General features: G+C 38.5%; 4 protein-coding genes and 1 non-coding gene across 13 annotated transcripts in view; 3 read left to right on the top strand and 2 right to left on the bottom strand.

Moving 5' to 3' along the window:
- Window positions 1–36185: 36185 nt before the first annotated feature.
- Window positions 36186–164469, bottom strand: PARG (poly(ADP-ribose) glycohydrolase). 2 transcript variants are annotated; one of them, XM_039233738.1, is made up of 18 exons: window positions 164428–164469; window positions 157591–157657; window positions 155985–156971; window positions 154430–154613; window positions 148549–148671; window positions 148340–148423; window positions 142045–142119; window positions 111595–111687; window positions 108478–108635; window positions 98864–98943; window positions 94601–94661; window positions 90375–90450; window positions 83525–83672; window positions 69994–70072; window positions 67277–67385; window positions 55912–56017; window positions 40377–40505; window positions 36186–39723 (listed from the first exon to the last, which is right to left on the bottom strand). In XM_039233738.1, the coding sequence occupies exons 2-18, from the start codon at window positions 157626–157628 to the stop codon at window positions 39569–39571; spliced, it is 2685 nt and encodes an 894-aa protein (XP_039089669.1). In that variant the 5' UTR covers window positions 157629–157657; window positions 164428–164469; the 3' UTR covers window positions 36186–39568. The 2 variants fall into 2 exon arrangements, with proteins under 2 accessions (XP_039089669.1, XP_039089668.1); XM_039233737.1 differs by having other exon boundaries at window positions 163997–164467.
- Window positions 164470–164552: 83 nt separating this feature from the next.
- LOC120232820 (mitochondrial import inner membrane translocase subunit Tim23) lies at window positions 164553–190944 on the top strand. The gene is made up of 7 exons (XM_039233770.1): window positions 164553–164799; window positions 167620–167678; window positions 175269–175362; window positions 175891–175975; window positions 178441–178499; window positions 180224–180334; window positions 190468–190944. The coding sequence occupies exons 1-7, from the start codon at window positions 164694–164696 to the stop codon at window positions 190581–190583; spliced, it is 630 nt and encodes a 209-aa protein (XP_039089701.1). The 5' UTR covers window positions 164553–164693; the 3' UTR covers window positions 190584–190944.
- On the top strand, window positions 177650–177853 carry LOC120232829. Its single transcript, XR_005528655.1, has one exon. It is a non-coding gene; the product is annotated as a small nucleolar RNA SNORA74 (small nucleolar RNA).
- A 942-nt stretch (window positions 190945–191886) lies between the features above and the next one.
- Window positions 191887–215136, bottom strand: NCOA4 (nuclear receptor coactivator 4). 5 transcript variants are annotated; one of them, XM_039233731.1, is made up of 11 exons: window positions 207204–207335; window positions 206610–206647; window positions 201159–201313; window positions 199803–199943; window positions 199555–199643; window positions 198996–199104; window positions 197064–197156; window positions 196415–196561; window positions 194357–195343; window positions 193778–193918; window positions 191887–193423 (listed from the first exon to the last, which is right to left on the bottom strand). In XM_039233731.1, the coding sequence occupies exons 2-11, from the start codon at window positions 206617–206619 to the stop codon at window positions 193418–193420; spliced, it is 1878 nt and encodes a 625-aa protein (XP_039089662.1). In that variant the 5' UTR covers window positions 206620–206647; window positions 207204–207335; the 3' UTR covers window positions 191887–193417. The 5 variants fall into 5 exon arrangements, with proteins under 5 accessions (XP_039089662.1, XP_039089664.1, XP_039089663.1 ...); XM_039233733.1 differs by having other exon boundaries at window positions 196415–196558; XM_039233732.1 differs by having other exon boundaries at window positions 206610–206644.
- A 36571-nt stretch (window positions 215137–251707) lies between these two features.
- WASHC2A (WASH complex subunit 2A) overlaps window positions 251708–276494 on the top strand; it is a 57829-nt gene continuing 33042 nt past the window's right edge. For 3 of the 4 annotated variants that reach the window (XM_039233705.1, XM_039233704.1, XM_039233702.1), the window contains exons 1-17: window positions 251708–251813; window positions 251910–252032; window positions 252866–253030; window positions 258804–258866; window positions 261267–261440; window positions 263542–263635; window positions 265169–265227; window positions 266420–266467; window positions 267226–267336; window positions 267879–267957; window positions 268505–268561; window positions 269533–269651; window positions 270104–270161; window positions 271417–271476; window positions 271860–272033; window positions 274594–274721; window positions 276293–276379. In XM_039233705.1, the coding sequence (XP_039089636.1) occupies window positions 251811–251813; window positions 251910–252032; window positions 252866–253030; window positions 258804–258866; window positions 261267–261440; window positions 263542–263635; window positions 265169–265227; window positions 266420–266467; window positions 267226–267336; window positions 267879–267957; window positions 268505–268561; window positions 269533–269651; window positions 270104–270161; window positions 271417–271476; window positions 271860–272033; window positions 274594–274721; window positions 276293–276379 (1602 nt within the window). In that variant the 5' untranslated portion in view covers window positions 251708–251810. The remainder of the gene's footprint in view (window positions 251814–251909; window positions 252033–252865; window positions 253031–258803; window positions 258867–261266; window positions 261441–263541; window positions 263636–265168; window positions 265228–266419; window positions 266468–267225; window positions 267337–267878; window positions 267958–268504; window positions 268562–269532; window positions 269652–270103; window positions 270162–271416; window positions 271477–271859; window positions 272034–274593; window positions 274722–276292; window positions 276380–276494) is intronic. The other variant, XM_039233703.1, reaches the window with a different exon arrangement.

The following is a 276494-nucleotide window of genomic DNA, read 5'->3' as shown; positions in this document are numbered from 1 at the left end:
GCAGCAACCTCTTACTTGACACATCCCCCAAAGCAAAGGAATCAAGAGCAAAAATAAACGATTGGGACCTCATCAAGATTAAAATCTTCTGCACGGCAAAGGAAACAACCCACAAAACTAATAGGCAACCAACGGAATGGGAAAAGATAGTTGCAAATGACATATCAGATAAAGGGTTGATATCCAAAATCTATAAGGAACTCACCAAACTCCACACCCGAAAAACAAAGAACCCAATGAAGAAATGGGCAGAAGATATGAACAGACACTTCTCCAAAGAGGACACCCAGACGGCCAACAAACACAGGAAACGATGCTCAGCATCCCTACTCATCAGGGAAATACAAATCAAAACCACACTGAGATACCATCTCACGCCAGTCAGAGTGGCTAAAATGAGCAAATCAGAGAACTCTAGATGCTGGCGAGGATGTGGAAAAACGGGCACCCTTCTACACTGTTGGTGGGAATGTAAACTGGTACAGCCCCTCTGGAAAACAGTGTGGAGGTTCCTCAAAAAATTAACAGTAGAACTCCCCTAGGACCCAGCAATAGCACTGCTAGGAATTTATCCAAGGAATATAGAAATGCTGAGGCATAGGAGCACATGTACCCCAATGTTCATAGCAGCACTCTCAACAATAGCCAAAATATGGAAAGAGCCTAAGTGTCCATCAATGGACGCATGGATCAAGAAGATGTGGTTTATCTATACTATGGAATACTACATGGCAATGAGAAAAAATGAAATCCGACCATGTGTAGCAACATGGGTGGACTTTGAGGGTGTTATGCTGAGTGAAATAAGTCATGCAGAGAAGGACAAATGTCATATGTTTGCACGTATAGGAGGATTAGGAGTAACTTAACTGAGGAACAAGGGGGAGAAGAAGGGGGGAGATGGTGGGGGAAAGGGAGAGAGGCAAACCATGAGAGACTCTAGAATGCTGACAAAAACTGAAAACTGATGGATGTAGGGGGGAGGGGGGATGGGCATGGAGGAGGGAACTCGTGGAGATGAGCACTGGATGTTATGCGGAAACTAATTTGACAATAAACTATTTGTTAAAAAAAAAATAAAAAGAATAAAGTCCCCTGCTATTAGCACATTCTTATCTATAAGCTTGTTTCTGTTTGTGATTAATTGCTTTAAATATTTAGGTGCTCCCATATTCGGTGCATAGACATTTATGATTGTTGGTTCTTCCTGATGGATAGACCCTGTAATTATTATGTAATGTCCTTCTTCATCTCTTGTTATTGTCTTTAATTTAAAGTCCAGTTTGTCTGATATAAGTATAGCTACTCTGGCTTTTCTTTTCATTTCCAGCAGCATGATATATATTTCTCCATCTGAATAGGGGACATTTTTAAACATTTTTTTTTAGATACTTGTAGATACACTGGTAGTTGTAAGGAATAATAATACAGATTCTGTGTGCTCTTCACTTAGTTTCCCCCAGTGGTAACATCTTGTAAACTTATAATACAATATCACAACCAGGATACTGACTTTGATACAGCCAAGATACAATACATTTCCATAACAGGAGATTCCCTTATGTTGCCCTTAACTACATTTCATGAGGTCACTATTTTTTTTTTTTAATTTTAGCCTTTCCAGTGGGTATATAATGGGTTTTACTCTGCATTTCCCTGAAGGTTAATGAACTTGTTTTCAGTGCTTTGTTTGCCATCTGTATATCTTCTTCAGTGAAATGTCTCTTGGTGTCTTTCTATCCTCTTTTCTAACTGGATGCTTTTTTTTTTTTTTCCTAATTGAATCCTTTATAGTTTTGTGCTCTTTATATAGTCTAGATACTAGTCATTGTCCGCTCTGTGATTTGCAAATATTTTCACCCAGTCTACAGCTTGTCTTTCCATGCTCTTACCAGGGTCTTACCCTGAACAAAAGTTTTTCAATTCTGATGGGATCCAAATTTTTTTAATTTTTAATTTTATGGTTCATATTTTTGGTTTCCAGTCTAAAAAAAATTTTTTTTTGCTTAACCCTAGATCCTGAAGATTCTATCTTCTTTTTTTTCCTAATTTTTTTTATTTTTACATTTATATTTAAGCTCATCATCTATTTTGACTTAATTTTTGTATAAGGTATGAGATTTAGGTTGAGATTCTTCTTTGTTTATTTGTTTTTGTTTATGGATGGGCAATTGCTTCAGCATGATTTGCTGAGAAGGCTATCCTTCTGATATAGGCTGGCCAGGTTTGACGACCCAGAGGAGTTCCCACAGGACCAGCCAAGAGGGTCCTTGGCTTTGCACAAGGTAGAAATCAAGCACAAAGCCAAAAGGAAGGGAGAGCAGAATTTATTGAATAGCAGAAGTGATAGAGTATAGCAGACCAAGTGTCTGGGAGACTCAGAAAGGAAAGGAGAGAGAGTCTCATATTTGCCTAGGGTCTAGGGGTGGTGTTCTGGTATAAGCACCCTCTCAGGCATCCAGGAACTGGTCACGACAAGGACAGTGCTCAGGTGTCCTCCACAAGTCACTTATGCACTTATGGGGGTCTTGGCATCATGGTGTCTAGAGTCAGTGTTTCGGACATAACAACCTTGCCTGGCCACTCCTTCGATGTTATCTACTGTGCTAAAGGACTCTAAAGAAATCGTTAAATCCTTGACCTTTACAAGGAGGTCATACATTATCTGTACAATAAGGCAGGTGTAAGGCGAGGGTACAGGTCCTAGCAAAAAGAGAGGCAGGAAAAGGAGCATTCCTTCACAGGCTCCCTTCAGTTTCCCTGTCTCATTTCCTCCCTTGAATTACTTTTAGACCTTTCTTTAAAACTCAACTGGCCATTTTTGTGTGGCTTTATCTCTGGGCCAAGCTTGCTTGAGATATAATCCACATACCATACAACTCACCAATTTAAAATGGTGCTTAGTAGGGGCGCCTGGGTGGCTTAGTCAGTTAAGCATCCGACTTTTGCTTAGGTCATGATCTCGCAGTTCGTGGGTTCAAGCCCCGCGTGGGGCTCTGTGCTGACTGTCAGCTCAGAGCCTGGAGCCTTTTCAGCTTGTGACTCCCTCTCTCTCTGACCCTCCCCTGCTCAAGCTGTCTCTCTCTCTCTCTCTCCTAGAAATAAATAAAACATTTAAAAAAAAATAAAATGGTGTTTAGTATATTCCCAGAGTTGTTTCATCCCTCCAAAAGGAAACTAAAAGGGAGAACTTTTACTACCTTAAGAAGAGCAGGTTGTTACAAAACATAAAGCCTATTAAAAAGTATCTGTGTATGTCCCAAAGTGGAGAGCAGGCCTTCTCTGATAGAGCTGTGATGTAAGATTAGTCTGGGCACAAGCCTGGAGCGCCACAGAAAGGCCCCAGAAGCACTTTGACTAGTTCTCCAGCCGTAGCTGCCTCCCATAAGTTTCAACTGCCCTTAGCCTGGGGCCTTGGCCCCTAACCTCCAGAGGACAGGCAGAGTCTTCACCCCTGGGAGATGGAGCTCCTGCTGCCAAGCTCAGCATCAAGTCTCTATCTCCAGGCCGTTGGGGCTGGGATGGGGGTGGGGCCGGCATGGAATTGCAGTGACTCCGGGCTCTCCCGAGCACCAGGGTACAGAGGCAAGTTCAGCCTCCAACCCTCGACAGCCTCCCGCCTTCCAGAGCAAGACCCCAGGAGAGGGTCGCATCCAGGCGCTGGAAGGAAGGAAACAACACTCCAGGCAATGCTCTCGCTCCAGGCTCGTGCACCTGCCACAGTCTCCTCACAGGCGGCTGCACCTCTGGCCCGTCTGCCCCGGCCCTCGGGGTCCGGTGAGCTTCTGTTCCTCCATGATGTCTTCAGCAAGTGAGGGGTCCCTCAAGGGAGGCCTTTTGGCAGTGCCCTCCTGGGGAGTCCAGAGGTGCGCGGAGAGCAGGTGGCTGGCAGCTGGGCTCCCAGCCAAATAGCTCATCACCGCCAGCACCACCGGCGTCTTCCTTTCGTGCCACTCCGGGTGTGGACGCCGAATGGTAGGCATCCCCGCTGGTGGGCCACTGTCGTCCTGGACGCCGCCTGTGTGCTGGCCCCAGTGGGCTAGGCGGTACCCGGCGCTGGAACCGAGCTCCGGCACGCTCTCACTGGTAGGGTGAGCAGGGGTAGTAAGAGGGGGCCTTTGGGCTGGAGCCCTGAACCAAGAGTAAGACTTTCACGGACTGTGCACTGGGCGAACGCGGGCAGAAGCCACAGGGAGGAAAGCCCCAGAGCGGCTGCCTTGTCTGACTGTTTAAGGGATGAGGGCTCGTTTCCTAGAGCGCAGGTTTTGGAGGAGGTAGAGAAAGGAAGAGAGGCTACAAGGCGGGTTGGGGCCAGACATCCTTCCCCATTCGTGAGTGTAGGGACCCGATCCAGGGACAAAGCCGCACGCGAGTCTCGGGACCCCCCTGGCGATGACGCCCCGCAGTGCGCTCGGGCCTTGCACCCCCGCGGTGACCCAACTTTCTGGCCTGAAAACACCTTTTCCCGAAGACGCGCGTCCACGTCTTCCTGCCCCGTCCGCTCTGCATCCTAGCCAAGCGCGCCAGGCCAAGAGCGCTGCCCCGATGAGCCTCTGAGCCCGCGAACCGCAGTCACCGCGGGCGCTCAGCTCACAGCCTGTCGTCGCGCCTGCCAGAGCCAGGCCGCCCGCCCCCCATTCGCCCTGAGCTGGAACAGGCAGCGCTGTTGAGAGGTGGGGGCAGGAAGGCGACGAATATTTGCTGAAATGGGCACCTGGAAGGCAGCCCCGGCCCACCTGCGATGGACTTTCCTCAGGGAGTCTCTGGGAAGATCCAGATCAGGCCCCTGATGCGAAAGACGGGCCTACACTATAAGAAAGCCACATCTCTCTCTCTCTTTTTTTTTTTTTTAAATACTTTTATTTATTTCTAGGAGAGAGAGAGAGACAGTGTGAGCAGGGGAGGGTCAGAGAGAGAGGGAGACACAGACTCTGAAACAGGCTCCAGGCTCTGAGCTGGCAGTCAGCACAGAGCCCGACGCGGGGCTCGAACCCACGAACCGCGAGATCATGACCCAAGCGAAAGTCGGGCGCTTAACCGACTAAGCCACCCAGGCGCCCCTTAAAGCCACATCTCTCTTAAGCGGGGCTCGAATTTTCTGCAAAATGGAGACAGGCAGCTTGAAATCCCACACACCATAGGAGCCCTTGGGTATGAGGTCCCTCCTAGGCAGGGCCAGACAGCCTGAACCCTCGGCTTGCCTTCTTGGGGACTGGGGAAGAGGACAGGTCTATCGGAGAAGGCTTCCGGGATTGGAAGGAAAGAATGTTGGAGGGAGTGGGAGGGGGAGTGTTGTAGGGAAAGGTCTGGAGGGCAAGCAAGGGTCAGGCAAGTTTGGGGAGGGTGAGGGCAGGGGGCAGCCAGGGTTCTCTGTGGCAGAGCATTCAGTGCTCTGTGGACACCAGCCAAGTTCAACGAGGGGCCTCCAATGTTCTACCTGACATTTGAGTCAAAAGCATATAGCACAGGGAATATCGTCAATAATACTGTCACAACGTGTAGTGACAGATGGTAGCTACACTTGCCATGGTGAGCCCTGCTAATGTGTAGAATTGTCCATTCACTGGGTTGTACTCCTGCAACTAACATAATGTTGTACGTTAATCATACATCAACAAAACAGAAACAAAACACTAAACTCTGTGGAACCGCTTCCGAGTTTAGGTAGGGGACATGGTCAGATTTTATCTTAGAAAAATCATTCTGAGGGGTGGTGGAGGACTGGTAGGAGACCACGCAGAGGCAAAGAGGGAGGCCCCCCAGTGGAGGCCTGTGTGAACCGCAGGTGTACCGGCGGGGCCTGAGGGGAGGTCCCCTAGCACAGGAACACTGAGGTGGTTCTGCTTGGTAGTGGGTCCTGATGGAGAAAGAGCCACCAGTGCAGTCCAGGCCCCTGGAGTTATACCCAAGGCCCCACATGCTTCTCAGGGAGAGGATCACCATGGTTTAGGAAGCCTTGCCTCTTGCAGGGCTGGGCCTTATTATTATTTGAGAACAGGAGAATTGTGTTTCCTCACTATCTTGGAGAACTAATAGCAGCTCAAGAGGAGATACCCAAGCAGTCCCTGCTTTCACGGTGGTTCTTGGGGTGGTTTCAGGATATAAGTCATTCTCAGCAGATTCAGTAAGAGTCCTCAGCCCTGAATATTCAAAGAAGGCAGGACAGAGATGTAAAGAAGAAAACAAAAGAAAAAACATTAAGGTGATTAACAAATCAGATAGAAGGCAGACACTCTTAACTGACTTGGTTTTTAGAGTCAAGATTTTTTTTTTAATGTTTTGTTTATTTCTGAGAGAGAGAAACAGCGTGAGCAGGGGAGGGTCAGAGAGAGAAGGAGATACAGAATCTGAAGCAGGCTCCAGGCTGTGAGCTAGCCATCAGCACAGAGCCCAAAGCTGGGCTCGAACCCATGAACCATGTGATCATGACCTCAGCCAAAGTTGGATGCTTAACCAACTGAGCCACCCAGGTGCCCCAAGTCAAGATTTTTTTTAAATTGTGATGCTCATTATAGAAATGTTTAAAAGCACCAAAAAATTATAAGAGAAAAAATATTTATATCCTGTCACTCAAACTCAACCACTTAGTTGAGTTTCTCACTTAGTGTTTTCCTTCCTTTCTTACTTAGTTTTCAAACATTTAACACAGTTGTTGTTATATTGCCTTCTCAACTCACAGAGTCTCATTTCACTTAAGAGTATCTCAAAAGCATTTCTCATTATGTGACAAACTTTTCTGGATCATCTTAAACATTGCCACATTGAACAAATCACCCTAATCCTGGCCTGACAGGTTCAGCCTAATCCCTGACCCCCAAACTCCAATGAATCTACAAATTATGAATGCAAATACCATTTGGCTTACTTGCCTTTTACATTGTAACAGAAGTCTTTCATACTCCCTTTTTAAAGATTTTATTTTATTTTTTAATAATTTTTTATGTTTATTTATTTTTGAAAGACACAGAGCCAGTGTGAGAGCGGCAGAGAGAGGAAAACACAGAATCCCAAGCAGACTCCAGGCTCTGAGCTGTCAGCAGAGAACCTGACACGGGTCTCAAACTCATGGACTGGACTGTAAGATCATGACCCGAACCAAAGTCGGAGGCTTAACTGACTGAGCCACCCAGGCTCCCCATAAGATTTTATTTTTTAAAGTAATCTCTACACTCAAAGTGGGGCTCAAACCACAACCCAGTGACCAAGAGTCACATGCTCCACCTGCTGAGCCAGTGAGGAGCCCCTGGCTTCCTTACTTTTATTAACCCTTTTCTCCCCCCTGAAAAATATTTAGGTAACTCTAAGCACAGTGACTTAGAAACTGTAGCAACATAATTAACTTTCAGTGGAAGCAAGGAGGAAGTATGGGCTGAGGTTATTAATCAGATTGGGACAGTCTCCTGTATTTTATGAAGCATGTGAGCTAGAGTGACAGCCTTAGGGAATAATCAATGCCATTTTCGGTTGGGTTCAGATTGAGGAAGAACTGGGCTATTGAAACATAGCGACCTTGCCTCATTATTTAAACTTCACCACCCAAAAAAGAGTTTGCAGCATATTCTCAGTGGTTGACCTAGGAGAGGGAAGAAGGTGTTTGTCATTATTCCCACTGTGAATTACAGCTAGAAAGAGGGTCTCTGCTGACCTTGAAGGAAACCGTAGGCTTTATGTTTCAAGCTCAGAAACCAAGGAACATGAGTGCTCAACATCTTCTAGGAATTGGGCTCCATCATTGTCAGACCCTCGCTCTTCAGGCCAGAGGCATAGGCAGCACTGGGAGCTTGTTAGGAGGCCCTGCCCCAGACCTACTAAATCATGATCTGTAGTTAAATGGCATTGCCAAGTGATATGCCCATTAAATTTGGGAAGCACTACCCTCTGTAACATCAAGAATTCATCAGCCCTTTTCCTTCAGAAAAAGTATGGCTATATATTCAGGAATTCCAACCTTTGGGAATATCTTTTCTTTTTCCTCTTTCCAGAAAGCAATTATTATTCTCCCAAGCATCCCTGGGGAGTGTTTTCCACTTGACTTTTATGGAAGATCCTGCAGGAATATGAAATATGAGGGCCCAGTCCATGTGTGATTCACAGACAGGCCATGTTTTCTCAGGAAGACATTACATTGTATCTTTAATGTATACATTTTTAAAGTTTTTATTATTGTTAAGTAATTATAATCAGCTCTATTTCTTCTTTTAATCATTTTTCCCTGGCCATATCATGAACCAAGCTCCAACTCAGAGAAAGGGGCCAGGCTGTGGCTAAAAGAGCACAATCCCCTGGTTGAGGGCATGGCTGAAGGAACAAATCTGTGGAGACTGATGAACTGTGGTCTTAATTCCTTGGTAGTTAGGGAGATGCTGAGCTCATCACCTCTAAACTGTTAGAAGCCCACTCCTTCGCTACAATTAATTGCTTTATCATAGGAGAAAAACCCTGATACAAGGGATGACTGAGGACTTACAAGTAAACCGCAGATCTGCCACTAAATCATCTGGTTAAGTCACAATGTCTAGTGTGTAAATTGTATGATGAAATAACCCAGTGTGACATATTTGGTGGGCCTAGGAGTGGAAGAATGGTGTGCCACAGTCTGTTAAGATACTACTTTTAGTCATTACAATCTGAACACTCGCTATGTAAATGGGCAGCAGATGTACAATGGCTTTTGCTTCAGTGTATTACAGTTTTCTTTGCTGTTCCTAAGAATGTTGTAGCTTAGTTGTTTCTGATCGCTAACACCAATTTAAAGGATAACATGAGTCATGATGAAAGAGACCTGAAAAGGGAAAACAGAGTTGAATAAACTAGTCTCTGGGTCAGAGCATAATAACATCCTTCTCCAAAGAGTTGAGCTAAGCCTGCAGCCAGGCATTAGTCAGTGACTATCAAACAGGTCTGCATGCAAAATGTGAATGCCAACTGAATTCAGGAAGGCTGTTCTTTTCCTGACAAGTAAGTTCTCACTTTCCTGAGACTGTACTGTGTGCCAGGTGCTGTGCTGGGGACAGTGAACATGATATGCTCAAGAGGCTTACAGTCAGTGCAATAGAAGCAGATAAATAAACAGAAAATTATGACCCAGCATAAGCCATGTCTGATGGCAAGTGCAGGGCCCAGGGCTGGAGATGAGAAAAGTTAATGCTGGAGTTAAAGCTGGCATAATATGAGTCAATAAGAAGAACAACAGAAATCTTGAGTAAATAGAGATGCACCTGGAACCTGAAAAAGAAAAAAAGAAAAATTAGCTTGTAGAGGCCAAAAGGGACCCCAGAGTCCCCCAGACACAGGTAGTATATTGCAGGGAGCTGGTGCTTCCTATCAGGTTCAGGAGCAAGGGCTTCCACATGCAAGAGATGAGTTATTGTGGTTCCTCATTTCTAGTCCTGGCTTGCATGCTCTTTCTGCCTGGTTTTTCTGGGCTCAAGTTCCCTACCTGAAGATGGGGTTAGACCAGATGATGTCTGCAAGTTTCTTTCCAGGTGAGACATCCTATAGCTGCTTAATATTTTTTTTAGCTACTTAATATTTTATTTATTTATTTTTTATTTTTATTTATTTCTAGGAGAGAGAGAGACAGCGTGAGCAGGGGAGGGTCAGAGAGAGAGGGAGTCACAGACTGAAACAGGCTCCAGGCTCTGAGCTGGCAGTCAGCACAGAGCCCGACGCGGGGCTCGAACCCACGAACCGCGAGATCATGACCTGAGCAAAAGTCGGACGCTTAACCGACTAAGCCACCCAGGCGCCCCATTAATATTTTAAAGTTGTACAGAACTGCATCATCTCAAATGCTCACTGCAAGTCATCTCAATGTATATATTGTATCGCTTTATTATATAATTTAGTTTGTTTGTTACAACTCATTTACCTATCAGACTACAAAACGTACATGTAAATAAAAAAGGCAAGTCAGAGACAAAAGGAAAAAGAGAATGCCTTGGGGACGTGATCTGGATGAAAAAAAATGTGACTCTTTTCATTCCTGAGTGTTCAGCCTGCAAAGCCAGGCTGTCGTGAGATGGGATGGATGAGGGCCACTCGTGCTTCACAAACTTTATCCTTCTTCCACCATCCTCAGAGTACATGGAAAACAAGGATACTCATTAGTTAGCTGGAATCTAACGAGAATGAAATCCAAGCCCACCTTCATAGAATCTGAGCCACACTCACAAAAGACATGAAGCAGACAGAGTGAGATTGAGCGCTGGAATCCTGAAGACACTCAGCAAGAGAAGCTGCCAGGCCCTTTATCTTAATCAAAGCTGCAGGACTAGGTGGTTTGTGTCTTTTTTTTTTTTTTTAGGTGGTTTGTATCTTTTCTTTAATTATCTGTTTCCTGAGTTAAAACGCAATCAATAGCCTCTGTCTGCCTTAAAAATAAAAACACCAAAATTAAAACACCTGAAATAAAGAAGAAAAAAGACAGTAGCATAAAAGTCCGTGAAATGGTTATAAAGATGGAGGGGGGTAAGCAGATGTTAGCAAGTATGACAGGGGAGGAGTCATCATCATTCAACAAACATTCAAGGTTTTGCTGTTGGCTCTGTATTCAGTCAGTGCTGGGCACTCAGATGAAAACAGCCAGTCACTCCTCAGAAAGAGGAGACAGAACAAAACCCGGTGCTGAGCCTTCTATATGCTTACCACTCAAAGTGTTTCCATGGATTAGCTACATCCGTGTCACCTGGGAGAGTGTTAGAAATGCACAGTCTTTGGCTCCAGAATCAGAACCTGCATTTTATTAGGGACACCAAAGTTTTAGAAGCACTACTCTACATAGTGAGGGGCTGTGGGTAACACGCAGTCAGGAGGAGAAGGGCTGACTCTGCCTGAGAGAGTTTAGAGAAGGCTTCCCTAGAAAGTCACTTTGGGGCTGGATCTGCAAAGATGAACTGGAACTTACCGGTTTGAAAAGAGAGGAAGGAAATTCCATTGAAAAGAAGGGGTAGGATGAAAAGGTAGCCTACTAAGAAAGATGAAGCTGAATTGGGAACGTAGGCTGGAATTGGATTTTGAAGACATTTATCCACCATTTAAAGGAATTTATGTTTCTTTGTTTCCTAAGAATGGAAATCAAGTACAGAGGGAAAACATTCTCCGGGGACCGTACTGATGTTTAATCACTGGCAGGGTGTTCAATGCACATTAGAGGTACTGATGACCTTGTTCACAGCGGAAATATATTTTCAGGGAGAAAAATAAGGACAGACTAGTGCCTTAAGGAGAATGAGTGTCTATGAATTTGAAGAGAAACAGAAAAGAAAATTTCCATCTATGAGGTTTTCTTTCTGAAGGCAATAAAGGCAAGGAAAGTATCAATTCCTCTAAATGATATTAAACTGAAACACGGCGTCAGGGGACTGGAAATTAATTATTCTTAGAGGCAAAGTAGCAGCTGTTTAATCTTTTAAACAACCTCATGAAAAGCCAAAGGAGATAGAGAATGCTTGCCTCACTTTAGCTGAAACTTAGTGCTAGGTCAAGACTCAAAGTGTTCTGATAAGGATGGTCAGTCAATGTGTCAGATCAATTGGATGTTGAATTGTTGCCCAGGATCCTGGCTCTAGATGTGATTACCATCCCTATGCAGGCCCAGGCTTTCTTCATCTTCCAACTGCCTGGATCCTCTCAGTGATGAGCCAGAGAAAGCCATGGGGCTTTTAAAAGTGGCAGAAAACATTTGTCCACTCTCTACTATAATGATTATTGATTTCTTAACTGTTTTATGTGTATGGAATAAGATAGTATATCAAATCTAGCACAGGTAATTCAGACAGCTCCCACTTTTTATGTAGGTATGTATATACGTATGTATGTATGTATGTATGTATGTATGTATGTATTTAGAAAGACAACAGAAGCAGGGGAGGGAGAGAGAGAGAGACAGAGAGAGAGAGAGAGGCAGAGAGAGAGACACACAGAGAGAGACAGAGAGAGAGACAGAGAGAGAGAGAGAGAGGCAGAGAGAGAGAGACACAGAGAGAGAGAGAGAGAGAGAGAGAGAGAGAGAGAAAATCCCAAGCAGTGCAGAGCCAGATGTGGGGCACAAACCCATGAACTATGAGATCAGTGACCTGAGCTGAAACCAATCCTCAGATGCTCAACTGACTGAGCCACCCAGGTGTCCCCGACAGCTCACACTTTTAGAGATAAAATTGTCCTGGCATTTTAAAGTGATTTATTATAGCAAAGCCCTTGGGCCATTGGGACTGTTAATTGGAGGGTAAAGTGTGTGAGAAGTAAAAAGCAGAGCATTATCAGGTAGAATTAAATCATGCTGCAATGTGTACAGCTGGCAAAAAAAAAAAAAAAGGAGAGGCTTCTAGTATTAGCACCCACTAACTGCTGGCACTAGAGGAGTGTTTTACAGTGTTCACCTCTAATTCATTTCATAGCCTGCAAGATAGCTGTCATTAGCCCCCATTTTCAAATGAGGAAACTGCAGCTCAGTGGAAACAGTTATTAGGGCCTCACAGCCAGGATGTGCAGAGCAGGGATTCATATATAGGTCAGACTTGTTGTTGACCACAGCTCACTACATTGCGTTCCTGGAGTGCACTGCTCTATCACTCAGAAGTCTCTAAGTGCCTGCAAGTTTGCTGCAAGTTTGTCTTGCCTTCAGAAAACTCACCCAGACAGCCGAACAGTAGACAAGAACCACATGGGTAAAAGAGGTTATTGAACAGTGATTGTTACATTATATAAAATTTCTAAAGTCTAACAATAATTGTTTTACTTTAAAAACTTCACTTTACAAAAGGCTTCAGCATAGATTTTACATATCTAGCTTCTAAATGCACTTAAGATGATCTGTTTATGGATATTGAATTTGTAGTCTTTTCAGAACACAGTTTTCATGTCTCTATTTTACAGATGAATGATATTTCATATAAATGCAAATTTACTGATCCACTTGGTTCCTTGAGATACTAGTAATAGTAAATCAATAAGCGCTTATCTATCACTTATTCTGCCAAAGATGCTGTGCTAAATCCTGGAAGAGAAACAATCAGGCACCTAGTCCTGATTTAAAGATGTCTCTGCCCAGCAGGAGCGATGAATCAAACAAATGCAGAATTAAGTCTAGGAGGTGTTTGTTTGTTTGTCAGTGTTAGTGACAATAGGGGGAAAATTAAAGAGAAAGAGGGAAAGGTTTTGCCAGACTGAAAAGTATTCATGTGATACTCATTAGAGAGACTCAGAAATGAGTGTTGGGATCAGGTTCAGGAGGGTTAGGGAAAGCTGTGAGAGCCAATTCTTGTCCCTGGATTTAGAAGGGAGATAAATGTTGAAAGGCAAAAAGAGAATGTACTTATCAGTACATAAAAGTATAGAGGAGGATATTATTTAGGGAAGAGTAAGTGGACCAATTTGAATTTGAAGAAACATGTTCAAACGGACTAAGGACTGTTAAATCAGAAAAGGCAAGTTGGAACCAAATTATGGAGAAAGCCCTGAAAGACCCATGCAGTCATTTGGGTGGCTCTTTTCAGGTGTGGTAGCCACCAAAGATTTTCAATCTGATTAAAATTCTTCCTTTCTTTTCAATAATTGGTGTTGGGACAACTGGATATCAACATGCAAAAAAAAAAAAAATGAAGTCAACTCCCCTACTTCACACCATATGCAAAAATTAACTCAAAGTGGATCACAGATCTAAATATAAATAAAAAATTAATAAATAAAAATAATAAAATGCTTAGAAAAATACATAGGAGTAAATCTTTGTGGTCTTCGGTTAAGCAATTATTTCTTAGGCACAATTATTTCTTAGGTACACCAAAAGTATAAATGATAAAACAAAAAAACTGATGAACTGATTTTAATAAAAACAAAGAACACCATCAAGAAATGGAAAAGATAGGGGTGCCTGGATGACTCAGTTGGTTGGGTGCCCAACTTTGGTTCAGGTCATGATCTCACAGTTCATGGGTTCAGGCCCCGCACTGGGCTCTGTGCTGACAGCTCAGAGCCTGGAGCCTGCTTTGGATTCTCTGTCTCCCTCTCTCTGCCCCTCCCCTGCTCATGCCCTATCTCTATTTTTCTTAAAATAATAAATAAAACATTTGAAAAAAAAAGAAATGGAAAAGATAACCTACAGATTGGGAGAAAATATTTATATCTATGTCATATATTCAATGAGGGACTTATACCTGAAATATAACAAATAAAGAACAACAACCAAAAAACCCTCTTACAACTCAATAATAAAAAGACAAAAAAAAACTTTTTTAATGGGCAAGGGGCACCTGGGTGGCTCAGTCATTTAAGCATCTGTTTCTTGATTTTGGCTCAGGTCATGATCTCACAGTTTGTGAGGTCAAGTTCCACATCAGGCTCTGCACTGAAAGCATGGAGTCTGCTTGGGATTCCCTCTCTCCTCTTCTCTGCCCCTCTCCTGCTTGCGTGCTCTCTCTCTCAAAATAAATAAACTAAAAAAATTTTTTTAAGTGGGCAAAAGATTTGAACAGTTATTTTTTCGAAGAAGATATATGAAAGGACAGTAAACACCAAAAAAGATGTTCACATCACTGGTCATCAGAGAACTGCACATCAGAATTACAGTGATATGCCATGTACACTAAGCTGGCTATAATAAATAGAAAGTAAGGGGTGCCTGGGTGGCTCAGTTGGTTAAGAGTCTGACTCTTGATTTCGGTTCACGTCATGATCTCACAGTTTGTAGTTTCAAGCCCCACATCGGGCTCCTTGCTGACAGTGTGGAGCTTGCTTGGGATTATCTCTCTCCCTCTTGCTCTGCTCATTCTCTCTCTTTCTCTCTCTATCCCTTAAAATAAATAAACTTTTAAAAAGTCATTAACAAGTGTTTGTGAGCAAATGGAAAAATTGGAATAGTCTTACACTGATTATGGGAATGTAAAATGGTGTAGCCATGATGGAAAACAGTTTGGCTGCTTCTCAAAATGTTAAACAGAGAGTTACTGTATGACCATGAAATTGCTTTGTCAGAAAAATTTTCCAACATAAGAAAAATGTTCCTACAAAGACTTAAATGTGAATGTTCATAGCAGCATTATTCACAATAGCCAAAATAGTGGAAACAATCCAAATATCCACTAGAAGGCAGATAAACAAAATGTGGTATATCCATACAATGGAATATTATTCAGCCATGAAGGGGAAATAAATATGCATGCTACAACATAGATGAGCCTCAAAAATATAATGCACAAAGAAGCCAGACATAATAGACCATATACAGTATGATTCCATTTATATGAAATGTCCATAAAAAGCTCATATCCAGAGACAGAGGGCTAGAGGTGAGTGTAAGGAGTCATCAAATCATAAAATATCTTTTGGGGTGATGGAAATATTTAAAAAATTATACTGTGATGAAGGGTGCACACCTCTTTATATATACTAAAAATAATTGAAGTATACACTTAAAACAGGTGGATTTTATGATATGAAATTATACCTCAATAAAGATGTTTTATTAAAAAAACTATCCTTCATTCCTTCTTTTTTCTTCCTATCCTGCCTTTCTTTTCTTTCCTTCCCCTCCTTTTTTCTTTATTCCTTACTCTATCGCCAAACTCTTAAACACATGTAAGCATTAAGACATAATGTTCAGCAGGCATCCATGCTACCACTACTCTGGTCAATAAATGGAATATCTCTAGCCTCCCTGAGGGCTCTCCCATACATACAGGATATGTATCACCACTCCCTCCTTCACCTGTAAATACCAACTATCCTAGCTTTTATGGTAATCACTTTCTCACTTTTTTTATAGTTTTAACAGTAAGTATGTATCCTTAAAATGCTTGATAATAGTTTTCAAAATTGATATAGACATAGATATTTGTACTGTATGTATGCTTTTGCACCTGGTTTCTTTCGTTCAGCGTAATGTTTGTTAGAATAGCATACAAAAATCCAGTCACAAACCTTCACCAATTGTTGTGAAGTGACCAACGTAATTCAAAGAGGAAAGAAAAGTCTTTTCAACAAGTGATCAAAAAAAATAAATATCTATATCCAAAAGAGAAGAAATTTAACCCCTACTTTACCTCATATATAAAAATTAGCCTGAAGTGGATTATAGACCTTTGTATAAAACCTAAAATTCCAAAACTTTTAAAGGAAAACAGGAGAAAAATGTTTGTGAATATTCGTCAGGCAAAATTTTCCTACATAGGATACAAATAGCACAAACCATCGAAAAAAATTGTATGAATTGGACTTCATTATACCTTAAAACTGTTTTTTAAAAGCACTATTAAGGGGACACCTGGGTGGCTCAATTGGTTGAGTGTCTGACTCTTGATTTCAGCTCAGGTCATGATCCCAGCCTCATAGGTCTGAGTCCCGAGTAGAGATCCATGCTGAGTGTGGAGTCTGCTTAAGATTCTCTCTCTCTGTCTCTGTCTCTCTCTCTCTCCCTCTGTCCCTCTCTCACACTCACAATCTCTCTCTCTTTCTCTCTCTCTTAAAAAAAGGCACTATTAAGAAGATGAAAAAAAAACAAGCCACAGACTAGAAGGAAATGTTTTCAAAAATAAATATCTGTGTTAAAAGAAAAATACCCTTACATCCAGGATACACAAAGAATTCTCAAAATTTAATAATAATACCAAGTAGTATGGCCAAAATTAAGAATACTGACAATACTAAGTGTTGGTGAGTGTGCAGAGAAAATGCCAGTTTCGTATATTGTGAGGGGACAAACTAGCATAGACACTTTAGAAAACAGTTTGGCAGTTTTTTATAAAATTGAACATTCATTTATTTTTTTTAATATATTTTTTTATTTATTTCTAGGAGAGAGAGAGACAGCGTGAGCAGGGGAGGGTCAGAGAGAGAGGGAGACACAGACTCTGAAATAGGCCCCAGGCTCTGAGCTGGCAGTCAGCACAGAGCCCGATGCGGGGCTCGAACCCACGAACCGTGAGATCATGACCTAAGTGAAAGTCGGACGCTTAACCGACTAAGCCACCCAGGCACCCCGAACATTCATTTACATATTACCCAGTTATCACATTCCTAGAGATATGACCAAGAGAAGTGAAAACACATATCCACACAAAATCCAAATGTTTATAGGAACCTTATTCATAATCACCAAACACTGGAAACAACCCAATGTTCATCAACTAGTGAATGAATACACAAATATGGTACTTCAATACAAGGGACTACTACTCACCATGCAAAGGAATGAGCTACTGGTACACCTGTTACAACATGGAGGAACCTGAAAAACAGAGGACTACATCTCCTTCTGAAAAGAAAAACTAAAGGAGCAGAAATCAGATTAGGGTTTGCTAAGGGTTGGAGTGAAGTTAGGGGACTGGCTTTAAGGGGTAAGGGAGAACTTTTGGGGTCACAAAATATTCCATACCTTGATTTTGGTGGAAGTTACATGATTGTTTACTTTGTCAAAACATTCAATTATACACCTAATTTTTATGATGAATTTTATGCCTCAAGAAACTTAACTTTAAAAAAATTCATCCATATTGTTTTGTATAGTTATCATTCCTAAGTTATTGCTCTGGATGATGGATGATGATGATAATGATGCCATCGTATGAATATACCACAATTTACTTATTTATTTTATTATTGGTGGGCATTGAAGCATTTGACACTTTGGGGTGTTACAGATAACCCTGATATGGACATTCTTCTCCTATATCTATCTCCTAGGTGCATGTGCATGCAATTCTGTTGAGTAAACATTTAGGAATACAATGCTGGGTCATGAAGTATGCTAGCTTCAATTTTGCTAGATAATGCCAAACGCACTATATGAAGTGATTGTAACAATTTACACTCTCACCAGCAGTGAATTAGAGGATCTCATGTTGCACATCCTTGCCAACAATTGGTATTCTTGTCTTTTTCTTTTTAACAGCCAATGCAATAGATGTATAATGATATCTAAATGTGGTCTTATTTTGCATTTCCTTGATAACTAATGGTATTTAGTACATTTCCTGAAATTTATTGGCCATTTTTATTTCCCCTTTTATGAACTGTCTATAGGGAATTTCTTGCTCATTTTTCTACTGGAGTCCGTCTTTTTCTTAGTGGTTTGTAGTAGTCCTCTGTAGCCTGTCTTTTTGTTGACTATATGTGCTGCAAACATGTATTCAGGGGCTTTCTCTTTCACATGTAACAGCTGTCTTTGGATGAAGATAATTTTAATGTAATTCAATTTCTCAGTCTCTTTTTTTTATGTTTGGTGCTTTTAGGTCTTTTTAAAGAAGTTTTTCTTCTAATCTGAGGTAAAAAATATATTTTTCCTGAATTCTAAATGCCTCATAATCTTAATTTAACATTTACTTAAAATCCACCTTAAATAGATTTTTACGTATAATGTAAGATAAGGGTTAAGATTAGTTTTTATCCATATGATTAGTCCAAGCAACACTTATTCAAAAAACAACCTTTTCTTCTTTGCTTAAAAACCAAGTGCCCATGTGTATTATGACTGAGTTGTTGCATACTTAAAACTGTTTTTCTATAGAATTAATTCTTTTTTGTTGTTTATTTTTGAGAGGGGGAAGGATAGAAAGAGGGAGATAGAGGATCTGAAGTGAGCTTTGTGCTGATAGCAGAGAATCTGATGCAGGGCTTGATCCCATAACCCCATGATCGTGATCTAAGCCAAAATAAAGAGTCAGGCATTCAACCAACTAAGCCAACAAGGTGCCCACTCTGAGTTTATTTGTAAACACTACTGCACTCATACCTTGCTTTGTATGTTTCTTTTGGGATGTCTGGTGTCAGACTAATTTTCTTGCTCTTGTAAGTTCTTTGTTCTTTCCAGACCTGGAGGCTCTAAAAACATTTCATTTTAAAGTTTAATAGGTTTATTAAAATTTATCTTAGAATGGATCATTGTAAGTCTATTTTATATGATACTCAGTGGGTCTTTTCAATATGTTTTTTTTTTATTTATTTACCTCTGAGAGAGAGATAGCATGAGCAGGGGAAGGTCAGAGAGAGAGGGAAACACAGAATCTGAAACAGTCTCCAGGCTCTGAGCCAGCTGTCAGTACAGAGCCCGACGCGAGGCTCGAACCCACAAACCGTGAGATTATGACCTGAGCCGAAGTCGGACGCCCAACCAACTGAGCCACCCAGGCGCCCCCTTTTCAATATGTTAATTGAAGCTTTAATTTATCTCTGGAAGGTTTTCTTGGATTATAATTTCAAATATTTGTTCTGTTTTCTTCCTTTTTTTTTTTTTTTAATTTATAGGAGAGAGAGAGAGAGACAGCGTGAACAGGGGAGGGTCAGAGAGAGAGGGAGTCACAGACTGAAACAGGCTCCAGGCTCTGAGCTGGCAGTCAGCACAGAGCCTGACGCGGGGCTCGAACCCATGAACCACGAGATCATGACCTAAGCGAAAGTCGGACGCTTAACCGACTAAGCCACTCAAGTGCCCCAGTTTTCTTCCTTTTTAATGGTTGTTTTTTTTCCTTCATGGATTCCTAATAACGTATTTTGGCTTTTTTTTTTTTTAACCTATCTTCTATTTAAACCATCTTCTCTCTGACTCTTTTTTGCTTTCTTAATCTCATTTTAAATGTTCTTGGTTATAGTATATCACTAAAGAAAGCCAGCAAGGAGGGGCAAGATGGCAGAAGAGCATGGAAGTTCTTGGCTTCTCTCATCCCTGAAATACAGCTAGGTCAGCACCAAACAATTTTGGATACTTAGAAAATTGATCTGAGGAATAACATAACAATCTGCATAACTTGAGCCATAGAAATCAGCAGGTACATGGCAAGGAGAAGTGAACTGGGGAGAGAGAAGCCATGGAGGATAGGGAGCTATTCTTGTGGAGAGAGGACAGAGAAAGTGGGTAGAGTGAAAGAAAAGCACTCCCCCCAAAAGTAGCTGGAGAGGAAGAGAAAAAGTGGAAACACCCACAAGAAACTGAATAAGAAAGGGAGAAAGGAGAAAGGAAAGGGTTTCAATACCATTAGGACTCTAGGAACAGGGGACAGCAGACTCGGAAATTCTGCAGCTCAATACCTGGCAGTGCTCTGGTGGAGAGGAAGGAGCAGCAACTTCTTTCTCAACATGTCTCTGGAGGCAAAGAAAACAAAAGCAAAAATGAACTATTGGGAGCTAATCAAGATAAAAAGCTTCTGCATGGTGAAGGAAACAATCAGCAAATCTAAAAGGCAACCAATGACATAGGAGAAGATATTTACAAATGACTTACTATATAAAGAGTTAGTATCCAAAATCTATAAAGAACTTATCAAACTCAACACCTAAAAATCAAATAATCCAATGAAGAAATGGGCAAAAGATACGAATAGATACTTTTCCAAAGAAGACATCCAGATGGCTAACAGATAGATGAAAAAATACTCAACGTCACTCATCATCAGGAAAATACAAATGAAAACCACAATGAGATACCACCTCATGCCTGTCAGAATGGCTAAAATTAACAACTCAGGCAATGACAGATACTGCCAAGGATGTGGAGAAAGAGGATCTCTTTTGCACTGCTGGTGGGAATGCAAACGGGTGCAACCATTCTGGAAACAGTTTGGTGGTTCTTCAAAAATTATAAATATAAGTACCCTATGACCCAGAAATTGCACTACTAGGTATTTATCAAAAGGATACAGTTGTGCTGTTTTGAAGGGACACATGGACCCCAATGTTTGTAGCAGTGCTATCGACAATAGCCAAAGTATGGAAAGATCCCAAATGTCCATCGATAGATGAATGGATAAAGGAGATGCTGTATACATGTACAATGGAGTTTACTCGGCAATCAAAAAAATGAAATCCTACCATTTGCAACAACATAGATGGAACTATAGTGTATTATGCTAAGCGAAATTAGTCAGAGAAAGGCAAATATCTTATGATTTCACTCATATGTGGAATTTAAGATACAAAACAGATGGGGGTTGCCTGGGTGGCTCAGTTGGTTTAGAGTCCAACTTTGTCTCAGGTCAAGATTTCACAGTTTGTGAGTTTGAGCCCCACATCAGGCTCTGTGCTGACAGCTCAGAGCCTGGAGCCTGCTTCAGATTGTGTGTCTCCCTCCCTCTCTGTCCCTCTCCCACTCTTTCTCTCTCTATATTTCTCTCTCAAAAATAAATAAACATTACATTTTTTTTAAAAAAAGATATAAAACAGGGGTGCCTGGGTGGCTCAGTTGGTTAAGCGTCTGACTTCAGCTCAGGTCATGATCTCATTGTTTGTGGGTTGGAGCCCTGCGTCGTCGGGCTCTGTGCTGACAGCCTGCTTCAGATTCTTATCTCCCTCTCTCTCTGACCCTTCCCTGCTCAAACTCTCTCTCCCTCTCTCTCTCTCCCTCAGAAATAAATAAAACATTAAATTTTTTTTTAAAAATCTAAAAGCAAGCAAGCAAGCCACCAAACCATGAGAAAAGAGAGCAAGAGAAGAAAGGAACTGAGAAGAACTATAAAAATAACCATAAAACAAGTAACAAAATGGCAATAAGTACGTACCTATAATAATTTACTTTGAATGTAAATAGACTAAATGCTCCAATCAAAAGACATAGGGTGATGGAATGGATAAAAACGCAAGACTCATCCAAATGCTGCCTACAAGAGACTCATTCATATCTAAAGACACATGGAATTTGAAAGTGAAAAAATGGAAAGGCATTTATCATGTAAATAGCAATGAAAACAAAGCCAGGGTAGCAACACTTATATTAGACAAAACAGACTTTAAAACAATGACTGTAACAAGAGACAAGGACATTACATAATCATAAAGGAAACAATCCAACAAAAATCCATAACAATTATAAATATTTATGCGTCCAACATGAGAGCACCCAAATACATAAAACAGCTAATAATAAACATGGAGGAAGTAATCAGTAGTAATACAATAATAGTAAGGGACTTTAACATCCCACTTACATGTATGAATAGATCATCCAAACAGAAAATCAGGAAAGAAATGTGAGGGCGCCTGAGTGGCTTAGTTGGTTAAGCGTTGGACTGTTGATTTCAGTTCAAGTCATGATCCCAGGTTTGTGGGATCGAGCCTTGTATCAGGCTCTGCACTGAGTGTGGAGTCTGCTTGGGATTCATTCTCTCTCTCTCTCTCTTTCTCTCTCCCTCTCTTCCAGTTGTGCATGCTCTCTCTTTCTCTAAAATAAATGAATAAACAAACATTAAACAAAGAATCCCCTTCCTCTTCTGTCAATATAGCTAAGTGCATTTTTCTTTTTTTTTAATTTTTAAGAAATATTTTAATGTTTTTTATTTATTTCTGAGAGAGAGAGAGACAGTGTGAGCAGGGGAGGGTCAGAGAGAGGGAGACACAGAATCTGAAGCAAGCTTCAGGCTCTGAGCTAGCTGTCAGCACAGAGCCCAATGCAGGGCTCGAACCCAGGAACGGTGAGATCATGACCTGAGCCAAAGTCGGACGCTTAACCAACTGAGCCACCCAGGCGCCCCTCTTTTTTTTTAATTTTTAAAAAAAATGTTTTATTTATTTTTGAGAGCGCACAAGTCGGGGAAAGGCAGAGAGAAGAGGGATAGAGGGGATCCAAAGTGGGCTCTGTGCTGACAGCAGTGAGCCTGATGTGGGACTCAAACTCATGAAGCACGAGATCATGACCTGAGCTGAAGTTGGACACTCAACCAACTGAGCCTCCCAGGCCCCCCAGTACATTTTTCTTAATAGATGGCTTGGGGGAAGGACATATGTGTGAGAGGGAATTTTATACAAACTTTGACTTTTTGGCTCTTTTGTCTTCCAAGAGCCTATATTTCCCTCTCTTGTTTATTTTCTTTTTACCACCCAGGCTTCAAAAGTCATTCTTCCTCCTTTTTCTAGCATTTTTGTAAAGATGTTAAGACATACAGAAAAGTTTAAATAATTTTCCAAACAATTCTCATATATTTATCACTTAGATTCTACAATTAATATATTATAATTTTTGCTTATTACATATTGGTGAAATTGTCCATCCATCAATCCATTTTATTTTTGATGAATTTAATAGTAAATTGTCCTCATCACTACATTTCCCCTTAAATACTTTATCATGAGTATTATTAAATAGAGGTCAATATTTCTTTATAATTTTTAAACTATTTTGTTTTTGAGAAAGAGAGCCTGAGCAAGTGAGGGGCAGAGGAAGGAGAGAGAGAATCCCAAGCAGACTCCATGGCCAGCATGGAACCCAATCCAGGGCTTGAGTCCATGACCTTGACATCATGACTTGAGGGGAAATCAAGAGTCAGGTGCTTAACCTACTAAACCACTCAGGTGCTCCCTCTTTACAATTTTTAATATAAAATACATATTAAATGAAAAGCACAAGTATTTACTATACATTTGCTAAATTTTAATAATTGCACACATCTATGTAACCCAAATTGCCATGTTCTTTTTATCAGTAATTCATTCCTTTTTATTTCTGAGTAGTGTTCTATTGTATGAATATGGCAGAGATTATTTATTTCTTCTGCTCATGAACTTTTGGATTGTTTCCAGTTTGAGGCTATTAGGTAAAAGCTGCTATGAATACTCTTGTGCAGGTATTTTTACATACATGTGCTTATTTCTATTGGGTAAATGTGAGAAGTGGAATTGATGAACCATAGGATGAGTTAGTTATCTTGAGCTTTATAAGAAACTGGAACATCTTTATCCAAAGTAGTTGTATAATTTTACACTCTCACCAATGTTGGAGGATTCTATTGATCTGCAGCCTTGCCAATATTTAATGTTGTCAGTCTTTTAAATTTTAGCCATTTGTACATCTTCTTTGGTAAAATTCAAAACTTTGCCCAATTTTATTGAGTTATTCCTTTCTACTGAGTTGGCAGAATTCATATATTTTGATACCATTCCTTTGTCAGATATAAGTTTGCAAATATTCATTCTTAGTTTGTGGCTCACCATTCATTTTTTATATGTGTCTTTTGAAGAGCATAAACTAATGATGTTGAAGATTGTTTCATGTGCTTGTTTGCCATTTTTGTATCTTTGGAGAAATGTCTACTCAGATCCTTTATCCATTTTTTAACTGGGTCATTTTTCTTGTTATTATTGTGTCATAAGTGTTATTTGTATAGTCTAGATAAAATTCCCATATCAGGGGCGCCTGGGTGGCTCAGTCGGTTGGGACTCCGACTTAGGCTCAGGTCTTGATCTCACAGCTCATGGGTTCAAGCCTCGTGTCAGGCTCTGTGCTGACAGCTCAGAGCCTGGAGCCTGCTTCAGATTCTGTGCCTCCCTCTCTCTCGGACCCTCCCCTGCTCACGCTGTTTCTCTCTCTCAGAAATCAATAAAAAAAATTAAAAAATTTTCCCATATCAGGTATGATTTGCAAACATTTTCTTCCATTCTCTGAGTTGTCTTTTCACTTTCTTGACAGTGTATTTTGAAACACAAAAGTTTTAAATTTTGATGAAGTCCAACTTACCTATTTTTTTCTTTTACTGTTTGTCGTTTTGGTGTCATATTTAAGAATGCGTTATCAAATCCAAGGTCATGAAGAACTTTTTAATTTTATTTTTCTATTGTAAAATATACATAAATTTAGCATTTCAACCTTTCTTTTAAAGTGTACATTTCAGTGGCATTAAGTATATCACATTGTTGTGCAATCATCACCACTATTCATCCACAAAACTTCTTCCCTATCATCTCAAAATGAAATTCTGTCTGCATCTAAGTCCCCGGTAAACACTGCTTTCTGTCTCTATGCATTTGACTATTCTGGGTACCTCATATAAGTAGAATTATACAGTTCTTGTCTTTTTTTATCTGGCTTATTTACCTTAACATAACATCTTCAAGGATTATTCATGCTATAGCATACATCACAATTTCCTTATTTCTTAAAGTTAGATAATATTCCATTGTATGTTTATCAACATGTTTTGTTGTTTTTCATCTATTGAACATTTGGGTTATTTCCATCTTTTGGCTATTTAGAATAATGCTACTATGAACACTCTTATACTAGAATCTGTCAAGTACTTGCTTTCAATTCTTTTGTGTGTAAACACAGAAGAAGAATTGCTGGATCAAATGGCAAATCAATGCTTACTTTTTTGAGCAACTGCACAATCATTAGGATTTACTCCTATATTTTTCTTCTCAGAGTTTTACAGTTTTTATTCTATGTTTAAGTTTTTGATCCACTTTGGGTGAATTTATATTTATGGTGTGAGGTAAGGTTCCAAATTCATTCTTTTGTATGTGGCTATCCAGTTGTCCCATCCCCAATGTTGAAAAAGCTATCTTTCCCCCACTGAATGGTGTTGGCACCATGGCAGAGAATCAGTTGACCATAGATGTATAAGATTATTTCTGGACTCCCAAATGCTGAGGCATAGGAGCACATGTACCCCAATGTTCATAGCAGCACTCTCCACAATAGCTAAAACATGGAAAGAGCCTAAGTGTCCATCAACAGATGAATGGATCAAGAAGATGTGGTTTATCTATACCATGGAATACTACATGGCAATGAGAAACAATGAAATCTGGCCATGTGTAGCAACATGGATGGACCTTGAGGGTGTTATGCTGAGCGAAATAAGTCAGGCAGAGAAGGACAAATACCATATGTTTGCACGTATAGGAGGATTAGGAGGAACTTGACGGAGGAACAAGGGGGAGAAGAAGGGCGGAAATGGTGGGGGAAAGGGAGAGAGGCAAACCATGAGAGACTCTTGAATGCTGACAAAAACTGAGGACTGATGGATGTGGAGGGGAGGGGGGGATGGGCATGAAGGAGGGCACTTTGGGGATGAGCACTGAGTGTTATGTAGAAACTAATTTGACAATAAACTATTTGTAAAAAAAAAAATAAAATAAAATAAAATAAAATAAAATGTAAAAAAAAAAAAAAAAGATTATTTCTGGACTCCCACTTCATTTCCCTTATGTATGTCTCTGTCCTGGTGCTAGTAAATTTTAAAACTGGGAAGTGTCAGTCTTCCTACTTTGTTCAGGATTTTTCAGGATTGTTTTGGCTCCTATGATTCCCTTGAAATTCCATGTGAATTAGAATCAGCTCATCAATTTGTATAAAGAAGTTAGCTGGGATTCCGTTAGTGATTACACTGAATCTATAGATCAATTTGGGGAGTACTGCTATCTTAACAATATTAAGTCTTTTGATCCATGAATGTGGGAAGTTTCTCCATTTATTTAGATCTTCTTTAATTTCTTTCAACAATGCATTGTATTTTTTTAAGTATAAGCTTTGCACTTCTTTTGTGAAATTTATTCCTAATACTCTACTTTTTGATACTATTGTAAAGGGAAGTGCTTTCTTAATTTCATTTTCAATTGATCCTTGCAAGTATATTAAAATATAATCCATTCTTGTATATTGACCTTTATCCTGCAACCTTGCTGAACTAATTAGTTCTAAAAGGCCTTCAGTGGCTTCTTTAGGATTTTCAAAATACTACATCAAATTATCTATGAATAGAAATAGTTTTACTTTTTCCTTTCCAATCTGAATGCCTACTATTTCTTTTTCTTGCTTAATGGGCTTGGACAAAACTGCCTATACAATGTTGAATAGAAGTGGTGAGAGCATACATCCTTGTTTCATTCCTGATCTTAGGGGAAACCACACAGTGTTTTACCATTAATTATGCTGCTACTTGTGGGGTTTTGGAGATGTTCTTTAAGTTGAAAAAATTTCCTTCTATTTCTGTTTGAGTATTTTTAATCATAAAGGAGTTTGGATTTTGTCAAATGTTTTTTTCTGCATCTATTAAGATTATCATGTGATTTTGTTTTCATTCTATTGAATGATATATTACATTAGTTGATTTTCAATGTTAAACTAACCCTGCATTTCTGGGATAAATCCTATTAGTCAGAGTGTATACTTCATTTTATATGTTTGTTGGATTTGGTTTGCTAGTATGTTCTTGAGAATTTTTGACTCCATATTTGTAAGAGACAATGGTCTGAAGTATTCTTGTCCAGCCTTTGTCTGATTTTAGCATTGGAGTAATACTTGCCTCAGAAGGATTTGGAAAGTGCCAGTGCCTCTTCTAGTTTTGGAAGAGTTTGTGAAGAACTGGTATTAATTCTTTGAATGTTTGGTAGAATTCAGCAATGAAGCTATCTTAGCCTGGGCTTATCTTTGTGGTTAGTTTTATAAAATTATTTAATCTTTTTACTTGTTATAGATCTATTCAGAAGGTCTAATTCTAGCTTGAGTCAGTTTCAATAATTTGTGTTCCAGCTCACTCCAAAATACATTCCCCTTTCCATTATTTGTTGGCAAACATTTGCACATAGGATTCCTTTAAAGTCCTTTTATATTCATAAGATTGGTAGTAATGTCCCACTTTCATTTCTGACTCTAGTAATTTGAGTCTTCTTTTTTTCCTTTGTCAAACTAGTTAAAAGTTTACCAGTTATATTTATCATTAGGAAGAGCCAGATTTTTGTTTCAGATCTTTATTTTCTATTCTCTATTTCATTTTTTCTGCTCTGATTTTTATCATTCCCTTCCTTCTATTTATAGATTTAGTTTGTTCTTCTTTTTCCAGTGTTTTAAGGTTGAAGTTTATTGATTTGAGATCTTCTCCTCTCCCCTCCCTGTAATGTATGCATGTACAGATACAAATTTGTCTCTAAGCACTGTTTTAGTTGTATCTCATAAATTTTGGTATATTGTGCCTTGATTTTTACTCATTGCTAAGTATTTCTGATTTTCCATTTGATTTCTTCTTTGACCTATTGGTTATTTAGGACCACTAAATCAATTAGAATATATAGATTTATATGTTTCCATCGCTATTTCCATTCTTGGAATGATTACTTATGAAATTTTCAACATGCATGTTAAATATTCATGTGTAACGATGTCTCATACCATCACTTCAAAAATATGAAAGTGTCAGAACATTATTTCTGATCATTTTCCTCCAAAGTTCTATACTGTTGCTATCCAATATTTTACTATAATCCTTCTTCTAAATGTGTATGTATGTATGTATGTATGTATGTATGTATGTATTATGTATTTATTGACAGAGAGAGAGAGAGAGAGAGAGAGAGGGAATCCCAAGCAGGTTCCACACTGTCAGCACAGAGCCCAACTTGGGGCTTGATCTTACCAGCCCCTCATGACCTGAGCCAGAATCAAGAGTTGGTCACTTAACCAACTGAGCCACCCAGGCGTCCCACTTCAGTCCTTATTTTTAATATCACAAACTAGGCATTAATGTTGTTCTTGTTATACCAACAAATTTTTAAGCTATATTTACATATACATTACTATTTTGTTCATTACTCTTCCTAAGTATATCCTTTCAGAATTTGGTTTAGTAAGAGAATGATAAAGGTAAACTCTTAATTTTTGTTTTATATCTAAATGTCTTTAATTTCATTCTTGAAAGATGGTCAGCTGGGTTAACAGTTACTCTTTTAGCATTTATAGATATTATTTCATGAATGTTTATTCACTTAATATATTTCACTCATTATTATGTAATTATAATTTGGAATGAATAAAAATCAATATACAAAAATTTTTATAATTATATAATTATATTATAATATTCTTATTTCATTAATCTTATTTCTTTGCAGAGTATCACTTTTTCTGTCTTCCTGCTTTTAAGATCTGCTTTTAGTCTCTTTTATTCTACAATTGCACTCTGATGTGTTTAGGTATTTTATCAGTCCTAGAAAATTCTTGTCAAATATTGCCTTTGCTCCATTTTCCCTAATCTTTTCTGGGACTCTAATTACACTTGAGATCTCATTTTGTCCTCTACTTCTAATTATTTTAAATTTAAAATTTTTTTCCACATAAAAAAATTTTCATTGTTCCTACCTGGTCCACAGCTTCAAACAATGTCTGGAAAGTGTATAAGCAACTATTCAGGTGACAGGTGGAATCCCCAATGCCAGGGACTGAAGCAGTGCCCCTTGAAGGTCACTGAATTCAGGAGGTCCCTAATTATGCTTGAGAGTGAGTCTTTCAAAGAAGTACTACCCAAGCCTGTCCTGTGGAAATTTATCAGATAGAAGCCCATCTTCTTGACGAGTTTCATGTCCTGCCTTAGAAAGTGGTTCTTCAGGAAGTCACAGATAAAAGGGGCTGTACTGGCAGAGCACAGCAGATGCAGATCTAGAAGGGCCAGCTTCAATTTTTTCTCTAGAACCATGCAGGCCTGCAAGGTATACAAAATGTATCTGGACTCATATCAAGATGACACCTGCTTATTCTCAAAGAAGGCGCTGTCACCACACTGGTTTTGCAAGGAGGCAATTGGTGCTCTTGTGTTTATGCTTTGCAACTCACAGATGACACACATCCTTTAAAGCCACACTGTTTTGATTAAAATAATAGCCCAGAGAGAGTTAGGTGTTAGAGGTTCACAAATGCAAGTCAGCCAGGTAGTGGATAGTGGTTCTGGCCTCATTTCAATAATTCTGAAGGATCTGGTGCCTTTTTTGGATACCAGGCACTCACCACATAATACAGTGTTATCAGTGTTGTTAGCCTATTCTTTTGCCAGTACCACACTGTTTTGATTACTGTTTTATAGAAAGACTTGAAATCAGATAATATCAGTCTTCTGATATTGCTCTTCTTGTTCAATATTGGTAGCTATTTTTGGTCTTTTGCCTTTCCATATAAACTTTAGAATCAGTTTGTCTATATCCAAAAATAACTTGGCTGGGATTTTGATTGAGATTGTGTTTAATCTACAGATCAAGTTGTATAGAGTCTTTCTGTGAACATGGAATATCTCTTCATTCATTTAGATTGTCTTTGATTTAACAGAGTTTCATAGTTTTCCTCAGATAGACTGTGTATATATTTGGTGAGACTTGTACCTAAGTATTTTATTTTGGGGGTGGCAATGTAAATGGTATTGTTTTAATTTCACATTCCAATTGTTTATTCATGGTATATAGCAAAGCAATTGATATTTGTATACTAACTTTCTATCCTGCAACCTTATAAAAGTTTGTTAGTTCCAGAAGGTTTTCTGTTTCTTTTTGTGGATTGTGTATTTTGTCATTTCTTTGGGATTTTCTACATAATCATGCCATTGGGCAATAATGTTTTATTTCTTCCTATGTCAAGGAAAAAAAATAAGAGATTTATATATAGAGATAAATAGATACATAGATATACACACATATGCCTTTTACTGTCACATTGCATTAGGTAGAACTTCCAGTCTGATGTGGAATACACGTGGTGAGAGGAGAGATCCTTGCCATGTTCCTGATCTTAGCAAGAAAGTTCCTCACCATTAAGTATGATATTAACTGTAGATCTTTGTTGTTGTCGTATTTGAGTAAATTCTCTGTGTTCTTGGTTTGCCGAGAATGTTCATCTGGAATGTGTCTTGGGTTTTCTCAAATGCATTGCTATGACCATATGACTTTTCTTCTTTAGCCTGTTGATGTGATAGATTACATTAACTCAACCAGCATTGCTAACCTGGGATAAATCCCACTTGGCCATAGTCTATACTTGTACATGGTCTTTATTGCTGCATTCTATTTGCTAATACTGTGAGAAGTTTTGCATCTCTATGCATGAAATATTGGTCTGTAATTCTGTTTGTGTTTTTACTCTTTGTCTGGTTTTGGTATCATGGTAATAAAATAATTGGGGAGTTTCCCTCCTCTTCTATTTTCAGGAAGATATTGTACAGGCATGGTGTTAATTCTTAAACAGTTGGTAGAATTCTCCAATGAAACCATTTGGATCTTAAGATTACTTTGTTAGAGTTTTAAAATTATAAATTCAATTCTCTTAATGGTTATATGGTTATATAAATAATATATTTTATATTGGATGAGTTCTAGTAGTTTCTATTTTTTGAGGAACTGCTCCATTTAAGCTAAGTTGACAAATATATGTGTTGATTATTTGCAGTATTCTATTATCCTTTTAAATGTCTGCTGAGTCTGCAGTGATATCCCTTATTCCATTTTTCATACTAGTAATTTGAGTATTTCTCTATTTTTTTCTTTCAGTTTTGTGAGAGGTTTGTTAATTTTATGGATCATTACAAAGAGCCAGCTTTTTGGTTCATTTCTCTATTGATTTTTGATCTCATACTTCATTCAATTCTGCTCTTTATTAATTTTTCCATTCTGCTTAAGTTTATATTGTCTTCCCTTAATTTTTTGGAGCTTAGATTGACTTGAGATCTTTCCCTTTTTCTAATGTATACATCTACTGACTTGAATTTTCCTTTCGGTACTGCTCTCTATACATTTTTATTTTCATTCAGTTCAACACTTTTTTTTTTTCAATTTCCCTTGAGAACTGAAACCATGGATTACTTAGAAGTGTGTTTAGTTTCTAAGTGTTTGGAAATTTTCTTTCTTGTGATTGACTTCCAGTTGATTCCATTGCATCAGGGGACTCATTTTATATGATTTTAATTATTTTAAATCTCTTGAGGTTTGATTTTGGTCTAGGAATGTTCTTACTATATATTCTACAGGGACTTGAAAAGATTGTGTACTGTGTCATTTAGATTTTGTTGACTGATGGGATAATGTAGTTGAGTTCTAGATCTTTGCTGATTTTCTATCAAATTCCTTTATAATTGTTGAGAGAGGGGTATTTAAGTCACTAACGTACTTGTAGATTTGTCTATTTCCCTTCATTTCCATCAGGGTTTTTTTTCACATATTTTGTGCATAAATGTTTAGGATTGCTGTCTTACTGGTGGACTGACACTTTTATCTTTATGTAATAACCCTTTATGTCTCTAATATTCTTTCCTCTAAAATCAACTTTGATAGTAATATAGCTATGTCTGTTTTCTTTTGCTTGCAAGGTGTGTCTTGTATTCTATCCTTTAACCTTCAACCTACTTATATCATTATATGTGAAGTTAGTTTTTTATAGAAATGTCATTCATTTTTTGGGTCATATGGCTCATTATCCACTCTGCCAATCTTAATTTACATTTGATGCCTTTATAGTTAATGTAACTATGATGTATTGGGGTGTAAGTTTGCCATTACTCTTTATTTTCTGGCAGTTCTCTATGTTTAACATTTTTGTTTTCTTTTCCTGCCTTTTTGTAGGTTAATTGAACATTCTTTAGAAAAATCCCATTTTGATATATTTATAGTGTTTTTGAGTGTACTTCTTTCTATAGTCTTTACAGTAGTTGCTCTGTTATTACATTATAAATATAGGGGGTTCTGGGTGGCTCAGTCGGTTAAGCATCCAATTTCGGCTCAGGTCATGATCTCACAGTTTGTGGGTTCGAGCCCCGCATTGGGCTCTGTGCTGACAGGTAGCTCAGAGCCTGGAGCCTGTTTCGCATTCTGTGTCTCCCTCTCTCTCTGACCCTCCCCAGCTCACGCTGTCTCTCTCTCAGAAAAAAATAAAAAACATTAAAAAATTTTTAAAAATTGGGATGTGCCTGGGTGGCTCAGTTGGTTAAGCAGCCAGCTTCGGCTCAGGCCATGATCTCTTGGTTTGTGACTTTGAGCCCAGCATTGGACTCTGTGCTGACCACTCAGAGCCTAGAGCCTGCTTCAGATTCTGTCTCCCTCTCTCTATTCCCCTCCCCTGCTGCTCACACTCTTTCTGTCTCTCAAAATTGAATAAACGTTAAAAATAAATAAAAAATAAAATTTCCACTTGGTTTTTCTTACATCTTCTCTTTATTGTGACTTCTTCATTTATATCAAGAGTGTTTATAATTGTTAGAGCATTTTTATGACAAGGTGAGATCTTTCTGGACCTTGGCATACATAGTAAGTGATATTTCACTGAAAGTTGAGCACTTTGGATAATTTGAGATTCTGGATCTCATTAAATCCTGTGTTTTAGCCCTCCTCCTCTGATACCACTCCATTTAGGGAGCAAGGCACTGCCTCATTACAGCCAGGGGAAGATGGAAGTTCAGGTTCTTTTTGAGTGACATACACAAAGGAAGGTTCCTCGGCACTCCTGGGTAGAAGTTGCAGTTCAGGCTCCACCATAGGCTATGGTGACATAATTGTGGCTTAGAAGGGGAGCACCTTATTATTCTTCCCCATGTATCCTCCACTGATAATGCAGGATGGTGGATGGAAGTCTGAGTGACCTCACAGTTCTGCCGAGCAGTAATGAAAAGTCCTGACTCTGTTAGGCTTATTTGATCATTTAATGTGAAGAGGGAGGGCACCTAACAGCAAAAGGGCATTGGAGCCTCATTCCTAGGTGGGGGTAAAAGTCCAGTATTCTCATGTTCTCCACTCACACTGCATTGTGGAAAGAATCTCTTTACAACCCAGATGATTGAGGCACATTGTTATAACCTGGAAAGAGTGGAAGTCTAGACTCTACACATCATCATTGCTGGTACTGGCTCAGTTTTTTCTGTGGTGTTTAGAGTAGAGGTTATTACATAAATGTTTTCTGTCTTGTTGGGCTGCCCTTTTCCTGGTCCTTTGGCTACAGAAAGCAGGCTTTTCTTTACCTGTATTAAGAATTTCCAGGTTGCTGCCCTCTCCAGCAATCAGTATGGGACATATGAGGCAATAAGAAATTCCAAGGAAGTCACTACTGTATTGTTCCTAGGTTCCCAGGACACTCTTAGCCAGTCTTGCCTTCTCTTCCACCTTTCAGAGACCTCGTGTCTGTTTCATGTATCACATTCAGTATTTTTTTGCTGTACTTAGCAGAAGAATAGGGAAAAGTCTGTCTACTTCATATTTTGGAATAAGAAGTCCTTTATTATTTGTGTGTGTGAGGATACTGTGGTAATTAATGTCTTTTAGAAACACTGATTTATAGGGGTGCCTGGGTGGCTCAGTCGGTTAAGCGGCCGACTTCGGCTCAGGTCATGATCTCATGGTTTGTGGGTTCAAGCCCCGCATCGGGCTCTGTGCTGACAGCTAGCTCAGAGCCTGGAGCCTGTTTCAGATTCTGTGTCTCCTTCTCTCTCTGACCCTCCCCTGCTCATGCTGTCTCTCTCTCTCTCAGAAATAAATAAAACATTAAAAAAAAAAAGAAAAGAAACGCTGATTTATAGATGACACATAATGTCTGAGATGAACTTAAAAATAATTTGGTGTGGGTAATGGGTAGAAAGACAAAGCAAATGAGAATAGCTATGAATTGGTAATTGATGAAGATGGATGATGTATGGATGGATATTCATTACTCTATTTTATTTTTGTATATGTCTGAAATTCTCCTTAGAAATAAAACCATTTCCTGACCAGCCAGTCTAAGTCATATTATAGGCTCTTATCTGTGCTCTCCAATACAGTATAAACTTGGTAAGAAGGACCCAGTCTATCTTGGTCATAATTATAGCTCCAAAGCTTAAAAGTGACTGACACAGAGTTGGCATCCAAATTGTTTCCTCAAATATAAGATGCCACAAATGACAAAATACCTTTATTTTATGTATTATTTTAAAAATACCACAAATTAAATTATAGCATAGCATCAATTTTTAGAAGTGTTTGAATTTCAGATACTACAGTGTACGAAAAATGTTCATTTTCTAATGAAATATGGCATCTGTAGAATAAATATTCAATGAAGTCAAGATAATGATGAAAATGCTTCAGATGTATTCAAGATGAGGGTATATTTCTGAAGGTATAATCAATTTTGCAGTGAATATATTTCTTCCTAAATATTGAACATTTACGTCCTAGTTTATAGCTTAAGGTTACAAACCTTAACAGAAAATGCAACATTCTGACATGATAGTCTCCACCCTTCCGCCACCAACGATCCCTTTTATTATTTTATCTCCAAGGTCACCATATTTTGAAATATTTTGATAGCAAGTAAAATTCATTTAAGATAATTTTCTTCATTTTTCATAGATTAAATGTGCAGTATTCAAACGCAGGTGATATCATTCCAGCTAAAATAAAAGAAACTTGACCTTTTACCTGCCCTACATGGACTCACTACGAGGAAAAGTACATTAGGAAATCTTTTTAGTTTCCAGTGCTACTTTCTCAGTGGAATTGAGATGGCAGGAATCAAGATGGCATCTAGCACCTATATTAAGTCAAGAAAGAATACTAAGGGAGCCAGCCCATCTTAATGTTACACTATTAAGTTAGCCCATTTATTTACACAACTCTCCAACAGAGGAAAGTATGTAAAGTAGTTCAACACTATGGTGAACCGACATGGTGCAGGGTCTATTCAAATTTCTAAATGGACAACACAAAAATTCAATTGTTTTTTTCTAGGTTGAATTGGAACAGAGTAGTGAGAAGAAAATACTATTTGTGGAGTTTTAGATCACTTACCCTCTCTCTGTGTGTCAGTTTAAATCTGAGTGCAGAGGGCAAGTCATCCATCTTTGCATCCCTGAGCAGAAACTTTTAGTGGATACTCACAGAAGACACTTTTGTCTATGAATATGTGAATGGATGGAAGGACAGTGGTCCTCAGAATCTTCAAGACATCTTCCTGAACCCTGATTTGCGCTCTCTTAGAAGATGGGAATTATGAAAAGGGAATGTACACCAGGAAACATTACCTTAGAAACCTGGAAGGGATGAAAAACTAATGTAGCCTGAATTCTCTTTACCTTTGGAAAGTTCCTCATGCCAGTGACCAACTCTACATTCCTAACACTTAATGTGGAATAACAAATATGTATGTAAAAATTTTCACCAAATACCTGACACACTCTACAATTTTAAGAGACTCTTCTTTTTTAAATGTTTATTTTTGGTAGAGAGAGCCAGAGAGAGAGTGAGCACAAGAGTAGGACAGAGGGGGGTGGACAGAGGATCCAAAGCAGGTTCTGTGCTAACAGTAGACAGCCCGATGTGGGACTCGAACTCACAAACTATGAGATCATGACCTGAGCCAAAGTCGGATACTCAACCAATTTAGCCACCCAGGTGTCCCCAATTTTAAGAGACTCTTAATGATAGAGAACAAACTGAGGGTTGATGGAGGGGGGTGGGAAAAGGATGGACTAGATGGGTGATGGGTATTAAAGAGGTCACTTCTGATGAGCACTGGGTGTTGTATGTAAGTGACGAATCACTGAATTCTACTCCAGAAACCAATATTGCACTGTATGTTAACTAAAATTAAAAAAAAAAAAAAAAAAAAAAAAAAAAAAAGAAAAAAAAAAAAAAAAAAAAAAAAAAAAAAAAAAAAAGAGCATGGACATGAACATCTTAAAAGTAGCATAATTATGTGAGAAAAAAAGAGGTAGTAACAAGGAGTCAGAATTTCTTTATTCTTGTCCTACAAAAATCATGTAAACAATAGCACAGACCTCTCCTTATTCCCAAGTTCAAAATCATCATTACATGGTAACCCTATATTTAAGATAAACAGTCAGGAAAAATAAAACCAGTTATCAGATAAACATCGCAGCTTTGGATGTCTTGTATGGGAAACTTTTTCCTTTGGAGGTTCAATAGATCTGTGTAGGAATCTGATGATGGAGGACAAAGGACACTCTGTCACAGGCAGAGAGGACAGCAGTGGCTCAGTGGATTTTAGCAATTTGTTCCAGTAAGTATCACATTGGGACCTCCTTCCAGCCCCCAAACAAGAACAGGATTATATATTTGAACTCAAGTGCCAGCAATGGCTGGTCTTTACCTTACCTCCAAAAGCAAAGGATTGGTGCAGATCCACAAGCCTGAAAGAAGAGAGTACAGGCCTTCTAAACTTTATTTATCATTAAAGCAGACATACCCTTACATCAGAAAAAAGCCATGAACATGCAGCCACACAAACTGGAAAAGACCAAACCAAACAAAACAAAACAAAACAAAACAGAAAAAAATAGGTGAGAATCCATACAACTGCTTCTCTTCCTGTTGAAGTTTTTAAGAATGCAACCCAGCCTTTCAATCTCCCCTTTAAGTACCAATTTGGGTCTACCTGCCCTTAATGTCACTTCAACCAGTAAGAAAAGAAGTAATTCTCTCAGAGACATTTTAATGCACCCCACTGATAACTAGTCATTTATTAGGAAGAATAACTTATAGTAGGAACTTGGTAGAGAACAGCTGTCAGAGCCTTTGCTTGGTCATGTCTTTGCCAGAGATGACAGAGTAAGTCAAGTCTCCTTTCATAATGAACTTCTGGAGGTTGAGATGGTATTCCCTAACCTCTGGACATCTGTTAGCCCATTGGAAAAATGGGCTAAAATATGCAAAGCAACTAGCACAGTACGTACTATACAGTAGGTGCTCCATAAATGTTTCCTGGTTCAACTATAATGGCTGACAATTATTGAGTACCAACTATGTGCCAGACCCCATGAACACTTCTTTATAAACAGTATTCCCTAATAAGTGCTAATAGCCAATTTTTAGGATGAGTTAAAGGCTCAAATATTAAGTTTATTTAGAGAATTAGCAAGGGATATGGCTAACATTTGAACCCAGTTTGTCTGATTTAAAATCTTACATCCTTTCCATTACTTTGCATAGCTTCCTTAAACTGTTACTGGATTTGAGTGAGCTAGACAGAAAGTGTAAAGCAAGTGAACTTTATTAACAACATAAGAATTCTAAACTAAAAGTATTGTTTCATGCCTCAGTAGATGAAAGAAGGGAGGGTAAATAACATGAAGTGAAACAATAAACCCCTAATGAAAGAGAATAAAAAGGTGCTGTTAAATGTCTTAGAACAGACACATATTAATTAGGGATCTGATTTTTTCTCCTGCCTCAAAAAGTGGACATTAGTTCTCTTTACGTTCTCTTTGATTAAATATTCCAATCCCAGAACGTACTGGGACATAGTAGTCAGGGCTTATTCTTGGAAAAAGCCCTGAAAAAAGAGAGGCACTCAGGTAGATGGCCAAGTTACTAAGCCTGTTCATCAATAAGAGTTGAGTCTCAGATTCTATGTTCTGGAATATTAGGCTGGGTGGCCATCTTACCTGGATTTAATGATTTTTCTACCACAAGAACCATCCTATACTGTTCCTGTATCATTTTAAAGAACCGTTCACTTAATCTTGGAGCTGGGTGAAAGGAAAATGATATGGAGGCAGAAAAAAGAAATGACATATAACTATGAATGCTTAACCAAAGCTCAGAATGGGTTGGGAAAGAAAGAGAAGACTTTAGTATCAGTAGAAATAAAGCCAGATACCTTGGATTTAGGGAAATATTTATAGATGTTTAAAAATCTTAGTTACTATGGTAAAGAACTTCATTAATGACAAGTGGCTGCTGTCAGATGGCAAATTCCAAGTAAAGAGTTGCAGACATTGGCCACAGCCCCGTATTTCCCTGCCAACACTGACACCAGGAGTTTGGACCATCTACCAAAATTCCTTATTACTAGGATTGGACTTCCATAGCATTTTCTGACAGCTGACTATGAACTAGAGCTTCAACAATATAGTTTAGAATTATTTTAGAAATATGAATAAGTGCTTTGTCATAACACTCTACTCAACACAGAATCAATTTTTACTGAAACCTCCGAAAGACATTATTATTTGTTTGCCACCAGTTTTAAATGAATAACACTGTAAATAAATGATTTTAAACACAGCCCCCTGATAAGCCTAATAAACCAAATCACTTCCCATAACTCCATTTTTATTTGGGTGTTATGTGCTTGCAAACAGACACACTTAAAGAACATATATTTATATACATATAAAATATAGATGATATGGCAGTTTCTGACAAATGATTTGTTAATGAAAACTTATTAACTATGTAACCATTGAATACCAGAGAAACTTTAATATGTACAAATCTGCATGAATTCTCAGTTCCTAAACTTTGGTTATATGAATATGCCTCAAGCACCAGAGAACAAACAATAATTCTAATTTGAAAGGAAAAAAAAAATCACAAGAAACAAAAATATCCTTCAACTCTCTTGAATCTTTTCTTTTTAAAACACCATTTGGGGAAACTCTTTTATTCTACATTTCCTTCCGTCTTGGTCAGTTTCCAAAAAACTGTATTCATAAAAATTGAACAGGGAAAAAAGGATAGACAAACCATTTTAGATAAAGGTGATGTCCCAAAAGAACTATATTTGGAAATGATTCTGTCTTAAATACAAAATTGTTTTGACCTAGGAGATTTGCATATGTAGCATGTATTAAAAAAAATCCTCAACTCTTAATTTTCAAAATTCAAAAACTCAAGCAACACAATCATAACAAGAGTTGGGGGTGGAAGGTTTACAGGGAGATCTTTAGCAAATCCAGTTAAAAAAGTTCTTGGTTTTCAATTTCTTCCCTGGCATCTGCTAGCTTCAGAGGAAATGTGCATAATATATAGGTATCAAAAAAGAGACCTGATGGACTGAGCACAACCTTTCATGGGATTTCACAGGAAATCTGATGGGCAAAAGAAAGAAAAGCTGAAGAATGAAGACTGAAATAGAAAAAAAAAGAAAACAAAATATATCTAAGCATATGTAAGTTAGGATAGAGGGGCTTACACGTACAAACTGACAACTGCATATGTGTGGAAGGGATTGCATCCTTGCCCTCAAATTGGATTATATACACATTTATATTAAGTCAGTTCGTATATTACACCTGACAATTCAAACAGGATGTTTCTGGTGAGAGGTGGAAGGAGGTTCTATTTACTCAGCTCCTCAGGCCCCAGTCCTCTGTCCTGGCTGGCTGGTGGTCTCTGCACAGGACTCTACAGCATGATATATGAATGGATAAAGTTTGATGTCTGGTCCGGGGGTGGAACAGTTTCTGCATTCTTCATTGTAATACCGTAGCAACAGCTTATACACTTCTCCTGGAAAGTAAAGGCCAGACCAATACCCCCATTAAGGTATACAGATGGATAAAACTACTAAATAGCATTCTAGTTTTATCTTGATCTAAATAACATATGCTCATTTTTGGCTTTTGAAAATAGAATATAAATTTTATATACCTGGAAGACTTTCCTGACATAAAAAAAAAAAAAGTAAGTACCTTAAAGAAACTACTTATTAGTTCATGATTACAACAGGCTATACATGGTATAGGTATACATGGTATACTGGCCATGTATCATTTTGGGAGTCTGTGGCAACTTTACTTCTACATTCAGCTCCCAGGGTAGCAAGGCCCTTCAAGTCCAGCTGAAATACAAAAATGAGCATGCTGTTATGTCTGATAAATATGACTCAGAGTGCAGCCTCTTAGACCTGAACCTACCTTCCAACACTATCCCTCTTTTAGTTTTCTATATGCATGAAAGTAAAAATGGATATTAAGCATCAGTTTCTTGGCCTTACTTTAATAAGCTGACATACTCATTCAAGTAAGACTTTGTCCACCCTTCTCAAAGTCACACTTTTATTTTTTCTTATCCACTGTGATCCATCCAGATTCAGCAAGTGTTCATCCTGGATGGTGGACAATCTAGTTAGACACCAAGTGTCAAGACTATCTCTTACTTACCAACAGTCAGTTTCCTTTCGGTAAGGAAAGTGTGCATGTTGTAAATGTCTCTCATCAATTCGGAATCCCCAAAGGTGAAATAAACCACATCTCGCTCAGCTACAGCAGCTGCCATTATCTGTATTAAGGCTGTAGCAAAGAGAAAAAAACACAGCTATGTTATGACACTTTTCATCAAGACACATTCAATTCTTTCAAACAGCTAAATTACAGTTAGTGTCCCACAGCTTTATCCTAAATTAAAGATTTAGAAACCTAATAAACACATTGTTAGAAATGGAAAATACAGACGGGTATAAATCCTCTGTCATGTGACTTTTCAGACAGGCTGCTGAGAATACCATTAAGCCACAGAATTCCCACACAAGCACCTTTGTGGGGAAATAAATAAATAAGGGAAGGTGCATCTAGTCAAGCAGTCAAGGTGCTAAAGTGTTTTGTTTTGTTTTGTTTTAGTTACATTAATCTGGAACTAAACTTTTTGCTTGCTTGCTTGATTTAATTATTTTGTCTTATTACATAGTCACCAGTCTTTTCTATCAGAGGAGTCTCAGTGAATTTTCCTGACCAATGCTCTTGGGAGGTTCTCATTAACTTTACAGCCATCTCAAAGTGGGTTAGAAAGGACACCCTTAACTCTCCTGCACTCCCAATTACTACAGCACAGAGTGAACGTTACTGAAAACATTGAACAGTAATTCTTGTGTGCTGGAATGGAACAATCATTGAGAACCACTATCTCCAGGAATCAAAGTTATAAATCACTGAGCCTGAAATATATTCCCCAAAATTAATTTCCTTTATTATTAATCTCAATAGGCAAAATTTATTTTATTTTTCATTTAAAATTTTTTGAAGACTTTATTAATTTTAATTCCAGTGTATTTAGCAGACAGTATACAATATAGGTATTCATTAGTTCCATATATTACTCAGTGCTCATCAAGATAAGTGTACTCTTGGGGCACCTAGGTGACTCAGTTAAGCATCCAACTCTCTTTTTAAAAAAAAATTTTAATGTTTATTTTTGAAAGAGAGAAAGTCCTAGTGAGGGAGGGGCAGAGAAGAGAGGGAGACACAGAATCTGAAACAGGCTCCAGGCTCTGAGGTGTTAGCACAGCTGAGCCACTCAGGCACCCCTAATCATCCAACTCTTGATACTGACTCAGGTTGTGACCTCCTGGTCATGAGATCAAGCCCTGCGTTGGGCTCCACACTGAACTTGGACCTTGAGTGGGATTCTCTCTCCCCCGCTCTCTCTACCATTCCCCTACTTGCATATTCTCTTAAAATAAATAAACTTTAGAAAAAAAGAGGGGTACCAGGGTGGCTCAGTCAGTTAAGCATCTAACTCTTGATTTTGGCTCAGGTCACGACCTCATGGTTTAGAGACTGAGTCCCACATCAGGCTCTACACTGATGGCGGTCTAGCCTGCTTGGGATTCTCCCCCCTCTCCACCTATCTTTCCCCCACTGGCGCACACACACACACACACTCTCTCTCTTTCCCTCTTAAAATAAATAAACTTAAAAAAAATGTAACTGTACTCTTAATCCCCTTCACCTATTTCACTCATCCCTCCTCCCACTACCCCTCTAATAACAATCAGCTTATCTTTTATTATTAAGTCTTTTTTTTTTAATTTCTCTTTTTTTTCCTCTTGGTTTTATTTCTTTAATTCCACATAAGACTGAAATCATATGGTATCTGTCTTTCTTGACTGGCTTATTTTGCTTAGCATTATACTCTATGGATCCAACCATGTTGCTGCAAATGGCAAGATTTCATTCCTTTTTTTAAATGGCTAAATAATATAAATATATACATACATAACACATCTTCTTTACCTATTCATCTATTGATGGATACTTGGGTTTCTTCCATAGTTTGGCTATTATAAATAATGCCGCAATAAACATAGGAATGCACATATCCCTTTGAATCAGTGCTTTCATATTTTTTAGGTAAATAACCAGTACTGTAATTACTGGACTGTAGGGAAGTTCTATTTAAAAATTTTTGAGGAACCTCCATGCTATCTTCCACAGCGCCCGTACTGGTTTGCATTCCCACTAACAGTGCACAAGGTTTCATTTTCCTCCACGTTCTTGTCAACACTTGCTGTTTATTGAGTTTTTAATTTTAGCCATTCTGCTAGATGTAAGGTTTTATCTCATTGTGATTTCGATTTGCATTTCCCTGATGACAAGTAATGTTGAGGATCTTTTTGTGTGTCTGTTGGCCATCTGTAGGTCATCTTTGGAAAAAGGTCAATAGATGAAATTTATTTTAAGTAACAACAAAATTGAATATAGGTATAATAAATGCTCTTCACTAATTACATATATTTTACTTCATAAAAGGGGAAACTGGAATCAAACTAAAACATTTTGTAAAATAACTTTTGTACAGTTTCAATTTTTGAGAGCATCTTAACATTCTCATATTCAAAAAATAAAATGAAAACAAAAAGAATGGAATGGAGAGGAGCCAATAACTGAAAGCAAACAAAAACAACTTTAGCCTAATTTTATTTCAAAAGAATAACATAACTTCACTAAAGGGAAAAGAAAGGAAAGGATGAAAAAAATAACTAATCCAAGTAACTTATGAACATAATATATGACTGATATACTGTCAGTCCTGGGCAAGGAGAAAAAAATTACAAACAAATCTCAATTCCTTTTACTAGGTTTGCTTACCATAGTAGTTCAAACAAAATAATTTTGAAACTAGTTTTGAATATATTTTGGAATTGAGCAAATGACTAAATGTGTTAATATTGTTGGGAGCTGGGGTCCTTGTGATGAAAGAGGGGACACACAGACACGGAATGTGGGAAGGCAAAAATAACAGTGGAGATGGATTGAAACAGAGGCACTAGTGTATACTCAAAGACTTGTAAAATACATACATTTGCGCATGTGTGAGTGTGTGCACGCGCACACATTCTTAGCTTTGTCTGCTAAAATGCTTTAAAAGAAGACACTCCAGCAGCAATGAGTACAACTACTGCCCAGAACTTGGTTTCTAATACCATTCCCCTTTAATTTTTTTAATGTTTATTTTTGAGGGGGAGAGAAGGAGAGAGAGAAATAGAGACAGACAGAGAGAGCATGACTGGAGGAGGGGCAGAGAGAGAGGGAGACACAGAATCTGAAGCAGACTCCAGGCTCTGAGCTGTCAGCACAGAGCCCGATGCAGGGCTCGAACCCACGAACCATGAGATCATGACCTGAGCCGAAGCCAGATACCTAACCGACTGAGCCACCTTTCAAAAGGTCCCTTTAAAGTCCCTTTAAAAAAAACACTCTAGCAGCATTGAGCACTTCTAATGTCCAGATCTTGGTCTCTAATACCATGCCCCCTTTAAAGGAGCTGGATTCCTCAGGGAAACACCTGATTCCATGGTTAGGACAGGACAGGTACAAGATAAGCCCAGGATATTTTGTTGTATCAGAAAGTAAAGAAAGTGATCAGGATATGGGAGTCAGTTTGAAGAAGTTCCCACTAGCCAAATCTAGACAAGCTGGACATCAAAATATTAAGTATAGTTATAAATTACAAATTACTGAAAAAGTGTGACTTGATTCCACATATAATAAATAAGTAGATAATATATAATAAATAGAGAAAAGGAATGAGGGGCTCTTGCTCACTGGAGAATGTCAAAGATTAAATGGTAAGCATGGAGGGAGTGATAGCACGAGATAATCCTCTTTTGCAACAATCTATGGTAAATATTGGATAAGGCAAAAAATCAGTAAAGGATACCACTCTAACAGAAATTTTGTCTTAAAGCATCTTCCCACAAACTGCTTATTAGCTACAAGGGAGAGAAAAAAACTAAGTATCTATACAGTGGAGAAATCAGACAACACCTTGACTGAGTAATCAAAATTAGCATCACCAATGGGGTCAGATGGTCATCAAGTGCTTCTAGACACTATCACCTATGCAGTGCTCTGACTGAGAATGTATAACCTCAACGTAATTAAGAGGAAACAGCAGATAAACTCAAGGAGCATTGTATTCTTTAAGCTTGTCAATGTCATAAAAGACAAAGAAAGCCTGTAGAAATACTCTGAATTTAAAAGGAGGCTAAAAGACATGAAAACTAAAGGCAATACCTGACCCTGGACCCTGTATTGGAGGGCAAGAAGGATATAAAGGGTTTTATGAGGGCATGTGATAGAATTAGAATATAGACAATAGAGTAGGTAAAAATATTCTATCAATGTACATTTATGAGTTTAATAACTGTCATGTGTTTATATAAGAGAATATTTTATTCTTAGGAAACACACACTGAAGAATTTAGGAAAAGGGGTATAATATAGATAACTTAAGCGTAAATGGTTCAGAAAAATTATGCATATGTGTTCATATATAAAAATGTCCATATATGTGTGTATACACACACACACACAAACACACACAGAGGGGTATTTATTTTTCCTTTTGTAACTCTGATGAAACTATGTTCAAATAAAAAGTTTTAAGAATTATATAAGAAGGAAAAATGTATTTACGCTGAGGTGGTAAATTTGATATAGTTGAGTATTCTCAAATGTGGAAAAGAATCTAAGACTTTATAATACATATGATAATTCTTTTTGTTTTTAAAGTTTATTGTCAAGTTGGTTTCCATATAACACCCAGTGCTCATCCCCACAAGTGCCCTCCTCCATGCCCATCACCCCCCTTCAGCCCTCAGTCTGTTCTCAGCATTCAAGACTCTCTCATGGTTTGCCTCCCTCCCTCTCCCCTACTATTTTTCCCCTTCTTCTCCCCAATGGTCCTCCATTAAGTTCCTCCTAATCCTCCTATACGTGCAAAAAATGGTATCTGTCCTTCTCTGCCTGACTTATTTTGTTCAGCATAACACCCTCAAGTTGCATCCATGTTGCTACACATGGCCAGATTTCATTCTTTCTCATTGCCATGTAGTATTGCATTGTATAGATAAACCACATCTTCCTGATCCATTCGTCAGTTGATGGACACTTAGGCTCGTTCCATGTTTTGGGTATTGTTGAGAGTGCTGAATACATGTGATATTCTAAAATACCAAAGTATCTCCTAATTTCCAAACTAATATTTATTGAGTATCCACAAAATGTGAGGTACCATGACTAGGCCTCATTAATCTCGGAGTATTGAAAGTAATTAATCTCAAACAGAGATAAGTTTTAATTAAAACTACTCAACCAATTTATGCATACATTAAAGCTTCAGTACACTCGATTTTAAAAGGTTCCTAATTAACCTAAACTACATGTAAAAATGGAAAAATGAATAGTCATTTTCCTCTATCATGAAGTACCATTTCTTACCTTTTAGTTTGAATGAAAATTTGGCTTTAAGTATTTCCTATTAAAAAAAAAAAGATCCAAAAAAAAAAAAAATCGTTTCAGTCCGATTTCTTCCTTATATACAGAAATACTAGGTCACTGGTCATTTGTCACTTATGAAAATGAAATATGAATAAAAACCATTCAAAATTTATCTTTCTATAGGGGCGCCTGGGTGGCTTAGTCGGTTAAGCGTCCGACTTTCGCTTGGGTCATGATCTCGCGGTTCGTGGGTTCGGGCCCCGCGTCGGGCTCTGTGCTGACTGCCAGCTCAGAGCCTGGAGCCTGTTTCGGAGTCTGTGTCTCCCTCTCTCTCTCTGACCTTCCCCTGCTCATGCTGTCTCTCTCTCTCTCCTAGAAATAAAAAAAAAAAATTTTTTTTGAAGGAAAATTACAATACATCAAACGTGAAAACATTTTCTGTGCTGAAGTTATTTTTCTCAGGATGTTTATGTATTGTCATTCAANTAAAAAAAAATTTATCTTTCTATAGAATTTATTTTAAAAATGCTGGAGCTAAGCTTGACAGAGCTACCAAAAAAGGCCGGATCTTAATAAGAGAAACCAATTCACACTACAGTTTTGATTTCATATCCATTTCTATTTGGGTACACACTGCAACATAAGCATAAAGTGTGCCAGACAGGTTGGGACTGGAGACTGGAGACCTGAGTTTAGTCCTCACCCATCTGCTAGCTATCGAGGATCTATGACTTTGGCTGAGTCACTTAACTCTCTTGCCTCCATTTTTCCCAGCTATGCTATGAAGAAGTTGGATCAGATGATCCCTAAAGACTCTTTCAGAGTGTAGAATTCCATAATCCCTGCTATAATTTTTCTCCTTACACTGGATATTAGACTATAAACACACAAGTGAAATTTTCAGAAGTATAAATTAATCTTGACTCTATATATCAGTAATCACTAACAAAAGATAATTTTAAACAGAACCTCATTATCTACAACATCCCCAGGAACATTGCAAATCTAAAGAATTAAGTCTCATGATTTAGGTGAATTCTCTTGCATCACAAGTTAGATGAGAATAAATCACAAATCTAATAGGGTATGTGGACTTATTCCAAGTATGATATAAAAGCATCATATTCTATCTTCAAGCACAACTAGGTGCCAAAATAATCACTTAAATTAACCTGCTGGGAGCTGGGTTTTAATTTTCTTCTTGGCATCAATGTTAAGCTATAAAGAAAATTCAAATAAATATAAATAACATCAAAAAGTAATTCATAAGGTCCTCTTGCAACAAATGAACCAAACCAAAAATGAGTAAAATGATGGATATTCATACCACGGGTGTGGTTTGAGGCCATCAGCATGTAATATTAGTAACAGCTGCTAACACCAGGTTTTTATAGTATACTGCATGGTTCTAGCAGCTTTAAAAGCACAAAGTCAAGATTTATAAGAATTAACTCAGTTAATCCTTACAAAAACTGAATAAGGTATTATATTTAGAAAATAAGGCAATCTAGGTATCAAAAGGTTAAGCAATTTGTCTACGGTCACAGGGCAGAAAGCAGTGGAGCTGAAGTTTGAACCTGGCAGTCTGACTTGGATGCACGCCCTCACCCACTACTCTGCAAAGCTGTCATGCCAAGTCATTCTGCTCTTCTCCAAGCACCATACCATGTGCCAGTCAGAAGAATTTCTGCATGTTGGACCATGAGGGAGAAGAAGGGGAAAAATAGTTGGGGAGAGGGAGGGAGGCAAACCATGAGAGAGTCTTGAATGCTGAGAACAAAATGAGGGCTGATGGGGGGTGCGGGAGAGGGGAAGGGGGGTGATGGGCATGGGGGAGGGCACTTGTGGGGATGAGCACTGGGTGTTATATGGAAACCAACGTGACAATAAACCATTTAAGAAAAAAAATAGTCTTTGTCAAACAAACAAAAAAACCCCAAACAAAGAAAAAAAGAAGTTCCTCATGTTGTTCACATTATTTAAACGCATGCTGGCAAAAAAACCCAAATAGTACAGATTTGAAAGTACTACTACTGATGCTTTTCTAATGAAGCCCAAGGTGTTTTGTGTGCTCTCACACCGCAGTTACACTGAAAGCTCAAGGCTTTTTGCTCACTCTTCTCAGCCAACTCTTACTTTGTAGTTGGGGTCTTGTTCTCTGGCTACTGTTTTTAATCAACACCACCTGCAACTTCTACCCCCACCTCAATAATACTAAAGGCTCCATCTTTGATCCTTCCATCTGCTTTAAATGCACTCACTCTCCAAGAATTAAACCATCTCTAGAATGGCAAATCCCAAATCCAGATCCAGATTCAGAATTTGTGGCCAATGAAGATTAAACAACAAGAGCACAGACACTGGGCTCTAGGGCATCAATCCTGGTTTCCTAACATTGCTGCAGGCTATCCTTGTGACTTTGGGCTAGTTACTTACCACTCTATGCCTTGATTATTTCACCTATAAAGATAAAAATAAAGCTTACCTAATACATTGTTATGAGCTAATACATGTAAGGAAACATTTAGTATAACAAATTCTGGAACACAGAATGCACTCAACATGTTGTTTTCAACTAAAAACAATACAACAACAGAGCTACCAAACAATAAAACATAAAACAATAAAACAACAAACAATAAAAACATTGGTTTTTGAGAAAGGCCAAATGTGAATTTTGGTTCTGACCCTTACTAGCTATCTCTTTGGGTTTTTTTATTAACCTCTCTCTGAACCTTGGTTTCCTCATCTTACAAATTTGGCTACATGTTGAAGGGTAACTATGCAAACTAAAGGAGAGAATGCAGTCTTTCTTAAACATGGCTGATCATCAGTAACTCCCAGATAGTTAAAATTTCCCAAACCCATTTCCCAGACCCACTAACTAAGCGGCGTCTCTGAGGTGCTGACAACTCACTTACTCTAGACACCTTACTCTAGACATCTTACTCTAGACACCTTGAATGCATTATTATGTACAAGACCCCATTCTAGGCACTGGGTCCATAGAAGAGGACAATGTAGAAGTGTTAAGAAAGGAATATTCTTACTCAAGTGTGTAAGAGCAAAAGGCTGAGGAAGAAATGGAGTGTGGTGTGTTCTGACAGAAGGAAGCAAAGTGATAAGAAGCTGTGGTAAGACAAACTGAACTGGCTCATATTTCTATTCTAACCTTCCATTTTTTATTGACTGTCACCCTTTCCCTGTCTACAGTCCTCCCACAAACCCCAGCCAGAGGAAAGGCTGGGCCAATGATAGCATGGTAGAAAATGATTTATCAGAACTGTTCAGGTTTCTATCTTTTCTAGATCAATGATTTTTCTGGAGTTTAGCTATCTTGATTCCAAAATAGTAAAACAACCAGTAAAGACATTATTTAAGTTTGGTGTCAATGGGATACAGGGTATGAAGGAAAATAAATTTATAAAATGTTTCTATAATCTCAGAAAATTTTTCACTTAATATAAATATGCAATAAAAATCAACTGAAAATTTTCTTAATCTCATTGGGGGATATGTCCAGTGTTTACTGACTTGCTGGCCACAATGATTTGGCTCAAGAGATGGGAAAGAGGTCTAAGCTGGCCCAATTAGAGTATTTCCATACAATTTTTAAATGAAGGAGTTCTCCTCTCCACTAGGGTCACTCAATTGCAGTAATGGTCCCCAGTTCCTGCCATGGAGAGATAACCAATGGAAACAGAAGAGAATGGAGCTATCATCTTCAGAGAAGCAGGCAGAGGAGGAACCAACACACAAGAGGGAGTTTTTGATCCTAGGATCCAGTAGTCCCTGAGGCAAAATCTACTCAGCCTTTCTCAGCCACATCGGTAGTCTCCATTCAGGCTTAAGTGATTAGGTAGATTAGTATCTCTTAAAACTAAAGAATCCTAATACAGAACTTTGTTGCAGCATTGGCAGTTGGGTATGAGTGGGACAGAAAGGGGATCCGTGGATCTTTGTGCAATAGTTTAACACTAGAGTGCATTTTTTTTAATGTTTATTCATTTTTGAGAGACAGAGCATGAGCAGGGGAGGGGCAGAGAGAGGGAGACAGAATCCGAAGCAGACTCCAGGCTCTGAGCTGTCAGCACAGAGCCCAACATGGGGCTCAAACCCATGTTTGAACCTCAAGATCATGACCTGAGCTGAAGTCAGAAGCTTAACCAACTGAGACACTCAGGCGCCCCTAGAGTGCAGTCTTAAAGGAATATAGAGAATTAGGAAGATGCTAACAGACAATTTCAGAAGAATGTACAAAACCCTAGATTAATGAAAGGCATAGAGGGTTGTTGAATAAATCTGTTAAAGAGAAATTCATTGAGCATATTTTATTTGCAAATTATTTTTGGGTAGTGAAGGTAGGGAATGGGGATAGAAAAGAAAATACATAGCAATACCTTCACAAAGCAAGCAAACAAAATTAGAGGGATACAGGGTCTGAGCTAATAAGTATAGAATATAATAGAGTAAGTTCTACATCCTTCAGAGACATCTTTTCATGTACCAATATAGTATCTACAACAACTGTTATGCCACCAAGAAAAGCTAAAAAAAAATTTAAAATAATTAATAAAAGGTAAAAGAGGGGAGCGTGGATGGCTGAGTTCGTTAAGTGTCCTACTTCAGCTCAGGTCATGATCTGCAGTTTGTGGGTTTGAGCCCCACATCAGGCTCTGTGCTGATAGCTGGGGGCCTGGAGCCTGCTTTGGATTCTGTGTCTCCCTCTTTCTGTCCCTCCCCCGACTCGTGCTCTGTCTCTCTGTCAAAAATAAACATTAAAAAAAATTTTTTTCAGAGGTAAAGAAACCATTTTATTTTTAAACCAACCATTTCAAAATGGTTTTAAATTATCTCCTAAAAATCTCATGGATATCTGGTTGTACACTTAGGGCAGAAGCCGACTTCAGTCTCTACTGAGATAGGATTAATAAAGCTGCACAAAGAAGTTACTTCTATCCTAACAATGAAAAAAATGCCAAGTAATCCACAGAATCTTATATTCTTTCCGAGTCTACCAGAGAGCTGTGTTGTTGCAAGGCAACCAAAGTATGACAACTTCCTCTAAGAAGATATGAAACACTTAAACTATTATCTTTGAAAGACCACAGGAGACAGAGGTGACCACCATACAAATGGGTAAGAATAAATCAGCTAAAACTTTAACATAGAATTTAAAAGCCAAGTGTAGACTAGGGGGTTACTTTGGAATAATCAGGAGCCCCAGAAATGGAGTTCACACTCACTGAAAAGCTCTTTTCCATAGGCTTCTACAGGGTGCTCAGAAAGATGAAGGGCCAGGCAGGAGGACAGAGACAGCCCACGTGGTAGCACAGGCATGCAGGAGATGACTGGCTGCTGGTAGGGAACAGGCACCAAGTCCCTCCCTCTTCCCTATGTCCCTTCTTTTCTACCCTCTGGCTCCTAGGGCCACTGGCTGCTTTGGGGCAAAAAGTTGTTAGTAAATGTCTGTTGAATGAATGAATATATGAAAATATTATCTTAACAGTTATCAGCACAATATATACTGAAAACAGTTCAAAATTGTTGCAAATTACAATCCTCATGTATAGTTAGGCAGTAAGCATATTAACAAATATTCAGTCTTATTGTTAATAAAATAAACAGAAGTTTAAGGATTTACATATGCCCATGTTTGCTCTCCATGATTTTTTTTTTTAAACTATCCTTCCTTCCTTCTTTCTCTATTAAGGTAGGGATAAGCATCTGATGATTTGAAGAGTCTTCCTGAAAGGTTTGGTAAGGCCTAGGGACAGATAAAGATAGCCAATCGAGAAAAAGTTAATATTGGCCATGTCTTTATTTGCTCTCAAAAGGTTTTAGTTTTCCAACTTTTCCAACTTTTCCAACCTTGTATCATCTATTGATACTCTGAATTAGACCATAGCCTCTTGATTTTTTTCTATGCACCTGCTCTAACTCCCTAATACCTGGTCATTAGCAAACATCTCTTTTGTTGGTACTCTCTTCTTTTGGAGATTCATCTAGGATTTAAACGCCCCCTGTGCCCATGTCTACTATGTGACCGATGAGAAAGTTAGCTTGTAAAAGAGGAACTTATAATGTCCTGGCTGTTTTCTTAATTGAGATATAACTGAGATATAAAATTATATACGTTTTCAAGTATACAATATAAAGATTTGATATTTATATATATTGAGATATGATTACCATAATAAATATAGTTAACACCCATCATCACACAGTTTCAAACATTTTTTTTCTTGCAATGAGAACTTTCAAGATCTATTCTTTAAGCAATTTTCCAATATGCAATACAGTTATTATCAACTATAGTCACCATGTTACACATTATATCCCCGTGATTTGTTCATTTTATAACTGGAAGTTCATACATTCTGATCCCCTTTACCCATTTCACCACCCCCATATCCCACCTCTGGAAACCACCAATCTCTTCTCTCTATCTATGAGCTAGGTGTTTTGTTTTTGTTTTTAATATTCAATACAGTATTTGCCTTTTTCTGTCTCACTTATTTCACTTAGCATAAAAATACTCTCAAGGTCAATCTATGTTGTCAGAAAATTTTTTGATAAGACTTTTTGTTACAGAAACAATATACGCTTACAACAGACAAGTACAAATTTTAAAAAATCATCTATATCACTTACCTAGAGACAACATAGTTAATCTTTGCACATAAACAGATAAACATAGAGAATCTCAAATTTGTGATACTTTATATTTATAATTTAATTTTTAGAATTGTTTATAATGCATATATTATATATTTCCCCCCATTTGGCAGTATTCCAAAAATATACTTCCATGTCAGCAGTTGTATTTCTGCAATATTTCTAATGTTTACATAATATCTCATTACAGAGATGTACCACAATGTCTTTCTTTTCAAAGTCAGTTTTAGTAAACAATTCCCTACTAAAGGATCAATAACTACTTCTAATATTTTTAATGATTATTCAAGTGAATGAAGGAGAAGGAATTGTCAAAAAGTCACTGTTAAGTTTAAATCTCAATAATTGGGAAAATAAACTACATAATGAAACTCTTTGAATACTATGTTTGATACTAGGGGAAGTAAAACTGTAATCTGAGAAAAATATTTTTATGCCATGAAGAAAAGAAAGGAAAGGAACACATTTATAAAGCTTCTCAAATTGTCCATCACAAATGACCAAGGCTTATGGCAGACCTGCTTTTTTGGATTGATGATACAATCTACTCATTCATTTCACTTCACAGAAAAACAGAAAAATCGTCTGCCATAAGATCAATAAGCCCAGAGTGAAAAACAGGTTTCCTCAAACAAATCAAGGATGATAAAGAATTTCATAAAACCTAAGGAGTCTTTCTTCTATAGATTTTCAAAACACTGAAAATAATAACATGTAGGTTTTGTTTCTGATTATGAAAAAAATGTGGGTGAAAGCCTTTAGAATGAAGATATAGAAAAGATTTTTCTACCCATGCCACAAATACATAAACACATAAAAATTAAGTCCATGTGACAACAACCCAACAGGCTGAAATAAATGGAAAAAAAAAAAAAAACACTGAGAAAAATAACTGCAACATATAACAATTAATGATACTTCTTTTTTAAAATTTTATTTTTAAGTAATCTCTACACCCAACACGGGGCTCGAACTCATAACCCTGAGGATCAAGACTCCCATGTTCTTCTGACTGAGTCAGCCAGATGCCCCAATATTTCCTAATATATAAAGAGTTATTACCAGCCAATGAAAAGTAAAAACTACTCCCAAAGAGCTAAATGGGCAGAAGAGTGAAAAAAACAATTCATGAAGCAAATAAAAATGGCCAATAAACATATGAAAACTGTTGAACCTCAGAGAAATTTTAAAAATTGACAAAATTCCTTGTTCGTAATGTTTCTTGTGCAAGGAAGACAATATAAATTGATATAATCTTCTAGGAGGATAACTTGCAACAAGTATCAAAATATAAAGTATATATGTTTTTGGGTTATTAAATCTCACTTCTAGGAATTAATTCTAAGAAAACAATTATATATAGCATATGTAATTATATACTGCAGTAGTGCTTATAAGTTAAAGAAAAACCAACTGTCTATAAATGGAGAACCAGTGAAATAAATTGAAATATATACAACGAAATACTACGTAGCTATTAAAAACATTCACAGTACATTTACATTTGTATGGTTTTCAAAAAGAGGTCAGAGCATAGACTGGTGTTGTTATTAATATCAAATGGTTACACAGATTGTTACATAGGACTATCTGAAAAGATGATCACCAAAACCTTAACAATGAACTCTGATGATTTTACACACTTCATAATATTTTTCTGTATTAAAAAAATAATCAATGTGGCATTTTTACAAAAATAACACACTCATAAATAATGACAGACTCAACTATTTTATTCCCAGAGAGGTACATTTTTATCTATATCTAGTTTGGCTATCAAGGCCAGCTGGCTATTTTATGTTTGTTTTATTTTCTTATTACTTTATTAACTGTAGTATAACAAAGAATTTCAAAAACCCTTGGAATTTCCTGAATAATACTGTCTTTGTTATGCTAAGGAGGACTCTGGGTGAGCCCCTAGATAGCTACAGGATTGGGATTTTTAGCCACTGACCTCCAGGAAATGGAAGGAGAGTTGAAACTGAGATCAATGATGCAGCCAATGATTTAATCAACAATGCCTATATAATGAAGCCCCAATAAAAACTTTGGATGTAGGGATGCCAGAGTCATTAGTTCAAGCCCTATGTTGGCTGCCTACTTAAAAAACAAACAAACAACTTTGGCCATCAAAGGTCAGTGGAGCTTCTCGGTTGGCAAATACATTGATGTGTAAGGAGAGAGATGTTCCCTGACCCCACAGTGAGAAGGCATGGAAGCTCTGTATTCCCTCACAGATCTCACCCTATGTGTATCATAAACTGTAGCAGCACCTTCCTGAGTTCTGTGAGTCATTCTAGTGAATTATCAAACCTGAAGGGGCCTGTATGAACCTCCTAGATTGGTAGCCATTTGGTCAGGGATGCAGGTGGCCTGGGGACACCCTGCCCCCAGACTTGCAGCTAGAGTCTGTCTGAAGTAGGGGTGGTCTTATGGAGGCCTTTTGCCCTTAACCTGTGGGACCTGCACTAACTCCAGGTAGTTAATGCCGGATTATATTGTAGCACACCTAGTTGCTGTCAGACCAGCTGGGTTGACAGAGAACAGTAACCTTCTTGAGTAATGATATAATACTGTTTCTATATCTTATACTTTTTAAAAAAATATTATTTTTCTTAATGTTTATTTTTGAGAGAGAGAGAGAGACAGAGCATGAGCAGGGGAGGGGCACAGAGAGAGGGAGATACAGAATCTGAAGCCGGCTCCAAGCTCCATGCTGTCAGCACAGGGCCCAATGCGGGGCTCGAACTCACAAGCCACGAGATCATGACCTGAGCCAAAGTCGGACACTTAACTGACTGAGCCACCCAGGCACCCCTATGACTGCTACTTTTGAGAGTAAAGTAAATGCCATAATTTGGTAAATAGCCAGTAGCTTTAATCAGATTTTGTGATTTTTCTACCGTAAATAAAATGCAAGAAATGTTTATCCTCCTTGGACACCAAATGGCTCCATATCTACATTATTCATGCAGCTGTCCCAAGCTATACTCCCACATCTGTGCACCTCTACTAAAGCATTCATTACTATATTGCATTTTCTATGCTTCTCTTTCATATGCCAAATTGTGAATTCCAAAGTAGGGACCACATCTTATTTACCTTTGTATTCCCAGAGTCTAACACAGTGCCTACAACATGGCATATGCCTCACAAGTTTGGTGAATAAATGAGTCAACGAAATAGCTCTATCAAAATCTCTGTGAAGAGAGGTGCTTTAGTTTGAAACTTTATAGTCATTTTGCACTCTTCCATTTCTCTATTCAACTAAATACTATGTCTGGTAGATTGAAGAGATCTTTATAGGGAAACAGCAAATAAGAATAAGAATTCCTTTAAACACACACACACACACACACACACACACACACACACACACGAGGATGGTGTCAAATACTGTTTTTCTCTTCAATCTTTGTGGTCTCTTATTATAACAGAACATTAGAAATCCAAGTTTGAAGGACTAACTTTTCTCCATAGCCAGAATGCTGATCATTCTTAAAACAACTTATTTACTCACCTTTTAATCTAGCATCACCCCCAAAGGCACCACAGCCCCAGTTTCCTGTGGCTACTGCAGAAAGATTCTCTGAAGAAACTCCAGGACGGAGAAATCCACAGTAAGCCTGTAGGATGAAAGACACATCACAGTGTGTGAATGACTAGACACTAACAGTATTTCTGACTGATGTTCTAAGATCAGTAGCTATTACCAAGCTTATGTTTTTTTCTTTTTTTAGGGGCCAAAGTAGAGGGAAAACCAGAAAATCCTGGGATTCTATAAGAAGAGAGTAAGAAATGATCAATTCTAGTATTTATTTGTTTTGATGCTAGGCCAAAGCCCTTAAACAGGTCTCAGTTTCTTTATCTGATTCAATCAAATATAAATGAAAATATCAAAGGTATTTCTAGAACTGATGGGATCCCAATTACAAACTACCAGGAACTAAAGGAAGGAAAGAAACTTAACACATAGTTTTATTTGAAGGCTTCTGAACACCAGTTTTTTCCCGTTAAGGTAAAGAGTTATTACCATTGTGCCTCATTAACACTTGCTTTCTGAATTACTGGGACTAGATTAATAATTGTCATTAGCTTTTAAACGTGGTTCCTGCCACTGAAATGCTTAACAGTGAGTAAGCAACTATATATACATACATATACGTATGCATGTATCTGTGTGTGTGTGTGTGTGTGTGTGTGTGTGAGTGTGTATACCTGGTTATAAAATCATCCTACACCTGGTTATAAAATCATCTTTAAGATCCCCTCTAGCTCCAAGATTCTCTGGTTTCACAGCTCTGCTTTAAGCTAGAATATTTTAACATTTGCTAGTCACTTGAGAAAAGTATGATCTATCCTGAGGACACTGGCAAAGTCTTACTTAGAGCAACAGCTAACTATATATGAGAAGACTGCAGTTAAGGCCCCGGAGTTGTAGATTTCCATTTCTTTGCTGCCAATCTAGTTGGTCTTTCTTAGTTTCTGAAACTATCAGACTATATTAAGAGGTTTAATGTAATAGCAAAGCCAAGCTCTCCTGGGTTCTCTCAAGTAGCAAACTAAGCCTAAAATATAGCTTATGTATAATAGTAAATAAAATAAAAAGAATGATCTGTGACAAAGGTTCCTAGAGAAAAACCAAGGATAAAGAAAGATGCTTCCATGAAACCCACACATATAAATATAGTAAATTGCTCTCTGAAGTTTCCACAAAGGTATAAAAATTTATTTTACACACTGTCTGAATAGATTAACAAGGCTATTCCTTCCACCCCCTCCTAGGCTGTAAATCTTGACAGATATTAATTATAAGTTGGTACCAGACCATTATTCAATGTTGTGGTACAGAGCTTACAGTAGAACTCACAAATTACCTGTATAATTAGATGCATGGAGCTTCTGAAAATCTCTTTCAGGTCAAAAATATCAAAGAGCTCAATTTTTTTGAGCAGGTTCTTAAAAGATATAGAGTCTCAGCCTTTATGCCAACAAGAGGGAGAAAAAACTCTGTCAGAATACACCTAACTTTGCCACTTGTTTTCCTGTCAAATTCTCCTTAACAGGCCTACATGAAGATGAGGATTTCTTAGCCTCCTGTTGGTGCTGCCTCTCTTTTATACTGTCAGAATGGCTTTAGTGTCTTCCTACTGCCATTTCTACATGTCTGGGCTGACTCTTCTTCAATGAGCAAACACACCTTGGTGAAACTAGAGCCTAACAACAGAGAACTTGAAATATTTAATATATTCTATATCTAATAATATTTATATAATTAGAAGAAAAATCTAATGTAAAGTGCTAACCAATTGTATTAAAAAACAAAACAAAAAACTCCACACTATCTTGAAAAATGACCATAGCAAAAACAAACTATAAAATTGAAATTAACTGGCATTTCGTGTTTGATCAACACAAATCAAATAATACTTTAGAAAGTTAATCAGAAATTAAAAGATATAAAACAATTACAGAAGAATTACGTATAAAGAATAGCTAACTATTTGGGGTGCCTGAGTGGCTTAGCTGGTTGAGTGTACAACTTTAGCTCAGGTCATGATCTCGTGGTTAATGGGTTTGAGCCCTGCATGGGGCTCTGTGCTGACAGCTCAGAGCCTGGAGTCTGCTTCAGATTCTGTCTCTCTCTCTCTCTCTCTCTGCCCCTCTCCCATTCATGCTCTGTCTCTGTCTCTGTCTCTGTCTCTGTCTCTCTCAAAAATAAACGGTGGCTGGGTGACTCAGTCGGTTCAGTGTCCGACTTCGGCTCAGGTCCTCATCTCACCATTTTTGAGTTCAACCCCAGCAAGAGGCTCTGCACTGACAGGTCAGAGCCTGGAGTCTGCTTCAGATTCTGTGTCTCTCTCTCCCTCTCTCGCTTTCTGCCCCTCCCCCGCTCACACTCTGTCTCTCTCTCTCTCTCAAAAATAAACATTAAAAACTTTAAAAAATAAACATTAAAACATTTTTAAAAACTTTTTATAGTGATTAAATACAAAATTCTTTTGTTCTGTTTAAACATTTCCAAGGTCAGACATAAGAGAGAAGCAGCAAGCTCTTCTGAGTCTCCTTTAGAGGGAAACCCATGATTCTTCCTTTGGCAGTAAGGAGAGGGATCCCTCAAATGCTAGAGACCAGAGCAGGGTCACTAATCAGGGAATCATTTCCTTTTACAGTAGTAATGAGTCCCTTTAGTAACAAATAAAGATCAGATAAGGATAGAGACTTCAAAAGAATTGAGTTGCCAAGTTCTAACTTCATAGGTGAAGGTACTAGGAGTTCTCAAGAGCTCCATGCTGGCAATATATTTGTTGTTCACCCACACCCACACCCACTGCCAGAGAAGTTGAGGCAATTTATCAAAGCAGTAAGAATAAAAAGAAAGCCAACTCAAACTCTATTGTCACATCCTGACCTGATAATCACCAATATCAGAGCTATTTGGTTTTACTAATAAACAACTTTAAAGAGAAAAAGAGGAAGCATTCATACCTGAGGACAGTATGGAGAGAATACCAAAGAACACTCATCTCAGAATGAATTTTGACAGGAAGGGAAAAAGAGAAGGAAGATAAAGGTAATTCTGGAATCCTGAAGGTTACATGGGGAGCTTTGAGAAAAGAGGCAGGAAGATAATACTGGTACCTAGAGTTAAAAGCTAAAGCCCAGCCAGGAAGTGATGAGATAAAGACAGAGATATAGGATGGAAGCAAAGAAAGTGAAAAATAAAACAAAGAAAACAGTTATAAAAACCTACAGGCCCAGAACTGGACCTGGGAAATAGATGGTACTCAAGGGAATAGTTGGTCACAAAAATCCATGCACACACATGTATGAGCAAACACACACTGAAGTAAGAACTCGGGATCTCTTTTGCACTACTGGTAGGAATGCAAATTGGTGCAGCCACTTGGGAATTTTATGGAGGTTCCTCAAAAAATTAAAAATAGAACTATCCTATAACCCAGCAATTGCACTGTACTACTAGGTATTTATCCAAGGGATACAGGTATGCTGTTTCAAAGGGGCACATGCACTCCAATGTTTATAGCAGCACTATCAACAATAGCCAAAGTATGGAAAGAGCCCAAATGCACACTGATGGATGAATGGATAAAAAAGATGTGGTATATACATACAATGGAATATCACTCAGCAATCTAAAAGAATGAAATCTTGCCATTTGCAACTACATGGATGGAACTACAGGGCATTATATTAAACAAAATTAGTCAGAAAAGACAAGTATCATGTACTTCACTCATAAGAGTAATTTAAGATACAAAACAGATGAACATAAGGGAAGGGAAGCAAAAATAATATAAAAACAGGGAGGGGGACAAAACATAAGAGACTCTTAAATACAGAGAACAAACAGAGGGTTGCTGGAGGGGTAGTAGGAGGGGGGATGGGCTAAATGGGTAAGAGGCATTAAGAAATCTATCTACTCCTGAAATCACTGTTGTACTATATGCTAACTAACTTGGGTGTAAATTTAAAAAAATAAATTAAAAAAAAAAGAACTCAGGCTTCAACATCAAGTTTAGCAAGCTCAGGTAGATAAAATTAAACTATGTCTTTCATTATAATGTAAATACATTACAATGTTAGCTATATTAATTTTTTTACAATTATTGTTCCCAAAGAGTCACTTATTTGGAGACAATCTACCACTAGTCTACCTTAAATTAATACACGGTTGGTACCACTACTGATGTTCTGAGGTCTTAAGATATTGTGATTTCTTAAAAACAAACATAAGAGATTCTTAAGAATCTTTTGGAATAAAATATTATTAATCAAGAGTATTAAAATTGGCCTTAGAGAGGTGCCTGGCTGGCTCAGTCAATACAGCATGTGACTCTTGATCTCAGGGTTGTGAGTTCAAACCCCACACTGGGCATGGGGCCCACTTAAAAAAATTATCCTTAGATTAAGTAATAACAATTTTGCAAATATCACCTTTTATAAATTTCTTTGTTACTTGATTAAATAACAAAGAGGTTTATTACTACATTATGTATAATGAGAAAAACTTGGGACTACTTAGTTGTTCAAAAATAGTTTAATTGTAGTATACCAATCCAACCAGTTTTATGGCCATTAAACATATTATTATGAAGATATTAGAAAGTGTGAAAAATATTTACAATATATGGTTGAATAGGTAAAATACAAAGTTATAGGCAATTTTTGAACACATTTTTATGAAACTAAATATTCATATCAAAGGATCTACAAAAATGAAAACAACTATTTGAAAGGTAGGATGACAAATGACTTTTTTCTCTTCAAAATAATTGGGGCCGCCTGGGTGGCCCGGTAGCTTGGGCACATAACTCTTGATCTTGGCTCAGGTCAAGAGATTGAGCCCTGCATTGGGCTCTGTAGTGATAGCACTGAGCCTGCCTGGTATTCTCTCTCTCTCTCTGCCCCTCCCCCACTTGTGTATGAGCATGTACTCTCTCTCTCTCAAAATAAACATAAAAAAGTCCTTTAAAAATAAAACAATAAAATAATTGTAACATTACAAAAATAGATTTTGCTTGTTTAAATGCTATATAAAATGAAAGAATTATGCAGACCTTAGTTTCCTTATGTGTGAAATCAAAGATTAGATTAGGTATCTGTGGTTATTCCGATTCTTTATATTAAGAGATTTAAGGAAAAACTCACTAAAAAAGTGACGTGACACATACAACTGACCCTTGAACAAGGTAGGTTTGAATTGCATGATCCAGTTACATGCAGATTTTTTTCATAAATACAATACAGTACTATAAATGTATTTCTCTTTTCCTTATGATTTTCTAAATAACATTTTCTTTTCTCCAGCTTATTTTAAGAATACAGTATATAATACATACAACATACAATCTATGTGTTAATTAACTCGTTATGCTGTCAGTAAGGCTTCCAGTCCATAGTAGGCTATTAATAGTTAACGTTTGGGGGAGTCAAAAGTTATACATAGATTTTTGGCTGTGCAGAGGATTGGCCCCAATCTCTGAATTGGTCAAAAGCTAACTGTAGTTAAGAAAATATTATAAATGATAAGATGTTGAACTCTTCCTCCAATATAACATTCTCCCAATGGAGCTATCTTGGCTACTCCAGATGTTGAACTCCTTAGGAACAACAGCAGCGATGGGCACCTGGGTGGCTCATTGGGTTGAGCAACCAACTTCGGCTCAGGTCATGATCTCAGGGCTCATGGATTCGAGCCTCATTGAGCTGACATCATAGAGCCTTTTTCAGATTCTCTGTCTCCCTCTCTCTCTCTGCCCATCTCCCACTTGCTTCTCTCTTTCTCTTTCAAAAGTAAATATTTAAAAAAAAAAAAAAAGAAAGAAAGAAATACCAGTAGCTAGTATTGAATGCTTTTGTTAATTAAGCTCTGGTTTAATAACCACCTCTTTCCAGATCCATTGATGGGTAATAACAAAAAAATCAATAAAAACAATTTTAAAAAGGCAAATGGTGGTGTCCTGTTGGGGTGGTCTGTTTGCTTCGTTCAATTTCTGATCCAAAAGCCTCTACAAAATATATCCGTTGCTTAATATTACTTGACTGAATCTAACATGGCTAAATACAACTTTTCACAGATGATTTCTTTCTTCCCTTGCTGAGCTATCTGCCACTTTTGCAAGCTAGAGTCATAAATCTTTCCAACTACAAAGATAATTCTCCTCTAGAATGTCACCCAGACGATCTCTCACAGAATTAAACATAGCTTCACAGTATCAGTTAAATAAAAGACAACAGATTCTTCCTTTTAAAAACCAACTCTGCTTGCAGGTCACGCTGTGGGTCCAACAGGACAGGTGGAGCCTGGATGGAACGGACTGTTTCCAAAGAGAACACAGCACTTTGTGGGCTTACCCTTTCGGTTTTACATGGTGACTAATGCCTAAAAGTAGCAAAAAAGCCCATAGAGTTCAGAGATACACATCGAATTCTAATGGTGAAAACTGGTCTTATGCTCTGTTGCTTCAAGATGAGTTTTTCTATTCCTGCCCACTTTGTCTCTGACATGAAAAAAAGTAGAATTATGCAAGTCATCTTTAAAGTAATTTAATATAGGCTTCTGCTTTAAACCTAAGTTTATAAAATACAGTAAGATGTAAAACACTTAATTTAACATTCTCTCCAAGTTGTGCTGTCAGTTTATGTAAAACTCCATTGCTGTACTAATATTCATAACTCTATTTTAATAGGTAAATGTAAACAATAAATGATGGAATGCTTTTATTTAGAAGGCCCAAAGTTATTTGAATTAGTTCTCTAACTTGTCTATGACATTTAACAAAATCATTTACTGTTTTCTTCTTTTCCAGTGAAAGAATTAGAAAACCAATTCTCAGGGCACCTAGGTGGCTGGCTCAGTTAGTTAAGCGTCTGCTTTTGGATTAGGTCATGAGCTCACAGTTTTGTGAGTTCGAGCCTTGCTTTGGGCTCTGCACGGACAGTGTGGAGCCTGCTTAGGATTCTCCCTTTCTTTCTGCCTCTCCCCCACTTGTGTGCACACAGGTCTCTCTCAAAATAATTTCTAAACTTAAAAAAAAAAAAAAGAAAACTAAATCTTGGCTAAAAGAGAAAATGTTTTGGAATATATCAATGAATTAAAGAACATATATTTATCAAGTTCATTACCATGTGCCAGGCCCTGAACTAGATGCTTTCTCAATGTTAGCGCATGTACTAATGAGGTACTCTACACTTGTGCTATTTTACTATCTTATGGGAATTTAATAAATAGGCTGGAGGAAAAGCCCTCAAATTTCCTTTAAAAAGTATATCAAACAAAAAAGGATACTGAGAAAGGAATCAACTGGAGGCTTGCTCACAGTATAGGATTGTGATTTTATTTTTTATTACTTATATATATATATTTAATGTTTTATTTATTTCTGAGAGAGAGAGAGAGAGCGAGCGAGCATGAGCAGGGGAGGGTCAGAGAGAGAGGGAGATACAGAAACCAAAGCAGGCTCCAGGCTCTGAGCTAGCTGTCAGCACAGAGCCTGATGCGGGGCTCAAACCCATGAATGTGAGATCATGAACTGAGCCAAAGTCAGACGCTCAACTGACTGAGCCATCCAGGTGCCCCAGGATTGTGATTTTAAAAGAGAAGAAAGAGGTAACCAAGACATATATGCTTTTAGGAGATTGTTAATGAAATGCAGGGACTGTTCTCAATGATTTAAGATGGAAACAGGTAAAAAGTCTGGAAAGAGACCTAGTTATAGTAATCTCTATGTGGAAGGAATTATATTTTTAAGAAAACTTATTTTAAATGTTTTTTTTTTTTAAATTTATTTCTAGGGAGAAAGAGAGACACAGTATCAGCAGGGGAGGATCAAAGAGAGAGAGAGATACAGAATCTGAAGCAGGCTCCAGGCTCTGAGCTAGCTGTCAGCACAGAGCCCAACGTGGGGCTCGAAACCACAAACCATGAGATCATGACCTGAGCCGAAGTCAGACGCTTAACTGACTAAGCCACCCAGGCACCCCTAAAAAAATTTTTTTAATGTTTGTTTATTTTTGAGAGAGGGAGAAAGAGACAGAGCATGAGCGGGGGAGGCGTAGAGAAAGAGAGGGAGATGCAAAATCCGAAGCACACTCCAGGCTCTGAGCTGTCAGCATAGAGCCTGACGTGTGGCTCAAACTCACAAAACTGTAAGATCATGACTTGAGTCGAAGTTGGATGCTTAACTGACTGAGCCACCTAGGGGTCCCTCGAAGGAGTTACATTTTTAAAAAGTGATTTGAAGTCAGGGGAACCTGGATTCAAGTCCTGACTTCATCACTGCCCATCTGTGTGATGTGAGGCGAGTTATTCAACCTCTTGAGGCTTGGTTTATGATCTCTAAATTGGAGACAAAAAGAGTATCTACTCTTCCCTGGGTGGTTAGGATTAAATCAAATATCAAATTTAAAGTGCTAAGTAGAGTGCCTAGCATATCATATGTAATCATTTAATGTTAGCTATTACTTTTACTATTGTTACTTGTATAATTAAAAATTTTTTATACCTCCACTTTACTGTAAAGGACCTTTTATGAACTATAAATTAGACTTATTTGCATAATGACATAAATAATGGCAGATTGAAACAGAGAACTAAATACTATCAATCCAATCAATCCATCTGCTTTATATTGTTTTTCATCTATTCCATACTTGAATTGACAGTGGATTTAGGGCATTTTGCTAGCACTTGAAGAATATTTAGGAAATAGCCTTAAATTTGTAGCATTTTAAGCAATTTAAGATAATATATCTAAAAAGTTTATCTTAAAAAATGGTGTTAGTAATTTCTTTAAAAAAAATTTTTTTTAACGTTTTATTTATTTCTAGGAGAGAGAGAGACAGCGTGAGCAGGGGAGAGTCAGAGAGAGAGGGAGTCACAGACTCCGAAACAGGCTCCTGGCTCTGAGCTGGCAGTCAGCACAGAGCCCGACGCGGGGCTCGAACCCACGAACTGCGAGATCATGACCTAAGCGAAAGTCGGACGCTTAACCGACTAAGCCACCCAGACGCCCCTGGTGTTAGTAATTTCTAAGAAGTTTAATCACCAATTAATGAATTTAACGAATATTTTTGAGAAGTTCTCATAAGCAAGGCAGTGTGCTTGGGACTGACTGACTTGAGTGAAATAAAACTGCTGCTGCTGCCAGGTTAAAGACTCATTCTTTTCATATAAAGTGTATTTCCTAGGGACTCTACATTCTATAGATACTTACATCTAACTTAACCTATTCACATACACCAAGGTTTCACATCTTTAACATTTCTGCTGTCTTTGAGGATAAGTAAAAAAGTTAGTGCTATATAAATAAGTAAGTGTAGAGAACAACAATTGGCCGTGGGCAATTAAAAAAGAAAAGATTTATTTACGTCCAGGGTTAGTTTTTAAAATGATATTTGCAGATAATTTCTAAAAGTGAACAATCTAGCTCCTACAGAAAAGTATTTGTGAGAATATACATTTTTATCCATAAGAATATAAATCTTTATCCTTTAAATTTGTGTTAATGTATGATTGTAGTTAAACACATTCCCTTTTCACATATTTCTTTTCCAACTTACTGCTTACATAAATGTCTTCTGCTATCAATGACCATGACCATGTGACAAATTCATATACGTTTAATAAGGAAAATGAAATAGATGAAAATCTAAAGATAAATCTTATTCTACTTGATATGCTATATAATAAAAACATGGTGTACTTGGAAAAAAGAGTTTGGCATAGTGAAAGGCTTACATTTAAAATGTACCTAACGTAGTAAAAAATATTTTGTTCTAGAATCTCTAACTTTCAGAGTCAGGTAAAGGAAAGAAATTATACCAGCTGATATACCAAATAACAGTCTTTCCACACAGCTTTTCTGAGAAATTACTGTAAAAAACTAAAAAAAATACATATGTGATATCAGTTACTTAAGTTCAACTTTGGAAAATAGTGCATTTACTTACTCTTCAAAAAATCTTTTTAAACATTTTTTAAAGTTTATTTATTTTGAGAGAGAGAAAGCAAATGTGAGCAAGAAGGGGAGGACAGAGAGAGGGAGAAAGAGAATCCCAAGTAGGCCCTGCACTGGCAGCATGGAGCCAGACTTGGGGGCTCAATCCCACAACCATGAGATCATGACCTGGGCTAAAACCAAGAGTTTGTCACTTAACCAACTGAGCCACGCAGGCGCCCCTCTTCTTCAAAAATTTTAAGAGATCCCTTTGAGAACTCTAAACATGAAAATAACCTAATAGATTATGTATTAAAAAACACTCAACAATTAGATTCTCAAGTAGATCAGAATATAAGATAATAAAAGTATTTATACTCAAAATATATACCAAGTTGTGAGAGCAGTAAAAGCCATTGTGGATTATTTGGTTGTTTATTTGACTAACTATAAGAAAGGCAAGGTGTTTGAACTAGGATAAGCAGAGCACCAGAGACACCATTTCTGTGGTAAGACCAGGCAGAAGCTGTGAAGAGGATATACTTAATGCCAAAAGTGCCAATCCCAGGGCACTCCCGATCTCCCTGCGATGGCATAAGCAAAAGTCTATGTAGGGACTGGCACATGTGTAGCCATGCAGAACCACAGACCTCATTATCTTAACAAACAATCTCATGACAAAATGTGAATTATTAAATTAAACAATGGTTTTCAGAATTGGGTCAGTTTCCTTGGGTGTTAGTTTGAGGATCTAAAATTATCAACTGTTTTTGGTAAAGCCCTAAATCTAAAGAATAGAATGAGCACTCTACTGTATGAGAAGAGTTTATTTATATGGTTAGCAGAAGTGAAAATCTGAATAATAGGTATGGTTCACTTTCATATTTCTGTAATAAAATTGGAAAAATGATTATAGTAGACAGCACTAAACATTACAGAGAACACTAAACATTACAGAAAATTACAGATTCCATCATAAATATGCCAAATTACCTAATCAATAAACAATTTACATGTCAATCTTAACTATAATACAACTTAACTTTTATGGTTTATCTGTATTAACCCTAATAGCATACTTTGCAGAGACATCATTGAAAGGTGCGAAAAAAAATTTTAGTACTCATGCACCTTCTACATGGTTTTAAAATAATAATGTTCCAAAGCAAGTAAAAGTATTTGATGAGCTAAATGCATGTGTGGGGCTCAATATCAAGCAACAGTCTATCTGGCATCAGTAATCAAGCAATTACGAAATGGAAAGTACATCTTGTACAAGCTGACAGACCCATTAAATCAGGAGAGCTGTGGGCAGACATACTGACACTGCAAGAATTACCAGAAAGCATTAATTTCAGCATTAATAAAATGGCAGTAAATAGATGACAGTTGCCAGATGAACTAAGAAATGAGGTTACTGGCCTTGTTAAGCTCGCGTCTGATTTTCTCAGGCACAAACTGGTCGAGGTAGCGTCTGAAGTGAAGGGCATCAATGGCGACGATTTCAGTGCCACGCCGCTGCCAGGCGTCCCTGGGGCAGGATGGAAGGGGTAAGATGTCTAAGGAAAGATACTCACGAGATATAACCCTTGTGAGTTTGGCAGGGTTAATATGTTAAAAACAACCAACAAACCAGTAGCTATAGACAGGTCTCAGCAAAACAGGAAGGGAGAAAACACCATTTTATTTTATTTTTATTTTATTTTTTATAGTTTATTTATTTTTGAGACAGAGCATGAGTGGGGGAGGGGCAGAGAGAGAGGAAGACACAGAATCAGAAACAGGCTCTAGGCTCTGAGCTGTCAGCACAGAGTCTGATGCAGGGCTCGAACCCATGAACCATGAGATCTGACCTGAGCCGACGTCGGACGCTTAACCAACTGAGCCACCCAGGCACCCCGAGAAAACACCATTTTAATTTCAGATTTCAAGGCATTCACCCTATAAACCATTACGTAAACAGTAAAATGAAAAATTATCAAGAGATGACAAACATGACATATTGTAAACAGGTATATCATTTACAGTGAGTTTCAGAACTTCAAGGATTCGGGGGGCAAACAAAAAGGAACCTCAAATACTAACAACATGGCATTTGTACCTTGACAAAAGCCAAAAAAGAAAAAAAAAAAGGTCAAAAAGCTCATTCCTCCTTTGCTTTCAAAGACGTGCTCTTTGGGTCTTGGGTTTATAACATCACCATGTATCATTATCATCCAAAACAATCCCAAGAAGTCAAGTGTTACAAAAAAACTGTGTCATGATTTAGTATAACATTCTACCTACTGTGCTCAATTCTAGACAGTGCAAAACGATTTTTAAAAAGATAAAGACAATAAAGCAGACAGTAACACATTGCCTGTGGAAATAAGAAGGACGCGGTGAGATGATTTTGGAAACATGAAATTCCAAATATTCCAATATTCTCTTTACAGACTTGCATAAATTAACATGCCAAGTAACTTTTCACGCCAAAATATGGCAACAGAAACCTTCGCTTTGTCTGTAAATAATTATCAGGAATTAAACACCATGTAATTGTTGCAACCAAATATTTTAATCAAAACAAAGGGAAAGAGACCAGGGACTGGATTTGAGATATTACAAAGAATAAGTTTGCAAGGGTAGGTGGGCAATAACTGATTCTAACACATGACTCTTTTTCATTAACACACACACACACACACACACACAGTTTCAGGCACCATTTCTTTTTTTTTCCTTTCTCCAAATTTTTATTTAAATTACAGTTAGTTAATATACAATATAATATTAGTTTCAGGTGATTCATTGTCACAAACCTCACCCAGTGCTCATCACAACAACCTTCGCTAATCCCTATCACCTATTTAACCTATCCCCCCACCCATTTCCCCTCCAGTAACCCTCAGTTTGTACTCTATAGTTAAGAGTCTGTTTCTGTCTGTTTCTTGGTTTGCCTCTCCCACCCTCCTCCCATGTTCATTTGGTTTGTTTCTTAAATTCCACCTATGAATAAAATCATATGGTATTTGTCTTATTCTGACTGACTTGCTTCACTTACGATTATACAATCTAGTTCCATCCACGTTGTTGCAAATGGCAAGATTTCATTCTTTTTGATGGCTGAATAATATTCCATCGTGTGTGTGTACTTGTGTGTGTGTGTGTGTGTGTGTATCAAATCTTCTTTATCTTATGATCTAGCAATTGCACTACTGGGTATTTACCCAAAGGATATAAAAATACTGATTCAAAGAGATACATGTACCCCAATGTTTACAGCAGCATTATCAACAATAACCAAATTATGGAAAAAGCCCCAAAAGTTCATCAACTGATAAATGGATAAAGAAGATGTGTTATATATAAATAATGGAATATTACCTAGGTATCATTTCTATAAAAGTTTAGCCATGGTAAATCAATTTTGTGAGGAAGCAAAAATAGTAAAGTATAAAAATATTTTTCAGTAAGAAATAGGGAGACAGGAACAGCCAAGTTTACTGCTGTTAACTGTTCTGTGGCATTAGGCATACTTTCTCAGCATGTTTCCCCACCTACTTAATCTCACAGAAGAATCCAGGATAACTAAATAAGCCAGTTAAAGGTTTTAAGCTCTAATAAGAACTTATCCTAAATAAGTTTGGCTTTGGAAGTGAACCTCCACTGACTGCTTACATCTGGTAGCTGAGAGGTACAGAACAAGAGTTCTGGGGCACCTGGGTGTCTCAGTCAGTTAAGCATATGACTTCAGCTCAGGCAGGTCATGATCTCGCAGTTTGTGGGCTCGAGCCCCGCATCAGGCTCTCTGCTGACAGCTCAGAACCTGAAGCCTGCTTTGGATTCTGTGTCTCCTCTCTCTTTGTCCCTCATTTGCTTGTGCTCTATCTCTCTCAAAAATAAAATAAACATTAAGAAAAAGAACAAGAGTTCTGCCCTTCTTGTTCTTGGCTTAGACTTCTGACTTTTATTTCTCTGTCCTTCCCTTTTACATATTGAAATGGTAATACTATTTTAACTATTAATAAACCTGTAATACTGAACATAAAAAGGCAGTTACACTTCTGAAATAAGAGTAGATGGGAGACAGAATGTACTAGGCTAAGCCCACATTCCTTAGCTTTTAGTCAAATGATACTAGTCAGAAACAAACTCACCTTTCACTCCCATCTTCATGACTTCGGGCCCAACGATATGTTTCAGCATAGCCTGTGTATTCACTGTACTGTTCAGTACCTGAAACAAATAACCTGCCATTATTTTTTGGAAAGATTTTTCTTTTCTTCTTTTGTTTTTAAATTTATTTCTGAGAGAGAGACAGTGTGAGCAGGGGAGGGTCAGAGAGAGACAGAGACATAGAATCCGAAACAATCTCCAGGTTCTGAGCTAGCTGTCAGCACAGAGCCTGACGTGGGGCTCAAACCCACAAACAGTGAGATCATGACCTGAGCCGAAGTCGGATGCTTAACCGACTGAGTCACCCAAGCACTCCATGGAAAGATTTTTCTTAAAAGCTTCATGTTCTAAAGGGTCTTGTTAATAAACTTATTTCTCCTTTCTAGAAATACCTTATTGGCAAATGTCAACTGAAACAAAAACCAAAAAACCTCACTGGTCTTAATGACTTGCTATTATTTTCTATAAGAAAGAAAATGACACCTATAAAAGCCACTGCAATGTCTACTCTACAGAGATAAATGTCTCGATCAAAAGAGAAAAGAAAATATGCTTTGTCATTTTCATTTCTTTCATAAGGGGTGCCTGGGTGACTCACTCAGTAAAGCATCTGACTCTTGACTTCAACTCAGGTTATGATTTCATAGTTCGTGAGTTCGAGCCCCACATCAGGCTCTGCGCCGACAGAGCCTCTCTCTCTGCGTCCCTCCCCCACTTGTGTGCTGTTTCTCTCTCATACAAAATAAATAAATAAACTTTAAAAAAGTTTACATAAAAAAATTTCTTTCATGAGGAGTACCTCGACTGTTTTTATAAAGGTCCAATGTCTTCAGTATCAGTAATCTGATGGTAATAATTAGTTTGTACTATTGTGAAGGCAATTTTACATAAAAACATTCCTTGCTAAGAAAAGTGTCATTAAAATTAAATCTAAGACTTGCCTATCAACATGCAAGTTACTTCAAAGGGCTTTGTAAAATCAGTAGGGGAGGGGAAAAAGTATGATTAAAATTCACCTAATGAGAACATGCACCAAGGCTGCCACATAACAGAGATTTCTACTTTTATTTATTTATTTTTTAATTTTTAAAAAATGTTTTATTTATTTCTGATAGAGAGAGAGAATGAGAGAGAGAGAGAGACAGCGTGAGCAGGGGAGGGTCAGAGAGAGAGGGAGATATAGAATCTGAAGCAGGCTCTAGGCTCTGAGCTAGCTGTCAGCACAGAGCCCGACGCAGGGCTCGAACCCACAAACCGCGAGATCATGACCTGAGCCAAAGTCGGCCGCCCAACTGACTGAGCCACCCAGATGCCCCTCTACTTTTATTTTAAAAAGTTTTGGGGCGCCTGGATGGCTCAGTCGGTTAAGCATCTGATTTCAGCTCAGGTCATGATCTCTTGGTCTGCGAGTTCCATCCCCGCATCGGGCTCTCTGCTGACAGTTCAGAGCTGGGAACCTGCTTCAGATTCTCTGTCTCCTCTTCTTTCTCCGCCCCTCCTCCACTCATGCTCTCTTTCTTGCTCTCAAAAATAAATAAAACATTTTTAAAAGTTTTTATTTATTTAAGTATAATCTCTATACCCAATGTGGAACTTGAACTCATGACCCTGAGATCAAGAGTTACATGTTCCTCCGAATGAGCTAGCCAAGCACCCACAGAGATTTCTACTTCATCAGACCTGGAAATATCAGGAGGTATGGTGCCAAAAGTGTCCTATTTTTTAACTAAATAAAATCATTCCAATTCCCACGATCAGCTCAATAATCACTTAACTTTTTAGAAAGCAATAAAACAGTAGAATGAAAAGCTGAAAACCCTGAGCAAGACAATACTTTTTACATGTAAAAAAGAAATTTAAAAAAGAATAAGCAAGACACATCGACAACTAATGTTAGCAGCTTTTTTTTTTGTCCAAGTGCACTAATTTTGACAGTAAATAAAATGAAAGCAGACTTACTTTTTCAATTTTTAAAAAATGTTTTTTATTTATTTTTGTGAGAGCGAGAAAGAGAGATCACAGAGAGGCACAGGGACCAAGGGGACACACAGTCTGAAGCCAACTCCAGTCTCTGAGCTGTCAGCACAGAGCCTGATGCAGGGCTTGAATCTGTGAACTGTGAGATCATGACCTTAGGTGAAGTCGGACACTCAACTGAGTCACCCAGGTGTCCCCTGACTTTTTCAGACAGCTAGACACTATTTATTAACAAAACTACTCAGACGATAAAGTTCTAATACTGAAGAGATGTGTGACAGACTTAATATTCAGGGAAAAACTGTTATTAGAATATACAGTATTTCAGAAAAAATATACTTTATAAAAACAGAAAACAAGGAGGGGTGTCTGGGTGGCTCAGTCGGTTAAGTATCCGACTCTTGATTTTAGCTGGTGTTATGGTCTCAGGGTTCATGGGATTGAGCCCTGCGTCAGACTCTGTGCTGACAGTGTGGAGCCTGCTTGAGATTCTCTCCCTCTCTCTGCCCCTATCCTGCTCTTTCTCTCTCAAAATAAACAAACTTAAAAAAATAAAATAACCAAACTTAAAAAAATAGAAAACATACTTAATAAAAATAAAAAGAACACAAAATCAAGTCATGACATGCTAACTATGACTGTCAATTCTTCATCCAAAAGCAAATTAATTTCATTTTGGGGGTCAGGTTAACTTCTTACAGGTTACTTAAACAACCTGAAGATTTTATATACACAGAGTACTAAATGTCATGATTAAGACTGCAAATGGCCTCTACATTTAACTATTAATTTAGAGACAGAGAACAGAGAAACATGTTAAATACCACCATGAAAATGTAATCAGCAACATTTAGACCACAGGAAACTCTACAGGACCAATAGTCTAGGCTGCTTACAAAAAATTTATAAGTAAAGTAAAAGAGAGATGAACCTATGAAGTAAAAGAAACAAACATGACAACACTAATCATAAGAAAGTGAGAGTAGTTATATTAATATTGGATAAATCAAACTTTATGTGGAAGAGTATTATGAAGATTAAGAGAAATACTTCATAATGATAAAAGGGTCAATTCATCAGAAAGACATAACAATTATGCTTTTATTTTGAATTCACATTTGAAAAATTAATGAAATTCATCACATTTACAGATTAAAGAACTCCCACACAATCATATCAAAAGTTGGAGAAAAGATAAAATTCAACACCCATCATAATTAATACTCTCAGCAAAACTAAGAATAAAAAAAAAAAAATCCTCAACTGGGTTAAGGACCATTACATAAAAACTTACAACTGCCTTCATACTCAGTGATAAAAACATTCCACCTAATTCAACACTGTAGTGAACTCCTAACACTGCAATAAGGGGGAAAAAAAGAAATAAATACAAGTCATGAAGAGCATAAAAAAGTAAGACTATCCCTATTTGCAGATGTTATGACTGTTCATGTAGCAAATCCTAAGGAATCATTAGGAAAAGAAAAGTTATAGAAAAAGAAAGAAAAGTTATAGAAAAAGAAAGAAAAGTTCATAAATAAATGTAGTAAGATCAAAGGTATATCTATATACTAGCAACAAAGAATGGGAAAATAAAACTTAAAAATCCATTAATCATAGCATCAAAAACAATAAAATATTTAGGAGCAAATGTAACAAAAGATGTAGAAGACACCACTGAGAAAAGTAGAGAAGATTTAAATAAATGGCGACCATGATCAGGGGCTCAAAGACCTAATACTGTATTTTTCAATATTGTAACTGCAAACTTTCCTCAATCTTGTTAATATTCCTAGCAGACTTTTTTTTTTAAATAGTAATTGAGATGGTGATTCTAAAATTTGAATGGAAATGCAAAGAACCTAAAATAATGAAAATATTTGTGAAAAAAGTACAGAATTGGAGGATTCAACTACCTGAGTTTAAGATTTACTTAGTTGTAACCTAAGGAAAAACCAATAGATCAATGAAACTAAATAGAATACACAGATAAATCCACACCTGTATGGTCAACTGATTTACAACAAAGGTGCTAAAACAATCCATTGGGGGATGGGCATGAAGGAGGGCACTTTGGGGATGAGCACTGAGTGTTATGTAGAAACTAATTTGACAATAAACTATTTGTAAAAAAAAAAAAAAAAAAAAAAAAAATAAAAAGAAACAGCTTCTCTGGAAAAACTTCTGCCTACTTCCACTCCTAAAATATCTGGAGTTCTAAAGACTCTTTTCATTTGACATTCTCTCTCATTCAGTTCAAGCTGTTATGATTTCTTTCCAATTATTTTTTGTGTCAGGTATAATTTATTTCATTAGGCAAAAGTAGCAGTTACAAACGTCTTTGAGAGAACCTTTACCCTCGGGTCCTAATAAAGTTGTTGTGGGATAATTTCCTTAAATATATTAGAATACTTANTAAAAATAAAACAATCATCCTTCCAACACGTTATTGCAACAATTAGATATTCGTACAGAAAAAAATCATAAACTTTAACTGCTACCTCACACTATGAACAAAAATTAGTTTGAGATAAAATAACAGGCATTAACATAAAATCTAAAGCTATAAGACTTCTGGAAGAAAACACAAGAATGGCTTTAAGACATTGGAGGTATATAAAGATTTCTTAAACAGGACAAAGAAAGCAGTAACCTTAATAAAATTTTTAAAAAACTAGATTAGATCAGTATTAAAACACTTTTAGGAAAATGCTTAGGCAAGACTGGAGGAAAAATATTTGGAAAACAAATATCTGACAAAAGACTTGTGTTCAGAATACTGAAGAACTCCTATAAGTCAATAAAAATATACAAACAGTCCAATCTAAAAAATAAGCAAAAGACTTAACCATAAACATCATGGAGGAAGACACAAAATTGGCTAATGACTACATGAAATACTGGTGAACATCAATAGTCTTAAAGGGAATGCAAATCAAAACCCCAGTGAGATACTACTATGTAACCTGACAGAACAGCTAAAACCAGAAAGAATGACAAAACTAAATGTGGACAAGGATGTCAGCTTAACTCCGCTTAACAGATTTGCTTTTTGCAGTGGCAAGGCTTAGAAGTTATGAAATCACATTTTGTGTATTCTAGGTTTGCGCAAATGAGAAAAAAGGAAGACTAGAATTTATGCTGTGATGTTGAATGGCAATGAGAGGTAGCCATAGGAATTTATGGTCGTTTGTTGGTATGTATATGCACGTGTGTGGTTATACCATGTATTTCCTGGCTCTGATGATGAAGGCATGGAAGCAATGACACTCTTTGTAGCAATAAGCAATAACCAATTCAAATCCTGATTCCTAAAAATTACTCTATATCCAGGACTCCTTGGAGAAATGGCTGAATCTAGGGGCAGGGAATATACAAGATTGAGTTTAGAACATCATTTTATGCCAAAAAAGAAGGAAATGCATTAAAGAATGATGGGTACATGTCAAAGGGACACAGTAGCCAACTCAAGGGACTCACACTGACCAAATCTGGAACAATGTAGCATCAAAACGGATGACAGTAATGGATTATAACACACTGAATAAAATAAGAATCCATGTGTCTATACAAATATTAATATACATAAATAAGAGAGAATGGAAAATCCTTGCTTACAGTAGAGTGCCAACTACTAAATGCAGAAGGAATGATGGAAGTAAGAAAATGGGTGCTAAAATTAGTGGCCAAATGTTTAATGAGGATAGGATATTTACAGATTCAAAGTATGTAAAATATATAATTACAAATTAATTAGAAAGGGAAAATACTAACTCGACAGCAGAGAACCTGGCACATCCTACTTCAAACAAGTTTGGACACTTAATATCACAGATATTGGGACAAAGTGGTATTATTACTCTCCTCAAAAGATACATTAGAGCAGGACACATCATTTCAATGGGATTCCTACCAAAATGAATAAACTAAATCTAGTTACAAAGAGACATTGGGCAAACCCAAAATAAGAGACAATCTACCAAGTAAATTGGCTTATATACTTTAAAAACATCAAGGTGAAGAAATATAAGGAAAGGCTGAAAAACTATCCTGGTTTAAAGAAGTCAAGATGTGATCCTGGATTGGAGTAGACTGGGGGAAAAAGCTACAAAGAATATAATTATGTTAACTCGCAAAATGAAAATGAAAATATTGACTAGGAATTAGCTAACAGTAATTTATTAATGTTAAATTTCCTGATTTTTATAACTTTGTGTGCTGATTTAACAGAATTTCCTAGTTATTAAGAAATCTACAACAAAGTATTTGGGATAAAAGGGCACAAAGTTGGGATGCCTGGGTGGTTCAGTCAGTTAAGTGTCTGACTTTAGTTCAGGTCATGATCTCACAGTTTGTGAGCTCCAGTCCTGCACTGGGCTCTGTGTTGACAGCTCAGAGCCTGTAGTCTGCTTTGGAGTCTGTGTCTCCTCCTCCCTCTCTGCCCCTCCTCCACTTGCACTCTGTCTCTCAAAAATAAACATTAAAAAGAATTTAAAAAATAATTAAAAAGTAAAAAAAGAGAAGGACTTGTATCTAAAATACATAAAGCATTTTCAAAACTCAATAGTAAAAAAACAAACAACCCAATTAAAACATGGTGCAAAATGATGATTTCATGCATGCAGCCATATGTCAAAACTTACCTAACTGTACACTTTAGATATACAGTTTAAATATATATGTAATTATTTGTCAATTATACCTCAATAAAGTTGTTTAAAAATGTAATCTAACTCCCTCACCAGATTGCCAGTTTCTCAAGGGCAGGAATTATTGTCATTAACATTCGTGTCTACATTAGCATTTTGTAAGACAAGTATATAGATATAGGGGTGCCTGGCTGGCATGTTGGTGGAACATGCGTCTCTTGATCTCAGGGTCGTGAGTTCAAGCCTCACATTGGGGTGGAGCCTACTTAAAAAAAAAATAAGAAAGAAGAAGAATATAGAAGCAATTACTTAAATGTAATAATTAACAAGCAAAACAGGAAGAACACTGTATTAACTGAGGTTAAAATAATAAGTCCAGAAAGATTTAATCAGAAAGTACTATGCAACTGACACATATAAAAAATTCACATTTACAAAGAAAGTGTGGCATGGTAAAAGGAGCACCACACTGAGATTAGGAGGTATGAGGGACCGAAAGTGAATCCTCAAGTAACCAAATCTCTCAGAGGACTTCATTTCAGCATCCGAAAATCTGGCTTGTTAATAATTCTTATTTTGTTTACATCATAGAATTGCTTGGAAAGTCCTATGAGTTTAAAAGTCTTCAAAACCATAAAGCAGTCAGAATTGGTGTTATCAAACTTAACTTTATAAGGAGGCAGAGAAACCAAAGACACATAATTTCATTTATGTGAGGTTTAAAAGCTATCTGGTCTACAGTTGGTCAAACTGTAAATAAAGACAACTAGGAATAGTCCTGTTCCATTCTATTTTTTGTCTAGCAGTGGGCAAGCTTTGTTTTCCTCATAAGAAACAAAACAAAACTGCCTGCTTTGATCTCTTAAATCTGAAAACAGACACCTGTTGTCTTTTCAAAAGAAAAGATTATTATTATATTTCTATTTTAGGTTAAGATGATTTTAGTCTTCTTTCCTAAAAGAAACAAGATTAGATATTTACTTCAGGTATGGGAAATCAAAGATGCATATACCGATGCTTTTGCTCTAAGAAAATTAAATCTTGGGTTTTCTGAGTAGACATCCTTCAAAATTATGTCAACCATTTATTCTGAAAAACAGATACCCTTGCTTTAAATTCAAATTTACTGATAAACTATGATGAAATACAAAGGTAAATAGTGATAATAGCAAACAAGAGAAGACTGAATGACCTTTGTGGTAGCTCTCTGTGGGTATACATAGCCTATTAAACTTCAGCCTTACAGACAAATCTTCACTTAAGGAAAAATGAAAGAATCCATTAAAATCTTTGCAAGAGTTCATGACAGACTAGTGAGTTTTTAAATTTGGTAATAAGAAATGTTCTTATTTTCTCTTTTAAGTAATGAAAATTTATGATGAACTTAGGAAAAAATATTTGGAGATTGAGAAAATTCTACGTATCTATGGGTTGTGCCCTTGGAAGGAAGGTTTATATGAAAGCAAAGCTATCTACCCTGCTTTTCTTAGGAGCACTCATACAGTGGTGATTATGCGGGAGACAGAACACTCTTCACTCATAGGACACTTTCAGTCTCATGGTTAATAAAAATGAAGAGAAGCTAAACTCCCACTGAGTTTGGATCTCTCCCTGTGAGCTGGTATCATTTTTAGTTAGCATTGGGCTGTTTTTGTAGTGATGGGCCTTCAGTGTTGTTGCTCTGTAAGAAGCATCAATACCATAAGCAGTGGTATACACTTTTCTGCTTTCTAGCAGATCTGCTCACATTCACAAAAGATGTAAGGATCTGTGATATCTGGGGCAGTTCTATTCACAAGAGGGCAGGTTTTATTTTAAAGGTACTAACATTCTACTCAGTAAGTTTCATGTCTAGGCATCTACTTTAAGTGGTCACCATACAGAAACAACAAAACTCCCAGAACCATGGTAATACCCTTTGGTATCAATGCTATTTTACTGGATGATGTAGAAGAACATGAAAAAGGGTAAAAAGGGGGAAGACTGGAGTTTCTTTCCTTCTATCTATATTTACTGAAAGGTTTTACTCATGGCTGCCTCCAGGGAGGATCACAGCAAATAGAGGCATAACACTATCTGGATAAACACTATTTGCCTGTTTGCATGACCTGTTTCATATTCATTTCAAAGTCTGATATCAACCAGATACCCTACAACGATAATAAATTTAATTTATTTCTAATTTCTCAAACTCTTCTACAGATTCAGGCAGCATAGTCACAGCCATTAGCTCACTGAGCCTGGATGAATCATTGAAGCAATGGAATTGATCAGGCAGATAGATTGCAGTGCACGGTTAAGAGTATCCGAAGAAGGAAGATGGCAGAAATCCAAGATCAAACAGATGATGAAATGGCCATTTCCATTAAGGGAACATCACATCACAGGTATTAATTAGAACACACTATAATAGAATTAAGTGGATGTGGGGGAAAATGCTGAGTTAAAAGTCACCCCGAATGTCCCTGGCCTGAAGTAATTATAGACGTGAAGGTGAGTCATGGATCTGCAATTTTCCATTCATTTTACAATAGCTCTGGGTAAGGTAGAGAACAGACATAATTCCATAGCGATGATCCTTTTTTAGACAAAGGACAAACTACCTTAAAAAAAAAAGCCACAATTCTAATATTTTCCTTTTACTATTCCCAGGAAAATTACATCTCTTATTTACAGCAATATTAACGATAGATGATAAGAGACTTACTACTTCCTGAGTAAAAAAAGAAAAATGAAGCAAATGAAACAAATTAGTTTTGAGTTTAAATGCCCAGCATTCTACCAACTTTTTTATTTCAAGGATGGAAATTCATCTTTAAAACTAGTGAGATATTCTGTTCTGAGTCTTTGGTTCAAATCTAGCTTAGCTGCTAAAAATTAAAAATCTTTTAAAGTATATTTGACACACCCAAATGCTGGAGGCAGTCACATTCCAGACCTTCAGGGCTTTCTAAAACATCAAGAGACTAATATTTAAAGTATCTACTGGCTTGCGGTACCTGGCTGGCTCAGTCAGTTAAGCGTCTGTTTGACTCTAGATTTTGGCGCAGGTCATGATCTCAGGGTTCATGAGGCGGAGCCTTGCCGTCAGGCTCTGTGCTGACCATGCAGAGCCTCCTTGGGATCCTCTCTCCCTCTCTCTCTGCCTCTCCTCCACTTGCTCTCCTTCTCTCTCAAAATAAATAAGTAAATATTAAAAAAACACAACAACAACAAAGTATCTATTGGCCCAACAATGGATTTAGACAGTCTGATTTTTTTGTTCTGCAATTCCTTGCACTTTCTTTTTCCCTAATATATTCCAACTGCATCTTTCCTATTTGCACACATGATAAACAATAAATGCAGATAAACTTAAAAAAAAAAATTAAAAAAAAAAATGGCGCGCCTGGGTGGCTTAGTCGGTTAAGCGTCCGACTTTCGCTTGGGTCATGATCTCGCGGTTCGTGGGTTCGAGCCCCGCGTCGGGCTCTGTGCTGGCTGCCAGCTCGGAGCCTGGAGCCTGTTTCAGTCTGTGACTCCCTCTCTCTCTGACCCTCCCCTGCTCACGCTCGCTCTCTCTCTAGAAATAAATAAAAAAAACTTAAAAAAAAAACAATAAATGCAGATAGAGGACCAATAAGTGAGTTGAGACAACAGTGAAAATAAAAGGTTTTTATCTTTACATTTCAGTATAATCTGGATCACAACCTCAGAATTATGGATGAAATACTTTAGGCTATTAACTTCCAATAGTTAAGTTTTTATCCAAGAGGAAATTTCTTTGCTGAGGTTCCATTCTTAATTTCCTATATAAGCTTAAAAAATTAACAAATTGTCTTACCTCACCAAAATGCAGAATCACAGGGGTATTATAACAATAATAATAAGATATCCAAATAATACGGAATAACCTGTTGAAAGCTTTTTTTAACCAACAAACTTATACAAAATAAGGACACATCAGCAAAAATGATTAAGTAAAAATCTCTAAGAATTTTCTCCTCCATAAAAGCAATGATAACATTAGCAAAAATTGTGAGAACCAATCTTTACTGAACTGTGGGAATAATCAAAGGCTTGTAGCAGTCTGAGGAGGGTTTATTAAAGAAAAATTGGCTGAATCTTAGTAAAAAAAATGAGTTTTATGATATTTTATTCTTATTCCACTCTTGAAAGCTCAAGAGTAGCCTTAAAAGCCAACAATCTGTAATCACAGTGAACATCACCAAGGAGGTCAGAAAAGCACTGAAGCTCCTTCAATGCCCCATTCTCAGAGAACTGTCATCATTTAACCTATCTGGTGGTTCCCTGGAAGACCTCACTTACAAAGCTGCTTTATTTGACCTGACTTGGAATTTACCCAGTATAAAAAGCATAATCCCCATGGTTGTTTGCTGAAAACAATTACATGCAATTGTTTAGCAGTATAGTTACCTGAGGCAGTAGATACCAGTTGGGGTAAGTAATAGCCTAATCAAAAAGTTTCAAAGGAAAAGCTGAGGAATGAGGTATCTAAAAGGGCTTTAAAAAGTTCTTAGTATCCTCAAGAATCTTGAAGTCTATATGTATGACCATGTCTGTGCACATGCCCAAGAAAGACCTGAGAAGGTCCTAAGCCCATTCCTCTGACCTTGAGGCTCCGTGCAAGCAGGAAGTGAAGTGCCAAGTGCAAGCGGGAAGGAAGTGTCATTGGCCTGGTCGAGTGCTGAAGGTGAGCTCCAGTATCTACATAGAGCCCTTCAGTAAAGACTGAGAGACTTATTGGCTCTAAACATTTAAGCAATCTTAGTCCAATCATTAGCTAACCACTAACCTAACCAGGCAGAGATTTTAATGGTTACCTATAAAAAAGAATACAGACTTTACAAAATTAGTTTAGAAAAGTCATGAAACAACAAGAGCAAAGAGCAACAAAAACAAATTCTAGGCGAAGGGGAAAATCTGATTTTGAGAGTGCTACATAATTAAAATGTCTAGTTTTCAACAAAAAATTGAGATATGCAAAGAAAAAAGAAAGCAGGCCCATACTCAGGGGGAAAAAAGGAGTAAACTGTAACTGTACCGGAGGAGCCCAGATGTCAGACTTACTAAACAAAGACATCAGCTATTTTACATATATTTAAAAAAAAACTAAGGGAAATTATGTCTAAGGAACTAAACTAAAGTTTGCAAATAATGCCTCACAAATAGAGAATCTCAAAAAAGAAAAAATAGAGAGAAATTATAAAAATAAAAAAAAAAAGAACCAAATAGAAATTTTAGACTTGAAAAATACAGTAGTTGAAATAAAAATTTCAGAGGATCCTGGGTGGCTCAGTTGGTTGAGCGTCCTTGACTTGTGACTTTGGCTCAGGTTATGATCCTCTGGTTCATGGGATCAAGCCCCACATCAGGCTCTGTGCTGGGATTCTCTCTCTCCCTCTCCCTCTGTCCCTCCCCCCTCAAAATAAATAAATAACCATATAAGAAAAAAAATTTTTTTTAATTTTTCACTGGAGGGACTCAAAAGCAGTGAAAGCAAGCAGAAAAAAGAATCCATAAACTTGAATATAGGTCAATTGAGATTATCCTGTCTGAGAAACAGAAAGAAAAGAGAATGAAGAAAAATGAATAGAGCTTCAGAGACCAGTAAGATATCATCATATATACCAACATATGCATAATGGGATTCTCAGAAGAAGAAAAGAGGCAGAAGGAATACTTAAAGAAGTACTGGCCAAAAATTTAGCAAATTTAAACATTCAAGCAGCTCAATGAACTCTAAATAGGATAAAATCAAAGAGATCCTAAACATGTCATAACCAAACTGTTCAAAGGCAAAGGGAAAATCCTGAAAGTAAATCATAAGGAACAAAATTTAGATACTTTCTTGAAGGTTGTCTACAAATATATTTGAGACAAAGAGAGTGGCATCAGGAGTAGATCTCGGAGTCTTAGTTCAGACATATACCTCTTTGAAGGTAAATTAGTTGAATATGCTATGGGATGATTTTTCTCTCACTGTAATTTTTCAGAATAACAATCAACCAAATTCTCCAACCTGGTTGAATGTTTAGTCTCCCACACTAATCTCAAAGCAGCAAGAGATTCAAAAAGGATAAATCTTTTGCAGAAAGAAAAATGCATCAGCAGCTGATGACTGACTATGGCTTTTATGTGGGAATGTTCTTTTAGGTACCTGAATAAAAGGCTTAACTTACATTTAGTGGCTGATTAAGAATTTCTTACAAGCTATGAGTTAATCACTAACTTTTTGGTAGCTCAATCACAAGAAATACAGTGACACAGTTGTATCTCAAGCTAAAAAAAATAAAAAATTTTAATCTCAGTAAATTTGACTATATTTCCCCCTCTCCTCCTCCCATATTAACTTAAATTAAGGAAAGGCACTCAGATCATCACACTTTTTCTCTCAGGATTAGAAATTAGGGTAAACATATGGTTACTGATTTATTACTATTCAATAAAAGCCTCTCTGTTGTACCGACTATCTCTGAATATTGTAACGATGCTTTTTAAATGTATACATATCTGCATATTGAAGATTAACAAAGCACTTTGGAAACATAATGGAAGAATAATAACAGAATACATGCTCAAAGACACACCACTATCCTCTTTTTAAGGACATTATATCGTAAAATTTCAAACTGGAGAGTAAATAGTTTTTATTCTTGTGCCTCAGGTAAAGATGCCAAGAATGAAAAATTGGGGATAAAATGTCTTACTCAAGATTAGGAAAATGAAACCATAACAATTTCCAAAACTCAAGAATAAATTAATAAAAACACTGGGACTAATGCCAAGGATAGTGAAAAGCTACATCTGGATGGCCTCTAGTCTTCAAGATAGATATTCATAGGTGGGAAAAGGTACTTGATTGTACAGACTTCTCAAAACTAACCTGTGATGATAAGACATTCATTGTGATCCAGCACCTCAGTGAAGAGTCGTGAAACAATTAATTCAGGGTTGATTAAAAAGCGGATTTCTTCTTGCACAAGTCCTGCACCGGTTACACCACCTCCAACAAAACGGTTTGCAAAATCCACCTATTTGGGAAAATGCGACATGTTAAATGATTATCTAAAATACTTACACATATGGTAAGTAAGTTATCTCCCTCTTCCTTTCACTTCCCATATAAATCAATCCCCAAATTAGTAACCTTCCAATGGAGAACAGACTGTGGTTGACTGCACTCTTCCCATCTCACTCCAGTTAAGATCTCTGTGTATTTCTTTGGAGTCCAAAACCTTACAAGGAACCTGGAAAATGAAGCTTTTCTGCAAAAGCCTCAGTGTAATCATATAGACTCTTGTCTACAAACTTTGTATGTACTACAAGGGCCACAAATCAAGGGCAACTTTATCTGGAAAGATTTCAAGATCCTTTCCCCACCGTTCACCATCCAATTTCCATTTACGGATTTCATATGACTCTAATATAATTTTATCTTTCTTATATAATATGGCAATCAAACATTTGTCCTTAAAGAACTGAAAAACTTAGTAGTTGCCCTTTTTTGGATAACCTTTTTCTTTTGTTAAAGAATAAAGAGATAAAATTTCACACTAAATTCAGTTGCAGAACTCAAACTGCATGAACATTATAAACAATTTTTTTTACTATACCTAAGGGGGAAAAAAGACAACAGGAAACATGGTTTAGCAACAAAGATTCACAAAATTGGCTATTGTTGATAATGTTGCTATAAACATTGGGGTGCACATTTATGGAAAGAGTCCAAATGTCCATTGACGAATGGATAAAGATGTGGCATATATATACAATGGAATATTACTCAGCCATAAAATAGTATGAAATCTTGCCTTTTGCAATGATGAGGATGGAGCCAGAGGGTATTATGCTAAGTGAAATAAGTCAGTCAGAGAAAAAACACATACCATATGATTTCAGTCATATTTGGAGTTTAACAAAGAAAACAACTAATCATGGGGGGTGGAGGGGGAAGAGAGAGGCAAACCAAGAAACAGACTCCTAACTATAGAGAGCAAACAGAGGATTACTGAAGGGTAGGTGGGAGGGGATGGGGGGCAGGAGTGGGTTAAATAGATGATGGGAATTAAGAAGTGCATTTGTGGTGATAAGCACCAGGTGTTGTGTCTAAGTGTTGAATCACTAAATTGTATAGCTGAAACTAATATCACATTGCAGGCTAACTAACTGGAATTTAAATAAAAAGATAAAAAGAAAAACCCAGAGCGGGTGCTGGGTGGCTCAGTCAGTTGAGCATCGGACTTTGGCTCAGGTCATGATCTCATGGTTCATGGGTTTGAGCCCCACGTCAGGCTCTGTGCTGACAGTTCGGAGCTTGGAGCCTGCTTTGGATTCTGTCTCCCTCTCTCTCTGCCACTTCCCTGCTCACACTCTGCCCTCCTCTCTCAAAAATAAATAAACGTTAAAAAAATTTTTTTAAAACCTAAAGATTCAACTAAATTAGTATCTCCAATTTAGTTTAAAATTACTCATAAGCTCTCTGTGGAGTACTATAATGGGATCCCCAAGTTCCATTAATAAAGATGAGTGACACAATCCTCTAGAGAAAACAAATTCAACCTATCAGCATTATTTGTCTTAAACTTACTAAGCACTCCAGTGTGTCCAACATTATGCTAAGCTCTGTGGGGCAACATGTAAGACATGGTTTCCAACTTTATCTTAGATTACTCTATTTGAGGAGCTAGATTATACACATACATAACACCTTGTATACCTACATAGCCACACACACACACAGATTATTAGTAATGTAAGAGAGGCTTATATACTGTATATAGAAAACATACTCCTATGTCTCTCTTTCCTTTTCTCCTACACTACTACCACACTCGTAACACTTCTGACATGAGATGTGTGGGTTTCCACACTTTAAGCAATTCTGAAACACCAGCCAGGTGTCCTGTAATTCAATTCAGTTCTGACACCATCTACCAGGAGTTAGCCTCAGATCCCACAGGCTAACAATTCAGTTACACAAGACTGCCCTACCTCAGACACCAATTGCAGGTCCCAAGTTATCAACTATACTTCTGGTTTATTGGCTATAAATTGGGGTTCCCATGACCTGCTCCTGTGGTTTGATAAAACAACTCATAGAACTCAGGGTAACATTGATTTAGAGTCCAGAGGTGGTGGAAGGTCAGAAATTCTTTTGAATCTCTTTTTTAAAGCGCACACTTCCTGGCAAGCTCATGGTTTCACTATAATCTGGATTCTACTTGCTTTTCCTCTTTTCAGAGTTTTTGTCCCATGGCACCACATGTAAACAACTGGTGATTCTCCCAGAATGCTTATAAATGATTTTTCTTAAACCCAAGCACCACTTTCTGTATTTAGCATAAATAAATCTATTAAAAAAAAAAAAAAAGAACTCAGGGTAACATTTACTTATGTTTACTCATTTATTAAAAAGGATATAATAATGGATAGAGATGAATAGAAAAACTGAAGTGATACATAAGGCACGGTATGTGGTGAGAGGCACAGAGCTACCTCCTCCTCTCCCTCTCCCCATGTTCACCAATTTCCACATGTTCACCAACTTGGAAGCTCTTTGAATCCTGTACTTTTGGGTAGTTTGGTGGAAGCTTCTTCACTTAGGCATGATCAATCATTAACTCAGTCTCCAGTCCTTCTCCCGTTCGCAGAAGATGGGGAGTAGAGTAGAAAGTTTCAAGCTTCTAATCTTGGCTTGGTCTTTTTGGTAACCAGCCCCCACCTAAAGCTCTCCAGGAGCTCACCAAGAGTCACCTCATCAGAACAAAAGACACTCCTATCATCTAGGAAATTACAAGGGATTTAGGAGTTCTGTGTCAGGAATCAGGGTTAAAGACCAAATATTCAGATGAAAGATGCTCCTAGTGCTTTTATCATTTAGGATATTACAAGGGTTTTAGGAGCTCTGTGCGAAGAACCAGGGGCAGGCACCAATAATATATTTTTTCAATGATTTTATGTATATTTTCAGGCTACTGTCAAACTTAAGATTTCTTAAAATTTGTTTGTGTTCTTGGGGTGCCTGGATGGCTCAGTTGGTTAAGCGTCCGACTTTGGCTCAGGTCATGATCTCACAGTGTGTGAGTCTGGGCCCCGCATCTGGCTCTGTGCTGACAGCTCAGAGCCTGGAGCCTCCTTGGTTTCTGTGCCTCCCTTTCTTTCTGTCCCTCCACCCATCCTCTCTAAAATGAATAAACATTAAAAAAACTTTTTTAAACATGTTTGTGTTCTCTAAAGCAATTGTAATATTAAATGATAATCTGAAGCCTATTCTACAAACAAGAATATGATTTTTTTATAGACAAAAATATATGTGAAAAGACAGAAATTAATAGAAGGTAAAGCAGTCTTCTTTCATTAGAGAAGACCTTAGAAAAATACTGAAAAATATGACTGGACAAGATCTTGAAATGAGTTATCACAAAATCATATATGTTTATACTCAGGCATACTAAAGCAACACTAAAAAAAAAGAGTAACTCTGTAGCTTATATAGAAAAATAATTTTGATTGAACTAGTTCATTGATTAGAATTACTTATAACATATAAAGTCATTATGCATTTGGTGATTTATGGCTTAAAATATTCAACAAATATTAACTGAATATTGTGCTGGGAACCATGAGATACAAAAATAAGTAAGACGTGGGCCCTGGCTTTACAGCATTTGTAATCTAGATGAGATCCCAGCACATAAGCAGGATGATAAAATGTTTATTCAAGAACTTACTAGAATATATTTGATTCTTTCCAAATAATATAATTAACTAAAATTGGAGCATAGGGAGAAGAGGGCAGTTTACAAAAAGAGATGGTATTCAATTTAGATTTTGCTGATGTTTAAGCAGAGGGAATAGATGCACAAAAGCATAGGAAAAACATAGAGCTGTAAACAGCTCTATGAAGAGAGTGATAAGGAAATTCCTCATGCCTGTCTGCAATGTACAGAATGTGAAGGATTATGGTTAGTGATAAGGTATTCTGGGTTCCAGGAAAATTTTACTTAATTCTGAAGGTTCTTGGAATGATTCTAAAAAAACAAACTCAGGCTAGAGTTTAAGGAATGAACTGGAAAGGTGTAAAATTAAAAGCAGAGAGGCTGGTTAGGTGACTACTAAAGAGGTTAGACAAACACTACTCAGGCCTCAAGTTAAGGCAATGGTAAAAAAAAACTGAAGAAAAGAGAGACCCAGCAAAAAATTAAAATAGCACTTCAAAATCAAGAGACTAAGTAAGTATAATGGTATTGTGAATACAAATGAGAAACAAATAAGGTTTGAGACCAGCTAAACTTAATTTTTACTGGCACAAGGTACTTAACTAAAATACAAAAGGAAGTTCTATCCAATTTATGTATAACTTGGTAATGATAAGTGAAATACATTCAATGTGCATACTATTATTCATTCTTTGAATACAAGGCCAACATGTATTACTTGAAAGGTATGCACAGAAATAAATACATTATACTAAACTCAATATGCCTCTGAAGGCAGGGGTCTTTTAAAAATCAAACTTTTTACTACTTAAAAAAGTTCTTAATAGAAGGCTTTCTATTACAGATAAGAAAACTGTTCCAGAACATGAACACAAGGATATGAGTGTTTATTTTTAGCCATTTTCCAACTCACTTCACTTTAAAGCTACTTGTTCAGATTGCTCAGTTTCTGAATTATAACTTGATGAAAAGGGAGAAATGATAACAATCCTTAGAGAGGTCTTGTTGTTGTTCCCATTCAGCATAATGTAATTTATATGCTACACAAGGAACTTTGTAACATTGCAATACAATATTCCCTGATCCCCTGCGGATACACAGCACGGGTAGGGAGAATAATTAATAGAAGCCTTTATGGCATTCTTTTAATCTACTGAGGTTTCACATTTCACCTATAATATATTCCAGAAAAGTGGGAAGAATCTCAGCCTTGAATGTTGTTAAATAATTCCTTGCTGAATTGTATTGTGATGAAAGGTCAGCATTCCCGTAGTGCTAACTAGCAGTAGCTTTGTTTATTTCATGTGTATTAAGGTTCCCAATCAATCCATTACTTTAATATAGAAAAGAACATCATCAAGATGGAAATGTGGGGGAAAAGTAACATTCACTTGAAATAAATTTTTTTTTTTTTTACAAATAGTTTATTGTCAAGTTGGTTTCCATATAACACCCAGTGCTCATCCCTATAAGTGCCCTCCTCCATGCCCATCGCCCCCTTCCCCCCACATCCATGAGTCCTCAGTTTGTTCTCAGCATCACTTGAAATACATTTTAAGCATATTTCAGAATTATTATTTAAAAAAGTAATGATTAAGTACAAATTAAAAAAAATTTTAATTGCCAGACAAATATTAATCCAGTTATCTTAAGTATTTCTATTTATAATCTCAAAAAAATCACTGAGAGCTGGTGATTAAAAATTTTTTTTAAACGTTTTTTTATTATTGAGAGACAGAGAGAAACAGAGTGTTAGCATGGGAGGGGCAGAGAGAGGGGGAGACACAGAATGTGAATCCAGCTCCAGGCTCTGAGCTGTCAGCACAGAGCCCGACGCGGGGCTTGAATAGACAAACCGTAAGATCATAACCTGAGCTGAAGTTGGACGTTCAACCAACTGAGCCACCCAGGTGCCCCAAGAGATGGTGATTTAAAACAAAATATGGTTTGACCCTTTGAAGATTTTAATTACAAATATATCTTTTAAAAGTCCATTCTAGAAAGAATCTCAGTTTCATTAAACACTTAGAGTATAAATATGCAATAACTAGGCAAATACAAATCAGTCTAGTCATTTTACAGTATACATTAAGTTATTCAAACAAGTTAGTCCACTCTCTGATTCAGATTCTGACCCAATATAAGCACCAAATAAGGATCTAAGAAGAAAAATCAGCAACTCCCACCATAAGTGAAATGATGTATAAGCATCTTTCAAAGAAAACTGAGATTGTGATGCTCTTATAAATAGGATAAGAACACAAATCACTAATATTTTGCCTCTGATTAGTGATTTTTTAAAAAAGATCACTATCACTATAAAGCCAAAGGAAAACATGTGTTAAGTGTTACAACAATTCAAAGCTAGATACACAGGGTGTTTGATTTGTTAACTCCTTTTTCCAAAAATACATATTTTTACAGTGAAGTCAGTAACATAGATGAATAACAAAGACGGAGATGAACAAAATAACCTGCTCTGAAACGGGCAAGAGACAGCAAACATAGCTGGCTCACGTACCTAAAACTGTTACATATGGAAGAGATGACTTTCTTATCAATCAGTTTTAGATGTCTGTGTCCTAAGACCTAAACAAGGTTGGTGGCAGAAAAACATGTCAAGCTGGTCATCATTTGGGGCAGAGCAACTGCCTTTGAAGAAAAAGAATAAAACTGCATAGTGATGGCTTGTCAAGACCATACCCTGGGAACTTCCTCCACTGTCAATCTACAATCAATGTCTGAACTAAGAGGCCTGATGTTGTCCAGATCTTAAGATTTTCTGTCAAAGGCTTTTTAAAGAGGCAAACGTAAGAAACAGTACACTGGCAAATTAACAGCATTACCAAGGCTGTCAAGATGATCTGTTTGGTGTTTTTCTACATTCTGCTATCATGCTTCTTTGTATTAAATCAGTTTGAGAGATAAATAAACAGATTTTCAAATTTCCTTTGCTCTCAGAAGCTTGATAAAAGAAAAGTCCTAAACATGCACACTGTGTTGTGATTCACCTACCTGTAGCATGCCTTGACCATTTCCTTCTATGGTACCTTCATAAGTGACATGCAATCGAGTCAGGAGTTTGTCACATCTACAATTTGAAAAGATAATCCTTTACTTTCAATGACAAGTACTTCACTACAGAAAAATGTGGAAACATACATAAATATAAAAGAAAAGCTGAAACCATTCCGAATCTTAAAAGCCAGAAACAGATGCCTGGTTAACATTTTTTATACAGATTCTCCCAAACTTGTTCTTATTCAAATATTAAATACACATATTTAAATTAAAACAGGATAATACGCTGTTCTGAAACCCATTTTTCTCCTGTAAAATATCAGTTTCTCTTCTTTAAGGGTTGAAAAACTTCTCAAAATATAAAAAACAAATTTTTAAGAACTATGAAATGCTATTTCGTTTCATAGAGTTGGCAACCTAAAGAAAAATAGAGAAAAATTTGGCAATAAATCACAGATGATGCTAAGATAGGGTCTATTTTCACTAGTTTGATAAACACGAGTGTGTGTGGCAGGGGTATCTTGATAAAAATATAGGCCGCAGAAATTCTGATCTAAGGTATTTTTATATTAATAAAACTGATGGATGAACCTAGTACCTCTAAGTCACAATTATTTTCTTTCCCTTTCATAAACCATGGTCACTGAGGTCATGCTACCCAAAAATGTGGCACCATGGCCTATTCAATATTTCAAATTTGAGAAAATGGCAGAAACAGGAGGGTTACTCTGAGCTCCCCTCCTCACGGTTCTTCCCTGTAATAAAACTCTCATGTGCAAGGTGTCCACCCTATATCTGGAGGAAAGGAGTATCTTTATCTCCAAAGAAGAAGGGATGCCAAGAATCTAGCAAACAGGCCTTGCTAAGTTTCCCCCAATTTACAATTACCTCATACTTCTTAATCTGCCATATTCCTCTGAGTAGCTCACTCTTCATGAAACCTAGTATAAAGTATGTAGGTCTGTTTCTTTGGGCTTTAATTTGCTTAAGAAAGCTTCCATGACACATACAACTTATATTAAATAAATCTGTGTGCTTTTCTCCTGTTAATCTGTCTTTATCCGTTTAATTTTGAGACCCAGTCTGGGATCCTAACTGGGTTAAGAAAAAACTTTTTCCTCCCTTATAGTGTTTACCTGGCTTACATTATATTAAACAGTCAATTCTACTTTATTAATAGTATTTGGTGATGACATTTTAAATAGATTTCCCCCATTACTTACTTAATAAAGAATATAAATTATAGTAGAATATAAGAGATAAAATCCAAAAGTCTAACTTACATAAGGGTGGCATTCATGAGGGGTGATTATATATTTTTAAAAATAATTATATATTTTTAAAAGCAATTTAACTGGGGAAGTGCTATTTACTTATTGGGATTTACATTCTTCCTGATTTCAAGGAGTCCAAATACATTTCTGGGGAAGCTCCAGTCCAGAAGACTGACAGCCTTAAACTCAGCAGACAATTCAGTACAGATTCTTAGAGCTTTATTTGCATTAACTCATTTAATCCTCACAACAATCCCATTACTATCTCCTTTTACAGATGGGAAAACAAGACATAGAAACCATTTAAGTACCCTGCCCAAGGCTCACAATTGAAGCAAAACAAAGATTTGAACCCAGCTAACCTAACAGTGGTCCCAACTCTTAACCAGTACACTACATCTTTAGAAAAATTACTTTCTAAATCTCTTGTAGAAAGTAGTGACACAAGTTTGGTTTTAACTTCCTTTTTTTGTTTGTTTTTTGGTGCTACTTTCCTAGCCATTTTATGCTAAGGGAGACTATCTATGAGGATACCACTGAAAAGACAAAGCATGATCCAGAAATCTCTAGTTTGTCAGTCAGGACTTCAAAACAAATCTCATCTGTCATTAACTGTTCTCCATGATGGAAGTTGTCAATGTACAGTACAACTCTCAATAAAATTATGGATTTGCTAGCCACTTTTTTAAAAAGCATCCTCCAACTTCCTGATAGGTCTCCCCTTTTGGCCCAAGCAAATCTTTCATACCACTGCACTAGGAATCAAAGACATAGACGACTATGACTCTGTGATTACGTAAGCCCAGCTAAAGTAGTCACTGATAATTGCTGTGTTAACTATAACATGGCAGAAGCTTGGAAATCAGAAAAACCTCCAACTTCCTGGCTCCCATTTAGCCTCCTGCAGTTGGGAACACCAACAATCCTCGTCTCTTCTTTGTCCTCCCTCTTAAAGTGAATGCATGTTTCTGGTTCTGTGGAATCTGCGAGACTGATTAATTATATTCTCTAACTCACTTAAAAAGCAGCTAAAACAAAAAAAGAGATCAATGAAACCAAAAAAGTTAGAAAAGTTATAAAGTCAAACCATGCCTATCAAAGTTAAGGGTAGTATCTTGATCTTATTTAGGGAAATTTATCTCACTGACAGCAATTTTGCCAATCCTGGTTGGCATTTTGACCTATCCCTTCTCTCCCAAATGGTAATGTCCAAATGGGTGTCCTTTCACATTAGTGCCAAATGAATGTTGTCAGATGAAGAGTTGAGATCTACAGCTGAATTAAAAACGAGTCCTCTGCCTTATCTATAATATCCATACCAAAGTGAGATGAACAAAACATCTGTATTCTAACAGAAAAGCTAAGAAAAGCAATCTACTCTGGCCTGGGCAGATAGCAGCAGATTGTTACTTTTAGTTGTAGACACCATATTTTAAGAGGGACCAATGGCCTGAAGTAGATCAAGAACCAATATAAAGGGTTTAGAATCCATATCATATGTGAAACAGAAGAAATGAGTAAGTTTACTGTGTACCTGTGTGCACTGTTAGAGATGGGGGTGGTCAAGAGAGCATTATGATACATGAAGAAGGTTGAATGTTAAAGAAAGTTAGATTTATTTACTGTACCTCCAGAAGGAAGAACCAGGAATGGAAGGGTCAGGGGGATTATTTAGAAGACAGAATTTCTTAGTGAATGAAAGAATTAGATAGTAACATGAGCAGCCAACAATGGGACACACTGAGGTGAAAGAGTGAATTTCCCATCACTGAAACTGTCTGTCATCTGTCACAGGCATTATAGAGTTGATTGATATTTTTAGTAGACAGCTAGACCAGATGATTTCTTGGGGGTCCCTTTCATCTCTAATATGCCACGACTCCAAAAAGCTGTACATGTTCTCTTCCTTTCTGGCTCAATTTTGTTTTTGTTTTTTGTCTTCAGGTTGTTTAATCTTTTACCCACTTCTCTCTATTAATAATCATCTCAGCCATGCAGTCAGCTACTAATGTAAGTTTGTTTTTCTTTCACCTCACAAATACACATCTTTGATGGATAAAAAAACACCACAGGAAAGCCACTTAAGCAGATGTGCTTTATCAAGTTAACCTCCTTAAAAGTGAGTCCATTTCATCACTAACTCCAAAGGAAATAATTTAATACTATGATAAAAATTATGAGAAAATGAAAATGAGAGGCACTGTTTAACACGAAAGCACATGCAAAATACGCATTTAGTATGTTTGATCGTGTTCTCATGTACAATGGAAAAGGTGATCTACTCCTCTTTAGGTGGTAAGGGGACTTTCTCTATACTAGAAAAGTATTAACTAGTTCAGGGCCTTAAGGAACTTACAAATCTGAATGAACTCTGATTATTATTATTCTCAGTTATCTGTAGGTAAATAATAAGGAAAATAATCCCAGTAAATTAGCAGTTTCCACAAAATCTGCATGTGAACAGCCAAACTTCAAAATTCTTGCCACTGAGACAAATTCTACATAATTACTATTTACATTTTAGTTTATTGAAAAACTTTTCCAACATCTTGTCCTCCAGAATGAAAAGCCATAAAATACATATATACTAACCAAAAGAGGAGGTAAGAATAAACATTAAATATTGCTGGTTCTAGTTACTATTAGTGTCTTCACACACAAACTCCTTAATTCTAAATAAAATTTTGTTTCAGAAAAAAACAAACAAACAAACCCAAAACACTAAGGCAAAGAGTAGAAGTCAAAGGCCTGCAGGCCTTGATTCAGAAAGCATGGCCTTTCTAGCAATGACAGCAATCAATGGATCATTTATAATAAGAGACTCCCCTAGCACTCGGGCAATTAAGAAGTTAGGAAACCATTTTTCCTGGGGTTGTGAAATAGAAGCCTTGCATGGTAAGAGTCCTTCTAATTCGAGGATTCCCAGATTATTTTTATTACTATTACCTTTCCCACTCTGGAAAATCTTCAAGACTCTGTCTTGTAAATGTCACCAAGCCAGTAGGTTCTACAAAAGCAATAAAAGAAAAACACACCCAAAAGAAGTTTCGATTTTGAAAAGATTATATACATTCAGTAAAAGAATGGATCTAACAATGGTTGTAAAACTAATCTGAAAATACCAAGCTTAGTGTTAGAATACAACAAAAGATTGATTTAAAATAATACCATCCTTACAGGAGAAACTCTTTCTATAATAAATCCTTACTGAAAAACAATACTACACAAACAACAACACAACAGTTGGTACTTACTGGTAAAGTTTTCTAAACTGAATATACTTGTGAAAAATCATTGAAAAAAAAGGTGCATTAATGGGTGTAGCTTATACAATAAAGACAAAACTGAATTTTAACCTTTAAGACTCCTCAAAGAAAGGCCTTGATCCTACACCTAAACACTGGTGAATGTATACACACTTATGCATTTTATAATAAAATAAAATGTCTGTGATTTAAAAAAAAATTGTTGGCATGTCCTTTGGAGTTGACAAGGTTAAATCCAGGGTTTAGATGATATGCAAATACTTTACTTACAAGGCACCTTAGCTAGAAGGAGAAATTGCTGTGTTCTAAGAGGTTAGAGAGAAGAAAGATGACATAATTTTCAAGGAGGAATAGACAGAAGGGGATCAAAATGCAGTACATGTTAAAGGAGTATTATCCTTTTCTGTTAAATTTACATTTTTTAAACTAGTGGCAAAAGCAACAAATAAATCACAGGCCAAAAGTAATTTGATTCAAATCAAAGAACAAACTAAAAAGGCCAGGCCACTTCTGTTTTCTTCTGTTTAAGAAAAAAAAAAAAAAAAGGCAAGAAAGAAAGCAAGAAAGAAAAAAGCTCTTAAGCAAAGAGATATGTCAGGAACTATTAGTGATAATGGTGGTAGAGGCCCAATAAAGCTTGACAATCATTTCATTCCTCTGTATGATTCCACATTTCTCTGCTCTCAGTCACAAGCAGTAACAACTCAAAAATCATATGAAGTCATTACCGTAGAAAACAGAATTTTGTTAATATGGGTTATAAAAATATTCTTAAGATTTCCTTAAGTAATTTCTCTAAGGCAAATGGATAGCATATTTAAAACTCATAAGTAGGAGATCAAACAATTCAAACAGCAAAGAAGCAATTCTGTTTATAAGAAACTAATGTCAGTATTATCATTCAGCAACTTAGCAGATAAATAATATTAAATTTCCTTCATATATTAAAATCCTTCACATATTAAATGTCTTTCATATATATGAGGAGATCCCAAGAGAAATTCATAAATGAATATTGCTAGTAAAGCCAGAAAAAAGGCAGAACATAATTCCTTAGATATAATCAAAATAGAAATAACCTTCAGAGCATTCTTTTTACTTTTCTTTGATAAAAAGGTAACTTTTATGCTAGGTTACTTTGATTAATAAAATACTTCCCTTAATAAAATCACAATATTTGCTGCATATGAATCCTCAATTTTTAAATACTCCATCTATAAGATACTTTATCTAAAACTATATTGAAATTATCTTAGAAAGCCCTTAAAAATCTTTAAACCTCAAGATCCCCATTAAAACATAAAATATAGGGGCACTCGGGTGGCTCAGTTGGTTGAGCACCTGACTCTTGAGACCAGCTCAAGTGTGACCTCGCAGTGGTGAAATTGAGCTCAGATCAGGCTCCATGCTAAGTGTAGAACCTGCTTGGAATTCTTTCTCTCTCTCCCTTTGCCCCTCATGCACACACACACCCTCTCTCTCTCAAAATAAACAAATAAATAAAATATAAACATCTGACAACATTGAAAAGTTGGTCCTGATGGAATTACATTTTCCCAGTTCTAAAAGGCACATGTTTTTCATGTATTAAACTTCTGAAACTGGGATACATCTTTCATAATGGAAGGTATCTAGTATTTGCCATTGGTCTAGATTAAAGTTGAATTTTTCTAGAGAAAATGTACATCTGCTTTTGTAGTCATCTGGGAGCGCCACCAACCTGATTTCGATCTGAATTAAATCCTCTATTGCAGGCTTTTGTGGATAACACTGATAATATGACTTCAGACCCCAAACTTGAGACTTGTGGTTCAAATTCTCAGGGGAGATTTTTTTGTCCTTTCCTTAGCCCGTGCCAAGGTTGACACTTGCAGTTTCTTTGTAGTTCCTTTTTTGCACAGCCAGATAAATTTCTCAACTATCCTTAGACTGAAGGTATAGGCCTTTGGTGTATCAGCCTTGTAAGAGAGGTCTCTTATGACTGCCCATCCTAAGTGTTTTGTCCTTCTTAGTGGTACATAACATGACACTTTTTACCATCTACAATGTCCTAGATATGATGAAATACAGTTCTTTAAATAGATTTCTAAAGGTTCTGTTCAGTAGACTTCAGAACTCCTATATAAAATAATCATTAACTTGTAAACCTCTTTTATTCCACTGAGTATTTCCTCTGTAAGCCTGTAGCTTTACATCCTAAAAACTTGTAACATGTTTCATTATATTTCTACAAAAAAAATAAATTACCATGTACAATGAAAAAGGCAGAAAATGAAATGCCTAATTATAATTTTTCAGCCTAATTCCCAATATTGATAGTTGAAAAAACAAAATTTTAGCTTTTTCCCCTCAAATAAATAAAATCCTAAAACTTAGGCAAGTTAACATCTAGAGAAGACATACATAATATGATTCCAAGGACAGAAAAGTAAACTCTGAATTACTTAGGTATAATAATGGAATTCATTCTATTTAACACAGTAAATTTAGAATAGCAAAAATGTACTCATCTTTCCAACAATTACAAATTCTAATTTGGCTTTATGTCTCATAAACCCAAATAAGCCTTCATTTCCTTTATTATTTTATTCAGTATAACAAATAAAACTAAAAATAAATAAGAAATAGACAACCCTCCAAAGAAGCATGATTTTCTTTAAATATCAAAATCCTGATAACTGATTTCTTTCCAAAAATCTGAACAATGTTCAACAGCAACACCTTCAAAATGAAAAAAAATGCCAAGAACAGTATAATGTGAGATTACATACTGAAGGAAGAATATGAGAAAATTGACCTTAAAATGATTCAATGATGTGCTTTAAGATAATCCAACAACCTGAATGGCCAGAACTGAACTCATTTCACTTGACCAGAGGTGACTTGCTCTACATAACGAAAGCAAACTTTGAGATGTTCTGGTTTCTCTTATAAACGACTTGTAGAAAAGGCCACCCACTGATAATAGCTACCATCTGTTAAGTATGTAACTTCTCATTTAATATTTACAACTACCCTACGAGGTAATTATCATTATTCTTTGATTTTACACGTGAGGAAACTGAGGCTTAGAGGTGTTAAGAAACTTGTCTGGGTCACCCAGCTCCCAGGGTAAGAATGGCAATACCAATCTATTATTAGATGGTTGCTACCAGCACTGGTTAGACATCTACCACTACTGCCTCAAGTGTCACAGTAAGTATCCAGGAAAACAAGGTTGTCAAGGTCCAACAGAAAAAGACAAACATGTAAACACTTAGTACAATACTGTTTTATAAGAATTCTACAAACTGTTTAAAGGGGCCACAAAAGAGAGGTATGAGTAAGAAGGCAACAAATTGGCTGTTCTCTGCAAATAAACTAATTGTTAATAGTCAACGCTTCTTTAAATAAAGAAGTTGGGGTGCTTGGGTGGCTCAGTCGGTTGAGCATCTGACTCTTGATTTTGGCTCAGGTCACGATCTCATGGCCCTGGGACTGAGCCCCTTATCATCAGGCTCTGCAATGACAGTGCAGAGTCTGCTTGGGCTTGTCTCTCTTCCTCTTTCTTCCCCTTCCTCAACTGGGCGTGTGCCAGCGTTTTCTCTCTCTCTCTCTCTCTCTCAAAATAAACTTGGAAGGAAGGAAGGAAAGAAGGACACTCAAAATATATTTTTTTGGTCAATATATTTTCTTTTCAAAATACTAATTTACTGTTTTTAATTCATGAAAATCGATTACAGTATGTTCTACTGTTCTAATTTCAGAGTATATAAAAGTCACATATTCATAGCACACATTTAATGTATATACATATCATATGCCTAAAATCTGGATTATAATACTGAATTATTTGGTCTGGGCAGGAAGGTGTACTTTGAACACAAAATGTTTCTGACCTGTCATTTGATTTGAACTGTCCCCATCAGTGATAAAAATTATATTAAGAATGAAAGAAATTTACTTTTCTCTGTGACTCTTCTAAAATAGCAGAAGAGTGTTTTGAGCTTCTCTGGTTTTCTTGTTGAACGTCCTTCAAACAACCTGAAAGAAAGAAAAAATAAAGAAAATAAAAAAGGGTGGTTTAAAATGCCTTAATGAAAAAATAAAAATAAATAAATAAAATGCCTTAATGACTCACAAAAAACTATATCTATATTGCTACTCAGTAAAGGAAGGCAATTCTGTAATGACAGAAAACTGGAAAACTGGATTAAAACGGCATCTGGAGAAGACTAAAATCAACTAGAACTAGGCTTCTTAAAAGTTGTTCAAGTCAGATGGCCCTCTCTAACAACCACATTTCTCCAATCTATCTTTCTCCAGGGAGAAGGCACCATCTGGTCCCCCAAAGTCAATTAGGCCAGTGAGTAAATGCTCATTTTCCCAATGGCAAATATTAATAATTCATAATATTACGAGGTAGTTAAATGATTCAACAAAAATGGTACCTGAAAAAAAATCCAAAGGATTGTGTTCAGGGAGGGAGGGCAGTGGGTGGCGACAACGATGATAAGCAGGTATGACAAAGTATTTGGGTACTGACCAATCTTTGGTAATTAAACAGATATACCCTTTGCATAGTAACCAAAATGGTGCCTACTCATCTAGTTTCCAGCAACGTGGACTTGCACTATTTAATTTAGTTTTCTTTGAACGATGTGGCATTGTTAATGGTAACACATAATGCAATTTATCCTGAGGACAGAAAAGCAGGGCTTTGGAAGCATATGACCTGAATAAGTAGTTCACTAAAGGATTTCAAACACAAAAGCATGCTTTTGGGCATATGATCAAGCTTTCAAAAGGAATTTAAAAACTATAAGGCTATTCTGAGCTATAAATGATGTGTTATTATTTATCTGCCTCTAGTCATATACTCTGGCTTTACAACCAGAAACACTTCAAGTAAAAGTTCACTTTAATAAGTGCCGAAATGGGTGAAATTTTTCATGATTAGGAAAGCAGGCTTATGTAACTATGCAGAGAGGGAAAAGTTAATTCCATGAGAAAATCCTATTGAGCAACTGAAATGAATTAAGAAAAGGGAAGGAAATGTAGATTTCAAATGATCCTGTTTTCAATGATCTGAAATTCTGTACTCAGGGTCAAATTTCTGAGAAAGCAATTTATGTGAATATTTATTTCCTGAAAAGAATACTAACATCAGGAAAGTATTTTAACTAAATTTAAAAGTGAACTGAACCAAAAAATAAAGTACAACAAAATTGAACTGATTTTTAAAAATAGTTTAAGAGTACCTGTATGATAATTTTTACTCATTTAAAAAAACTTTTCTAAAATGTTTATTACAAATACTATTAAAATCCAGTTGCCTGCTGAATGAAAGGATTTTTGAGAGTGCAGACTTCAGCTTGGTTTCTTCTGCAATATGTCAACCAGAATAGAGTTTATTTAAATCAAAATGATGGTCAAAATGAAGAAGCCACTTGGCAGTTTAATTAAACATCAAGTATCGAATAAATGTGATTTACTAAATGAATATCTTGGGAACCATTGCAAAATCACTTTCTAGGTTTACTACTTAGTAGAGGGAAACTGTATGAATATAAAGGCAACAACCATCTATTCTTAGAGATGAACTGATGTACTATATAATCCAATTAGAGTAAAAAAGTTCCATTCCATAGAACTGTTGTGTAGTAAGGAGAAAATAGCTGTTGTCCTTAGGAAATAATTCCCCCAAACATAAAAAGTGTCCTTTGCTTCTATTTGTGGTCAGTTGTATTGTAAAATCACATAGAAGTTCATATATTTCATAACCACAATGACAAACTATTTAGTAACTCTAAGAGACTCTTGGGACTACAGATTTATTACCCTAGCAATACTGACTTTCCTGGAAGATTATATGGCAGTTATCACCTACTACAAATGAGTACCATTGTGTTTTTTCTTTTTTAATGTTTATTTATTTTGAGAGAGAGAGCATGAGCAGGGGAGGGACAGAGAGAGAGGGAGACACAGAATCTGAAGCAGGCTCCAGGCTTCAAGCTGTCAGCACAGACAGAGCCTGACATGGGGCTCGAACTTGAAAACCATGAGATCATGACCTGAGCCAAAGTCAGACATTTAACTGACTGAGCCACCCAGATGCACCAAGCACCATTGTTTATTTTGCAGGTCCTAACCTTATGGGTACAAAACCAAAGAGAATTTCAATGTATTCTGTTTATTTGTTGTTCCAAGCTTAATTTCAAATCACTTTGTAACCAAATATCCGGATGGAACAGGAAGTGCCATGTAAAGTGGGAAGGAACAAGAGACAAGAAGGAGGTAGGAAGTCAGGAAACAGGAAGTAGGTTTAAAACTCTTGCATGAAGTCTAAAATTCCACAACAGTAAAGTCTGAAAGAACTATACATAGCCACCCGAATAAAATGAATTATCCTGTTATGAAAACAAGTAAAAATGACATAAAAACATAAACAACATGAGTGAAAATCACAAGAATGATGTAATAATTGAGAGACAGCATCTAGGAGGAGGAGGATGACAGCGACTGAGAAAGGAGCACGAGAAAGGAAGGAGACAAAAAGATGAGGCTGAGAAGACAGAAAGAGAATGACAGATATGTGGCTAGAGACAGAGGGAAGGAAGAGAGACAGAAATGCACCCAGAGAGACAGGGACTCAGAGAGAATGAAGACCTTCTTATAATAATCAAGCACCAGTAGACTTTTTAACTTCTCACCATCATTTTTTTTAGGTTTCCAAGTCCTGGGTGTGTATGTTTGAAGGCCCATTTTGAGCCAGTAGGCATGCATATGAATATGCACATAAACTAGGCCACAATAACTCCTCTACATGTAGGGAGGACATTTTGGCATTTAACTGAGTGGTAATTAGAAAGTAATTAAAAAAGCAAACAGGGGAGCCTGGGTGGCTCAGTTGGTTAAGTGTCTGACTCTTGATCTCAGCTCAGGTCTTGATTTCAGGGTTATGAGTTCAAGCCACACATTGGGCTCCATGCAGGGCATGAAGCCTATTTTTAAAAAGTTAAAATAAAATAAAATAAGCAAGCAGAAAAAGCCAGTCAGGCAACCTCACTTTTGTTATAAATGAAACTTTTTATTTTTAAGGAAATAAGTCAATCAAGTGTCAGATACTTATTAACTGGTTTTTCTTTCTATACATATAAGGAAAATCATAGTTTAATAAAATCTTTCCCTGAATAGAATATTGATAACATTACTGGAATTGGATTCTAGACACACACACACACACACACACACACACACCCATGTGATTTCGAGTTAGGGATTAATCCCATTAGCACACAGTAAATCAAACCCAAAGCACTATAACTTCCACTTTAAAATGGATGCAAATGATAACCTGGAACCCAGCCACAAAGTCATTCTTGGCTTCTCTGTGAAGCACTCTGCCATATGGCCCCAGCAGCACTTTCAATCCAGGGAAGAGGAAGATGTAAAAGCCTCCTGGGCTGACCACTGCTGCAACCCACAATTAATCTCTGACCATCAGTTTCTAAGCAATCTCAGAAGCATCAATGCTAATCACATTGGAAGACTTTATATTAATGTTTAGGCCCTGAAAGGCAAGCAGGGGAAAAGGTCAGGGGTATTTAACATAACTAAGCAGGACTGGAAGAACACAACAATAAATAAAAACAGGAAGACTTATTCAATTTATTGACGTCAGCCTCCTACCACATACTCTTAACCATTTTTCTTATTCAATCAACTAGCTAGCTGTAGCTCTTTTGAGGCTAAATACACTGACACACACACACAACTCCCAACTGCCAGAAACTATAATCATAAATAGCAACTAGGCCAAAAAGAAAACACCACCACAACACAATGCTACATAATCAGCTTACCAAATGGCTCATCAAATTAGGTACTTGATTTTTCATAAGTCACATGAAAAAGGGGAACTTTTGGTTGTTTTCCATCTCTGGAACACGCTCAGAGCATTTTGCTCAAGAAGCGAGACAATGAGGGGCGCCTGGGTGGCTCAGTCGGTTAAGCCTCCGACTTCAGCTCAGGTCATGATCTCACAGTTTGTGGGTTCGAGCCCCACATCAGGCTCTGTGCTGATGGCTCAGAGCCTGTTTCAGATTCTGTGTCTCCCTCTCTCTCTGCCCGTCCCCCACTCATTCTCTGTCTCTCAAAACTGAATAAATGCTAAAAAAAATTAAAAAAAAAAAAAAAAAGCGAGACAATGAAAAGAGCATGGAGTCCAAATGGAAGACAGTGTACAAGTCCCAGTTCTGCTGACAAGTCATTTACTCTCACTGAACCTATTAGTATAGAAGATTCCCTACCTAGAAACTTCTGTAGACAGAATCAAAGTAAGTTGTCAAAAGACAGCATCAATGATCATTTTTAGTCATCATTTCTGGGTTTTGCTAGTTTAAGGCTTATTAAAAACATACAATCTCAGTGAGAGCCGAATGCTGCCAGGACTCCTTAAAAACAATGTGGAAACTACCACAGGCCTGCCCAGCATTCTGGTGACCAAGAGAACATCCATCAGCCAGAAGACAAGAATATGCCTGGTTTCAAATCTTCAATAGATTAAACTCTCATTTTGTGAAAATACTATTGGGATGCCATAAGTTTAAATCCCTCATGGTCACTCTGGACTGATGAATGATTTTGGTTCATTTTACAGATTAAGAATTATTTCTAAGGGTAGTTCTAGTTTCTGATTAGCTATGAGTTAAGAAGTATTAATCTGGTTCATTTAAAGGGAGGCTGGATAGCAGAAGACAGGAGACACAGCTTCTAGAAGCCAACTTTATCCTGAGTTTGAATCCCAATTATACCAGTTAACTTGATGAAGTAACCCTACCCTCTCTATGCCTCCATTTCCTCATGGGAAAAATGAGAAAAATAATATGTAGTTTATAAAACTGATGTATCAAGTAAAAAATAACAGCATGGTGACTGACACATAGCAAGTACTTAATTAATATCAGCTATTGTTATTAAGAATCTGGGGCACCTGGGCAGCTCAGTCAGTTAAGCATCCAACTTCAGCTTAGGTCTTGATCTCATGGTTCATGGGTTCAAGCCCCATGTAGAGTTCTGTGCTGACAGCGCAGAGCCTGCTTCAGATTCTCGGTCTCCCTCTCTCTGCCCCTCCCCCACTCACAGTTGCGTATGTGTGCTCTCTCTCTCAAAAATAAATGAACAATAAAAAAAATTATTCTCATGCAAAAAAAAAAAAAAAATCCAGATACTGCTGAGTAAGCAGAGGTACTGAGATGAAATGGAGCATTACATAATGCCCAGCCAAAAAACCCACTCATTTACATTAGATGTGTATATTGTTCAAATCTATAATCCCTTCATTAAGAAAAGCTCCTCAGCCTCTTTTTCCATCAAGGCCTAACAAGCCTAACACTCAGAGCCAACCAGCTCAGACTTCAGGAAAAATGCCCATCCACAATGAAAAAGATAAACACACCTTTGCCAAGAAGTTCCAGCATTCTCCTGTCAGAAGTTTAGCTGAAAAGCAACGATGCTTTAAAATTAAACCATGAATTAAATTGATATAAATTCTGCTAATAGTGGCAGGAAATGGGATGTCACAAAAGCCAAGGCTTCCCAAGATTTCCTGACTTCTACCTGTCAGCTGTTCCAAACCTGAGGTCCACTTTACTGTTGAGAAAAGGCGGCTGCTAGTGTAGCAGGTGCCCAGCTCTCAGAGGGCCCTGTGGACTTGTGCTTCTTCCACACACTGACTGCACAGTGAGGATGAAAGGGACGTTATGATACTCTGTCTATGGGGTTATAGTTAGGAAGAAACAAGCTACCCACATTAGCTGTTTGGGAAAGGTTCAAAAAATCTGTGGGCTTCCAACCTCAAAATCAAAGTAGAAAAATCATCCACTCTTTTTATTAACTTTGTCTTCTGCTCCATTTCTTTTTTTTTTTTTTAATATTTTTTATTTATTTCTAGGAGAGAGAGAGAGACAGCGTGAGCAGGGGAGGGTCAGAGAAAGAGGGAGATTCAGACTCTGAAATAGGCTCCAGGCTCTGAGCTGGCAGTCAGCACAGAGCCCGACACGGGGCTCGAACCCACGAACTGTGAGATCATGACCTAAGCAAAAGTTGGACGCTTAACCGACTAAGCCACCCAGGCGCCCCACTTCTGCTCCATTTCTGATGATTGACTTGTAACTGTTTTTCTTCTGATTATAAAAGTAATGTATGCTCATTAAAAATAATTTTTAAATTATAGAAAAGGATGAATAAAAGCATTAAGTGTGTTTATCTCACTACCCAGTGGGAATCACACCTTAATTCATTCTCTTGTCAGTCTACTTTCCATGCTCATACATATACTGATGTGAACAAAGAGGTATATTAACAGATATTTTAACATAATTGAGATCATATTTTATATGTAACTTTTTATTCCTTGTGAAAGCCTACAATTGCTAATTCTAATCATGCTTAACCTTCTGCTCCCTTTCTGTGCTTTTTCTTGTTTTACCTGATGAGGAATGTATATTTGTAGTTATCCACAGAGAGCTTAAAGTCCATAAAGAGGAAAGGGCTATAAACATTTAACCAAGATATAGGACTAACATTATCTGTGAACAGTTTAAGTACTAAATTCTTTTTTTCTTTCTAAGTAAACTCTATGCCCAATGTGGGGCTCAAACTCATGACCATGAGATCAAGAGTGGTATGCTCTACCAACTGAGCCAGCCAGGTGCCCCTAAATACTGAATTATTTTTTTTAGAAGAAATTTATGTTTTAAAAAATTTTTAATGTTTTTTTAAAATTTATTTCTGAGAGAGGGAGAGAGAGAGACAGCATGAGTAGGGGAGGGTCAGAGAGAGAGGGAGATACAGAATCTGAAACAAGCTCCAGGCTCTGAGCTGACAGAGCCCAATGCGGGGCTCGAACCCATGAACCGTGAGATCATGACCTGAGTCGAAGTTGGACGCTTAACCGACTGAGCCACCCAGGCACCGCTAAATACTGAATTCTTTATGGGTGAAGCTTAACATTTGAAATTGGTTTTAAATTATTAAAAAAAAAACTGGGGTTGGATAGCAGATAACAGAGCAAAATAAAAAATTCTGGTTAGTAGCAAACTTGGATAAGTAAACGTGGGGTCATGATATTGTTCTTTTTATTTTTTAGTATGTTTGAAAACATCCTTAACAGATTTTAAAAGTAACTTTTTTGGAGAAGAGGATCTCTGAAACAACCTTAACTTAGTAAGAGAATGCACAGTTCTTATCTAAAAAATACACTTAAAAGGTGTATAATTAGGTCAAAGAATCAATCTGAGAAAGCTTGTTAACTAAGACATCAAAGGTTTATTTGAGGGACCATCAAGAAACACACACTAGCTGACTACTCATCCCGTGGAAACAAACTGTAAGTGGCCATGGAAACACTAATTCTAAAGCATTATTAATTAGAGCTACTTCTTACCCAAACCAAAAACCAGAAAAACACAGAACCACAGGATTGGCTGTCGGAATTTTAGATAGAAGTTTGTAATTTACAGCATCCCTGGTGATCCTGGAGCTAATCAAACATTTATTCCAAATAAACAGAGAGACTACTTATTCTATGTTGATCCCTGTTATTAATATAACTAATACTCTTCATGGAAACAGATAATTACATTTCTACAGAATTAAATTTCCATTGTTTACTCACATACAAAATTTGACCATTTCCTTTTCTGTATTAAAAACGAAAACCCACAAGAGATGCATAGCCCTTAACTACAAGTGAGTAGAAAAAATTCTTTAATAATATCTCAAGCAAAAAAAAAAAATTCTATTTGATAAACAGGTTCTTTACACAACTGCAACTGCAGATACCAATGCTCTGTGTTTTCTCTCAATTCTATCCCAAATGCTAAAGAAATCAAAGCAAAAACTTGAACTAAATATGGCTTAAAAATAAAATATCTCCTAATTGTTAAGGACAAGATGAAGTTTGAAAAATAAATGACGGTAGACTAAGAATGAAGGATCTAAGTTTTAATCCTAGCACTCTTCTGCTAACCAATTTTTCAAATGTTTCAAATAAATGAAATGAAAATAAATGAAAAATTTGTTTTCATTCACTCAACATGGATTTATTGAAGTCCTACAATGAATGAAATTTAATGAAAGATAAGATCCCTGTCCCCACTGAAAGGATTAAACAAGCAATTATAATGAAGTAGGGTAGGTGTACACTGGGAAAAGTAGAGAACATGAAAGGCACATGCGCAGTTGTGCAAACCTAGGAAGTACCTGGGTGCCTCTCTTTACCCTGTGATTGACTTGTCCTTCACACGTCATTACACCTCTACCCTCACTACATTATCCCAGTTATCAACCTCTCCTCCCAGCTACCAACCTCCCCTTCTTCGTACATTAGGAACAGCCTCTCCAACTGTGTAAACTCACTGTACTATGGCCCCTCTCCACTCAGCACCCACATTGTAGTCAGAACAATCTTTTGAAAATGTAAATCTGATCAGAGGTATCAGCTTCCCCCTCCTCCCATACCAAATCCTTTAATGACTTTCTATTATGTTAGGAGGGCCTCGTAGGCACTGTAGGATGGCCTACTGGCTCTCATCTCCTTCTGCAGCCTGTCCTCTCTGTGCAGCAGTTGCACCGGTCTTCTCTCAGGCCCTGGGCATGTCATGTCCTTCTCACCACAGTGTCCCTTTGTACATGCGTACCCCCCACCCAGAATGGAATCATCTCTCCTTTTCTTTTTGGTAAAAACTCCTACTCACCCTTTGTACTTAGTTCAAAAGTTATTTCCTCAAGAAATAATTTTATTAAACTATACTAAACTATTGTTAAAGTATATTAACCTTTGTTAAACTATATCCTTCTATAATAGAGTATCACAATGCTCTGTACCTCTTTTTTATAGAACAGAGGTACATATAGACCATCACAGGAATCCATGGGGAATAGCAAACCTATCCTGGCAGGATGAGAGCTATCAGAGACAGTAATACTTGAACTGATGCTTGAAGAAAGAATAAAAGCCTTCTGGGAAGACACAGAAGTCAGGAGCTGGTTTGTTCTTTCTCTTGTAACTTCAAGTTCTTAACACACTATGAAGAATACTGAAATTGCTCACTATATATTTGAACTAAATGACTAAATACTATTCTCTTAAAACAAACTTAGCTAAAAAGAAAAAACAAAACAACAAACTTAGCTAACGTACTGACTCAAAACTAGGTTAACAACATGTCCCTCACAATTGTTATTTATACGATCAAAGAATTATGGCATAAAATGGGTATTTCTTATTGAGATTTTAAATAAATTCTCTTATACAGAGGACATTGTTTTTCATTATTTCCCCATTCCTTTTCAATGTTGATAATGGAGAGTAACTATATAAAAAGATTTTCATTGAACTTTAATTATCTTGCCTGCAAAATGGCAAAAATACCACTTAACTCACTGCATTATAAAGATTAAATTAGATAACTGGACATAAAATGTTTGGTCTATGGCAAATCACTGGACAAATATTAGTTCCTTCCACCCTTCTCTATTTCACTGTTTAAGAGGTGTTCTCTGAAAACATACCGATTGAAGTTAATGTCTGGGTAGCTAGAATACTCGGATTTCATCTTAGCATTTCGCCGTGGAAATGTGCAGAAGAAAGCATTAGCTAAAAGACTGGCAATCTGTTCCTGTGACATTGTGATGGAATGATTCATCTTCTGTTTCAGGAGCGGTATTGGCTGATAGAGGAAACAAAATATACAGACAAGAGGAGCCATAATTAGTTTAGCAATTTCAAAAGCAGAGGCACCAAATTGCATTTGCTAAATTAAGGCAGGAATAATTTCAGGCCACTCTTGAGTCCTTAAATCAGCGACACTGTTGAAGTCAAGGGCAGTCCATCAAGGATGATTGGAAAAGTGTACTTCTTTGACAAACTGCAGATTTCTAATCAATAATGATGATAATGAAGAGAACACAAAACATTACTTATTAGTGGAAAACAAGATTGCTTTAGCAAGTAAGAAATAAATACACATTATCCATGCAATGAAAATTTAAAACAAAAGATGAAATAGAAAAATGCAACATTGAGTGTAGCTATTATAGCATATGTAAATTTTATTCTCACTCAGATTAAATACTGCTGGGCAGAGCAATTTTTCTATTTTAGTCCTAAATAAAATAAATAAGTCTTTTCCATCCAATTCTGAATCACACTTCACTTTGACAATTTCTTTGGGACCTAAATCTAATTTTATTAAAGCAATTAATTGGACATGTGTATACAGACTTATATATAACTTGTAAGAACACAGGCATAATCATTTTAAGTCAAGGAAGACACAGGACATTTTTCCTTCAAATTTTTTATGACTGAAATGTCTTCTAGTTGTACCAAACCCAAATTCACTGATCTTTTCATTTCAGTATAATCCATGGGACCTCAATATTGTGTTCAGTGGGTTTTATTCTACTTAAAATGTTTAAACTATATGTTTTTAAAGATATGATAGTAAAGCCAAAGACCAGGTGCCAGTATACATATCGGCTTTTAAGTTTTAAAATGCTCCAGCATAATATTTAAAGATGCTTTTCCTTCTACCTTTCAATAAGACTAGAACTAAGAATCCTGGATATCTGCAAACCAGCAGACAATTGTCCTGATCATATTTCAGGAATCCAACCAAAAGTGAAATGGAGGAAAGACAGACAAAATAAATCAAAAGTGCAATGATGTAACAACTTTTTTCTAAGTAACAGAAAATGTACATCCATGTAGACTAAGAGTTTGCTAGAAAAAGAAAAGGTTAAATTTATAGTTCAACTATTTCCCTTGTGAAAATACCAAGGTAAACAAACAAGGGAAATCTAAAGAGTTCATTATAGTTTCCAAAAATCTCTCCTTTTAGGCCTTAGCAATAACCATTTTTAAGACCCACCCTATATATTTATTTATATATTAAATATTTATATATATTTACAACTCAGCAATGAGTTTAGAAAAGGTAACAATGTATCAATCATTTAAAGCAAACTGTTACTTAGTTTTAGTTAAAAATAAGCTTTTAGGGGAGCAAGGGTGGCTCATTTGGTTAAGAGTCTAACTCTTGATTTCAGCTCAGGTCATGATCTGTTTGTGGGATTGAGCCTCATGTCTGGCTCTGCACGGACAGCAGCACACAGCCTACTTAAGATTCTATGTGTGGGATTGAGCCTCATGTCTGGCTCTGCACGGACAGCAGCACACAGCCTACTTAAGATTCTATGTTTCCCTTTCTCTCTGCCCTTCTTCCCAGTGTATGCATAAGCACTCTCTAAATAAATAAACATTAAATTTTTTTGTTATTTAACAATTTTTTTTAACAAAGAACTTTTAACTACTATTTACAAAGTCTTCCATAAAAATGAATTTAAAAATTAATGTTGATATTAGGGTTAATGAATGATAAACACAAACATTCTTAACCCCAAATAACCAAACAGTATGATTTTAAATAGAATAACTAATTTCTGTTTTCTTAGAGGAGAAATCCTGAAAGCTCATACTTGGGGAAAACTAGAGGATGTAATTTTTTTTTTTTTTTTTTTTTAAAGCAGGCTCCATGCCCAGGCTTGAACTCACAACCCTGAGATTAATTCCTGAGCCAAGACCAAGAGTTGGATGCTTAACTAACTGAGCCACCCAGGCACCCTAGAACATGTAAATCTGATTATCAAATGCTTAGCTAGATAAAAATAAGAGTGGTTTAATATGAACCAAGATTTTTCAAAAAGTTCATGTCCAAAATGCGCTTCCTTTAATTTCCTTTTTATAAATCTTAAATTTACCCTTTAGATTTGGCCTAGAGAATGTTAATGTGATAAATCAGTTCAATTTGCCAAAGATATACTTAGTATTTTTTTTCTTTTTTAAAAATTTTTTAAATGTTTATTTTTGAGAGAGAGAGAGAGACAGAGTGCAAAGGAGGGACAGAGAGAGAGGGAGACACAGAATCTGAAGCAGGCTCCAGGCTCTGAGCTGTTAGCACAGAGCCTGATGCGGGGCTCGAACCCGCAAACCGCCACATCATAACCTGAGCCAGAGTCAGACACTTAACCAACTGTGCCACCCAGGTGCCCAGCTCATGGTGCTTTCTTAACTTTTAAAAATAAAAGAAAGAATCTGGTATTAATCAAGAGTCAGTTAGGTGTCTGACTCTTCATTTCATCTCAAGTCTTGATCTCACAGTTTGTGACTGGAGCCCTGTGTTGGACTCTGCGCGGACAGCACAGAACCTGCTTGGGATTCTGTCTCTCCTCCTCACTCTGCCCCTCCCCTACTCACTAGCTTTCTGTCTCTCTCTCAAAATAAATAAACTTGAAATGTTCTAAATCCATTAGTATGTTTTGGGATAATGACTTTTTTTTAAGTTAGAGGCTGTTTAAACAAAAAGAGAAAGAATAGGAAGTCTAAGTAAGCAAACTTCAACAATGTAAACTGAAGCTCAGAAATTGAATGCTACATTTTTAATGTCTTTTTGCAGCATTCCCTCTAGCCTCTAACCTTTTCTTCAGTATAGCAAAATCCTCATACTCTTTGGCAAAAACTGTTTCCCATCTCTCTCTTCTCTCTCTTTGACCTGACCATTAGAGTTTAAAAGAAATTTAGTTGTGAGTCTCAAGAAAGCTACTGAGGAGGAAGTTATTTCTACTAACCTGGGTGCAAATATTTGGCAGACAGAGTGCAATTTTCACCATATCAGGCAAAATTGACTGGTATAAATGTTGAGCTTCTGCTTCTTCAAGTACCTGAAAACCAATAAAATATTGTAGTGAATAATAACCAATGAACAGATGTTTATTTTGAAATTAAACTACATGCCTGCTTTTCACAGGATCTTATAAGGTACATTATCAGTATCATTAAACACATTAAGCACCATTATGGGCACTAAGGTGAACTCCGAGGAACTTACAAATTCATTTTCAAATATATGTAATTTACCTCGATAACCTCTGAAAACTAAGTATCCTAAGTATCAAATATCTCTCATATCAACATGTACAATTAAATAAAACACTTACAAATAAAAAACAGTACATTCTGCCCTTGGTTACAATTAAAAACTGCTAGACCACTAAGGATTCTCTCAGAAACCTCAAGAACACATCTAGCTTCAATAGTCTATAACTTAAAAGAAATCACCATAAAAGCTATACCAATTATTTCAGAACACAGAAAATAGTATTATTTTACAAATCTAACCTACTGGGTAGTAAACAATGAGGTTTCTGATGACCTTAGAATTTTCCTTTTCTAGGCACCCTTGGGAAGTTAAAACCATAATTTCCATATCATAATGTAAAGCATAACAGAGAAAACATTCACAGCCCATTTCTACTTTTATAATTTCCCATCTCTACAGGCTTTAGAAATTAGGTCTTTTAATCTAATTTCTCTCTAAAAAGTTGGGGCATGTCTTTAAAAGTACTAAAAATGACAATTCTGTTAATTTGGAAATTAACCAATTTGGAATTAACCAACTAACCATTTGGAAATTAACTAATTTGCTAACAGTCAAGATTAAAGTAAAATTTATCTACTTAAAATTACATTTGAACTAAAGAAAGTCTCACTTATTATCTAGTCGGATTCTGTCATTATTACAGAGAAAAGAAAACTGAGGCCAAGGAGGTTACCTGATTATCCTAGTTTGAGATTGTCAATTAGTAATTAAATCAAAACTAGAACCCAAGTGTTCTCACCTCTACTCCACTGCTCTCCTCACTTTTTTCTGTGACCATGGGATTACCAAGAATACAGACTCTTCACAAATCTAGATTTTCTTTACTATAAACTAGAATAAAGGACTATCCATTTGTCTATCTGCAGCTGCACAAGGTATGTGTGTAAATAGAAAAAGTAACAATTTACTTTACTCTGGTTTCACAGGGAATTTCTAACACTAAGAATTTTCGTCATACCAATGCTCTAAAATTCAACCTGCAGTTACCTCTCTCTTTAAATTGGGACAGTGGAAAAACTAATATTCAGAATGAACAGAAAGATATTTACAATTCAGTAAATTTGGAATTCAATTAATCACAGATATATAAAAAACTAAGTGAATAACACAAGACAATTATTAATTCTGGGGAAAACAAAAAATTATGCAAGTAGAAAAGCAATCATATCGATTTTAACTGAAATGATTTTAACTGAAATCGATTTTAACTGTAGTAGGAAATGGGAAGTAGAAATAACGCTTATGTTAATGGTGAAGGGGAAGTGAATGATAGCTAAATCCTAATCCTCTATAATGGGAAGTTAACACACTACTTTTTAAAAGGTAGAGTTTGAAGTGGTTAAATGGTTGCCTCTTCATTATAAGCCTCTTTAATTGTAATAAATACAAAAACTAAATTGAAAAAAATACACTTATGAGAAGTCATCCTCCTATTTTAGAGGTGCACATTAAAGATACTTGCTTTCCTTTGCCTGAAAATGCAGAAAACATTAACACATTTGTTTAAAAATTCACTTTTTGGGGCACCTGGGTGGCTCAGTCGGTTAAGCGTCCGACTTCAGCTCAGGTCATGATCTCGCGGTTCGTGGGTTCGAGCCCCGCGTCAGGCTCTGTGCTGACAGCTCAGAGCCTGGAGCCTGTTTCGTTTCTGTGTCTCCCCTCTCTCTGACCCTCCTGTGCTCGTGCTGTCTCTATCTCTCTCTCAAAAATAAATAAAATATTTTTTTAAAAATTCCCTTTTTGTACTTATAATTCATCCTTTTGCTTTTTAAAACATATTTTGAAATAATTATGGATTCAGAGGAAGTTGCAAAAATAGTATAGAGATGTCCAGTTTACCCTTGACCCTGTTTCCCTTAATGGTTATATTTTACATAACTATAACAATATATCAAAAAACAGAAATTAATACTGGTACAGTGTGTATCATTCTTTGCTATTTTTTTAATCACATGTACATCTGTGTAGCCAACACCAAAATCAAGATCTAAAACTTTTTCATTACAATCTCTTTCTCCTGCTACCCATTTAGCCACCCCCCCTTCCTCCAACCATTCCAAAGCCCTACCAATCACTAAATCTGTTTTCTATCTCTATCATTCTGACATGTTATATAAATGGAATCAAATAGTATATGTTGTTCGAAGATTGAATTTTTCATCCAGCATAATGCCCTTGAGATCAACTAAAGTTGATATAAGTATCAATGGTTAATCTCTCCTTATTGCTAAGTAGTATTCCATAGTATGAATATACTACAATTTGTTTAACTATTCACTCACTGAGGGACATTTTGGTTGTTTCCAGTTTGGGGCTGTCACAAGTAAAGCTGCCTTTTACTTTCAACTTGCCTATATCATTATGTCTGAAATGATTTCTTATAAACATATAGTGCATCTTTTTAAATTCACTTTGTAAATCTCTCTCTCTTTTTTTTTTAAAATGTTTATTTACTTTGAGAGATAGTATGAGCAGGAGAGGGACAAAGAGAGGGAGACAGAGAGAATCCCAACCAGGCTCTCCCCTGTCAGCAGAGCTTGACATGGGGCTCAGTCCCATGAACCATGAGATCATGATCTGAGCTGAAATCAAGAGTCGGATGCTTAACCAACTGCTCCCACTTTATAAATCTCTTTGAATTGGTAGATTTAGACCATTTAATTTACATTTATTTTAGGAAATATTCATTTCATTTTTAGTTTTCTATTTCTTTTATCTGTTCATTTTCCTTCCTTCCTGTGGGCTACTTAAACATATTTTAGAACTCCATTTCTATTTATCTAAAATGTTATTTTTAAATTTTTAATTTTTTTTACTTATTTCTGAGAGAGAGAGAGACAGCTGGAGCAGGGGAGGGTCAGAGAGAGAGGGAGGCACAGAATCTGAAACAGGCTCCAGGCTCTGAGCTGGCAGTCAGCACAGAGCCCGACGCGGGGCTCGAACCCACGAACCGTGAGATCATGACCTGAGCCGAAGTTGGACACTTAACCGACTGAGCCACCCAGGCGCCCCTCTAAAATGTTTTTGAGTACATCTATTTGAATATTTTTTATTGGCTGTTCTAGGCATTACATTATATATAACTTATGACAGTTTATTAGTGTCGACATCTTACCAATTCCAGTGTAGAAATTCTACCTTTGTTCAAGTCCCTTTATCCTCCATTTATAATTGTCTTCAAATTTCCCTACATACACTGAGAAGCACATTAGACCATATTATAATTTTTGAAAAATGGTTAAAGACAAAATGTCAAACACAATTTAAAATACTCAAGAGAAAAGTCTATTATACTGACTACACGTTTACTCTTTCTGTTGTTCTTTCTTCCTTCCTGATGTTCCAAAATTCCAGCTTGTATCATTTCTTTTCTGTTTCAAGAAATTCCATTAGACATTCTTTCAGGATAGGTCTACTAATGACAAAATCTCTCCATTTTCCTTCATCTGAACATCATAGTTTCCCCCTTTATTCATGAAGAAAATTTCATTGGATATAGAATTGTGGGTTGATAGTTCCTTCCTTTTAGTCTTTTGAAAATATTTTATCACTTCCTTTTGGTGTCCATGTTTCCTGATAAGAAATCCACTATCATTCAAATTGTTTTCGTCCTTTAGGCAATGTGTCATTTCTCTCCTAATGCTTTCAGAATGTTTTTTTGTCTTTTAAAAAGTCTGACTTAAGAAGTCTTGGCATGGATTTCTTCGGGTTTATCCTGTTTGGGATTCACTCGGCTTCCTCAAACTGTAGGTTTATGTCTTTTATAAATTTTGGGAAATTTTCAACTATTAGTTCTAGTTTTTAGCTACTAATTCTTCTATTTTTTCAGCCTTCTCCTCTTTCTCCTCTCCTTCTGGTACTAAAAAATGACATGAACGTTAGACCTTTGGTTATAGTCCCAAAGGTCATTAAACTGTTTTTTTACCCAATTTCCTTTCTGTTGTTCAAAATGAGTAATTCTGCTGTTTTTTTTCAAGTTCAGCATTTGTTTCTTCTGTCATCTCATTTCTCCTTTGAGCTCATCCATTGCATTTTTTAAAATTTCAGTTATTGTATTTTTCAGTTCTAAAATTTCCATTTGGTTTTTCTTTATAGCTATTATTTCTTTGTTAGAACTATTTTTTCATTGCTTCAAGCAGGACTGTAATTGCTCATTTAAGCTTTTGTGATGGCTGCTTTAAAATCTTGTCAGATAATTCTAGTAGTGCCTGAGTGGCCCTGGTTTGGGCTGTGTGCTGACAGCTCAGAGCCAACTTCGGATTCTGTGTTACCCTCTCTCTCTCTCTGTCCCTCCCCTGCTCACATTATGTCTCTCTCTCACTAAAATAAACATTTGAAAATAAATAAATAAATGAAATCTTGTCAGATAATTCCAATATCTGTTTTATATTAGGGAAGGTATCTATTGTCTTTTCTCATTTCAACTCTATTTTCCTCATTCTTTTTTTTTTTTTTTTAATGTTTTATTTATTTCTGACAGAGAGAGACAGCGTGAGCACAGGAGGGTCAAAGAGAGAGGGGAGACAAAGAATCCAAAGCAGGCTCCAGGCTCTGAGCTAGCTGTCAGCACAGAGCCTGATGCGGGGCTCGAACCCATGAACTATGAGATCATAACCTGAGCCAAAGTCGGACACTTAACTGACTGAGCCACTCAGGCGCCCCAGATTTTCCTCATTCTTGGTGAGGAGTCATTTTGGGTTGAAATCTGAATAGCCTGGATATTATGAGATTCTGGATCTTATTTAAACATTGTTTTAGCAGGCCTTCTGTAAAAGGGAAGGCAAGAGCTATCTCATTACTGCCAGTTCAGAGTTGAAACTCAGGTTCTCTACGTGGTGAGGAATGGGGAAATCATCTTGTACCACTCATCTGGGGGTGAGAGTTCAACCTCTCCCCCAGGCCCCTATGGTATCTTTCTAGGGTCCCACAGACCCTTGCTGGTCAGTCTTCTCTCCACCATTCAGAGAATTCTTATGTTTATAAAAATTTTTTTAAATGTTTTTATTTATTTTTAATTAAGAGAGAGAGACAGAGCATGAACAGGGGAGGGGCAGAAAAAGAGGGAGACACAGAATCTAAAGCAAGCTCCAGCCTCTGAGCTGTCAGCACAGAGCCGAGGTGGGGCTTGAACTCCTGAATCACAAGATCATGACCTGAGCCGAAGTCAGATGCCCAACTGACTGAGCCACCCAGGTGCCCCGGAGTTGTCTTCTGTTTTTAGTTTCCAGGGCTTTTAGCTGTATTAAGCAGGAGGGATGGGGAGAAATGTCTACCCAAACATTTTTAACTTAAAGACATTTAACCTTATGTGTCTAAATGGGCTGACAACTGCTTCTCCTTTGGGCACCTGTCCTTATCTTTTAAAATTGACATATGAGTAGTTGCTGCCATGCTTTGCTGACTGTCACAAGCTTTAAAATATCACTTATTTATCTGATAAAGTGATTTTGCACTGGACTTCTTCACAACTGTCAACACTTCAGAACTATGCTGCTTTGGAAACACAAACGAGAACACAAAAAATGTCATTCGAGAACATAACCAATCCAACTACTGCTTGAGATAGAATGCATAATTTAAAAAGCTACCTTGATCTCAATCTCTCTCACATATTATTATTTTTATGCAAATGTTACCTTTTACAAATTATTATTTATTATTAATCTGTATAATGCAAATCAAGATACAAGTAGTGAAAGGTTTTTAAAATGTAAATAATTTCAGGGCACCTGGGTGGCTCAGTCAGTTAAGCATCTGACTTCAGCTCAGGTCATGATCTCGTGGTTCATGGGTTTGAGCCCTATGTTGGGTTCTCTGCTGACAGCTCAAAACCTGAAGCCTGTTTGGGATTCTGTGTCTCCTTCACTCTGCCCTCCCCTGTTCACATTCTGTCTCTCTTTCAAAAATAAATATTTAAAAATTTTTTTAATTAAAAAATTAAAATGTAAATAATTTTTAACTTCCAGAGTAACAAGAACCTTAAACAATAAATAACAGTTATAATACATCATATATAATGTTTATTTATAATAATGGTAATGATGATTATAAGGAAAATAAACATAAGATAGTAAAACGGAGAGCTCCATTAAATTTTCCCAAAAATAAAGCCTTGCCCTCTATTGGACAGTCTGCATAGATAATTATATGTAGCAAGTGTTTCTGCATGTGAATGTGTGTGTGTTGTATTTTCTCTAGTGCCCACAAATCCATTATGCTTGTCTCATTCAAAATTGGCACAATGAGTTTCAAAATTATAATACTATAATAATATAGTATTTATTGGCCAATAAACAAATATTTTGAGTATTTATTATGTGCCAGACACTGTGCCAGGAATGAAGACAGAACTGTAAACAATAACAGACATGATCACTGACCTCATGAGTCTCACAGCAGAAAACTCTATGCTCTTTCTGTGACCCACTCAATAGGTCAGCCCTAATCCTAAAGGACAGTCATGAGTCATACTGCTAACTCATCATAGTAACTGGTGAAAGACTATTCCTTTAGGAGATAGAAACACAAACTACTAAAATAGAGTAACTGATTTGCCAAATGTCAAAACACTATGAATATTTAAATATCTAGAAGAATGCAAATAAGAGATGTTTACTTATTTCTTCGTATAATACTTGACCAACTAAAACTAAACCTATGAACTGTGCTCTAATACTACAGACATATTCTTACATGACTAAGTACAGTATCTAGCAGACAGAAAGTATTAAATAATTAATGACTACTAAACATTGAGAGAATAAGTGAAATTTGTAGCTGATAAAATTAGAACACTACCATCATTTTACTAAAGGAGGAAGTTTCCGTAAATATACTTCTTTAAACAGTTCATAGCAAACAACTTTTAAAAAGTGACCAGTCACATATCAGTGAATATATAAACACCTTAAGTCATTCCATTTTATCTACTAGTTTAACCTTGTTAGATCCCAGTAAAATTCTGAAGTTACTAATAATCTGTTTTAATGAAAATGTTCAAAAAATTTGTATGTATTAGGTGTAGACTTAAATTTTATTAAATGTCTTTTTTAAAATTAAAAGCATATCACATCCCAAAATCTGAAGAGGAAAAAATTCATAATCCTATGACCCTGAAATTAAAATAACTGTTCAACTTTGTTAATTTTTTTAACTAAATGGTACACTATATTTTTCTGCAACTTTTTTTTGCCATAAGAGAAAGTCATCCATGGAAGCCTTTTCCATGTATCAGAATGATAAATGCTACACAGTATTCCATAGTATAGATACATAATTCCCTATCAAAAGTTACTATTTTCCCCAACTTTATTAAATGTTTTATTTATTTCTGAGAGAGAGAGAGAGAAAGAGAGAGGCAGTGTGAGCAGGGAAGGGTCAGAGAGAGAGGAAGATACAGAATCCGAAGCAGGCTCCAGGCTCTGAGCTAGCTGTCAGCAGAGCCCGACGTGGGGCTCAAACCCACGAACTGTGAGATCATGGCCTGAGCTGAAGTCGGACGCTTAACCGACTGAGCCACCCAAGCGCCCCTCTTTTTCCCAACTTTAAACGAAAATTTTAAAGATACAGCAAAGAGGCGCCTGGGTGGCTCAGTTGGTTAAGCGTCTAAATCCTGGTTTTGGCTCAGGTCATGATCCCAGGGTCATGGGATCAAGCCCCGTGTCTTGCTCAGCACTGAGCATGGAGCCTTCTTAAGATCCACATTCTCCCTCTAGGAGGAACAAGGGGGAGAAGAAGGGCGGAAATGGTGGGGGAAAGGGAGAGAGGCAAACCATGAGAGACTCTTGAATGCTGACAAAACCTGAGGACTGATGGATGTGGGGGGGAGGGGGGGATGGGCATGGAGGAGGACACTTGTGGGGATGAGCACTGAGTGTTATGTGGAAACTAATTTGACAATAAACTATTAAAAAAAAAAAAGAATATAAAAAAAAAAAAGATCCACATTCTCTCTCCATCTTCCCCCATACCAACCCCTCTCTCCCCGCTCCCACTACTCTAAAACACAAAAACCAAACAGCAAAGTTAGAATAACTATACACTGAATATCCATATACTGAGTAGTTTCTATAATTACATTTTTCTGTATTTACTTTTGTCACATATCTACCCATCCATCAATCCATTTTTAAATGCATTTTGAAGTAACTGGGGACATCAGTACATTAATCACTTCAGCCTGTGTATCAGTAAGTAGTATAGTTTAATATTTAATACTGAGTTTAATATTTATTTACACTTTTTTTCCTTTGAGGTAAAATTTATATACAATGAAATAAACTAATCTTAAGCAGTATACTTAAGTGGCATATTATCATTCAACAAATTTTTACAAATGTCTACACCTGTATAACCTAGACCCCATCAAGATCTAGGACACTATCAAAACTCTGAAAGTTCTCTCATACCCCTTCCCAGGTAACTCCTATCCCCACACCTGAGGGACTACCATTATTCTAAATTTGTCCTATTATAGATTAGTTCTGCCTCTTGTAAAACTTCATATATTGGAAACAAAGGATCTGTACTGTTTTACGGAAGGCTTTTTTTCCCTCCTCAACACAACATTTTATCAGTGATTTTGTTTCCTTTTATTATTTTATTCCAATTGTATGAATACATCACAATTTGTTTATTCATTCTGTTGTTGATAGACAACTGGGCTGTTTCCTGGTTTGGGCCAATAGGTAAAGAAGCCATAACTTTCTTCTATAAAACACAAGACTTTTTGTGTACATCATACTTTCATTTCTGTTGGGTATGGAAAGGAACAGAATTAATTGGTCATAGGGTAGGTAAATGTTTAGTTTAAGATTAAAAAAAAACTTTTTTATATCTTTATTTTATTTTGAGAGACAGAGACAGAGAGCAAGCGGGGGAGGGGCAGAGAGAGAGGGAGACAGAATCTGAAGCAGGCTCCAGGCTCTGAGCTGTCAGCACAGAGCTTGAAGCAGGGCTCATACCCATGGACTGTGAGATCATAATCTGAGCCGAAGTCGGATGCTTAACTGACTGAGCCACTCAGGCACCCCTCTTTTAAGATTTTTAAAATGTTTTTTACCTATTTTGAGAGAGAGAAAGAGAGAGAGCACGCAGTCTCTGCAAGTGGGGGAGGGGCAGAGAGACTCTGACTGTCAGCACAGAGTCCTCTAGTTACCACAAACCTTGAGATCATGACGTCAGCCAAAGTCAAGAACTGGTCGATTAACTGACTGAGCCACCTAAGCACCCCTAAACATTTAGTTTCCCAAAGAAGTGCTACACCTTTCCCCCAGTGTAATAACACAGTAGTATCACTGTACACTCCCAACAACAAAGTATGAGAATTCCAGTTGCTTCATATCTCTACTTACAGCTGGGTTATTTTAGTTTCAGCCTTTCTAATACTTTTGTATTAGTATTTAGTATTTGGAATATGTAAATACAATTCATTTATTTGTTAGATAGACTTGTTGCAGATATTTTGCTGTTTTAAGTTTGTCTATTCATTTTCTTAATGTCTTTAGATGACAAATATTCATTAATTTATTTCTTTTATGAAATCTTTGCCTAAGTGACAAAGATGCTTTTTCTAGAAGCTTTTTGGTTTTAACTTTTGTATTTAGAATTACTTTCTCTATATGCTGTGCAGGAAAAGTATATGTATATCCCCCATGTATATATCCAGTTTTTCTAGCACCATTTGTTAAAAACAGATTTCTTTTCCCCCATTAGATTGCTTTGGCACCTTTGTTGAAAATCAAATGATTATATAATCATGGGTCTATTCCTGGGTTTTCTTGGTTTTCCACCGATCCATTTGAGTCTTTGTTACATTTTGTTTTTATTAAAGTTTAATTAATATACAATGTTACATTAGTGTCAGGTATACAATGATTCAAATTCTATATTACTCCAGTGCTCATCCCAACTGGATTCTCATGCCACTATCACACTGTATTAGTTTCCTTAGTTTGCAATAACTAAGTGCACAAACTGTATGGCTTAAAACAACAAAAATTTATTCTTTCACAGTTTTAAAAGAGGCTAGAAGTCTGAAATCAAGGTGCTGGCAGGGTCATTCTCCCTCTGAAAGCTTTAGGGAAGAATCATTCCTTGCCTCTTCCTAGTTTGGTAGTTACCAGCAATCCTTGGAGTTCCTTGACTTTCAGAAGCATTCAACAAATAGTAGCTACTATTATGATGATACATACTTTACCCTCTTATTTAACATTCTACTACACTTAAATGACTAAATATGCATCAAGACTTGGTTCACATTTCCCTGTGAAGCCTTCCCTGACTTTCCTAACTGCTTATTCTTCTGTGACCCTACAGTGATACACACATACCTGTATTACAGCACTTAATATAATTTATTATAATTATTTACATGGTTTTTTCCTCTCCTCTCATCTATGAAAAACTGCAAAGGCAGGGATTATGTATTTCATACATCTTGTATTCCAGTACCATGCACAGTATTTAGTACTCATTACTTGCTGAATAAAGAGGTAATGAAAAAAAATCACATTTTATTTTGAAAGTATCTCTGAAAAACAGAAAGCATAAAAACATCTAAAGAAACTATAGCTCAAAGAAGGTAAAGCAATTTCCCGCACTCACATTTAGTGGCATAAATCAGGACTAGATGCCAGGGCTTTGTTTGCCAGATTTTAGAGAACTTTAGAGCACTGGCCAGGAAACTGGAAGACTACAGACGTGGAGATCTGCGTTTACTCTCTGTATGAACAAAAAATTCCTCAATTCTGTATTTCCTCATCCATAATAAGGACCATTCTAATTCTAACTCTGTTTAACTTACAGAGTTATGAGGGCTCAGATGTAACAGTGTTTTATGAATTCTCAAGTCCCACACGCAAATGCAAAGTAGTAATAATAATAATAATAATAATAATCTAATGGGCCAGTAATTCACTACCTTACTGGAACCTCCCTCTTTCTTCATCACCCCCACATCAATTAACTGCCAAGTCCTACAGATTGATCCAGCAGAAACTTACATATTCATTACCTCCTCTTAATCACTACTACTAAGCTACCCTGACTCAGCCCCTCATCCAATCTCCCCAAGAGTGCTATAATGATCTAACTGCTGCCCTACTGCTGGCCCACCTTCAGTTTCTGCCCAAGTACACCCTGGTGTGTCCCTGCTTCACTTGAAAGCTTTCAATGGCTTTTCATTGCCTTTATAATACAGTGCAAACTCTTTGAACTAATAACCAACTATCTGGCACTAGAATGCTTGTCTAGTCTTGCTTAGCATATGCACACACCACCTTCTGGGCATTTTACATACAGAGCAACTCAGCAATTTACTCTTCCCTAGTACTTACCTGTGTGCTGCCACAGGTACAATTTCTGCTACACCTGTATCTTTCCTACTCAACTTTAATTTTTTTTTAGTGTTTGTTTATTTTTGTGAGAAAGACAGAGCACGAGCAGGGGAGAGGCAGAGAGAGGGAGACACAGAATCTGAAGCAGGCTCTAGAGTCTGAGTCGTTGGCACAGGACCTGACCAAACTCACCAACTGCAAGATTATGACCTCAACCAAAGTCGGGCACTCAACCAACTGAGCTACCCAGGCTCCCCCTTTCCTATACTCGACTTTAAAACTTACCTAACCTTTTGATGTCTTGCTTAAACAACACTGTGCTGCAAAGTCTATCCAAATTTATTCACCAGCTAGAAGGTAACTCTCCCTCTTACAACTTACCTATACTTTTTTTTCACAAGACACTTAAGACTTTCTGTTTTATATTGTAGTTATTTATGGATATGCCTACTAGTGCTTACTAGAAGTTCCTTTAAGACAAGATTTGTGTTGATTCACTATGCCTAGAACAGTGATATTTATATGTAAGCCTCAAAAAAATTTTGTTAAATTATACGTAACATTCAGGGTGCCTGGGTAGCTCAGTTGGTTAAATGTCCAACTTCAGCTCAGGTTATGATCTCACAGTTCGTGGGTTCGAGCCCTGCATTGGGCTCTGTGCTGAAAGCTAGCTCAGATCCTGGAAACTGCTTCAGAGTCTGTGTCTTCCTCTCTCTCTGACCCTCCCCTGCTCACACTGTCTCTCTCTCTCTCTCAGAAATAAAATTTTTAAAAAAATCAAATTACATGTAACATTCTCAATAAAAATATTTGTTAAATTAACTGACATTTTGTATCATTAGGTAACTTGTATCATAGTTAGGTAATTTTACAAATTTTCCTCTTCCTCCTCTCTACTGCCTATGAGCATCCCCATTGCTTAGGACAAATACTAGAGTTTCTTTTCATTTCTTTTCTTTTCTTTTATTCCTTCCTTCTTTCTTTTTCTTGTCTTTCCTTCCTGCTTTTGCTTTTCTTTCTCTTTCTTTCTCTCTTTTTCTCTCTCTCTTTCTTTTTTAAAGAAAAAAAATTGGGGCACCTGGGTGGCTCAGTCGTTAAGCATCCAACTTCAGCTCAGGTCACAATCTCACAGTGAGCATGATCCCCCCTTCAGATGAGCTCAAGCCCCATTTCAGGTGAACAAGAGCCCCTCTTCCAGTAAAAACACAAGCCTCACTTCAGGTGAGCCCTGCCTCTCTCTCCCTTTCTCTCTCCCTCTCTCTCCCCGCTACTCCTTCCCTGTGCCCCTCATTCACTTATGCCCTCTCTTTCTCTCCCTGTCTCTCAAAATAATTTAAACTGCATATGGATTGAGCTTTCTATAATATACCTGACACTTTTTTTTTGTATCTATAATATACTTAAAACTTACTGGAGTTACCTCTAGAGCATTCCAAATTTGAGAGACAGGTTCATACTTCAAAAATTAAAAAGAAATAACATAAGTCAGAATTATCAAGATCTTTGAGATCCAGCTATTCTTCAGGAATGTTTTTAGACTATAAAATTAAATGTTAGAGAAAAAAACCAATTATAGCACTAAATTATGTAAGGGTAAAAAATCAACTGGAGAAGGTGAATGTTTCTAACATTTATTTGTGCGTGACTCAGGCTGACACTTTGAAGAGAAGACTGTGACAGCTTACAAGAAAACAAACTCACTCACTCCCCTTAATTTCTGAAGGCTCATGCAAGTCTGACAGGCCAACCACAGGGTGATCTCTCATGTGTATCATCCATGACAATTACGGCTTCAGTAAAAATGTTCCCCAAATTTTAATAAAGCCCAATTGATTTTCAGGAAATAACTAGTCTGATCTTTTCATGTTTAAGAAAGCATATTTCAGAAATTAGTGAACTAATTTGTGCACCTAATTAAGGCTTCTAGAAATTTTATCTTAAAGCATGAAAAGAGGTATGAAATGAATGCAGTGGAGGAGGACACGGTGATATGAAAGGCTGAGTGCTAACAGGGGTCAGTGTTGGTGGCACAAGGTAAAGAGCTCTGTAGAGAAGCCATCCTGCCTCTCTACCACCACCGTGGATGGTTTTCCTCTTCAAACAGCTATTAAGAGTTTCCCTATGAATTTTCAAAGTGCTATGACTAAATGTGAGAAGCACATTTTAAAAAAAATCACAGCTCTTTATAAGCATTAGAAATGATTTAAGGATAATACAAAAGAGGTCTTAAAGTATTTATCTTGCAACTTACACTGGAAATAATGTGTACCTGTCATTATATTAATTTGATAGTTGTTTAATATGGGGAAACTCAGGCTGCTATAGATACTTCTTATTCTTCTCTATCATTGGTTGTCAGGAGCAGAAGGAAAAAAAAGGAAAAAGAGTGCTAAGCAGTGGAATCTCATCTTATCCCAAATCTCCAAACCTAAAGCCTAGCTCTTATTAGCCAGTACAGGTAAGAGTTAGGAGGAATGAAGTGAAAAAGAGTTTTCCTGAGGATCCTCACAACTCCATTTCTAGTCTCTCCCAATCACTGTTCTGTTGCTCATGACAGGCTCTGCACTAGTTTCTCACACCATTCAGAAAACAAGTCACCAAGGTCTTAAAATCCATGGGGTTTTGTAGATGGGTGTGGAAATGTCACCATTATGTACTCCTAAATCGAAATAATTAACAACTAGTCTGGGAACACAACCAATTTAGGAGGAATATCTTCATCTAATTCTTTAAAAAAAAATATGACTCTAATCAAAAACAGCCACACTATTTCCTACACAAATTTCATTAGATTATGCATGAAAAGAATTGTGTAGGTTTATAAAACATGAAGGAAGCTCTTCTCTAAACAGTATTTACTGATAATGACAATATTTTTTCATGCTAATAATAAAATGCACAGAGTATTCTTACCTTAGAAAGGACAAAACATAATAACACATCCTCATTATCCTCTGTCTCCAAAGAAGAATTTACTTCTCAGTACTGTTATGGTAAATGATTACTCTTTAGGGAACAATCCCACACTAGCACAAGATGCTCTGATAGGTCTTTCTCATCTCTCATTCCTATTACCGTATGACTACATGGTCATATCCATCAATCATGTTAGCAAACACAACCAAACCACAATGCTATTACATACAAGCTAACAGATATTTTCAATACCATATAGTCACACTATTATCCATCTTTTATAGTCAGGCAATCACACTGAACATGACAAGGTTTCAGAGAAATAGCTAATGGTAATATAAATTTTCTAGTCCTGGAAGCAAGATGAACTTAATTTGTTCAAAAAAATAAAGTTCAATATTTTACTATGGTTTATATTTTTAAATTTAATAAGAATATGTTTGAACTAGAAGAAATACTTTAAAATTACTTATTTTTATTTAAAAAATTTTTTTTAATGTTTTTATTTATTTTTGAGAAAGAGAGCACAAGTGAACAAGCACAAGTAGGGAAGGACAGAGAGAAGGGGACAGAGGATCTGAAGCAAGCTCTGTGCTGACAGCAGAGAGCCCAACGCAGGGCTCGAATTCACATGACCTGAGCTGAAGTCAGACATTAAACTGACTGAGCCACCCAGGGGCCCCTTACTTATTTTTACTTTTAAGTAGCTTTTAAGATAATTCAATGATAGCTTCTCACACATCACTAGAAAAATAATTTGCCATATAACTCAAGTAATGTACATACATAAAGTGCATACATACATATTATAGTGCTTAATTCTTAAATTATACAGTATGAATCAACAATCAATATTATAGTCCAAACTTCACTCTTATTAACAAAGGGCTGAAACACATGATTTTCCCACAAGGTGTGAGGGTGCCCCCTGGTGGCAGATTCCTTGGAGAAAACAAAGAAATGTATTAGTAATAGAAAATAATTACTACAATGAAAATCTTTTTAAAAATTTAACCAAGTTCTATTCTACAATTCAGTTATTTCAGGCAATACCCAATGTAGGAAAAATTCAAAATATGAACAGAGAATGTTAAGAAATCTCTGAGATTCCCTGTGAAAAAAGATCTGACCAGCAGTAATTTCCAAGTAGCAAGATCAACAAGATGTCAAACACAGAAGGAACCTGAGAGATGACTTCAGCCAGCACAGAACAAAACTTTCTAAGCTGTCCAAGATGGTAGCCACCAGCCAGCCACATGATATGACTTGGCATTTGAAATGTGGCCAATGTGACTGAGCAACTGAATTTCATATTTTATTTCACTTTGAATTTTTAAGAAATGTTTATTTATTGACAGAGAGGGTAGGAGGAAGGGGTCGAGGGAGGGAGAGAGAGAGAGAGAGAGAGAGAGAGAGAATATCCTAAGCAGGCTCCACACCACCAGCACAGAGTCCAATGTGGGGCTCTATGTCATGAACCATGAAATCATGGCCTAAGCCAAGTCAAGAGTTGGATGCTTAACTGACTGATCCATGCAGGCGCTATTTCACTTCAAACAGCCATCTGTGGCTTTGGCTACTGTTTGGACAACACAGATCTAGTCCTATTTGCTACTGCTACTCCATTGCAGAGAAAATCCAAGGAAGATTCAAAAGTTTCCAGACATATGGGGCACCTGGGTGGCTCAGTTGGTTGAGCGTCCAACTTCAGTTCAGGTCATGATCTCACAGTTTGTGGGTTCGAGCCCCACGTCGGGCTCTGTGCTGACAGCTAGCCCAGAGCCTGGAGCCTGTTTCAGATTCTGTATCTCCTTCTCTCTCTGCCCCTCCCCTGCTCATGCTGTCTGTCTCTCTCTCTCAGAAATAAATAAAACATAAAAAAAAAAAAAAGTTTCCAGACATATGTAGAAAAGGATAGTACAAATACATAGGACTAGATCTTGACCTTTTGTTTGGGGATTTTTAAATTTTATTTATTTACTTATTTTTGAGAGATAGAGAGAGCACAAGCAGGAAGGAACAGAGAGAAAGAAGGAGACACAGAATCCAAAGCAGGCTTCAGGCTCTTAGCTCTCAGCACAGAGCCCGATGTGGGGCTTAAACCCAGGAACCTCAAAATCATGACCTGAGCTGAAGTTGGTTGCCTAACCAAATGAGCCACACAGGAACCCCTTGTTTGAGGATTTTTAAGTACAACTAATTTAATTCAATTGCATTGAGCTACTTCTGGTAACTGTAATTCATTTTAGAATACAGAGGCGTCTAAAAATAGCCAAATATTCCTTGGAAATAATTTTGGCTTTATAGCCTATATAAAACTGAAGATATATGATGACTTGCATAGCATTTAGCTACATCAAATAAAACAGATTAAGAGTTTAGGCTCAATTATTTCTTTTCTTACATGTAGAAAATAAAAAGGTAAACTGTAGATTAGCTGAGTTCAGGAAACCAAGACAGAGAACAACCCTGGTGGCCCTACCTCTACTTTATACTTAACTCTAGTAGTATGGTGGTGTTTAGTTCAAGCACCTATTGAGCACTCACTTTGTCTGAGACATCACATTGAGCACTGTGAGGAATAAACACAAAGGCAGACATTGCAAGGTGTCTGTTCTCTAAAAACTTCTAAAAACAAGTTTACTACTTTTTAGGGTAAAAATGTCATATAAACAACCGTAAGGGTTATGTGTGCTGGCCTCAACTTTTCTTGATACCAACTACCAATCTCAAGTGGCAATCTATCACTTTATATAAATAATTCCTAAATCTCCCATTAAGAAGCTGTGGCTTAAGACCCACATCCCACATTTTTAAAAAACCTTTTTTTAAGTTTATTTATTTCGAAGGAGACAGAGACAGCATGAGTGGGAAAGAGGCAGCTAGAGAGGGAGAGAAAAGAATCCCAAGCAGGCTTTGTACTGCCAGTACAGAGCCCAACGTGGGGCCCAAACCTACGAAGCCATGAGATCATGACCTGAGCCGAAACCATTAGTCGGACCCTCAACCAACTGAGCCACTCAGGCGCCTCATCCCACATCTTTTTAAAGTTTATTTATTTACTCTTGAGAGAGAGAAAGAGTATGTGAGCAAGCAAGCACATAAGTCGGGGAGGGGCAGAGAGAGGAGAGACAGATGCCAAGCAGGCTCAACGCTACCAGCACAGAGCCCAACCTGGGGCTCGAACCTAAGAACCGTGAGATAATGACCTAAGCCGAAATCAAGAGTCAGATACTTAACTGACTGAGCCACCCAGGCGCCCTGACCCACATTTCTGTGTGATCTACTCTCCTTGACTATCTTGAAGTTAGTTCAAGAAACATTTACTAAGCACCAGCCATAAGCTAGAAAACACTAAGATGCCCTGGAGAAGTTTAGTCTCTGGAAGGACACAGACATTTAATAGACCGATCGTGTGTTATGTGGCAAGTGCATGGAGGTGCACACAGTACTACTGAAAGCACAAAGAGGAGTTTTTAGTAGATACTGGGAAGAGAGGAAAGACTTCTTGGAGGAGATAAAGGTTGCTGAGTCTGAATAGGTGGATTAAGAGCAAGCCAACAGCATACCAGGAAATGACAAGCAAAAGTCATTAAAATATCAGGTTTGGAGCAGGAAAGTGGCAAGAAATGATGCTGGAGCAGTGGCAGAGACAAGGCCATGGAATACCATAAATATAAGAGAGTTGAAAATAGATGAGGTGCCACATAAGGTTTGAAGATATATGCTTCAGATAGCTCCCTGTGTCTGAGCAGCATGAAGGATGGATTTGAAGGGAGCAACACTGAACACGGGGGTCAGCTGGATGACTGTTGCAATATACCATCGGAGTCATGACAACAGCATGGATTAGACAAGTATAGTAGAAATAGAGATGAGGCTCAAGAAGTGTTCAGGAAGTAAAATTATGGTGTCTTAATATAAGAAAGTGACAGAGAAAAAGAGCTAAAGATAAAGATTTGAGTGTACCCAGCATTAAGTGGTATTTAAAGCTCTTGGCACTGGGTTATGTGATAGGGACATAACAAAGAACAAATCAAATCAGAGGAAGGTGAAGGGAGATGAACAAGGAGAAAGTCCATGACAAAAGTGACAGTTACACTGTGAGCACTAAAGGATAAGCAAGGTTAATCAGGCCTTTGGGAGAAGGGTGACGTGAGAAAAGACATCATGACATATGTATCTTAAAGTATAATTCCATTTTGGATTTGCTGAATTTAAGGAATGGAATAAAACTAGTGTCTCCTTTGAGATAACAAGAAAGAGATGAACAAAGAATATCCTGTTCATTGGAGGATGTTGAGTGGCATCCACAGCCTGTATCCACGAGAGGCCAGTAGCACTTCCCTCCCTGTTTTGAGAACCAAAAATGTCTCCAGATCCTGTCACAGGTTCCCTGGGAAGCAGAATCACTCATGAATGAGAACTACCACAACCAACTATAGTAGTTAAGAGCTAAAACTGGAGTGAGAGGCACCTGGGTTGAAATCCTGGCTTTATCACTTGAGCAAGTTACTTAAACCCTCTAAGCCTTGGTTTTCAGTTATCTGAAAAATGGAAATGTTAGTGGTATTTACCTAATGGGGCAGTTGTGATAACTAAATGAGATAAAACATACCACTCACAATGTACTTAGTACATAGTAAAGCTCCCAATTATAAGGACCGCCACTGTCTGTACCAAAGATAAACAGGATGTTGTAGCAAACATCAGGGAGGTCATCTACAGAAGGAGAGGAGGGGTGGAGAAGGGGTTAAGTTTTGAAAGAGTAAGAGTTTGCAAGTGAACTGAAACTGAAATGGTCTCCAATTTAGGATGTCTGGCTCAAAGAAGGAAAGGATTATAAAGGAAGATGGAAATCAACTACGGGGAAAGAGGTTGACTATTTGGCTGCTCAACCAGTGAGCTGTGATAGTAAGCACTTTTAACATTCCACTCACTCCCAAAGGAAGATGCCTTTGTGCTACAGAATGAATGCTTTTGTCATCCCAGAATTCATATGTTGAAACCTATTCCTCCAATGCTATGGTATTTGGATGTGGGAACTTAGGGAGGTTAATTAAGTCATGAAGGTGAAGATGCCATGAATGGGATTAGTGACTTTATAAAATATGAGACCTTAGAGAGCTCCCTTGCTCCTGCCTTTAGAGGACATAGCAGGAAGACAGCCATCTATGAATCAGGAAGCATGGTCTCACCAAACACCAAATCTGCCAAGACCTTGATCTTAGACTTGACAACCTCCAGAACTATAAGAAATAAATTTCTGTTGCTTATAAGCCACCCAGTTTATTATGGTTATTAGCAGCCTGAATGAATTAAAACATCTTGTTCATATCTGAGCTGGGCTTCCCAGGGCTTAAGTGGATTAGACCAATAGCATCACTTGGAACTTCGTTTGAAAATATTCCATATTTCACTATTCTGGAAATGGTTCTTATTGCAGAAAATGTCTTTTTATAGTGGTTTTCAAGTAATCAAAGAGCATCTGAGCCAACAAGGTACTATGCCACTAAGTTTACTAAAAAATTCTTTAACACTATAAAGAATTATTGCTCAGACGGCTTAGATTCTGACTGCCTTGTGCAGTTAACTTTTACCGGTCATATACCATAGTAGTAAGTCATGGGTACATACTTTTCACAACTAGTACCAACAGTGAAATATGGAGAAGAGTGTTAGCTCAGTCCTCATTGGATGCAGCTGCAATGCTCTGCTGTCACTAATGAAGTACTCCCTGCATCAAGAGAACAATGGACCTATTCAGCCCTTATTACCTAGTTTACTGTATTGTGTATATAGACTACACATTGAAACAGTATAAAAATTTGAAAAACAGATTTACATTATGTTTTTATTTCCTTTTATCTTCAGATATCGCATACCACAAAAATCCTTCTAGTTGTTAAATATGATCTTACATGTAAATAAAAGTGTTAGCAGCTTACTTAAAAGAAATACAGAATTTATTTTTAATGAGCAGAAGAATAAGAAGAGTAAATGTAAAATAATTTAGCAGGAATTATAAATCAAGGCATTACGGCCAACTGAATAAAAATAAAACAAAACAAAAAACACTTCAAGCTAGTTGAGAGAAATATAAATCATGGAAAAGATTAAAACATGGAATTATCACTACCCCTCTACCAGATAATAAAGTCAATGCTGCAGCAACATTTAAAAGTAATGGTTTCCATAGCTATTTGAAGCAAATGATTAAGATTGGAGTTACAGGACACTAATATGCTAGCTTTATTTCATTATTAGAATATAGGAGAAATTCTAGTGAATGCATTTTTACTTTTAGGTATCTATAATTTCCATCCTCCTTGTCCTCTACACACATAAATACAACACAATGTTTCACAAACAAAATAACAACACTAATTGCATCAATGACTCAGTGCGTGGAGGGTTCAACTAAGACTGATTATCCGTAACTCAGAAAGTTTATAAAGCAAGGTGCCTCATTCCAACTGGAGCAATTAGTCCTAAGTAAAATAAGTCATGAATCTTATACCCTCAATGTATGCTCCAATCCAAAAGCATATCTTATCCACACCAGGGAGGAAGTCCACATATTTCATATCAGTCTAAAATTTAATATTTTAGTGACTACGATTAGCTCTCTTTTGGCTCCTCCAGTTCTCATGAATTAAATTAAGTCAAGCTGTAAAGCAATGCAGACCTTATTGATTCTAGAGACTGTGAGTCAGCAGGGGAAGAAGTCCAAAAAGGCTAAATTTCCACTGAACTCCAAATAAGAGGTTTGAAAGCTAGAGAGATAAAGACATTAGCTGTAGTCTTATGAAACATTCAAGGCTGCTTTCATTTGATTAGGAATTTGCTACAGGCTCTTTATGACAAATGTAACGAGGTCACTTTAAATCTTTTAAGCTTTGAAGAAAGATCCAGAAAACAGATTAGCTATGAAGAATTACATTTAGAACTGGAAACTTATGAGTAATGTATTTATATACATTCAGAAATTACTCCTGCATTACCAAAAATACCCAAAGAAAAATCTATCATTGCCACAATATTTATTGGTTAAAGAAATTTGTTCTGATCTGAAATGGTGATTACAACAACCTGTTGCCTTACATCACTATTCCCCCAAACTATTCTAGAAAAGACTAGAAAATACTAACGTTCCATGAAATGTTTACAGAGCTGGGGGGTGGGGGTGGGGAAGCACTGTTAAGAGAGAAAAAAGAAAAAATCCTTTAATATTTTTGTTCTAAACTTTTTGGCAGAAAAAAAATACTAGGCATATCCAACATAATTATTAGATAAACTGCCCTTAACAGTATGTCATGCCCCAGAAAGCCAGAAAGTCCACAAGATATCACTTATATACAAATGTACTGATGCTCAAGTGATAAACATGCTACTACTGTGTTTTATGCTATTCAATGACAAGTGACTTATGCTATGATTTCTGCCTAATAATTTTAACATAGCTTAACTTTTTATCATGTAATAAATACATAAACCAAAACTATTTCTTCCAGTCATGACATTATATATGTAAGATAAACTTTTTCTATAATCCTATTTTTTAAAAATGTTTATCTATTTATATTTTTGAGACAGAGAAGAACATGAGCAGAGGAGGGGCAAAGAGAGAGGGAGACAGAGAATCCCAAGAAGGTTTGCACTTTCAGTGCAGAGCCCGACCCAGAGCTTGTATCCACAAAACATGAGATCATGACTTGAGCCAAAATCAAGAGACATTCAACCAACTGAGCCAGCCAGGCTCGCCAGGCTCCCCTAATCTTTTTTTTTTTTTTTTTTTTTTTGAGAGAGAGAGAACATGTGTGCAAGCCAGGGAAAGGGGCAGAGAGAGACAGAGAAGAGAAGAGAAGAGAAACAAAGAGAGAAGAGAAGAGAAGAGAAGAGAAGAGAAGAGAAGAGAAGAGAAGAGAAGAGAGCGAGAATCCCATGCAGGTTCCATACTTAGCACAGAGCCAGACACAGGGCTTAATCCCACAATCCTGGGATCATGATCAGAGTGGAAATCAATCAGTCGATGCTCAACTGACTGAGCCACCCAGGTGCCCCTATAATCTAGTTTAATACAAGCTCGTCTTTGTTTTTTTAGTTTCTATAATTTTTTAAGTTATCAATAATTACAATTTTTAAAGTATTGTTCACACACATTCAAAATATTTCAGTTAAACACAGATATAACAGTATATCCCTCAATCTTGGAAACAATGAATTCTAATGCACTTGTCTTTAAAATTTTAAATTACAGGGCACCTGGGTGGCTCAGTTGCCTAAGTGTCTGACTCTTAATTTTGGCTCAGGTCATGACTCTCATGGTTTGTGAGTTCGAGCCCCACACTGGCCTCCATGTTGACAGCATGGAACCTGCTTGGGATTCTTTCTCTGCTCCTTCCCACCCCTGATGTGTGTGTATATTCTCTCTAAATAAACAAGTTAAAAAAAAACTTTAAAATGAAAAAACCCAAAAAACTGTGGCTTCCAAAGAGGAATATATTACTAGCCTAATCACAGCAACAAAACCTTTCTACTTTAAAGTGCAAGTTTTTCCATCTTTTATTTGTAAATGTCTTCTCATTCCTGTACTCCTACCTCTTACTCTCTACTTTTAGCAGTCACAGACATAGTAATAATAATAAAATCCTCTCATTTTGTTATTTATGGCAGCCTTTGTGGATAAACCAACAGAAGTGAGGAAATAGGAGGCCTATTCATTTCTATATTTTGTATCCAAACAGGAAATGAAACATGAAAATGAAAATACAATAATCACTAAAACCATTAGGTTTCTTCCAACAACTAATCCATTTGCTGAAAAAGTTTGCTATGTAAGTCAGTTTTAGAATTTAAAGTTCTTTATATTGAATAAATTAACACATTTATTGTCAAGTATATTTTCAAGTATATAGAACATATATGTTTGGTCTGATGAATATTTATAAAGCAAACATCCATTTTTTTAACTACCACCCAAGTCCAAACACAGAAGCCAGGATCACAGAAACAGAAGTAATCTTTCTTAAACATACCCCCTCATACACAACCCTCTGAAATCACTGGAGCTTTAATGTATCATGTAAATTACACAAGTTAACTCACTGAGAATGAAAAGAAACAGTGTAATAGGTGTTATAATATAGAACTATTTAAGACACCTCTAAAATGCATTAATGGAGAACCTTTCCTAATATATGGGACATTTTGTTAAACTTTCCTGTGAAAAAAATGCTAGTAATATCAATCTATTTAGAATACAAATTATAGAAATGCTTGAATTTAATTTCATGCAACACCACACAGGAGGGCCATAAAACACAGATTATTGTTCCTAGCACTGCCAACAGCTGGCAATGAGGAAGACTAATCTTAGCACTCAAGATGAAAAAAAAAAACCCACTAAATAATGGCCATTTCAACTCACTAGCATCTAAATATTTAATTATAAATTACAAAATAACACAGATCTCTGTGATCTTTGCTGGGCTTGACAAAAGTGAAAACTTACTCTCATCCCAAATAAGGATGTTCACACAGCAGGATTAGAAAGATTCTAGGTCTCTTACTTTCCTGCACTACTTCCTGTAAAACTGTACCATGGAATGACAGTAAAGGACCGTGATCTCCTTTTCTAAAAGTTTAGTTGCAAAATCAAATATACACAGAGTTAGCCAAAGCAAGGTTTTAATATTAATAGCCCCAAAATAAACTTAACTTTTGCAGTTAAAATATTAAAATTAATATGATGTTAAATTTGAACTTCATATTTTTCTTTACAAAGCAAGGCACTCGGAGTTCAATGTGACATTTAAGTAAACAATTTCCAAATATTGCTAATAAGTAACATTTAAGAACCTTTTTTAAAGAAGCATGCCCACTCTAAAATGTGGACATAGATAATGCAAAGCAAATACAATTCACTTATAATTTAAAACCTAGCCAATAATTGTTTCCCTTGCACTGAAGACATCATTTTCCTCTTCCAATCCCACTAACACATATGTCTAACATCTCTTCTCACTAACTACTGTGGGCCTGGGCAATGTTACCTCTGTGGGCCGTGAAGTGGTAAAGATATGGGTTATTAATATCTTTGGAGAGTTGATGGACAGAAAACTACACAACTGTATTAAACATCCAAGGTCTTCCATTAAAGTACGCTGATGACAATAGAATAGTCACAACAAGGAAGAACACCCTTGAATCTCTAGATATACTTTACACAAACAGTAGTCCTTAAATCTCTACACAGAAATGGCTGAGCAATTTAATGGAGTATTATACAACCATTAAGACTAAAGATGAGGAGGGATGCCTGGATGGCTCAGTTGGTTAAGCATCCAACTCTTGGTTTCAGCTCAGGTCATGATCCCATGGTTCATGAGTTCAAGCCCCACATCAAGCTCTGTGCTGACATTGTGGAGCCTGCTTGGGATTCTGGGTCTCCTTCTCTCTCTGCCCCTCCTCTACTCTCTTCTCAAAAAGAGAACTGTCTCTCTTCTCAAAAATAAAAAGAAAAAAAGACTAAAGATGAGGGGCCCCTGGGTGGCTCAGTCAATGGCATGTCTGACTCTTGGTTTTGGCTCAGGTCATGATCCTGAGGTTCATAGGATGAGCCCCACAATCAGGCTCTGCACTTGAAGTGTGAAGCCTGCTTGGGATTCTCTCTCTCCTCTCTCTCTGCCCCCACCCCGCAAATAAATAAATAAACATTTAAAAAAAAAAGACTAAAGACTGGTTGAGCATCTGACTTTCGCTCAGGTCATGATCTGAGATTCATGGGTTTGAGCCCCATGTCAAGCTTTGTGCTGACAGCTCAGAGATTGGAGCCTGCTTCAGATTCTGTGTCTACCTCTCTCTCTGCCCCTTTCTGCTCACATTCTGTCTCTCTCTCTAAAAAATCAACATTAAAAAAATTTTTTAAAAAAACTAAAGATGATAAAAATGTAACACAATTTTATAATATAGCCTAAAATATCTTACGTATACTTAAGTATACTTAAGTATAATATGTACTTTTATATCTAAATACAACTACAAAATATTAGATATATACACAAAGATTTGACAAAAATAAGAAATGAATATTTGGTACAGTAATGGGGACTCCTCCAACCATCTGCACATTTACAAAGTAAATAAAAATCAGAAGGTCAAAAATGCAATGCCTCCTCTCTCTAAAAAACTGTAAAACTATCATCAGCACCTTGGTAATCACCTCATATTTATGGTCTACACTAAACACACCAAAACTTGCTATATATTACCCTTACAAGAATGCTTCTGGGCAAGGTCACCTGATAAAGGGGAAACAAGGTCCTGTCTGAGGACTTTGATTAAGAAAAGAGAAAAAAGAATGACTACTTTACCTCATAGCAAGGTGACAAGTATTTTAACCAATGGCATGTTTTACTGCCATCATAAAATATCAAATTTAACATTACTTTTTACCAAAATTAACAACTGTATCCAATTTAAACCCAGAAAATTACAAAACACAAATAAATCATGTATATATGACAATTCAAGTGACAAAGATGGTATCAGTTTGGTCAACTCTGCATCAAAAATGAGATATCTGTAAGAGTAAGAGATATATAGATTCAAGGATATTCGGATACTGGCATAAGCCTTCTATTATGTAACTTATGCGTGCCATTGAGAATCATATGGGTCAAAAGCTTGATAAAGTAACCCTGTATTACTGGTCCTATCTCAAAATGCAAAATTAGTTTGGATCCTATTAATATGATGATAAAAACTGGCCTTTAGATCTAACTCCTTACAGAAATTAACAAGCTGACCCTAAAATTCACATGGAAATGCAAAAGATCCAAAATGGCAAAACAAAATAGAAAAGAAACAAAGTTGAAGGTCTCACACTTCCCAGTTTAAAACTTACTTTAAAGTTTAGTAATCAAAATTGTGTGATAGTGGCATAATAACAGACATATCAATCAGTGGAACAGAACTGAGAGGCCACATAACTGTTTATGGTCAATGGGTTTCTGAAAGAATGACAAAAAAAAAAAAAAATCAATAGGGATAGAATAGTCTTTTCAACAAACAGTTCTGGGACAACCAAATATCCACATACAAAATAATGAAATTAGACCTCTACAATATATGAAAAGTAACACAAAATGGGCACTCATCTGCAAAACAATAAAAGGGAACTCCTGATTCATATCATATACATAAATTAACTCAAAATGGGTCATGGACCTAAGTGTAAGAGCTAAAACCAAAAAATTCGTGGATGTAGGGGCACCTGGGTAGATCACTCAGTTAAGCAACTGACTTTGGCTCAGGGCATGATCTCATGGTTCATGACTTCAAGCCCCGTGCTGGGCTCTGTGCTGACAGTTCAGAGACTGGAGCCTGCTTCAGAACCTGTCTCCAGCTTTCTCTGCCTCTTTCCCACTTATCCTCGGTCTCTGTCTCAAAAATAAATTCGCATTTAAAAAAAGAAAATCATGGAAGAAAACAAAGGAGTAAATCTTTGTGACTTGGATTAGCATTTTTTATACATTTTTTAATGTTAAGAGTGATTGTTTCTGGGAAGCAAAATCATGAACAATTTTTATTATCTTACTTTTTGTATTTTCCAAGTTTCTACAATTCAGATAGTATTAGTGATAGAAAAAAACCTTTTTTTTTAAAAGCAGCAAAACAAACTTTTCAGAGGTAAAAAATAAAAAGTAATAACATATTTGATTATAATTCCAGAATTTTAAGTGATTTCAGATATATTAGTTAGCTAGATCCTTAAAACATGCCTTTAAGGAGTAAGTGGTTATTTTGTTAACAAATGAGAAGACTAAGTTCTGAGGTCATGTGGCCTGCCCAAGTTTATACAGAGACTAAGAACCCATGATTCTCATTTCTTTCTTTTTCTTTTTAAAGGGCTATTTTAAAAAATACTTATTTATTTTTGAGAAAGCACAAGTGAGGAAGGAACAGAGAGAGGAGGACAGAGCATCTGAAGCAGGCTCTGCACTGAGCAGATGTGCCCAATGTGGTGCTTGAACTCACGAACTGGGAGATCACGACCCGAGCCAAGCTGAAGTTGGATACTCAACTGACTGAGCCACCCCGGTGCCCACCATGATTCTCATTTCTAATTCTATGCTCTTTTCTGCACCAGAGGTTCTCAAAGTGACTTTCCTAAACCAGCAGCAACAATATCACCCATGAACCTGTTAGAAATGTGAAATGTCTCAGGTCCTATCCCAGACCTAGTTAATCAGATTCTCAGAAAGCATGGAGGGTTGCAATCTGTGTTCTAACAGGCCTTCCAGGATAATCTCAGATACATAATAAATCTGAAAGCCACTGCTGTGTATCATGCTGTCTCATTCTTTACGAGATAATAAAAATATTTCTGGAAAAAAGGGGATGGTGGTATTATTTACACCACTGTCAGTTGCATTATATTTTTAGGGCCTTCCAAATTAACAGGAAGAGGTAATTATAACGATTGACAATAGTCTTACTGTGTGATAACTAACAATGTAATTAACCAACCACTTTCTTTTAGATTACGAGCAGCAGTCCAAAAGGACAGACAGATCTTCCATATAATAACGTCACAAGAAATGACCTGATAAGAACATTGGAACATCACTAGCTAAAAATGTTCAGGAAAGAAAGAGTCTGTTATATTTAGGTATGTTGTATGCATGGCAGGATATAGGAGCAGGAATCAGAAAACTAACAATTTTTATTAACTTGAACCATTACTTCTAGGTAATATTCTTCTGATTTTGGTAACCCTGAAAACCAGTATAACTACTTGATCTGTTGAAATCCAGTCTATAATACTTAAGGAGCACTCACTATATGTAAGGCATTGTGTATCTACTACAGGAAACACAAAGCTAAGAAATGACACAGTCTCTGTTCCATAAAACTTTTAATATCCTAGAGAATGTCAACATCTCATCACGAATAATAGCAAGGCAAAGAGGGAGTGCCACAAGATAAATTTAAAAATTCACATGGAAATTTAAAGGTGACATCTCATTTTGGAGGGATCAGAAAGGAAAATGTGAGTCTGAGAAGACAGAATTTCAACAGAGAAAGTGGCATATCAGCCTTTTATTACAGAGAAAATGAAGCAGCAAGTAGGAGGGAAGGATGTGGGCAGGGATATCATACCCTGATTGCAAACAATAGTGGAAAAACCATTGCTCTGGTTACAGCATACTACCATGGACAAACTACGTCACTTTGGCCAAGAAAGCCCATCTCTAGAAAGCCCACAACCATTCCTTTATGACAGGAATAACAACAATTACATTATTTTCCTCACAGTCATTTATCTGAAAAAAAGTCCAAAGAAGGAAAGACCCCAACATAAAATACATAGGACTAGTTCAAAGTTCAATATTTATTCTCTATTAGGAAAGTTAAAATTGTATAAAATTGAAAATATTTCATTCAAAATGTTCCTGTTCTAAAATCAGTTCTAATTACTAGTAAATGGAGCATAAATAATAGGGATGACTAAAAATAATGTGAGCAAAAGAATCAAATCATACAAATAAAAGAAAATGGACTGAACATAGAAGTATCTTCTCTGAGAGGCTTACTTACCTAGCAAAAGTAATTGGCAGTTTCTTCTAAAACTTAAAATACATTTACCAAACAACTCAAAAATCACACTCCTGGGCATTGATCCCAGAGAAATGTTCATGCACTCTGTTCATACAAAAACCTGCACGTGTACGTGAAAGTTCAAAGTAGTTTTAGCTGAAATAGCAGAAACTGGAAACAACCCAAATGTCCTAAAATCATCTACAGTTAAAGTATGATACATCTATATCATAGAATGTTATTTAGCAATAAAAAGGAACAAACTATTACTGGATTAAGGGAATTATATTGAGTGAGAAAAGGCAATTGGAAAAGGTTGCACACTGTAACCTTTCTGAAATAACAAAATTATAAAGATAAAAAACAGACAGTGGTTGCTGGAACTTAGCTGGGAATTTGTGTGGCAATAACAGGCAGTACCAGTGAGCATTGTGCTGATGAAATAGCTCTGTACCTTGACTGTGGTGTGGTTACACAAAACTACGGTTACATAACTACACCCACAAATGAGTACAGGTATAACTGGCAAAATCTAAATAATCTTTTATGTCAACTTCCTGAGTTTGGTAATGTATTTCAAGAAGCAATCAACATTAGGGAAGGTGGGATGAAGTGTGTTCAGTAACTCCCTGCACATTTCTCTGCAATTTCACATGAATCTATCATTATATCAAAATAAAATTTTAAATAAAAAAGGTATAATCTTATTTTTTCAAATGGCAGTGGATGACACCTATTCTTCTAACACTACTATGAAAGTAGTATTCTTACCCATTGAAGATGATATACAAAATTACTACAATTTCCTGTGGAAAATAATTTTGCAGGATAAACCCAGAGCCATAAAAGTTTTGTGTCCTTTGACCTATCCATCTACTTACTGGTAGATCTACTGTCACCTAAAGAAATAATATCAAACCTGGGAAAACATATATATGTGTTCCTGTGTCTGTGTATATGTGTGTATGTGTACATCTACTATGTAAATGTTACTACAGTGTAATTGAGAACGGAGTAAAACTGAATGCAACCTTGATGTTTCTAATCATGAAGTATCATATAGCCATTAATATTGTTGATGAAGGTACAACAATATAGGAGGGTATTATGAGAGAATAAAGCAAAATTCAAAATTAGTGACCAAAACATACATAACAGGAAATATTTTTCACCAAAATAAAGGATAGTAATTATGTTAGTGTGATAAATTTTTGGGTATTTTTCTCAGAAGTTTTTACAGGCTTGTATTATTTTCATAGTTAAAGAAATAAGCATACTTTTACCTTATCCCAGAAATCAACCAAAGCTGTAAAGTCCCATTTCTTAGAATATGCCACATTGTATTTCAGAATAGCATCCTATGGAAAAAGCATAAACAAAACTTCATGATATAATCAAGTAAATTATCTTTGAATAGCCTTTTTCCTTTATGAACTACGTCCAGTAAATTTCTTAATCAGCGTTAACCTTCCTCCTACCATTAGCTATTCCACATCAGTAGCTATTAACAAACAGAATATGCACTAATTTGTTATTCATTTAAGAAAAATGAGATTAGAAAGGTCAAGTAATAGGAACAAAAAGTCCTAACTCTTAATGCTTACATTATAAACAGAGGTTTGTCCACTCTCTGTGGACAAAAGTTGGATCTTGGAGATAAAAAAGTTTAAATATTATAGTGATTGTTGACTATCAATAGGGTTACACTATACATGCAAATACATAATGTATTTATAGTATTAAGATTTAATGGGAAGAATAAATTGGGAAAAACTGTCTAAAAAGGCTTTCCAGGAGAGATGGCAATAATGAAAAAAAGATGGAGAAACACTGCCCTAAGGCATAAAATGGTTTTCTTGCCTTTATTATCAGCTATTTTTATAAGCTCCATATAAATGGTTATCTTCCCCCAGCAGTTCATATAAATTATTTATGTAGAGTGAAAAGTCAAAATAGCACGCCATCTACTGGTGTAACATTTAACTGAACAGGCAGTACTTTTTTCTTGGTTACCAACGATAAAAACAAAACGGGCCCCAAGCCGAGTCACTTATTATGCTACCAACCAAAGACTCAACTTACAGTTTCAGCCTCTCCCACAAATGGAATCTTAAACCAGTCAATGAGGGACCAGATGGTCAGCACTAGTTAATCAGCCTGACAGAACTCTGTCATCCCCTAAAGAAAGGTGACCACTATAACCACTCTATTTTTTCCTAATATAATTTCCTTGCTCCCACTCGCTTCTGCCTATAAAAGTCTTTCATTTCCTACAGCTTCTTAGAGTGTCTTTCTGTCTGCTATATAAAATACTGCCTGATTCATAAGTCATTGAATAAAGTCAGTAAGATCTTTAAAGTTTACTCAGATGTATTTTATTTAACACCAGAGTGGGGTACGCATAAGACAATCTAGTAGTTATGCAGAAAAAACAATTATAGCTGATGCAGAAACAGCACAGGATTGAAAATCTGCATGTAACTTCTGACTCCCACCAAAACTTACCTGCTAATAGCCTACTGTTGACCAGAGCCTTAGTGATAACATAGTTAACATATATTTTGTATGTTGTATGAATTATATACTATATTCTGACAATAAAGTAAGCTAAGGAAAAGAAAACATTGTTAAGAAAATTATAAGGAAGAGAAAATACATTTATAGTACTGTATTAAAAAAATCCACACAGGAAACTTGTGCACTTCAAACCTGTGTTGTTTGAGGGTCAACTGTATTTACAATTATATTTTATCTCATCCTTTTAAATTTCTATTCTAGTTATATTTTATAATGTGTATGTTATATTAATAAAGAAAATGACTTCTCCAAAGAGGACATCCAGATGGCCAACAGACACATGAAACGATGCTCAGCATCCCTCCTCATCAGGGAAATACAAATCAAAACCACACTGAGATACCACCTCACGCCAGTCAGAGTGGCTAAAATGAGCAAATCAGAGAACTCTAGATGCTGGCGAGGATGTGGAGAAACGGGCACCCTCCTGCACTGTTGGTGGGAATGTAAACTGGTACAGCCCCTCTGGAAAACAGTGTGGAGGTTCCTCAGGAAACTAACAATAGAACTCCCCTATGACCCAGCAATAGCACTGCTAGGAATTTACCCAAGGTGTGTATAAGAGACAGGCATAGGAGCACATGTACCCCAATGTTCATAGCAGCACTCTCCACAATAGCTAAAACATGGAAAGAGCCTAAGTGTCCATCAACGGACGAATGGATCAGAAGATGTGGTTTATCTATACCATGGAATACTATATGGCAATGAGAAACAATGAAATCTGGCCATGTGTAGCAACATGGATGGACCTTGAGGGTGTTATGCTGAGTGAAATAAGTCAGGCAGAAAAGGACAAATATCATATGTTTGCACGTATAGGAGGATTAGGAGGAACTTAACTGAGGAACAAGGGGGAGAAGAAGGGGGGAAATGGTGGGGGAAAGGGAGAGAGGCAAACCATGAGAGACTCTTGAATGCTGACAAAAACTGAGGACTGATGGATATGGGGGGGAGGGGGGATGGGCATGGAGGAGGGCACTTGTGGGGATGAGCACTGGGTGTTATGTGGAAACTAATTTGACAATAAACTATTTGTAATATAAAAAAATAAAATAAAAAAAAAAGAAACTTGAAAAGCTAAAAGGAACCAAACAACTCTTTAGAAAAGAGAACCTACCTGATTTTACTGTACTATGAAGAAGTGACTGGAAGAAACACCTTTCAAGAACTGAATTTAACTTGAAAAGAAAGGCCTCCGTTTTTAGCAAAAAAATAAAATAAAATAAAATAAAGAAAATGACATGCAGAATTTATAAACTACTTATGTTTACAATACATGCCCCCAATATTTTTATGTGTATGTAAATCTGAAAAACAGTTAAATTATTATTACAAGCCTTCTAATATGTCTCATAATTTACTGTTTTTAAAAATTAATACTCTGCTGGGGTGCCTGGGTAGCTCAGTTGGTTAAGCATCCGACTTAGGCTTAGGTCATGATCTTGTAGTCTGTGAGTTCAAGCCCCGCAGTGGGCTCTGTGCTGTCAGCTCAGAGCCTGGCGTCTGCTTTGCATTCTGTGTCTCCCTCTCTCCCTGCACCTCCCCTGCTCATGCTCTTTCTCAAAAATAAATGAAAACATTAAAATGTGAAATAAAATAATACTCTGCCAAAAAGTTTCCTGAAAAATACTTCATGACATATAAACAATCACCAAGCATCTATATTAAAAAGTGAGCCAACAATGCATATTATTTACTTGGAATCAGGGGATATCCAAGTTCCTTTAAAAATGAAAAGCATCAATCATAAAATAATATGGTAAGAAAAAGCTTTTGTTTTTCTCACAGCCACAATAAAAAATTTTCCATTAAGCAAGAGAAGATTTTAAGGATTTTTTTCTAACCATTGGAATCTGATTTCAGAACCTCATACAAAGTATTAAATAGCAATGCCTATCAACCGCTAAAAAGAAAAGCAACAAATGTACTGCAACAAACTACTGATAGACTCAACAACATGGATGAATCTCAAAAATTTTCATTCTGGGCGCCTGAGTGGCTCAGTCAGTTAAGCGTCCAACTTTGCTCAGGTCATGATCTCGTGGTTCGTGGGTTTGAGCCCCGAGTCAGGCTCTGTGCTGACAGCTAGCTCAGAGCCTGGAGCTTGTTTCGGATTCTGTGTCTCCCTCTCTCTCTGACCCTCCCCTGCTCATACTGTCTCTCTCTCAGAAATAAATAAGACATTAAAAAAAATTTTTTTTAAATTTTCATTCTGAGTGAAAGAAGCCAGACATACTAGCATATATACTATGTGATTCCATTCATTTAAAATGTAAACTAATAAAAATAAATAAATTAAAATAAAAAATTTAAAAAAATCAAAAAGAAAAAGGCAGATGAGTATTGCCTGAGGACAGTGCAGAAGGATGAATCAACTGTAAAGAGATAAGAGGAATTTTTGGAGGTGACAGAAATGTTCTGTATCTTGATTGTAGTAAGGGCTTGACTGGTATGTACAAACGTCAAATGTCATCAAATTACATACTTTAAAAGCATGCATTTTCTTTTATGTAAATGATTCCTCAAAGTTGGTAAGAAAAACATTTTATACTCTAACATTTATAGTCTAATTCTTTAATGGGATTTTATAATCAGCAATAACACATGACTAATATTTACTTTTACTTTAGTCTTTAAGTGTCAAAAGTAGTCTACCACAGGTCTCCTATCATTAGAAAAACTGGATGCTATTCTGTATTCTCAGCTATCACCTACTGAGGTTTCTCTTAATTCATAATAAGCACAATTAGTTAAAGCAAAGAGAAGTCCATTCTTTGTAAATTACCAGACACATCATTTATAGAAATATTACTGTATAAACTGTAAGGACACAATTCCTTTTTAAAATTGTTAACATTTCTAACCCCATTTAACTCAACATCAAATAAAAGTAGCAAAAAGATTATTATACTCAGTAGGAGGGACTTAATATTTCCCCCACTTCATAGTGTTCTTTCAGCAAAGAAAACAATTACCATAAGCAAAGAGAAGAAAATCTCAATGGATTACTCTGTTCTGTTGCATCTACCATAAACAAGAAAGGGAAATTCAGAGTAAAGCAGGTACCCCTCCCTAAAGTAATCACTGGCACACTAAGGAATTGTTAAAGAGGTGAGCAGACAAGGTAATTTAGAACACTATGATTATTCTCTGTTCATGCTTAAAGAAAAAAATATGAAAAACTTAAATAATCCTGTTTATAAGGCTGTAAGGACCTAAGACAGTTTCTCTAATGGAGTAAAGACAGGACTCTTGAGTGGCCTGCTTCTGTTTTTGTAAGTTGATAATTGTGGTTTTGGAATACAAAGGACAAAAGACAACACACTGTAGGAAGGAAGGCTGGTGCTTTAAACAGGTGAAAATTTTGAGCCATCCTGAGATAAATTGCAGTACAGGACTGTCAAATTCTAAAGAACCGGGACCACAATGCTCACTACTGTATTTATCTGCAAGCTGGTATTCTCCATACAGATCCCCATCTTTGTATCTACCAACATCTACCAACTGTGATTCATAAGTAGTACAAACAAAATGAAGAATTTTTCTTTATACAATATTTTTTAAAGTCTCTCAGCATACTATTTTGAAGTTCACATCTGTGGTTAAAAAACTTTTGTGCAAAAAGGGAATACTGAATACAAATTGTTTTCACTAGGACAATCAACATAACTCAAGTGATGGTTCATAATGCTTAAAACGGAAAAAAAAAATCAACGAATGTAGTGTAGCTCTAACTGTAAGTACAAAGAGTTTATATTTAGTTTTATGTTTGTACTATGCAGTTAACATTATTCAAAAATAAGTCAGCTGTGGCAGACCCTAGGAATTTCTTCCATTTAAAAGGAGTACATTACAAGATTGAGAAACACTATCCTTAATGAATGAAATTTTCAAACTACATTATGGTACAACATACCAATGTTTTGCAACATAGAGAAAAAAAAATCAGGAGGTACAGAAAGTTTAAGAATAACTTGTTAAGTATAAATAGAAAAACAGTATAAAACCTGAGAAACTGGGGCTGCCTGGATGGCTCAGTTGGTTAAGCATCTGACTTCAGCTCAAGTCATGATCTCGCGGTTCAGGAGTTTGAGCTCTGCATTGGCTCTGTGCTGACAGCTGAGCCTGGAGCCTGCTTTGGATTCTGTGTCTCCCTCTCTCTCTGCCCTTCCCCTGCTCACACTCTGACTCTGTTTGTCTCTTTCTCTCTCTCTCAAAAATAAACAAACATTAAAAAAAAACCTTAAAAGAAAACAAAAAAAAAAGCCCCCGAGAAACTGTATATGACAAACTAAGTCTCTTAAAGAAAATGAAACCCATTTTTACACAAATATAGAAAAATCTGTTACTGTTTATAGTTATAAAAACTTTAAAAGTTTACATGGCTATAGTGTCAAAAAAAACATATACTTAGCCATATTTCAGCTATTAGAAAAACAATATAATAGTTGCCCTTGTAGTCTTAAGTTAAATATTGAAAAAAAATAAAAAATAAATGATTGCCAAAATGTAAGATTAATAAATAATCAGACTGCTAGAAGCTATATTAACAGCAATACAAAATAGAATGTTTAATGTATACTTTAATCATTAGGAAACTCAGTTCCCTTTGGGCAACTATAACTAAAGTCATAATTCTTTCCTGATTTACTTTTAAAGACATTTCAGAAACATGATAATTCTAGAAAATAAGAGAAACTTGGGTCTGAAGGAAATTGGATAGGGAATCAAGAAACAAAGGTATTATTCCTGGTTCTCCAAATTATTTTGTGTGGCTCCAGGCAAGTCATTTACAACTCTCAATTCTTCTATTCATTTCCTAGTGATGGAAGGGAAACCAAGAATGTCTCTTAAGAAAGTTCCTCAGGAAGCAAGTATTTTGCATACAAATAATGCTATTACCTGAGTCTATTAAAGATCAGAAAATATCTTGGAGGCAGACACAGGGCCCATCTCTAAGAATTACATACGTGAGACAAGAATAGCAAAAACAACTACCTTCAGGTTTTGGGGCCGTGTGAATTTGTTGAGTAGTGCAGTCTGAATGAGCTCCCATCGGCTTCCTGCAGTTCGCTCACCATTCTTTAAGGAAAAGGAAAAAATATAAGAAATTATTGTAAGTTCTTTTGGATTATAGAATCAGCAGTTAAATAAGCACATATTAAACTGTCTTTCAAAGACTAAAAGACCATCTGTTTTGTATTTACCTCATCTTCCACAGGGTACAAGTTTTGTTCTGAACAAGGCATCTTAACATGCTTGTTGTCCCACAAATCTTTAAAATGTGTTGGAAAAGGTTTAGGAACTTCTCCTGCTCGCAAAAGGTCTACCTGAAAGAGGGAAACAAGAAATCTGTAAGTGCATAAAAACTAGGTGTGCCTTGTACAAAAAAATCCAAAGAAAGCAGCCAAAGCAAATGCTATGAGATACAGACCAGCTCCTAGGCAAGAAATCTCCAAAACTTCTTCAGCTGTTCCTACTCCTTATCTTCATTTGCTTGGCTTCCAAATCATCATGTTTGGTCATTCTATCTCCATCCCATCTAGGCCCCTGGTCCTCATTATTGCTTACCTTCTAGCCCTTCCAGAACTCCAGCTGCTCCCAGACACATTCATCTCCCACAAAGCCCTCAGCCCCACTTGGGAACGTTATCTTTCCAAAGTATTCCCAGGTTTCTAATCCTACAAGGGCTCCCCTCTATGATTCCAAATGATGTTCTCAGTTTTTAACATCCTCTCTTACCCATACACTATCTGGTTAAACATCGATTCTGACCTTCAACACTCAGCTCAATTTTCATTTCAAGAAGTTTTCAAAAAAATTTTAAGGCCAATTAGTTTACTCCCTCTTGTTTTATTAGATCATTACCATACCAGAGTACATTTGTTTTTCCTTCCCCCACTAGACCATAAACTTCTTGAGAATAATAACTACATTAACTGTGGATTCTGAATATTTATGATAGAGCCTGACTTATGTTTCCATAAGTATGTGCATAGAAATATATATATGTAAATATATACATATGTGTACACATACACATATGCTGCTTATAATAAGCATTAAGTAAATGTTTGAGAAATGGGCTATTTGAAACATGAACGTTTTACATTTTACCTATTGTGGACATTTCATACAAATGGATTATACAACATATGCCCTTTTGTGTCTGGCCTCTTTTGCTTAACATAATGTTTTCAAGGTTCATCCACGATGTAGCATGAATTAGTACTTCACTGCAAATAATCAAGCTATCACATAAATAAAAAATTTGAACTGTAATGTTATGAATGAGAGGTTCGTGGTGTTATGAGAACCTATACTAGATGATTCCTGGTGAGCTCAGAAAAGGCTTCCTTGGGCACCTACGTGGTTCAGTCAGTTAAGCATCTGACTCTTGCTTTTGGCTCAAGTCATGAACTCATGTTTGTGAGTTCAAGCCCTACATCAAGCCCTCTGCACTGACAGTGCAGAGCCTGCTTGGCATTCTCTCTCTCTCCCTCTCTCCTCTGCCCTCCCCCACTCACGCTATCTGTCTCTCTCAAAATAAATAAACTTAAAAAAATACTAATAAACTAAAAAAAAAAGACTTCCTTAAGGAAGTGGCAACTGAGCTTAACTCCAAAGGATAAAAAGAACTAGGAAAATAAAGAAAGGAAGACTGTTCCTCAAAAAGGGAACAGCTTATAGAAAGGAAGACTGTCCAATAGGCAGCTCGTAAAAAGTCTACAACTAAAGAGAAATAAAGTTGTAGGCCATCTATACAAGTGACCATTAAAACCTTCATGGTGGAGGGGTGCCTGGGTGGCTCAGTCAGTTAAGCATCTAACTTTGGCTCAGGTCATGATCTCATTGCTCATGAGTTCGAGCCCCGCATCAGGCTCTGTGCTGACAGCTCAGAGCCTGAAGCCTGCTTTAGATTCTATCTCCATCTCTCTCTACCCTTCCCCTTCTTGTGCTCTCTCTCTCTCTCAAATATAAAATAGAAACATAAAAAAGTTAAAAAAACAAAAACAAAAACCTTCATGGTGAAGAAGACCACCAAGAGAGAAAGAGAGAAAGAGAGAGAGAAAACAGAACCTATGGAAAAGCCTTGAGGAGCTCTAACAATATTTAACACGAATGCAGAAGAACTAAAGGGACATAAGAAATGGCTACAGAGATAGAAAATTAGGATTATATGCTATCGTGGAAGCCAAAGAACAAGAATATTCTAAGGAAAGAATTGTTAGGAGTCAATAATTATGCTAAAAGTATTTTCAACTCCAGATGAAGGACTGAAAGGTAATTTTGTAAAGATATTCCATGTAATCAGAGGTGACAGAACAGGTACCAGTCCAGCTCCATAGACAGAGGAACATATCGTATATAGGAAAGTATGCTTGCGTGTGTGCATCTGTATGTGCATATGTGTGTATGTTTGTGTGCCTGCATGTGTGTTTTCATGTCTTTGAAGATAATCAAGCACCCAATGACATGCCCCTGCAATTTCAGATTGGCTTACATTTCTTTTTTAATGTTTATTTTGAGAGAGAGAGAATGCATTCAAATATGCGCTCGAATGGGGGAGGGGCATAGATCGAGGGAGAGAGAGAATCCCAAGCAGTTTCGGAGCTGGGGATCAATTTCACAAACCACAAGATCATAACCTGAGCTGAATTCAAGAGTTGATGCTTGGCCACCTGAGCCAATCAGGCACTTCGAGATTACCTTACATTTCTAACTGTATCAGTTTTATTACTTTAAACTTTGTAACTATTAGTATCTGGCATCTTAGAAATGTAACTAGAGCTATTTATTTAATAACTACTAATTATACATTATCATATTACCATATTCAGAAAAAAGAATCTAGAAGATAATACACCTAAACTCTGAAACAGGACTAAGAAAGACTTGGATTTTGAGTTATATACTATCATCACATGAGAGCTGCATCTTTACAATGAACTTGCACTACTTTTGTAATAAAAATGAACTTTTTTAAAGATTTTAAAAACTCAAAGGTTATTGAATATCTAAAAATATACAATAATTACAGAGATTAAATAATGATGGTACAGGATGGCTTTGGGTTTTCTTTATGGGCAGTGGCAGAAAGAAAGGCAGTAAGGTCAAAATACCACTTACCTCCCCCATCAACCTCTTCTCTAAATTTTCTACCAGTAACCTCTTGTCAGTCACCCAGGCTTTTCTTAATTTTACTTGCATTTTCCCTCATCACCCATATTTAAGCATTCACCATATCCTATCAATTTTACCTCAAAACAAAGCAAATATCTATTTTCTCTTTTTTATTTCCACATTACCCTCAGTGATTTTCAAACTTTTTAAAATAGCACAGCTCTTTTTCCCCCTAAGAAATCTGACATGAAAAAAAAAAAAAAAGAAATCTGACATGAAACCATATTTAAATCAAATAAAACTATCATAATTTTTATAATAACTTTTACTTATTCTAGCATCAATAAATGAAATTGAGACTAAGAAATACAAAATTTGAAATTGGAAGTTAGGGATGACAGCTAAAGCTTATATCAACCTACTACTTAATTTACACTTAAATTTTGTACAGAGTATTAGGAAAATCCTACTCACTAACCTAAATAGTTTAAATGGTAATGTTTTTTAAACTGTTATTTTGAAGTTTAAGGAAATTCTTTAGTTAGACAGCAGTGTTTATAAGAGAACCTCGAGGCTATAGTCCACACTAAAATGAGTTCTCTTAGTAAAATATGCTGGTTAAAATATTTAAGCATTTTCAAATTTGAGTGTATTTGTCAGTTCCTTCATTATAGGTTTTTCAGTTAACACTACAATTTTGAAAAAACATGTGTCAAATTTCCTAAGAACCCCTGAACCACTTTAACGCAGCACAATTTAATAATTATGGTCTCCTTACTTTTCATCTCTTATCTGCTAGCTTATTTTCTGTAGCTACTTTTTTGAAAAAACAACTTTAGTGAGGTAGATAAAGTTTACCCATTTTCAGTGCTCCTAACATCTCTTATTGTTTCCAATGGATTCTCACTTCCATTTTCCTTACACATAGCTGTCTGATTAATCCTGCTACAGAAATAACTATTGTGTACACAAACCTTTTATCAATTTGAAATACCTACAACTCAAGTCCAGTTCCCGGCACTTGAATCGCTCTATGATATGGTCCCAAACCACTTTTCAAGTCTTGTCTTCCACCATTCTCCATCCAAATTCTAAGCTCTAACAAACCAATTATTTTCCATGTCCAAAACAAACAGTTTTTCAACTACACAGTGCCTTTATTTAAAAAAAAAATTCTTTTAATTTTTTTAATGTTTATTTTGAGAGAGAGAGAGACAGAGAGAGAGAGAGCAAGTGGGGGAGGAGCAGAGAGAGAGGAAGACACAGAATCTGAAGTAGGCTCCAGGCTCCAACCTGTCAGCACAGAGCCTGACACAGGACATGAACTCATAAACTGTGAGATCATGACCTGAGCTGAAGTCAGATGCTTAACCAATTGAGCATTCCAGGTGCCCCCCTCCTTTTTAAAAAAATTTTTTAATGATTATTTATTTTTGAGAGAGAGAGAGGAGGGGCAGAGAGAGTGGGACACAGAACATGTAGCAGGCTCTAGGCTCTGAGCTGTCAGTACAGAGCCTGATGCTGGGCTCAAACTTACAAACTGCAAGATCATAACCTGAGCTGAAGCTGGGTGCTTAACCAACTGCACCACCCAGACGCCCCACTACATAGCCCTTTCTTATAAAGATTATGTATCTGTTTTGGAAATCTCTTGACTTACTAACCCCCCATCAGAAATGTCTGCTCATCATTTAGAGCTCAGTTCGAACCCCATACACAACGTGTTCAATGTTACTTCCATCTATAACCATAAAAAAGAAGTCTATACTTCAAAATATCTAATCACATCTAGACTAAGTTGTACAATAGCAGGGATTTTTTAGGTAGTTCCTGTGAAATCTAACACAGAGACTAAAAAGTGAGATGACTATTTAAAACAACCCAGTGAGCAACAGAAATCTAAAACTGGATTATGAAGATAGTTGCCTAACTCAGTAAATTACCTATCACTGTATTGAGTGAGCACTTAAGATGGGTAAACTTTAACTACCTCAATAAAGTTGTTTCTTCAAAACAGAAGCTACAGAAAGTAAAAAGAGGGTACCAGGGATTAGTGAGAAATGGAAAGTTATTGTTTAGCAGGTACAGTTTCTGTGTGGGATAATGAAAAATTTCTAGACGTGAACAGTGGTAGCTGTACAATATTGTGAATGTACTTGATGCCGTGGAAATGTACACTAAAAAATGGCTAAAATGGTAAACTGTATATTATGTATACTTAACCACAATTTTATTTTTTTTTTATTTTTGAGAGAAAGTGTGTGAATGCATGAGTGGGGGAGGGGCATAAAGAGAGGGAGACACATAATCTGAAGCAGGCTCCAGGCTCTGACCTGTCAGCACAGAGCCAAACATGGGGCTCAAACCCACAAATTGCAAGATCATGACCAAAGTTGGGCGCTTAACCAGCTGAGCCACCCAGGCACCCCTATCCACAATTTTATAAAATGAGGTTGGTTTTAGACATGTTGAGCTTGACGCCCCTCTGGAACAGTGATGGTGATGCCTAAAAGAATCTAGAGCTCAGAAAAGAGGGCAAAACTGGAAAATAATTTGAGGATACTGAACCATCCACAATTTTGAACTTTAGGGATTAACCCATTAGGGCCTACCCACTACCTGACACATAGTGGGTGCTCAACAAATATTGTCAATTGAATTTAAAACAAAAAGAAAGAAAAGAATCCAGTGACTTTTTAAAAAAATACTGAAAAAGTCAATTTCCTTATCACCCGACAATGATTCCTCTTATGGACGTATTAAGGACTGCATTAAGTAAGCTATCGTTAATATTTCTCCAAATACACAAGTACTCCAAATACACACCGAGTACTTCTTCGTACTCTACATATGCAGAAAAGAGAAACAGTCTCTGTGCCTTGGCTTGTTTTTCACATTAATAAGTATTGTAATAAATCAAGACTGAAGAGTCTTCTCTCCTTAGAGGTAAGAGGAAATACCTACCCGAATAGTTACTGTATGATTAGCAGATGGTCTCAAGAGGGGCAGCCGGATCCCACACCGAGGCATTCTTCTCATTTCCTCAATAGGAGTTCCAAGCCATTTCTTATCTGGAGAAAGGTGAGGTGGTACGTATTTAGGCATCTTCCTTTCTGTCCTTTGATGCTTGATTTCACATTGTTCTTTTCTAAGGCCAAAACAAATGTATTCAGTCACAAATCTGCCTACTATTTAAATTTCCTTAGATATACAAGTACAAAGCTTACGCAGAAATGTTGTTTAAACCGTGCCAGACTTGCTGTCTCTCCTTGGTATTTACAATCAAAAGAAAAACTTATAAAACATAGTAAAACTGAAGAGCTTATTTTCAAGTCTACGGAAGGAACTTAAAAAAATGTTTTTTCAGTGTTTATTTTTTTGAAAGAGAAACAGAGCACAAGCAGGGAGGGGCAGAGAGAGAGGGAGACACAGAATCTGAAGCAGGCTCCAGGCTCTGAGCTGTCAGCACACTCAGAACTCATGAACTGTGAGATCATGACCTGAGCCAAAGTCCTGCTTAACCAACTGAGCCATCCAGGTGCCCCAGAAATTTCTAAACACAAAAAATCACCTTCCAAAAAAAAAAGGACCATGTAAGAATATGAGCACTGCCAAACATGGTTCATAGTGTCAGCTACTTCTCAGGTCTCTAGTCAACAATTTTCAACAAAGTGAGCTTACTGTGGCACAGGTGATAGAAAATACCACAAATCATGGAGAGTAAGCTCTAAGATTCCATATGGAGTAAATGCAAAAATGTAAGCTTTGTAATCAGACAGACTGGGATTTAAATCTCAGCACTACCACCCACAAGTTATAATTTCAGTAACTCTCTAACTCAAATCTCAGTTTTCTCATTTCTGAAGTGAGTACAATATCACCTGCCTGCATATCAGAGCATTAGAGGAGAAAATGCAGTATACAATAGCCAAGAAAAATGGCTAAATAAAGAGAAGCTACTATCAACCTCATATTTTTAAATTCTGATGATCCCCACAAATTTTAGAAGGAAGATCATGAAACCAAAAAAATCCAATTAACAGTATTATTTACTTCTTGTTTTCTGTCTCTGGTCTTTTTGAATCTAGGTTTAATTTAGCATTAACATGGGGCACCTGGCTGGGTTCAGTCAGTTAAGTGCGAGACTTTGGCTCAGGTCATGATTTCAAGGTTTGTGAGTTCAAGAGTTCAAGCCCCACATCAGGCTCTGTGCTGACAGCTCAGAGCCTGGAGCCTGCTTCAGATTCTGTGTCTCCTTCTCTTTCTGCCTCTTCCCTGATCCCACACTGTCTCTCTCTCTCTCTCTCAAAAATAAACATTTTTTTAAAATTACAAATTTATCATAAACAGTTAAAAAGAAACCAACTATTTCTTTGCTTCAGTCTAAACCATAACTCTGTTAAACCCCTCTTACCAACTATTTCTTTGCTTCAGTCTAAACTATAACTCTGTTAAACCCCCCTTACAAAATTATAAATTGGATTACACTACTGGAGATACTCTTGTGGAAAAAAATTACCTTTTATCTTCCACTTTAGGCAGTCTCATGAAATGATCTGTGATTTTAGAATCCTTTTTTCCATGTTGCTTGGAATTCCTGCATTCTACATTCAGGCCAGAAGTACTTCCAGATGGTTTGGCATTTAAATCATTCATTCCACTGCGAGTCTCTCCTCCTTCAAACTGAAAATGTAATTGAATTTCACTTCCTTTGGAAGAGGACTGTTTCCTCAATTCAGTGTCAGCTTCTCTTGCTTGGAACCTTGAAGGTTTACTAGCTGTTTGGGAGGAATTGCTATCTTCTTGCTCATCAAAACCTGGACTTGTCTCTTCATCTGCTTCTGAGTCCTGACAACTATTTTTGGAATTATCTACATCCATTGGTGACTCGGGTTCACTTTCTTTCTCAAATGGAGGAGAATTTCCTAAGCTACTCTCTTGTCTACTTAATTTGTTGGCATTTTTCAGTCCAGTACTAACATCCTCAGAGCCGATGTCTGACAAGGGACTCTCTGGCACCACATCTATCTCTTCCGGCTGACAACCTGCACAGTCTTCTATAGGATGGCAAGACTTGCTGCACTTCTGGTGGCTTCTGGCTTCTCTGACTTGTTCATCTTCTGTGGTATGCTTTGCATTTGCCAGCTTTACAGGTGTCAAAAATTGCTGGTTATCTCTACTTTCTTCACTATCTGTGTCACTGTGATCATCGTTTCGGGGTGACTGATCAACGTTAGCATTACTGAACTGCTCTGCTACCAGAGTTACTGTCGAAGTTTCACTTTCCAAAAGCCGCTCCATATGTTTCCCTTCATTTTGCCACTTACCCATAGCTGCAGTCTGATGCTGGTTCAAATATTGTGTACTTTTCTCAACAGGTGATTTATCAAGACTTAGCTGAGAAACATTTTCTAACTTTTCCATATTATGTTGATAAAAGTTATCTTTTTGTACAGAGCTCATCATGGATTCTAGTCTTGTATTATTGTTTCCTTTACTGTGCAAACTACAACAAAATACAAAGAACTAATGAGGCAATAGAACTTGTGATACAATAGAAAGAATTTATTTTAAAAAATCACTTATCCAACCACACTACCACAGCATCACAGCAATAATTAAACTACTTGTGACTACCTAAACACAGAGCATGCTCTTTCATGACTCCATGACTTGGTACATATGTCTATAATGCCCTTTCCCCAACTCTTGCCTGGGAAACACCTGCTCTTCCTCTAAATGTTAAACTTCACTCACTTCCGGGCTGGCCTTCCTGCAAAGGTAAAGCTGATTGTTTGTCCTACATACTAACCACTACTATTATCTGTTTATACAAGACAGTAAAGTTCTATTTATCACACTATGTAATAATCGTGTGTTTTTGCATATGCCACCACCACTATACTCTAAGTATCTTAGAGACAGAGACTATTCCTCTTTCATCTCTGTATTTCAAGTATATATGACAGTCCCTGGGACATTAGACTCTAAAACATTATTATTTATAAACTGAAAGAATGAATAAGTATAGATAACGAAAAATGGAAAAGGAAAAAAAGCATGAAGCAAGATAAAACATTCATATATCATGTTATTCATTTCTCTGTATAGGCATGTTTCTATACCTTTCTGATTCAGTTGTCTTGATTCCTTTAGTGTCCATCCAACTGGTAATAGTCTTTTGTTTGAAAACTGTAGGGGATAAAAAAAGACACACACACACACCATAACAATTATGTATATGCATACATGCCTTCAAAGAGAAAATACCTAGAGCAGCCATTTATACATGTAAGCCATTGTGCTAGGTTCTGTGGGTTAAACAAAGATTAATCATTCCTGCCACACTCAAGCAATGGAAGATAAGACAGAAATATAACACAAATGCATTTGGCATAGAATGGAAAGCGACATGCCCCTAAAAGAGCTGGTATGGACTAATGGATGAGAATACAGGCTCTGGAATCGAACCACTAGGATTCAAATCCTAGTTCTTCCACTGGATTCCTATGCAACTTTGTGAGGAATCATTTTTCTGTGTCTCAGGTTCCTTATTTGTAAACATCCAAATTAACAGTACCTCTCCTGGGGTTATTATGAGGTTTAAATTAAATAACATGCAAGATGTTTACGGTGCGATCTGGTATATGATCAGTTCTTAACTACCTTAGTATTAAATGAGATCCTGATAAGGAATTAACGTATTTCTGAGAAAAGGCTACTTTAGGGAACTAGAATAGGCGGAACAATCTGATAAATAGGGGTTGAATTGTGCCTTGAAGAATAAACATGTAGTCACAAGAAAGGGAAATCATAAGCAAGGGCATCAATGGCAGGGAAATACAAAGAAATCAGCAGAAAATGTGATTGAAAAGTCAACTAGGACCATATCATAGAAGTTCTTGAACGACCCACAAAGAGGTATGAAAAAGTGTCAAGTCACACTCAGAGCTGTAATTCCAGAATTCAAATCTAAAAAGCTCCCAGTCCTGCATGATACACAGCCTGTAGGGCAAATCTGAAGGGGCAAGAAGGAGGTACCTATTGATAGAAACCAGCAAGGAAGCTAGTTAATGGTATAAATCAGAGGTTCCCAAACCATCTGAATCATTAAGGAGCAGGTAATTAAAGGATCCCAGGGCCAGACCCCAGGCCTACTGAATCAATCTGTATGTGTGATGATGGAGTCAACAAGGGAACTGGAATCTGTTTTTTTGTTTTTTTTTTTCAAAAAGTGACTTAGATAATCAGCACCTAATCTCCAGCAAATTGGAGAACTAACGGCCAAAGGCCGAAACTAGTCCTTGTGAGAATAGATAATAAAAATTGAGAAATGAGAGTCATTATAGACTTCATAATGATAGAAGTTAAAGGTGACACTAAGCTTTAAGTTTGAGAAACTTGTAAGATAGTTACAGCATTAAGTAAAAATGTAGAATATAAGACAACTAGATTTAGGGGAAAATATGATTTGGTCAATTGTGAACATACTAAATTTGAGATGCTAAAGAGCCAACTAGATACAAAATGATCAGCAGACAAGAGCAAAAGTCAAAGTGATAGCTCAGTAGAGGAAACGCAACACAAATAAATGCAAATCACAGTTTACCTAAGCATTAGAAATAAGCATGTTTTCAAAATTAATTGTACTATGGATTAAATGTATGTAATATTTTAGTATAAGAAAATATAAAATCTTAAACATTCTCAACTATTCCCCAAACTGCAATGTAAGAGTCTAGGCACCTTAAGTCATAGACTTATTCTTATTTGCTTAGGTCTTCTCAAATACCGTAACGTGAGCAAAACAGATGCTATCCCAAATATATAAAATTAACAGCTTTATCACTGCATTTGAGTCCCATATAATTCATTCCTTACATAAAATACTAACATTCCAACTAAAATTCTTTGATCAGCATTTTATTTTTAATTTTTTTAATGTTTTATTTATTTCTGAGAGACAGAGAGAGAGAGGAAAAGAGAGAGAGAGACAGCTGGAGCAGGGGAGGGTCAGAGAGAGAGGGAGATACAGAATCTGGAACAGGCTCCAGGCTCTGAGCTGGCTGTCAGCACAGAGCCCAACGCGGGGCTCGAACCCACGAACTGCGAGATCATGACCTGAGCCGAAGCCAGACACTTAACCAACTGAGCCACCCAGGCGCCCCTGATCAGCACTTTAAAAATAGTTTCACAAAAAGTATATTTGATATTTCTTGTTAAATACCCCTATTTTAGTGATTTCATTAAGTTAGTACTACAGAAAATCAGGCTTCAGACAAAAAATTGGTTTCAATCAGAAGAGGATGAACCACTTGATTCAGACATCTTCTATAGTTCCATCTTTATTTAATTTCATTATAACAAACACAAGTATAGAAAATCCTCAAATTACTAACCAGCAGGGAGCCAAAAATTGACTTTTTGAGTCAGTGTAGAATTTAAAACACCTTTTGGAGCACCTGGGTGGCTCAGCCGGTTAAGCATCCAACTCCTGACTTTGGCTTAGGTCATGATCTCATGGTTTGTGAGATCAAGACCCATGTAAGGCTCTGTGCTGACACAGCAGAGTCTGTTTGGGTTTCTCTCTCTCTCCTTCTCTCTCCCGCTCTCTTTCTCTCTCAAAATAAATAAATACTAAAAAAACAAAACAAAAAAACCCCACATCTTTCTCCACAAATACAAGGATTAATTGATATGCAATGGCTAGGTTCCTATAATAGACATAAAGCATAGCATTATAAAGACAGTGTACAGAACTGAAAGACTGCATACATCATTTTACAAGAAACTATGAAGTGTTCTCCTACAGCTCTGACCTGAGAACATGTTCTCTCTCCAGTTTCAAGTTTCCTAGAATAATTCCTGAAGCTTGAGAACAGGATAAAAGAGGAGCTAGAGGCGACGAACCGGTATTTCCTGATAATAAAAGATTCCTCAGTCCTTCTGAGAGCCCTACTTCTCTTTTCCATACCAGTATGTTGCAAAACATTACAGGACTGCTTCAGAGTTTTATCCTTTATTACTGAAATGAGCATAAAACTATGCTTCCCACATTACCTGGGAATTTCTTTCTTTTCACTAGAAATAATCACAGCAACCAAAAAGGAGGGCAATAGGAAGTAATGAAAAAGATACAAGATCTGGAGTCAAGATCTTGGACTGAGATCTTTACTCAGTCACTTACTGGTACTTCACTTCTTTGAATTTCACTTCTATTTCCTCACCTATAAAATAGGATTAACAATAAATATGTACTTCAAGGCTTATGTAGATCAATGAGAGAAAACACTAAGTGTTCAGTCTCACAAAGTAGAAACTCAACAAATGTATATTCTCCCAACACTTCCACCCAAAGTCTTTTTCACTGAGATCAGTAGTCCTCCAACTTTATTCTGACTTCATGCCATTTACACTTAATCTCATAACATCACTCAGTAATCAGTGTATTTCAGTGTTCAATTAGTAAATCAATTAGATGCTACACACACAGGCAATAGACACAAAATGCTTTGAAATTCACCTGCATTTCCAAGGAACACCTCAAAAGTGTCTACTTTAGCAGCAGCAAGATAAAGTATAGGAAGAAAGGGTGTGGTGAGGCCAACAAGTGATGGACAGAGGGAGTTTTGAGATGAGGAAAGAGGTCTGAAGACGCTTTTAACAGCACTGAGGCTAAAGGAATGATCTAAGAGAAGGGGGACAAACCAGCTCCAGTACCCCCATAACCACCACCACCCATCACTGACCTACACTTGGACCAAGCCTGGAGCAGGGAGAGAAGCTCTAGGTAGTTTTAAAAGGCAGAAAACGGGAGTTCCCATCAGAATGTGAATAGCATCCTGAGTTCTGCCTATATACAAATTTGCAGCTTTCAATCAATAGAATATGCCCAGGAAGGTAAATAACACAAAATTTAAAGATGTTGAATGAACATATGTTTCCCTTTCTCATCTACTTCTCCTAGGATGACTGTGTATTAAAATTTTAAATACCAAGTTCCTAAAGAATTCCAAATTTGAAACAATAGTTTTTATTTAGACTTTGAATGGTTGTTAATTGGGGTCCTGTGCCCACTATAGACATATTAACATGTAATAAAGTACAGCCCACATTTTAATTTGATTCCACTTCTGCAGGAATCTGAATAAGAAGATTCAATGAAGAGGACTGACTGCCTCCCTCCAGTTGCAACTAACTCTTCCACCTTTATAGGCAAATCAGTCTCTCCTGTATGTCAGATACAGTACTTGGAGGTCACCCTCAGTTGCCCCTCCCCTCCACTCTCCATCACCAAGTTCCCTGACATTTTCCTAAATCTTAAATCCATTCCTTCCTTTCCATCTTCAAAATAGCACCAATATCAAAAAAACAGGTACATCACTTTTTTGGACAAGTGCATTTGTTTCCTATAACTCGTCTCCTGGTCTAGTCTTGACTTTCTCTAACCCAGTGTTACACAAACTACAATGGACTTTTTTTTTTAACAAAATACATAAAACATAAGAATGCATCATATATAACAGTACTATTTCATGAAACCTGTTAATAATAAATATGGCATATTCACCCAGTTGATAGATTTCCTTATGTTTGTACCAGGTGAAATTTATACAGTGGACTGCAGTCAGAGAAGTCCAAAGGCCATTAAGGCCATCTTTTCTGAAATACTAACCAAATGTTATCTCCCTTCTTAAAAGCTTTTTAGTGGCTCTCCATTAACCACAGAATAGTCTAAACTTCTTGAAATGGCACTAAAGTTTGTCCATAATAAGCTCTGCCCCTCTTCCTGGCCTCATCTCCTGCCACTCCTGTCATTCTGTGCTCCAGTCCTACTACCTTTGCACATGCTGTCCCTCTGCCTATTTAATTCTTTCTCTCCTTGATCTATACAGCAAATCCTGCTCATCCTTCAATATTTAGTTCATGTGTACTCTCCACTGCCTCTAAGTCCTGAGAAAACTAAGTTTACATAATTCACCTGAAGACTGCCTGATCGCTGTCCAGCCTCTTACACCGTTGACCAATGCATCCTTTTGGAAATGCTCTTTTCCTGCAGGACACAACAAAAGCCAAGCTTTTTTCCTACTTTTCTGGCTATTTATCTTAAATGATGGTGTTCCTAAAGCCTCTGTCCTAGGTTGCCTTTATTTTCTCTACATGCTGTATATGGTCTGATCTACTTCCATAGCACCGATCATCACATGTATGCCAAGAATCCCCAAATCTGTATTTCCAGCACAGATACATTTCTTATGAGATAAAAACCACATATCCCATTCTCTCTGAATCCATCCACTTCTCCCCTTTCCTGCTGCCCACAACCAAGTATAAACTATAAACCATCATTATTTCCATCTAGAGTAGCTCCTTTAGTCTTGGGCCTGCACTTCTGCTCCCTTTCAATCCATTCTTCATTTTCTACACATCAGCCAGAGACCTTTAAAAAAAAATGTGTGTGTGTGCACATGCACGCATGTGTGTAACATCACTCCACAACTAAAAATCCATTAAAAGCTTCTGGTTGCCTTCAGAGAGAAAGTTCAAACCCCTTAGCATTGCCTGTATGTCCCAGTATGATCTGATCTTTGCCTACCTCTCTGCAGCCCCATCTCTCACTATTCTCCCGAGTTGAAGCATGCATCAGCTGTACTTCAGGAATGCTTCCTTACTTCCTCTTTCTAGCTAACTCTTCATCATTCTTCAGTCCTCAAAATAAGCATTTTGTCTCCTGGGAGAATATCTTTGATCCCACAGACTGGATTAAGCACTTCTGACTCTTGGGGTGCCTGGGTGGCTCAGTTGGTTAAGCATTTGACTTCTGCTCAGGTCATGATCTTATGGTGCATTTTTTCCAGCCCTGCATTGGGTTCTGTGCTGACAGCTCAGAGCTTGAGTCTGCTTCAGATTCTGTGTCTCCCTCTCTCTGTCCCTCCCCGCTCTCAAAAATAAACATTTTTTTAAAGTACTTTTGATTCCTAACATAACCATATGTCCCTGACCTATCAGCACAACCATTACATATTATGTGGGCTTTTGTAATTGTCTATCTCTCCTGATAGATTCTTAGGACCTGAAGACAGCCCAAGTTCAACGGTGTACGCCAGAGACAAGTACAATGCCTGCTAATACTAATAGCTCTGCACCCCCGAGGATATAGACTCTGAATCAAGAGAAATTGTGACCTTTTTTTGTAGCTTTCTTTCCATCTAGAGGCTGAAGCTTCACACAGCCAATTAGACCTCCTTAACAACTAAAGCAATTTCTCAGTCAAACCTGAGGAAAGCAAACAGGTGGAGTCTGCCATTTTCGGCCGTGAGTGACTGCTCATCAGGATTTCTCACCCCACCAATCGCAACCGGGAAAAAGTGGCCGCATTCCCCTACTAGTGGCCTTAGTGGCTGGGCAAGAGGGCCTCAGAGTAGTGCACACAAGACCAGAAAGGGGACGACTGGAGTTCCTGGGTCCTCAGAGACCAAAAAGAGGTTTGGGCCAAAAGGGAAGGACAAAGATCTTTATTTCCCCACGTACCAAGCGAGGTGGCGCTGCCTCTGTGCGGTCCCGCCCGCCCCGGGACGCAGCCTGACGAGGACGGTAGGACCCTGAACTGCACGGGAGCGTCCTTGGGATCGAGAACGCGCCTCTGCCTGCCGGGGAAACTCCGGGCGTCCGAGGCGGCCGGCGGAGAAGTTGCAGCGGCGCCCCAGCGGGGTCGCTTGGTGCAGGGCTCACAGCCGGGGCCCGCACTCATGCTTGGGACCCGCAGCGCACAGTCCCCGGGCCGGCCCGGGCGGAGAGCCTCATTCACTAACCCTGAGGGGCACGGACTGCGCCTCCTCCTCGGCGCCTCCCGGCACCATTCCCTCTCTGCCGCTGCCTGCTTCTGCAGTTGCTGCTCCGCTGGCCTCCCGAGCCAAGCCCTAGCCAGTCGCCTGCCTTCCCTCTTCCACAGGCACCCCCACCTGCCACAGGATGCGCCGCTTTGATTCTGGCTTGGTTCACTTTCCCACCACCGGAAGACTGCCGTCAGGCGCTTTCGGTTGCCGGGACGTAGAGGGTCGCAAAGCGGAAGTGCAAGGATTAGCGAGTACCGGCTCCCGGAAGGTCACCGTGTGAAGGAGGCAGTGGTAAGGCGGGTGTCCCCGCTGTTACTGGGGAGCAACGGCCGAGCAGAAGAACCCAGCCTGAGGCGGCGGTGAGAAGCAGACGGGCAGTTTGCTGCGACATCATGGAGAGCGGTGGGGGAAGCGGGAACAAAACCACAGGAGGGTTGGCTGGCTTTTTCGGAGCCGGCGGAGCAGGTTACTCGCACGCGGATTTGGCCGGCGTCCCGCGTAAGTATTGGGCCTAGCTTGTGAACATTTCTCAGCGGTACTTGCGACTCCACCAGATGTGTAGCGTGTATTGTTCCTTTTGGGGGCAGTGGGGGACTAACGTTCACAGTCTTTAGTACCAGTGGTGGAATTCGTATGTTTGCGCTGCCTCTCTCAAGATTGAACGAGTATTCGCAGCCATGGATCCCCGAGAAGTTCCGTTTGGGTGACCTGCACTCAGGAGATGTTGCATGTTCTTTTCTTTTTATATCCAAGGACGGTGCCTCATCTTTCCTCCCACATGTTGTTGTGCGTTGGGCTGTGTTCTTGGCTCTAGATTAAGAGTAGAGCCCAGCTCGGCAAGTAAATGCATTCCAAACAGCGAGCCTGTAAATAACTTTTTAAACACCAACTCCGGTGTTTCGAAACTACAAAGTAGCTGTCAGGGCAAAACATATAATAGTGCAAAAAAGACGTGGGAGTCTAGCCTTCTGGAACATCTGAGAAGCGAGCTGCACTTTAAAAGTCACTTAGGACTTGAGGAAAGAAAGTTAAGAATTTTAGGAAAGGACATATGCAAGATCAAAAGTGCAGAAGCTTGAATGCCCTGCCTGTGCTCTTTCAATCCTGTGAATATGTATTCCAGATGTTCGTGATTGTGTGGGTATTCAGCTGGATGAATAGAACTTGTTCTGCTTCTCCAGGTACTTTAGGCTTAAGAACAAAAGAGCCCAGGGGCGCCTGGGTGGCTCAGTCGGTTAAGCGTCCAGCTTCGGCTCAGGTCAGGATCTCAGGGTTCGTGGGTTAGGGCCCGGCGTTGGGCTCTGTGCTGACAGCTAGCTCAGAACCTGGAGCCTGCTTGGATTCTGTGTCTCCCTCTCTCTCTGACCCTCCCCTGCTCACACTGCCTCTCTCTCAAAAATAAATAAAACATTTTTAAAAATTAAATAAATAAAGACATGTAAATTAAAAAAGAAGAAGAACAAAAGAGCCCAGTGTCACCTCTGCCAAAACTGAATCTGGAACACATTTAATACAATAAAATAAGCCTTTAGAGGTCTGAGTTTTGGAGCACAGAGGGCACTACGTTAATGTGACAGAGCATTGTTACATTAATTTGATTAAGATTTGAAGGTAAATTGAGGAATTGAGCGATGAACACCATTCACTGAGCACCTGGGATCTGCCGCCAACTTTTGGATACAGGACTACCAACAGTTAAGAGAGATAACTGCTGCTTTCATGGTGATTAAATCTTACTGAAGTGAGCCAAGTAACACAAATACATTTCAGTTAATGATAAGTGCATATAAAGCCATCAAAACCGGATAATGAGATGGTGATGGGAGCAGGATGCCATTTTAGAGTGGGTCAGGGAAGGCAACTAGAGAGTGCTGACATTTGAGCTGTGACCTGAATATAGTACAAATTGGAGGGGAGGTGGGCAGGTGTGCAAGCGAAAATGGTTAGTGCAGATGCCCTGAGAAATAACAAACTTGGCATGTTTAAGGAACAAATGATGGGACGATGTATCTATAGAGTTGCAAGGGAGTTGGGAGTAGTAGGAAATAATAGATGAGGAGGGTAAGGAATGGCCACAAGTGCAGTGTTTTTGTAAACTATGGTAAGGAGTTTGGATTTGATTACAAGTGTGAATGGAGGTCATTAAGGCTGATTTCCTTTTCTTAAAAAAATCACTTTAGTTGCTATATAGGAGGTAAAGGGACTAGAGCAAGTAAGGAGTCCATTTAAGTAGGAGATTGATGGGGTGCCTGGGTGGCTCAGTCGGTTGAGCGTCTGACTTCTGTCTCTGCTCAGGTCATGATCTTGCATTTCATGGATTCGACCCCCGCATCAGACTCTGCTGAATGTTTGCTCAGAGACTGGAGCCTGCTTCAGATTCTGTGTCTCCTTCTCTCTCTGCCTCTCCTCCACTCATGCTCTGTCTCACTCTGTCTCTCAAAAATAAATAAATCTTAAAAAAAAAAGGTAGGAGATTGTTACGGTAGTCACACTCGAGGTGAGATTGAATCATTGGACTAAGGCGGTAGCAACGAGGATGGTGGTAAGTAACAAATTTCAAGATAGGTATTGAGTATGGAATTCATATTGATGAGAAGACTGGGTACTTCACAGATTTGTGAGCAATCAACTGAGATGCACAAGGATTCAAGGATTACATTTAAAATGTGAGAAAGTTGATTTTCTTTGACATATTTTTCCGCCATCAGAGTTAGTGGAATTCAAGTCTGGCTGTCTGACAGTTTCCATTTTCTTTTGTCCTGACCCCCATGTCTGTGGTGATAACCCAAGAACACTACACTGCCACAGCAAATCAACTCAACAACTGTCATCACTAAGATCTGAAGGCACTGCCTTAAACTATTTATCAACACATAACCCAGGCACTGTTTTTCTCATGGAATTGTTTGGTCTCTTGTCAGTCTTATTTTACAATTTGTATAGATGTCAAGCAGCCTTGTAGCAAAGTAGAGAGAAATTAGCTTTATAGAAATTTAGCTTTATAATTGACCTCAGCTATGCTTCCTGCTACTCTGGTTATTTAATCCATGTTATTGCCAATATCTTCTTGGTATCTTCTTGGTATGACAGCCTGAACTCATACCATTTTACCTGTGTAAGACGTGGTTTGGGATTCAGAACCTCAGGAGGAGGTAGCCTCAAAACTGTCAGACAGGATGAGGATAGAAAAAGAGAAATTTTCATATTCAAGTGAGCCTATAAATCAAAGTTAGGAAACAAACGAAACAGCGTAATTAACACTAAATAGAATAGCCTTTTAAAATTTCATTGAAATATGATGCTTTGTTTTCTCCCTAGTGACTGGTATGAACCCTTTGTCTCCTTATTTAAATGTGGATCCACGTTATCTCGTGCAGGTAAGATTAAGACTAGTCCTTTTGTGAATGTATTACGTTTGGTGCTTTATCTTACTGTTAAAAAAAAAACAAAGGTTGTTAGGCTAACTAGATCTGATGCATACTTCTGGAGGCACCAACTGTGGTCTCCTTCACCTTTTTTCTTTGTTCTGAAACCTGGGAATTTGGCTTGCATCTCCCTGATACTGCTTCACTAAATCCTTTCAAAGGGTTTTTGAGGTTCGAGGTGTGTTTTTTTTTCTCCCTTTTTAAACATGTCTAAAGTATACTAACATAAAATTTACCATCTTAACCATTTTTAAGTGTACTCTGTTTAGTGTTACCAAATGCATTTATAAAATTAGGCAACAATTACCACTAACTGTATCCATAACTCATTTCATCATGTAAAACAAAGTATGCCTATTAAAAAATTAACTTCAGGGGCGCCTGGGTGGCTTAGTCGGTTAAGCGTCCGGCTTTCGCTTGGGTCATGATCTCGCGGTTCGTGGGTTCGAGCCCCGCGTCAGGCTCTGTGCTGGCTGCCAGCTCGGAGCCTGTAGCCTGTTTCAGAGTCTGTGACTCCCTCTCTCTCTGACCCTCCCCTGCTCACGCTGTGTCTCTCTCTCTCTCCTAGAAATAAATAAAACATTAAAAAAAAAAAAAATTTAAAAAAATTAACTTCATTCCACCCTCCCTCCCACCCATCCCATGAAAACCACCTTCTACTTTCTGTTTTTGATACTCTAAGTACCTCAAATAAGTGGACTCATACTGTATTTGTCTTTTGTGATTGGATTATTTCATTTAGCACAATGTTCTCAAGTTTCATCTGTATTATAGCTTATGTCAGAATTTCTCTCCTTTTTTAGGCTGGATAATATTTAGTGGAATAATATTCCATTTTGCTTATCCATTCATCTGTTCATGGACACTTGGATTGCTCTCATATTTTGGCTACTGTTGCTGTGAACATTAGTGCGCAGATGTCTTTTCCCAAACCTCCTTTTAATTCTTTTAGTTATATGTCCAGAAGTAAAATTGCTAGGTCATATGGAAATTTTATTATTTTCTGAAGAACTGCAGCTATACCATTTTACATTTCACTGGATCTCATAAATTTTGACATGTTGTTTTCTTTTTATTCATCTCTTAGGTAAAGGGTGTGTTATTTAATTTCCATGAATTTGTGAATTTTTCAGTTTTCTTTCTGTTACTGATTTCTAACTCCTACTGTTGTAGATGGAGAGGATACAATCTATTGAGGTTTAATTTGCATACTAACATGATCTATCTTGGAAAATGTCCCATATGCACTTGAGACATATATCTGCGCTATTATTGTTCAGCAGAGTGTTTTGTATATGTCTGTTAGGTTTGTGTATTTCGTCTGACTTATCGTGTTGAGACCTTACTTTCTTACTATCTTCTGTCTGGTTATAATGGTTACTATCCATTATTGAAAACAGTATTGAAGTCTCCAGTTCTTACTGTAGAAATTTGTTTCTACCTTTAATTCTACCATTTCATATTTAATATATTTTTATGGTTACTAGGTATGTTTATAATTTTATCTTTTTACTGTATTGAAACTTATTAATATTTTTATAACCTCCTTTTTATTATTGAAAGTCTCTATTTTCTGATATTCATATGGCCATCCTGTTCTCTTTTGGTTATTACTTGCACAGAATAATCTTTTTCTGTCATTTCACTTTAAATCTCTTTGTGTCTTTGGAACTAAAGTAAACCTCAGTGTAGTTGGATCATGGTATTTTTATCCATTGTGCCAATCTTATGACCTTTCCTTAGAGAGTTTGGTCACTTATATTTAAAGTGATTACTCGAACACCTGGATGGCTTAGTCAGTTAAGCATCCAACTCTTGATTTCGGCTCAGGTCATGATCTCAGGGTCATGGGATTGAGCTCCATGTCAGCCTCATTGCTGAGGACAGAGCCTGCTTGGTATTCTCTCTCCCTCTCCCTCCTCCATTCCTCTCTCTCTCTCTCTCTCTCTCTCTCTGCCCCTCATACGCATTCTCTCTCAAAATAAATAAAAACTTTAATTTAAAAAAGTAAATTAGGTATTGATTCTTAGACATGACACCAAAAGAATAAGTGATTAAAAATAACTGGTAAGTTGAAATTAATAAAAATTTTAAACTTTTGTACTTCAGACTACACACTCAAGAAAAGGAAAAGACAGTCCACAAACTGGGAGAACATAACTATAAATCATAAAATATTTGATAAGGAGTTAAATCAAGAATATTTAATTTTTCAGTAAAACTATTTTTTTTTAATTTATTTTTTAATGTTTTTTTTTCTTTTATTTATATCTAGGAGAGAGAGAAACAGCGTGAGTAGGGGAGGGTCAGAGAGAGGGAGTCACAGACTGAAACAGGCTCCAGGTTCTGAGCTGGCAATCAGCACAGAGCCCGACGCGAGGTTCGAACCCACGAACCGCGAGATCATGACCTAAGCGAAAGTCGGACGCTTAACCGACTAAGCCACCCAGGCGCTCCTCAGTAAAACTCTTTAAACTCATTTATAAAAAGACATTTTAGAAATGGGTAAAAGGTCTGAACAGACATTTCTCCAAGAAGATACACAAATGTTCAATAATCACATGGAACGTGTTTCATATCACTCACTAGAGAAATGCAAATCACAAAACCGAAGTGAGATACCACTTCACACCTGCTATAGCTATAATCAGAAACATAAGCAGTAACTGATGTTGGTAAGGATGTGGAGAAATTGCACCTTCATGCACTACTGGTGGAAATGTAAATTGAAATAGCTGCTTTGGAAATAGTTTGGCAGTTTCTCAAAATATTAAAAATAGAGTTACTCTATGACCCAGTAATTCCACTCACAGATATATACCCAGGAAAACTGCAAACATGTCCACACAACAAATTGTACATGAATGCTCGTATCAGCTTTATTCTAAATAGCCAATGAGTAGACACAACCCAAATATCCATCAACTTAAGAATGGATAAACAAAATGTGGCATCTCCATGTAATGAAATATTATTTAGCAATTAAAAAAAAGAGAAGTAATGATATATGCTACAATATGGGTGAACCATGTAAAGTTACTAAATATAAGAAGCCAGTCATAAAAGACCACATATTGTATGATTCTATTTATATGAAATGTCAACAATTGATAAAGTACAGAGACAGAAAGCTGATTGATCAGTGGCTGCCCAGGGTAGGGGATCAACGGAGAATGACTGCTCACAGGTATAGGGTTCTTTTGATGTGGCGAGAATGCTCTGAAACTGATTATAGTCTTTGTTGTACAATTGTATTATACTAAAAACCATTGAATTGTACACTTTAAATAGGTGAATTATATATGAATTACAGATCCATAAATTGGGTGGGTTTTTTGTATTATGAGTAATCGTTAGGACTTTTTGTTTCAAGATGAATCACTAACAATATTTGACAACTTTTGCAATTCTTGTTGAGTGTGTTTGTTTAATTTTTTTTAATGTTTGTTTATTTTTGAGAGACAGAATGCAAGCAGGGGAGCGGCAGAGAGAGAGGGAGACATAGAATCTGAAGCAGGCTCCAGGCTCTGAGCTGTCAGCGCATAGCCCAACATGGGGCTTGAAATCCCTGAATGCAAGATCATGACCTGAGCCGAAGTCAGACGCTTTACCAACTGAGTCACCCAGGCACTTCCTGTTGAGTGTATTTGAATAGGAGCAAGTTGATTAGGACTTGTTTAAAACTTGTTTGATTTTGCAGGAAGTGTTTGTCAAATATTATCTATACTGTAAGTTTATTTTATTTTAAAAGTACTTCTCTGTCAGTATTTTACTCAAATTTTCAAAACTAAGTGTAGTTTGCTTAAATGTTGAATTTAAGCTTAAAGGCTGTACTGTAGCTTCATTTAAAAATATAGTAACATTGGAACCCTGCCCTGCTAGGCAGGGCTTATAAAGTTGGACATCAAAGAAAATTCTGTATTTTAAAGAAATTATGATTCTCGCTTAATCACAAACATTTGTAGTGACATCTCCCATTCAAATGTTCGAGGGACTTCAGAATTGAAAGTTTTCTTGTCTTACTGTCTCATTATAAAAATCATAGAAAGTCTAAATTTAAAAACTGTACCTTAAGTAAATTGCATTTTGTGGAACATTTTTCCATACTTTTGAAGAACAAGAGACAAGTGCTACTTGTGAACTCACCATATGTTGTTTTTTGGCAACAGCTTTTATTTGAGGCACCATATGTCGTTTCTCTTATTATTGTTTTGGATTGTCACCACTTTTGCATCTTCACCAATATTTTAAAAATTATATTAAGTAAATAGACTTCCTCTTTCTTAGGCCAGATGAACATCCAGTATAAAAACAAGGAGAATTGGGGTATGCCTGGGTGGCTTAGTCAGTTAAGTGTCCCACTTTGGCTTAGGTCATGATCTCAACAGTTTCTGGGTTTGAGCCCTGCTGTCAGCTCAGAGCCTGGAGCCTGCTTTGAATTCTGTGTCTCCCTCTCCCCAACTCGTGCGCTCGCGCGCTCGCGTGCTCTCTCCCTCTCTCTCTCTCAAAAATAAATAATAAACCAAAAAAATGTTTTTAAAACAAGGAGAATTTGAATATTTCTAACATCCAGTTGAAATATAAATATTTCATATAATCTCAGTCCTCTGATTATTTTATCAGGTACACTGGTGCCCATCCTTGGGTACGTTTGTATCTTCCCTACATGCATTGTGTAAAGATACTTTGAGATGAGCCTTGTTAAGTGCTTATTTTTTGCAGTTTAAATTTGGCTTGCAGAGGGGCGCCTGGGTGGCTTAGTCGGTTAAGCATCCGACTTTCACTTACGTCATGATCTCACGGTTCGTGGGTTCGAGCCCCGCGTCGGGCTCTGTGCTGACAGCCAGCTTGGAGCCTGGAGCCTGTTTCAGTCTGTGACTCCTTCTCTCTCTGACCCTCCCCTGCTCATGCTGTCTCTCTCTCTCTCTCTCTCTCCTAGAAATAAATTAAAAAAATAAAATAAAATTTAAAAAAATAAATAAATTTGGCTTGCAGAAGTCTTATTTTCTGTAGTATCACAAGCTGTTAATCCTGTTTTTATAGAAACCAAAAGCCTTAATTTTGTGGAGATTAATATTATTTAGCCAGTGTCCCCTCCCTCAAAATATCTTTGGAAATTTTTGTTATATGAAACAGTTCAGATTAATAAGCCCCAGTGACAACTAACCATCAGATTGTCTTAAAGTGGCTCTGTGTGTGAATTGGTGTATATTTGCCTTCAGTCCTCATGGTACTTTTATTACAGTTGACCCTAGCAGAGTGAGTGGTGATTACATGCACTTGTGCTTATTAATGTTCATCCTGATCACTTTTTTTTAATTTCCTATTTGTAATAAGTGATCCATTTCTGGATTGAAATAATATCATTAAATCACATGGCATTTCTAAAAACCTCAAGCCAGAAGTACAACTTATTTTTTTTTTAAGTTTATTTATTTATTTAGAGAGAGAGAGAGAGAGAGAGAGCCTAAGCTGAGGAGGGTCAGAGAGAGAAGAAGAGAGAAAGAGAATCCCAAGTAGGCTCTGCACTGACAGCAAAGAGCCAGCCCAACATGGGGCTCAAACTCATGAACCATGAGATCATGACCTGAGCCAAAACCAAGAGTCAGACGCTTAACAAAAGGCACCCTGCCAGAAGCACAATTTAAATCTAAGTCATTAATTTAAAGGTCAGAAAACACCCAAAATTTGCAAAACTAGGTAGATCATGGCATAGGATCTTTTCAGAGTTTGTTTATTGATGCCCAGCAGACCATTTGTGTGATGAAAGTAGATGTGCTTGCTTACTTGTGCATTTTTTGGTAAGGATATATGCACAAGCCAAAAATAAAAACCAGTGCAGACCTACAGTTTTCTTAACCAGGAACATTCTTACTGAAGTTTGTAAGAGTCTTCTTATATTCTTAAGTATATTAGTATTCTAATATTCTTAAAAGTATTCTTAAATTCTGTATTACAGAATCACGTGGTTAAGTTGGTTAGGCATCTTACTTTGGCTCAGGTCATGATCTCACAGCTCATGAGTTCAAGCCCCGCGTTAGGCTCTGCTGACAGCTCAGAGCCTGGAGCCTGCTTCAGATTCTGTGTCTCCCTCTCTGCCCCTTCCCTGCTTGCACTCCATCTCTCTCTCTTTCTCAAAATAAATGTTAAAAAAATTTTTTTAAGAGTATATTATAGAATTCAGTCATGGTCTTACATGTATCTCTTGCAGTAGCATTTTCAACTTAGGATTTTTGGGTAACTCGGCATTCATATCAAGTTTCTGTATGCATTTACTGGAAAGAGAGATGATGGCTTTCAAAGATTATCAAAAGAATATACGCTCTCCCAAAGAGTTAAGAATTATTTATTAGTGGGCACCTGGTGGCTCCGTCAGTTCAGTGTCCCACCCTTGATTTCTGCTCAGGTCATGATCTCACAGTGTGTGGGACTGAGCCCTGCTTGGAGTGCTATGCTGACAGTGCAGAGCCCACTTGAAATTCTCTCTGTCCCACTGGCACTCTCTCTGCCCCCCCCCCCCCCACTTGTGCATGTACACTCTCTCTCTCAAAATACGTAAAAAATAAACTTTAAAAAAGAATTATGGGTGCCTGGGTGTCTTGGTCAGTTAAGCATATGACTTCATTTCAGTTCATGATCTCACGGTTCATGGATTTGAGCCCCGTATCAGGTTCTTTGCCCCTCCCCTGCTCACTTTCTCTCTTTCAAAAATAAACATTTAGGGGCGCCTGGGTGGCTTAGTCGGTTAAGCGTCCGACTTTCGCTTAAGTCATGATCTCGCGGTTCGTGGGTTCGAGCTCCACGTCAGGCTCTGTGCTGACTGCCAGCTCAGAGCCTGGAGCCTGTTTCAGAGTCTGTATCTCCCTCTCTCTCTGACCCTCCCCTGCTCACGCTGTCTCTCTCTCTCTCTCCTAGAAATAAATAAAAATATTAAAAACAAAAATAAACATTTAATATAAATATAATTTTAAAAAGGAATTACTTATTAGGAAGGTAATTTTGCCCTTGCATAACTGATCTGAACTTTTGTGCTTTTATAGTTTCTGCCCTTTTTTTTTAAATTTCATTTGGTTTTACACATAGTAAAATTGTGCTTGATAAATGGTAGCTACAGAATGAGAATTGCTCTCTTTTTCCACACTGGTTTATTTCAATCCAGTAAGCTGACTTGTCATACCTTTTAGTTTCCCTTTCTCTAGAACTGTGCTTCCTAAACTCTAGCACTGTTGTTTCATATTTATCGTTAAGGAAAATTACGTTGATTTCAGTCTGTCAGACTTACATTGAGAAGCTAAGTTCTGAATGAGAATGCCTCCTAAGAACTATTGAGTATAATTGTATATATTGTGTATTTCATTCCACTTTGATTTAGGGGTTGCTATTGCACAAAGTTTTGGTTTGGTTTGACTAAGTATAGTTGGAGTTTAGTTAATTTAAGGGTTTACTTTTTGTGAAAAACTACTTTGACAAATGAGAAAAATATTTTGCAAGTACTGAGTCTTGATGGAAGCTCAGCTTGGTTTTCATTTATTACCCCTTTAGGATACAGATGAGTTTATTTTACCAACTGGAGCTAATAAAACCCGGGGTAGATTTGAACTGGCCTTCTTTACCATTGGAGGATGTTGTATGACAGGTGGGTATGATCATTTTTTTTTCCCCAATGTCCTCAATCCACATAGTCAAAAGTGCTTAAAATCTGAGGCGACTGGGTGGCTGAGTTGGTTGAGCATCTATCTGACTCTCCCAGAGTCATGGAATTGAGCTCTGCATTGGACTCTGCACTGAGCATGAAATCTGCTTAAGATTCTCTCTCTCTCTCTGCCCTTCTCCCCTAATCACACGCTCGCTCGCTCGCTCTCATATTTTTTTAAAAGTACTTAAAATCAAAAGCAATCCAAATATTGGTTTCAGAGTTTTAAAGAATCATTATTTAGGGGCACCTGGCTGGCTCAGAGCATGCAACTCTTGATCTTGAGGTCGTAAGGTTGAGCTCCACTGTGGGGGCAGAGATTACTTTTAAAAATATCTTTATAAATAATAATAGATGACCATGATTTATGTTTATCTTTGCCTATTAAATAAAAAGTAAAAAAGAATCAGAAGTGCAGTTTTTCAATATAAAGCTGTATTATTTGGATGACTTGTTACTGTGATTTACTAGGGGCTGCATTTGGAGCAATGAATGGTCTACGGCTAGGATTGAAGGAAACCCAGAACATGCCCTGGTCCAAACCGAGAAACGTACAGTAAGTCTTATGTAATCATCTGATGTAGTGATATTTGAATATTAACCTCTCTCTACTTTGTTCGCTTGATGAGCACAGCCTTACGATTACAAATATTTAGAGTACTGACATACGTTTTGATCAATTTTTTTATTTTCTTACTGAAAATGAAAGAAACTAAGGAAGCAGGTTACTAAGACTGAGGTTTTTAAAGGAGTGATTTTTGAATCAGTGCCCCTCAGTTAGATGATGCTACCCTTTCCTAACTTCTATACCTTTCTCATTCTGTAAGCCTATACAACATGCTTTTCAAGTTGTTGAATTGCGAGTACAGTATTTGGATAGTTCAAGGGCATGTAGAACCATAGGACATGGTAGTAAATGAGCACGTAAGAGTGATTGCTGGATCTGTTCTCATTTAAATTGAACTTTTCATTGACTTTACTCTCCATTTCTGAAATAGAAGACTAAAGAAAAGTTATCGTGAAATTCTTAAAACTTTGTGGAAGTTTGTGGAGAAGGGAAAGTAGTACATCTTCACCCTGCCTAAGAAATAAATGTGACCAGTTCATGTATATATTCCCTAAATAATATATGAGTGGAGTCATGCAGTATGTATTCAGTGACTCATGGTCTTGCTTCAGGACACATTAAGCTTCATCTTTATATGTTGTTTACCCAGCAGATGGCAGCAGGTGTGCTAGAATTAGACCTTGGAAATCCTGAAGACTTGTCAAGTTTTTCATATTCCTATTACTCTGGATCTTGCTTTACTAAGCTAGATCCTTGTATATTTTTACATTTATATTAATATTTGTCCATTACTCCAGTAATTTTTTTTACTTTTTTGTGTTATGGAGAATTTTGAAAATATACAAAAATAATCAGAATAGTACAGTGAAGACCCTGAATCATAACCTATCCTCAACATCAACCAACCAGAATTGGTACCAGTTATGCCTCATCTCATTCTCCCCTCCCACATTACTTTGAAGCAAATCCCTAACATATCATTAAATACCAATTTGAAGGTGGAAGGTCTCCTAGAAAAGATAACTTTTGTTTCTTAAAACAGTGACTGTTTTGTTTGGGGTGGGGGTTACTGGGAGAGAGTAAAATTGGTTTGTAATTTTTAGATCATATTTTTTAAATCTTACATATTACTTTTTATATAACCATTCTGATATTCCTGGGCAGGAAGCATTTAAAATAGGAGACAGCCTCAGGATTAAACACCTTACTTTGATTCAGGTCAGGATCTCATGGTTCCTGAGTTCAAGCCCTGCCTTGGGCTTTCTGCCCCTCCCTCATGCGTGCTCTCTTTCGCTTTTGCTCTCAAAAATAAACAAGCATTTATAATAGGAGACAACCTGTAAAAATAGAAAGGATAGGGTTTGGGTCCAGACAGATCTATGTAGCTTCGAAGTTCTAGTTTAATTATATACTATTTTGTGGTTTTGGGTAAATTTTTTTCTACTTTCTGCTTTTAAGGGTTAAGAGGTGATTAAGGTAGGTAAAGGAGCAGTAAGTGGAGATATATTGCCCAGTTGCATACCAAAGAATTTCAGCAATTTGCAGTGTTAAATAGCCTTTTAGAGATAATATAAATGTTTGTTATTATTGGGCATTAATTTAAATGAGTCCTTAACTCCATTAAATGAGTTTTTCATTCTTTGTTACTGTAATTTTATAATTTCCAGCAGTAGTCAGCTGTCCGGATAGAACCATTCCTGTGATGGTGTTACACTGCTGGGAGAGGAAAGTCCTGTCTTCTTCCTCCAGTTGCCTCCGTCACCGTTCTGGTGGCGCCTGGCCCTGGTGCGAGGCAGAACTGTGCTTCCTTGAGAGTGTGCTAAGCGTTCACTTGGGCCGCTTAGTTCTAGTCGGGGAGCAAACACAGCATATGCTTTTTCCATGTATTCTAGTTAGACGGCTATTTCCTTCTCTTTGAGTATTTCCCTATAATTCTGCTTTATATTCTGTAACATTCCATGGTTTTGTTGTACTTAATACCCTAAGTATATTCTGCAAAAAAGTTTAATTATAAGCTAGTTTATTCATTAGAATGGTCTTTTTTTAGTATACATGCTGCCAAAGCGAGCGCTAGAATGGTCTTTTGTTAAATGTAGATCAATTACTATAAACTTCTCTCTAAAATACATTCTAGGCTCTCATTCAAAGCCTTTCTATATTTGATTTATATTTAATAATAATTTTCCTTACTGATTGCATTTCAGGTCATGATCTCATGGTTCATGGGCTCAAATTGCTGCCTGAGATTCTCTCTCTCCCTCTCTACCCCTCCTTCACTTGCATGAATGTGCTTCTCTCCCTCTCTCAAAATAAATATACATTAAAAAAAAAAAAAATTAAGAAAACCTGCATGTTGGGTTTGTACGTTGTAAAGAGCTACAATTACAGTTTTTCAAAGTGCTAGAGAAATAATGATTCTAAGTACAGATTTTTTTCTCTTTCTGCCCTGGTAGGATTTTGAACATGGTGACTAGGCAAGGTGCACTCTGGGCTAATACTCTAGGTTCTCTGGGTAAGTAGAGATCTCACTTAATAATGAATCATTAATGCAGTAAATATGTATGTTTCATGAACAGTTTGACCTACCAGAATTCTGACCCTAGGGTATTAAAAATTGTATTTAAATCTATTCTGATGAGTACTATAGATAATACTTAGGAAAAGACCATGAACAACATAACAATAATTCCAGATGCTAATACCATTTTTCACTTTTTTAAATCTTTTTAGGTATTACATACTGTCCTGTCCAGGCAAGATACCAAGTTATGTTTTAAGTAGATACGGAGTCCACATAATTCAGGTCCAAGTCAAATGTCTTTGTATGTTAAAGGTTCAAGGTCCTATAGTAAGTAAGATATAGATTAATGCATCTCTTTTGCTATGTTTTCCTAATAGCCCATTCAGCATTCTGTTTATCTCAGTAGATTTCCCAGACCGAATTTCCAGAGGTGTTAATAGGGCCTTGTAGATAATGAAAACATTTGCGGTTCTGAGCAAGGGGAAATTTAATAGGATTTAGGACCAATTGCTTTCATATTATACTATTTATGAATGTTTGAGCCTTTTTATTATTCATGGCTTATAATAAACGTACCTCTGGTACTTATGCCCTAAGAACCAAGAATTTCTTTGTAACTTAGTTGGAAGTCTGAAGATCTTAATTGTAGCAGATTAAGGGAAAATGAAGGTATCTCACTGAAAATAGAAAAAGCATCTGTTGTGATGGAATGATAGCTTAGCTTTGTCATGGGATTTGGAAGCAGTACATTTTCACACTATAGGGCCAGATTGACATTTGAGATCCTAGTAAATTATTGACTTCATATGCTGCTCATGTCCTCTTTGCCCCCACCCCATACACAGTCACCCTCCTTTGTTCCTCTTTGGTTGCTTGTATATCTGTAGAGAAATCAGCCATCCTGGTGTGCCCAAGGACTTTCTTAGTTTTAGCAATGCAGGCAATTCTCAGTCCTAAGCAAACTGGGATGGCCAGTTGCTTTGTATGTTTCTGATGTAATAGAAATTCATTTTCAATTAAATAGGTATAAAAGGTAAGAGCATTTATAGAAGTATAAGAATATCACAACAGAAGGGTTGTAAGGCCGAGTTTGGTGTAACATTGATCAAATACAGCATAATTTTGAGAATGGTAAGGAAAAGGATTAGTAAGAATCTTTACAGGTACAAGCAAAAGGTAGGTTGGAGGAACATCTTGTTAAAACTAAATAGAACTAGTGTTGCAGTTCTGCATGTGCTGGAACCAAACCTCAGTTTTTTTTTTAAGCTAACATTTTTCTTAGAATAGAAATGCATGTGTTTTTGTTTCTACAATATAAGTGAAAACTTAAATATTTTTCCTGGGATTCCAGGAAAAATTGAATTTTTTTATTAGATACTATTAGTATTTCTTCTGAAACTTTCCAAAAAATTTTCTTTGTGTATCCTGAGTTGTACGTACAGGTGCCTGCTTTACAGACTAATGAATATAGTTTTTCCTACTTTTTGTTTGGAGCATGTAGTATTCCATTATACAGAAAATCCCTTTCTTGGTCTATCCCCTTTGATGGGCATATTATTTACAAGCTTTTGCTTTATAAATACTGTTCCAGTGATCTTTCTTTATATGTCTTTGAATGCTTATAGAATGTCTATAAGATAGATTCACCTAATTAATAATTGTTATACTGACTTTCAATCACTTTTTTATTACTGACCAGTCCATTTCCCCTGTAGCTTTGCTCTATAGTGCATTTGGTGTCATCATTGAGAAAACACGAGGTGCAGAAGATGACCTTAACACAGTAGCAGCTGGAACCATGACAGGCATGTTGTATAAATGTACAGGTAGGTACTGTTGAATGAAGAGCTGTTTCTCAGTACAGTTTGAAGTATGCTTTGAAAACTAAGTATCCACAGTTTTCAAAGTAAACACATTTTTTTGCAGTATAATGGAGTGTTCTCTAAAACTTCATGGTTGTTTTGGGTTTTGGTTATTTTGTTTTTTTATTTTGCTAAAATAATACAAAACGTAAAACTGACCATCTGACCATTTTTTAGTATAAGTTTAGTAATGTTAAGTCTAGTTACATTGTTGTGGAACATTACCTTCATCTAACTCCAGAACTTTTCTTCATCTTGCAAAGCTGAAACTCTGTATCCAACATCATTTTCCCCATCTTTTAGCCCTTGGCAACTATCATTCTGCTTTCTAACTATGAATTTGAACTCTGAAGTATTTTATGTATTTCAATATTTGTCATCTTGTGACTGGCTTATTTCATTTGGCATAATATCAAGGTTCATCCATGTTCTAAGCACGTTTCAGAATTGCCTTCCTTTTCAAAGATGAATAATACTCCATTTTACATGTATTCCATATTTTGTGTATCCATTCATCAGTCAGTGGATACTTGGATTGCTTCTGTCTTTGACTACTATGAATAATGCTCCTATGAGTGTAGATGAACCGTTGAATTAAAAAAAAATAAAACCCTAAGAATTGAATCAAAATGACCTGACTGGAGATCAAATATCAAATCCTTCTCTAAGATGGAAAACAAATTAACCTTTACTGAGTTATACCCTCAGTTATAAGCATTTAATATAACTTAAGAGGTACCTTGGTGGCTTAGTCGGTTGAACATCCAACTGTGGCTTAGGTCATGATCTCATTGTTAGTGAGTTTAAGCCTCACATCATACTCACTGCTGTCAGCACAGAGCTCACTCAGGATCCTCTGCTGAGTGAGAGGATCACACACACACATTCAACACACTGCTACTCACGCATGCACAGTCTCAAAAAAAGTGTTAAAATATATGTGACTTATTTTATTTAAAACTGAAGTGATAATCATCACACCCTAGTTTTATAGATGAGCACAGTATTAGGAAGACAACCTCTTTCAAAAGGTCCTAACCTTTTGGTTAGGATGGGCCTAAATTTTTTTATCACATTTCTGCTTTAAATGGCTTAATTAAACTACCTAGGTTATATACTCATGCCTTTGAAAATTACTTTTGTTTGATTTTTTTAGACATTAGACATTTGATTAACTGAGCTAATTTTTTTTTTTTTTTTTAGAAATTCCTTCATCAAAATTTCAGATAGCATTTTTGCGTCATTTTTACAGACAGAAAGACAAATCTCAAAAGAATTATGAAATCCAAGATTTCTTGATGTATCTGAGAGTAAGAGGTTTTTTCTATACTGAAAATGGATCACATTTGGAATTTTATTCCTAAGAGCTCACAGTACTTCTTACAACACGTGTGTGTATGTACTCATGTAAACAGAGCTCCCAGGTGGAGTAAGACAGTAAACACCTTTTATATCCATTAAGATGTTACCTTGGCATAGAAAAACCTTGTTAAAAATGCTGAGGCATCTGGCTTGCTCAGTCAGTTGAGCATCTGACTCTTGATTTTGGCTCAGGTCATGATTTCACAGTTCATGGATTCAAGCCCCACATCAGGCTTCATGCTGGTAGTGCAGAGCCTGCTTGGAATTCTCTCTTCCTTTCTCTCTGTCCCCTGCTCATGTGCGTGTGCACACACTCCCTCCCCCCCCAAACTAAATTAACTTTAAGATATATATATTAAGAAAGCAACTTAAAAAATGTAAAACTACTTCACATTGAAAATGTTTAGTGTCAGACAAAAGAATTTAAAACTTTAACTGGCAGCTCAAGGGTTCACTCAGCAAGAGTTTACTTGGCCCAAACCTTGCTTACAAAAGATCAAATTAATATTTAAAAAACAGATTTCACATAAAAATCTGAAATTCCAGCTTCTTTTGAATAAACGGAAGACACCGAGCTTTATTGCTATTATTCCTATTGGCAAATGGCTGGGGTTGAGTGGGAGCTGCTTCTACACCAGTAGATCGGCATTGAAGTTCACCTCAGCCCCACTAGTCCCTGACTTCTTATTCGGGGTCAGCTGTTGCGGCATTTCCTCTGCTGAGGGCATCCCTGAATATAAGAATGTACTGATTTATCATCTTAGGACATATTATGCATATTTAAAAGATAGAAAAGACTGAATTCTTGATATCGAAAGATATGGGAGCCTAACTATCGGTGTCAAGGACTTCCTTGCAGTCATAGCATTTATAGCACAGGTTGGGACACCTCCAGCTTAAATTATAAAAGAGAAAGTTCTTGGCTCAGAAGAAAAAAAGCAGAAATGAATTAATTCTAGGTCAGGTTGCAGGTAGATTTCCTTTTCCATTGCAATTGTGAAACACAGAGGAAGTAAATAGTCTGACCCAGAATTCCAACATTGGCTCCTAATTTCCTGGCCGAACAATTAAAATTTTAGCACATCAAAATCAGTCTCCAAAGGCAGGGCAATATCTTTCATTGATTTCTGGTTTAGAATAAATTTAAAACAGCACAGAATTATGAATTTTGTGTGGCAGGAATACAAATGTCACTTCAACTTCTAGATTCAGGGATTTAGAAAAGAGTTAAGGCACTCTTTTGGTCTAGAGGCAGCCCAAACTGTTAAAGACACATGTTTACATTTAGGAAATGGCTAATTCTTGCTGACCTAAAACATTTCCAACTCTTCAACAATAGAAATTTAAAAAGAGGAAGTTTAAAATTAAAATAGTACAACTCAACTTAGATGTGGAGCTAGTTTCATGGAAAGAAAAATCATGGGGAAAAATACATGAGAAAATGGGTAGTTGTCAGACCAAAGGGAGGCTAATTTTTTTTTTTTTGATTTGTAAATAAAATTTTTTTTAATGTTTACTTTTTTTTTTTTTACAAATAGTTTATTGTCAAATTAGTTTCCACATAACACTCAGTGCTCATCCCCAAAGTGCCCTCCTCCATGCCCATCCCCCCCTCCCCCACACATCCATCAGTCCTCAGTTTTTGTCAGCATTCAAGAGTCTCTCATGGCAAAGGGAGGCTAATTTAAAAGAATCATTCTGATGGGATGATTTTAGTTTAAATTAATTGCTCATTTAATGAGTTTATGTAAATATTTTTCAAAGGGTATGAAATGTTAATAGATTTTCTATGACATGTGACAGTCTGTTTAATAATGACCAGTATTCTGTCAGAACAAGAATAGCTGTAGTTTTGCTCTTGTTCATAAGCTTAAGACTAATGTTTAAAAGGCCTGGTCACTTATCTTCAGAAACAAGGCATCAGCAACCAAAAGATACGTGCGTCCCCTTTCCCCTCACAAAAAGCTCCTGACCTGCTATGCCTTTCTTAAGAAGGTCATCTTAGAAAAGCAAACTAAATAAAGCCCTACAAATCCAGTTCATTATAAAGATACTATTTATCAATGAGTGCCAGGCCTTCAGAATTAAACTGTATATGCTAAACAGACTTTTTCTTTATTTCTGTCACTGACAGCAATGTTCATCCCATAAAACAGATATAACATATAACAGGCAAAGGGCTGAAATATACAAATATTTCAACAAATCATTTAAATCAATCCAATAAAAAAAATTGAGTGAGGATTGGCAGAATACTTCAGGGAAAAATACAAATCACCACTAAACAATGGAAGTCACTCAGTCTTACAGGCAACCATGAAAAAGCAAAATAAACCATTAAGATAATATTTTTCACCAACTATCTTTTAAAAAGTGATGATAGGTAACTGATGTTTACCAGAGAGGAGGTGGGGGGAGGGGAGAGTGCAGATTAAGGAGTTTGCTTGTGATGAGCACCAAGTGATTAAAATTAAATTTTTTTAAATAGTGTTGGAAGGTGACACCTAATATTGGCAGAGGTAAGCAAGCAGTTGGCATTAGTTATTAAATTTTCAATATGTAGATCCTTTGCTCAGGTAATCTTTCAGCAATTTATTCGACAGCATACTAAGGCACACACACAAAACTGTATATATTGAGGTGTTTAAAACAGACTTCACAGAGAGGGGATATTTGAATAAAGACAGATGAGGGAGCTTGTGAGGTGGATGCCTGGAAGGAGTGATTTAAGTAAAGGTTAACAGTGAGAACAAAGGCCTTGAAGTGGGGGTTAAAAGGCAATGGGCCGAGTAGTAGAATCTGGAGTCATAAAAGTGGTAAGGGACCAAATCATATAGAAGATAGACCTTCATAGGCCACTGTAAAGAATTTGACTTAACTGGACTTCAATTCTTATATTCTAAATACTAGCATTTCCATTTACTTATATGCCTTAAGTTGTTTATTGTAACTATCAGAAGGGTAAACTTTCACTGTTCTTTTGGGCCAGGAGTTTACCTGGTAGATGTTAGTTAAGTCAATGTTTATAAATCCTCTAAAGTTTCTGTAAGATTCTCAAAGGGATCTGAGCCACCATAACCACCACAGGAAAGCAACCACCAAAAAGATAAGGAATCTGGTGGGAAAAAGTCATCCTAAGAGGACAGTAATAGGGGGAGGCAAAAACAGCTGAGATCATTGAATGCTTGCCTGGAAGAACCAGGGTTGCTAGGAAGGGACCGGTGGGGCAGAGGCGGTTCTGAGGAAAGCCCAAAAGTCAGCTGCTGTGCTGCTGAAAGTCACATGTACTGCTTCCACTCTTTAACAAAGAAAGCAAAGAAAAAAAATAGGGAGGCAGGAAACAGTATCTGTTCTAGTGTTCCAAGTCACCTTTGATTTCTACCCTTTTCCTCCCCATCCCTTCATTTCATCATGTGTGAAGTTCACTACCTAGCATCTGAGTTGCTCTTTTTCACAAGCCTGAACTTTTTCTTTAACAGTATTTTTCATTAAACATTTTGATTTTGGGCTTCTACCTTCAGTCTGTCTTATCTATTCACTATTTCCGACTTTATCTTCTCCAGTATGGTTCTAATTCTAGTACTCCCTTTTCAAAAACCTTTGATTATGACACACTGCTTTTCAACCTAAATTTAAATTTCTCATCCTAGCTTTCCATGCTCTAATCCCCTCCTGTTTTCAGACTTTTCTCCCACATCTTTCTTATGTATATCATATGACCAAATACATAAATTTGTCCATCCATGAGGCCCAGCTCAATTGTTACTACATCTTTCAAAAAATTTCTTTCTTTCTTTCTCTTTCTTTCTTTCTTTCTTTCTTTCTTTCTTTCTTTCTTTCTTTCTTTCTCCTTTCTTTCTTCCTTTCTTTTCTTTCTTTTCTTTCTTTTCTTTCTTTTCTTTCTTTCTTCTGGAAGCAGTTCAGTATGGTGAAAAAGACCATGGGCTTTGGTGTCAGAGTGGGGTTGACTTGACCAGGACTAGGTCTCAGCTACACCAAAAGAGAAACTTGTCTGAATTTCTCTATATTACAAGGGCAACATAGATTTCCTTCATAGACTTGTAAATGAGATCACCTATAGAAAGTTAAGGGACTTACCTCCTACCATAAGCATGTTTTATACCATTCTTACAAGGCTTAACACAATTTTCCTGATAGGAAATCAGTAGATGTAAGATTGAAAAATCAAGAAATAGCAAAATAATTGTTACTTAGAAACAAGAAGGTAAAGAACAAAGAATGAAAGTAGTTGCCTTTGGGAATAGAAATGACGGTGGGGATGGTGAGTGTGCCACATTGTTGTGCGTCACTAAAATCTTTTAGCACTTTTTAAGTTGTTTATATGGATTACTTTAATAAAATAAGAGTAAAAGTGAGCAAAGACCTGTAGCAGCATAATAAGAATTAGACATTTCAAGGCACCTGGGTAGCTCAGTAGGTTAAGCATCCGACTTTGGCTCAGGTTATGATCTCATTGTTCGTGAGTTTGAGCCCCGCATCCAGCTCTGTGCTGACAACACAGCCTGGAGCCTGTTTCAGATTCTGTGTCTCCCTCTCTCTCTCTCTCTGCCCCTCCCCACTCGTGCTCTGTCCTCCTCACAAGAATAAATGCCCATTTCGGGGTACCTGGGTGACTCCGTCGATTAAGCGTCTGACTTCGGCTCAGGTCATGATCTCACAGTTCATGGGTTCGAATCTCTGTGCTGACAGCCAGCTGAGAGCCTGGAGGCTGTTTCAGATTCTGTATCTCCCTCTCTCTCTGACCCTCCCTTGCTCATGCTGTCTCTCTCAGAAATAAATTTTTTTAAAAATGTTTAAAAAAAGAATAAATACACATTAAAATTTTTTTAAATAATAAATTAAAATTAGGCATTAGATTACAAGGGAGGAGTGGGGAGTTACTGTTCAATGGGTACATAGTGTCGGTTTTGCAACATGAAAAAAGTTCTCTGGAGATGGATGGGGTCATGATAGCACAACAATGTCAGAAAACCTAATGCTACTGAACTGTACAGTAAAAATGGTCAATTTTATGTTATGTTTTATCTCAATTTTTAAAACAGACTTAAAAATGTTTAAAGTTAAATAGTGCAAAAGAAGTTTAGATAGTATTTAGTAGCCATGGTAGTGTGTAAGTAAGGCTATTCCTTCTAAAGCAGGGGCCAAGAACTCCTGGCCAAATGCCTATCTGTTTGCTGTGTTGAGGATAAGAAAATATTTTATATTTTTAAATACGGTTGACCCTTGAACACTATGAAGTTGAACTGCACGATTATACTTATACATAAGTTTTCTTTGATCAGCACCGTGGTATAAATGTATTTTGTCTTAAGATTTTCTTAGTAACATTCTTTTCTCTAGCTTGCTTTATTACAAGAATGTAATACATACATTCTTACGTAATACATAATACACATAATATATAAAATTTGTATATGTTTTCAGTAAGGCTTCCAGTCAACAGCAGGCATTAGTAGTTAAGTTTTGGGAGGAGTCAGAATGTGTACATGGAGTTTTGACTGTGCAGAAGGTCAGCACCCCTAACCGCAGAGGGTCAGCACCCCTAACCACAACGCATTGTTCAAGGGTTGACTGTAGTTACATTTGAAGTGCTTAGTTAAGTATCTACATAATAGACTCTGAGCCCTGCAAGTCTAAAATACGTACTTTCTGGCCATTATAAGAAAAATATGCTGATCCCTGCACTAAAGTAATTGTCAGTTCAGTATATTACCTGTATACTACTCAGCTCTGTACCCCACAAACAAGGTACTTAAATATTTGGGGCCTTATTTTCCTATGTTTAGAAGAGGTAATATTTGTCCTTTCTGGAAGAGTTGTGTAAGGACCAAAAAGATAGAAGATAAAACTGAAAAACACCTGGCTCACACTTGTTTTGCTTTACAGACATTGACCGCTGGCCTTATTTGGTTATGGTGTTCAAAGCAAAAATATTTGCTAATCAGCTTCCTGTCCTTAGCTGGACAAGCTGTTTACAGAAAGCCTAAAGGAAAGGCCCTCAAGTGTTTACCATAACCAGTTGGAAAACACTGGAATTAATAAATAGAAAGTTAAAACTAAAAAGTGGCTCGGTATGTGCTAAGAGGCTATCCTTAAATCAGAATTATCTGTGCTTAGTTAGTCAAACACTGCCTATGTTTAGTGTCTACTTAGTGGAAATAACTTTTTCTGCCCTTCAAAGAAGTAACTTGTTTTGGGGCGCCTGGGTGGCTCAGTCCATTAAGCATTGGACTTTGGTTCAGGTCATAATCTCATAGTTCATGAGTTCAAGCCCCGTATAGGGCTCTGTGCTGACAGCTCAGAGCCTGGAGACTGCTTCAGAATCTGTCTCCCTCTCTCTCTGACCCTCCCCCACTTGTGCTCTGTCTCTCAAAAATGAATATACGTTAAAAAATTGTTTTAGGGGCACCTGGGTGGCTCAGGTGGTTGAGCGCCCGACTTCAGCTCAGGTCATGATCTCATGGTTTGTGGGTTCGAGCCCTGCATTGGACTTTGTGCTGACAGCTAGCTCAGAGCCTGGAGCCTGTTTCAGATACTGTGTCTCCCTCTCTCTGACCCTCCCTTCTCACACACTCTCTTTCTCTTTCAGAAATAAATTAAAAACATTTAAAAAAATTTTTTTTTAAGTGCTTGTTTGAACTAAGTTTCATTTTGGTCAGAAAGTAGAAAACTTTCTGGGGGATCAGTTATAAGAGACACCTAATGTGCCATTAATGTCCCAAAGGTCTTAGTCTTATAGTTAGCAGTTTCATTATGTTACCCTTAGTGCCTCTGCCCAGGAAGGCTTGTTGTTTGATAACTAAAAACTAATGTGAAAATCCTTCCAAAAGTAGGTATTAGGACACTCAAAGCAAAGGACCAACTCCAAGGAACGGTTTACAGCTATTTCCAAACCAGTGGGCAGAGTTCATGGCCCTATAGATCTGTAATGAACGAAAAGTCCTGGGAAAAAGTTAGTCTGAAGTTGAATGTTTAGTCTCATGAAAACATCTGCAAAAGTATGCTTTCAGTTACCTGCCCTCCATCGCTTTTCTGCTAATAAACAGCAGTGAGGCCACCTTTCTTTTGTGTTGACTCAAAATGGAGTACTATATTTTTATAACCTGCTTGAAAGAACCCTCATTACAAAGTTTAGATCTAATAACTGAGCCATACTGATGCTGTTGCAAATATCATTTATTCTCTTGTGCTTTCTAGTTTTTGTTTTAGTAATTTGGTCTAATTGTTTACTTTCAGCCCCTAGAACTTGTTGACTTACTAGTCAGAGATATGAAGTACAGTGGATTTCTTACTAAACTGGGCTGATTGTTTTTGAGTTAGCAGGTTGAGTGTATATTACATTTATAATTTTCCAACATTATAAATTTGCTGCATTGAATACAGGCCCAAAACTCAACTGCCATACTTAGTCTAAACATAGCAAGAGATGATGTGGACTTCAGGGAGAGAGCTCCCATTTAAATTTTTTTAATTGGTTCAGATCTCTCCACCACCACCTCCCCATATTTGACAGCTGTTTATAGATGACGCTTGCAGTTTCTGTTTCTGTTTAAGAGAGATAATTAGGGCACTTCATGGTAGACGCATACACAGGTCAGCTATCAGACATCTTCAGACTAGAGAGGATCCTAGCAGGAGTTGCCCTTTAATCTATCACCTGAAGCCATCTGGCAGGACATTCATTGCAGAAATGGTTGGTCTCACTGAATTTCACAGAATTTACTGGTTTGTAGCCAGAGGGCCCCCAAGAAGGTAATCACAGGACCACAGCTCCATTCCACCTTTGCCTTCCTAACACATGACTTAAAATGAATACTCTATTGGTACAATATAGGCTTCCTGAAGTTTATGGTCTCAACTTGTTTGTAAAACCATAGAACATCAAGCTATTTCTTAAAAGCTTATTTGGGTACCCCTAGTCCTCTTATTAGACTTGAGGACTGTTTTCAAATAAGTGATTAAAACATTTTTGTTTTTGCATTTCAAGTGAAATCTATATTGCTAATCTTTTTTCCCTTGAAAAATTGTTTTGTTAAGCAAAAAATAGTTCGAAGTCTAACCTTTTGATGTTTTTCGGTAAGTAGGTTGATGCTTAGGGCCTCACTGCTCATTAGTTGTAGAAGATTGTCTGATCTGTCAGTGTAGGAAAGGAGGAGGGGTGGGGGCCTCAGTACCTAACTCAAAGTTTGATTATAGCCATCTTATCACCACCACTTCTTGAGTCTTCAAAGTTAATAGAAGACCTGTCCAGAGTCCAAAGATTGTTAATTGTTTCCAAAGAGGGTGTCACCTTGTTTATATTTATATTACAGCTATAAATCAATTGGTGGTGCTTGTGAGAGTCTAAACAGTATGACTAACAGGAAATTACTGATTTGTTTGGAACTTCAATAATATGCATAAGATCTTGTCTGAAGTGTTGTAGGAACAAGTGAGATTGAGAAAAATCAAAATATTAATGCTCATTTTCTTAGTTACAGATTGTAAAATTTTAAAAGAGAAAAAATGGTTGTAAATGAGAATACAGTGTATATATTAAACAAGTGATTTAAGGGATTTTCTCTCTTGAACCTGTCTTGGTTTCTTATATTAACTTTAGGACTTCTGTTTGAGATGGAAGCATAAATTATGTGTCTCAATTTCATGATGTTATTTAATCCTTTGATGCTAGGACACTATCCAACACAGGGCTGTTTTTGTTTTTCCTTGCCCAGGTGGTGTTCGAGGGGTAGCACGAGGTGGGCTAGCAGGACTGGCACTTAGCAGCCTCTACGCACTATATAATAACTGGGAGCACATGAAAGGCTCCTTGCTCCAACAGTCACTCTGAAGATTTGCCAACGTGTGAATGGAGGACACTTTAGTAGCAATCCAGATCAATTTATAGGTCGGTCTGGAGTTACTCTTCCTTCCTACAATTAGTTTGAAAAATTGGATACCAGTTTGCTGTGGCGAAGATCATGGTTGGTTGACAACTGGCACTCTTTCCAGCCCAAGCTGAAGCCAAACCCTCTGGGGGCTGAGTTGAGTAATGTGGTTCTCCCCTTCCCCAAAACTGGAAAACTACTTACTCACAGAATTCAGGTCATGATGGTTGTCAATAGTGTATCACTGCACCTGTTTATTTAATGATCTGCAACTGTAATGTTGCCTTGTATTCCCAATAAAAGAAAATAGAACTAAAGTCATAACTCCAGTGTAAACACAGTGGGTGTCTCCATTTAAAACGTTTTTCTAGGGGCACCTGGGTGGCTCATTTAATTAAGCATCCAGCTGTTGGTTCCAGCTCAGGTAATTTCACGGGATTGAGCCCCACGACACATTCTGTGTGGACACTGCAGAGCCTGCTTCGTATTCTCTTTCTCTCTGGAAATAAACATTTTTTAAAAATAAAAACTTTCTCTGGGTATAAAGTGAAAGTGACTGTCTGCTCACCTAGGCCCAACACAGTTTCATGGTTGTGTTGAAATGAAGGGCTACTTGGCACCGTTAACGGCTAGGTTACAGTTTTTCTGTTGATGAGTAGTGAACAGTCTGTCCAACATTCATGCTTAACTTTGTACTCTTTAACTCCTCTCCTTACTTAGGAAAATTAGAAACAGATCATTAGAGGAAATAGATAAGAGCTACAATTTAAGGGAGCCTTGGGAAAACTAAAGGAGGTAAGGGCAAGTTAACTTAATTTTCTGAGTTTTGTCATCTATGAAGTAAACTTAAATAAAACTGCACTGCACGTTACACATATGCACAATAAATACAAAACAACTGGTGGTTATTAGGATGGGAAAGAAGAGTAAAAGTAGGGCCTTTTGCATGCACCTAGTAAGGAATTTGACAGGAAAGCACTGAACCTTGGCTGAAGGCCTCTGGTTTTTAAGAAAAATGAGTTTAATATATTTCATACAGAACAGATTAAAAATTAAAGGTAGATCTGAAGTCTGCAGGAAAAGCCTACAAATGAAGTTAGTAAGATACCTATCTTTGCTAATTTTAAGTGTCATAAAAATACACTAATATTTAAGTGAATATAAAAACAATTTATGTTCAAGTTGTTTCTCAGCTGTACTCCTAACCAAAGTTGAACGTGGTAGAACATTTTGTGACAAGGCAGTTTTACAAATACACACAACAACTCTGGCTGTTATGCTTTTAATGGAGGGAGGTACAAAATGCATCAATGCAAAAGAATGTTTTACATACTCATTAACATAGTGATGAATGTAAAATCAGGAATACATTGTTAAACCTCAAAAACTACAAACTTTCTTCACCCTAAGATAATGGAAAACGCTCCTTAAGTTTTTATCTGCCACTTTTATTAAAGTTCCCAGTGGTATTTGGGGGGGACCAAAAAACGGGCTCTTTTCAGTTGTGATTCAAGAAGTCTAACAAAGTTGTATGGCAAGAACTACAGGACTGTGAAGTTTCCCTAAAAGGACTTCCTAGATGACCACATCACAAACTCGAAAAGTATTAAGAATAACACAGGCAAGCTGAGTGGCTTAATAGTTTAAAAGCCTGGAAAGCAGCTAAGTTACCTCATTTTAGAGAATTTAAAAACATAAATCCCATTTCCTACAGAGAAACTTCATAAAGCATACTGAGAAAACATTCAAGTTTTCATAAAGCTTCAGTAAACACTCCAAGGCACAAGTGTTCAAAATGGCCTATTCACTAAAAGGTCACTGCATTCTACTTTTGGAGGTATAGGTTCGCTATGCTTGCAGTGAGAGGACACTTATCTATCCCTAGTTAAAAGCACCAGGTGTCAGGCTCAGCTTCCATTTACACAGGATGCACCAATAACTCTTAGGATAGCAAATAGCTCAAATACTGCATTTCCAACAGGTCTTGCCTTTTGCTGTTTGACTAGTCAGCACTAGGGCTCTTTTGCCTGGAATTCAGAATATTTTTAAGTGGCTAGGACTACTCTGAATACAGTCTTGAAGCAATGTGGAGCTCTTCTAAATACAGGAGATACTATAGTAACAAAACGGAAAAAGAAAATTTGCAGTAGCTGAGTCTCAAAAGGAGAAAAATAATGTAGAATCTGACATGTAAAGTTTTGTAATACCAAAAAATGCCAAGATTGTTAATACACCTTTTGGTTAAAAAAATCACTATTGGCAAAATTAACTATTTGTGTGAAATATATTGAATTAATTAAACAGAAGAATCATTACTTCCCCCACCAACAGAAAAAAACCCACAGCAAGGGAAGCATCTAAAGGAAGGCAACCAAAGGGTTAGGGAAGTTTACTAGCTTTTGAATACACCGACACACCTTGATTATAGAACTATTTCATTTTTAAAACTACAGTGTTTTAATGTACTTCTAGTAACAACCCAATCTAAGGAGCGGTAGAGGCTTATGAAAAAGACCTATCCACCAAGATGCTATGTTTCTAGTGGAGGGGTGAATTTAAGTTAATACTTCTGTAAGAAGGAACTGAATCACCTCAGCATCAACAGCCTTTTTCTTTTACACAGTAACTCATAATATGATGACTTATTTCTCTTAACTAGTTCAAAATTAGGCAGGAAAGGAATGAAGCTGACTGGGCAGACCCAGAAACACAATGATTTGGCAAGCCACACAGTCACTCGGCTCATGGAGGTGTGATAATTTGCAGAAAAGTTGCTTGACTCCCGTGTTCCATCCCTTCACATCTGTAAAAAAAAAAAGCCCACAGATTAAAAGTCACTTCACTGTAAGGTAAAAGCAAATCTCTCCCTACCTGAAAGCTCTAATTTCTCAAAAAACTATTAGAATCCACACAGACTCTGAAAATTCCCGACAGCTGTATCCCTCTTGAAAGTGTGTCCTAGTTATTTCATAAAGCAAGTTCAAGTGAAATTCCTGAAACTGCTATGATTCCCCCCTCACACACACTTGCTTAACAGACATACCATTAATAGGAAAGTTCAGTGGGCAAACTATGAATCCAAACAGAAGACAAAACATTTACAAACAGCTAAAATCTGTCATTTTTTTTTTTTTACACCAGTGGCATGTACACCCACCTGTAAAGGGGTTCGATACAACCACTTTTCTTTGTCAACTTTAAGCTGCATACAGGCAAAGAGGTCACAAACTGCTGGGAGGCCGTAACGGTCTTGGGGAAAGTTGTGTTCCTCCTGCAGGGGTGAATTAAGTAATACTTCCTGCAAGAAGACAAAAAGGGTGGGTTGTTACATAACAACTGGGAGGCAAAAGACCAACTTAACTCATTTTCCAAAGAGTGTAGTGTATAAGGAATAATGCTGGCCATTTTGTAATAAATCTTGGACATTCTTTCTAATAAACAAAAGCAAAGGTACAACTCTTTAATCTTTTCCATAGACAGCCAATAAAATGGGCTGGGTGGGCTGGGTTTTTTCTTTCCTGCAGCATGGGGACTGGGGACCTGGAAAATGTATAAAAATTTAAATCTGAATAATCACAAATCTTCCATTCTGTTCTAACATGGCATCCAAATTAATACCTAAGCCAAGTAACATCAACACATTTAAGGATCTGGCCCATTTGCAAGGTTTGGGATTAAGAAAGTACAAATCTATTAAATACATTTCAAATGGTATTACTGTGACACCTGTGCTCACCTTGGCCTTCTTTCGAAGTAGCCACTTGTCTTCCGCTGAGGATAACTGGCTGAGGTTTCCCATCTTGTTTCCTGGCAAGACCCAGTCAGCTGTGGCCTCGAGGTTCACAAGCTTTAGTTTGCCAGCTCTGTCCTCTGTACTAGGCACTTCCTTCAGACATCCTTCTTTGCGGGAGGGGGTGATGAGCCATTCTGACAGGGGACTGCTCCTTATGACTTGGAAGGAATCAGCAATACCAGAAGGAGCCACTGCCTTTGCTGTCTTAGCTTGTTCTGTTGCCTCTTTTCTGGAAGGACAGAGCCACACACTCAGGGAATCTATACACTTCTCAGGCTCAGGATTTGGTTCCACAGGCACACCATTTTTATCTTTCCCTTCTTTCTTTAGAAGCCACTTACACAGAGCTTCCTTCTCACAGTTTTCATCACAGACACACTCTGCAAAGCTCGTACAGGGCTCATTGGCTCTGCACACCTCCTCTACTTTATATGGCTCCTGATGGTTCTGGACAAGCCAATCCTCTGTAGTCATGCTGGGAGTGGACAAGGGTTTCTTAGCCTCTAAGTGGTCATTCAGGCACTTCAGATTGCCCAGGTTTTCAATCTCCACACCTCTGGGCTGGTTACCCCGACAATTGGTGCAGGAATCGGGCTTGACAAGCCACTCACTCACACTGTACGGCTCCTGGAACACCTGAAACAGGAGCTTAAACTTCTCACTGGCTTCACAGCTGCCTTTGCCAGGCTTCTGGGATTCCTGAGGAGTCACCAGCCAATCAGAAAGATCCATCTCATCTTGATCAAGAAGCTCCAGATCTCCAACCTTCTCAATTTCAATGGAGTAAGAACTGGTAGTAGAACGGCTATTACACTTTTGGGAAGTTGGTTTTTCAGGGACCTCTTGTTGCTGACTCTTATGGAGCCAGTTTTCTAAGCCCTTCAGGTTGCCCCAGACATTACTGAAGAAATTGCAGGCTCTGGCAGAAGTCTACACGAGAAGCACACGGTATTAGTTCACCAGCACATTATGACTGCTTTGGGGTTCAAGACTTCTATACGCTCAAGACTTCTCTATGCAAATTTATAGCACTGCCCAGTGTTTCTAAATTTAAGTATGTAAGACCAAGAGACAAAGAATTTCTCTGCTGGGATATTAAAACATATCACTGAAGAACATAATTTTCTGTAGTTTCAAAAAAATGGAAAAATATCAAATACAAACTAGGAGAAAGTATCTGTAGCATATTTGATAAAAAAGAGGCTAGCAGTTCTACATAATATGCGTTTATGAATAAAGAAGACAAAAATGAACAAATGATATTAGGAAAGTCATCAAAGGCTAATAAACATGAAAGATACTCAACCTCCATAATCAAAGACACTTCAAAACAAAAGCAAAATTGTTACTTTGTATCAAATTCAAAGAAAATAGGGTTATAAATGATTACCACTATTAGAGAAGTTTCAGAAGGAAGCACTCCTCAATATTCTGAATATTCTTCAGAATATAAACTGCTATCAACTTCCTAGAAAGCCAAACTGACAGTACATATCAAAAGTCTTAAAGGGTGTGCAGAATTATACTCTAGAAATGCAATTTATAAATTTCTAGGATTTTACTACTAAGGAATTTTTCAAGAATGTGCACAAATTAATGACTCCTGGCTGTTCAGAGGAACTGTGTTTATACTCAGAAAAATTAAGGATTTTAAGGAAGAAATTAAACGAAAGATAAATATATTCATGTCCCTTAGTGAAAAAAATCTGCTAGCCAAAACAGGATTTACAGATTTAAGTACATGTACACATAAAAAAATGGAAGTATATAAATGAAAATGTTAAAAAGTTATCTCTGCATGTTGGGGTTATGGGTTTGTATTTCTTTATAGTTCTCTGTTTTCTACCTTACCTATAGTGAAGAGGTGTCACTGTTGTAATAAAAACACATAAAAGTATTTCAAGACTAGAACTCAAAACTAAAAGACGTACACTAAATATTAATAACTAACCCCATCTACAACTGCTTCTACTCAGAAACAATAAAGGCATCAACACACACCTGACTATTCTCCAAGGTCTGCTTCTGTGTGAGCCAGTCCTGGAGGTTGGTGCTGGGTATGTATGGAGCCTGACGACCACTGGCAGGTTTGCTTCCAAGGAGCCATTCGCTTAGAGAGACAGCAGTGGTGCTGGACGCTGACTTCTGCTAATCACATAATACTTCACTGCTTAACAAGGCAATGCTAAATGCTGTCAAAAGTTCACCAAGAAAGGAGATCCAAGCTTTCTAATTTTGGCTTCCAGCTGACCCTGTACAAGTCACATGACTTCCCTAAGCCTCCACTTCAAGAAGTACACCTCATCTCCAGGGTTCCCACTCAAAACATCTAGGAGCCTATATTCACATAGCCTTAAGAAGTAAATCATCTCTATGAATTATAAAGAGAAGGTTCCCCAATAGAGAACTACCCCAATCAGAGAGCTAATGATAATTTCTTATGGATTGCTAACAATAACTTTCACTCTTAACATCTATAAAACCTCTAAATTTCTGTCATTCAGTCTCAAAAGGAGAATTTAACTGCATAAACTAACTCATTATCACTTGTGCCTTTTTACAAATAAATGGTAGCAAAAAAAGGTGATTTAGTCAAAAGAAACATAAGTCAAATAATAACTTCATTACCAGAAACAAAATGACATTTTACCTGTTCTGGCAATGGGATATAACCTCTTTTCTCCAGAAAGGGCCCAATATTTGATGATGAACTAGCATGAGCCATCAGGTGCTCAGGAATTTGCTACAAAATAAAAGCAAATTAATCTTTGAAATGCAAATTATGCTTTCATTCCAAAAAATTGACACTGTAATTCCTGGAACAATTTTTTTTTTTTGTTTTATTTATTTCTGAGAGAGAGAGAGAGCAGGGGAGGGTCAGAGACAGAGGGAGATACAGAATCTGAAACAGGCTCCAGGCTCTGAGCTAGCTGTCAGCACAGAGCCTGATACAGGGCTCGAAACTATGAACCGTAAGATCATGACCTAAGCCAAAGTCGGACACTTAACTGACTGAGCCACCCAGAGGCCCTGACACTGTAATTCCTAAATGTCATAGAGCAAAGCATTATTACCATTTCGACAAAATAAATATTCTTTATACTAAACTCAATGACCTACAAGTAGTTATGAAATCTGAGAATTCTCTATCTACTATATAACTACCATCATACAAGAGAAATCATCAGAATTGGTAGTATTACTGCTTAAAAAAATTTTTTTTGTGTGTTTATTTTCGAAGGAAAGAGACAAAGCGTGAGTGGGGGAGGTGCAGAGAGAGACACAGAATCTGAAATGGGTTCCAAGCTCTGAGCTGTCAGCACGGAGCCCAACGCCAGGCTCGAACTCACAAACTGCAAGATCATGACCTGGGCTGAAGTCAGACGCTTAACCAACTAAGCCAAGCAGGCGCCCCTATTACTGCTTTTAATAAGACCCAAGTGAGAACACGTTTGGTTCTTTAAAGACCATTCAGGGTGTGCCTGGGTGGCTCAGTTGGTTAAATGTCCAACTTTGATTTCAGTTCAAATCATGATCTTGCAGTTCATGAGTTCAAGCCCGGTGTAGGGCTCCTCACTGACAACACAGAGACAGCTTGGGATTCTGTCTCTCCTTCTCTCTGCCCCTCACCTGCTCTCTCTCAAAATGGAAAACTAAACTTAAAAAAGACCATTCAAGAAATATCTTATAAGAAATATATCAAAGTATTTAAAAAGGGGCGGCTGGCTGGCTCAGTTGGTAAAGCATGCAACTCCTGATCTAAGAGTTATGAGTTCAAGGCCCACACTAGGTGTAGAGATTACTTAAAAATAAAATTTTAAAAAACAAACAAACAAAAAAACCAAAAACCACGTACGGTCAAGTTATTTAAAAAGGTACAAGACCGGGGCACCTAGGTGGCTCAGTCAGTTAAACATCTGACTCTTGGTTTTGGCCCAGGTCATGATCTCACAGTTAGTGACTTTGAGCCCTGCATCAGGCTATGTACCGACAGCTCAGAGCCTCAAGCCTGCTTTGGATTCTGTCTGTCTGTCTGTCTCTCTCTCTGCCTCTTCTCTGCTTGTGCTCTGTCTCTTGCTCTCAAAAATAAAATAAAAAGGGGCGCCTGGGTGGCTCAGTCAGCTGGACATCCAACTTTGACTCAGGTCATGATCTCATGGTTCATGAGTTTGAGCCTCATGTTGGGCTCTATGCTGACAGCTCAGAGCCTGAAGCCTGCTTTGGATTCTGTGTCTCCCTTTCTCTCTTCCCCTTCCCTGTTCATGATGTCTGTCTGTCTTTCTCAAAAATAAGTGAACATTAAAAAATAATAAAAATAAAATAAAAACATTTTAAAAAATATTTTAATAAAATATAGAGATACAAGATGAATTCTGGAGATTATCAGTAAATCAATACCACACTGCAAGAACTACCACAGCCTAATGCTCAATCAACTTACTTAGAATATGAAACTTCTAAAGTTTACAAAATTCTCAAGAAAGCCACTATTCACAGTAAAAATGCGATGTTTTTAAGACCATCTGTGAGTCCATAGATCTGAGAAGTGCACTATGAATTATCTGAGATCAACACTACTCACAATGGTCTTGAGGGATCCAAATGTGGTGATGGCCTGGCGCAGAGCAGTTGTGTCCGTTTCAAAAAGCAGGACAGTTGAATCTTCAGGTTTGAGGGTCAAACTTCCCAGCCTGGAGGAAAAATAAACAAAATCTGGCTATTTTTAAGAAGTACTATTTTAATCTAAAACAAACCAAACTGAGTAATCTGAAAGGACTACTTTTCTAAGAAAATCATCACAAGTAGATGACTTAACTATGTACCACCCAGTATAATAAAGTAGGATGACCTTATCACAGAAAAAGAGAAGTCAAGTTAAATCCAAGACATACAATGAGTTACAAAATTGACTTCTTTAGGGGTGCCTGGGTGGCTCTATCAGTTGAACATCCCACATTGGGCTTTGTGCTGACAGCACAGAGCCTGCTTTGGATGCTCTGTCTCCCTCTCTCTCTCTCTCTCTCTGCCCCTCCCCCACTTCCGCACGCACGGGCTCTCTCTCTCTCTCAAAAAAAAAATTGACTTTTTAAAAAATATATCAAAGTCAAAAAGCCAAAAGTCAAAACAAAAAACATCTTTACCTCTCTAGGCACACAGAGACTTGATTGGCTAGATCTTTGTTTTGGGTGCGCTCCAGTTGATGAATAAGACAATTGAACTGGCCCAGTAACTGTAAGAAAAAAATGAAACACCGAGTATATCCAAGTTAACAAACAGTACTTGAGATTAAACTTTTACCTGATCTATATTAATGCCACATTATAGGAAAGACATTCTCTGGAAACCAAAAACCATAGTCAAACCAATTACCACCTGGCAACCACCTTACCCAGTAGAGCTGTTGGGCCTGCTGCTGAAGCGTCTCCTCTTTAAGCTGATAGATGAGATCCACCTGTTCATATAGCCAAACCTCACGGCTTCGAAGACATTCTAGGTGACGGCTTATGCAGCTGTGAATCTGGGCTTTAACCTAGGAAATGCATATCTTTAAGCTTCACTACTGTTGTAAGCCCAAAGAATGGTGTTTCCCACAGAATGGTGAGGTTCTTAAACTCTGGTAACCTTTTGGTTACCCAGTGACATCTATGGAGCATCTCCCCAGAAAAATACATATTATATACTCAAAATTTTGCCTCTAATTTCAGGGTTTAGGGTCCCAAAGCCCATCCATGAAACTGCCAAAGCTCCATGGACCCAGTTTAAGAATTCCAGCCATACAGACATTCATAGGCTCTAAAATCCTCACTCAATACACCCTCCCTCTGAAGAGGAACCAGTTTATTTGGGTGGCCTAAAGTAATCAAGAGAAAATAAAATGATATGTAATACTGATCCCCCTCAGTTTTTCATATAATTTGAAAACCTATAGTCTTACAAATTCATCAGTGCAGTACAATAGGAGTATTAATTTAATAGCTAGCCCTTATCTGTTTTCTCACTCTACAAATGAGCAATCCATTTACAGTAAGCCAACTCAGTAAAGAGATGTGCCACTACATGTCAACAGCTTCAAGACCATTAGGGCAGATCGTTTAAGTAAAACTATAAATTAAATGTTTCTGGAAGTATAAATAGCAATTCAGCAAAGGACAAATACAAAAATCCTAAGGAAAGAAATCAAAACAGCCATAAATTATCCATGGGACTTCACACGAGACGATTTTAAAACAAATTTTTCCATATAAAATAAAGTTGTATTTCAAAGTCATGTAATACTTGGTCTTCCCACTTAGCAACAGAGTACTATTAGGCCAATGGAACAAAAAGATTTCATTCTGGCTTGCTCTAATAGATAAAGTTACTTACAGAACCATGCCACCAACGAAACCATGCCACCACCAAGTTAAAAGATGGCAGGGGACATGATGAAGTGCCACCCTTTATGCATCAAGGACACAATGCATTTCATTCATTTTGTTATGTTTTATTGATGGCAGTTTTTGACACAGGGACCACACACAATGCATGCTGAACTGAACTCTTTACGGTGGTACAAGGTTTTCCAGACTCTTCTACCATCTGTTTAGTTTCCCTTGGGGATCAAAAGCATTAATATTTCAAGCACACTGTGCAAGGCGTGGTATGCAACTTTTTGGTTGTCACTGAGAAGTCAAGCCCTTGGCCATGCTCTAACCAGCCCTGTGCTAAGAGCCCAGACAAGGGGAGAAAAAAGCGCACATCACACCTCTCGCAAGTTATCTTTAATTTGCTGTTCAGCCCGGAGAACTCCACCAATAGCAAGCTCCAAGTCCCTCCGTGCATCACAACACCTCAAAAGGGGTTCTCTATTACTGGAGCAGCCACTCTGGTCCTGTGAGGTACTCATTCTGCTCACTGTTCCTTTGAAAGAAAAAATAAAAATCTAAATTGCACTGTAATTGCAACCAAAAACCACCTTTCAATCATTCCCCCAAATGATCATTCCAACCAGTTCCCAATAACTAACGTAATTAGATTACTTCCAACACACGACCCGGCACATAGTACACTCAATAAACACTGTTTCTTCCTTCCTGCTCACCACTACTGCATTCCTGCCATTTAATTCTAGGCATCTAGTTTAGTGATACTTCACATGTGAACAGACTGTTCCTAAAAAACACTAATTTTCCTATACTGATAGGGCAATATATAGTCTCCAAAAAGTTAAAAGAAAACACTAGAATATAAATTTCTATTTATAACACATAAAATCATAGGGGGCATGTGCTCTTGTCTTACAGATTTAGAGGTGAAGACTAAAAGGTCTAGACGGATCCATAATTACTTTGAAAAGTAGCTACAAACCAGTAACTCGGTAAACAGAGTTTAGGACATTGTTTAGATCTGGCACTTACCTATATTTATTGAGAAAAAGGAAATTTTAATGTATTTCCTCTTTTCTCTTTTCGATAGAACTTTTTTTTAATTTAGGAAGAACTTAGGGATGGTATCATAACTAAGAAGTTATGAAGAATGTAAATATTACAAAACACTTTCATAGGATTCTGATATAAGGGAAGTGTTCACAGGCATTGGTGTGGGAAGCTACAGGGGGTTTTCAAAAAGAAACAGAAGTGGAAAGAACAGCACATAACCAATGACATAATAGGAGACTCAGATAGAAGAGCATTGGAAAAACAATGAAGCAAAGCTTGACAAAAACTCCTGGAAGAAGTCTGGTGTCTATCCTGGATAGATCTAGAATCAGAGATCATTTCTAAACACTCAGAAAAAAGTAGTAATCAGTGTAGCCCAGCAGGTGTTCCCTAAGCCCCCAATGATACCAAAATTATTTCCTTCTTGAATAGTTTTACTAAACTGGCCCTCAGCGCAATCCTGCAGCCACGATCTATCTGGATGCTCGATAGTGTGGCCTTGTGGCAAAGTTACATACTGTCTTTGAGGACAGTGAATATGAGCTAAACAGAACTACAATTAAACAGATTATTTTTTACAAACAACTCAAAGGATAACAGACTGAGGAGAGCCTGTGAAGTTTTTAGACGTATGTTTTCCCCAATTACTCAACTATTTTCCCTAAGTACATGGATAAAAACATAAGACAGACATTAAAGTTGGGGTTAACACAGGACTTTGACAAAAAACAGATTCCAAAACAATCTCTACATGGCTCTTAAATCTTATAAAACAAAATGTAAATTTTTAAAACTTGAATGGAGACAAAGTAAAAGAGAATAAAATGTTTTTAAAAGGAAGAAAACTTTTAATTAAACTCGACATGAATTAGCACTGTGCAGGGTCTAAGAAAAATAACAAACTATTTGCATTTACCAACAGTATAGCATTTGTCACAGGACTAATCTCTTCCAATATTTATTACATTAAATTTGACATTTTTTTCTAAATAACACACTTTAGAAAAGGCATTCAGAAAAGGAAAAGAGGCTCTAAAACCATGAAAAATTTCTCCAGGAAGGGAAGCTGTTCAGCCTAGATAAGAAAGTTTCTGGGAGGACATGATTCCTACACTCAAATAATTGGCGACCTGTCAAAAAAGACTTAGATTTGTTCAGGATCACCCACAGGGTGATTAACATGAGAGGATTAACATGAGACATCTGAGACTGTATATGAAAGAACTTTCTATTGGTTCTGAAGTCCAGGACCTTCTCAGAGAAGGCTGCTCTCAGCTCAACAGCCTACCCAGTGTCGAGTCCTCCAAATGGCTGACTCCTCTTCCGACACAAAGTGAACTTTGGCCTAGACTGCATCTTCATGCCCAGGTTTAGGACCAGATAGCTAGCTAGAAAGGGACAAAAGCAGTGTGATCCCCACCCTCAGAAATAAAATAATGGGAGGAAGAAGCCTAACAGGCTTTCTTCTGACCATCTCAGGAAAAGATCCAAGAGATCCTATAAGAAACTGAAGGCAATTCAGGAAACTTTGTAATTTCCAACTGTTGTTTTGTTACCTTAATCTGTTTCCCCATAATGAGCTTTTTTTTTTTTTTTTTTAATTTTTGAGAGAGTGTGTGTGTGCATGGGGCCTGGGAGAGAAGGGCAGAAGGAAAGAATCTTTTTTTTATTTCGAGAGAGAGGGGGTACAAGTGAGTGAGGGGCAGAGAGGGGGAGAGATAGAGAAGTGGGGCTCACCCGATACAGAGAGAGCGAGCAAAGGACAGAGGATCTGAGGCAGGCTCCATGCTCAGCACGGAGCTCAATCCCAGCACCCTGGGATCATGACTTGAGCTGAAGAAATCAAGAATCAGGTGCTCAACCAACTGAGCAGGTGCCCCTCCCCATGATGACTTCTAAAAAGGAAGGGCTCAACTAAATTTGAGAGGAATCCCTGTAGAAAATTTTTCCAACCCTCAAAACACCAACACCAGCTGTAACTACTTTGCTAACTTTTTTTTTTTAAGTTAATGTTTACTTATTTTTGAGAGAGAAAGAGAGAGAGAGCGTGAGCTGGGGGGAGGCAGAGAGGGAGACACAGAATCAGAGGCAGGCTCCAGGCTCTGAGCTGTCAGCACAGAGCCTGATGTAGGGCTTCAACTCTCAAACCATGAGATCATGACTTGAGCATAAGTCAGACACTTAAACGACTGGGCCACCCAGGCACCCCACTACTTTGCTAACTTATTTTTCACAATGGAAGCTGCCATGTCTTAAGCACAGGAATTTGTGTACACTTGGTACACACTGTAGCGACTCTGAAAAACACCTGTGCAACACATGTGAAGTGCTGGCTCATACTTGGAGACCTGGAGTGTCACCTCATTACCACAAGTTGCTGCACTTTGCACTAAGAATTCTATGCAAAGCATGTTAGTTGTCTTTCCGATTAACCAAATTTCACCTGTGTCAAATTTCCCATTCTTAGGTCCTCACCATTTGTGTGGAATGCCACAATGTCTAGCACAGCATAAAATTTGATTAAAATTAAATTAGAATGCACTTCACAATGTCAAAACCTCCAAGCTCTACATCATATGGGTGGCTAACTGAAATCCATTCAAGTGCTGACTGTTATTACTAGATCCCTATAGTAAGTCTTTTCAGTTCAATCACAAGTACCACACAACCATCCAGTAAGAACAAAATATGGCAAACTGGGTTTTCTCCTTATCAGCTATGGACAGAAGGCAGGATGAGATTTAAGTTACCAAACTGATTTTTTCCATGTTTATCATGTTTTCAAATTAAAATGAGTGTTATCCTTCAAAACAGTCATCTTGTGGGGCGCCTGGGTGGCTCAGTCGGTTAAGCATCCGGCTTCAGCTCAGGTCATGATCTCGCGGTTTGTGGGTTCGAGCCCCACCTCGGGCTCTGTGCTGATAGCTAGCTCAGAGCCTGTCTTCAGATTCTGTGTCTCCCTCTCTTTCTGTCCCTCTCCTGTTCATGCTCTCTCTCTCTCAAAAATAAATAAGACATTAAAAAAATTCTTTTAAGAAATAAATAAAACAGTCATCTTGATTATGTGCTGCCGAAGCAAGCACATAAAAACAGTCATCTTGTTAAGAATAAGGATCTTTAGAGTTCATTTGTCAGCCGCTAAGAAAACCTGTTTCATTTCCTTATGATCAGTCCCAGGATGCTGGTCTCTCTGCTGCCTTGGGCTGTCTCCCTAACTTCCCTGTGCAGCAGAGGAGGAGGCAGTCAGCTTCTATAGCCTAGATCCCAAGAAAGTAGTTATGCAAAGGCTTGCCTTTTTGTACTGCAGTGAGGAGGAAGCCCTCAGAACAGAAATCAAGAACTCCACTATACAGGTGAACTCAAATCACAATGAGACATTTCATATGAAATGTCACATCCAAAGAGACATGTATGAAGGAACTAGTTCATATAGTCTTTTTCAACAATCCACCATTTGTTTCAGGTTTGAGAGCCTATTTTGCCTATTTTCTTACCTGTAAAAAGACTGGACCAAATCAGCTCTCATTCTAAAGTTCAAATCAACTTAAGACTTTTAAAAATGTCTGTTTTTATTCATCTTTATCATCCAAACCACTGCCCTATCACCTTCAAAAGAAGACTGCCTTAAATGTATATTTTTTGAGACAAAGTCTAAAGTTTAAGTGCTTCTAAAACTTCCCTGTCTCTAGGATTCCTGTCCTAGGTTTGAGGGTAGGAGAAAACAGATACACAAGCCCCTCAAATAAAGCTCCAGGAAAACCTAGAACTCTCCCAAAAGAATTCTACAAACTATGCCATCTTTGCACAGTGGTTTGCACAAATCCAATTATGAAATCCAAAGACCTTGAAACCAGAATTGAGCAACTAACCACAAACGAAGCTAAGTCATCACATGGTTTAACCATAAAAAAACAAATAACCCTCATGACCAACACAAACCACATTTTAAAGCTGAAAAACTCTTTGACATCTCTTTGGTAGACTATTCTCATTTTACAGACGAAGCCACGAAAGACCCAGACAGTTTAAATGACCCATCTAAAGGACCACAGCCATAACAGGTTTGGGTTTAGAACTAAGGTTCCTAAGGTCTAGTCTGGAATGCTGTGTGACCAACTTGTTCCTCTTTTAGTGTATTATCGCTCACAATTATTTTTATTTACTAATTCTAGAGTTTGAAATTAACATTCCAAAAACAACAAAAAGAAATTAACATTCCAATGGAATGCTATTGTATTATTGAAATAACTTCCATTAAGATTCTGTCCATTTTCATAGTCCGCAAGAAATTAAGACAGTTTTTCAGATCTTTCTTCCTTGGATAATGCTAACAAAATAAATAATGTTCGTGCACATCATGACAGGTTCAGAATAATCAAAACACTGCTAAATACCAGTCCCAACTGTGCAGGACACAAGCAGCAGCCCTGGATCCCACATCTGAATCACAATCACTCAAGAGTTCCATCCATCTGTGTGAATGAAGGCTTAAACCAGGTCATCTCTAACTGCACCTTCCAGCTTTCAGTGTTTATCACCTTACCCACCGGACCTCCTCTCCAAAAGAAAAAGGAGTCCACTTTTTAGGTATTTTCCTGGCATCCGAATCATTGCTAGAAACCCACATACTAAAAAACAATCCACAGCATACATCTATGTTCTATGGATTACTAAATTTGAAATGCTGCCAATTTAGTTGTCTTTGATGAGACTATATATATTAGACCGTTTGTACAAATTTTCAGGGGGAAAAAACATAAAAGTATAGTCCATGTTACCTTGAGACATTTCTTCTTCACGTCACACGTTCTTTCTTCTTGTTAAAACAAAAAAGGTTGTTTTTTATTTCACAATTCATTAACTCAAAGACTATATATATCTTACCCTAGACCCAGCCCACTTTTAATTCTTTATCAAGACAAGTATTTTTGAAATTCAGGATCTGTAATTTTTTTATACTTCACAAATAAAGGTTAATGCCTGAAGAAACTTACACAAAATAGCAATGAAATCACTATAGCATATTTTAAGATTAACACTTAAGAGTTTATTGCGCTAGGATCTGTCTACCTTTATACAATTACAAGCAATCAATCCCAGTGCATCAACTCTCCGAAGCAGTAACTAACTGAAAACTGACCACAAAATTCCCCACCCCATGACTTTTCTAGTTCAAAAGCAACAATGACTCATGCAACTTTCCAGGTTCCCCAACACTTTCTAAGAGCTCAGTCGCCCTTAGGAAGCTGCAGCCCGCAGGGTCACCTCTCAGCACGCATGCGCGCAGCCCAGGCCACAGAGCCCCTTCCCCTGCCCAGAGCGGCGAGCCGGCTCCCAGCGCTCCGGCTGCGGCCCTGGGCTGCCCAACGTACCCTGCAGGGCCAGTCTCGGCCACGCCACCTGCCTGGTGAACCGGAGGCCGCTTTTTCCTGGATTCAAGTGCTGAAGGTCCCCGAAGACACGGGCCGCGCCCAGCCCCGCCCGCAAGTGGCAGCAGCCACCGGCGGACCGCGCACGTCGGCGCCGGGGGCGGGCCTGGAGGCCCCGCCCAGTGGACACCCCATCCTGCCCCTCCATCTAGAGGGCTCCCCGCTTCAGCCTCTCGCAAAGCCCCACCCCCTGCCCCGCCGCTTCCGGAACCCAGGGGCCCACAGACGCCCGGGGCTCCTTTCAGCCTCCCCTCCGCCCTGCAGCTCCAACCCTTAGCCTGTGTCCACCGAGCTCCATTCCCCAAATTGTCAAGATTTCTAGGACTTAAGGGTTTTGCTGCTAATCATTACAGAGAAATAACAAACGTGGGTCAGAAGGCTTACCGAGTTATTCTTGGAATGTCCCTTCCCAGTAGCTTATGCTTCCTGAGATCACCACTGTCAGCCCGCCTGGGGTTCGGCCCTCATCTTTTGTTCCAGGCCCTCTCAGACATCCCCTCATATCTGTGACACATCTCTACCTGTACCCTAGTGTCTGTGTCTCAAAAAAAATCACATGCTTGCACACGGCCACAGTCCAGTGCCGCTGTTAAAACAGTCATGGATGCTCTTCATTCAAAAAAAGCTTGCCTGCAGCACCTACCAGATGCCAACTATTATTCTAGGTGCTAGGAATACCAAAGTTAAAAATAAGAGCCCTACCTAGAGAGGCAGTAATACAAAAGAAGAGGATGGGCTCTGGAGCTGGACCATTTGAATACAAAACTTTGCTTCCCACTTAGGTGCTGTGTAACTACAGGCAAGTCACTTAACCAATCTGTGCCTCAGTTTCCTGGTCTGTAAAATGGGGACAATAATAATGGACCCAACTCGATAAGAATTACATAAATTATATATGTAAAATGTTTAGGACGCTACCTGACACAGTATTCCTATATGATTACCATGCTGATGGTACTTCTGGTCTGGTGCCCTTTGCTCCAAAAAAGAATCCTTACAGCCTGCATATCTAATCAGGCCAGAAGACAAAATCTAGACAGCACAAGTCATTCCCTTTCAATCAGTTTTATTAATGCAAAATACTTGCTTTGGTCTATGCATATGAAATAATTTTTATAACTAATAAGAGTAAAGGAAAACCACATGACAAAAAGCAAGCACAAAAGGTCATCACCTTCAATTAAGCATCCTTCAGATTTCAGAAGAACAGTTTGTGGAGTCGCCTGTTTTATCTACGGTGCACAAAGTCTCTGGGATCAGATTTCAGACATTCATTACCAAAAAATAATGAGAGAATAATTTCTTAAAGTTTTTTTTATTCTCTATTTATTTTGGGCGGTGGAGGGAGAGAGAGAATCCCAAGCAGGCCCAACACTGTCAGCACAGAGCCTGACACAGGGGCTCAATACCACGAACCGTGACACCATGACCTGAGCCAAAGTCAAGAGTTAGATGATTAACTGACTGAGCCACACAGGCACACCTATGGCCCTTTGTATTTTAAGTCAAATGGCTAGAAAGGAGGAATTCTCAGTCTATCAAAATATAACTGATGTAAAAAATGTTTATCTTTTTAGATGTCCTTATAACATACAATGTGAATACAACAGAAACTATGTTGACCATCACCTACATAGCTGATAATCCCTACACTCGGTCTAAAACATCCCAACCAATGCCTCCACACACTAAATGCTCCAGCCCTCCCTTACTTGAAGTCCGAGTTGCAGTTACTGAAAGTCAGTGTTTGTTCTGTCAGCTTATGCCAACTTTGGTTGTTACTACAATGATGTGATTTATTAAATATTACATAATCATAAGAAGACTGGGGAGGGAAGAAATCATAAAAATCTAGAAGAATTCTGCATTCAAACCACTTTGCAGGCTCCTCTTAACTCCCTTAAGCTTCATTATTTGCCCTTGCATCTTTATAAAATGTTTACATTCTAAAGGGTATTTTACCTCTCTTCTGCTTCAAGAGTTCTATGCTTATTATCTCAGAACAAGTGAACCATCCACTCCTAGTAGATCATCACATCTAAAGAGAACATAAACTATAACTTTCCAATGACTCCCCACTTACCTACAAGATACAGGCCAAATTTCTTGTAAAGGCAATAAAGTTCTCTATTTTGTCGTTCCAACATGATTCTTCTGCTGTCTCTCCAGAGAAACCCCCACACCATGATCTGCTACACAGCTGTTCCATGCAAAGTCCAGGCTGGTTCACCTTGTCCAACTTGGCTCTCCCAACTCTTTCTGTCGGCAACACCAGTTCCCTTCTCTCCACCTGTCCACTTTCTAACTATGCCCAAGTCGCCACCACTATGAAGCCTTTCCTGACCAAGCACCCCTCTCCTCAATAGTTGTAGCCAACAGAGTTAGCTGCTGCCTCCTCTGGACTCACTATATTCTGTATAGATTTCCAGCAGGACACCTGTAACATGCCACTATTATTACATGTTACATGCCTGCCTCCTTAGCTTGAAGACTCCCAAGAGAAGGTATCATGTCTTACTTGGCTTTGTTCACCCTAATGCTCAACAGATAGCCTGGTAAGGGTGTCTTGGCATTAACCTCCTTCACATTCTATATGCTCTACTGATTTGACTTAAAGAGAATGGTGTTCCTGGAGTTGTGCTGCTGTGACCCTAAACTCAACAGAGGCTTAATATACGTTTGATAAATGGACGGATGAATAAATGATAAACAAATGTTCAAGTTCAGACTTATATAAATAATAAGTATAGTATAATTCTTCTTTAAACACAGATAATCACCTTGATGTCACACTAAGGCCTGCATTAATTCAGAAAGGTTTTTCAGAGGTGGAAATGTTTCTAGCAGAAAGCTTACTTTTAGTTTTCTTTCAAACAAGACAAAACCGGCAAGGGTATTGCTACTGAAACCATGACCCCAGGATATGCACAGACAAAAAGTATCTTTCCTGACACCAGATCTATCAAAGCTCAGCTATACAGATTCACAAACATCAGCAAATCTGTAAGTTAAGGGGAAATATTAACTGTATTTACAGCCAACTCTGGATATTTTTTTTTCTCAAAATTTTGCAGTACCACAGAAATTCTAGCTGACACAAGAGAAGTTTGGTAGGCTTTCAGAACTGGGGCCCTGCCCTATTTTCAACTTGAAACATCTGGCTATAATACAGTCAAGGATAAGAAAACATGTTACTTATCCACTATCACAGTAATAATACCACTGTATCCCTGATTTTATGATAGACATCTTGTGGGTTTTCCCACAGAAGTGAACATTTTCCCTTCTCTAAAGCTTATGGGACTAGCAATAATGCCAAAATCAAACTCAAAATATACCTAAGATTATGTTCTTATGAAATCAGTAATTGTCCAAGTATTAAAAGACTTAACTTCTTATCTATGACCTTACTGATAATCAAAAACCTTTTAACCTATTTTGTCGGCTATTCAGTCCTTCACTGAACCAAACTGTCACATTTGTAGAGGACTCTAGGTAATGCCAGATAATAGGACTGGAAGCCTCAAAAGTGCCTCCAAACATCTTCTAGCCCCAGAGAAGAATACTTGATTCCAATGAATAATCAAGTCAGGCAAAATCAGGGATGATGCCTTGGGATAAGAATGGCTAAGAGAATTAGAATGAATCATTCATATCGGAAGTAAAAAGAGCGCTCTCAAAATAATTTTATTCACTTGCCAGTGAATCTACCTAATTCGAAGAGAATGAATACCATGTCAGGCTCTGAGGTATTATAGGCTAGATGCAGTGTTATGACTCAATGTTAGAATTTAACAAGCAAAGACAAGCTGAAAAGGACTATATGGCAGTTCCTTTAACTGACAAGCATAGAAACACTCTTTAAAGCTGCTCAGTAGCGTAACTTGACCCCCTTATCAGCCTAGGCCACAGGCATTGTTTGTGGCTCTATGTTGAAACAAAGTATTCCGACATACCCATAACTGAAACAAAAGCCTAAATGAAAATGTGGACAAAAGCTTTAAGAGAGCTAAACAGTAGCAAGAAGAGTAATAAAAATGCCATGGACATCTATAAAGCCTTCATGAAACTGTACTTAAGCCAATACATACATAATGGTTCGTGCTTTACAGTCACTTTAGACTTGCAACCTAACTGGTATATAAACAGACACGGATTCCACTAATTTCAGCAATGCCTCAGAAAGTGCACTCTGAACCAGGAACACATTCTATTGTATCATGCATAGTGACAAGTCTTAATCCTGAGGGTCAGTATACTTCTTTTGAAAAAGTCAAAGATTAATATATTTTATTTTTTTATCTCCAGTGTAGTTAATATATAGTTGTATTAGTTCCCAGTGTACAATAAAATAATAATTACATATATTAACTCAGTGCTCATCAAGATAAGTGTACTTTTAATCCCCCAAAGATTGACATATGTAAAGCACTTAGAATAATGCTTAACACACAGTAAGAGTTATATAGGTATTAAGGTTATCCAAACGTAGAGTGTTCCTAAGCGACCTTTCATAAATTGAAATCACGTAAAGACGCAATTACCATAAATTTATATGGAAAATATTTTGAGCATTCCCAGACCCCAAAAATAACCCCTCTGAGGATTTTCTGCTACCTTATGACATATCTTTCTAACAGATGCACAAAATAAATTGAGATAAAGCACTAATGCTCACAGACACACTTCAAAGCTGTGGTGGCCTGCTGCTGAGATGCCGAGTGGAGTTCTCAGAGAAGGAGATTGGCGGTGCCACTCTAGCTGCTGGGGTAGCACACTGCCTCTATAATGGCTGGCTCACTGCAAAACAAATGCTGAACACTATTTTCCCTTTACACGTTTCTTGTAAAAGCAAAATTCCTCTTTGGATTTCTCTGGTTAGCAAAAAAAGATAACAAGTGCAGGTCTTTTGTAAAAGCAAAGTGGCACAACACAAGCTTTAAAAAAGCAAGGGATACCTGTAGCTATTTTTATCACTTTTGGTCAGAGAATGGGGTATGATAATAAATACAGACATTTTATTATGTAGCTCATCAACTCAGTAAGTCATGATCTTCTCCAGGACTCCTGCAGAAACCTCATGACTGCTGCCTCCCACCCCCATCCCACTTCTCTCCTGGCTCAGTCCAGCCTTGATTGCCTCCCTTTCTGCTCCTCCAGCATAGCAAGCCTGCTTCCACCTCCGGGCCCTTGCACTTTCCCACAGATATCCTCATGCTCACTCCTTCACTTCCTCAGGGGATCTGATCACTTCCTTAGGCTTTCTTCTCAGTGAGGCCATTCCTCACTATCCTATACAGGCTAAATCTTCCCTCCACAGTCCCGCTTAATATATTTTCTTTTTCTCCAAAGCACTTATCACAATCTGACATGAAGAAACCATTTATTTTCTGACCCCACTTCAGAAAACACACTGAAAAGTAAGTTCCACACAGGAAGGAACTTTGTCTTTTTGTTCACTGTTATATAGTAGGTGTTCAATAAATATTTGTTGAATTAATTCAGTAAATATTTAATATATCTTTGTGCCAAGGCTTTCTTTTACACATTATGTCATTTAGTCCTCAAAATATTTAAGATACATATTACCACAATTTTAAAAATAAAGAACCTAAGGGGAGGAGGAGGAAGAGAAAGAAAAAGAAGAGGAAGAGGAGGAGGAGGAACCTAAGGATTGAGAGGTTAAATATATTACCTACAATCACAAGCTTCCAACTGCAGGAACCAAGATTTAATCTTTAATCCCAGGTCTGAGTCTTAACTCCTCAGCCACACAATGTATGTGAGAGGGGTCATTTAGGTATTAAGATTTTATGTATTCATTCAACAAATATTTATTGAGTGCTTAAGCTGACTATTTATAATAGTCCCTAAAGCCAAAATGGTGAACTTGTGATCTAAAGGAGAATTTGTTCCATTGAGTCACCAAAAGCCCAGCAGAAAACATTAATTCTTTGAAATAAGAGACTGAGAGTTAAAAATTCATCAGCAGCAATGATGACTGACTCTGAATGTTTTCCAGTATGGTAACCCTTCCCTTCCTCTAAGAGGGAAATTATTATAAAACACTAGCCAAGAGGCTTTCGAATGGGGGTAGGGATGTGTCAGAATATCCTGCACAGTTTTCTGAAGCCTCTACACAAGTTCCTGAGATTCTGGAACAGCTAAGCTGATTTAATAAAATAGGGTGGAGTGGGAAGTCCTACCTAATTCTAAAATATCTCCTCCCCCCCCCACCCTTCCCCACCCCCGAGAATCACATTTTCCTTCCCTTACATGGCTCACCATGTTTTTCCACTTTTGAAATACCTGTTTACTCAACCGTGATAATGTAATTACAGAGGTTTATTTAAACACAAAAAACCATAGAGGCACCTGGGTGGCTCCGTTGGTAAGTATCGACTTTGGCTGAGGTGATGATCTGGCAGTTAGGGAGTTTGAGCCCCACATCGGGCTCGGTACTGGCAGCTCAGAGCCTAGAGCCTGCTAAGGATTCTGTGTCTCCCTCTTTCTGCACCCCTCCCCCCACTCTGTCTCTCTCTCAAAAATAAACAAACATTAAAAACACAAAATACCATAAAACTTTAGACCCCTATGATTTTCCCTAGAGACAAAGGACAAAAGTGTCATGAAAATAGGGGAAAGGAGAAATAAATTGTAAGGAATATTACTGGGCTGGACCTTATATATATTATCTTATTTATTTATCTTACCAAACAGAAAACCTAGCAAACATTCCAAAGAGAAAACCAAGTAACTTCTCTAAGCCACAAGATCCATGCACCATCCCCCATTTCCACTGGACCATCTGCTGTAAGTCTTCCTCCAAGGGTCTGATAGTCTTTAAAGTTCAGAAATGTCATGCTAGGACCCCAGTGCAGAAATGAGCCAACTATAACTACCCGTCTCACCCTCCCCCAAGAAGTAATTCAAGGATCCTTACAACCACATTTCCAAATTACCAAATGGGTGGTGGAAAGCTAAATCCATCTAAAAGACAGTTATGCTGTGGTGAACCTTACTCTGATTAGAAAACACCGAAAAATGGTACTGCGAAAAAAAGCTCTGCTTTTGTGATCTGCCAGACTCTAAGAGCTCTGACTGCTGTCATTCTTGATCGCATCATTCCTTTGTATCACATGCCACGTAAGACTGTTTCTATCACTGTTGCCCGCCACAGGAATTTAGTTTTACAAAAATAATTGCTGTGCCCATTTGTTTTCATTGCTCAACACCCTGAACACATAGGCAATAAATAAATGATTGTTGGTGGAATGAATCAAGGAAAGAGCAAAAGTTGCTCTTTGCATCTGCAAAAAGGAGAGAATCAGGCTACCTCTCGGGCTGGGAGGAGTATTACATGAGATGGTGGGTAACGTTGTGCTGGCACACAGAGGGCCGTAAAAAACATGATCTTCCTAGCGTTTCCACCCAACAGTGTAGGAATGGATATGCTCCGGGCCCGTTCGGGGAAAAAAGGGAGCCTCTTTCCCCCCAAGAAACCCTGGCGAGAGCAAGCAAAACCTTACAGCTGTCACTCCCCGGGCCAGGAGAAGGCGGACAGGCAGAAGGTGGTGGCCCCCGGGCACAGAGAGTGTTGAGGCCCGGGGAGAGCGCAGCCTCCGGCCGGACTACAGTCAAGAAAAGGTGACCCCCAGACAGGACGGGTCGAGGGAAAGGCTGGCCGGGAAAGGCAGGCCCAGGCCCGGTGGACAAGCGGTCATGGCGCCCTAGAGCAGCCCGCAGTGGGAGGGCTGGAGGAGTCGCGCCGGCCCGGAGGGCCACCACGGTTCTTACCAGCTCCAAGCGCAGCGCCCAGCGATCGGAGTGGAAGCTTCGTCCGAGAGAGACCGGCCCGAACAAGTAAAGGGCCGAAAGGAAGAGTTCTCGCGAGAGCACAACCTTCCTCCCACGCCTCACGCCACACGTCTGACAGTCTCGCGAGATCTCTGCTCTGGTCAGCCCAAAGCCCTTGTCCGCCCTCTAGAGAGCACAGAGCGCAGGCGCACACTCTTTCCGGGCGCGGAAGGTCCGTGTCCTTTCACCCTTACTGAGTACATCAGATTAAGTGAAGCAAACGTATTGAAGGCAAACTCTCTGCCAAGGATGATCCTCAGTGATTGTTTCATACCAAATGTCCTCATAGGTAGATTTTAGCTTTAATAAACAGATGCAAAAATAAATGTCAGAAGACACAAAAGGACAAATCTTGTCTGATTCCACTTAACATAATAAGATACATAGAGTAGTCAACTTTATAGAGACAGAAAACGAAATGGTGGTTGCCACAGGCTGGGGAAGAGGAGTTATTGTTTAATGAGTGCAGACTTTCAGTTTGGGATGATGGAAAGTTCTGGAGAATGAGTGCTAACAATGGCTGCACAACAATGTGTATGTTGGTAATTCCACTCAACTGTAAACTTAAAAATGGTTAAAATGGTAACTTTTATGGTCTGTATATTTTGCTACAATTTTTTTTTAACTTTAGTAAATAAGTAAATGTCAGAGTCAGTTTCCAAGCCACATCATCTGACTCCAAAGCATGTTTCTTTACACCACATCACACCACTTTGTACTTCTCAAAATTTGCCCAGTATAGCATTACCCACATTACAACTTTTTTATTTATTTGTGACCAGATATGAATATAGGAATCTTTCTATGTCGGTTTTGACAGAGGTCCCCAATACTTATTTCTCTGCTCCCCATGTTTCCCAGCAAGGTGAAGGACCATTAAAGTAGGTCCCACCCAAGAGTGACAAGGGGCAAGGCAATCTCTGAAGAAAGCAATGGGAAATATGGGTTCAGATACAGAAGCTAAAAGGCAGTCGGAGCCTGTATTGGAAGGGGAGCTGTGGAGAAGGAGGAGCAGGGCATGTTGGAGAAGCCCACAAAAGCCCCATGAGGAAGAAAAACCACCCTAAACACTGCTACGGGCAGAGGGAGCCAAGACTGTCCCTGACCCTTACCTCTCCTGCCCCTCTCCTCATTTCAGATGCAGACTCTGGATTGATACTTTTTTTGTAATGAAAAGTGACCAAAGCACTTTTTACTTACCTTAGAACCAAAAACACTACAGGGCCTGCCTGAATTGCTCAACTAGTCCACATAGCATATTTAAACAGGTAGGGTTAAGGGGCAGAGGAAAAATAAAGCTCTTTACCAATTGTCCACAGATTGTTCAACAGAGGACTGTGTGCTTGTTTGTGATCTGTCACGTACGCACACAGGACTCTAAGCCCCAGGGAAGCAGGGACCTTGTCTCTCTAGTTCATTTCTGTAGCCCCAGGCCCAGAGCATTACCTGTCCCAGGCACTCAGTAAAGACCTATTACGTAAACAACTGTTCTCTAACACGGAAACAGCAAGAGATGATCAACATTGTTACTGTTTTAAGTTCTTAAATTTTGGGGTGGTCTGTATGCAGCAAAAGATACTGCAGCCTTGTACTCAAGCCATTTCCACCTACGGGGCAGCGGGCAGCGTACCTGGCCTTTTAATACCCCATCAGGAGGTGCGTGGTCTTGCAAACACTCTTCCCAGGCTGCCCTGCTCTAAACTGCCCTAACCTCAGGGTGCCTAGCTCGTTCAGTTAGTAGAGTATGGGACTCTCGATCTTAGGGTCATGAGTTCAAGCCCCGTATTTGGCCTAGAGCTTACTTTTAAAAAAACAAAAATAAAAAACAAAAACGAAAAGCTGTCCTAACCTCAAGCAGACACAGAGGTATACGAGGGACACAGTATGGAGCAAGCTCTCTGAAGAAGAGGATGGAAGGATAAACATGAAAAAATGTTTCTCCAAGAAAATGAGCGATCTGATTTCATCTTGGAGACGCATGTATTTTTTGGATTGTTCCAGATAGCTGGCTACCAGGCCGGCATTCTGCAGACACATTACAAGTGACAGATGCAGCAGTGGTGCCCCAAGTAGGGGACATACAATGATCTACTGCAGTAGACATTATAAAAACATGACTTCTATTCATATTTATTTTTCACCTCTTTTCAATGTTTGCATGCTTTATAATACATATAATTTATAAATTAACGCATATGTAACTTATAAACTAAAAGCATACACAGATTCAAGTGTTTGCTCAAAACCTTTTTTACTGGTAGACAGGGTTACACAATCACAGATTGTTAGAAGCCAAAAAGAACAAGGCCTGGCCTGGGAGAACGTGGGCCCCCTCAGGCTGGAACCCCTAGGCCCATTGGAAGCACATTACATTATCCATTCACTGACAATACAGGTCTTCTCTGGGTCATTCTGTTCCACCACCTTATAGCTACAGATCTCCTTGTTGAAGAGTTTCTGGCACTTGGTTTCTGTCATAATGCATGGTTGTAGCAGTGCTGTCATTGAGATAAGAGCAAGGCCTGTTAGAAAGGATAGGATGCCCAGCCTCCTCAGGACCAGCTCTGTGATGGAATCACCCACACTCCAACTGTCTGGGATACCCCTCACCACCTCAAGGTCACTCTTTGGCTGGCAATCTCAAAGTGCTGCCTTCAGGAGCCTAGACCCGAATACATAAAACCTGGACTATCAACATGTAGACCATCCCTCGCATCATTCCTAAATTCCATCCTGCTTGCACAGAAAGACAACAGTAAGTTCTGACAGGTCCAGAAGCAGATCTGAGCTCCTATGGGGCCCAGCAACTTGTTCCAGCCCTACTCTGCTTGTCCACCCTACTCAGGAAGTGCTCACAGTACTGATACTTGAAAATGAGAAGGGAATGGTTTTCCCATCCCTGGCATGGAGGCCATGTAGGTAGGAGCTGGTTCAGCCAACAGGAACAAAGACTCACTCCAGGCAGGGATCATGGAGCTCAGAAAGAATCTGATGAAAACTGGATGTCACCAGACAGAAAACCAGTTCTGAATTCAGATTTGGGGGCTCATTGCTCTAAAATCAATACTCGAGGGGCGCTTGGGTGGCTCAGTCAGTTGAGTATCTGACTTCGGCTCAGGCCATGATCTCACAGTTCGTGGGTTCGAGCTCCGCGTCAAGCTCTGTGCTGACAGCTAGCTCAGAGCCTAGAGCCTGCTTCTGATTCTGTGTCTCCCTCTCTCTCTGACCCTCCCCTGCTCACGCTGAGTTTCTATCTCTCTCTTTCAGAAATAAATAAAACATTAAAAAAATTTTTTTAAAGAAATAAATAAAACATTAAAAATTTTTTAAAAAATCAATACTCAAAAGACAAGTGACGGTGGGAAAGGAAAAGTTGCTTTAGTTAGAAAGCTGGCAGGGTGCCTGGGTGGCTCAGTAGGTTGAACATCTAATTTCGGGTCAGGTCATGATCTCAGTTTGTGGGTTTGAGCTCTCTGTCCGGCTCTGTACTGACAGCTCAGAGAGAGCCTGGAGCCTGCTTCAAATTGTGTCTCCCTCTCTCTGCCCCTCCCCTCCTCACACTCTGTCTCTCTTTCTCTCAAAAGTAAATAAACATTAACAAAAGAAATTTTTTTTTTTAAGCTGGCAACCTAGGAAGATGGTGGACTAATGTCTCAAAGACCACCATCTACCTGTCCAGGTGGAGCCAGAGGTTTTTTTTTTTTTATGTTTATTTATTTATTTGGCTAGAATTCATGAACTGTGAGATCATGACCTGAGCTGAAACCAAGAATCGAATGCCTAACCCACTGAGCCACCCAGATGCCCTGAAGCCAGAGAGTTTTAAAGGGGATAACACAGGATGTGGGGGGGACACTCACTGTGTGCAGGAGAAGCTGGTGCTCAGGTGGGTCATCGTATGTTGACATGATGCTGAACAGATGTGCAACCATCAGTGGAAGCTGTTTTCAAATGCAGTTAGCGCTTACCACCTGGAAAAGTCTGATCCTTCATTCCTCAGGGCCAGTCAATTGTCTCCATAATCTCAAGGAAAATAGGTTAGTTCTGCTATAAACCAAAGGGCTTATGTCAGCAAGCAAGGAGTACATAAGCTTAAAGCAAGTTAGCTCTTTTTAAAAAAAATTTTTTTAATGTTTATTTATTTTTGAGACAGAGAGAGACTGAGAATGAGCAGGGGAGGGGCAGAGAGAGAGAAAGAGAGAGAGAGAGAGAGAGAGAGAGAGAGAGAGATGGAGACACAGAATCCGAAGCAGGCTCCAGACTCCAAGCTGTCAGCACAAAGCCCAATGCAGGGCTCGAACCCACAGACTGTTAGATCATGATCTGAGCCAAAGTTGGATGCTTACCCGACCGAGCCACCCAGGTGCCCCTTGAAGCAAGTTAACTCTTTAGACTCATTGGAGGGCTGTTACATGGGGACCATCTCCCTGGGAAAATCCACCCAAGTATTCAAGGGGGCAAACAATTTTAGGGCTCATTGCCCTCTAGAAATATACCCATAAACCTCAGATTTAAATTGTCTCTCCCCAAAGTGTACACAGAAGCAGCCATCCCCATGGCTCTTTGTGATAATGTTTTCTTCCAAAAAGTTACCCTTGACTTATTTTAACAAAAGAGGACATTTCAATACTCTTCCCAAAGAGTAGAAACCAAAGTGAGACCTGGAAAAAGATTTTCCCAGGGCACCTGGGGTGGGGGTCCTGGGCACTGGGGAGAGCAGGGCAGTCTGGGCCTGAGCCTCCAACCTCAGGTTGGATCGCTTCTGGACAGCTTGAGATCTGGACAGCATCACCCTAGAAAATGCAATAGGCCAAAAAATTCTCCCAGAGAAAATGTAATCACATCCTCTATTTTGCTATGGCAAAAAAAAAGAAAAAGAAAAAAGAAAAAAGTTCATGAGAAAAACTAGATAGGCTGTGAGAAAATTACAGGGAAAAACAGTTGGCTCTGAATAGTAGGGAGAGATGTGCAATAATGTGCCCAATGGGATAGGCAATGTGGTAGGAAAGAGGGGAGGGGCACCTTGAGCCCAGACTAAATGTCAGTTACTGACCCCGGGTCAGGGGACACAGCAGTAGCATAGAGAAGGCATTAAAATATTGAGTTAATTAATGTATATGCAAAATCTATTTAATAGTTATATTCACCTGATTATCCCTATTTTACAGTAAAGTTTTAGAGGCCCAGAGAAATTAAGAAACTTATCAGGGTCACACTGCTGCTATGCAAGAGAATGGAGATTCAGACTCAGTTACTCTAGAATCGAGGCTCTTCTCACTTCACTCTTTTCTATACTAGGTCAGCAGGAACCCAGGAAGAGGGTTGTATTGACATAGCTGTGATGATGGAGCAGTGGGGGCAGGGGAGAGTGCCAAATCTGGGGACATGGATACATTGGCCATTTTGGAGATGCACTCTTATGTCAGAGAGGAACATTTCATAAGCCTTTAACCTAGTCCAATACAATCACACTCCAGAGTCACACTGACACTAGATAGAAAGACAATATTTCTGGAAACGCAAAACCAAGGATAAGCTGTAATATGCAGTAACCCAACCAAGGCAATACCTGGGAACCTGCTTCAGCTGGCCAGCCAGTCAGTCTCCCAATGCAATATTGCTCTTGTTCCATTAAGCACCTGGCATGGGGCACACTCACTAAATGTGTTTGGAACTATCCAGACACTTCTGTAGCACACTTGAGTGCTTGGTTTTAATCAAGTGCTCATTTCTCTACTCACTGGTGGTGTCATAAGACTCTAAGGCACTTGTGTTTTGTGTGCTTTTAATTTTTCATTTAACTGAGAGAGCATGTGAGTGAGGGAGAGAAGTCGGGGGGGTGCAGGTGGAGGTGGGGAGAGAGAGAGAGAGCATGTGAGTGAGGGAGAGAAGGAGGGGGTGAGAGAGAGAGAGAAAGAGAGAGAGAGTTTTAAGCAGGCTTCACACTGAGCATGATCTGAGCCAAAATCAAAAGTCAAAAGACAAAAATCAAATATCAAAAAAACAAAAAATCAGAAGGACACTAATCTGACCCTGCCACCGAGGCACCCCAGGCACTTGTTAAATTTCGGATTCCTTAGGTCCTACAGATTCTGATTCAGTAGGTTCTGGGATGGGCCCCAGGGATTTGTATTTCATCAAGCTTCTCAGCTGGTCTGTGATCAGGCAAGTTTGGGAAAATGCTGTTTATGCCAAAGCTTCTGTCATCAGAGCTCCTCCTGTTTTTGCAAAACACTATAGGCCAAGGTTGGCATGAAAACATTCATTAGATGGATTGCAGGGAACGATGCGGAGAGTGGCTCTTATGGATATAGCTGTTGAGGAAACAGGAAAATTAGGGCCACAGTGTGGGTACTTTCTGTTTCATCACCCCAAGTACCCTATCTACCAGTTAAAAAGGTTTTGAGCAAACACTTGAATCTGTCTATGCTTTTAGTTTATAAATTATGTATGCATTAGTTTATAAGTTATATGTATTATAAAGCATGTAAACCTTGAATGAAGATGAAAAATAAATATGAATAGGAGTCATGTTTTTATAGCGTCTATTGCAATAGATCATTTTTTGTCCCCTACTTGGGGCACCACTACTGCGCGTGTCACTTGTGTCTGCAGAATGCTGGCCTGGTAGCCAGCTATCTGGTGAACAATCCAAAAAATACATGTGTCTTCAAGATGAAATCAGATCCCTCATTTTCTTAGAGAAACATTTTTCATTATTATCCTTCCTTCCCGTTTAAGAATAGACATTTCAAGAAAACATAAGGCCCTCCTCTTTAATCAGACAGCTATTATAAGCCTGGGGTCAAGTTTTTTGTTTTGTTTCTGTTGGATTATGTCTGCATAAATGCTTCATTTCTCCACTTTGCTTTGATTCACGTGAAACATCTTGAGTATTTTAAAATTTATGCCTGGGCCCCACCCCAAATCAAAGAAATCTCTGAGCATAGGATCCAGCCTGCCATATTTTTAGAAAACTCCCCCAAGTGATTCAGATGTTCAACCAAGGGTGAGAGCCACTGCTTTAGATCCTTGGTCATCCTTGCTTTAGATCCAGGTGTGCTTGAGGAGTGGCATCAGCACTGCCTGAGGCTGCATTAGACATGCAGATCCTCACTCCCATGCCAGACCTACAGAAACAGAACCTGTATTATAACAAGATTTCCGGCGGGTCTGCATGCACGTTAAAGTTTGAGAAGTATTGCTTTGGAATAGTCAATGGTTTTCGGCCCTGGCTGCATGTAGGAGTTGATCAAGAAGCTTTTAAATGCACAGTTCCAGGGCACCTCACTAGCTCAGTGAGCCGAGTGTCCAACTCTTGATTTCGGCTCAGGTCATGATCTCATGGTTCATGAGTTCGAGCTCCATATTGGGCTTTGTGCCGATATCGCTGAGCCTGCTTGGGATTCTCTCTCTCTCTCTCTCTCTCTGCCCCTCCCCTGCTCATGTTTGCTTGCTCGCTCGCTCTCTCTCTCTCAAAATAAATAAACTTTGATAAAAAAATTTTTTTAATGTCCAGCTCCTACCCCAGAGATTTTGATTTAACTGGGATGGGGCCTGAGCATTGGTAAGTTTCAAAAACCCTCCAGGAAATTCTCAAACAGCTAGGGTTGAGAACTACTGTCTTATATAAATGGCATATTGAAGTCTCTCATTTTATTCTTTTTCTCTATCTGCCCTAACCCTTCTTCTCATGTTCACTCAAAGGCCTCATCTGCCAACAGGTTACACCTACAAGGCTGCAATAATATAATAAATGTTGAAAAGCCAGGACTTACCATTAGATAAACCGCCTGGAGTGTTCTTATTAAGTATGACACAGCACTGAGCATTGCATAAAGTCACAAAGTTGACCAAAACCCTGAGGCTGCCCAGAAGAACATTATGTAATGTAAAGCAGAGGTGAGAAGGAGAACCAATGAATTCAGATGGTAATCACTGAGTGACTGTCCTGTACCAGGATCCCAGGGGAATCTGGCAGGAGATTTAATTTTTTTTTAATGTTTTATTTATTTTTTTTAAATATTTTTATTTATTTGTAGGAGAGAGAGAGAGAGAGAGAGAGAGAGAGAGAGACAGCGTGAGAAGGGGAGGGTCAGAGAGAGAGGGAGACACAGACTCTGAAATAGGCTCCAGGCTCTGAGCTGGCAGTCAGCCCAGAGCTCGACGCGGGGCCCGAACCCACGAACCGCGAGATCATGACCTAAGCGAAAGTCGGACGCTTAACCGACTAAGCCACCCAGGCGCCCCTGTTTTATTTATTTTTTTGACAGAGAGAGACAGACAGCGTGGGCAAGGGAGGGTCAGAGAGGGAGGGAGACACAGAATCAGTAGCAGACTTCAGGCTCTGAGCTAGCTGTCAGCACAGAGCCCGACACAGGGCTCAAACCCATGAACCGCGAGATTATGACCTGAGCTGAAGTTGGACGCTTAACCAACTGAGCCACCCAGGTGTCCCTGGCAGGAGGCTTAAAGGTGGAGTTCCTATCCTCAGGTAGTCTACTCAAGGAATAAGACCTAAACATATTACTTAAAATAAACTGGAGGGGGGCTCAGTTTAATAAAGTTTAATAAACTCAGAAATAAATAAAACATTTAAAAATTTAAAAAAATAAAATAAACTGGAGAAAGAGCTAAAATACAATTCCCAAGTCATAGAACAATGAGAGTGTCCTATTTTATTACAGAGGAGGTTCAAGAACCCCTTGTGGATTGGTGGTTTTTAGCTGCTTTTTTCAGAGCATGTATAATTGAAAGTATAGAAATGAGGCAGTAAAGGGACTTTCAAGAAGATGTTAATATACTGACAAAGATACAGAAACAAAAAAAATTCAATAGGAGACTTGATGGTGCTAACTGGGTTAGTTGAAGTTCTCAGATCATGAGGCTAAGAACCTCATTTCCAGAAAGTTAAGGCATCTTGAGGCCTGCAGGAATATATCAGTTCATCTAGGCTGATAGTCTATCTGTCGGACAAAGAAAAGTTACAAGTTGCTTTTCTCAACATTTTGAGATGGGCAAGCTAGAGAAATGAACTTTAACATGAGAATTTACAGGAGTCTTTTAAAAAGTAAGATGGGCTAAGGGTGTTTGTTCTGTAAAATGTATAAAATTAATTATGAACTGATGCTTCTTAAAGTAGTGCTACTGAGACAAGAATAGACAGATATAGGGAAAAAAAATAGAAAACCCAGAAAATGTATTTGTAAATATATATTAAAATTTAACTAAAATAAGCTTAGCCTTTGAAATCAGAATGATTATTCAATGGTATTAGATAGAAGTAGTAGACTATTTGGGAAGAAACAAAACTAATTTTCTACTTAACTTCCCAAAATGAAATAAATTCTAAAAAGATTCAAAGGCTAAATTTTTACAATAGGATAGTGAAATCATGCCAAGAAATATAGATAAATATTTAACTTATCCTAAGCAGAAAAGAAAACTAAATAGGTTTGAATATGTAGAAGTTGTCAGTCCATAAACAAACTGAAAAGCAGTGACCATATTTGGAGAACAATTTTGTTATATGAAGACTTTCTGTATATCACTGAGGTTGGGTGTGTGTGTGTGTGTGGACATCCTAGCAGAGAAATGGCAAAGGAAATAAAGTGGCAGTTCACACACATACACGGACCCAAACAGAAATGATGAACAAACACATGAAAAAGTTCAACTTACTGAAAACATGAGAAATGGAAAAACATTGATAAAATAGAACCATAATGGGTGTCTAAGTGGGGTATCTATCCAATGGGATGGGGCTCCCCAAAAGTGGGGCTACGATGGAAGCTGGTGAAAGAATTCATCTGAAGCAGAACAAAGGAGATAGAAGTTTAATGAATACACCAAAATGGAGCGGCAGGCAGGACAGCAGAGAGGCTGTCAGCAAAGAGGCAGTGGGAGGGGGCTGTTTTTAAAGAGGGAAGATGAGGGGCATCTGAGTGGCTCAGTTGGTTGAGTGGCCAACTTTGGCTCAGGTCATGATCTCGCAGTTTGTGGGTTCGTGGGACTCTGTGCTGACAAGTCAGAGCCTTGAGTCTGCTTCAGATTCTGTGTTTCCATCTCTCTCTGCCCCTCAGCGCCGCCCCCCCTCAAAAATAAATAAACATTTAAAAAATGTTTTTAAGAGGAAAGATGAGGAGGTATGGTGACATATGGAATTCTCCCTTTTTTGGTAACTGCCTGGTTGTAAGTAGCCCATTGGTCAGTTAGAGTTTATGTACATTTTGAGGTGGGTCACCTGATGGGCTTGTCTGTATTCAGGCGGTTGCTGTGGGCCCTTTCTGCATTCCATCCCTCAAGCTGTTTGCCTAAAAGTGGCCTCTACACATAACAGAATGGCAAGAATAATTATTTAATTTCCAATACCCAGGGGGAAATAGAGGCATTTATGGGAAGTGAAATGCACAAAGATGGTTTCTGTTAGAGCAATTTTTATGGAGAGGGATGTGATAATGCATCTTCAAGTTCTTGAAATTGTTTGCATTTGACTTCACCTTTTCACTTTGAGGACTTGATCCTAATAAGGCTGTCACAGAGGAGACAGACACTCCTCAATGATACTCACTACAGTAGGAAAATGGGGGGGAGGGGAAATGCCCAAGAACAAGGCTGGTTGAAAACACAGTAATTCAGGAAAACAAAAACAAAAACAAAGAAAACAAAAACCTGGTAAACTGAGGAGCTAAGAAAATATGAAATACTATGCGCAATCACTGTGTATCATTAAGTGAAATACTATGGGTTTCAATAGTTTGTGTGGTTTGATTCCTGTGATGTAAAAAGATTCATACAGAGGGAGGTACTCAGAATGAGATGGAAGGTTTTGTACCAAATTTTAACAGGTAATATTTGGGCTGTGGGATTATGATAACTTTCTTCTTTGGGTTTTTCCTCTTGTTTTCCAAACTGTCTATGATGAAATGCATTGGTTTTATGAGGAAAAAATTATTTTAACAAGAATCCTTCAATACATTTAACTCACACCAGAACCTGAGGTTACATCTATTCTCTGTCTCATTCTTCTGAATAATCTTCAGATTAAGATTAATTAAGATTACTGTGGAAAGCTGAAATTTTTTCTTAAAAAACAAAACAAAATACAAAGGCCAGCCCTGTTGACAGGATTTCTGCTCCCTTCATCCAGAAAGTGGACTCCTGGGGGCAGTGGTGACCACAGGAATCTTGGGAGTCTTGTTTCACTCAGTCAGAGAACAGAGGAGTCAATGTCACAAGGCAAGGCTGCAGCCCACGGTCAGTGGGGGGTGCAGAATTCCCAGATCTTCTGTAGCACTGAGTAGAGGTGAGGGCCTGGATGATGGTAGGTGGAGTCCAAATGTGGTGATGGGAAGACCAAATTATTCAGTTTCAAGATTAACCAGTTGACAATATCCCACAAATAGCCTGTGTATACGCACTCCTCTGCTTCTGCTTCAGTTTGCTCCCCTGTAGAAAGAAGGGTTTCCCCAGTTGGATGAGTATCAGAATTATCCAGGTTGCTAAGAAGGAGCACACGGTCTCAGGCTCACTGAAGAAGGACAGGACCAGGTGCCAGAGTCCAGCTCCAGCCGGTCCACGGGGCCCTGAAGGACGGTGCCAGTGAGAGAGGGCTGAGAGAGCCACGAGATTCTTTCTGGTCACCATGCAGGCATCTCTGCACTGACTGAAACTTAGCTTTATTTATGATTAAGTGTCTGGGGGACAGCACAGAAGTGGCATTCTGATGATAAATTCTTTGATCAGTAAAGATTTTCCAGAGCATTGATATGCACAACCTTATTATTAGTGGTTGATATAGGGTACTCATGCTTATCATATGGGGAAGGAAGGTACCTTTAGCATTCAAATACAAACAAGACAATGTTTTTAGTATAGCAAGTTAGTTCTTTATGAGCAGGGGTCAATAGCCTGTTTATTGGTTAATGGGAAGTATCGAGAAAAACAAAATGTCTGCTCCCATAACCACAAAAGAAGAAGTTCCCACAAGTTCCTTCACAAGGTGCAATAATCATACCAGGGCCAGAATAAGGGGACAAGTCACTCCCAATACCAATTAACAAGGTGCCTTGGGGGTCGGTGCTCCAGCAGAAAAAATTAATGGGGGTAGACATCGGTCATCATCTGACAGCAGGAGACCTTGGAAACCTGCCTTAACCTCACAAGGAGTATTCTCAACTAGTGAGTTCAGAATGGCTCCCAACAACCAGGGCCTTTGCATCTTCACCAGTGCTGCTTTAATGTGTATGTGCATCCTTGGGAAATCTTATTAAATAAAATGCAGGTTTTGCTTCTGTGGGATGCAAGAGTCCACACGTTAGGCTTTCTAAACGGTGCAGCATTGGGCTGAAGCAGCCTGGCAGTGCCCCTAAAATTGTGTCCCTTTAGATAAAGTGCTTCTCCTTAAAAGTGTCTTATCTGACAGGATTGAGACTCAGAGTCTTCATTGGTCTCAAGCAGGGCAGGGGCATTGCCTGGTCTGCAGCTTCAAAATTCATCCTAGGGCTGGGGGAGGGTCCCACCCCACAGCTTTTATACCATACCCAACTCTTTCTCAAGACAGTCCTGAGATGTGCCCCGAGGGAGACCCAGGGTCCATTCCTAAGGATCATCTCCAACCTTACTTGTTTCCTCCTGTCTGTTGGCACTTCCTTCCTCTTCCCCATTTGCACCCCAAGAGCAACCCAGTTCGTTCCCTTTTACTGGCTAAAAGATCGTTTGAATTAAACATGGAAAGGAGGCCTAGATGGGATTTTATAGATTTTGACTCAAAATTCTTCCTTGAAACATGATATGGTGAAAAGGACCTAGGGAGGTTCCCAAATCTTGCTGAATATTAAAATCTCCTGGGCAGCTTTTAAAAACCCTGATTCTCAGGCCTCACTGCAGACAAATTAAATCATAGATTCCGGGGTGGGGTCAGATATCAGTTTTTTTCAAAGATCTGCATGGGATTCCACACCTATTTGAGAGCCTAGGGAGAATGACACCTGGGTTCATGTCTCAGCTCCCCCATAGGCTTCTGATGAAACCCCCATGGCACCTTCCTTCCCCCGGGCTTAGTCCCATCATATGTAAAATGCTGCAGTGCTGAAGCTCCGAGATTATATTTAATTTCACAAATCACTCATCATGACCCAAGAATTAGAGACACATATGAAACCTAACTGAATCCCAAAATTACTGGGACATGACAGCTTTGATCTTAGGGGATAGGAGTATTGTTAATTTCATTAAGATTTTCCCAACTTCCCAGAATCTCATTATACTCGACACACTGAATACAATTACACATTGAAGATTCACGAGCAACTCAGCTCAGAACCTAGAGCCTGTTTTAGATTCTGTGTCTCCTTCTCTCTCTGCCTCTCATCTGCTTGTGCTCTGTCTCTATCTTTCAAAATTATATAAACATTAAAAAATTAAAAGAAAAAAAAGGAACCAATCCTGCCAACAACTTGATCTCAGACTTCTAGCCTCCACAACTGTGAGAGAGTAAGTTTCTGTTGTTTAAGCCCCCAATCTGAGATTTTTTTTTTTAAGTTTATTTATTTTATCTGAGAGAGAGAGCATGCAAGCAGGGGAGGGGCAGAGAGACAGGGAGAGAGAGAATCCCAGCAGGCTCTGGACTGTCAGCATTGAGCCCAACGCAGAGCTTGAACTCATAAACCATGAGATCATGACTTGAGCCAAAACCAAGAGTCAGATACTCAACCAACTGAGCCACCCAGGAGAGAGGGAGACACAAAATCCGAAGCAGGCTCCAGGCTCTGAGCTGAGCCCAGAGCTCAGCAGAGCCCAATGCAGGACTTGAATTCAAGAACCTCAAGATCACGACCAGAGCAAAGTCAGACACTTAACCAACTGAGTCACACGGGTGCTCCTCCATTTGTTAATTTATGCAAAATGAACATTTCCATTTATTTCTGAAAGACAATAAGACAAATTCATTTCCATGTGCCCAAGTATGCAGCAGAAAGTATTTTACAACATCAGGAATGCCATAGGGTGAACCCCTCTCTATACTGGGCAAGGGAGGCACTAGAACAGAGATTCTGCAGTTCCAAGAGAACCCCACCGTGTGGCTGTGAAGCCACTGGAAGAACAGCAAGTGGGTACATTTCCAGGGCCATCAGGGACACTGAATGCCATGAACCATATCTACCAGGGATAGGTGTCAGAAGAATGTTTGAGGCTGACAAGCCGGAGACCAAAGAGACTGCTGGTAGGTAATCTTTTTTTCCTCTGGAAGGCAATTAGAAAGCTTATCAGAGGAATGTAAACACAACAGATAAAACACTGAAGCAAAGAGGAGTTAAAGCAAACATGTCTGGGACTAACCATTGAGAAATCTGGGAAACCAGGTTTTGTTCCAGAAAAAGGAGGCCCCAGGCATTCCTTGAGAGCCTCAGAAATCTTGTTGTCAAGTCGATTAAAAGCTATTTGGTCAAGGGTCATGTGTTTACAGTTTAGAGCAACTGCACAAAGACCCTCAGGAACCACTGCCTCCCAGACTTCGATGGGTGTTGTCCCAAAGACAGCCCGCTGTGTGAAGTTGGTGTTTGCCTTCTTACGAAGATAAGGTGATGACAATAAGAGTTCTGCAACAGGATAGCTGGCACCTTTCTGGGGCACTATTCAAAGTGTTGAACAATAGGCATGACTCAACCACTGACCCACTGATCTGTCAAGGACCCAGCTGTGCCAGGTGTTACCTCTTCCATTTCTGGCTGGTGATGTGTGGAGGGACCTAGATACCCTGCATGGTGAGTGGAGGCATGCAGAGGTCTCTACCAGTAGCTCAGAACTGACGCACACCACCATCACCAGCCCTGATTCTCTCTTGTCAAAGCAAATGTGGCCACCAGCACGAGAGAGAAGACAGTCACCAGCAGCCTTCACAGTCTCACTGTGAGCAGCGCTGTCCAGAAGCTCCACATGATAGAGGGCTAAGAGGTAGGAGTGGAGCAGAGCCAACCTATCAGGCCTCTCACAACTGCCTAAATGCATCACCTCCCTGAGTTTGCACAGCAAAACAGGCGTTCACACTCCCATTGTATCCGTGGGATAACTGAGGTTTAGATGGATGAAGAAATCTCTCCCAGGTTTTCAGGTGGTGAGAAAGAGGCAGAATTTGAATCCAGGCTGGTTGACTCAAAGCCTGTGCTCCTTCTATAGCCTGACGCTGCATCCCTCACACACCTGCCTGATGGGACTGCAACGGTTTGATTCAAGTGAAAAGAATTAAAGCACCATCGAGCTGGAGCACCAGGATGGCAGCTGCCACCCAAATGGGGCCTTCAGGCCCAGGGTATTCACTGCTCTCCTCCTTCCCTTCCTCCTCCCTTGACAATGAATGTGAACCATCCATGACCTTTGGCATTAGGGAATTCCAATAGATGCTAACCAGCCTAATAACAAGAAACAGCCCACTGTTTTCATTTTTATTTTTCAAACAACACTCCTTTAAAGTCTATTTATTTTTGAGAGAAAGACAGAATCCCAAGCAGGCTCTGCTCTGTTAGCACAGAGCCCAACATGGGGTCTGAAATCATGAACTGGGAGATCATGACTTGGGCCAAAATCTAGAGTCAGATGCTTAACTGGCTGAGCCATTCAGGTGCCCCCAAATCACACTCCTTTAATAGATGTTCACTAGGAAAATGAATTCCTATCTGACATAGTTACTAATCTTAGCCATGGTGGTCTAGGTAAAAAGGAACATATACTGCTAATTCAATGGGAGAACTTGGGCAAGTTGCCCACCCTCCCTAGGTCTTGTTACCAGGCAGAGAACTGGTTCTGAACTCAGGTGCTGCTGTTTGCCACTTGAAAATCAATACTCAAGAGATTCAAAATGATAGTGGGAAAGGAAAGCTTGCTTTACTCAGGAAGTTGGCAACCTGGGAAGATAGTGAACTAACATCTCAAAGACCACACTCCCACCCAGGCAAAGCAGAAGGGTTTTAAAGGGGAAGGTCCAGGAAATGGAGGGTGGGGTGTAGGGGCCTACGTGCAGGAGAAACAGTGTCCAGGTATTTGGTCATATTTTGATATGACCCTAAACAGACTGGGTAGCATCAGTGGCATCAGCTGTTTTCAGAGGTGTTCGTGTATTACCTTCTGGGAAAGTCTGGTATTTCATTCCTCAAGGCCAGTGGCCTGCAAACCTCAAGGAAAATAGGTTATTTATGCTACAGACCAATAGACTTAGGTCAGCAAGCAAGGAGCACATAAGCTTGAAGCAATTTAACCTGTAATTCCCGGCTGGAGTGCTGTTACAGTCTCAGATTCCTCTTTGGCAAATGAGAGTCAGCCCTCTATTGGAGTGGCAAGCTCAAATGCTTATAGGAGCCAGTCAGGTATATAACAAGCGAAGAAGAGACAACTTCTCCAAGCAAATTCACTTTCTCTCATTTTCCTTGAAATGCATATCACCTCTAGTCTATTTCACTTTATCTCACTTTATCTCAATTTTGACAGACATATGTATAGCAAATACATTTTGATGACCTTAAAAATAAAAGTTATTTCACCAGCAAAAATGAGCTTATTCAAGAATAGCAGAAAATTGCAACTTGGGACAAGCAAGCTATGGCAAAAACCATAGGCTTGTCCAACAAAGGAAAGGAATGTAATTTTATGGAGAAGAAAGAGTTAAGTTGGGAGGGGCTGTTTTAAAGGAAAGACTACTGGAGAAAAGCAAGAATACAAGGTGATAACAGTTTCTCACTGGTTTTGTTGCTGATGTAGGAGAAGCAATGTACATATCTCCCATTGGTGCTCATAACTGATGATTCTTTCCTGTTGACAGTTCTGTTGGGTTCTGAATTGATAGTTTTTCCAGTAATTGATGCAGAGTGGTAGGGCTGGCGAGCTCCCCCTTCTGGCCTCCTGGCTCCATTTTAATAAGGTTTCCATCGATTAATTTTCAGTGTTTACTGTAAGAGGGAACTGGGCGAATATGATGATAAATGCCTCCTGACACTCAGCACAGTTTTTGTTTGTTTGTTTATTTATTTATTAATGTTTGTTTATTTTTGAGAGAGAGAGAGACAGCATGAGTGGGGGAGGGACAGAGAGCGAGGGAGACACAGAATCTGAAGCAGGCTCCAGGCTCTGAGCTGTCAGCACAGACCCCAAAGCGGGGCTCGAACTCACAAACTGTGAGATCATGACGTGAGCCAAAATCGGATGCTTAACCGGCTGACCCACCCAGGTGCCCCTGTTTTGTTTTTTAATGTTTATTTATTAATTTTTCAGAGAGAGAGAGAGAGAGAACATAAGTAGAGGAGAGGCAGAGAGAGGGAGGTGCAGAATCCAAAGTAGGCTCCAGGCTCTGAGCTTGAACTCACAAACTGTGAGATCATGACCTGAGCCAGTCAGATGCTCAACCAACTAAGCCATCCAGGCACCCCTCAGCAAAGTTTTCAAAGACTGCAGGGATGGTGGACATTGTGCTGGCCCAAGAAGAAAACTGCCACACTTAGATTGTGTACTTATGCTCTCCTTTTCTAGAATGTTCTTCATATGCTCAATCCCTCACTGCAGGTTGTAGCTCAGAATAGTCTTCTGCTTGCAGTAGTCTTTTCTTCCACAATGCTTTTTATTCACAGCATTTACCACTACTGGATATATTTTATGTATTTGTTTATCATCTGCCTGTCCACTGAAGTTCGAGTGCCATGAAGCAAAAATTTGACATACCTTGCTCACCACTGCATTCCCAGCACCCAGAACAGTACTCAGCACACAGGTACTCAACAAGTATTTTAAATCAATAAATGAATCAACATTAACAAGTTACTTTCAGGGTGAAGGATTGGAACAGTGAGGAATAGAGGATTTACTTTTCATTTTATACTTTCTGTACTATGTGGATTGTTCTAATCTCTTGTATATATTACTTAAAATTTTTAATGCTTATTTATTTATTTTTTAAAATGTTTTATTTATTTCTGAGAGAGAGAGAGAGAGAGAGAGAGAGAGAGAGAGAGAGACAGTGTGAGCAGGGGAGGGTCAGAGAGAGAGGGAGACACAGAATGTGAAACAGGCTCCCGGTTCTGAGCTAGCTGTCAGCACAGAGCCCGATGCAGGGCTCAAACCCACAAACCATGAGATCATGACCTGAGCTGAAGTTGGATATTCAACCGACTGAGCCACCCAGGCACCCCAACACATTTATTTTTGAGAGACAGAGACAGAACACAAGTGGGGAAGGGGCAGAGGGAGGGAGAGACAAATTTGAAGCAGGCACCAGACTCTGAGCTGTCAGCACAGAGCACAACGGCGGGGCTCAAATACACTAACTGACGAACCATGAGATCATGACCTGAGCTGAAGTGAGATGCTTAACCTACTGAGCCACCCAGGAACCCCTCATGTCAATTTGATTCTCAGTCCAGCTAGAAGGACCCTTGAAGGGGACAGGAATTCTTGCTCCCTGACAAGAGTAAAACCCACCCTGCTGGTACCTTGATCTTGAACTTCCCAGCCTCCAGAACTGTGAGATAAACATTTCTATTGTTTACACAGTTTGTGATATTTTGTTATGGCAACCCAAGCTGACTAATACAATAGAAAAGAAAACCATCCAAATATAGTGAGTTCATATTTTAAGCCCCATTCACGTTTGAAGTAATTAAGTACACTATCAATAAAATTCTGGGAGAAGTGAAAATGGTATTAGGTTTATTATGTATTTATAAATGTATTACATTTATTGCATAATAAACATACCTAACTTGTGATGATATTTGAGGACATGGCCCCTTTCCTCCTCAGTTAACCTCACATTGGTTGGTCAGCACATCTGACCACATGTATCTTCCCAACTACTTAGTCCCTCTCTTTTCCTTTAGACCGAGGTGCTATGTTTCACAAAGCCCAAGCTCACACCCCATTACAGGCTCTAACCCATATTACTTTCTCCTGTCATCTTTACTTTACCCTTATCTCCCTTCCCACCTGCTATATTACCAGAAAAGAAAAATTAAAAGTTAATAAGGATATTTCTTTATTTGGGTTTTCCTTAAGTTAAAAGGAGGAATTAAGTTAGATAAATAATGATAATATTTAAGGTAGATCAACATAAAGTCCTGTGTCTATTTCCCTCAAATCAACCGCACAGTAATGGCATGGTATGGACAAACATTAGCCAGCGAGACTTGCCCCTTTCTCCCACTCTACTCTACTTCCTGGTACTCCAACACATTTATTTACCCTCTAGACTGAGGGTGGTATACTTTGGGCTGTAATTCAGGAAGAAGCGACTCAATGCTCAACTGCTAATTTCAAAATAGACTTTTATGGCCCATGGCAGAGAGAATAGCTTTAGGAGAAAAAGGTTTTGGGGGCATTGACAAAACCGATTCTTAGTCTGAACACTAGGTTTAGAAAAATACCTACCACCAGCCACACTAGATGAAGATCCCAGAAGCCTGGGAAGAGAGAGAGTTTGGAGAGGGGAGTAATAGATTGAGTCACCGATGGGGGTCCCTGACAGGGAACTCTTGCCCTACCATGACCCTACCCAGGTAGGCAGCAGAGGAAAGGGTGTGGGCCATAGAACCCTCAGGTAAGTGGGACAGTCTCTGAGCAGGAAAGGAAAGTTGTATTCACTTCTCGTGGGGCCCAGGGAGAGCAAGCCAGGTTTTCAAGCATCTCCACACCACTACACATGGTGACAGCAGCACTATGGAGCAACATTGCTCTGTCTCCTGTGCTCCCAGGATGGTGAGGGAAAATATCTAAAACTGGCCCTGTGGCCTCTGGGAGGATATCAGGCCTGCAAGATCCTTGCAGTGAAGACAAACAGAACTTCTAGTGCATGGAAGGATATTTTTGAAAACATTTCCCATATGTTTTTGGGCTTTTATAAGTGCTGTTGCCTTGTGTCTTCCTACCCATAGGTCAGGGACAAAGTGGCTACCACCTGGGACAAAGGGGTCATTTGTTCTGTTTGGGGCCTCAACTGTTGGCTTCTGTTTTGAGTTCCTACCCAGACAATGATCTTGAAGGTCAGGCCTGTTTCAAAAAGAGATTCAAGGTTCCCTAAGATTAGGGCATCACGTGTCTGGGTTTACATCTATTGTCTCACTTTTTTGTAAGTCTCTTTATTTTCACTTTTTTTTTTTAAGTTTATTTGTTTATAGGTGTACATGCACCTGAGCAGGGGATGGACAGAGAGAGAGAGAGAGAGAGAGAGAGAGAAAGGGAGAGAGAAAATCCCAAGCAGGCTCCCAGCTGTCAATCCAGAGCTCAACTCATAACTCGATCCCACGAACCATGAGAGCATAAAATCAAGAGTTGGACACTTAACCAACTGAGCCACTCAGGAGCCCCTATTGTGTCACATTATGAAGAAGAGCCCCTTTTGGCCCTTTGGGAGTGATGGAAATGTCCTAAAGTTTTATTGTAGTGGTTATATGACTACTCATTTGTCAAAATTCATCCAAATGATGACTCAAAATCGGTGAATTTTACTGTATATAAATTATACCTTGTAACTGATTTTTTAAAAAGGCACAGGATGCTGAAACTAGCAAATGGAAGTTTAATGAGGAACAGAATACTATATTGACTCAAAGTAACCCCTCCCGATTGTTTATTAATTACAAACAAAAGAAGAGCAATTTCAATGGAGACTAAGTAATACTACTTAAAACATAATCAAATCTAATTGCTAACAATGGGGGCTAAAATAAGCCTCCTAAGATGCTCTAAGGCCATTCCTTGGTGGAATTCCTGCCAAAAATGCAAATCTTTATCCAACCACAAGGAAATATCACATGAACATGTTCTACACAATAGCTGGCCCATACTCTTCAAAATATCAAGGTCATGAAAGATGAAGAAAGGCTGAGGAGCTGTTTCAGATTAAAGGCAACTAAATAAATGTGATCGTGGATTGGATCCTGGACTCAAATCTAGAATATATGGACAATTGGTAAAGTTCAGATATGGAGTGAATTAGGTTATCATTTTATTGGGTCATCTGGGTAGCTCAGCCAGTTGAGTGGCTGACTCTTGATTTTGGCTCAGGTCATTATCCCAGTGTCGAGTCCTGGGCTGAAAGTCCTGGAGGCTGCTTAAGATACTGTCCCTCTCTCCTGTTTGCTCTCTCTCTCTCAAAATAAAACAAAAATAAAAATAATTATTTTATCAATGTTAAATTTCATGACTTGGTTGCACCTAGCTGGCTCAGTTGGTGGAGTATGTGACTCTTGGTCTCAGGGTAGTGAGTTCGAGCCCCATGTTGGGTATAGAGATTACCTAAAAACAAAATCTTAAAAAAAAAGTTTTAGGATTTTGATAAGTATACCACCGTTTGCTTGAGAAAAGAGCCATTGTTCTCAGAATATTCACACAAATATCCATGGATAAAGGTGCATGAGGAATGCAAATTATGCTTAGATTGCTCAGACAGACACACAGAGAGGAAAGGAGAACTCAAATGGGACATAAAGTTAACAGTTGGTGATTCTGGGTGAAAGATATAGAGGCTTTTAAAAAAACTATTATGTAACTTTTCTGTAAATGTGAAACTGACTTGAAATTAAGTTTCCTTTTTAATTGTTTAATGTTTATTTATTTTCGAAAAACAGAGTGCATGGGTGCAGGCAAAAACGGGAGAGGGATAGAGAGAGAACATTGGATCTGAAGCAGGCTCTATGCTGATAGCTTGGAACCCAATGTGGGGCTTGAACCCACAAACTGTGAGACCATGACCTGAGCTGAAACTGGATGCCCAACCAACTGAGCCATCCAAGGCACCCTGAAATTAAAAGTTTTCAAAGTGTCCTCCTAATGGTCAGTAAGCACAAATGAACAAAATCTTGTTCACCATCTTTAGTCATTAGGGCAATGTAAATCAACTCCACAGTGAGATACCACTTTATGCTCACTAGGATGGCTATAATCAAAAAGATAAAAGCAAATGTTGCCAAGAATAAGGAGATATAGAAACTAGATGCAGTTCTTTAAAAAGTCAAAGATTAGAGTTACTATTTAAAACAGCAATTCCACCTCTAGCATTACAAGATTCTTTACCTCAATAACCTGAATTTGTTGTCTTGCTGCTTCAGAAGAATGAAGAGGTGGACACAAAGTGAGCAGCAGGCAAAAGTTTATTAGAGTAAAAGATCCGAAATTAAGAATAGTACAAAAAGCTCTCTTTACAGAGAGGGGACGCTTGGAAGGGACTATCAGCAGGCGTCCTTGTTTTATAAGGTTCTGTTCACCCCTCTCCCTCCTGGTTCCTCCTCAGCTCCTACCCTCACTGGCTTGAGAACTCTAGGTGCAGGGTTGTCCATTCCAGATCGGCTCAATTCCATTGTATGAGGAGTGGTCTATGGCCATATCGCTCCTTGTGGGTCTTAATGTTTTATGACCTATGACTTATTTTTAGTTAGGTCTTTTGTCAAATTTCTTAGGGAAACCTGAGAGGGAGTAGGTGTACTTGTTACACTCTTAAAAGGAACTTTATGCCTGAGGGGGTTTGCTGTGGTCAGACATTCCCAGCATTGTTCCAAAATATGTGTTTTTTCCCACCCAAGGGTCCTAATCTTTCCCTCTCTGCCTATTTTACCCTCTTTTGCAATCATACTAGGTAGATACCCAAGAGCATTGAAAACAGGTACTCAGCTAATATACTTGTACTCAGATGTATTAATGTTTATATCAGTATTATTCACAATAGTCAAGAGGTAAAAACAACCCAAATGTACATAAATGGATGAATGGATAAACAAAATGGAATGGAACATTATTCAGCAATAAAAATAACGAAGCATTGAAAGAGGACTTCAATTACCTCCATCTTGACCCCAGTCAGTACTTTCTAAATCATTAAATTCTTCTTTCCAGCTTTTCTCTTAACTCAGACAAAAGACCTAGAGGACAAAGCATTCCTTGATGGAAATCAAAACCATCTATGTAAGCAATAAGGACTGCCCTTAGCCAGCAAGTCCCTGCATGACTGACACCAGACAACCTGATGGACCTGACCTATGTCAGCTGCACTTAGGCACTGACCTTTGTCTCATATTTTCCTTATATAAACCTGGAAGTGTATTCAGGAATTTAGAGACAGTCTTTTGAGGTGTTAGTCTGCTGTCTTCACAGTGTCAGTCTCACTGAAATTCATTCCTTTCTTGTTTCCCCACCACTCCTCTCTTGCCTTTGGATTTTGTCAGTGGCAGTTGGTTGAACTTGGTCTGTTAGGGACCCCTAGAGCCAGGTGTCTTGCACCCCAGGGCACTGGCTATGATCCAGAGACTACATGACCAGAAACAATTAGTATCTCCCAGAAACAGGAGACAGGAGATTGAAGACCACATGAGCACCCCCTCCAAAATCTTGACTCTGAAATCCCTATAACCTAGGCATGCCTTGGAGAACAAAATTCCCCAAAAGGGATGAGATGGAATTATCTATCATCCCAGTGGGATGGGAGCTTGAAATCAACCTTAAATTGATGTGTGCAAAGTAACAAGATGGGGTGCTGTAATGTTGTGATTTATAATAAACATATATTAGGTCTTCATCTCTATTCCTAGCACAAAGTGCTTGAAACACTAGGAGTTTCTTAAATGATAAGAGTGATAAAGGTGTCTTTTGTTATTCATAACAAGCCCCTTCCTGCTAAATCTGAATTTATGCTAATGACGTGACATTTGAAAGCCCCTAAGGGTGGGGATTGGTTGTTAGGGGAACCAACTTTGTTATCAGAGGCTTGACCTCAGGGGAAAGGAGGGCCCAGAGGTTGACTCAATTACCAATGGCTGCAATTTAATCAACTATGCCTGTGTAATACCGAAACTTCCATAAAAGGCCAGGAGGGTGGGGTTCTGAAAGTTTCTGGGTTGGTGAACATGCGGAGGCATTGGTAGAGTGGCACCCAGAGAGGGGATGAAAACTCCACTGCCCCTCCCCACATACCTTGCCCTATGCATCTCTTCTATCTAACTGTTCTTGAATGATATCCTTTTATAGTAAACCAGTAATCCTGTAAATAAAATATTTGTCTGAGTTCTGTGAGCCACTCTAGCAAATTAATTGACCCAAGGAAAGAGTCATGGGAACCTCCAATTTATACCTGTTAGTCAAAAGCACGGGTAACAATCTAGACTTGAGATTGACATTTGAATGGGGGGGAGCAGTCTTGTGGGACTGAGCCCTTAACCTGTGGGATTAGATGCTATCTCTAGGTAGAAAGTACCCTACCCAAACACATACACATTTGGTGACCAGAGGGGAAACGAAAAAGGCCAAGGGTTCTTTTAGCCCTGGAAAAAATATGTTAATGAAGCATCTCTTCCTAATTACATATATCTTCCTAATTTTATTAAGTTTCTTTTTCTAATCAAAAAATACATTTTGCATTTTCTCACATCATTTTTGGCAGCTATTGAGATGATCCTATGGTTTACTTTTTTTACTTTTTTCTTCTTTTTATCCTCGTTTACACATTTTTGCCCACTCCCACCTTGCACCTCTGGCTACCAGCAATCTAATTTGTTTTATGTATCTATGGGATCATTGTGTTTTTGATTATACAAATAAGCAAGGTCATACAGTATTTGTCTTTTTCTTTTCTTTTTTTTTTTTTTTTTTAAATATTTTTACTTATTTCTAGGAGAGAGAGAGAGAGACAGCGTGAGCAGGGGAGGGTCAGAGAGAGAGGGAGTCACAGACTCTGAAATAGGCTCCAGGCTCTGAGCTGGCAGTCAGCACAGAGCCCGACGTGGGGCTCGAACCCATGAACCGCGAGATCATGACCTAAGCAAAAGTCGGACACTTAACCGACTAAGCCACCCAGGCGCCCCAGTATTTGTCTTTTTCTTATCTGCCTTATTTCACTTAGCATAATGCCCTCAAAATTCATCCATGTTGTTGCATAGATAATAGATATAGAGATAGAAACAGAGATAGAGATGATACATAGGTGTTGTAGATATAGATGTAGATAAAGATATAGATAATGATATAGATTGCTCCTTGGTGAGTCACAGATAAAAACTGTATCAGGTAAGTTGTTGGACAAAGAATCCTTCTTTTGCAACAAAAAAGGAGATCACAAGGAATTACTTCTAAAGCCAACTCCCTGAGCAAGGGTAAATGGGTTCCTATTATTTAAGGTTAGGATGAATATTTAGCTAGGGAAGGGAAGCCTTGTTATGGTATGTAAAGGGGAGCATAAGGCAGTGCATGCACCTTAAGGAAACGCACCTTTATTACACATTGTATGTTATGTAAATGAGACTTGTGCTCATCCTTGGGTAGAGGTCTTAGAAATATAATGAGGTAAAGGAGGTTGTCAGTCATTCTGCAGCTCACTTCATAGACCATCTGTGCAAGCACAAGTCCAGGGTTACAGTCATATTGGTCTGGGTGGCCTGGGCTGGCAGGAGTCTTGTCAGGGTGGTCACTATCACTTGAGGGGTGCTTTTGGTTTCCATCTGCCTGAGTTAAGAGATGAGCTGGATAGAAGAGCTTAAGAGAAAATGTGGGACAAAGGTCAGTGAGCACAAGCAGGTGGGCAGTTAAAGGTCAGGTGTTGGGGTCTAGCTGATCGCACAATGAATATGAGGGTGTATGTATCTATTAATTAGTGTTCTCATTTTCTTCAGATAAATACTCAAATATAGAATTGCTGGATATGGTAGTTCTATTTTTAATTTTTTAGGAAACTCCATACAATTTTCCATAGTGACTGCACCGATTTACATTCCTACCAACAGTGCACAAGCATTCCCATTTCTCCACATCCTCACCAACACTTGTTATTTCTTGCTTTTTTTTTTAACAGGTAAGAGTGATATCTCATGGTGGTTTTGATTTGCATTTCATGCTCACAACTGTCAAGACGGCTAAAATCAAAAACATAAGAAACTACAAGAGTTGGTGAGGAAGTAGTGAAAAAAGAAGCTGCCTGCACTGTTGGTGGGGATACAAAGTGCTACAGCTACTGTAGAAAAGAGTATGTGGGCACCTGGGTAGCTCCATTGGTTAAGCGTCCAACTCTTGATCTCAGCTCAGGTGTTGACTGCAGGGTCATTAGTTCAAGGCCCATATTGGGCTCCACACTGTGCATGAAGCCTACTTAAAAAAAAAAGTATGGAGGTTCCTCAAAAAATTAATAATAGAATTATCATATGCTCCACTAACTCCACAGCTGGATATTTACCTAAGGAAATCGGAAACACTAATTCAAAGAGGTATGTACACCCCTATGTTTATTGTTTATGATATGGAAGCAACACAAGTATCCATTGACAGATGAATAGATAAAGAAGATGTGGTGTATATATACAACGGAATGTTACTCGGTATAAAAAAGAATGAAATCTTGCCATTTGCAACAATAGGGATAGAGCTAGAGAGTATATGGTAAGTGAAATAAGTCAATCAGAGAAAGACAACCACATGATTTCTCTCACATGTGAAATTTAAGAAACAGACAAAAAAAAAAGACAAACCAAAAAACACATTCTTAGTAATATAGAACAAACAACCAGATGGTTACCAGAGGGGAGGTGAGTGTAAGATGGGTGAAATAGGTGAAGGGGATTAAGTACACTTACCCTGGGGTGCCTGGCTGGCTCAGCTGGAAGAGCATGCTACTCCTGATCTCAGGATTGTGAGTTTGAGCCCCACATTGGGAGTTGAGATTACTAGGAAAAAATAAATAAACTTAAAAGAAAGAGCACACCTTTCTTGATGAGCACTGAGTAATATTTAGAATTGTTGAATCACTATATTTTACACCTGAAACTAATATAATAAGTCTGGCAAACTCTACTGGATTAAAAAAAGAAGATCAGTGTTTGCCAGGGGATTAGAAGAAGGGAGGGATGAATAGGTGGAGCACAGAGGATTTTTAGGGCAGTGAAAATACCATATGTGATATAATAATGATGTGTGTTTTTCATATAATACTTTTATTATGTTGAGGTACATTCCCTCTAGATCTACTTTGTTGGGGGTTTTTATCATAAATGGATGTTGTACTTTGTCAATGGTTTTTCTGCATCTATTGAAATAATCATAGGGGCTCCTGGGTGACTCAGTTGGTTAAATGTCCAACTCTTGATTTTGGCTGAGGTCATGATCTCATGGTTCATGAGACTAAGCCCCACATTGGGCTCTGCACTGACAGTGTGGATCCTGCTGGGGATTCTTTCTCTCCTTCTCTGTCTCTGCCCCTTCTCTGCTCTTTCTCACTCTCTCTTTCTCAACATAAAATTAAATATTAAAAAAAGAAATAATCATATTTTTTATCTTTTCTTTTATTGATGTGATGTATCACATTCATTGATTTGCGAATATTGAAGCACCCTTGCATCTCAGGATAAATCCTGCTTGATTCTGGTGAATGATTTTTTTTTTTTAACTCTGTTTTTGGATTTGGTTTGCTAGTATTTTATTGAAGATTTTTACACTGCATTGTGTTCATCAAGGTTATTGGCCTGTAGCTCTCTCTTTTCTGTGGTGCCTTGACAATTTTTTAGAGTTCTTTAATATATTAGTGATGTTAGCCATTTGTCTGTCATATGTTGCAAATATTTTCTCCTGGTTTGTCAATTGGCTTTTGATTTTGTTTATGATGGCTTTGGTCATGAACAATGTTTTATTTTTATGCATTCAAATTTATCAAAATTTTTTTGGTTATTCTGGATTTCGAGTTATAGACTTTCTCTACACTGAGGCTAAAGAGAAAATCATTCATGTTGTCTGATAGTGCTTGCATAGTTTTTACATTTAGATGGGATCAGGCACATTAAAGGGTGTTATGACTGTAGACTCAGTTTATATATATATATATATTTTTTAATGTTTATTTATTTATTTTTGAGGGGGGGGAGGGGTAGAGAAAGAGGGAGACACAGAATCTGAAGCAGGCTCCAGGCTCTGAGCTGTCAGCACAAAGCCAATGCTGGGCTCAAACCCACAGACCACGAGATCATGACCTGAGCTAAAGTCAGACACTTAACTGACTGAGCCACCCTGGTGTCCCTGTTTTTATATTTAGATCTTTAATCCAGTTGGAATTTATTTTTATGCAAAGTGTTAGGTATGGTTCTACTTTTATCTTTTTTCCCAAATGGCTACCCAGTAGTTCCAGCACTATTTTTTAAAAAGTCCATTTTTGCCCTAGTGGCTTGAGATGCTCCTTTACCAATATTCTAAGTTTCCAATGTGCCTGGATCTATTTGGGGGCATTCTATTCTATTCTATTCTATTCTATTCTATTCTATTCTATTCTATTCTATTCTATTCTACTCTACTCTACTCTACTCTACTCTACTCTACTCTACTCTATCCTACTGGTCTATTTGTCTACTCATGCACTGATGTGACACAGTTTTATTACAGAGGCTTTATAGTGTATTTTCTTGTCATATAAGGCTAGGCCCCCTCAGGTTTTCCTTTTCATTGTTGCCAAAATATTTTTGCATATTTGATTTTTTCCACATTGTCTTCTTGCTGAAAATATATAACCTGAATTAATCATGAGGAAACTTAGGAGAATTTTATAAAAGAATTGGCTATCATTCTTCAAAAGAATATTAAGGTCATAAACAAAGAAGAAAGCTGAAGGAATAAGGAGACATAACAAATGTACTATGTGGTTCCAGGTAGATAAAAAGACATGGGACAAAGATGAAGTTAAAATGAAGTCTATAGATTAGATAATAATAATGCATCAATGTTAATTTAACTGGCTGATTGTACTGTGTTTATGTAGGTTATGAACATCTAGGGAGTGCCTTGGGTGACTCAGTCCATTGAGGGTCCAATTTTGGCTCAGGTAATGATCTTACGGTTTGTGAGTTTGAGTACCACCTTGGGTTCTGTGCTGACAGCTTGGAGCCTGGGGCCCGCTCCAGACTCTGTGTCTCCCTCTCTCTCTGCCCCTCCCCTGTTCCCTCTCTCTCTCTTTCTCTCTCTCTCTGTTTCAAAAATGAAAAAACATTAAACATTTTTTAAAATTAATAGACATTAGGGGCGCCTGGGTGGCTTAGTCGGTTAAGCGTCCGACTTTCACTTAGGTCATGATCTCGCGGTTCGTGGGTTCGAGCCCCGCGTCGGGCTCTGTGCTGACTGCCAGCTCAGAGCCTGGAGCCTGTTTCAGCCTGTGACTCCCTCTCTCTCTGACCCTCCCCTGCTCACGCTGTCTCTCTCTCTCTCCTAAAAATAAATAAAAAACATTTAAAAAAAATAAAATAAAATTAATAGACATTAGAAAGAAACCATTTGGGGAAACTGGGTAAAGGATATACGGGGATTTGGGGAATCTTTTTATAAACCCGAAATGATTTCAAATTAAAAAGTGAAAACATTAAGGGAGCCAAGGCGGCTCAGTTGGTTAAGTGTCTGACTTCAGCTCAGGTCACGATATCAATGGTTCATGAGTTCAAGCCCCACATCAGGCTCTATGCTGACAGCTCAGAGCCTGGAGCCTACTTCAGATTGTGTCTCCTTCTTTCTCTGCCTCTCCCCTGCTGGCTCTCTGAATGTCTCTTTCTCTCTTTCAAAAATAAACATTAAAAATTGAAAACATTAAAAGATGAAAAAATTATATTAATAAATATGTATTTATTATAATTTAGTTATATAAAATACTTTAATATATAATCAACCTCTTGGCCAAATATGGGAGTTGCAGACTTGCCACTAGCAAGAGTGAAGCAAAAGGGTGAGCAGAACTATGCTGATGTAGGACCATTTCCTAGTAGTGTAGCTTTCATCAAACTGTCAGTGCAGGAAGTGGACTCCCGGAATGGTTACAATCTCCCTGATAAGACTTGCCAACCACTTCTGGGAATAATGTTGGCATTACTTGAGGGTGCAGGCCAGATGGCTGCCTTCTGATGTATTTGGGCAGGTAGCTGATCCAAGAGGAGGTTGGATAAACATGTAGAAGGGTTAATGTCCTAAAGTACCAGAACTCTAAAAGACTTGCTGCAGATTTAAAATTCCAACTCTTGAATCTTTATCAGGCTGCCTTTGAGTTTAAAGGCCATTACTCACTCTCAAATTCAGAAAAAGAGAGCTCAATGATTACCAGAGGCGGGCTGTGTTAGAAATCCATTCCTGAGGGCCCCAAAAGTGCTGCTTGTTGACATATCGAGTCGGAGTACAGGATCAGCAAGCGAAGCTGCTTTATCCCCGAAACTCATCAGCTTTGTCAGTCTGTGTATGGACCAGGTTTTCCACCCAGGCCAGAGAGCAGGGGCCCTTTCAACAGAGGAGCATGTTGTCCATGCCATGGGGTGCCTGGTTTCTGGGTTTTCTGACTTCATCTCATGTGGAGCCTCTGAATGGCCTGTTCTTGGAGAAAATCTTCTCTGAGGCAGTTTAAATGTCTCTTTGAAGAACTATGGCTTGCCCATTAGAGGGGCTTCTGTAAAAAAAAAAAAAAAAAAAAAAGCAGCAGGGTCGCTAGACTTTATTTTCAAGAAAGTAGAGTTAGAAAATCAATTCTTATATCATGTATAACATATTTGATGGTCAACCTCAAACATGGATATTTTAACACTGGGAGTATCTCAGTGTAACATCTGAAAGCTATGCATTATAAACATATAAAATGTACTCTATTTTTTTTTTTGCCAGCTTTCTCAGCCTATAATGCCCTAAAGTTGTAAGATTAATCTAATCACACTGAACAGAGAAAATATTACAAATTGTTTAATACCTTTGACTTGAATTTTACCTTTACTGAAAAGGCAAGCAGCTAGTGGTTTACATTATTATGTGTACCTTAAACTAAGCCAGAAGTTATTATAAATTGGAAGATTTCTGTGATCATTAGTATTTCAAAAATACTTCAGGTAAGAATATTTAAGAGTTGTAAACCCACCTTGCAGGCAGTAGTTTATTGAGCTAAACTAGGGGTTTTATCAGAAATGGGGAACAATGTCATAAGTAATTTCGTATCTTATTAAAAAGAATATGGTGAGAGAAGGGCAAATGGCAAAATCTATCTTGTAGTTAAGAAATCTAACCTTAACCGTGGTAGAGCTTGACACTGTCGGGACATAGTTGCATACATTTGCTGCTCATGCTTCATATACTAGCACAAAATGATAACTGTGGTAGTAATTTTGAGAGTTTCAATTTGGCCAAACTATCAGATATATAGAATTCATACAATACTAAAATAATATTTAAAAAATAATCATAACTATCATTTCTTTAAAAGAGCATATAACTTACAACTAGTAGATTTATTAAACTGTGTGAGAGTTATATTATTGGATTCTTAGGTTTATGGGTTCTTAGGAAACAAAACTCACAAGCCCTCTAGAATAATCAGAACCATAGAGTGTTAGCAGGGACTGGGGGTTTGGTTAGAGATGGTTGGTTACAATCCCACACTCTAATGCTATAGTCACACCATTTATACCACTCTTGCATTCCCCTCTGTCCCCCTTGGGGTGCGTGGGGGAAACTCCAGGCTCTCCAGGATCTGTTCCCCGTTTAGTGCCTTCCCAGGACACAGGGGACCCCTTGATGCCCCCCAGGCTTCCTACGCCCAGGGCTCTGGCCCCGGCCGTGCGGTTGGAGTGCGTGAAGGAGAAGAGACGGCCCTTTTCTCCCGCCCTCATCCCTCCCCTGCCCCTCTCCAGAATCGTCTCCTGTCTTCCCTGTGCCCCCGGCCCAGCAGGGCTCCCTCTGCTTGGTCCTTGGCAATCTCTCCCATCCTCCTGGATCCCCACCTCCCAAACTGCAAAATGCCTGCAGCTTCTGACTCCTTCGGCCCTGGTCCTCAAGTGGGAGGAAACTTCGGCCACAGCTCGGCGGTCCCTGCTGTGTGGACGAGTCCTGTCTAAGAGGCAGGGAGCGAACAGAGCTGGAGGGGCGCCTGGCTTCAGACCCCCTGGGAGTGAGTGAGCACGTGTGAGAGTGTGAGTTTGTGTAAGGGTGTGTGCATGTGTGCGTGTGCCTGTGTACTGCTTGCAGGCAAGCAGGGTCCCTAATGTAGCCCGGATGGCCCTTGCTGGGGGCCCGCCACTGTTGCTGCTCATTTTCGCACAGTCTGCCTCTGATTAAGGTGAATTCGCAGTGACAGTCCAAGCTCCAATAAAGACAGTCCCACCCCCCAAAAAAACCCCACTCAATTACTTAGAAAACCAGCTGAATTTGAGCACTTTTAGACATAGGTCCAAATTCATTTACCTCTCTCTGTTGTTTTTTTTAAATATTTACTTTGTTGTTGTTTTAAGTAGGCTTCATGCCCAGCAAGGAGCCCGATTCAAGGCTTCAACTCATGGCCCTGAGATCAAAACCTGAGTTGAGATCAAGAATTGGATGCGCAACCCACTGAGCCACCCAGGTGCCCCTCATTTACATATCTTAATACTGAAGCTACAGCACTGGTCTTGTTATAAATATCTTGCCTCAGAGGCGCCTGGGTGGCTTAGTCGGTTAAGCGTCCGACTTTCGCTTATGATCTTGTGGTTCGTGGGTTCGAGCCCCACGTCGGGCTCTGTGCTGACTGCCAGCTCAGAGCCTGGAGCCTATTTCAGAGTCTGTATCTCCCCCTCTCTCTGACCCTCCCCTGCTCATGCTCTCTCGTTCTCTCTCTCTCTCTCTCCTAGAAATAAATAAAAATATTAAAAAAAATATCTTGCCTCATAGGTTAACAGAAAATGTGTGATATTTAAAATCTACTGTATGAATTATACAAATGATAGAGAACTTGGATACATTGAGGCTTTAGAATTATTATTGTTGTTGTTACTTTTCCTTTTATTTTTTTTATTTTTATTTTTTAAATGTTTTATTTATTTCTAGGAGAGAGAGAGAGACAGCGCGAGCTGGGGAGGGTCAGAGAGAGAGGGAGTCACAGATTGAAACAGGCTCCAGGCTCTGAGCTGGCAGTCAGCACAGAGCCCGACGCGGGGCTCGAACCCACAAACTGCGAGATCATGACCTAAGCGAAAGTCGGACGCTCAACCGACTAAGCCACCCAGGCGCCCCTTTACTTTTCCTTTTAGTACTTGCAGCTTCAGCAGTGAGTTTGTGACATCGTGTCTTAACAGTGACAAGTTTTATTGCTTTTAAAATGTTGAATGTGCAAGTGGCTTTTCTCATTAAATCCTCTAATATGAATGAACAATGAAACATCCATTAAACTATTCTGGAATAAGATATACTGGATTGTGTAATGCTGAGAAGTTTATGTCTTCAACAAAATTGTTATGCCTGTCCCTGACTTTGAGCAATATCTACATTATAGTCATTAACTGAAAAATAAAGAGTACATCATTGTTGCCGCTATGTGAGAAATAAAATCTTGTAAATCAGAAAAAATTCCAACTTATTACAACTACTTAAAATATCGTAAACTTATCAAAATGCACATCAAAAAAAAGTTTTTTGTTTTTCAGTAGGCTCCACACCCAATGTGGGGCTTTTCACTCATGACCTTTAGATCAAGAGTTGCATGCTTTATGGACTGAGTCAGCCAGGTGCCCAGAAACAAGTTTTAATATACTGTACAATGGGTAGATTTATCTGAATTCTCAGGCATGGTTATGGCAGAGCAAGAGCTCTCTAATATGAACAGGTTCAATAAAAAGCATGACTTAAAAACATTTGAAAAGGTTTATGGGGAAGGTACCAGTGAAGAGAGCAGTATTGAACACACAGGAAGTGGAGTTCGGGATAGCATCATCCAAGGGGAGACTGGAAAGCTTCCATTAAGAACACAGTGGCTGTTAGTCTTGGGCAAGAGTGGGGACAGCTTTTCCAGACAGTGGAAGAAAGGGAGCATACAGACTGTTGCTTTTGCTTTCCTAGTATCTCTCCTCCCTGCTTTTGGTTAAGAGTTACAAATTTCAGTCCCCCTTAGAGGTGGAAGGAATGGGGGTATGACCTAAGGGTAGCCAATCAGATTCTATTTATCTCAGGAATTTGAAAGTTCAGAAGAGAAACTCAAGAAGTGAAATGATTGGAGCTGAGTCATTCTGATGGCAGGGGCTCAAAGGGGACTCCTGATTTCCTCTGGTTTATGGCCTTCCTAAGACCTGCTTGCTTAGCTTTTCCTTAACTGTGAGTTCTGTAGGTTTTCCCCTCCAAATTCTATTTTGTTGTTGTTGGCCAGTCAAATTCTGTTGTGTGCAAATAAAGAACTGTATGAAATACAGAAGGTGTGTATACATTGAACCACTTTAAGTATGAGGTAAGAATATTCTCTCTTGCAGAGACAAGTGGGGTAGATAATTTGAAAAATGTGATGAAGTTACGGAAGGGAGCTATCAAGCATAAGTATAAAGACCAAAGGTAAGTAAAAGGACTGCTAATCAGTGCTGAGGGTTCAGCCAAATTTGCAGAATATGAATTTGTAGTGATCCTATTCACAAACCTAGGGGCAGGAAAGGAGAAAGGACATCATTGGACTGATTCAAAGTTAGGAGCTAGCACTACTATGTGTCAGAAACTTGTCATGAGGATATTAAAGAGCTTTCAAGGGAAGTTGAAGGCTACTATCACAGGGTCTATGAAGAACAGGCAAGGAGATAAAGCTAAGAGGGTGGAATTGGAACTGAGGGATGGGGTTGAGTTAGTTGAGAATAGACTAGGGAATAAAAGAAACACCTGAATATTTAAAAAGGCTGCTCTATTGCAGTCCATATTTAGAAGAAAATCAAGTGATAAGGTTCAGGATGTGGGTGAGTGAGGAGCTTTGAGAACTGGGATACTGACTGAGGTTATTAAGGCACACTGAGGCTAGGATCATTATATGGCTCCTGATGTTGCCCATGATGATGTTAGACAAGTTGCAGGTGCAGTAATCAGCTCACCTAAATTTTACCAACCAAATGCACAAGTTTTTGTTTTGCTTTTTTATGAATGTGAGACTTCATAAAAGTCTGTTGGTAGGTGGTCACTTAAAAATAAAGTTCCCTTGGGGTGCCTGGGTGGCTCAGTTGATTAAGCTTCTGACTTCCATTCAGGTCATAATCTCATGGTTTGTGGGTTTAAGTCCTGTGTCGGGTGTTCTGGTGTCAGCACAGAGCCTGATACGGATCCTCTCTCCTTTCTCTTTGCCCTCCCTTGCTCATGCTCACTCTCTCTCTCTCCAAAATAAATACACCTTAAAAAAAAAAGCTCCCTTAAGAGAACTAAGACAAGCTACAAGGTAACGGTGGCTAATTATGTAGGTTCCCAGCTTGCTGCTTTACTGACTCTGTAACTCTGGAAGTTACTTATCTTCCTATGCCTCAGTTTCTTCAACTATAACATAAGATATTAGTACTTGGGGCTCCTGGGTGGCTTAGCCGGTTAAGCCTCTGACTTCCATTCACGTCCTGATCTTGTGGCTTCTGAGTTCCAGCTGAACATCAGGCTCTCTGCTGTCAGTGCAGAGTCTGCTCCAGATCCTGTTTCCCTCTCTCTGTCCCTCCCCTACTCGTGCTTTGTCTCTCTCTCTCTTTCACAGAAATGAATAAACATTAAAGAAAAGAGGTAATAGTACTGCTTCACTGGGTCATTGAGAAAATTAAATGAATTAATATGTATAAAATGGTAAACACTGAGCTATTTACTATTAAAGGGGGACAGAGATCCAAATAAACTATAACACAACGTAAATACTTTGTGATATTTGTACAAACATATAGAAAATCACTGACGGGGCCATTTACACTACACTGGGATAATCCGGGAAGTTTTCACGTAGGTGTTAGAGGGAAAAACAAAAAGCGGTAAAATCTGTTTAATGCTTGCCATAAGGCAGACATTGTGATAGCTGTTTTAAGAATAGCATCACATTTAATACTATGCACCTTTCTTTTACTGCGGAGGAAAGCTAACGGAGGTTAAATAACTTGCCCTTGGGTTTAAAGGAATAAAAAAAACTGGAATCTTTATTTATAGAAGTTAGTTCGTTGATGTGGCACTAGCGGGACTCCGCAGAAGGAATTTAAAGGATGCGTGAAACAGACTAGCAGGATCACTGAGCGCTATTGGGGGGGAGGGGGTGGGACGGTTGAAGATACAGTCGCAGCAGGGATCAGATTATAAAAGGTATCTGCGTGTCTTATGAGAAGTCTGGGCTTGAATCTGTGGGTAATGTCCAGGGAGTAAAGGATTTTGGGCAGGCCCTACGCAGTGAGTTGAAACCAAGCCGATCAGCAGGTATATTGGTGGCCAGACTGGCCAGTCATTCTCCACTTAACTGAGCGCCTGTGCGCCAACCCCACGAAGGGTAGCGGAGATGCAACAAGGAAAAGACGCAGCCGGGGCGAGCTCTCGCTCCGCTCACCTCGCGCGGAGGCCGAAGCCCCCAGGCGGGTTGTTCCACAGGTTTCTTTCGGGGTCCCCTCCTGAGACGAGCCGGGCTGGCAGCGTGCTCCTCAGCGGCCGCCTACATCGCCGGGTCGAGTGCAACCTGGCCGAGCGCGTCCCTTCAGCACCCTCTGGCGTCGGCATCCTCCCTGCCTCTCAGCTTCCACCCTAGCCCAGCTCCAGGCCTCCTAATTCAAGACGAAGAGTCAGCGGCCGCGTCTTTCTTCCGGCTGCACCACACATCCGGTCACGTGCGGGGCAGGTCACGTGAGAGTCGGTCACGTGCCGGGGCCGCAGGGCTCGGGGCTCCGGGTTTGGCTTCCGCAGACTTGCGGACCTCGGCGGGTGCGGTCGTGACTGCCCCTGAGGCCGCGGAGCTGTACGACTGGGATGGTGAGGGCGGCGGGCCAGGGTCTGGCCGGGGTCGGGCTGGGTCAGGGCCGGTGCCTCCCCCAACCTCAGCCCCTCTTCTCGTTCTTCTCGCTGCAGATGAACCAGACGACCCCCGACCAGGAGCGGGCGCCGCCGTCCGAGCCCGTGTGGGAGCGGCCCTGGTCTGTGGAGGAGATCCGCAGGAGCAGCCAGAGCTGGTCGCTGGCGGCCGATGCGGGCGTGAGAGGCGGGCCCCAGGGACGCGAGCGGAGGGCGGGCCGCCGGGGGTGACGCGCGGCTTGCGAGAAGGAGGACAGGAGCCCCGATTCCTTCTCCACTCCGTCTACCCTGCTGCCCCTGTTCTTGGCGTTAATAACGCATCCCTCCCCCAAAACGCCACAATGGCGGTCCCCAGGCACCCGGGCGGGGCGGGCCGGTCCTTAGCCGGCTGCGTTCAATCCCACTCCGACCGCAGCCGAGACGCAGGGTTCTCTCTGCCTTGTTTGGGTTTTCTAGAGATGCACCCATTTCCATCCTGATAGAGACAGGTTAATTGTGCGCCGCGGGATTACCAGGGCACTAGTGAGGCCATTTCACGTTGGGACCCGGACTGTGGAAAGGTAGACAAGCTTGTATATGGATATTCGCGAGTGGGACTTTAAAGGCCCGGGCCCCAAGACGTCCCGAACTGCGATTCCAAAGTCCCATAGGACCACGATTTTTTTTTTTTTTTTGATAAGAGTTGTAGTTTGTTATTTTGCCCTTGATCTGGGATTTCTGTAGAATGATAACCGAACAAGACTTTAGAATTCCTCCAGAAACGAGAAAGCAAGTGTCCATGGACTCCTTGCCACTGTTTTGATGAACTTTCTTAGTGATTTTCAGTAGTAGTTGGTTTTGGCTACTGTCAAAAGCAGCTTCTCTTACATTCCAACACACACACACGCGTGCGTACACACCCAGACACGCGTATACACACACACACACAGGTGAAAGGAAAGGGTTTTTTTGTTTTGACATACAGAATAAATTTATATGGTATTGATACTACTGTACGTTTATTTTTTAAATAGCTACTACAGTTTCTACAGGAATTCTCGCAGCAGACTATCTCTAGGACCCATGAAATCAAGAAACAAGTGGATGGACTAATCCGGGAAACTAAAGCCACAGATTGTCGCCTACATAATGTCTTCAATGACTTCCTTATGCTGTCTAATACCCAGTTCATTGAAAACGTGAGTTACTTACTTGTGTCAGACTTATAAACAGTACTTTCTAGAGGAGCAAGAGTCCCTTGGGGTATTAAGTGATGTATTATTTGGTACCTTCCTCAATTTTCATGAACATAAGGGTTCTTGGTAATTGAAGCTTCTTTCTCTAGGATTAATGCTTTTTTAAATTAGTGCAGTTTGTTTTTTCAAGCCTTTAAAAAAGTCTAAAATTTTCTTACATTCTAGTTTTCCATTCCTTTTTAGTTTTGAGAACAGTCAGCAGGTGCTGATTTGTGTGGCATTCCAACAAGCCTTATTGTGGGCATGTTCCGTCAGGAGAGCTATACATCTGGTCTTATCCTCTGTGGACCAGTATGTGGCTGCACTATTAATTGTGTCCGTTATGTCCAGATAAATTATATTAAAGGCATGTGTGTGCCTACTTGAAATATTCTTTTTTTGTTTTGGAATTTTTTTTAATGTTTATTTTGAGAGAGAGAGAGAGAGAGAGAGAGAGAGAGAGAGAACAAGTGGGGGAGGGGCAGAGAGAGAGGGAGACACAGAATCCAAAGTACGCTCCAGGCTCTGGGGTGTTGGCACAGAGCCGAACATGGGGCTCGAACTCTTGAACCATGAGATGATGACCTGAGCTGAAGCTGGACACTTAACTGACTGAGCCACCCAGGTGCCCCTGGAATATTCTCAGTTAACGTTTTGTCATGATTGCTGAACCTGTGGTACAGAATCATCTGTAAAAAGATTACTTGGCTTTAAGCTGTGTGTGATTTTCCCTATATACTTACTGACTTTTTAAGTGCTAGATCCTAGAAATACATAGATAAATTAGATAGAGCCTCTCTTTATTCTTTATTAGAACACTCGAGTGCAAGCAATGGGACGGGCAGAAAGAGAGAAGAATCCCAAGCAGGCCCTATGAACTCTGAGATCATGACCTGAGCTGAAATCAAGAGTTGGACGCTTAATCAGCTGAGCCACCCAAGGCCTCTATAGAGCCTCTCTTTAGAAAAGCTCACAATCCTCTATAATAGTGTAATTCCAGAATAGGAAGGAAGCAAGTGTGGCTAGAGCCCAGTGAGTGAGTGATGGGGAGACCGTTAAGATGAGGATGGAGAGGAAGCTTAGTTAGGCTGACCTATATTTCTCACAGGGAGGTTAAGTTTCTGAGTGTCAGCCATAAATCATCTGTGGAAAGAGGATTATTAAAGTATGCTATTTCCTGAGACTTTTAGGTATAAAGTAATAGAAAGGATTTTGAAAGTTACTAAGTTGTAAAAGCCCTATTCAGGATTGTTAAGAGAAGACCAAATATCATCATGCAGGTATCTGAAGCAACATGACTGTGACTTTTTTTAGTAGTTCAGGTTGAATTGCCACTGCCAGCCTTTTTGGGAAACTGTAACATAAGGATCTTAATAAAGGTGTTAGAGATCTCTTTGCCAGTAAGTTTAAGACATAGCCAGTATTTTAGTAAAATCTGTAGTCACTTTTTGGTCATCGATGTAGAATGTCTGTGTTTGGTCCCAAGCATCTTTCTCACTGGCAGATGCACCTTACAGATGTATGCAGCCCATCCATCGTCTTTTCATCAATCCAATTTGGTGTCCTTTCTGGTATATTTATTGCTCCCATTCTGTACCTTTGTTTCAGGATCAGGTGCTCAGCTCTTCTTTGCAGTCAATGTTAGAGACCTAGATTGGGCATGGAGTAGAATTGGGAAGGGTCCTTTTGTAAGCAAAGTGCCTGTACCACATGGTACTGGATTGGCACCTGTTTGAACTTTTGGGGGGTGGATGGGCATCATAAACTGTTTTTTTCTGAATCACAGTCTTCATGTGTTACCTTTTATTCAGCTGTTCTTTTCTGGCCAAATAAACTTTTTTTTTAAGTTTATTTATTTATTTTGAGAGAGAGTGTGCAGAGGGAGAGAGGGAGGGGCAGAGAGAGAGGGAGACAAAGAATCCCAAATAGGCTCCACTCTGTTAGCACAGAGCCCGACATGGAGCTCAATCCCATGATCATGACCTGAGCTGAAATCAAGGGTCTGACACTTAACCTACTAAGTTACCCAGGTGCTCTCTGGCCAAGTTGTTTCAGATTTTGAGTTTTCCTTGATGTAGTGGGTTTTTTTGTGGGGTTTTGTTCTCCTTAATTTTTTTTTTTTTTTTTTTTGGTAGTAGTTCTTTATTTCTGTTCACTTTTTGGATTCTCTGTTTTCCACTCATCTTTCTATTTCTCTAGACCTTATGCTTCTTTCCCTTCCATTTTGCAGCCAGAATTCCCTTCTCAGTGTGCCTGTTGCCACTGCCAAGTTTAACTGCTTCTCACACCTCCCTGTAATGCCTCATGTTACATTTTCTTCTCATTGGTGGCAGAACATGATGTTAAGAGTACAGCTAATGCTTAATCAACCTCTGAAAAAAATCTACATGTTGTTAATACATTTGGCAGTGATGTGGCTTTTTATGTGTTTTCTTCAAACCCTGACATTGGTACTCCTGTATTACAATTCTGGTTTGAATGATGGTACCATTTGGTTTCATCGTAGTTTATTGCAAAGGTATTCAAAGGTAGGTTTCTGGGTTTTAGTAATTAACCTCAAAAGCAGGTACTAGGTTGAAAAATGCATTACAGAGTTAGTGAAACTAAAGAGCAATCAGGACTTTGTAGGGCAAGAGGAATGAGTACCTTTAGTAAAGGCTCAAGAGGGAATTCTAAAGGAGGAGAGGTAGTAATTAACAGTGGCCAGTGCTCAGTGTGTTATCAGAAGGGATTCATTAAGCTGTTAATTTAGGAATTTTGTCCTGAACATTAAGTGACCTAGAAACTTTTTTTTTTAGTTATCTTTTAGTTTTTTTAGTTATTTTTAGGTTTATATTTTTAGTTATCTCTACAGCCACCATGGGGATCGAATTCATGACCCAGGCACTCCAGATGTGACTTATTTAGTATAGCACTTCTCACAATTAAAATTTTACATTATTGATGTGATCTGATGTGTAAAACTACCCTACTAAATCAAGCCCCACATTTTTTGTAAATGTTGTATTCCTTAGGGCCAATATACTTCTTATTTTTATTTTTATTTTTGTCTTTTAATGTTTATTTTTTAAAGAGAGAAATAGCATGAACTGGAGTGGGGCAGTGAGAAAGGGAGACACAGAATCCGAAGCAGGCTCCAGACTCTTAGGTGTCAGCACAGAGTCCGATGCGGGGCTTGAACCCACAAACTGTGAGATCACTTAACCCGCTGAGCCACTCAGGCACCCCATGGGGCCAACCCACTTCTGTATAGGAACCTAGTGAATATTTGAATGAATGAATGGGAGAACACATAAATGAAAAGGATCAGGGCTGTGTATAATCTGTTAAGAAATTCTCAGCCCCTAGTCCCTTTTCTTCAGTTCACCACCTCATCTCTTCCCCATCTCCCCAAATGAAGAAAAGAAAAGATCCTTTGAGGGCAAATATTCAAATGTTTAACAATTCTGGGAATGGCTACCTGGTTTAAAAATGATCAAAAAACACATGAAGCTGTGAGGTTAGCCTGATCAGAGGGAAGAAAGTTAGCACTGATTGTCTGCTGTGTGTTGAGTACTTCAGATCCATAGTTCTAGTTACTCTTGGGGGCCGCCTGGGTGGCTTAGTCGGTTAAGCGTCCGACTTCCGCTTAGGTCATGATCTCGCGGTTCGTGGGTTCGAGCCCCGCGTCGGGCTCTGTGCTGACTGCCAGCTCAGAGCCTGGAGCCTGTTTCGGAGTCTGTGTCTCCCTCTCTCTCTGACCCTCCCCTGTTCACGCTGTCTATCTCTCTCTCTCCTAGAAATACATAAAAATTAAAAAAATAAAAATAAAAACGTAAAAATCTAGTTACTCTTGGAAGAGTTGCTGGTTGGTTTCTTATAGGTCATGTTTGGCCTCCAGCCCCGGGCTACTGATGTCTCACGAAGTAGTTTTTAATGACAAGCAGGAGAAAAAAGTAGGACCTTGGAGCTATTCAGACATGAGTGTGAAGCTCAACATTATAGGTTAAATGGTCTCACTATTTAAAACCTGAAGTGACTAGTAGGTGCCATGCCTGAAAGTCTCAACTTTAAGATCTATTTACTTTTTTGTCCCTGTCTTTGAAAATTATCCCCGCCAAGTTTCTGATTTTTATAAAACAGTCCTTTTTTTAAAGTATGGGGAAAAAAAATCATCTGAAATTTCAGATGGTGGAAAGGTGCCTCCCAGTCTTCTGGCATATAAATTCCAAGTCCATTTCCCTTGCAGATATTGGCCTGTAAGGCTTTTCTTTTTTTAAAATTTTTTTTAAAAATTTATTTATTGGGGGGCCTGGGTGGCTCAGTTGATTAAGCGTCCAACTTTGGCTTAGGTTGAGATCTTGGAGTTTGTGGGTTTGAGCACCGTGTTGGGCTCTGTGCTGACAGCTCAGATCCTGGAGACTGCTTCAGATTCTGTCTCCCTCTCTCTTTCTCTGTCCCTCCCCGCTCATACTATATGTGTGTGTGTCTCTCTCTCTTAAAAATAAACGTTAAAAAAAAGTTCATTTGTTTGTATCTCTGCATTTTTATTCTTATGTGGAGAGTATAGATCTGCATAGATGTATAAGAGTGTTTATATGTATAGTATGAGATAGAAGTGTTACCTTTTTTTTTCCCATATGGGTAAGCTTTATTGTACAGTTCTTTTCCATACTTATATGTGTGGATATAATGTGTATCTATGTTTGTGTTTTTTTGAGTGTAAAATTAGGCTTACATGTAATTCCAGATCAGTTTCTTACCTCTGTATTTATTATGCCTATCTGCTATATGCCAGCATCACAGTCTTAAATACTGCAGGTTTCTTTTCTTTTCTTTCTTTTTTTTTTTAAACATTTATTCATTTTTGAGAGAAAGAGAGCATGAATGGGAGAGGAGTGGAGATAGAGGGAGACACAGAATCTGAAACAGGTTTCAAGCTCTGAGCTGTCAACACAGAGTCCGATGTGGGGCTCAAACTCACGGACCTTGAGATCATGACCTGAGCTGAAGTCATACATTTAACCTGAGTCACCTAGGCACCTCAAATACTGCAGATTTCTAATAAGTCTTATTAGAGCACATCCCCATGTCTTTTTTTTCACAGTTAAATAGTTAAAAAGTAAAGGAAGTCACAATGAGATACTGGAGCCATAGCTCTGTTTTGAGCCAGCCTAGTGCCCTGCCATAGCTCTGTTTTGGAAAAGAGATGCCTGCCTGCCCATGCTGAATGGGTGGAAGGCCTGGCCTTCTGGCAAATTGCTGGTGGGCTCAGCTTACCTACTTTAATGTAAGTGGGATAATATAAGACTTTATCAACCATTTGAAGCAACAGGATGAAAATCACTCTTACCATTTCCATTGCTCAGAGTGTTAAAGCTCTTGTTACCTAGTAGGTAAGTTCTACCAGCTGAGATTTTTCGTAGCCTCCCAGGTAAGTACGTGTGTCATTGCCCTGTCAGTGTTAGGTGTTAGGTTAAGTCCAAAGATATGGAAACTGGTATCTTCATTGTTTTTGAGATTCTTTGGTCAACATGAGATTCAACTTTTTTCATGTTTCCTTGTCATTTGTATCTTTAAATTTAATTTTTGGTGGATTAACTACTGTTTGCTTTTATGTCCTTGACCAGTGGCCTCAGCAATTTGTTGAGTAATCACTTCTTCCATGTTTATCTTCTTTTGTTGTGTTTTGAATTCTTATATTATTTATTCCAAATGATATTTTGACCATTTAAAATGAATTTGCTTCCCTCTTTAGCGTGTATATGATGAAGAAGTGGAGGAGCCAGTACTCAAGGCTGAGACAGAAAAAGCAGAACAGGTACTTGCATTAAATTACCCTTTGTTGAGTTCTTGACTTAGAGAAGAAAAGTGGTGGAAATTTGTAATGTGGCTCGTTGGAGATTGTGGGCAGATGGATGGTTACTGGGGGGAAATGGGAAAGGCTACTCCTGACAGCCTAGGAACTGAACTCTGGTTTGTTTCTGAAATGCAGTGTTTTAAGAAATATGTAAAGTTTTTGAATTCTGGCTTCAGAGCAGAACGCAGGTCAGTGGAGATTTTCTGTAAAAGGCCAGATAATAAATGTTTTATGTTTGGCTGGCTACTTTGGTCCCTTGTTTCTTTTCTCTTTCTCCTCCTTCTCCCTACCCCTCCACTCCCCCAAATGTAAAAACCATTCTTACCTTGAGGGTTCTACAGAAACAGGCCACAGACTGAGCTGTTGGTTGTGAGTTCTTTGAAGACCATGCTTCCCTATTGTTTCATGACAGCTTTGACTCCTGCCAGTTGGAAATCACTGAGGTGAACGGTGGTTTCGTGCACGTACATTTGAGTGCCTCCCGTGCGCTGCAGGATGTGTTAGCACAGTGAGCACGGAATGTGCAGTGAACATTTCCCAACTGGTGAGATTGCAGGGAACCAGTGACTGGAACAGACTTGATCCTCAAGAGGTTATGGTCTTGGTTGGGGCAGTAGGACAGAACATGTTGGAGCTGCTGCCTGTTCTGGAAGTTCACATAAGAAGAGCTCAGTGGTATAAGCTGGGAGAACCTACAAGGATAAGGTGTTAGCTTAGTGAAGAAGGAAAGGCCAGATTTTAAGGCCGTTTCAGTGAGAGAGAATGCCACAAGCTAATGTTCAGAGTTGGGGGATGTGCCTGGTATTCTACAGACAATGTTAGTGGAAGATACTGGTGGTCAGGCAGGAGGAAGGAAAAGGGAGTGAGTGGTGGGTGCTGGAGGGCTTCATAAACCAGGCCAAGGAGGAGAGAGGCAGCAGTTTCTATCTTTTTACCCTCTGTGGCTTCACATGTTCTAGATACATAAACATTCTTCCTGGGTGTTGTTACATCATTGGCTAAAGCAAAGATAAGACCTCTGGACTTTCTAGCCCTCTGGCAGAAGTTATACCCTTTTCTTCCCACTTAGAAAAGCACTGGAATGTAAGTTTATCATCAAAGTAGCCTTGGCTCAGCTCTAAGAGAAAATACAAATCACTCGAAAAAGTTGATACTTCCTTAGTAGCTATAACTTATGTGAAGCTGTTAGACAGGGTAGGATATGAGAAGCCAGCTACAGTTCTGCCTATTCCCAGCTTAAAAAAAAAAAAAGTTACTTTATTTTTAATGATTAACCCAAAAGATTTGCAAACCATTTAAATGCAGTGCTTTGTGGTTATACCATGCCAGGGTTCAGTTTGAAGTGATGAGTGTTTAGTGAACTATTTTGAAAAGCTACTATGTAATTATTTCACAAACCTATTTTCACACACTTAGTGCAGACTTAGCTATCTAACGAGAACCAAGCATACTACAGTAGAAAACAGATGCAGCCAGAACAAAAAAGCTGGATTAGAAGGATTTCCATACTTTGAGGTAAAAGTATAACAAACTCATAGAGTTTTTCCCTTTGTCCCTTACAACAGCTCTGTATGGTTTGATTCTTTCCATAATTAGGAATCAACTTCTAGAATATTTGTGAAGAGGGGAAATGATACTAAATTTATTTTTTCAATATTTCTCACAACTGATGACACAGTTGAGTGTGCGAGGGGACTGTCACTGACAGTTGCTGTTGTAGGAAACAGAGGCCTATGGAGTATTTTCAGCAGGTTGGTGATATGTACAGACTTTTGGTGGGGGCATTGTTCTAGGATGGTGTACAGGATAAGTTAGAAATGATACTGAATCTCTGTTGGTTTGGAACACGTTTATAAAATAGCCATAATTACTAGTTTTTTGGTTTTGTATTTTAACTAACTGAAAGATGACATCTCTGGCCTGAGTCCATTTCTTCGAAGTTTTAACTTCTAAAATTGTCCAAAGGCCCATTAACTAAGGTTAGTGGGATCCAGACATGGTGAACTTGAAAGTCTGGACCCTTCATTCCTATGGTGGTAGAAGAGTGAGGTGCCACTGGAGGGCTTGTGACGTCCCAGTCACGGTTAGGGGATGCTTACGTAGGATACCTAGCCAAACTGTCATAGCGTAGTAGTGCTTTTGTTGCTATAGGTAAGCTGGGAGCTCTAGACTCTTAGGTAGTTTGATCCATGTCTAGAAAGTACAAACTTGGGATTTAAACCTTACTCCAAAGTCTGTCAAGGCATTCAGCAGAATGTGACTTGTTAACATGTAATCGATTTCTTCTTGTTTTATTAGGGTATTTTATTAGGGCGGTATCAATATTTTGGAGTTCCATACTGAACAGTATTTTTTTTGTAGGAGAAGACCCGGGAACAGAAAGAAGTGGATCTGATTCCTAAAGTTCAGGAGGCTGTCAACTATGGTTTACAAGTGTTGGACAGTGCATTTGAACAACTGGATATAAAAGCAGGAAACTCAGACTCCGAAGAAGATGATGCTAATGAACGGGTGGAACTGATCCTTGAACCAAAGGTAAGGACATTCAGTTCATATTATTTGTTATTATACTTGTTGTGTTTGGGGTACTTTACTTGGGTACAGAATTAGTAAGAATGGACTTCACTTTTAGGAAGTAAGTATGGTACTTAGCAATGTCACATTGACTCTCTTAGAAACTCTTGCCTTACCTCAAAATTGATGGAGCACCCAGCAGGTACAAGGTGGCATGCCAGGGCACGGGAGTACAGAGGTACAGGGCATGGCTCCTACTCTCCAAATACCTATTACAGCATTACCACTTGGTGGGAGAGAGAGGAGACATCTACATGCGTCTCCATCTCAAGTGCTCTGGGAGAGAACTTACTTCTAGCTGAGGAAATGAGGGTACAAATGAGACTTGAATTGAGTTTGGAAGTATGAGGAGATTGTTGGGAACCCAACATTCTGTAGCTTGTGCAAGGGAGACCGCAGAAGTGCTGAAAGACATTTGGGTTGTTTGTGGGTTTGGGCTAGGATGAGTAAAGCCGCTGTGAGCATTCACGAATAGACTGTTGGCCGCGAATATGGCTTTCCTGTTACTTACCATCATGTCTGCAGAGGAGACTTTTGGGGCAGCACAGCCATGCAAAAATAAACACAAAATGTTGCTGTGTTGATTTTGAGAGAGAGTCCTTGTGCCCATGCAAGTGCTTTATGGATTGAAACATGCCCCAGAGCCAAGCTTTTCTGGTCATTCATTTCGCCACACACTTCTCTTCCAGTGTGAGCTTGCAGTGTCATACCGTGTTGGGACTGTTCCTCTTGCACTGGTACAGTTGCTGGCTCGCCTTTTCCGGTGGGGATTTAGCAGTCAGCAGTGGACCGTGGGCAGTGTATTGCCTGCGTCACGCTTGCTAGGTTGTACACCATTTTCTCTTCTACTGGAGAATTTGGGAATGCCTCCTGAGTCAGCAGTTAGACCATTGGTAATTTGTTTTGTTTGCACTGCGTTGGTTGCTGTTGTGTCTTTAACTTGTACACTAACCTTCCCAAATTTTCTCTTGTCGAGTTAAACGTCAGAATTATTTTCTCCTGCACCCACTGGGTCTTCTCAGTAGAGACGAGAGATGATGGCCAAGTGTCCTACCTTACAAAGGACAAGTCAGCCTTTCCTGTGGAGAGGGGAGGTTGTCCTGGGGTGGAGTGCTTTCTCGAACTTAAATTTTTAATGTAAGCGTCTTGCGTGGGACTTGGAAGTCACTGGAATGGAGGGGTGTCCACCAGGTATTTTTACACTGTCTCTTTCATTTCTTTCTATTGTTTTATAATCTGGTCTGTCTTTACCAACTTCACTTTTCTAAATTACACAGTGGGTGCTGCTAGGGGATAGTATTATTCTCTTCTTTGGGTTATTTTTTTCTCCCAGACAGCTTCTCATCAGTCTTTTGGATGTGTGCCTTTAGTTCATTATGTTGACTGTAGGTACTTCCATAGTCACAATTCTGTTTCTCATGTAGCCCATGCTTTCTGTGCTCTGTTCCAGCCTTCTCTTCGCTCTGATGCAGTGTGAAGGAGTCCCTCTGTTGGTCCACACCTGCTCTCACCCCCAAACCTGGTCATACTCACCTGCCCCCCACAGCCCCTTAAAAGCATTTGGGTTATTTCCTCAGTGTACTTCTTTCCAAATTTAGGACTATTATTGATGATTGTCAAGAGTGATTGGTTGGTTGATTTTTGCTTACCAGCACTGCTTTGTAGGCGGGGAAGGCAAGGCTAGGATGCATGAAAGCTGGCCAGAACCTTCAGTTTCTTTCCTTGAGCCTCCTTTTGAACATGTTACTATGAAGTTATGACACTTATTTGACTATTCCTGGTAAACTTTTTGTGTGCCTCTGCCATTTTTAATGTAACTCAGCACTTGAGAAGGGAGATTCTGTGTGATCTAGCTTTACTTTGCTATTTTTACCTACAATTTGACTTTTTAAAAAAAAAATCTGTGAATTTTTTTTTTTTTGTACTTTGAACCCTGTTGTGTTTCTTATTCTTTACTCTGATTATGTAACTTGCTTGGTGTAGTCACATGGAACAAGATGTCAATGGACAACTTATTTTTCAGCCTGAATATTTGATGGCTTTTACTTTTCATTATTTACAGGATCTTTACATTGATCGTCCTTTACCTTATTTAATTGGGTCAAAGCTATTCATGGAGCAGGAAGATGTAGGTCTCGGAGAGCTGTCTAGTGAAGGTATTCTTTTGCACCAAAATATGTTTGTTATCTTTTAACATTTATATCTTACCATTTTGTTTTAAAATAATTTCAAACTTTACCTGAGTGTTGTCAGAATAGTACAAGAAACTCCTCTCTTCTATACCCTGTACCCAGGTTTACCATTTGTTAATATTCCATCATATTTGTTTGCTCTTTCTCTATATACATATTTTTTTCTGAATATATTTGAGAGAGATCATGCAGACATCATGCCCTGTTACTCCAAATTATTTCTGTATAGAAAATACTTTCTAAGATTGAGGATAGTCTCATATATAGCCACAGCATGTTATCAAAGTCAGGAAATTTTACTGGACATAATATTATTAGCTAATTCTCAGTCATTTTCAAGTTTTGCCAGTTGTCCCAATTATGTCCTTTATGGACTCTTTTTTCCTCTGGTCCAGTCCAGGATCACTCACTGCATTTAGTTGTCAAATGTCTGATGTAATTTCTGAGCCTTTCTTTGCTTTTTACAGCTTTGACATTTTTTTTCAGAATTTAAAAAAAAAATTTTAATTTATATCCAAGTTACCATATAGTGCAAACAGTGATTTCAAGAGTAGATTCCTGGGGCACCTGGGTGGCTCAGTTGCTTAAGCATCTGACTTCGGCTCAGGTCATGATCTCACATTTGGTGGGTTCAGGCCCTGCATTGGCTCTGTGCTGACAGCTCAGAGCCTGGAGCCTGCTTCAGATTCTATATCTCCTTCTCTCTCTGACCCTCCCCAACTAACTCTCTCTCTCTCTCAGAAGTAAATAAAACATTTAAAAAAAAAAAAAAGTAGATTCCTTAATGCCCCTTTCCTATTTAGCCCATCCCCCCTCCCACAACCCCTCCAGCACCCTTGGTTCTCTATATTTAAGAGTCTCTTATGTTTTGTTCCTCTCCTTGTTTTTATATTATTTTTGTTTCCCTATGCTCATCTGTTTTACATCTTAAATTCCTCATATGAGTGAAGTCATACGATATTTGCCTCATATGAATGAAGTCATATATTTATCTTTCTCTAATTGCGCTTAGCATAATACCCTCCAGTTCCATCCATGTAGTTGCAAATGGCAAAATTTTATTCTTTTTGACTGTCAAGTAATACTCCATTGTCTATATATACCATGTCTTTATCTATTCATCTGTCAGTGGGCATTTGGGCTCTTTCCATACGCTGGCTATTGTTGATAACGCTTCTATAAACTTGGGGTGCATGTGCCCTTTTGAAACAGCACACCTGTATCCCTTGGATAAAAGCTTTGACATTTTTGAAGAGTACAGACCATTTTTTTCCTTTGGTAATTACCTTTTTTTAATAATTAATAAGTATCTTGTGGGGAGATCCTTTAAGACTCTGTAGATGTTTTATCCCTCATTTTTAATTCCATTTAATCTGTATAGCCTCTTTTATCAAAATTTCTGTGATGCTGATGTATGGTGGTTTATGATTTTGAGAGGAAACTAAGGACATTTTATTATGAATATTGGCGATAACCCTTTGTCTTTCTTCTAACCAGAGGGGTCAGTAGGCAGCGACCGTGGCAGTATTGCAGACAGTGAAGAGAACGAAGAAGAGGTAAGGGCTGCGTGGTGTCTCCAGGTCATGGTGGGCAGGAACCTTAGGGTGTGTTTAGCAAGCTAAAGAAATAATATATTTGTGAATTAGCAATCTCTTTTCACAAATTTTTTAACAGTGATAGTAAAATCATATTTTGTGTTCTCCCCACCCCCCTTGGGATTTAGTTTCCTTTTTGTCTCAAGTAAAAAAGCAAGGAAAACTGCTTTAATCCCTTTTACTGTTCCCTTTCTCCCCTCCTCTCCACCAAGGCCCTCTCCTATAATAGATTTTGAAGGAGGGCAGCTTAGGTATTTTGGTAGAATCTGCCTGGTTCTATCTTTGAATAATTCTAGGGGAAAAGCCCATATTTTAAACCTTTTTATTTTTTTTACTATAAAACCTAGACTAGAAGAATGCTTAAAGCATCCACTTACGTTTTTACTTTGTTGCTGGTCCTAGGATCTTCATAGGCACAGAGCATGACCCAACTCCTGCTCTAGGACCTTGGCGTCTGTGGATCTTGACCACTGTTGTACCTGGGGTTGTTCCTTTAGACAGAATATTTGTTACTGATGTTTGAAGAGCATTCTTGAGTGTTAATTCCTAAAAGGAGACAATATTGTATGCCTGATCCTTTCTTCTGCCTTATTTCCACATCCCCTTCCCTTGCCATCCTGCCACTGCCCCCCTAGATAAAACCCCTCAATGGGACAGAAGTTTTTCCTAAATAATCTGGCAGTTACTGATGGTCATTAGCTGAATCCTGTGCTTTAAGCCGTTGATGCAACTCTTCACCTAATTGCTGATAGCAAACACTGATAGTCCTCTCTTGGGCCTGACGAAGTAGTTATCCTACATCAAGTATAGAGAGGAGTCCACAATGTAAAATCGCACAAACTGACTTTTGACAATTTAATTAATTAAGTGTGCCACTCTTACTTTAAATTCAGAGGTTAACAATGACAGCGCACATCGGTATGAGCAGAGTATTAGAGATGTTTAAATTAACCACAAAAATTCCATGCTAGCCAGAACAACTCTTGGTGATACTGCCTACTCTCCCCCTTATCTGCACCCTGATACTCTAGGTGACCAGTAATCTGTACAAAGAGACTGAGTATAGATGTGCCCTGGAGTCTTAGACTTGAGATCATGTCTGTGCTTGTGAGTAAATTCTGTATTAACAGTAAAGCTTTTTTTTCTCCTAAAGGAGTCAGATGAAGATTTTCCCAATCATAGTGACAATGATCAAAACCGGGTAAGGCTCATGAACTAAAGTGACTTTGCTTTTAAATTTTAACCGAAGCATAGCATATATCCTAAATATATGCTAAAATTACTTTTGAGAACTTGGTTGGGGGATGGGTGAAATAGGTGAAGGAGATTGTAGTGAATAATATATAGAATTGTTGAATTACTGTATTGTACACCTGAAACTAATCTAACACCGTATGTTAATTATATTGGAATTAAAAATTTTTTTAAATTACTTTAGAATGACTTATGGGAAAGTGAGGATTTACTCATTTTTATACTTAATTTTCCTTCAAGAATTTCATGTTTCTTAAAAAAATTATTTTTAATGTTTATTTTTGAGAGAGAGAGAGAGACACAGCACGAGCAGGGGAGGGGCAGAGAGAGGGGAGACACAGAATCCAAAGCAGGGTCCAGGCTAAGAGCTTTCAACACAGTGCCTGACATGGGGCTTGAACTCACGAACTGTGAGATTATGACTTGAGCCAAAGTCGGATGATCAATCGACTGAGCCATCCAGGCATCCCAAGAATTTCATGTTTTTAAGTTAATTACTTTCTTGGGTTTTTTTAATTTGCCTTATATTTTATCTTCATTTTTCTTAGAAAACGAAGAAGTGAAAAACAAAATTGGGAAACAGAGCCTCTAAAAAGGAAGGCCTAGTTACTCAGACTGAACTATTTCATGTGAATCTTCCTCTGCTATTTTTTTCAGCTTGATGACCTTATCTCATAGTTCTAATCTCGTGGTTTATCCTCCTAGCACACTGCACACATGAGTGATGAAGAAGAGGATGATGATGGCTGTGATATTTTTGCGGACTCTGAGAAGGAGGAGGAAGATATTGAGGACATTGAAGAAAATACTAGACCTGTAAGAAAGGCCATAATTACTCTCTGGGCAAGGTTTTAGAAGTGGCACTGAGGACTCATTAGTTTTATTGTCATTTATACTGGTAACTGTCTCTTTTTGCATCATATTTGTAATTCCATGCACACTTTTGAAAATAACGGTTGAGTATCACTAGTTGCTATAGGAGTGCCACTTTCTCTTCCAGTTGTTACAATTTTACAAGTCAGATCATTCAAAAATCTATTTGATTCCAGAGTTTTAAGACCCTAATACTCCTACCCTTTTCCCAGCCTTAGTTCCTCATGGTAATTTTCTGTCTCACTCTTCTAGTAATAAAGTGAAGTATTAAAAAAAAAATGAGGAATAAGCAGCATCTCCCTATGGAGGGAGTCTTATTTCTCAAGTGATCTGTATAGGGTGCATATGTTTAAAATCATTTAGTTAAAATTTTAATCTACTCAATCCTTTTTACTTTATTTACATAATTTTGTTAAGTATCAAAAGTAAACTGTACTAGTTTGTGTGTTACCAAAAAGTGATATTTTGTTCTTTTCTGTCTGTAGAAGAAAAGACCTACGTCATTTGCTGATGAGCTGGCAGCTCGGATCAAAGGGGAAGCTACGAGCCAGGTGGAAGAGCAGAGTACGTCCTTGAGATGCGTTAGCCTGGTGGGCAAGTGCAGGACCCTCTGCCGGGCTTCCCTGACAGTGTATTTCTTGGTTTGCTTTTACTGAGGCATGAGAGGCTTGCCCTTTTTTTGGTTTACAGACTCTTTGATAACTGAATATTGTGGACTCCCCACTCCCAAGAAAAATGCATATGTATGCATCTGTATAACATTTTATTTGGAGATTCAGGGGACTAATAGATACTCCGGGAGAATCACAGTCCCCGGATTCAGAATCTCTTGCTTAATATATACTCATGTATTTTGACTAAATAGAAATGTACTATATAAAATAGTGATTTAACAGGATGGAAAGACATCAGAATAATTCTTTCCACTTAGGTGCCTGCCTTGATAAGGGGCTGACTGAAGTACATAGACTCAGGTTGAGCTGAAACACAGAGAATGTCTTGCTTTTAACTTAAGGCCATGAGCATGACAGAAGTGTAAAACATCAATATATAAATACTAAGGGTAGGCTGAATGTGGTTAGCTGAAATATTCTTCAAGTCTTGTCCACAGGAGAAGGAAAACCTCGGAAGGCATTGAAGGAGAAGGACAGGAGAACTCCCTCAGATGGTAGGCTTTTCCCCTCAATTTCTTTCTTTCTTTTTTTTTTTTTTTAAATGTTTTATTTATTTCTGAGAGAGAGAGAGAGGCAGAGAGAGAGAGAGAGAGAGAGAGGCAGTGTGAGCAGCGGAGGGTCAGAGAGAGAGGGAGACACAGAATCTGAAGCAGGCTCCAGGCTCTGAGCTGGCTGTCATCACAGAGCCCGATGCGGGGCTCGAACCCACAAACTGTGAGATCATGACCTGAGCTGAAGTCGGATGCTTAACCGACTGAGCCACCCAGGTGCCCCTCCCCTCAATTTCTTGATTCAGGAATATCGCTTTCATAAGTTGTAGTATACCATCTTGAATGCCTACTAATGGAGTCTGTTTCTATTCTCCTTTCCAGAGCATTTCAAAGTGTGCTTTGGGATGCTGGGAGGAGAGTTAAGTGTGGAGTAAAAATGCTGTAAAGATCTGATTCATTAGGTTTTATAGAGATCATTAGCTAGAATTCTTTGGAAATGTAGAAACTAGGGATCTCTAGCGTTTGTTTTTGATAAAGACTATATCAAGCCCTTTCAAATGTAACAATGACATCCATTGCATTCCTGCTTGTGACTGTCAATCTACAGATCTTTGTTCAGTCTGCCCTTGCTTCCCCCAAATTCTTGGTGGGAGAGGTCCTGAAGGTAATTGAACCATGTACTTGCTTTGAAGAAACTGATCTAAATGTAAGGGATCACCTATGGAGTTCTCTTTGCTTCAGACATTTACAGACTTGAGGGTGGGAACCCAGAAAGCCTTTTAAGGGATTCACTGGACTGCTTAATAAGTTTTGTTTGAAATTCCTCAGGACTGCTGGTGCTCAAATACTCCTTGATACGTGTGGTTAGATACACTCTATGCTGGGCTTGGAGATAATAAAGGTCAACCCAGGGAATTTTGAGTTCCAAACCTATCTTTAGTGGTCCCTGCTAAGCATTCCTTTCTGCTTGTTAGATGAAGAGGACAACTTATTTGCACCCCCCAAGCTGACTGATGAAGATTTCTCCCCATTTGGCTCTCGGGGTGGCCTGTTCAGTGGAGGGAAGGGACTTTTTGATGATGAGGATGAGGAGGTGAGTCCATGGTCATTGGTGAAGCTTACCATAGTGTGTCATGGGTCTATAATTAGGAAAAAATTGGCTTCTTAATTGCAAGTTGTTTCTACTTTCATAGTTAGGGAGATTTTGAACCACGAATCGCAAAGTGAAAAAATACTGTACCCTGATGCCCTTTGTTAGGTGGAGAGAGGTGTGAGAGTGTTAATAGTGAATAATTTACTTGATCAAGTGGTTGTTTCTTACCTTACCTGTTCTCTTCTTCTATGTATTTAATTCCTGGGTAGGCCTAAACTATTTAAGGGTCTGATTTTGCCATAGTCTTCACTTTGAAATTGAATTTCTTATAAGACAGCAAATACGTATCTTTAAAATTTATAAGGTAGTTTTCTTTAGAAATCCACAAACACAACTACATTTTCTTCTTCTGCTTTTTTGAAATTTCGTGTTCTATACTTTATTATAACCAGAGTGACCTCTTCACGGAAGCCCCTCAGGACCGGGAAGCTCGAACCTCTGTTAATGCAGGTGAGCTTGGATTTAGGCTGACTCTTCTTGTTCGGGAACAGATTTCCAAAACCATTGACCTCTCATTAGGAGATGAAGTTGTTCCCAGACCTTGGTTCTTTGTTAGGCAGGAAGCTGTTTGGCTTGCCTTGGTCTGGTTAAAAACAGTTAATTTTCACGAATACATGTCTTGGAAAAGTCAAAAGTACCATCTATAAACCTGCATCATGGTTTTGTCCTTTTCTTAGGGGAGAATTCATAAAGAACCAAAACAGGAAAGTACTCTTTAGCAGTGTTGAGGATATTTTAATTTAATCATGTTTAATTCAGTAGTCTTTTAAATAAAGTGTGATTGATTATTTATTTATTTATTTTGAGAGAGACAGAGACGGTGTGAGCAAGGGAGGGGCAGAGAGAGAAGGAGAGAGAGAATCCCAAGTAGGCTCCGCACTGTCAGTGCAGAGCCTGACATGGGGCTCTACCTCATGAAACCATGAGGTCATGACCTCAGCCAAAACTGAGAGTTGGACACTTAACCGATGGAGCCACCCAGGTGCCTGTAATCATGTTTAATTCAAAGAAGCACTTCTAAAATTCGGTATACAAGTTGGAGGTCATTAATTCCATAATCTGGTGTGCGTCAGAATTCTTTGTGGAACACACATAAAAAGGGACAAAAAACTTACCAATTTTATCCCATTATGTGTATAGTGGTTCTTAGGAACTGGGACTTAGTTATTTGAAGCGAGCGGTCTCCTTGGGCATCAGGCATCAGATTTTGGACTTGCTGTGACACTGGCTGGCTTGATGTCCTGATGTTCCTGCCCTCCACTTCTCCGCATCAGCGGATCCTAGTTTCCCTCCTTACTGTTAACTGTCTTCATGTTTTTTGTTGATGTCTCACATTTTTTGCTGTTTTTTCTACTTGTTTGTTCTCCAACTGGAATGGATAAAGAGCCTGGCTTGTTCTGCCTCTGCCTTCCCTGTAGTCTTCTACCCCTTGACTGGCTTCCCCAGCTAACCCCACTGCTATTGTTTGATCAGAGTGATCAGCCAAGGGAATCACGGCATAGATTAAGTTAACGCCAAGAAAAAAGTAATGCTGGTAGAGAGAAGACGAAGCTAAAGCTAAGGAGTTTTAAAATGGCTCTTTTGGGGAGAATAGTTTTAAAAGCCCTGTACTTAGCTGTGTATTGTGTTGCACATATTTTAGGTATATTTAATAAGAAAAGTCATCTTTTCTGAAATGGTTATTCTTTTTTTTCCTCATTTTTAGGGTCTTCATCCTCCAAACCTGGAAAGAAAATCCCAGCAGGAGCTGTTTCTGTATTTTTAGGTACCACAATTTAGAGTTTCTTATTTAAAAAGCAAATAACTACTGTTTTGTCCTTTTTAAAACTGTCATGTAAGTGCTGGCTGGAAAGAAGGAGGAGCTTTGGAGGGTAATGAACAGCCTGTGGGAAGAGCTCATTTACTGGTGTTAGCTCATGTTCTCTTAAAAGTAAGTGGCCTCGGACTTTGTGTTTCAGAGACCACGTGATTTGCATTGTGAGATATTCTGTAGCAGCAAAGGATGGGGATGATTGGGTCCTGCTAATGTGTTTTGTGAATGAACTGAAACTAAATGTCCTTGGTGGGTGGTCCTTTTTTATTCTGTAAAGCCAGAGGACCCACCCACACCGGCTCACAGCTGTGGCTGCCCTGTCCCTCCACCCACAGGAGACACTGATGTGTTCGGTGCCACCTCTGTTCCATCACTGAAGGAGTCCCAGAAGCCTGAGCAGCCTGCTCCAGGGAAAAGTGTGTACCCGCCAGCCCCTGCTGGCCTCTTCGATGATGATGATGACGACGACGACTTCTTTGCTGCATCCTCCAGCAAACCTTCCAAAACAGGTACCTGTTCCAGCCTCTCTTTCTGGGAATTCAGTCAGGAAAAGAATGTTGACCTGAAGAGGACATAAAGCTTACCGAGTTGTCTGTATCCTGCCATGGCATGGTCCCACCTCAAGAGCTTCACCTCTGCTGCAGGAGTCATGGTACCTTAGAGGTCTTTGTTTTATCAACTGCTCTTTCCTCCTTTGGAAACTATTTGCTAGGATTATCTGCCTCATGAAGAGCTAGAATCTGTTCCCCTGTAATACCTGCTAAAGATTTCTAGTTGTGACCTTTGGAATTGCAAAGTTTTAATCATGCTTTCTTCTGGCAGCACTTAGTAAATATATGACAGAATGCCATGTTAGCTGTTCAGTTCCCAGCCTCTCTGGCCAGAAAGCCCACATACCCTTGATCTTTTCTTGTATGGCAGGTTTTCAGCCCGTTGGCCACTTTGGCACTCTCTTCTCCCCTCAAATTTAAGCCTGTCTTTTCATGAAGTCCCTCTCTAAATTATTTGTTTGCTTGTATGCAGGCGACTTTCCTGTGACTCTTGTCAGAATACACATTAGATGCAGTGGGTATGGGCTGGGGCCTGTGATTGTACGTTTCTGACAGGCTCCCTGGTGGGCAGAGATTGCCAGTCCATGGATCACACTTGGTGTTTTCCAGAAAAGAAGGATAAACTACTAGGTGGGCACAGTTTCCAGCAACATGAGAACCCTGTTTTATAAAGACCAGGATTCAGTGAGAAGTACACTTTCTGGATTTAACTCCTTTTCTGGCAGCGGCTGTGAGAAATAAGGTTAGAAGCAGAAACCTGAGGGAAGTAATCGCATGGTTATTACAGGAAGAGTGCGAATGGACACATAAAACACTGAGATCTAGGCCAGCTGAAATGACAGTGATTAAAGCTGGTGGTGCCTCTCTTGGCCTGGGAGGACTCTCACTTAGTGGGTTATCATTGAGAGCTAATTAAGAATCACAAGTAATGGGGCGTCTGGGTAGCACAGTCAGTTAAGCATCTGACTTCAGCTCAGGTCATGATCTCATGGTTTGTGGGTTCGAGCCCCATGTCAGGTTCTGTGCTGACAGCTCAGAGCCTGGAGCCTGCTTCAGATTCTGTATCTCCCTCTCTCTCTGACCCTCGCCTGCTCACGTTGTCTCTATCTCTCTCTCAAAAATAAATAAAACATTAAAAAAAAAAAAAAGAATCACCAGTAAATTGACAGCTGCCACTCCCGTGGGACGTTCACAAATCAATGTCTTCATTTCAGTGACACACAGTTTGATCAGCGCAGCAGAGCTCGTGGTAGTGAGAGGTTGGAAACTGCCCAGGTGCTCATCCCTAGAGTACGTTAGGGTTCTCTTGGTCAGCAGAATTTGAAGTGTTAAAGAATGTAGTCTCGGGGCGCCTGTTGGTTCAGTCGGTTAAGTGTCTGACTTTGGCTCAGGTCATGATTTCATGGTTTGTGAGTTCAGGGCCCATGTTTGGGGGGAGCCTGCTTTGGGATCTGTGTCTCCCTCTCTCTGCTCCTCCCCTGTTCATGCTTTAAAAACATTAAAAAAGAAACAAAAAAGAATGTAGTCTGTGTATGTTAACGAGAAGATTCTTTAGGTAGAGAGGTAGATTAAGTGAAAAACATAAATCATAAGACTTATTATTAGAATTCTGTTGTCTTTTATAGCCTCACCCATGAATCACTGAAGTGAATATGCTAGTGTATCCTCTGGGGGAGTTAGATGTGTGTGTTCCCAATGGTCGTCTTGTTTGGGTTGGTAGAGGTTTCAGTAGTAGTTGCTTTTATATATCTCTGTAGATTGACTTTTAATTTTTATATATTCATTATTTTTTAAAGATTTTATTTTTAAGTAATCTCTACACCCAACATGAGGCTTGAACTCGTAACTCTGAGCTCAGGAGCCGCATGCTCTACTGATTGAGCCAGCCAGACACCCCAGTAGTTTGATTTTTTACAAGGAGGAGCCAACCCTCACTTCACAGATTCCTAGGGTGGTTGCTTTTGTCGTTGTTGTTTAATAATTACTATTATTATTTGTTTTTTGAGAACATGCAGGCGGGGGAGGGGTGGACGGAGGGGGCGGAGGGAGAGAGAGAAAGAGAGAGAGACACACACAAAATCCCAAATAGGTACAGAACCTGGCACTGAGATCATCACCTGAACCAAAATCAAAAGTTGGATGCTTAACCAACAGAGCCACCCAAGCACCGCCCCCTTTTTAAATTTATTTTTATTTATTTTTTTAGGGTGGTTGCTTTTCTGATCTTTCTTTCTTTAAGTCTCTATTTATCTTTTATGCCTGTCTAAGCTACTATAAGCATTGGATGCTGCTGCTTGGATGAGTGTGTGAGCCAGGTGGTTAAACAGTTGGTCCTATGTTTCATTTGAGCTGCTTTTGTGTTCTTTGAAACATCCAATGTAGTCCACTTAAACTTGCTTCATAACTAATCAAAAAATATTCTATATATTTCTCCAGAGGGAAGAATTTTTAATCTGTGAATTTAGGGGTGGGATTTTTAACCTTCATATAATTTTGTGCTGTGGTATCTTTTCTAAAGACAAAGTCAAATCCACTGCCAGTATCTTTGATGATGAGGAAGGAGATCTGTTCAAAGAAAAAGCACCTGCTTTGTCAGAAGCCACTGTGAATCAGACAGATGAAAAGAAAGCAAGGGCAGAAAAAAAGGTGAGTGGGAAGGAAGAGTTAATGTAGTCAAGTCTTGTTTAGTGTTGTCTTGGGGTGTCTCATTAATTCATCTGGACCCAGAGGGAAGTGATGTTTCCTTTCAAGTGTATGGTGTCTTAAGACCGTGCAACATCCAGCAAAGGTGAAAAGAATACAGCGAACACCTAAATGCCTATCACCTAGATTGAGCACTTGTTGGATTTGGCTGTGTTCATTGGTTTTTACTTCCCTTGATGGCCTTTTCCTGAACCAGTTATCATGTTAAGGGGTGCAAAAGAATGTTTTTCCAGTTCTCTCCTTTCTTCTACATTAGCTGACATTCTTCCAAAAAGAACACAAGAGCTTTTTCCTTTTTCCTTTTTTTTTTAAGAGCTTTCTCCTTTCCTGCCTTTTTAGTCATCACTATAGGATCATGGATTCTATTCAACCTATTATAAAATATTAGCATTATTTTGTTTGTTATTTAGGTTTTTTTTTTTTTTTTTTGGTATGCTGAAATGAACCTGTATTTGGCCAACAGACTGCAAATTCTGTATTTGGCCAACCCCATCAGCTTTTAAGCTCTTCTGGCTGCTATCCTTTTATTTAGTATCCTACATCTGTCTTCCCTTCCCTTCCCTTCCCTTCCCTTCCCTTCCCTTCCCTTCCCTCCTTCCTTTTATAAAGTTGACTCGTTTACTTACTATTATTTTTTTTAATGTTTTTATTTATTTTTGAGAGAGAGAGAGAGAGACAGCATGAGCATGGAAGGTTCAGAGAGAGGGGAAGATACAGAATCTGAAGCAGGCTCCAGGCTCTGAGCTAGCTGTCAGCACAGAGCCTGACATGGGGCTCAAACCCATGAACCGTGAGATCATGACCTGAGCCAAAGCCGGACGCTTAACCGACTGAGCCACCCAGGTGCCCCTTATTTACTTATTTTTAAGTAATGTCTATTTCCATAGTGGGGCTCACACTCGTGACCCTGAGATCAAGAGTCTCATGGTCTTCTGACTGATCGAGCCAGGTGCCCTGATCTACCCTCTTTCTAAAGCACATCTTGTATGTCCTCACTTTGAAACCCTGACCTTTCCACTGCTGGCCACCTAGGTCCTAGCATTCAGAACCCAGCAGGCTCCTAGGGTAGCCTACCTTCCTATATTGGCTCCAACCATACATACCCCAGTTGAGGTAGGCAGTCTGTTCTACCCTGATCCAACACGTGTGCCCTTTGCCTCAGCTATTTTTGTCTTCCCACACGGTTCCCTTTGTCTAGAGTGTGCTTGCCTGTACTAACTACCTCTTGCATCCAGGCTTCGTCCTGACATATTTATAAGGAAACTCTTTCTTTCTTCTTTCCTAACTTACACCAGTTTTTAAATTCTTTCTTGTGAAACTTCTTTTGCATTAATTCTTTGTACAAATTTGATATATGTTTTGGATCCACACCATCATAATTCCCCTGGCACAAGGCCTAGTGCTTTACCCTAGCAGACACTTAGAGTGTTTTCTACATGAGTGTGTGAATAAACCCTTGTTTCCAGTTCTCATTTGTTAACTCTCATTTTTTGTTTTTGTTTTTTCTATCAAAGGTTACCCTACCTTCCAACAAAAGTCCCAAGCCCTTGTCAGAAACAAAGACTCAGAAAGGTTTATTTTCAGATGAAGAAGACTCTGAGGTAAGGAATTCTCTTTCTTCGTTCTGAAAATTAGTCCTTTAATATGACATTAGAAGTTCTTTTTCTTTTTCTTTATTTCTTTTTCTTTATTTTTTTTTTTAACATTTATTTATTA

The sequence above is a fragment of the Hyaena hyaena genome, unplaced genomic scaffold (genome assembly GCF_003009895.1).
Source record: "Hyaena hyaena isolate Hyena2069 unplaced genomic scaffold, ASM300989v1 scaffold_78, whole genome shotgun sequence".
NCBI lineage: Eukaryota > Metazoa > Chordata > Mammalia > Carnivora > Hyaenidae > Hyaena > Hyaena hyaena.
This window is presented reverse-complemented; position numbering and strand designations above follow the sequence as displayed.

Coding starts and splice junctions, on each gene's coding strand:
- NCOA4 (XM_039233731.1), bottom strand. Junction 199,644..199,802: donor AGGCCCAACAGCTCTACTGG/GTAAGGTGGTTG, acceptor TTTTTCTTACAG/TTACTGGGCCAGTTCAATTG. Junction 193,919..194,356: donor TACTTCGAAAGAAGGCCAAG/GTGAGCACAGGT, acceptor GTCTTCTTGCAG/GAAGTATTACTTAATTCACC.
- PARG (XM_039233737.1), bottom strand. CDS start 164,216: ATGAGTGCGGGCCCCGGCTGTGAGCCCTGCACCAAGCGACCCCGCTGG. Junction 157,658..163,996: donor AGGCAGCGCCACCTCGCTTG/GTACGTGGGGAA, acceptor TATCCCCTACAG/TTTTCAAACAAAAGACTATT. Junction 56,018..67,276: donor TCAGACGCGAGCTTAACAAG/GCCAGTAACCTC, acceptor TTCATCCTACAG/GCTTACTGTGGATTTCTCCG.
- LOC120232820 (XM_039233770.1), top strand. CDS start 164,694: ATGGAGAGCGGTGGGGGAAGCGGGAACAAAACCACAGGAGGGTTGGCT. Junction 175,976..178,440: donor TCCAAACCGAGAAACGTACA/GTAAGTCTTATG, acceptor CTGCCCTGGTAG/GATTTTGAACATGGTGACTA. Junction 180,335..190,467: donor CATGTTGTATAAATGTACAG/GTAGGTACTGTT, acceptor TTCCTTGCCCAG/GTGGTGTTCGAGGGGTAGCA.